The sequence below is a fragment of the Zosterops lateralis genome (genome assembly GCF_965231275.1).
Source record: "Zosterops lateralis genome assembly, chromosome: 4".
Taxonomy (NCBI): Eukaryota; Metazoa; Chordata; class Aves; order Passeriformes; family Zosteropidae; genus Zosterops; species Zosterops lateralis.
The window spans coordinates 59322299-59598786 of NC_139765.1; the positions used below are offsets into that span (position 1 = coordinate 59322299).

At 39.6% G+C, this 276488-nt stretch overlaps 2 protein-coding genes across 2 annotated transcripts; both read right to left on the reverse strand.

Moving 5' to 3' along the window:
* Positions 1-1623: 1623 nt before the first annotated feature.
* Positions 1624-43507, reverse strand: ABCD2 (ATP binding cassette subfamily D member 2; the record flags this gene model as incomplete). The annotated part of the gene is made up of 10 exons (XM_083859837.1): positions 1624-5956; positions 7559-7684; positions 8398-8482; positions 15087-15232; positions 28923-29068; positions 30489-30583; positions 33657-33825; positions 36663-36784; positions 41098-41278; positions 42596-43507. The coding sequence occupies 10 exons, from the start codon at positions 43505-43507 to the stop codon at positions 5746-5748; spliced, it is 2193 nt and encodes a 730-aa protein (XP_083715963.1). The 3' UTR covers positions 1624-5745.
* A 37287-nt stretch (positions 43508-80794) lies between these two features.
* On the reverse strand, positions 80795-228472 carry SLC2A13 (solute carrier family 2 member 13). Its single transcript, XM_083859838.1, has 10 exons — positions 227895-228472; positions 199394-199553; positions 195709-195917; positions 159913-160021; positions 123620-123783; positions 119467-119587; positions 105695-105820; positions 84970-85091; positions 84697-84849; positions 80795-83597 (listed from the first exon to the last, which is right to left on the reverse strand). The coding sequence occupies exons 1-10, from the start codon at positions 228442-228444 to the stop codon at positions 83371-83373; spliced, it is 1941 nt and encodes a 646-aa protein (XP_083715964.1). The 5' UTR covers positions 228445-228472; the 3' UTR covers positions 80795-83370.
* Positions 228473-276488: the final 48016 nt, after the last annotated feature.

The window sequence follows — 276488 nt, forward strand, 5'->3', positions numbered from 1 at the left end:
CATGCCGGAATTGATTAATAAATGAGTGGTTTTGGGTTTTTGTTTATCTTAGAAATGCTGTGTCAGAGACAGCTTGTCTTTATATGTTAGATGAAAAGGAAAGAAAACTAATGTGCTATTGCACAATTACTTTATTTCCAAGACAGGTTTCATTATTCTCTTTTTCTTACATCTGGCTCCTCCCGTGGGCTCTCCTGGACTGTTTTTTCCCAGAGCTTATTCCAGTCTGGTGTCCCAGCCTGGTGTCTCACTGGGAGCCCAGCCCCAGGACCCAGCTGGCTCCTCAGCCCTGCATCAGCCACCATTACAATCTCTTTCTCCCTTATTTAATTACTTGTTCAAAACCAGATTGTTCAGACACATCAGACTTGCATTGAGTCAGTACAGTATTTTTGAAAAGTCACTGTTACCCTCTCAGAGATAGTATCACATTAGGTTAAAGACACTAATTTAAAAATACAAAGCAGGTGCAGCAGAATGAGCTATAATCAGAAATAAACCATATAGAGACAGTGTTAAGATGTTCTTCCAGATATTCCCCACCTAATAGGAAATTTCACCTGTGGGAAGTTTTCAAACACCTTTGCTCTGAATATTTCCTGAGTCCTTTTAGCTCCCATGATGCAAGTCTTGTTCCCTCTCTTCTGGGAAAAGAGGCTCAGGACTTTGGCACTTCACATCACACCCATGACACCAGTTCTCCTGATCACAAAGCAGGAATGCCCTCCAAGGCATGGACACCAAAGCATTTCTTGTAAAAAAAGTGAAACTTAAGTGCAACCTCAGCTTTCAGCTCACCTTCTCCACTACCACGACTCCTGGTTTGATGCATGAGCCCCACCCTGGTCCTACAGCCCACCCAGAGACCCCCAAAAATTAATTTCTAATTGCTCTTGTCCTGGACTTCACTCTCTGCCAGTACTCTCCCACTGAGTGTGTGCAGTGGCTGCAAGGGAGGCACAGGGGACCAGATTCCAGTCATCTGTAAGAATCTAGTTCTCAAGTGACCACCATCTCCACTGGCTCTCCAATTGAATAATCCAGGTCCTGTACCACACAGTACCTCACCTTCCCCTGCCACACAGCTGGAAAGGGGCTGGACACAAGCCAGCTCTGTGTCAAGGCTGCTAAGGAGCCAACCACTGCCCTCACACTCCCAAAGAAAAACCTCTTTCCTCTGCTAGGCCATCATGAGCTCTTGCTTGTTCATTATTTGTGGCCTTGATGCTCTATGCATAACTGTATCTCACAAAAACCCAAACAACCTTTGGGAATGATGCTGCTGAGACACCCCATGTGGTACTGCTGACACAGTCCTCTGGCTCACTGCTTGGTGTAATTCCCTGGCAGAAAGCCCCAGCAAGGGGTGGCAGCTGTTGTCACCTTCCTGTCATCAATCAGGTACACACTGAAGTGGATTGCACGAAAGATAAGAAACCTCACAGCAGCCTTTGATGCCAGCCTGACCTAGGAATGAAATACTTGTTTTAACTTGAAAAAACCACAGCATCCATCCTGAGCTTTCCTGCTCCATCACAGAAACAAGGGTTGGGAAAGGACTCCCAGAGCACAAGCAGGCAGGTCCTGACTGCTTTGTGAATGACTCATAAGGAATAAGTAAACTGAAAGTAAATGCAACATGTTTTATTTGAGGTTGGAATAAATTACAACTGTAAAGCATATTTTATTGCTTTATAAATTGTCTGCTCTTAAAAGGCATTAATATCAAACATAAACAAAAACAAAGACACATTTGATTAACAGTTCAGTTCTCCCAAGCTTCATGAACAGCTCAGTAGGGGGATTTCTTTAAGTGATTGGCTCAGAAATTTGACATTGACATGCATTATCACCATTCATAAGTTTGAGTGGACTGCAGATGTGTTCATTTGCATTAAGATATAATATTCTCTGAAATATCCCATTTAATACCCAGTCCTTCATTCCCTACTCAGATACAAATCTCACTGCTTTTGAAAAATTCCTTTGAAACATACGTGAGGTTTTCTGTCCCTGCAGAAGGAGTACTTCCAAGTCCAAACCAGGAATGAGTCTGACCCCAAAACTAAGTGAAAAACAAACTCCTCCCAGGTTAAAATAGTGAAATCTCGTACACAAAAAACGTGTCCTTTCACTCTGAAGATTCCTGCAAAAACACTTTGCATTAGCTGAACACACTGATGTGGAGAATTCATATTTTTGTTGTACAGATACCACCTGCCTGAGGCAGGTATGAATTTTGCTCATCACCTGTACTCCTCTAGGTGCAAACAGACCCAGGAGATCCAGTTTGCCCTGAGCCTGGGGGGATGAGAGGGTGCTCATGGGGCTGGGTGTGCTCAGCACTGGGCAGTACCCAGCCCTGAATGCACAGACACTGTGACAGGGTCTCAGTAGCTCCAGATAGGTATGACAGGCAGCAAGGAGGCCAAAAAGTCACTTCCTCAGCCTCCTGGGGAGCCACAGCTCCTGAACACCAAAAAGGGAATGAACATTCATAAGCAGCTCTCATTGCACCACAAAAAACCTTCCGCCAAGGTCTCCTGTCCCACTTTGACCCTCTTGCACTGCCAGGGCCATGTGCTCCCCATGCCCTGGCTCCAGAACAGTGTCTCCCTGAGCTACTCCTGAGCAGAGAACATGCACCTCTGCTAGGCTGGGCCCCAAGAAGCAGAAAATGAGGTGGACTATGCCCTGTAAAACTCTCCAGAAACAGAAACGGAGACTCCGGCCTCAACTACCCTTGGAACAACACACAAAGTTTGCAGAAAATACCTCCAGGGCACCATCCCTTCCTGCCACAAAACTAACTTGAAAAATAATGAGCCGCTAGTACAGAAATTCCTTCTAAAACCAGCTCACTATCACTCAGAAAGTTCCTGTTTAGAGAAGTGTTTCTTCTCGTAGCAGCCTCTAAGGTTCTTGCCATGCCTACAGGAGCACAAGTAGCTGAGTGAGATGCTAGTGTATTTTACACTATACAGTTGAATAGGAATGGTTGTCTATTACTGGATCCAAGAAATATATGTCAAACTTCAAAGAAAATACTATTAGATTGATCCGGGTATGATTTCAGTTTTCATCAAAATTTCATCAGTAACATAGATAAATTTCGTATGTTTTATGCATAATCTCATTAAATAAAAAAACAGCAAACAAACTTTCTTCTACTAAACACCGTTTCCTCAGCAGAGATTTGTTTTGTGTCATGAAGGATAGTCAGTTTTGATCTCTGTAAGGCAAACAGCAGATTTCAGGTGCTGCACTTGCCCATAATAGCTCCCAGCAAGTCAAAGGACAGGTGCAGAGCTTTGGTGGGATATCTGGAGCTGTGCCAAACTGGGCCAATTCTTCAGTACTTTTCATTATCCCACTAATTCAGTGAGTGGATAACCCTGGTTTAGTTCCCAGCCACATGTTAAAGTGCTTAATGGAGAGGTGGGGAACAGCAATGCCCCTTCCTCCACCTCAGGTCCAGGCTTGGGAAAGGCTTGTGGAAAGGTGGCTTTGTGGCTTCCTTGTGCTAGCAGGATGCACTGCAGCTGGGACAAGGGTATATGCATGGTGTGCCCTGATTCATCTCATCTTAAAGAAACATCAATCAGGAACCTGCAAGCTTTTACACTCATCAGTCATCTCGGTTATGCTCACTGAGAACAGATTCTTGGCTGACTTCTTTTTTTCCTTAGCAGTTACGAATTTTGCTTTGAAGATGAGAAAGGGGAAAGCTCACCTTCAGGGAGAGGGGCAAGCACAGACATTTGCAAATTAAAATGCATACACATCAGCCACCCCAGCAGTGACCTCCATCTGCACTTTACGACACAACATCTTATTATCTTGAACCCTAATTTTTCAGCCCTTTCTAAGGTTCCTAGGAGCATTCCTTTCTATATCAGTGAGATGTCTCAAGGGGCTTTACAGAAAAGACTAAAGAAAGGAACCAACTCTTGTCACCAGGGTAAGTTACAGGGTTACATTCAAGCCACAGACTCTGAAGGGAGCAGACTTGCTCCATTTTCTGGTTGCAAATGCCATACCAAGCAGCAAGCTGAGCACCCTGACAAGGAATAATGGTTAGTGCACTGGACTGGGATTTGCTGGATGGAGTTAATTCACCTTCCTCTTGTACTTGAAGCAATCAGAAAAGAGTTTATATTAACTTCAGGGTGCTCAAACCTTTCCAGCTCAGCAAATGCCCATAAAATATTTCTCCTCTCCAAACAGCTCTTAGCAGTTTATGCACTGCCTCTCTAAGACTAAGAACAACAAACAGAAATCTTCTAAGGAATCACACTTCTGTGGGGGAAAAAAAAAGAACCAACAAACTTCAGGATTGCTACATTTTGGCTAAGGCTCATTTACCCATCTGCAAAGCCTCCTATCCCTCCTGATCTTCACTCCTGGGCTGCTCATTTGCCATGCACTTGCAGTCACAGAGAACAGGAGCTCTTAAATACATTCACATTTTACTTCTAATTCTCCAGCTTTCACATTCAGCAAGGCACTAAGGCCAGCACTGTCTCAGGCAGTTCTGTTAAAGCACCTTCTGACTGACTGGGGACCTGAACTGAAAAGCTGATGGGACAATCAGTGAGTGCCTCTGAAAGCAAGGCTGTTAACCAGTGCATTTGCTCACAGGGAGGGCAGTGTTCAGGCACTCCACCAAAATATGGCAGGTTTATTCATTAGTGGTTACCAAATGCTCTAACTTTTCACAGACCTTTGTAAGTGCTGAGCATTTCATTTGGCAGAACAGCCATGCCTGAGAATTCAGCATATTGACAGAAACTGCCATTTCCCTCTCCTGCAGTCCTTCCCATCACAAAGTGTCTCATGGAAAAAACAAGTGTCTATATTGTAATTATGCCAATGGAGGAACTAGGTCAGATACGGATGCCAGCTGGATCAGACTCATAGAGCAGCTGAATGATTTAGTCAAATGAAAACTGAGTCACTTGATGCCAGGCCCAGTGCTCCATCCACACCACCAGAGGTTACAGAGTAAGGGATACAAACAATCCCCTGAGGGAACTGTTGTATCATGAAGGGCAAAAAGCCTCTGAAGCTATGTGTAATGGCATAAAGCACAGGTATATTACATGTTTACCTCTGTCCCTGCTTCTCTGTCATGAGGGCGTGGGTTGCTCAGACAGTTGTCTTCTGGTCAGCCTATTATGTTACTCTCTATGGAAATGCAGGTAAAGGCATGTATACTATTCAGTAGTAGAACAGAAGTCTTGTTTTACATGGGCTGAGAGAATGTTTCTTATACTCAGGTGAGATTTTTGCATGCATCTGCATACTCACCCAGATACTGCCCCTGCTGTGCTCCATGCCTGAGTGTCATGCCCGGTTGCTCTGCGTAGCAGGCATGTCATACGCACACAGTGACCTGGTACAACAGCACATTCTGCAGGCCAAGTCTCAGGCAAAAATTCACCTATAAAACCTAAGTTTGTTGGTCGTTTCTTGCAGTGAATTGGGCTTTCACTAGGAATTAACATAAGCTGTAATGACTAATCTTATTCTCTGTGCACTTGCTTATTTTCTTTTCACAGTTCAACCACTTTCCTCCTTAATACTAAAACACTAAAGTCTTACATACCATTCAGAGCATTATTTTCTGCTGGCTGTGTTTTGCTATGCTCTAAGCCTCTGTCACAATGCATGCAAAGGATAATGGCTGAATTTGTAATGCTTTTAACTAAAAAAATACTTTTAAAAACATAAACCATAAATTATTTATTCCTCTTTGTCCATTGTTTTAAGCACTGAGTCTTCTCCCAGGATTTTACACAGTTCATTCAGTCTCTGCTGCATTTTAGGAATTCCCGCAAGCTGGGATTCCAGTCTCTGTTTTTCCTCACTCAGGGATAAACGGATAGCGGTGTCCAGCTGCTCGAAACGCCAGCCTCCTTGTCCATCAAACTGCAGCAAGTGAGTGTGGTACTTCCTGCAGCAGAAATTAAAACATTAGTAATGGCTCAGGGAACAGATGGCTTGTTTTTGCATGCAAATGTGGATGTATGTGTCTCTTTTCAAAGGTGCCTCCCAGGAATTTGAGTTGTCCAGTTCTGGATCACTGGTAAGACTTTTTTTTTCAAAGACTCATTGTCATCCCAGGACACTCTTTAAAAAGGGATTTGAGTATTTCAAAGCCTGTCACCAGGACTGCCCCAGGCCAATAGTGAAATTCAGTGAGTGCCAGCTGGAAGCAGCAGCACTGCTGTGGGCTCCCAGCCGGGGCAGCCAGCGTGGCTGGGCTCTGAGCCCCTCACCTGCAGAGAGGCTGCAGGAGTGGGCAGCAGGGCTGTGGAAGGTCCACTCATCACCTGCTGTCCCTGGCCAAGGTGGTGGTCTCCTCTTACTGCCTTCTTCTTAGAAATATTGTGACTACAGATGCCTTCACTACAACACTATCAGATGCCTCTTCCCCCAGAAGCTAGAACAGCAGCATCAGACAAGCTTCATTTCTCCTTCAGGAATTCTAGTCCCAGTTTATTTTATTTACTTCCCTTTCTGAGAGATGTCTTACCTCCTTAGCAGCAAATACAGTGAGGCAGGCATGATGCACCTGATCCTACTGATAAAACTCAAGTTTGTTCAAATTACACCTCAGTTTGTTCCCCTGTGTCTTACAAGGTTGGCTAAAGGTAACTTTACTCCTAAAACATGGTTCAGTTTGCAAGGGGCCAAAATAAAAAAGGCTGTGTAGGAGTCACAGATCTTTCAGTGAGTATCAGGGTGTGTGCATCGAAAATATTCAAAGGTGTACATGAGGAGTTTGTCAAGACCTGACAAAACATTTTTCAGGAGGTGCCAGAGGATGAGCAGAGAATTCCCTCAGAGCTGCTGGTATGACTGCGTAATTTATCACTATAAATTACAGAGGGTGAAATGCATAATAAAACACTGATTATAAATCCCATCCAGGGAATGTGACAGTTTTAATAAACTCAATTACATGGGACTTAAAATAGATTCATCTCCAGACTAATATTCACCACTTCTTGCATATTATCTTTTGTGATACCAAATGCTTAACCCACCCTTCTATTTTTCCCCCACCAAACTCCCAAAAAATCAAGAAGCTAAATGCTGCACATAGAGAACACAACTGTTAAAAAACCAGACACAGTATTCCTATGGAGGAACAAAGTATAGTTGAATCACTTGCCATGTTTCCCATTTTCTCCCTGCACTAGTAAACTTCCCCAGGACAACACCTCACATGTCACTTTTACAAAGCAACCTGGTGATACCTGTTGTGGCATAGACTAATTAAGACTAATTACTTCTTAGACAGCTGCATATTAATAACTGAAACACGTTAAAAAAATAAAAGGGATGAATAAACAAAAAATGAAATTAAATGGAATGAAAAAAAATCCATGCAAAATTAATTTACATAACTACTGTTGTAGACAACTTATCTTAGAAACTGCAGTTGATACTGACTAAACAAATGCCTGAGTACAAAGAATAAAGGCTTCTCAGAGTACAAGCTTGAGAGAGCTAAAAGCAAGGACTATGATAAAGCCCTGAATATACTTACCAAAGAGAAGGTCTGTGTGTTATGGAAAGCAGGGATATCCCAGCAGCTTTTGCAGCTTGGAATATCTTTCCTTCAACATCAATGCTTACAGCACTCGTACATTCATCCAGCAATGCATATTTCGGCCTTTTAAAAGCAGATAAAAAACATTACTCTTCTAGGTTTCATTCCCATGTGCAAGATTTAATTGAAAGAACAGGAAGTAGAGAGCTATTTCTGCCAAACAGCTGTCTCTTATTTACAGCTGGAAGTTGGCTGGAAACAACATGAAGTTTCCATGCATTATTCATGTGAAAAAGCAACTTCCAGGAAAAATGGGATTTATTTCCTGTCCCCTTTGAGTACACAGTGATCTAACTGTGTATGTCCTAGTCTGACCTAGTATTATTTTGTACTCTCATCAAGTTATGCAGTAGCTGAAGCCAACTCGAAGCTTCCTATCCACTGCAATGTAAGGACTGGGCTGCCTTTGTGTGCTTGCAGTCTCCAAAATCAAAAGGTTAAGGAGCTTGGCTTTCAAACTCCAAGAGCTTCTTGCAACAGTCCATCACACTTCAGCAACACTTGTAGGAGGGAAGATGTTTGTCCCCGAGATGTTAAAGAAAGAAATATCTGAAAAAGATAATGCTATGTTGCCAAAAGCAAAGCTTAAGAAGCATTATCCAAACCAAAGGCAGAGCTTGTATGAATAAAAAACAAGATTTATGCAGGTCCTATGCTAGACAGTGTGGCATTTTGCATGCAGATTATAGTCTACTACTGCTCAAACTGTAACAGGAAATCTGCAAAGCTCTTTCTCATTTTAAAATGCTTCCTAAGGAACGAACCATAACACTTACTTGTGGTAAAACATCCTGGCCATGCCCATCCTTTGTTTTTCTCCTCCTGATAAGACATCTTTCCAATCCATGATGGCATCCCAGCCTTTAAAAAAAGAAATCAAATAAAATGAGTCAGGACAATATACATTTATGAAGGAAATGCAGCTTCACTTGCAAGACCTCTGCAATCCGTAACTAAAATCATAAAGAGCATTTCACCTGAAGAAGAGACAGCTCAGGTTACTGAATCACATCTTCTGAAATACCTCAATGCCAATCCACTGGCAATCAACTGGAAAAATATCCCTTATATCATGACAATTTTGAAAGTTGAATTTAGACTTTTGGTCATATAGATACTCTCAAAAAACTTTACTTACCATCTCCTTGAAAAAACATCTTTGACCTGTATATAACTAGTAATTTTATTCTGTCATACTCACTTCATGGTACAAGTTTCTATTTTTTCTTGAAAGGTATGAGTGAAAATTTAAAAGCAAAGTAAAATAAATAAACTGTAAAAAATAAAGAGCAGTGTCAGACTGCACTCACTACTGTAGGCAAAGAAAACTGTCAGCAAACCCAACAGAAGCACAACAGTAGACACGGGGATGTATCTGGGAGCACAGACAGGCAGCAAAACTGCAATCAGACAGGGGAATATTCTATAAAAATTTCCTACTACTTTGTATTTAAAAATAACCCACAATTGCTCTAACATGAGATATCTTTATTTAATGTTCTGCATGGTCTCTAACTGATTTATTTCTTTTATCACTTTCAGATACATGCAACAGGAGTGTGAGGCATTTTATCTGTGATCTTTCAGCAGAATGGTGTTCTGTGAGTACTTGGGCATGAATAATTCCTCCTATAGAAAAAAATAAAGTAAAAAATTACCTTACTGAAAGTAAGTTTTCAGTCAAACAATCCAGATGGATAGAGTAGCAAAATAGACAAGTTCTCAAAAAGAAGAGTGTGGATGTAGCAAAAAATCTGGTAAGACATTTTTCTCAACAGATCATCTATTCATGAGACAGGCAGCTGAAGCGGGGCTGAGAGGAAGAGAGTATTTTTTCAGATCAGCCTCAGAAATATTGAAACTAAAAAGTTAATAATACAGCCAAACCCCCTTTTCTGCCACTGCCAAACTTAAAAGAAATATTTGCCAGAAAAGACTATAAATAAGATAAAGCAAGGAGAGTGGGCTGTGTTATTTCTGAAACCTGAACAAATGTGAGACAATGGGGCTTGTGAAGGTGCAGGAGGCTTGGTACTGTGCTTCGTACTATATCAGGGCTTGGCAGGACTGAACAAAACATCAGTGAAACATCTGAGGGGCTGTGTGACCAAAACCAGTAATTAATAATGACAGACTAAATTTCAAGATTTTGCTCTACAAAAAAATAGAAAATATAATATAATGTTTTTTAATAAATACTTATAAAGTTAGATTTAAAAACCAAGCATATGCAAGAAAGACATCACCTTTAGTGATCCTATAGCTTTTGCCTATTTTCCTTCCATTCTTGTTTAAGGATGCCAGTGGGTGCCCTTGCAGGAGCACGTACAGTGCTGTCTATCAGCAGGCTCCCAACAAAGATGGAGTTGTGTAGTGATTAACTGAATCCCCATTTGGATATACTCTGGTAAAGGGAACAGATACACACAGGCTGCTATTGCTGAGCAGTCCCAGTGCTGAGACCTCACAGGAAGCTGGAGTGCTGTTCTACCAACATCCTGAGCTTTCAAAAAGCACCATAAAACACCTGGAGTACTCCCTTTTGGCGAAAGGGTCTAGCAAGGGATTCAAAGAGTTTTTCACAAAAGCCATAGAAACAACTATGCTTCTGAAGACATTCAAGATGGTGCTTAAGTTCTGTTATTTTTAAGCTGAGAATACAGACAAGCTTCAGGACCTGTATCTGAGCTAGGGTGTGGGTGGGTGTGCATGTGTGCACATGTGCCTGGGGAAGCAGTGCCTGTGCTCATACAGCTTCTTCCTGATCAGCTGGTTTATAAAGGCTTTTTAAAAGACAAAAAGGGAATGAAGTTCAAAAAGAAGCATTCTCTTGTCAGCAAAACAATTCTACTATTTTTTCTAAAGGTGTAAGATTTAACCTCCATTTACCAGGATACAATGGTCATCTCTGTGGTTACTTCAACTTACATTCTAACTGAATATGACATGAGCATCTTGTCTCTTCCTGCCTAGCACCCTCCTTGAACTCTCCTATTTTCCACTTGAAATGCTTTAAACAACAGATAAGGAAGTGTACAGTTATATATTATCCCTTTAAAAAACTCTTTCTTAATGTCTAAATTTTGTCTGAACACTTAGGCACTCTAACTCACCCTAAACTGACTCCCCCCTGTCTGTGAACAATAGTGCTTCTACTTGTCTCCTGTCTCTTCCTGCTGACATGACACAGGTCAGTGAAGGTACTTAAGTGTTCTAGAAGTATCAGCCAAGTCAGTGGCTTAGGTCACCCCTAACTACATCCACTTCAGAAATGAAAAAATGAAATGGATCGCCCATGAATGCAGTGTAAATCTCTCAGCAGTGTAAGCACAATCCTGGCTTTCAGAGTCCAAATTCCTTGCCCACCTTCTTGTTACGGCTTTTGCAGCCATGAAGACAAAGAGCATGTTTAATGTGCTGGGGCACAGTAACAGCAGCAGAAATACACACAACTGCCAGCAAAAACTAGTGACAGCCTCAGGAAAGCAGCATTTCTTTTTCTTGCACGGCTTCTTTTATAGTTCCTTTAATCTCAATTTTCTGAAGGAAAATGCAAGCTGTATTTGGCAAAACCCACATGGGTTACTCCTGGGATCTGTAACCTTCTGTATCCTTCTTTCTTGTGAATCCTTGCATTTTCATGTCAGACTGAGCATTCAGCTGCCATGAAAAGATAAGTTTAAAAGTCCTTTTTCAGATCTACATTCCAATGCACCTTATCAGACATGGACTGAAGGACAGAAGAAAAGCTAACACAGCAGACTGCAGCCAGAGAGTCCTGGCTGCTGAGTTTTCAGGCGTGGAAGCCACTTTCACAGCCTATGTAAAGAGAGCCCAGTGCTGTGCAGCATGAATATGCAAGGACAACTCGGTGCTGAGCAAAGAACAAAGAGACCATCAATCCCAGCTCAGCATGACACTGCAGGATTTGTGTCTCTGGATTTCAGAGCCACTGGAAAAGCTGGCAGAGCTCTCCAGAGTTCCTGCTGGTACCAATAACAAAAGCAAATCCAGGGCTAAAGCGATCAGATGAAATAATCTCAGAGAGAGGAAATGGGCTTGTCCGTCTGTTTATACGTGGCCTAGCACAAAGACTCCTGGACAACACCCAAAGATATGACAAATGCACAAAATAATGAGGAATAATTATAATCTGGGGTGCTGAGAAACCATAAACAGGTTGAACTTGCTCAGTAATGTCATCAGCCCCAACCGGACAGGCCCAGTCACGCGTGCATGGTGCAGCTCTGCGGCCTCATGGCTCCTCTTGTGGGACAGGCAACAGCCTAGGGCTGCATCTCCAGTGACCCTGGCTGAATAGACACAGATTTTCAGAGCAGCTCAGAAGGAACTACTTTATGTGTATGTACTGCATATCTCCATGCTTTTAGCTGCTATTTCTGGACAAGCTTTTTCACCACACATGCTGAATACAACTTTCCTTTTGTATGACATTATGGTTCTGGTAGAGCCAACAACTTCGCAGATCTTGATGGGGGCACCTTACTCCATCAAGAAATAAAAATGTAAGTAACAAAACAGCATTCATCTAATACCCAGGTGGTGAGAAAAATATTAGTGTGGGTCTCAGTGGAAAGGGAGCTCTGTCCCCAGCAGCAGGAGGGGCTACTGCCAACAGCCACTGCACTGGGTTCTTCAAAGGCTTGTGCTCAGAACACCCAGAACAGTGCTGCTGGGAGAGGGATTGTTGTTTTGGTGGATTTGATGTATTCTGTTGATACCAACTGAAAAATGTATTGTGAGGGTAACATGCCAAATTGGGCTATTTATTTTACTTCTAATTGGGTCAAACCTTAATGCTAGAAAGAGAGGAATTTCTGTCATTGGCAGCAACAGAAACAACATCAGACATAATACTTGGAATGTGGTGATCTTGTACTGTTGCAAAGTGGAAGTAATTCAGCTAAAAACAGTAACATCATGCTAGAACAAATAATTTGAGTCAAAGTTGTGCACCTCTGCTTTTATCAGGCTTTTTTATAACTGCCCACAAGGAGCAGAACACAAAACAGCAAAGCATCAGATTATACACACATGACATTCGTGATCAATTAAAGCACAAGAGGTTTATATGAGATTTTTCATTATTTCAGAAAGAAAAAAAATCCATTTTTAATAAAAAACATTTTTAATTTAAAAGTATGATTTTAAGCAAAAGAATAAAATAAAAATTGGAATTTAAAAATATTAGTCTATGTATAAACAAAAAATTTCAACTGTTCACTTTCAGCAAGTATTTCTCTGTCTTGCTGGTTCAAAAAACCCCAGAACAGGAGTCTTTGTCCCAGACCAGCACAGCTTTAAAAAATATCTAAGCATATGAAATCCATGTAACGTGTCAAATCATATGTCACAGATTTCCTCTCTGCTCCTACTTTGGCACTTGTCTCCTGTAAATGCCCAAGAAGAAAAGGGAACAAGTAAGTATATTATGATCCTAAAAACTTCCTGGTATGTGGTAATCTCTCTCCCTGTTTTCCGGCTTTGGCCACTTCTGTCGCTTTAGATCACAAAGCACCTAAGACACATTTTTCCCCAATATCTGTTTGTGCAAACTTTTGCACAGTGTGCTCTTATCCTGAGCTTCAATACAGCACCAGTGAAAATTAACAGTGTCCTCTAGACTTTGCAATAGATTGTGTGCGTTGTGCATGTGCAGTCAGACAGGCAGAAGAGCAAGAACAGCAATAAATACTTTCTTTGGCACGGAAAGCAGCATGAGACTGATCCAAACCTGGGGTTTCAGTGACTGTAGCCAAGGCATCTTGGACATGGGGCACAGTGACTGCCTTGTCACCAGTTACAGGCTCCAGCTGCAGGGTCAGGAACCACAACCATGTGCACTTAGAGACTGCTGGGGGGTGGCTTTGGCCACCAAGGGTCACGTGTTGTGCAGTCCAACCACAAGTACCAGCACACAGTGAATACACACTCCAGTGACTTCTTGACACTGACAATTTAACTGCTCCTCCTTTTCCAGCTGCCCATTCCAACTTCCTGCTTTTTTTTTCTGCAATCTGAGCACCTCAGGGAAGTAAGTGACTCAGGAATACTAACAGGAATAGTTGTAAGTGTCAGTATAGGAAGGAGAGGCCTTCTCTGCAATTGTTCTGGTCACTGATTAGCTCTGCCTACTTCTTGTTTTATAGGATCAGATTTGAATAATAGCATTAATCAGAATGATGGCAGATTCTTATTTTCTATTGCAACAGTCATTATTACGTTCTTAACAAAGCATGACCGATGGTGGAGTAGTACCTTTAGATATACAATTGCTGTTGTAAATGAGTACTACTTCCCACTTTAAAATGTGCAGAAAAGACTCTAAAGTATGCACACATACTCTAAAAAAAAAGACAGTTTCTGCCTCTTTAACAGAACAACAGGCTGCCATCCAGGAATGGGAATTTAGACATTGTCTTGGGATTCTCAGTGGTTGAAGCACATTAGTCTGTGTTGTCAGAACGATCCAGAGACTCACCAAGCACACACAAGGCAGAGTACCTGATCAAAACCAGCACTGACAGCTGGCAGAGAAAGGAGGGTACATTCAACACAACCATTAAATGGGTCTAAAGACTCTTTTTCTCCTCTCGAAATGTTACCAACTTTGTCCTATGTCTGTTTAAAAGCATAATGATAGGGAGGAAATTGAAACTAGAGGTTAGTGTCTGACAGGAACAAAAGGATAAAAATTCTTGCTGTGCTTGGGGAGAAAAAAGCCATGAAATGCTCCAGTTCCTTAGATACAAAAGAAGCCTTTAGCATCTTGACATTTATAGCGCCAGTGTATATATACATATATATATATATATATATACATACATACATATATACACATATATATATATATATATATATATACACACATATGTGTACACCATCCCCAACTCTGAGAACAAACAATGCTGAGAACACCTGGCAACCTGAACAGCAAGCAGTAGATGGCAACATTCTACCGCCAGCCAGTGTTGCTTGGTTATTTTTAACTTGTTCACTCTGGTTGGGTGGTCTCAGATACTCCTTCTCATAGTACATAGTCCTGCTGATCCCACAAACTGGGGAGGAGAAAGCAGATCTGACTCTCTCTTAATCCACATACTTTCAAAGTTGATGCAGTCAGTGACATTACAATATTTTACAGCAGGTTACAGTTTTTATGAAAATCAAGGAAGGTAAGTGATCCCACAATACCAGGAAAAGACTGGCCATCACAAAATAGTGAGGATGTTCAGCTTGGGTGTGGATTTACTGGGGAGGGGAGCGGCACTCATCTCTTCTCCTTCTGTTAGCATCAGGAGCAACAACCATGTGTCTGTGCAGCTCCCACAACCACAAAAGTCTGAATCCAGTTTTGCCAATTCAGTAGCAAAGGTCAGTCACACTAAGACATACATGCAAGGAATGGATTTTGTCAAGTTTTTAACAAAAATATGCCATTTACCTCCTTCTCTTTGAACTATGTGGTACAGATGAACCATATGCAGAATAGACTCCAGATCTTGGTCTTGGTAGCCCTTCTCATGCATGTCTTCCACTGAATCTGGATAGATGACTTGATCTCGTAGTGTTCCAATGGACATGTAGGGCCTGAGGAACAATACAGGGAAACTGGTAACCTGAGGATGGCTTCAAGAGACCACATCTTGCTGATGGTCTATGAACAGAGTATAAGGCTTTAAACACTATGTTACTAAAACTGGATTTATCCAGTGGGTGCATTGTGGGTGAACATTTTTCTAAACTTAGCTTAGGGACAATGTATTGTTCCCACAACAGTTGATTACATGGTAACAACAAGGGTAGTGTTAGCATGGAAACACAATGACAGATCAGGCAGAATCAATATCCACTTCATAGCCCGTTTTGAATGCTTTCACTTGGAATCAGCAGAGCTATCCTGTATTCAAGGTTTGGTATTTGTAAGAGATTTAGAAATTTATTTAAGCACACACAGGTTAAAATCAAGTTTTAACAAAAAACATTGCAGCTCAAACTGGTAAAGAATTCCATGGTGCAGCAGGAGACACACAAGTCTGACAGGAGAGCACTGAAAACCTTCTTTGCACTGAAAACCTTCTTTCTCTACTATTCTGGAGTGCAGAATTCAGACTGGGCATAACTGAGCTGGCTCTAGAAGCCAGTGTACCACCTCTGAATTGCAAAGTAGTACACATTAAAGGGGCTGGTCACCTTAAACCTCTTAGCACCACTCTCCCTTTGCCAAGTACAAGGCTGTGCTGTATGTGAAGCAGCTTCTTAATCACCATATTTCCAGAGCAGGTTATACCATCTGTCCTATGACAGGTTATAGACTTTGCCAGAGTCCCCAGTCATGGCTGGGGAATGGCTATGGCCAATTGCCACAATGTCATGAGCTGGGCCCAGCCTTTGGTACAGCCCAGGACCCAAAAATCCTCCTAGTCTCAAAACAAAGCAAACTGAAAGAATAGTTTCACAGCTCTCTAAAAGATATCAGGTCATTCAGGTTAAGACACCAAAGACAACGTAAGACACATTCTACTTGACCATTTCCTTTGCTGGTCAAAGGATTTCTTGTGAAGGACAAATATCCATCCTGTCTCACAGACACTGCTGATAGCTCTTGGAAACTGGAAACACCACAGGAACAGTCTGTGGGATTTTGAGTTTGGAAGGGAAAGTCAGAGCCAAAGAACAGTCAGGCTCCAGACTCTGTCCTGCTTTCTGTGCCAAGTGTTCCACAACTCCCTCTGGGTTCATCTGCTAAAACAATACTAGTCTTATTAAAGCTGTAGTGACAGGGGATGATGATAGAGAGGAGCAGTCAAAACTGGGCTAGCAACGAGGAGGCTTCCAGGCAGCTTGTCTTGCCACCAAGAACTGCTTCCAACAACTTCACAGTGTGTTAAAAAGCAGTAATTTTTCTTCCCTCAAATGCTCTGGACCTGCATGGTGGGAAGGTCTCAGCTATGCAGGGGCTTCTGGCAGAGGTGGTAATACCTCAGCAGATTTCTTCTCTTCCCTTGGAGGTGTCTGCAGAAGGGTGGATCTATCCATTTTTTTTCTGAGAGTCCCTAAAATACACCATAGAGTAATGTGAAGGAATTCACAGTGCAATAAATGAAGAATTACAGAACTAAAGCTGCCATATAAACTAAAATTCACATGTAAGATGGCATCAGCTACATTGGTTTTAGTGCTGCAAACATCCACGGTGAACTGTCTGTACCCACCTATGGTTAAATTACTTTCACCACCAACTGGGCGAGGATGGGAAGGGCAGGGGTTCTGAACTCTTTGCTAATATTCGGTCATATTTGTGTTGTGGCAAGCACCCAGATGGAGCAAAACCAGGACCACAAGTCAAATACAAGCATTGCTTGCTCCTCTTTGCTCATTGTTCTGCTCTCTGCTTATTGTGGCAATAGCACTGCTCTGGGCTGCTGCTTGAACACTAGCACCAAGTGCAGTAAACCACTTACATTAATTGTGATATTGCAAAATCTCAACCCTAAACATTAAGTAACTTCATGAAGTAATGGGCTATTACATATCCACAATGCTCTCCATCTAAAATCCCAAAGGGCTTGACTTCTCGCATGTGTAGAAATCACTTCACTTGCTCCAGACTGCTGCCATCTCTGGGACAGAAGAGCAACTCCAGCTGGGCTCAGAAAGGTTTAAATCAGCGGGTAAGACTGTGTAATTTAAGTGAGGCTGCAAGTAAGGGCAAAGAGGACAGAGTTACCTATCATTTAATTTGTCTGGGGTTTAATACCTTACTCTTGTGAAGTATGATCCTGTAATGACTAGGAGCTCTGAGATTTAACCTATGGCAAAACAGGGAAAGCAATGCTCAAAGCCACTGTGCCAGGACACTTGGTGCCATGCTGTTTACTGAGTCACCAGCACTGCTTCCTGGCACAGCTGGATTTTTCTTCTGGCCTCCTAGCTAAAGACACCAGTACTACCAAACATGCCTTGCCCCATGTAGTTTGTAAAAATTACAGAAAATCCCAGCTTGCAGTGGAGTAACAAACCCCATCAATTACTAACTAGCAGAAAATAAGAAGGGCTCACAAGGAAACTACTGTTAAGAGGCAGGAAACAGGTGTCCAAAGAGAGAGTTATTGGAAAGAGCCTAATCGTATACTGCACAGTCAAAGTCCTCAACTGGAAGGAAGGAGACTTTAGTACTAGTCTTTTTTTACCCAGTGCTCTCTAAGATAAAATCCAGTAACTACCCTAACCATTCAGTAGCATTGTAAAAACATTTAAAGGGGATTCTAATCTTAATTAGATGCCTGCTCTCAGGAGAGCTAAATGGGTTTAACATTTAGCTCCCAGTTTGGCACCTAAGCTGCAGTAAGTGGCAGAAGATCAGACATACATTTACATACAGAGATTCCTATAGGTTAACTCTAGGTGGCTCCCTTTACCTACTACATAGATATTTTGGACCATTTTCCAAAAGCTCAAAATCTCTGCCTAACCATCTAGTAGATCCCCCCATATCTGAATTTTCTATCACCTTGCTTGCCAAGATCATAATTTTATGAGCTGCTATACTTTGTCTGGAATCACCTCAGCAAAACTCCAGCTATTGCAATACTCCTGGTTTAGATTAATAGTAAAAATTCCAGTTTTCACCAATAGCAAATCTTGATCAACAGTGATCAAAAAGAAACAACAGCCTCCGCTAATTAAAGTAACTGAATTCTTAACAATTCTTTGATGGCATTAATAAAATAAACTGGAAAAAAAAAGATGGTGCCACCACTACAAATTTGAGAAAATAAAATGTCTTGAATTAATGTGAATTAAGTTCTTCTTAAGTGGTATTGTATTCACTGCTCTCAAACAGAAGGTGCTATCACCAAAGACTTAAAGAATAATAAACAATATTTATCAAAATTTATAAAAACACAACAGGCTGTTTGCTAATCACACTGTGTCTAGTTCAAGGGATTTTAGAGCCAGCTAAGGTTTCAGTAACTGTTCTAAATATATAAATAATTGATCTGTCTTTAAACTGCCCTACACTGAACTTTGCTCTCCACTCATACAGAACTGGCCACAAACATCCTCTAAATATTTCAGATAGATCAGTTACTGAGTGGAAAATCCTACCAGAGCACTAAAGACCATAATGCCAAGGAATATAGTTAACAGGAAATGAAATGCACAGTATGAAAGGCTAAATTCTCAATGCATATAGTTAGAATCTAGTATCAAAGGCTGAAAAAAATCACACTCTGGCTTTTTTTTTTTTTCCAAAAAAGCTGTGCACATTTCTACAAGAAAACAATCTGGGAGCAAAGAATAACCAGAAAGGTAAAAGAAGCCTTTAAAGTGAGTGCTATTCATACTCAGGTATCATCTTGTCTCATGATTTTTCACTATTACCAAGATCATAGATAGACTATTACTAGAACTGGTCAGATGCAAAAAATGTTTAAGGTGAGCAATTCACATAATTATTCAGTTCATCTGTTTCTATCTTGTGATAGGCAGAGAACACACAAAAACACATATATAATTAAAATCAAACCCAAACGATTTCTACTAAATTTTAGCAGCTAATGCATTCTGAAATAATTATACCACCTGCAACGAGTCAATCAAATGAAGAGAAAATGCTCTCCCTCCTTTTCTTAAACTACCTCTGGCAGTACTGATGATAAAAAGATTATCTGTATGGATGATCATGAAGATCAATGAATTGAAGAACAATGAGCTGTTCTGGACAAGGTCCTAGTCTGTCAGTCCCACCAGGCATACTCCAGCCTAAGAGGTGTTTCTGAATTTTATCACAGCAGTGTAACACAAGGAGCAAGGCAGTTTCCCTCTTCTAGAACAATCCCAAATTATTCAGTTTTGTAGATGAGAAGTGACACCTTATTTCACAGTGAAGAGGAAATGTAGGCAGCAGAGCCTCTAGGCTGTTTTTGCTCTAGATTTCTACAGTGCTTAGTTGTCCATGGCGTAACTTTTTCCATGCACTGTGGTATGAATACACAAGTATTCATAGAGCAATAGTGTGTCTGCAGTGAAACACCTGCCAACGAGTGAGAAGGCACACACTGCACTGACTTCCTTCTCTTACCTGTGGTAAAACACTGCATTACAAAGGACAGAACATGACAGACAGAACAGAGACACGCCATGTATATGGATACACAGAACATTATTATAGACATTTTACAAGCATTATTGGTATGTGAGGTGGCTCTTCAAGGGAGCTGTAGTAATAAGCAGAAACTGAGATTGATAAGGCATAATTAATGGAAGATGTTAGGCAAATAACCAAGGCTAGGAAAGTCTTCCCTCATGGGAAAGCCACACTCCCATCTAAGCTAGGTAGGTGCACACATGATGAACTGAAGAAAAACCTGCTCTCAGGAGAGCTAAAACATTCTCCCATGAGACCATGACATAATTGATGGCTAAAGAACAATGAAGTGAAATCTCAGTGTTGTGGGGACTACGCTGCATTGTCAGCAGAAGATACTCATCTCACCTAGAAGTTACTCAAATAAGTCTGAGTTAGTTACCCCTGGCTCTCTTTGTAGTCAGTGGTGTCCTCTAGCAAACTGGTCCTGGGACACAGGCCAAGCAGCTGCAGTGACCCCAGCTGAAGACTTGTGCATTATGGAATTGGTGATCTGTGGAACAGTCACCTTGAGTGGCCATGGGCTATACTTTGCTGCACTGTGTTGGGTTGTGCTGCACATACAGCTTGGCCTTTGGGCCTGTGCTGCACTGCACTTTTCTCCTGGGTGCAGGATAAACTTTGTCAGCTAATCTTCACAGAGGAGCCTGCAAGCAGCTCCCACTTGGCACCAGCAATTACACTGCTGGCTTGTCCTTGGCTTTATCTTGAAGTGAAGCAGTATGTTCTCATGGTAACATCCTTTGGTCTGACAGCAGAAGTAACAAATGGCATTGTTTACTCCTAAGAAAATCCTACCAGAGTGCTCAAGACCATAGTGCCAAGGAACCTTAGCACAGATGGGCCCAAGCATAGCATATGCTGTGCTGTGACTAGAGGTCTGTCTGATGCTGCACAACTGCTGGGCTCCTGGCATCTGATGGGATTCAAGTACCACAGAACTGGTGAAGGGACTGGAGCATCTCTCCTATGAGGAAAGAGACCTGGGGATGTTTAGCCTGGAAAAGTCTCAAGGGGATCTTATCAACTTATATAAATACCTGGAGGGAGGGTGCAAGGAGGACAGGGCTGGGCTCTTCTCACTGGTGTCAAGTGACAGGATCAGAGCTAATGGGCACAAACTGAAACAGGAGATGCCGTATGAGCATCTGGAAACAATTTTTCACTGCAAGGGTGAGTGATCAAGCACTGAAGCAAGTTTCCAGAGAAGCTGGGGAGTCTCCATCCCTGGAGATATTCAAAAGCCATCTGGACATGGTCTTGGGCAAACAGGTTTAGCCTACAGGCAAACAGAGAACTAGAACCTAAGAAATGTGTCAGAGTGAGAAGACCAGGGAGAAGCTGGGAGAAGGCGGAATAACCTTGGAGCTGGGACACAGTTCTGGAGTTTTGGAACACCAGGGCAGGGAAACGGCAAAGCCTAAAGACCATGGGAAGAACTACTATCTTCTCTTCAAAAAGGAGGCATTGGCTATGTCTACTACCTGGATTTTTAAAAGCAGAGGGCACCACAATGGAGTTTCTGATTGAAAAGTATAGTAAGAAGGAGGAGAAAGGCCTTATTCCGAGCAAAGTTGATACCAGTTGTTATCGGAGCTTTCAGCTGTCCTTCCCTTACAAAAGCCAGGATCCTTTTAGTCTCTTCATATCAAGCTTTTTATGTCAGGCAGATTTCCTAGTTTATGATTCCCAGTGCTTCCCGTTGTTATGTAACCAAATTATTTCTCATTACTTGATATGCATAAGGCATTTGAAGCGTGCTTTATGATGCTCCTAGGTAAAATATTATTGAAATAGTAAACAGTTGCCATTCTGTTCATCTATCGAAGATCCTTTGTTGCACAGTTGCAGGGCAGGTGCATTAAGCTGGACGTAACTGCTCAAGCTGGATGGAGTAATGGGAGCTTAGTGCAGAAACTAGGTCATGCAAATGCAACCACCAGATTACTCCCTAACACGCAACTTTGTCTGTACCACTGCTAAGCTACACAGAGTTCTCAGTTAACCTCTAGATGAATTTGTTCCCCTGGCACTGCTGTCAAAACTGAATTTTAAAGGAAAAAGAAGTTGCGGATACCCCGTTTCCCTAAATGTTCAAGGCCAGGCTGGACAGGCCTGGTCTAGTGGAAGGTGCCCTGCCCATGGCAGGGGTTGGAACAGGATGGTCTTAAAGGCCTCTTTGAACCCAAGGCATGCTATAATTCTGTGAGCTGCTTGTGTCAGCAAAATCAACCTAACACAGATTAAACAGATTGTCATTGTTTTGCAGGATAGATCCTATTAACCCAGCCATGTATTCAGTTCTTACAATCTATTAATGGCTTTGTAATTATAAAATGTTTGTCAAACTTAACCTGACTATGTACCTAAAATAAAGTTCAAAGCTTATTTTTCTTAGCTTTTAAATGGAGTTTCATAAACAGTTTGGCACATACATAGATGACTGGAATAGAAGTTGAGTATATATAAACACATCTCAATTCCTCACCCACATCTGGTCCTCTTGGTATCTCCCATAGCCACAGCTTGCTCCAGATATGCCCCAGTCTGAAGGCACTGAAGGACCAAAACCCAGAGAATGCTGAAGTCCTTCACAAATATCAGTTTAACAGTAGCCCTTAAGTGTTGGATTTATGTAAATACATTTAAAACCTAAGGTAAACCCCAATGCAACAAATTGACTATATACTTCAGCCTGGAATTCATGCAACACTTTCCTTAAATATCCAGAAAATACCTGTAAACTGTGCTTTAATCAGCTGAGTCCTGTGTCTGGGCAGTAGAGAATACCCCTGTCATGGCTTGAGGGAGAATAGCAGCTAATCCACAAAACCATTTTCCAACTCTGACTATCACTGTTGTTGACTTTTGTACACAGCATCCTACCAAGAGGTACTGCCATTACTTGTGAGCAGTCAGCACATAGGCCTAATAATAAATATTCAAACTTTACATCTCTGAGTGAGCCTTCAGTGGCAATGGAGAGGTTTCACAGAGATCTTGGCAGGCAAAGCTTCAGCCAACCTACAGGGCAGCAAGGCAAGAACTTTTCTCTTCTAGATGAGGCAAGATGGAACTTCCATCAATCACGAAGGGTAAGTGCCAGCATTTCTATAGGAATGCCAAAGAGATGAAATGGAAGAAGCTGTGCCCTGTCCAAGGGGAGGGCCTGACAGCCCTCTCAGATGCCGAGCCACAGTTTCTAACAAACAGCAGAACTGAGGTAAGCTGTCTGGAACTGATTAATCTCAAAAGAGGAAAAATAAGATATAAGGCAGCAGGCAATCTTTAAAGCATATCTATATCAGAGTAGTATGCAAACTCTAGCACACAGTATGAAGTGTGCTGTGTTATGGTTTTTGTTAAAGCTTGTCTACTAAAGACCTTTTTCTCATCTGTCAGATAAGTGGTGAACTTTGGAAATAAACACATTGAAAAGGAGCATCATGAACTTGATAGCAGCAAGTCCAAAAGACAGATCCAGTGTGCCAGGGAGCAGGTATCTGTACAGCATGACATGAACTGATGGCAAAGTATCGAAGGAACAAGTCGATGTAGTGATGCACTATCAGCAAAATGCTGAAGGGCAATGACAATCTCTGGTGCAGCGTTGGCATGTGCAGAGTACAGCCCAACTTCACCTGACTCAACTAAAAACATCATAGTTAAAAACAGGGCAGTATTAGCTGACAACAAATTAGGATGTGCAAAATACAACACAGGACACACACATCTGAGCCAATCTAAATGAGATGAGGCAACAGAACTCAAATGGGCATATTTACACAGCACTTCAGCCAGGCTACTTCTCCAGCAGACCACACTCTAACTAGAAAGTAGTCTGATACAGAAGAACCACATAGATACATACTCCATTTGCACAAACTTCCATATGTCATATAGGGTATCTGAAAGTGAAACACAGCAATTTTGCAAGATTAAATTGTTTACATGATAGAGAACTATTTCAGTTTTCAGGAGAGTGGGCACTACTAATGACTTTGTGTATAAAACATTTGAGTTACACTGTAATCTTCAAATTTTCACGTGTTTATAATGTAAAAATTACTTTTATTTTATTATTTATATTACTTAAAACTGAAACATTCTTGCTTCATTCATCCACACAATGAATATCCTTGGACTACCTGAGGCAAATCACATGAGAGGTTTGGATTAGTCAATAGAACTAAGGAGAGGAAAAGTATCTCTGTGGTTGATGTAATTTTGTTTTGTATCCAAGGATATTTTTAGAATACAGAAGGGAAAATGCCAGACAGGAAAAGACTAATAAATGAACCCCAAATAAAATAGCAGTAATAGAGCAGATGTATGCCAAACAGCTTAGGAGGGCCAGATAAACATTTAAACTAACTTCTATTCCATAATGTCCTAGCATTATTAAGAAGACAGCAAGATCTAGGTATATAAGTTTTAAATGACAAAGAATGAACAACATTTGATACTAGCTTATCTTTGGTTGCTTCCCTTTTAGCATTTGATAACCCTGGTATTGAAAGAAAGTTTAGAGATCTACTTGAATGAGCAACAGCAAGAGAGAGAGGGTGGGTAAGTCTTTTACTAGAATGGCACACAGAATAAAAAAGAAACTATGCAAGCTACTGGAGAAACACACCTCTCACAAAAATACCCAAATTATAGTAAAAGAAAGCTGGAGAGAAAGAACAGTGACAATGGATGAGGAGAAAAAAGTACAGTATATTACTCCAGGCTCTATGGGAATCAGTCCTAAAGAAAGACAGAGAAAATGCTGATGGGCATTTTAGATATATGCTGTGCTAGGAAGACTTGAGAGTCATGACCAAAGGTTATGGAACTAAGAGAGACTGCATGAGACATTCCTCCACGCAAATAGGACAATATGACACAGCAGCCAGAAAATTATTAACAATTTATATCAATAACCCAGTGGTAATTAGAGCTTTACTGCAACTTACAGCGCAGAGATGTTAAGGAATATTCCCATGCTGTTGTCAAGGTAACCTGCAAGTATGTAGGTGTGCAATTTTGATGGCATTTATATCAAACTAAGGAAATGAGAGCCAACATGTGCAGAATCTGTTTCCTTACAACTGAAAAAGCCAAGACTTTTAGTTGGAGAGCAAGAAAAACTGGAATAAATGCTAGGAGGAACTGCATGCTAGAGCTCTCTAATTCCATGAAGATGGAGTCTCCTCCCAAGTATAAGACCAACAGAGTAGAAACAGCACAGTCTAGAGAAATACTACTACCTACAACCTACTTTCAGACAGGTTGTGAAAGTGAAGTGCTTCAGACACATCTCATGTCATTCTCTATAACTTCCTGAAAGGTGGATGTACTCAGGTGGGGGTTGGTCTCTTTCTCCAGGCAGCAACAGAACGAGTGAACACAGTCTTAAGCTGCACCAAGGGAAATATAGGTTGGATACTGAGAAAAAGTTTTTGCAGAAAGGGTGATAAAGTTTTGGAATGGTCTGCCTGGGGAGGTGGTGGAGTCACCACCCCTGGATGTGTTTAGAAAAAGACTGGATGTGGCACTTGGTGCCATGGTTTAGTTGATGTGTTACACCACAGGTTGGACTTGACGATCTTAAAGGTCTCTTCCAACCCCGTGATATAACACCATTCTCTATGTGGTAAATCTTCAGCATCAGTACTCATGTTACCCACTGCATACTTTTTAAAATTATTTATTATTCAAAATTATGTTTCTGGATTCTGATTTGAACCATGATTTCTTACCAACCAGAGTGCCACAAGTGTTTTTCATTCATGCTACATTCTTGGCCAATCAATTCAAAGAAGAATGCAAAGAGGTGGTTAACACAAATGAATTTTACTTTGCAAAAGAGGGACAGAGGGAAGTAGAAGAAGGGGTAAGAACATCCACTCTGCCAGTTACTGAGTTGTCAATGAGATGTGACAGCTTGTTGAGGTGTGACCAGTTCCTAGCACTGAAACAACAAGCTGCTTCAGGCCCCAAATGATGCTGGACTCCTTAAAAGCTCTTCAAGCCTCCATCTCTTCTGCCCACTCTCCTCTTGGACAGGCCTATCAGGGACAGTGGCAGAGTCCCTGAAATTCCTGAGCTTTTCTCACCCTGCCCCCAAAAGGGCAGTTTGTCCCATCAGCATCCACCAGAATTGTGACTGATTATAGATAAATTCTGCAAGGCCTAGTCCTATATAGTCCTAGTCCTATAAGGGGAGAAAAAAAACCCCTCACAATGATTCACAGCAAAGCATTAAAAAAGCAGTAAAATTATGCTAAGTAATCCAAAAAGACAGGGATTCTTAAGACTGTTTCAAAGCCTACAAACCACTACGTAATGCTAACTACAAAGGGCCTGCAGTGTGGATGAAATTTGGAGTATACAATGACCTAATTAATATTTTAATAAATAGTTTTGTATGTAGCTTTTGAACTTGATAAAGACACATGATTTCCCACACATTTCTGGAATACTACGCCAGAACATTAAAAAACAGAAACGAAAAAAAATAATCTTTTCAGCGAGCTCCTATTTACTGTTGAGTATTCTGTTACTTAGTAGTCACTGTATTCTACCATTCATGTCTGCAGACAATGTTTCCCACACTTCATTCAAAACGGGCTGATGCAGAATTAAACTCAGCTACAAGAATGCAGATACTTTAATGGTAACTGTGTCCACTAATGGAAAGCCATCTGCTATGTCTTAGAGCAGAAATGCAATGTATATACATAAACACAGGGATGTCATCCTAAACTTGCTGCTCTGATGAACATCCACCAATTCAAGAGCTTTCTGCTGTGCCACAGAAACAAAACAAACAAAACAAACAACCCTATCAAACAAAAGAGTGAGGTAGGCTGATACCAGGTTGATCCTACCACCTCCCAGACCCTGTCAGTCTGAAATATTTTCCAGAACATTTTCCAGATTGACAGGAACAATTTTCCCTAAAGTTATGATGAAATACAAACATGATGAAATGAAGGCAGGGTAACCTACTCTTCAGTCTAGAACTCACAGAATTATGCCTAACAAAAATAAACAAACAGAAGGTAATCCTGATGAAAGAGCAATCTGCACAGGGTTAATACGCAAAATTAACCTGAATCAGCAGGACCTTACAAAACAAACCTCTTTAATTTGGGAATTTCAGTACAGTTTACAAACCAATACAAAAATTCTAAATGTATACTGGAGCCAGGGACAGCAAAAAATCCCAAGTGAATGTGTGATTTATTTAGGCCACAAATAAAAGAACTGTTAAAACACTCACAGGTAGATTACAGGAAAAAAAAAAAAAAAAAAAAAAAAAAAAAAAAAAAAAAAGCCTGGACCATGTAAGGCAATCCACACAAAAGCCCTAAAACTCCAGCAGATCTGTTGCAAATCTTGTGTCAAAATGTACAAACTTCAATGTAAAACTGGATGCCCTTCAAATAATTCTTAGTATCTCAGATATTCATCGAAGACTTTATGCCCAAAGAACAAATATATTGGGCAAAAGAGCAATTTGCAATTTGCCCAATGTATTTGGGTGTACAAAACGCACTCTGACACAACTGAATTGTCCTCCAGAGTAGACTTCAGAATCTTCAGCCACACTCAAGCGGTAGCACTTTTGCAGAAGAGCCCTCTCTGTCACTCACGGTTGCCCCATTTACCCAGGCACTGCTTTGTCCCTTGGGAAGAGAAGCACAGAGCTCAGGAAGAGCCACAGAGCTGAGCTAAGGCAGTGTCCCTTGGATGCTGCAAGGACATCCCAGCAGGACCCTTCCTGTTGGGGATCCTACTAGGATGGACTGCATATGCCAATTCCCACACGGCCTTGGTCACAGAGGGCTGCAGAGGTTGGGTGAAATCTGACTAAAACTGTTTGAAATGTTTCCTAGAAGAGGTCTGCTGGACAAACTCTTCCAGCACTGCAAAGTCAGGGGAAGGAGCTAACAAAGAACCATGCTTATGGAAATGAAAACCCAGCAGATGTGATGCAATCCCCCAAACCAGCACCTTGGCAAATCCACCTGAATGCAAGGTCAGTCTGTTTGCTTTCACAGAATAAAGGGAACGTAAGTTAAGGGAAAGGGCTGAAAGCAAGCCAGCCACAGATATTGATATGAGTAGGGCTGGGATCACATAGAGGAAGGAAGTGGCTGAAACTCAAGATTTTCTTCAAGAAAAAATCCAGATCAGCTTTTGTTCTAAACCAGTTTTAAGAATGTTCTGCACAATGGGTATTCTGAAATAATGTTTTGAAAAACATTTAATAAAGCATTTTGCTCCAAACTCCTGAATAAAAGTCTTGACTGAATTAGAAAATGACAATGGCTAGCAATAAATTATACAGATATTTGAAAAAACCATAGAGCAGTGTTCTTTGCTATCTTCACCTGCAGAAAGGAAAAACTACTGATCAGTCCAGCAGATTCCATTCATCTCAATATCTTGTACTTTTTAAACAAGGCTAAAAACTGTTATCATGAATACTTCTTTTGCTCATGGGAAGAAATGTACTACAGGAAGCAAAGATTCAGTGTTTGACTTTGCTTTTGCAAAACAGAGGTCTCTAAGGAGATATTCTAGAACAAATTGCATAAGAGTACGTACTGAGAGTCCAACAGCATGTCAGAGTACAAAGAAAGCACAACAAAGCCAAGCTTCCATTAGTGAAATGAGCACATAGTATTAAAAAGGCAATCTGCAGATGCTGTTGGATTGGATTGTGGCCTTGCAGTGTGAAAGTTAAGTTTTGGTTACTTAGATACTTAAGAACCAAACCACTCTCACTGGTTTGGATCCTTCATTTTAAAAGAAATCAGATTTGAGATATACTAGGTCTATTTCAAATTTCCTTCAGACTCCAGTCCATTCCCATCATCCCAATTTTCCAGGACTTTAGCCATCTGAAGAACACAGTCTCCAACACAAGTGTATGTGAGCCCTTTCCAATGACTAATGATGTTGCATCACCAATGAGAAAAGATCTCTTTTAAAAAACACACTTCACAACACCTGAGGTTGTGCTTACCACCTTTTAACTTCAATGTACACATCACAGATTAGAAATATGAGAAAGAAGGGTCAAAATTCATGTAATCAGATGAGAGGCATCACGTTCAGCAAGACACATACCTTTGTGGTATATAAAACATGTGTTGTGGAGGAGGCTTGTAGAGAACTCCTTCATACACAGGCCATAGACCACTTAAAATTCTGAAGAGTGAACTCTTTCCACAGCCATTGGGTCCAGTGATTAAAAGATTCATCCCCTCCTCGACCTGCAAAGGGGATGAAAATGCAAAGATGCTACTTACTACACAGTGTATGTGCCACAAGAGAGTCTAAGACCCCTAAGAGGGGTTATATAAAATTATCAACCAATTTCATTGATTAGCTGCAAGTATTCATGCAACCATTCCAGAAACAGTGGCATTAGATAAAATATGTGGGCTGAGATAATGAAAATAATTTTTATTATATCTGAGGATCTCTATAAAGTAATGTTTACAGTAGTATATAGTAGTAATATTTATAGTAATATATTCTATTATCATATACACATAATTTAATATGTAATATGATTATATTACAACAATCAATACATCACAGTCATAATCAATTGTTCTAATGCAGATTAGGTCCAATGGTGTTAACAGTGTTTCAAGCAGTATTGTGCCCATCTGTGATATTAACTGCAGGTATGAGAGCCCAATCAAGTGATTTGGAAAATTAATTTCACATTGCCATTTCCCACTTAATTACCTATGTTAATTTGGCTGTGATGCCAAGTGATTTTTTTTCTCATTTGCCTATTACCCTGCATATATATGAGTGTATATTTATGCATAATCACAATGTCATTATCTATGTTTTACAGAAATATATTGACTTCTGTATCTTCTTTGCTTCTGTCTCTTGAGACAAATAAATAAATAGAAATGTCTGCTTGATCATAAGGTTGTAATTTTACAATTCTAAAATTCCTATGCTGATGTTGTTGCAAATTTTGCCATAGCTAGGACCCTTTCCTCCTGGTTCCTAATTCAGAGGAAAAGAAACATCCTGCTTTAGCTAAATTAAAGATCTACTTTTAGAATTGTTAAATTTATTTCTGACAGCTTCAACTCTTTTTAAAAAGAACAATATCTGCACTGGAACATCAGATCAGAATTCATATGGGAGTAATTCAGTAAAGGTCACTCATTAAAATTGTGAGCAGGTACCAAGTGGTGTCTGGAATAGGTTTTTTAAAAAAATACAAGTTTCTACTGAGTACATGCTCCTCAGCTGGACTGGTGAACTGTGCTGTCAACTATTAGTCAGCACTGCTCTTTGTGGTGATCAAGAAGAACTACTGGTTTGATTTTTTTCACTGTTGCTGTGGCCTCAGGCTTTAAAAGGAGCCTTTGTGAGTAAAGCATCCCAATTTGATTGAAATTAACTTAGGACTCCCATATACACCTTTGAAAATCTCAGGTCAGTTTGTCACCTGGCAACAGCAACAGAAATCCTCCCTTTTCTTTCTCTGAGCAGGACAAATGACATATGTCTGCCTCTATTGAGCTACTATGCCTACCTTTCTGGACTTCCCCTTTTATCCATATGCTCCTCCAAGTACTTAACATAAGGTATATGAATTCTGTGCTGTTTATGTTAATGTGATGGCAACAATCAGAAGATTCTTGCATATCATCTTACTTTGAAGTTTAGTCTGGAAACCACCACATCGCCATTCGGAGTAATTATAGGAACATTTTCACAAATAATTCCTTGATCAACATCAATTACCTTCCCTAGAAAGAAAAAAAACCCAAAAATTAGAGTTTGTGACACTCTCCATTAAGCAATCACTTGTGACAGCCTCTGTGCACAACTGAGTATATTTTCAAGTAAGGACTGGTGTTTCAAACAGCTCTTTTTTGTGCTCCAGGTTCCCCTAGTGGAAAATCTGGATAATTAATCCTAGTCCAAAAGACACTGTTAACAGTAGCCAAGAATGTGCAACAAAACCTAAATTTGATCCTAAACACAACACACAGTATGCATCATAAATATGTCATGCACTGTAACAATGTGTTCATTCATATTCTACTTGTATCTTCTGTATTCCGATTTAAAGAGCCGTTTAATACCAAGCAATAAAAAGTTCAGGAACAGCCTTAGCCACAGGCAAACCAGTTAGCCTTCTTTTGAGGATTTAATTAGGAATCACTACCAGCTCTGAAAGTCAGAGCACCTTTCAGTCTCCTCCAGCAACGAGAGCAAAGGAGAAAACATTTAATGGCTTGCTTCCATCTCTTTTTGATGCCAGAGACTGTAAACGTGTCTTGTAAATATTTGCAGAAACTCATATAACATTCCAGTCAGGTAGATACACTTGGCATTTGGATTTCTGGCAAATTAAATATACAATCTCTATTGGACATCTGGATACTCTGCAATACAAGGACTTTGATATTAACTGTCCTGGAAAGAGTAGAAGAATGAAACTAACTTCTCAGTCACCTGTTAATGGTCTTGTCTAACAGAACCCAACCAGCTGGATTCCTAGAAAAATATTAGAAATTACCTTTATAGACAAGATGCAAAGGAAAGATATTTCTCTTTGTATTAGAAACCTGTTTATTTATAACTTAAACTAATCTGAACAAAGAAAAATGTAACTAAGTTAGTTAGTTAGTTATAGAAGGCTCTGGTAGCATTTCCTTCACTAAAGTTTAATCTTACATTTTTCATTTAGAGGCTCTTTGTTCAATTGCTTTAAACATTGACAAACTATAAAAACCTGGCCAGAAATTTTTATGCCATTATCAGCCCAAATGTGCTTTTTTCATAAAATAAATTTTACTTAAAACAGCATGAGATTATGGGGAAATAAGTGTTTTTCTGTTAAAAAGATATTACTTTGACACAGCGGAGACATTGTAGTTAAAATAAAACAATGATAAAATATATTCAGCTAGTAAGAATTAAGTGAATTTAATTCTCATTTCCTAATCCTAACGTCACAGCATTTGACTGCAACTTTAGCATGCTTTTAAAGTATATTTATGTGTAATAAGAAATACAATTTGACAGTATTTGTATAAGACGTACAAAATTCTATTTAATTTTTAAAATTTTGAATTATTAAATACACTATAAGGCAATATTATTATCTATAAAATATTATTATCATTTTCATATTTTCACACTCCTACTGACAACAGTAAATGCAAGGCACAAAACAGACATTGCTTAGTTACAAAGACTTATACTGGATGATTCAAAAGGAAGTAAGTATTATATGTTCAAAGAGCCATTGGGGAAGCTGAATATTAAGATTTTTCTTCTCTAACAATGCAGACACATCCAGGCAGATGTGAACAAGTGTATTTTATCCACACACAATCCATTCTTCAGGGATTTCTGAAGTATTGAGACCGAAAGAAAGGAGGAAAACCAGTATTACAATAGCACTTGTCATAAAAAATGTGGAGCCTGTGGCCTAGATTCATCTGGCCTAAATTCCTCTTAAATCTTTGTGCACAATGCTTGGTCTTGGCTAGCTGCCTCTGAGAGCTACAACTACACAAGAGCAAGTGCTAGTCACCATGGCTTAGGAGGAATTCAGACTGGATGAAAAGCGACTGTAGTGGAATGAAACCCTGAGAAAAGGTTGCAGAGAAAAGAGGAGTGGAGTTTAGATATAAAGGGAACATGAGGAACACACTTGTCTAAACTGTATTTGGTTTTGGTTTTAAACACATTATCTAAAAAGAGCCCCCAAATTCCTTTGTTGCTCCAGGAACTACAAACCTTTTCTAATGTACATGACAAAACGCAACAGTTATAAAATGCTATTTCCTTTAACATCAGCCAAGTATTACCAAGATCTACAAGAATAAGGCATCAGCTATTTCCATACCTATCCACCATGCTGCATCATACTTTGTTATGATGAACCTTGTCAGAGTACCTTTGAGAAATAGGAGCTGAAGGGCAGCACTGTTGAAATTGCTGCAAGAAGTTATTTCACAAAGAGCCCTTTGGGGCCTATAAATTTACTGAGGCTTAACTTTTCAAATGCTAAAGGAAGAGAATGAGGCTTTTCAACACCACAGAGGGCAGCAGCAGAAATGGTATGCTTGGAAAATGAGGAAAAAACCATTGCAAAAGCTGCCTTTGAGTACATCAGAGAGAAGCTGAATGCAAGAGGCAGAGAGTTGGCACATAATGGAGCACAGTAAGAAATGGATGTACACAAAAAATGTTCCAGGGAAGGTGGAGACAGAAAGACAGTGACATCAGAAAGACATAAGATAGGGTTAGGAGGGAAAAAGTAAATATTGATCAGATCGTTTGGGAGGTGAGGAGAAGGGAAGAATTGTCATTTTCAGCTGAAGATTCCCACTATGTTATGAAAAAATATGCATAGGCTGATCTTTAATCATGGAAAACATAGTATTTTTGGGAAAAAGTACTGAACCAATCTGTCTTTTTCCTCCCACCTCAAACAAAATAATGGGATAGTTGAAGATGAAAACGTCTCAGCTTTCTGAAAAAAATGAACGGTCTGAGGAAAACAGGTATGGTCAATGCAAGAATACTAACATAACCATCATATATAATAGTACAGTTAAAATGCCTTTTCATTGAAAGTTTTTAGAGAAAACATTTGAGCCATTTTGTGTATTAGAAAAGCACACCATAAGGACAGAGTTAGAAGGTAGTAGGGGGTTAAAAGGAAAGGCAACAGGGTCTCTGGGGCATTAAGGCTGAGAGGCTGATTAGTTACAGAAGAAAATCCTCTGTTCACCTCCTGTCCCACTGCTCCATGCCTCCCCAGCCACCCCTGGGAAATTCATACAAATAAGAATTAATTACCTTTGATTTCTAAAGGCCCATCAATGTGTAACTCTGCTTTATCTTCAATCCTGCCGTTGTTTACAGACCCTTGAATAACAGTAGTTCTTTTGTAGATGCCTCTCTTCACCTCATCAAAGACTGAAAACATGTTGTAGACACGGGCAGTGTAGCCTGCTAGCTCAGTGACCTGAGAAACAACAAACACCTCATTTCAGTTATACTTTACAAATTCTACAAATTAAATGTTTGGCCAAATATCGACATGAGCAACAATGTTGATCAACACCTATCAATTTTGATTCCTTGAAATTCTGTGCTAATCCATATGCCACCTGTAGCTCCTACCAATCAGCTGAAAGGACAGTTGAGTTAAGCCCACATAACCTATGATAACCCAAATAAATGAAGAGGTTGTAGAGACTGCTCATTTCTGTAGTCTTCAATGAACAGAGAACACTTACTAATATATCTGAAAACAAAGAGGCTGGTACACAAGAAAAAACAAAATCTCTGCATTTTCCAGCAAAAACAGAAGTCCACAGAAGTGAGAAAAAAAAATGGCATCTGTAATTACTTATGTTTACTTGCTTGTATTTCTGAAAACTCTCGCGGGAGAAGTGTGCTTTTCTGTGTAAAAGGGGCAGCACCAGGGCATCCTACCCTAAAATACAGTACAAACCAAAAATGAGTCTTCTATCAGCTACATGCTAAATCTGACACCTTGGAATAGAACTGGGCATTTTTAAGATGGTGAGGTCTCTTAAAAGGCTTTCTCTTTTCTTTTTTTTTTTTTTTGTTTGTTTGTTTGTTTATTTGGCACAATTTTCACCTACTGAAGACAGAAACAACAGATCTCTGGACTTGTAATTTCATTTTCAAGAGCTATTTAAGTGTTTCCAAAGAACTGCCTCCATCTGCTGGTAGTAAAGAATTAAGCCAAGGCCTTTTATTTTCAATGTATGATTAGATGGTTTTAAAAGGTTACATTTTTATACAAAATGCAGAGAGGACAAGAATAGCAACAAAATTAGATCAAGATTATAAAATCCTTGGCTTGCTGTGGTTAAATACTTATATCCCATGACTGAGTTCACCCACTATGGTGTATGTAATTCCAAGATTATATGAAATAATTGGAAATAATTCCATAATTCTTCTGTAAGTTTCACTATTTGTGCCAGACTCAGAAGTGAGCACCAGTTCTGGCCACATGGCCATCATTTCACCAGAGGATGATGGAGAGAATCCTGCATGCGATAAATGAAACTCCTATGCCCCAGGAGAACCATAATATGCAGTAAGCTTCCACACCATGACTGCAGAAACTCACTTTATGCAAACACTAAATACTACCACCTAAACTACTGACTAAGAAAAGTTGAGCCTACCTCATCTACACAGTGAATTACACTGACTTGAAGGAGGCTGCCTTGGTGGAAGAGGTGGGCAAGAACTGGAACTGCGCAACCACTTGACATGGGTTGAAGTACACTGTCCTTTGGAAACTGCCTGAATCACAAAATGGGAATGACAATGTAACTGAAGTACTGCAGTGTCTCTTGAAGAGAAGTGTAAACGTAAAATTAAGATGGAAATTCACAGAACTGCTCCTTGGTCTCATGCTGTTTGGATTAGTATGTCCATGTTATAGACTGAGTGAGTTTGTTCAGTTCGTCCTCTACTGTTTTGTGCCTACTTTTTTGCCAAAAAATAAAACCACAGTTTTTCTAAGTCCTCATTACATTATATACTCATTAGATACTTTAAGTCCTCATTACATTATATGTATATTATATAAATTACTTAATTGCTGAAAACAAAACAGATATTACATGAGTGTATAACAGGTTATCTGGCAATATCTTGAGAGCAGAGATAAGCAGGGGAACAGCTAGAAGAGGTCAAAAATCACAACCCAATAGAAGAACTCCTGAAAACAGCACAGACTCTGGCTTTGTCAAAGTCTGTATCTGAAGGTGCCAAACTACCCCTCCTCTGACAATTTACAAAGCTGTAGCTGTTATGGCTGGATTCCAAACAACAGAATCCACAGTCTTTGATTAGCTGCCTAGCTGATGTGTCCCTCCTCACACTGCACTGGGAAAAGGGGTTCCCACCAAAGGAATGAGCAAACCAATTAAAATATGAAGAACAAACATTCAGAAGGAAATGTTGAGATTAACAGCACTGCCTCACTTTTCTTTGGCTTAACAGCTGGCATTTAAAGAAATCCACAAGAGAGACAACAGATCAAAGCCCAGCTCTACTGGAATTTGGGTAAGGACCTGAAACATCTCTGACCTACTAGATGAACATTCTGTACTTCTACACTATTTGTACTCTGAAGGTGAACTTTTTCCTGCTAAAATGTCTTGGTTTTGAAAAATTACTTACAATTTAACAGGTTCACAAGATACTAAAAACAGCCTTACAGTTAAAGTGGCCCAGAAATAAGTATTCAATTCTCCTTGTTTTTCATACAGAAAAGGGTTTCCCCCTGAGGTGGAGATACCCCATTTCTGGAAACATTCAAGTTCAGGTTGGATGGGACTCTGTGCAATCCAATAATAGTCGAAGATGTTCCTGCTCATGGTGAGGGGGTTGGACTAGAAGATCTTTTAAGACTCTTACAATTAAACTATTATATGCTTTTATGACAATTCCAACAGAAGAGTCCCAGTATACTGAAGACAGACAGCCCAAATTCAGCTCTGTGCTCCAAACAGAAGAGGAATTTGAACCTTTATCAGTGACATTCCAGGAACTTCTATTGCTCTCAGACGACACCTGAACACAAGTATTAAAAATGACATCTACACATTGCACCATACAGGCAACTGTGCACTTTAGACTCTTTGTCAACTTAACCCTAAAGATCAAATCACTGTTTCAAACATCTCCATGGATGCAGTTGCAATAGAATTTGCCTTTAAAAACTGCACTACTTTTTTTATATATTTTATTAAATATAAATATTTTTTCTTTTATTCCTCTTCCGTTTCATGCATGCAGAATATACAGTACCTCTTTGTATGAAGACATAATCCTTTCAATAGCATCTGCTCCAGAGATCAGCAAATTTCGTGATGTAGTAAAAGCTTCTGTTCTTTCACTAACCATTGCCTGTTTCTGGCCATCTTCCAACTCTGAATGTAAAAAAAAAAAGTTTTGTTAAAATATTCTGCTGAAAAATATCTCTATATACTAAATTATTATTGCAATGTGAACTATTACAGAGCAGTTTTTTTTCTTTTTTTAAGAAGAAGTTAACTCTGTAAAGACAACCTTTCAAAAAGAACTTCTGAATGTAACATAGCTTGGTCAAAAAGAATAAGTGGGAGCATATGGAATTCACCTTGTTAGGGAAAACATTCAATTATTTTATCTACATAGATCATTATCCTTTTAATATATCATCATACAACATAAATTTTTCAAAATACGAAAAAAGTGAAACCTAAGCAATGATCTCAAACATATTTTTAACATGATTTTTAAACATTTTTGCAACTACTAATTTTCAGCCCTACTTATTTACTGACTTCATGTAGAAGGAAGCATTCACATTTGTGTCAATCTGGCAACATGATTATATTTCTGTAAGAAAGCAATAAACTCTTTTGGTATCAAAGGCATGGTTACAGTAGGATAACTCTTCTTCACAATGAAGTTTCTCTCTTCATCTGACCTCAGAACAAAGTTGTGAGGCTTTATTTATGACACTGCATTCTATTAACAAGAATACTCTTGCTCCAAAGAAAGGACTTGTCTCATATCAGCAGCATTAGGCAAAGAGAAAACAGCAGCAGAACCTATCAAAGATATGTGGGAAGTATATTTACATATCTACATATACCATCTTGCTACCATGGATCCCACAGATTCAACTTGCAAGGTTTGCTTCCTGAAGGAAACAAGATTTAAAAAGAAGTGGCTGACTATTTTGAGGCTAAATGTTGTTTCAGTGTTTATAACTGCAACTACAAATCACTGGTGGAGTAAACCAGTGGTGTAATAAACCACTCTTAAAGATTTTCCACATAAAAGATTTGCAATGAAAGATCCAAAGGGTCTTCTGCATCATATAGCTTTATATGTATCTCCATATACTGCTTAAATCTTTTGCAGAATGGGATCTGAATATTATTTTTTTCTGAAAGTTTGTAAAGACTTTTTTAAAGTTTCTTTTTTAAACTAAGCTGATGCTAGGAATCATGCTAGGCAGGGTAAAAGGTGAGTCCACTGTGGCAACTCCTGTACTAGCAGTTGTTACTAATATACGTTTCCACAGTGCTCATGATCAAGAAAATCTAGGAGGAATTCCTTGCAGGTAATGCAACCATAAATTTCATGGGCTAAGTCAAGCGATGCTAGAGAAGAGCAAACAGCATTTTCTTACTCTCACTTCCCTGACAGATCAGATTATAGAAATCTGTGTCTGAGAATCTACAGGCAGTACCAAAGCCAGATGTATCTTTCTGTGTTTATTAATTAAATCTAAATGTTATTCTGTTTTTGTTTACACATCCAAAAAGTTCCTACATTCCTACATAAGTAGGTCACTGAAATACACTGGAATAATTATTCAATATATAATTATTTAATGATATAATAATATATTAATTAGTTATATACTAATTCTTTAACTATTGTTTAATTATTATTACAGTGAAATACACTGGAATAATTATTTAATATAATAATTATTACACTGATTTAATTATTTCATTGTATTTCACTGAAATATAGCAAAATAATTAATGAAAAACTTTTTAAAAATGCTACATCGTAACTCTTTATATATATGTGTGTATATATACACAGAATATCTATCTTACCTTTCTTGCTTTTAATTATGATGTTTTTTCAGTTCTACATGAGCACACTGTCAACTAGTTGTATGCAATCTTGCTGAGATACGAGAGACATGCATTTAAAAAAACTACAGAAAAGCTCCTTCAAAGGAGAGATTACAAAATTCTTACTGATGTAGCTCTTACTTTTAAAAGTTATTTCCATTTCAAGATGAATACATTTAGTGAATAGGGAGAATTCAGTTATTCATTAATAAAAGAGGATTTGAAATTTGTTTACCTCTGACAACCAATTTTTGCTGATCTTGTTGGGATTATAGCACATGCAGCCTATGCTATGTAGAACTACCACAATTAAATCATCCAGGAATCAGGTATGGTTTATCTACATTGACTCAGCATTCCTCCTTAATGTAAATGCAGTATTTACTGATGGCTGCTTCCAGCACCCAGGCCAGCTCATCTAGCAAGAGCTTAAGGATCTCTACAAACCACTGTATCAGTCAGTTTAGGGGTATTAAAAACATTCAAATTATATAGAATTCATGAGCATTTCATAGCCCCAAAAGACAAGCTCTTCTATTATATAACCCACCAAAATATTTTTTCTTGAACTTTTTGTCCAAAACGTTTTTCACATGGCTGTCTTCCTGTGTTTCAAAGTGTCACATTTTAACAGACTGTCTCTGCTTCATACAGAAACGAACGTTTCCATTTTCCCCTTCATTTATTTAATTGATAGCCAAACTTATTTTATAAACAAAATAAATGTTCACTGTGTCTAGAGAAATCAAAGTCTTGCTTCAAAAAATAATTACTCTCCACAAACTGAGACATAGCATTTAGAATGTGAATGATTTCATACAAAAAGATTGAGATATGCTATCAAACAGAAATCTTGTCTTTGCCCCCTAAATTTTTCATTGAACTATATAACAATATTTTTAAATTTCAGTCAGAAATATCACTGTCAAAGAAGATTCTTTTTTCTTATTACTGAGGATATTTTTTTTTATTTTTTCTTTCTCCTCCCTGAAGAAGTGTACAAAATCTATGGCTTTCCACCTGTAGTTTCAAGTCTGGCCATGGTACTAGTCTTGTACATATCCCTGACTCTTTTGATTCATCCTAAAGTGATAAATTGACTACCTCTTCCCTCAGATGTGAACAAACTTATGTGTGATCTGCTGAGGCAAAAAGCACTGTTTTCTCAAGCAGGTCAATGGTAATTTCAGATGTGCTTGATTCTTTGAATACCTGCAATACCTCAAACTGATCTTGACAGTGCTGCCAGTATTGTTTGTGAACCAGCACTATGGTACGCCCCAGGACTCAATAATAAACTCCATGTTTTCATAGTTTATGTTGCTGGTAGCAAATATAATTCTGCTTCACAACATGAGCGGCTGCTGCATCTTTGTTTTATCCCACATTTGAAATGTATTTAACAAAGAACAAATATGAGTAATAGGAATGTTATTTGGTTTAGCATGAATATGAGTCCTTTTTTATTCATGCTCTAATACCAAGGAGGTATTTACAACATGTGGTTAAATGCTCCTTTTCTTAACTGTACCCATTCCCATCTCAACAGAAAGGCTCTTATCACTTGTTCTGTTGTGCTGATAACCTTCACTGTGAGGTGAAATGCCTTTGTACAGCCTCTTCAGTTTGGAACCAGACATGCTGATATTTCAGGATGCCAGCCAGGGTGCTGGTGTAGTGCCCTCCTAAGCCACGTGATGGGCAGCAGCCCAGGAGCTGAGCACCCAGCTGTGCACCAGCACAACTTTTCAGCAAGACAGCTAAACCACGTGGGCTCACAGCAAGCTCCAAGCTCGTCCACTTGGACAGTCCTGATTTGGAATACAACTTCCAGGAAAGAAACAGAACTACCGCACAGAAAATAATTCATTCATTCCAAACTCAAAGTACACAATTTAGAACTGATCCTTCTGAAGACTTTGTAGGATTCATGTTATAGGAATCCTAAGAAATATTTGTGCATAAGGAAGCTGTTAAACCAAATTAACGGTTCTCCTTAATACCTTTTTTTTGCTCTTTCTCTCTCTTTTTTTTTTTTTTTTGTTTTAATAACATATACAGTAACAACACTATTTGAGTCTCACTTCACTAAGAAAGTTGTGATAGGGTGTCAAAAATTATACCATCCTAGCCTGGAATCTGAGTTTTACCTTCTCTCATGCCCCTGGCAGTTAGGGAAAATCAGCGGTTTCCAACAGGTCAATAATAAGAGAAAAATTGCCTATAATTACCTGTCATTACACTATGGTTTATGGAAGGAGAAGATAAGCACTCTAGGAAAGTTCATAGTATCACTTTGCAAAAGGAGATACTGTGAAAATCAGCCTGCCATTCCAACAGTGACTAGTGAAAAAGAAGACTGCAATAATTATTACAATCTCGTGCGATACAAGGATCCTCTGACTTTATATTATCACACACTCCAAGTTGGATCATTTGCTCAGCTGACTTGCTATGCTTGCAAGTTATACCTAAGGCACAGATGTTGTAAGAAAGTCTATGAAAAATAAACCAGTGTGAACAGCACTCAAGGGAACTATGGTCTTTTGAGGACATGACTTTAAAGAAACATTTAAAAATGAGGTAAAAAATGGTATTACCGCCATCTGCAAATCCTGTTGCAGTGATGATGGGCACAGCAACCATGATCATACCACAGCTACTCCAGACATACTTCATCAGGAACTGCTCTATCATGATGTACCACAAACGTTTGGACAAAATGAGATTCATTTGATCTGTCAAATCCTTGTAGCTTTTTTGCAGTTGTTTCAATTCTACCTACAGTTAAAATAATAAATTAATTTATACAATGAAACAAAGATGCACATGCAGTACAAGATACGTTCACAAGTGTACATGAAATAATCAAGTAGCCAGAGTTGTCACTTCTGAATCACATACGCTCACTGTGCTGCAGTCTCACAGCAAATGTTCACAGCTTTATGGAAGTGAGTGGATCTGGTTCTTATTTACACCACTGTCCCTCGACAGAACACTGCCAAGTTTTCAACTCTTTTAAGATCTCTAATACATACAAGAACAACATAGCAGTCACAACAGTTGATTCTATCAAAGTAAGTTTGATTTCACATCCCTTTAATAAAGCTGCAGCTGTAGAGTTTCACAGCAACTGAAAATTATATTGGAAAGCATCTGGGGATCAATTATCTTCAGTGACCTGAAGTTGCAGTTGATTCCTGAAATGTTGCTTGTCTTTGCAAGCAGTCTGGGGAAAGAGAGAATTATCCCAGGAGGTTTAACAAGTCAAAGACAGCTGCAAATCAATACAGTATGTATTCAGTTCAAGCCCATATATGTGGGAACTGAGAAAATGTTTCATTTAGCTGCACTTAAAACATTACAGGCAGCTTTTGAGAATGATTGTGTCTACAAAAATAAACCGTTAATGTTATATAATCATTGCTTGAACTGAGAGAGTAATACTTCAGCCTGGTTTCCAGCTTTCACTTTCACCTTGCATGACAAAACTTTTTTTTCCCAATTGTGTTTGAAAGGTACTACAGCCAAAATTCACTTCTAATAAAAACATGAGGAGTCCCTTAATAAGGTGGCTTTAAAACAAGCTACTAGTTTATGTAACTGTGATTGCAGAAGTACTGTACTTATGCTATTTTAAGACTGGTGACTACATCTTTGCTTGGCTATGTGAAAGAGTGTCAGAGGTTGTAGTGTGCTCTGAGCCATCACAGTGTTTCCCCCTAAACTTTCTCGTGTGCCGTGGTTGCTATTTCTGCTGAATTAAATATGATGGTTCATACTCACGGTTGAAAAAAAAAGTCTAGGAAAGTTAGTAAAAACAGACTGGGTGGGGGAAAAACTGTAACGTAGATTAGTTTTCTAGATAAGATTCATCTCCAAAACCAGAACACTGCCGGAGTTCAAGGGAACTGTGATCTGCTCCCCCCGGACACTCCTTGTGCGACGGCATTTCCTAAGAAATGGGAAGTGCCAAGCTGTAAACAAGTTTAGATGTCAGAGGGACCCAAAGTGCTCCAGAAGAGCATAAGGGGAAGCATGGGTCCACTCTGGCACTGCAGGAGCGACCCCAGCGCCTCCAGTTTCTCTCCTCCTTACCTTGTGCCCTCGGTAGAAGGCAATCTCTTCCACGTTGGCGATGATGCGCGAATGTATAAAGCGCAGGTAGCCCTTCTTGTGAGCCTCCTCGGCCACCAGTTTGCCGAACCGGGGCGAGCAGGCCTTGAGCACGCGGGCCGTGGCGTAGACGACGAGCCCGGCCAGGAGCGTGGGGCCCATGGGGTTGGCGCCCCGCGACCGCGCCGTGCGGATCAGCGTGTACGAGGTGAGCACCACATCCAGGATGGGCTTGGTCAGGTTGGAATAGAGATGCGCCACGGACTGCGAGAACATCATGATGTCCTCGGTGAGGGACTGGTCGGGGTTGGCCAGCCGCCCGTCCATGCTGATCACTTTGTAGTAAGTCTGGTTGGCGAAGTAGGTGCGGTAGGCGCGGTCCACCAGGCGCGTGCGGAAGGCCAGGGCCAGCTTGCACTCCAGGTACCGGATGGTGCTGTTCACGAAGGTGGCCGGGATTGCGATCATCAGCCACTTGATTAACTTGAAGACAAAGCTCCTGGGCTTTTTCTCCACAATGCTCTTCACGATTTTTCCATCGAGGGCGGCCACATAGATGGAGAGGAAGGTCCTGGATACCAGAGCAAAGGAGTGGAGGCAGAGCAAGCCCAGCTCGGCACTAACCAGCTTCGGGAAGAACAGTTTGCGGAGTTCCAGCAGCTGCCTGAAGAATTCCGCGTCCACGGCCGGGGAGGCTCTGCCCGGGCCGCCGCTGAGGTGCGAGACCGCCCGGCCCCGCTCGTCTCTGCCGCCCGCCCGCCTCACTCGCCCGCGGATGATGGGGTAGAGGATTCTGAGCCCGTACGCGGCGGCCAGCAGGCACGCAGCCCTTTTCGCGGCGCCCGCCCTGCTCCACTGCACCCTCCGTGCCGCCGCCTGCAGCATGTGGGCCATCCTGCCCCGGGCAGCGCCACCCGCCGCTCTAGCGCCGGTGCCTCATGCCCGCCGGGAAGGCCGGTCCCGCCGGCTCCTCATCGGGGCGCTGGGCCCGCCCCGCGGCCGGCCGCCCTGCCGTGACAGATGCCGAGTGAGCGCTGCCTCCCCGGGGTGACGGTGCCTTCAAAGCGCGGCGCGTTGCACAACCGAGCCCCGCGCGGCGCGCCCGCCCCGCCGACCACCATTGGCTGCGCCGCGCGGGGCGGCACCGGCTCCGCCACCGGCTCCGGCAGCGGCCCGGCCCCGCTCCGCCACAACCGCTATCGCTCGGGGCAAGGCCGCGGCGGTGGCAGCGGCGGCACCGGGTCCCCGGCGCTCGGCTCCGGGCTCACGGCGGGTCCCCCGGCGCTCGGCTCCGGCCGCACCGTTGATCCCCCGGCGCTCGGCGGGTCCGCGGAGCTCGGCCCTGCGGCGCGCCCCCGGCTGCGGCCGGCCCTTTCCTTCCGCCTGCCCTCGGAGCAGGCTCCGCCCCCGGCCCCGGCCCCGGCCCCGCCAGCGGCGCGGGGGGAGCGGGCGGGGGGCGGCGGGGCCGGGGAGAGCTCGGGGCTCCCGGCGGGATGGGCAGCGGGTCACCCCCGGCGCTCCCCGAGCCTCCCCGGGGCGGGAGGGCTGTATAACCCCGGCGGGGGCTCCCCGGTGCGGGAGGGGCGCGGCACAGCCGGGCCGGTGGCCTCGGGCGGCCCCGGGTCGGAAATCGGCCGGGCGGCCGCGGGAGGGAGCCGGGCCCTCGGCGTCTCCGGGCAGCGCCTGCACACTGCGCGTAATTTATTTCCTGTCCTCCCGCTGAAAGGAAGCCGGTATTGTGCGTTGGCCGGGTTATTAGCCCAGAATAACCCCGACCGAGTCGCACGGCCCCGGCGGTAAAACCCGGCTGGTTTCACACAAAGGAATCTACAGTGGAGGCAGTTGTCTTGCTGCTTTATTTCTTTTATTTTCTTAATTACTTATTTTTACTGTTTCACTTGTTTGGAAAAGGAACTGAAATTGCAGAGGGAGGATCAGAGTACTTACAGAGTACTTAACCCTAACTCTGGTCCTTTTACACTTTGAAAATATAGTATTGTGGTAAGTGCACAAGATAGTATCTGACAAAGCGTTCGTTTAGAATGTGCGTATAAAAGTACGTTTTTAAAATGTGATACTAGGCTTTTATGGCAGTGGTAAAGAGCCTGGTTTTTCTTTAAAAATGGAGAGTGAGGCCACCTGCCTCACAGTAACTCAGCAATACTGTGTTAAATAAGTCACATTACTGTTACAAAACAACTCCCCATTGAACATAGTGCAGTGATGGTGATTAGATAGCAGGACAAGCTTCAGGATGAAGGAATGGTATAATTGATTTGAGAGCAAGTGAAGTTTGCTTTTAAAAATCAGACACCATTTACCAAACCATTCAGGTGCCTTCTAAGAGCTCCAGTAAGCCAAGACCAGCAGGACAAGAAAGGAGCAAGGAAGATCTTTTTCTCATTTCTGTGTAGGGGGCTGCAAAAATTCAGCCCACAGTGGTCTGGACAGTTGGGTAGAGAGGATATGGGGTAATTTTAAGTGTATTATGTTTTTGCCAGTAAGCACAAGCCAAATATCTGGACAGAGGCCCTTCTAGGTATTTTCTTTCCTAAATGCACAACTCAAGATAAAGCTAAGGAAGTGTCAAAATCTGACCTAGTGCAGTGCAGAAGACATTCAGTTAGTAGGTAAGCCTGATTTCACTGCAGATTATTTTGTCAGTAAAATAGGTTTTTCAGTGCACAAAGATACAAGATATACTGGCTAAGAAATTGCTTTGCTTACAGCTTGTTATTTTTTTAATCCTGCTCTCCACTGGATACTTCCCTTACTGCCTTGTGTGTAGCACAGCATACTCTTAGATTTTGCCAAACCACAGCTATTTGCAGTATTCCATTACTCTAGCATTTTCTTACCAAGGGGAAAGTTCACAGATCTCTTTCAGTTCTGCATATCTGCTGACCTTTCACTTCACAGGATCCTGGATGACTGAAACTTCTGGCGATTTGGTGGTTAGTGCAGACATACACCCCACAGTCAGATCTAGTGGGAACATTGAAGTGAAGCAAATCTAACCACATAGTGTTTCACTCAATAAAAGGAATGTATTTCCTTCTTTTGTAAGCATGAAGAAAAGACTGAACTGTTGTTTAAATACCCTCTTTCTTCTGTTCTTGCTGTCTCAGAATTTTGCTCTGCCACAGTCCTCCTCAGTAATCCATGTACAAACTCCTCTTTGTGGAGCACGGCCTTAGGTGTTAGATTTTTCTTTTTTTTTTTTTTTTTTTTTACTGCTGAAGGCAGGCAACTTTACTACATTTACTCATAATAACACTTCTCAATATTACTGGAAAAAGAACTGCCAAAACTGCAGTAATATCAGTGCAGTGTTCAGTGCTCTGTTGTCTCCATGTTTTCTACTGAATTTATAATAAACTTTTGGATATATATGTAATCAAGTAAGTTTGAATAACTGAAGCTGTGGAATTGGAGGGATGTTGGTACTAAGTCCAAACTGTTTGTGAGTTTTTCCTTTCTTAAGGAGATACTTGATTTTTAGTGTCAAGTGATTGGGTCTTAGTATTTTTTTTTTTCATCACATGCATTAAAATAACTTGTGTACATTTTTTTAAATATAGGAACCAATAACTGAGGAGGAAGAATATATGGCAGCAATGAGTATCAGGGTGGCTAAAGTCCATGAATGTTTGTGTATGTAGGAACTAGAGTGTAATCATGACAACTGATGCTTCTTTTTTGTCTTCTGTTTTGTGCCCACTGTCTCCCATACCAGCACTTCATCTTTGCACAACTTTGTGGTTGTGATGAAGGTAGTGGAATTGGAACATACAGGCTATTACACAAGAGATATCAGTCAGGCTTACTCAATGACCATTTTTTCTGCCGTTTAATTTAGTGTTTGAAAAAATAATGTGCAAATTTTTAAGTAAAAGACCATTTATCTTATGTCTTATATGATCCTAACAGAGGGTGCTCCAATAGCTGTAACATCAGTCTGCAGTAAACTGAAATTTCCTTGCTGCTTAGGGAGTTATCCACTATGCCATAAGGACATAAAAAATAGAATTACTGAAAAATAGTCATAAATTCCGTGTTTTGAATCATTGCTATTTAGAACCTTTAAGATTTAGATGCATGTAGATCACGCATACAGTACATAGCGGTTTCCATATCGATGAGTGTGTGAAACACATAACATGAATCCACACAGAGCTTGTTTACAATTACTAATACTGAACTGTAAATGATGTCCAAAATATGATGTACTCTAATGTGGTAAGCTAGGAACATCTGGTTTTTCCTTTAATTTTGAGCTGTATGTTTGCACAGCAGTGTGGGAATTGCAGAATTTCATTTGAGTCAGATTCAACAGAGTGTGAACATAGAAGCCATTAGTCAAGTAAATACCTTTCTCTGAAGTAATTCCAAACTTTCTATTTACTTTAATGTCATCACTTACATAAGTACAGAAATACACCCACAGAATTAGTTTGCAACATGAAGGCACACCAATGGCAAATTTGTGTATTTATCAGAAAAGGGTGATAAGATACCCTGACCTTTGGTTTTGAATTTGTGTCAGCAGAAATTATCTGTTTATTTAGTCTGGTTTAGAGAAGCTACTGGCTATGATCATATACCTCAGTAGAATATTCAGACACTATAATTCCTTTAGGATCTGGAGATTTAAGACAAGCAGGAGCTTTAGCTTTAATGGAACAGATGTGGAAGCTTGTTAAAGTGTCAATGTGGTGAGACTGGCCTGATCCTATCAAGCAGTTGATTCTAACTCTTTTGGTTCTAATGAGACTGTAGGGGTGCTCAGAGTAGACAGAGCTATGTTATCACAAGAGAAGAGAGAGGGAACAGTCCTATTCTGTTCCTTGGTTCCTGAGTGTAAGTATCACAGAGATGGTGTAAATGGGGTGCATTCCTGTACCAGAAGTCCTTTTTCCCTTATTCTGTCTTTAGGGAGATACACACTTGCTGCTGCAAATTCGAAGCCTGCATGACTTGTAGGTTCTAATGATTTATCCACAAGAGATTTGAGTAATCTCTCTGACAGGACAGTCAATAGCAGACTGATCAGTAACAGTTCTGACTTCTGAGAACAGTGATATTCTAGAGAGAACACAGCTCCAGAAAGAAATATAAACAAGTTGTTTCCCCTTTACAAAGTGAGAGGGAGAGGGAAATAGGCAAGAGTAGAGGTCAACGTCATGGTAAACTGTTGAGTGATGTTCTCAGACAAGGAATTTCACTTTTAATATTTAGGCTTTAATACCTAAACCTTTAATATCTAGATTTCTCTTTCTTGTTAAACTTACTCCATACAGATAATTCAGCTGAACTAGGATGTGTCTCTTTTATGCCTTCAGAAGTCTCAAATACATTATATATGTTTTTCAGGTTTTGCTTTAAATCTGTAAAGGTCTCTATTTTCAGATCATCTGAAGAAAATTCTAATGCTATTATTAAACTTATTAAACCTTTTCTCAAGTGCTTCGTAAACTCTTTAAACAAGCTACATGCCAAGTGCAAGAGTACAGGTGTAACTGGTAAAATCGTGTAGTTGGTTTCAGTTAACAATGGTGATACTGGCACTGCCCACAGCAGTGTTCTACTCTGTAAAAGTGAAGGCAGGAATAAATCCAGAAAAACCATCTCTTTACTCTTGCACCCCAAACACAGGATCTGCTGACATCCTTTTGTCATGCCTCAAGAATTTGAGGGCTTGCAGCTGGTGAGTATGACAACAAAAAGATCATCTACTGCAATTTGCTTATTAACTCTTACTTGGGAGACTTCTAATATTGAAAATAAGCAAACAGGCCAGTGCTTCACCAAGCACAGTATTCTGTCTCTAACAATACCCCTAAGCAGATACCCAAGAGAGAAAAAAATTGCAATTTAATGTGATGCTGCAGGTTCATACTTTCCCAACCTCTAAAATTTTAAGCTGTGAGAATTTTGTGAGACTGGGAGGTTTTTCTATTAAACATTCCTTACAATTACTTGTCAGTCTCTCTTTAAATCCTGTAAACTCTTACCTAAATAGGAACGTCTGATAAGCCATTCCTCAGATTTACCATTTCATATGTGAAGAAACACTCCTTTCTGCTTAATTTGACCCTGTCTCCCACAAGCTCCACTTCATGTCCACCTCTGCCTGTTCTGCAAGAGGCATTCAACAACAGAGCTCACTCTTGCTCACTCCCTTCCCCTCACCCCGCAACTTTCCCATCGCCCTCAGGAGTTTGTCAGCCTCTATTTCATATTAGTCCCCAGTGCCTGAGTGCATGAAAACAAGAGACATAAATAGTCTCTTTGCTCCCTTTTGCATTTTTTTCAATGGCAGGACTTTCCTTATTATTTTACAACTTATTTTTTTAAAAAAAACCTTCAGTAACAGGTGTTGTCAACAGCCTTAATTAAATCCATCGAGACAGCAGCGATCATTCTTTCTTACACATGTTCTACAGCAGCTTCCATCTATAGAAGCTCCACTGGCTTTTTACATGTTGGCCTATATTGTAATTCCTGCTATTTTTTTTGTGCAGAAGTGAGCTTTCTGGATTGCCACAAAATTCTTATTTTTAAAATTATGTCACATTTTCTACCCTCTGGTCTCCAAGATGACTCCAAATTCAAGTGGTCCTTTCCACGGTGCTGCATTATAGAACTCTTCATTGAATACCATTTAGTCCTGGTGATTTGCTAGTCTTTATTCTGCCTTGATAAGATCATTTTCACCTCACCTGCTGTTATTTTCATTTTGACAGATTCTCACTGAGTTCCCCAGGAGGGGTTCCTACATAAAGTTCTGCATGGTTTCCTCATCAATGAACACTGACGCAAAAAGCCTGACTTTTCCATAACATCCGTGTCTCTTCTGGGTGCTCATGTTGTTCCTTGGCCACCAGTTGTCCCTTTAGACTTTCTAGCAAGCTTTTGCTCCTAGTTGATGTAAAGAAAAATTATTTAGTAGTTTGGTTACTTTGCCTAGTTGTTTCCCATTTTTTTCTGGCCTGTTTGATTGTATTTATATTTTTGTCTGAGTTCATGTTCCCCTCTGTTATCTTCTTTATGCTATGGTTCAGACTGTCTCTTCATTTCAAGTCTGGTATCTTTCAGTTTTTTCCTAACCCCTTGTAAGGATTTAATTCTCTTATCTCCCTCTCCTGTTTTGCTTTTGACACTGTTCCCTAGCTGGAGTTTGGCACATCTACAGAGGATTCTTTGGTCTTTATTAATCTTTATAGAAATACTGTTTTTATAAAGTGAGGCATTCTGCACGAGACTCTGTAACAGATCTTGTGCACTGTTCTCCATCAAGCCAAGGGTGGCACTTTGTCTGGAGAGTTCATTCTGTGAAAAATTACTCCATCTAAATAATACCACCGAAGAATGGCATGTGCTTCATACAGCAATGTGTCAGCCTACTGCTGTCAGTGGTACTGTCCTGGCTGGTGGCTTGCCGGTGGATCCAATCCCATGTTCTCCCCAGCAGGGCACTGAATTTCAACCCAGATAGATTAGGTGCTTCTCTCTGAGCTGGCCAGTTTGTTGTGTTTGGAAACTATTTAGCCTCTCTATAATCTTCTATCTCTCCATCTTTTAAAGGATAAAATAGGGGAAGGACTTTTCATCAGATTAATTGAAAGAAAGATCTGTCTTTCAAGAGGAACTACTTTTAAAAGAGGAACTTTGTTTTTAAATCAAGCTTTGCCTGCTGATTTGAACTTCCTCAGACTCTGTTGTGATTGTGCAAAATCACAGCCACCTTTTAAAAAGTACTCTTCATGGAAAAACCATCAACCAGGTTACTATAAAACACCACTAGGTCAGTTTTGCTTTATTTCTCCATAAGCTGATTTCTCAAGGAAGGGAATGGCATAGAGTATTCACTGGAAGAAGGCCATGCAACTCTGTAAACAAAGTTTAAACACTGCATTTGCCAAAGAAAAGCTTCCACTTGGAACAGAGTCAGGCTTTTTTTAGTCATGCATTCCTAGCATTCGATAATTAGGTCAACATTTAGAGATCTAAATAAGCATATCCTGGTATTTAAAAGTGCTAGAAATTCTCACCTTGGATAGAGATGGGAAAGCATTTTAGTTTCTCTGCATCTTTTATGCAGTTTTCTACAGATGGATCTAGTTACCTAATGCTAGATATCAAGATCAAACAAAAAAATCAAAGTTAATTTTAAATTAACTTTTTAAGAATCAGTAATGTTGTAAAATATTTAAACCTAACTGTGAGATTCACCAGTTTGGGTTTGTTTTGGTTTTTTTTAATTAACATTCATCTCTTTGGTAATGCCTTCCTTAATAATGAACACTAGAGTAGGACACTTGCTGGAAAGGGGAAGATGCATTAAGAAAAATGAGAACTATTTGCAGTTAGTTCTAAGAAATTGCTTGGAAATGCAGCTTCTCTCTGTTTCTCTCTTGCTGTCTCTTGTGGGTATGATTTTACATAAACAGTGTCTGTTCACTCAAGGGAACATGTATAGAGAAGGAACCATCTTCAAACCTTGAGGGTACAATAATGCCGCAGACAGAGTTGGCACACACTTTGAATTCAGTTTCATTGCCTGAATTAGCTGCTTCCTCTCTGGGTGTGTTGAGACATAAACTAGGGGCCCAACTTAAGTGCTCGAATCACCCATCAGAAGACCTCCCTCTTTATTTGATTGTACAGGAGTTCTGCAGGGACCCATTCAAAGCTGGGTGCCAAAAGTTGCACAGTCAACATTTCAACACAAATGTCCCTGGAGAAATGCTTTCTTAGGCTGCTTTGGGCTGCTTTGATATGTCTCTTCTATCTAGAGCTGATCTGATAATGAAGAAGCATGTCAGAGAGAAAATTCAGGTGCTGAAAGCTGTTCTGAGGAAGATCCTGTGTAATACTTTCTTAAGAAACTTCAGTCTCTGACAAATAGAGGAAGCCTCTTTGTTCTATACTTACTTCACCTCCAAGAGAATCAGCTAAGCTCCATGAAATTCATTCTCTTGACCTTTTAAAAATTAATAATTATGTCCTACAGCTCTTTGAATTATACCATCATTCAGAAAGTCAAAACAATTATTTCAAACTTTTAAAATGTTGACAATCAAGGCAAAATATGCAAATACTGGAAATATAATCATATTCACCTTAGGTCTTATTTAATTTTTTACTTTGCCCTCCTCAAAAAAGAACTGTTTTTTTTTTTTATGACTGTTTGAAAGGTCATTAGCTTTATTTGTAAGAAATAATTTGAGGACAAGAAGATTTATTATGTTGAAAAATAATTAATTGAATCTTTCATGTAACTTTTCCTGGATTCTAAAAATAGCTGCTAACTACCAGATAAATAAGTTAAACATAAAGAAAATCCCACTTTTTTCCTTTAAATCTAGACAATACTGTGAAAAAGTAGGAGTAAGGGTGATACGGAAAATATCATATATTAAAAAAAAGGGATTGGATTATGTTATACATGAAACTACATCTTAGACATAGTATTAATGAGTTCAACATTTACACTAGATGGAATTGAAAATAAAAATTAATATTTGAAGTGATGAAATTAAATTTTCAGTCTGTCATCTGTCATATTAGCTGTAGAGACAAATAGACTTCAAATATAGATATAATTTATCACAAAGTTATTAATCGTGTTCTTACAAGAAACAATTATGTGTAGTTATCAGATTCTATAAACATCCTAGCCAAATTAGGAGCATTAGAAATAAAAACATCTTGGCTAATTTTTCATTTTAGACTCTTAATATCTACTCTGAACATTCTTCACATTGTTGTACTAATGCTAATCAAACTTTAGTACTTTGAAAAATGTTAGGCTAAAGATAACTCAGGAAACACCACAGGAAAAGATTTATATAGAATTTTGATGATTGTTTTGTAAATGGGAGCCTTTAATTGCTGAGACAATGGCAGTGAATTATAGGGAAGGGAGCGAGTGGAGCTGTGCTGCTGCCAAGGTTCCCTGAGTGGCTCTGCATCCCTCCTCGAGGGTTAGTCACCTTTACACACAACAGCTCATCAGGAGGGACCGAGGGCAACAACATCTACCAGTAGAAAATACTCATCACTTCCCCTGTTGCCCCTAAAATATGTGGGGAAGAGCGGGATGGAGAGGAAAGTGCTCTCTTGTCCTAAAAATCACAGTGGTTGTAGCAGAAATAAGCTGGACCTGAAAGACAAATCAGTTCACTTGAGACAAGAAGACACTCATGACTCCCTTGGGAAAAGGTGATGGCTTTGGCAGCAGCCTGCATGGAAACACCAGGGGTAGAAAAAGGGCAGCAGCAACCAGAGCATTGCCTCTTCCCCATCAGCTGTCTCACTTGGCTTTCTGCATCCTTCCCTTTGTCTGTCCACCCCTGGACCACCCTTTCCCCCTTCTCTGCCCGCCTGGGGTAGGGACAGCAGCCGCCCCGGTGCTCCCAGGGAGGGGAGGCCCTGCAGAAGGGCCCTGTGGCCGTGCTGGGAGGCTGCAAACCCTCCCTGGGGTGGCCATTGCCTCTGCCCACACTGCCAGCAGCGCACGGGGCAGTGTGCTCCCTCCCTCCCTCCCTCCTGCCGCCTCAGCAGCAGAACATGAACTGGGTCGGTGGCAGTCGGTGAGTGAAACTCTTCAAAGCCAACAGAAACAGCTCCATGCTGTGTCAGTGTCCCTCACGGGTCGGGCACCACCATGGTGTGTTTAACAACCCCGACGCCCCCTCACAAACCAGGCACTGCCATGTTGTGTGTGGCAGCCATGGCGGCCCCTCACAAACCGAGCACAGCCATGGGGTGTGTTTCAGGCCTTGTTTCCCCTCACAAACTGGGCATAGCGATGTTTCAGGCCTCATTTCCCCTCACAAACTGGGCACAGCCATGGGGTGTGTTTCAGGCCCCATTTCCCCTCACAAACTGGGCACAGCCATGTGTTCAGGCCCTGTTTCCCCTCACAAACTGGGCACAGCCGTGGTGTTTGTGACCAAACGATTGTCTCTCCTGGGACCAGCAGTGCCCAGTGTGTGTGTTTCAGGCCCGGTGTCCCCTCACAGACCAGCAGCCATGGCGTGTGACAGCCCTGGAGTCCCCTCGTGGGCCGGACAGTGTGAGAAGGTGCAGAAGGTCCCAGCCCAGGCAGGGGGTCACATTTGGGCTCAGTGTCTCTCCACAGACAGGAGCTGGCTGAGGCCTTTCTCATGCCCTCACAAAAAGCAGTGGTTACTATTTGAGGAAAAGGATGTACAAGTACTGAGATCCACTGAAATAATAAAACATCACAAACTGAGTTGTAATGATAAATAAAAAACAGATGATGTTGTCTTTCTTTGGGCACTGTGCCTTCTGCCATTCTACTAAAAATCTAAACCCCACAGATTTTATCAGCCATTGGGAAGCAGCATTGCTGAACACAGCTTTATAATCAAACTAAAAGAACACCCTACCCATCTGGAAGTCTTTCCAGCAAATTGGGTTTTCTGAATGTTGCCTCTGTGAAGCAGGAGGAAGGGAGAGTTTCAGTTGAAAAAAACTCCAAAACAGCAACCCAAACTTTGTCCTAAATGCCCTTCTGCCATACCCTCTGTAAGAAAACCCAGTGTGTAGGAGTATTGCACACATACAGCAGATACAAACCAACCTGCTGCTTGCTGCTCCTGGTTCCTGGGTGAATCTGGGGTTACATTTTAGGTGTCAGAAAATCTACACATCACTGGGCTCCTCCCCACTGCAAGGGTGAATGTTATACCCATATGTTTGGAAAGTTTCCTCTAACTTTAAGCAAAAGGTAATTCCAAGGGAATACTCCATATTTCTAACCCTCACAAAAAGTCTTAATCTTAACCTAAGGACTGCAGCCATGCTCACTCTGCTCATAAAACAGTGTCCCCAACTTCCAATTTTATGCCCCAAGTCCTATAGGCATTTCACATAAGACTGGGTTTGACAGGTGAAGTACTTAGAGGTATAACTGTCTCCTATATTGCACAAACAACAGCCACTTGTAGTGTCAATCTACTTTGCTTTTCTGTTTTACAAAATGTCCCCAGTATTCTGGAAAGTCCCAAAAGATAAAAGCTCATATAGTGCTCCTTTGGTTTGTTTGCTAATATAGTTTTGTAGCTATGTTGCAACATGACAAAGAAAACTAGAAAAAAATAATATATTGACAAAGATTTCTTAAGTTTTAAGAAGTTACAGATTGATTAAATGTGTATTACAAGTCAAATGACTAAAAGCTTTTTCTGTTTTCTTTTTTCATGTTAAATGTGTTTGGTAGACTAATATCAAATGTGATGCTATCCTTACTGGAGTAAACTGGGATCAGTCAAAATTTCTTCAACAGAGATATGTTGACTTTACTACCTGAAGGTTTGACTAACATAACATAACATAACGTAACGTAACGTAACGTAACGTAACGTAACATCACATGTATTTGTGTCCTAAAACCTCCGAACTATTGATGAGAAGTTCAAGCCATGACTCAAGATTATGCTGTTGCAATTACAATAATTATTTGCATTTTTCAGGAGCAGAATCATATTAAAGCAAGAAAGGAGAAAACAAAAGGTAAATAGTTTCAGCCATATTGGATTTTATATTGTTGTATAAAACCTTTAGTATGTTCACTTAAAACTTTCAAAGCATTTGGAGTGACACTCAGAACAGTAGCTAAACAGTTACAATGCATTTTCCTGACTTTTAGGGGAAAAGTCGTGTTCTAGATTTACTAAATTGAATTACTACAAGAAGAGGAGGGAGACAGATAAGGTGTGAATGTATGAATTGTGCCCAATTTTGGTTTTCCTGGCTTACTTCTGTTACCGTGTTGTGTTGGTGTGTGGGGACACAAGGGACTGCTTGGAGCCTCAGGTGATAACTGCGTGGTCAGCCGGCCTCACACACACACACACAGCCATTCCTCTGGGCCGTGTGACAGGAGGGTGGGCTCGTTAAAGTCCTTTAAAAGGAGGACAGCTTATTTGTGGTTTGAATCTGAAAGCAAAATAAGGGAATCAAACCTATCTGTGGCATAGCAGACATTTCAAAAGAAAGACAACAGCAAGAGAAAATGGCTATAACCACAACAAGTGGAGTCAGTCTCCACCTCAGCAGCAGGAAAGAAGAGGCAGTATAGGAAAGCTCCCCACTGAAGCTGATACCCCCAAAACCCAGAGCAGGTGCACAGGCATATAGAGGTAGAGGAGTAGCACTGTATAGAGGCAATTACTCAAATTAAAACATTTACATATGGGAATGTGGGACCAATCAGCAGCTTGTCCTCATCACCTACTCAGTTTCCTGGAGGTCTGTGAGCCCTTTGTTTTCTCAGGAATTACTGATCTAAGCCACATAATTTATATTACAACCGTGTAATTTGCTTCAGTGGAGAGGGAAAACTGGAAAAGACAGGATTGTTTTTAGTAATGTAGTACTAAATTACTAAACACACTGGTAATTTTCTAATTGCTATTATACAATTATTAGTAATTTAGTAATTTAGAGGTGATGGGGAAAAAATATCTGGGACACTGAAGGGAAGTGGTTACAATTTGGGTGTGTGAACCCTAAAGTAACATGAATTTTGAAGTGTTGATTTGTACACAGGATGATTTTACCTTAGTGAAGATATTCATCTTAACTGAAGAACAGATATTTTCCATAGATAATGTCATCCTGGAAAGCTAAAGATAATAATAAATTATACTAAAAAATTAGTTACCAACGAACATGTCAGGTATATTAGTTACATGTCACCTGCAATCATGAGAGGAATTACATTTCAGAAGAAAAGCCAATGCTATTTTTGGTTTTGGCATAGCCTTCAGTTTTCCATAGCCTTCATTCGTTTAGAAAAAAAAAATCTGTTTGTGCAATATGTTATTGTCCTGATACATTCAGAGTGTCAGTCATATCTCTCTTTATTTGTTGTAACAAAAATTCTCTCTGAATTCCCCATCCTAGAGACTTTCCTTTTTTTGTTGTTGTTTTCGTTTTGTTTTGTTGTTTTGTTTTTTGTCAAAAGACTATTTTCTTTGTCAAGAAAGACAAATTTGGGGAACAATAAACTCTTTGTGTCATTATAGATGGCATATCTGGTGGTGTATATAATCTTGCTGATTTATTTGCTTATCTTATATGCTTCCTGAAAAGCCCCTTTAAATTTTTCTAGGACCTTGTCTGTTCCACATTTGGTATCTTTTATTTTAAGAAATATTTTTAGTGGTTGTACACAAGGTTTAGCATTTAAGAACTAAATTTTTGGCATCAAGATAACAATGATTTATTTTGAATATGACCCAATTATATTTGCATTCTTTTTCAAGGCAATAAAAATAAATTAAGAGCAAACAGGGCATGAGAATTCAGAGATACTTAACCATGTGCTTTTATATCAGGAATAGTTTGCTAAATCTTGCTTACTAATTTCAAAAGATTTACCTATACTGGTAATGTGTTGTTGAAGCTTCTGTCAAAAATTTATTCTCTCCTTTAAAAAAATAAGGAATTCTTTGAAAGAAAGAAACTTAAGTCAAAAATGAAGCTCCTGGAAGTATCATCTCCTAAAAGATCAGCAGTCAGTTTGGATCTTGTTAATCTATATGTGGTGAACCAGATATCAACTAAAAAAGACAACACTGGTGAGTTTGGGGTGTTCTGACTTCTCAGAATTAGTTATTCTTAACTGTTAATGCTGTTATTTTAGTTGTTGTTCTTCTGTTTTACAACTTAACTCTCCAGTAAGTGTTGTTTTATTTTAAAAATAAAAAAATGTACATAAATACTAAAACTATGGCTGGATAAAAAGTGAGGGCATAAGAGGAATCAAATAACCTTGGCTCCTGCCTACTCCACCTTTAAAGGCTTGTGCAGTGTCCCAGCTCCAGGCCAGGCCAGGGCTGATGTTTGAGGTAGCCAGGACAGGCCTGGCCAGGACCCTGAGGGGACTCTACACCTCCTCACGTCGTGCACAGGGGGCCACAGGGGAGGGAGTCCCATCACGAGGGGCAGCAGCACTGGGAGTGAGTGCCCAGGAAACGTTTTGCTCCCTGTGGTGAGCCCCTGCCTGGGAATCATCACTCTGTTATTAGTATAATTTCTTATTTCATTGCTGTTTTCAGTAAATTGTTCTTATCTCAACCCACGATCTTTACTTTTTGTGCCTCCAGTTCTCCTTTCCATCCTTCTCCAGAGAGACAGGAAGAGGGAGAATGAAAGGGAGAGGGAGATGGAAAGGAAGGAGAAGGGAGAGGGAGCAAGCAGCACATGGTTTGAAGTGTTTCAGTGGGAACACTCAATCGGAGAATACCATTTCTAAACCACTACACACACTTATTACCTTCCCCATTCTATTCATTAATTTTACCCCACATCCATTTATTTTCCTCTTTGCTGTTGAATGGGTTTATTTCCCATCCACTTCCTTTTTTATAACTTTGGGAGCATTTGAAATAGTCTTGTAAGTTCTACCCAGATTATCTTTCGTTATCCATTATTAAACTTCTATTAAACATCACTAAAACTTGAGTCCTAGCTCTTTAAATGTAAATGTGGTACTTAAGGATATGGTTTAATGGTGGACTTGGCAATGCTGGTTTAATAGTTGAATTCAATGATCTTAAAGGTCTTCTTCAACCTAAATGATTCTATGATTCATGTCATCTGTGACATATTCATAAACCAGATTATGAAACACTTTTGGTCCTATTCTCAGAAGAGTAGAAGGTGACAGAGGAAGAGAGAAGAGAGGAAGGCAACAAAGCCTATACACACCAGTGGCTGGCTAAATAATTTTATACTATTGTGCCATTTAGAATAGAGTTTTTTATTGTTAGTAGCAAAGAAAGAAACAAATATGACCTTAAATGGATTAGGAAATCTAAAACAACAGCTTTTGTACTCTAATGAAAATTCAGGAACCTCAAAGCTTTCTCCAAGCCCAGAACTGACATAACATTCTGACATTCATTGCAGAGAACATGAGGAAGCCAGTCCACGTTGATATCACTGAAGATGAAAAAACCCCTATCAGGAGACATAACTTAGAGCTTCCTTCATCACCCCTAAGTACACAACATAAGTCAAACTTAGAAGATCTCCAGAGCAGGTACTTGTCTAAAATAGGCAATAGTTACACAATAGTGAGATTCTGGGAGAGGCATTTCATGATAGTCTTAACTTTTGGGGTATTAAGAAAACATAAACATACCATTGCAAACAGGGAAGTTTCACAACCACTCCAGTAATTCCAGTGACACTCTTACTGTGAGAGAGTAATTAATAAATTCTGATTTAAAAACTGCACATGAAGCTGAAAGATCTTTTAAAAAACATTATGTGTATGTATTCATGTCAGGTACATACACTAAGTTTTTCTCAAGGAGCAGGTTATTCAAACAGCATTACCCACTTACACTATTTTCCCATCCAGCTTTGGACATCCTAAAGTGACTGACTCAGACAGAGTTCTCATAGCTGCCTAAGAATCAGGCTGTTTTAAGATGTGAGGAAAAATATTCCTAAGTTATTTTGAAATTAATACTCAGAATATTTTAATCTTTTGGATCTTGTATTTCATAGGCTGTTTTTATTCATTTTACAAGGTTACAAAAGCAAGTTTTGAACACGAGAAGACAGCTTCTCTCAGAAAAAGGAAAATACCAGCATAATGTATGTTTATTATTCTTGTAAGACTAAAGATATGCAGTAATAACTGTATTTTTAAGTGATTTTTCAAAGAGTAGCCAAATCTCATGAATACTGAAATACATGAAGTCTTCTTTCTCTTTAAGACTATATTGATAAATTATGTCCCTGCTACTGCATACATGTTTATTGAAAAAAAGCTAAAAATGTATTTATATCCATCTCTCCTCAGGATAGCATTTGTGCGCATTTTTTTGATTAAGTACGTACTTATATGTTTCCCTGGAACAAGCCCTTATTGCCTTAAGTTTTTCATAAAAATCATATCAGAATGTAAAAATTTTTCTCTTCTTTTGCTTTCTATACAGAGATGTAAAAGATATGGAATGGTTTGATTACTTTGAACTTTATGCTTAAATCAAAACAGTTGTAGATAAATAAAATATTTCTGTTGTGTTTTGTCTAGCTGTCACATGTAACAGCATTAGGCTATGTTGATTCTAGTATGGCAAATGAAGACAACATGGCAAGAGTTTTTAGTGCTTGTCCATTGTCCTCCTCTGGTTTCCAGTTCTCTAACCATACACAGCTTTCAGAAGAAAATTTAATCACAAACCCAATGAACAACAATTGGGAACAAACCTATGAAAAGAAGCTGCAAAACCAGGTTTGGTTAATATTTTACTTCCATGGAATTATTTTAAACTAACTTTCATTTGTTTGATGTGTAAAACAAATGTAATGGTGATGGTAATTATGATTGATCAACATTTTTTGTAGGCTGGTGGCAATGAATATTCTGTATATACATATATATTTATTTTATTCTTCTGAAATAAGCTCAACTTGAGCTTTTGTTCACTGAGCACTCAGTATTGCTGATATCTGCAGAGAGAGAATTAGTCACATACTGGTGGCTTTCTTTCTGGCTTGTAAATTTAGTTAAAGAAAACTGAAATATAGTTTAGAAATACAGCTTTCTTAAACATACAGTTAGTGTAACTGGGTGTTGCATGATCCCAGATAATCCCATTACTTAATTTTTTATCTTTTAATGTCTCAGCGAGTAATACAATTCTTACAGTATTCTTAGTGCTCTGCCGTTGAACTCTTTACTTTTAAGAAACAATTGAAAGTTATTTGTTCTGATGCATGTTACTATTTTTTAAAAAATTTGTGATTCTTAAAAGAATCATCCTTAGAAAGGTGATACCAAATATAAAATGCTTTATTTTTAACAAATAAATTATTCATTGGAAATAATAAAAAATATTCCACGTGTTTCACCAATGGTATTCTGAAGTTTTGAGGTAAGTGAGGAAGAAGCTCCAGGAGTTTCAGAAGGGGAGATGATGGGTTGTTCAGGGAATGAGTAGGGCAAAACCCACAGGAAGCTGACCTGAAGAACAAAGAAGACCAAGAAATATGTTTTCAAAACACAAGGACACCTCTACGTGGAAGAGAATTATTAGATTCTGGAGGCCAGTTTGGTTGAATCAGGGAACTCCTGACTGAGGTCAAATGCAGAGAGGAAGTGTGCAAGGAGGGATGGGCAACCCAGGAAGAAGACAGGAGCATCCACTCCTTTTGGAGGGATGGCATTAGGATGCTGAGAGGATGATTAGAGCTGAAAATCACAATGGGTTGGAAGAACAGCAAGGAGGATTTCTGTAGGTGTGTCATCAAAGGAAGGAAACTTCTGATGCTGTCCTTTGCTAAATAGAGTTGAGACCTAGTGACAAAGGACATGGAAAAGCCTGAGGTACTAAAAAAATACTTTGCTTCAGGTTTTTTCAGACAAGATCTGCTCTCAGGCTCTTAAAATGCAGTCAGGATTTGTGGGGAGTTGTATGAAACAGTAGGAAAAGAACAAGGTAGAGAATCTACTGTAACCTGGACATAGAGAAATACTTGAGACTGGACAGTCCAACCAAGTATATTCCAAGGGTGTTGGATAACACCACAGATATTTATCAACCTTGTAAGGCTGTGGTGATCAGAGAAGCTTCCCAGTGAGATGAAATACACAAATGTTATGTCCATCTGCAAAAATGTAAGTGTGATCTGGGGAAGCATCATCTCATCTCTGCCCCTGGAAGGATTAAGGAGTTAAGCTCCCAGAAGCAATTCCAAGGTACATGAGGAACAAGAAAGTGTCTGCAAACAGCCATCAGATTTCAAGGTCATACACTGCTTGGTGGACCTAATTGATTTCTGTGATGGAATTAGTAGCTCTGGGAATGAGAGAGAACAGCAGGCGTTATCTACCTTGACTTTAGGAAGGCTTTTGATGAAGTTTCCCATGGGATTCTAGTAGCCAAAAAGGGCAGCTATTAACTGGAAAAATGGACAATAGGATGAGAAAAAACTGTCTGTTACTGCCATGCTCAAAGTAGCTATCTGTTGGCTAAAGTTTGTTTGGCAACACGGAGGTTTGGGCTGTAAGGAGGTTTGGGTTCTGCTGTAAAGATATAAAGAAATAAAAATAGTGGGAAAATATCTATATTGTTTGGAAACCCAAGCTGAAAGTTTTAAAGACTATAACAATTATGTATATTCTCAGTTTGACAGCTTCTACTGTTTTCTCAGCCAGGAAACAGCTTCGATCAAGACATTTGGAATACAAAACCTCCAAGCCAGTTTATTTTCAGAAAGCCTGATACAGTGCCTCAGGAACTGATCAAGCCATTTGATAGGTAGGCAGTGATTTTACATTAATGAGGGAAATAACAGTTAAGTTTAATTAAGAAAAATACTAAAATAATAGGAACCTTATTGCTACTTGGTTTTTTTCACTGACTGTTTTTCAATAGAAATTTAAATTAAATGGAAATACTAAAGATACAAAGTTATTTAAATTTACTAAAAGGCAGCAAAATCTCAATTTTGGGTAGGCAGTTTGAACCATGGTCTATTTTTTACAGTATCACAGACGTGATAGTGTTGCTGAATTCACCTTGAATGATAGCACAGATTTACTAAGAGGCCACGAGGAGGGGAAGCTTCCCCAGAGGGAAGCTGCCCCAGGTGTTATTAGTTTTGGGCACTGTTGCAAGTGCTTTTCTGATGATCTTATAATAGCAATTGAGCATCTGCACCTACATTATTTATACTAGGGATAAAGCATTTTCCTTCCTTCTCTTTCCTACTATATGGATGTGATCCTACTAGAGCTTTCTTTTTTCCCTATAATTGATTCAATAATACTTCTATGAGAATATGCACTTTGTTTTTAAAAGAATGGATGGAAATCAAGAATATATTTATTTTTGTATGCACTGATAGATTAAAACCAAAAACCAAAAACCAAAACAAAACAAAACAAAACAAAAAAAAAAAAAAAAAAAAACAAAAAAAAAAAACAAAAAAAAAAACCACCAGCCTTAAATCAGTGATGGTTTAGGGCCAGACTCATTTGTACTGAACATTTTATTTCATTTTCTTTCCAGAGACTCTCCCTTGGACCTACAGGTCTTATGTAGCTAATCTTATTTTACTCCTTCTGTTCCATAAGTCTGCCATTTGGTTGAAATTTCCTGTCCATCTCTAGCTTAGGCTGGATAGAGACATAAAAAGACCATACAGTATTTTGCTGCTCCTGAAGTGCCTGCAGCCTGTTTGCTTGGGGAGTCAAGTGACCAAACTCATTGGCCAAATAATAACTAAACACATCAGCCACCTATACTTCCCCTCTTCTTGTACCTTCTTCTGGCTTTCTCCAGCAAAACCTAAAATGAACATAGCATTCACCTTGCTGTATATTTGAGTGAATTCCAAATTAATATATTTACACTGAGCCCTATATAACCTTATCTCAACTTCATCTCTCATTTCTCCAGTAGCAATCAGGCCTGCACTCATCTGCTTATGACACATCTTCTCATCTTCTACCCATTCACGGGTCACTAACAACACCTCCTTTCCAATTGATCTTTAAATCCATTTCTTTGTATTGTCCTTGTTTTGTTTTCATCCATTGTAGCCATAAATTCTTATACCTCAAGAGATCACAATTCTTCTGTGAAGGGAGTTTCTTTCACTGTATGTGAAAAGTAGAGTGTAAATGTATATAATTGTTTAATGTAACATACTGATGATGCAATCAATGTGCATAATTCTGAGATCTGTGGCACCTCAAGGTTATTAAATATGAATTAAAAGTTTTCCTGTCATATTTTATAATTTACTCTTAAATTTTACTTTACATTACAAAATATTCAGCTGGAGTTGAGAAAGACTCTCTGGATTGCCTCACAAAATGGTTTTATCTTCTTCATGTAGATCTATCCAAGTATCTTCAGGAATAAACTCTAGTGTGTTAAGCCTTCTAAAACTGTCCTGGTGAGGTTTCTGTAACTAGAGGAAACTAGTTCCTCATTTAAGTTCCATAGAATCTTTATTCAGTTCCAAGTATTTGCCAATCAAAACATCACAGGCATTTTCTCCACTAAGAGTTTTCTCTTACTACATTTCAGTTTTCAATTCTACTGATAGCCTTGCTCAGAATCCTTTAAAGAAAGGGCTTTTTTTGAATGGCCTTTTTTGTCAGATCTCTGTCCTTCAGAAGAGTCTCAACTTTTTGCTCAGAGTTTCTGAAAGGTCAGTCAGCAGATCTAGCCAGGAAACAAAACAGTGAAAATGTTAGATTAAGAGTCAAGTAAGTGAAAGCATGAAAGCTTTCATGTCCATGATGCTCACATGATGAAATCTTCAAAACCACTACTCCCAGAAGTGGGACAGGGAAGCAGGGGCGTAACAAAATGTCTGACTGGCCTCCTGCACTGGAACAGAAAAATTCTGTGCTGAGTCAGGATTACTGATCTCAAGTACAAATGAAAGTCACTTGTTATGGGCTTTCAGTATGGAATAGAAATATAGTCTTAAGCAAACTACTTTCATGAGTGGAAGAAACTATCTTCCTCTTTATTTTCCCCCCTTTTTCTCTTTCTCCCCGAAGTGGCTGCCTTTGGTCAGCTGGTGGAGCAGCAGTGACATACTGTGGCTGATTTTATAAATCACAGTTCCCTGTCCAGGAGGATGTGCTCCATGGCTTTGTATATTTAGAGACATCAAGAAATAGAACTTCTTTTAAATCAATCTTACTATAAAGTAGATATAGAACATAATAAAATACACACTTTTTTTTAGTTGAAATACTGTATATTTAGGACAAAATCAAATGTAATGAGCAGTGAAGTTTTTGGGATTTTTATCATCACATTATCATTGTGTTGCGTTGACAGTCAGTATTTTGTTTATTTGTGTACACAGCAAAATGTGGTTTGTTTTGTTGTTTTTGTTTTTCCTTTTCTACCCATTACACCTCATTTCCTACCCCCAGGCCTGACCACATGAAGTCTGCAAGGAAAACTCCAGTGATAATAGTCAGTAATGAATCAGAAAACTGTGAAGGAATAAAAGAACCAACAATTGATGATAAAGAAACTGCAGAACTGAAAAATCCCCAAGATGGAAGTGGTTGTTCCTTTCTGGCACTATTTGAAGATGAGTGTCAACCAATCCATAATAGTCCTTCCACAAAGCATTTTAATCCTTTTTCTAACCAAAGCAATACTGACATTTTTTTCACTGTTTCTGACATTAGAAATCAAATTACCAACAGCAGTTGTTCTTATGACACTAATAGGGTTTGTCCTGCAATCAATGCAAACGAAAATTCTGTAGACAGAGACCTTGAAGGCATTTTCACAGCTCCAGAGCAGGTTTTCCTTAAAAGTAACAATGTATCAAATACAAGCTACAAGGAAACCGGTGGACTTCATAAAATCCACCTGCAGAACTGCCGTGAGGGACAGCACTACTTCATATCTTGTGAAAAGAGAGAAAAAAGAGCAAACCTTGAAAAAATTGGTGCGTGTCATATTTTAAGAACATATATTCTGAGTTTTATTCTCCTTTTAAAGACATATGTTCTTATAACCAGAGATGTATCTGCCCTGACTGAAAATGTCATGAATCTTCAGAATGCAGTCACATAATTTTAAATCCAACTATTTAAATTATTTTAAAAACTTGACAGAAACTTTTATATTTAAATTGCATTTATTCCATTGCATTTAAAAATCAAGCTTTACCTTTTTTAAAATTTTAGAGGCATTTGCTTATCACCATAATCAGCAGAATAGCTTAAAGAAGAATGTGCAGAATTATTCAAGGAAAAAAAGGTGAGTGTCATGGAAATTACCAATCTATTAACCAGCCATAACTGCAGAGGCCTTGCTGAATTGGAGAAATCCTGCTAAGAGCATAGGAAGACAAAATTCTCAACAGTATTACTGAAGACTCAAGTTTTCTCAGTGAAAATAGTACCATACAACGTGAATGAATTTATGCACAGGTCAGCCCATCATGCCTCTGTGTATCTCCCCATAAGAAGTACACAGAAATTCTGCTCCATGGGGCCATTTAGAGTTTCTGAAGTTAAGCTGTTGATTTGTCTTGTCCTCCGACATACTCTGTCTCATTCCACTGGCTACAGAGCAAGTGTCTTCCCCTGGCTATGCGAGTGCTCTGTGTTTTACTAAAGACTTGTTTTCCAAAGACTGATACATAGAACCTCCCATTTTACAACACAGCACTATCTTCTGTCATTGCTTCAATTCTGTTTTGCATTTCAACAGAAATGAAGTTTATGAAAAACATTCTTGGTGTTATATCTCAGGCTCAGAGATAAGTCCAGTGATCTCAGTAGTGGGAAGCATTTAATGGTTACTGAAGACAAAATAAAAATTTAAAAGTCACCAATAAGGACTTTAATTCAGAAAGGCAATAAAAATACTGGGGGAAAATCACTTACCAGAGAACTTTGTGTTTGCATTCCTCAGTGATGAAAAGTCTGTGAGAGAAACAGCCTGGAATCAGAACCATCTCTTTGTATTTAAAGAGGTAACCTATAAAAAGATGTAATTTTTGTCAAACTCAGTGTTTGCATGATTCATTTGATTAATGAGGTGGAGAAGGATTGTCAGAAACTGAATATGGCTTCACTGAATTAACTACCGTGGAAGCTTCTTTTCCATCATGGTTTATATAAAGAATTCAGAAAGAACTGCTGCTAGTGACATGGTTCAGATAAACAACCCTTTCAGGCCCACAGTTCACATGGCTTCATTCACACTTCTGCTGATGCCTGAAAGACATTGTGTAGGTTACCCATCAACACCTAGGATCAGGTTCTGCAGGCAATGCCCAGACATTATATGCAGGATACTTCAGTATTATAAAGGAGCTTTGTGCCAGTATATGTGTAAAAAGCATTTCAGATGTCTTGCCTGTAGAAGCCACATATGGTACTACTCAGGGATAAAAATACCTCTTAAAATAATTTGTGGTACAGTGCAGTGACTCCTTTATGTAATACAGAAACTGAATGTTCCTCTCTTAACCTGAGATGCTGATCCAGCTGAACCCTCACTATTAATACCTTATTGCTTTTGACAGTTCACAACAGCACAAGAGAAAGGATATAAGTTTGGACTGAGTTCATATCTTCATAAGATGGAGATGGGTTAGTACTATTTATACATCATCACTTAATTTTTTTTTCTCTACATGTGAAACTGAAACAGTTACTTTTAAACCTAGAGAGAACGATCTTTTTAGGATGTTAACTTTGATGAGGGCTTGTATTTCTGATTCACACAGCACTGTAAAAAGACAACCAGGTAACTAAGAATTAGCTGTGTTTGCTTGTCCTTGAAGAGATATTCTCTTCCAGTAGACTATGTGCTGTCACATCACGTGCGGTCAGAGGGAGGAGAGTAAGCTGGGCAATCCTACATCCTTCCTACATCCTTCCTACTCCCTCAGTAGCTGTAGGGTCAGCTGTGCTGGCTGCATTTCAGAGCAGAAGATCTGTCAGGGGCCTCCAAGAGAGAAATATGTAACTTGCATGGCAGCCAGTGTGCACATGGAGTCTGCTGCGTTCTCTTGCAGGCACTCCTGTGCACTCCAGAGTCCCTCCTCCTTTTGGGTAGCACAGTTCTGCTGCTGATTAACAGCACAGCTGAGCCTTTGGGGGTCCCATTCACCCATCTCTGTTAAGATGTGTTGACCTGAGAAGAGAAGAATTGGCTATTGCTAAGAACTAGATTGACTAAGATTTTGTTCTTTAAACAGTATCTTAAAACTGCACCAGAAGTAGTAATGTTTAATTCTACATGCTGTACTTGAGAGTTGGATCTTTGGGGAGTGTTTGGTGAGTAACTTTTCTTTCTTTTTCATCCAATTTTTCAAGATGTGGAGTCACCACTCAGCATCCAGTCTCACAGTTACTCTCCAAGGCAGACTGAGCACTATTCAAGCTCTAGTCCTGACACAGTGAGTAAATCCTTGTGGGCTGGCAGGGCTTTATTTGAATTATACCTCTATGCCTGAGAGCACCTAAGGGTGGATGTAGCTGGAATCTCATTTTGTTCTGTACAAGATAACTTCATGTGTGTTGAGGAAAAGGAAGAGCTGTAAATTTTCCTAAGTAGTTTGACAGACATGTGGTCTGTTCTCTTGATAATGACTGGCCGTGTGGAATTACAGCAGCCGAGGCAACCCGATCCAGTCTCAGTTCCACATATCACCTTGATTATGAAGTGTGGGAAGATGGTAAGCAACATTCTCTGCTCTTCCTGTACCCATAGCTGCCTTACATTACATGCCTGTAAAGCAGAATGATTTGACACACTGTGCTTTCAGTCATTCTTGAATACAAAAATGCCATGGTGTAAGAGTATAAATTGCATGTGAGAGTGAAGGTCTGCCTTGGCCACCTTCTCTTCACCAAGGGCCACAAGTGCATCCTTGGGGAAGGAATGAAAAAACCTGCAAACAACCAAAAGCAGACAGTTCTGGCCTTTCTGTTTATTTCACTTAGTTATTAGCAAGTCATTACTTTAGTCCTTAGTTATTAAACTATTTGAACGGTTACAATTGCAAAATTCTGTTCAAACAGTCTGAAGAAGAAGACACAGCCAAAAAGAAGGAATACCTGAATGAACAGTCCTTGAAGGCCTATGATGCCAACCTATTCTCAGCCTCAGCAAGCAGAGAGGCCCCCAGGGGCTCTCACACTAGGTGTGTGTATATGCAGCCCAGCAGTATTTTGGCTAGAGAAGAAGCGCACAATCTTCAGGAGAAAGACTCTATTTTTTGTGCCACAGAGCAGGAAAATAAAATTCACCCAGCCCTGTCTCAGGGCCCGTCACGCCGCACCCTTAAGAGGGAAAGCGTCACTCGCAGCACCAGGTGCGATGTTTGGTCGCAGACCGAGGGCTGTGTGACAGAAGTAGAGAAGGTGGATGTGGGCACCCAGTGTGGCGCCTTGAGGATGTGCAGCTGTGGGGGATCCGTCCCCGCTGCCCGCAGCCCAGGCGGGGTCCCTCCTCCCCGCGCTGCCGGTACCGCAGGAGAGCACAAATGGCCCGGGCAGGAAGTGCCGCAGCCCGCGGGCACCGGCAGCGCGGCCGGGACAGACGCCTTCTCTCCCGAGGACGAGTACCTGAGTTTGGCTGGCAGCAGGACCCTAGAGGTGCTGAACTACATCGATAAAATAAAGGAGAGAGCTAAGCAGTGATCAACTGTGGCATGTAACGAACAACAGTTTTGTCCTGTTCTCAGTGTATTTCATTCATTTGGCATATTCTGATTTTTCTAGCGTGGTTAGGCAAAAGATATTTTTACTGTTTGTTTGCTTTAACTATCAATAATTATGGATTTCTGTCTACCTAGTACTATCTCAGAGTATGGGGTTTTATAGATATCCAGCTATTAACAAAGGATTTTACAATAGCCTAGTAAATAAAAACATTAGGAATTATATTGGTTTCCTCACAATCCATACGATTCTGTAGTTTGAAATTGATTATGTTTCTTTTAAGAAAGATGTTGTTCTACTTCCAAACATATTTAGTGTGGTTCTGATTCAGAGCCATTGTCTGATTCTCGCCCATTTTAACAGAAAAACTTGCCTTTGTCATGTGTTCATACTAAACACAAAAATGGGAAACAACAGAAAAAGTACATCTGCACATATAGAATAGAATGTAATTTACAAAGAGCTATTTTTTAAAATGCTCAATTTTCCCTCCACAGCATTCATTCATTTTCTAGCTGTTAATCTAAAAAAAATCTTTCATGTGTTTCTGTATTCTGTCTGCAAATGGAAAATCTGAACTACTTGCCTCTTCATTTCAGTATTTGTGTGAAGTTACAAGTCACAACAAATAAAAGTTTCTGATAATATTGTTTCTAGGTTATATTCTTGCCTTCTAAAAAGTTCTTGGTTAAGGTGTCAGGGAAATTCACTGTTGCTGACATCTACTTACAGATCCATACACCTTCACTTCTGTATAGATATATCTCTATGTTAACTATGTGTGTGTATGTGCATGCATGTATATATAAATGCCTGTCCTGGCATTAGCCAGCTAGCCAGCTCCAACAGGCTTCCTCTTCTTCACAAAGTGGGCTTGGGCAAAAGCTATGCTGGAGACTTCCTTAAACAGAACAAGAGATTTGCCTCTATAAAACTAATATGTTGTGCTTTCCCCTTGGAGTCTGCTGTTAAAAGATTCACTGCCCTTATTCCCACCAGGTCAGGGTTTTTTCAACATTTTGTAGAAGGGGTGAGTGTCACCCAGTCTGGATGAGACTTGTCACCATTCTTTGTCTCTGTTCTCATCATCAAACTAGTGGCAGTTTTTGCTGCTGGATTTTATTTTTGAAGCTAAAAGCCATTTTAAAAAGAAGGTCTACATTGCTCAACAGTTTTGCAGGTTTGTGGCTATGCTATTTTTAAAAATAGCAGCTCAGAAATTTCAGTGGACTTTTCTGCACCTAGAAGAAAATAGCATTGTCTTTTATATGTATAAATTGCATACATAGGAAGTGGTTTGCACAGCCAGACTTCTGAACCATGCAACTATCACGTAGCCAATTCACTGCCCACTTCCTAAGGCTTGACATAAGCAGATTTTCTTTTTTAGGATGCCTGAATTTATTGTCAAAGCAAACTCCCTAGTATATTTTTTTTTTTGGCTGCAATATTAATCTTCTTCACGGGAGATATAATTTATTTGAATAACAGCTATGATTTTCTGAAAGCTCAGCTGTTACCAGTGGTTTCTAAAGCATAGTTTTTCACTCGGTATGACAAAGATTCAGATTGTGCCACACCAGCAGTGGCCCATGCAGCCTTGAATGTTGCTTTCCCAACAGTCCCTCACACCTGGTACATACCTGCTAGTCCTTCCAGTGGTGTTTGTCCAGCTTCCCAGCCTTCCCACAGTGTCCCCAAGGCACTTGGCCTGCCAGCCTGCAATACACTGTGGCAGAGGCCAGAGAGTGGCACATTATAGCTAAAAGCTCCAGGACTGTATGATTTAGACTGGAGGGGTTTTATTACCCAGAAGATGTAAAATCGCCTCATCCCAAAGAGTTCTTTGGTGTCTGGGTTAGAGAGGTGCTGCTGACCCAAATAGAGATGAGCTGCCATTAACTTGCAGTGGAAGTTCTGCTCCTGATTTCTCTAATGGTGGTATTGTTGCTGGGGCTTTAAAACCGTGGTTAGTTTTACACTGAAGCAAGTATCCACTTTCAGGCAGATACTCCAGATGTGCAGAGCTGGCCTCTGAGACATATTCCCAGTCTGTGCCTATGAACCTATGGGACAAAGAACGCAGGTGGGAAAAGAGGGACAGTTGCACCATATGGATGTATGTTTGTAGGGTTTCAAATGCTCTTTATTAAGTTATTGCTCATATTTATCATCATTTAAAGCCTCTCAGTGGGTATTGCTTATTTTTACTTCAGCCACTGATACAGAAGCTCCCACAATCTGTCCAGTTCCAGCCAGGTTTCAGCCTGGACTGCACTGAAATCCCACTGCTCAGTGGCAGAAGCTCACCCTCTGACTAGCTGTACTTAAGAGCTGCATACCTGTCTCTAATGCAATAATTCACCACTTGAGGATATCAATCACTGTAGATAATCATGTTTCAAAGCCTTTGGATTAGAGTATATAATTTCAAATTACATTCCCATTTTTACCTGTAATTGCAAAGCAATCAGAAGAAAGTAAACTATCTTTGTAGTGGTTTGTGTCCTGGCAATGATGACAAATAAGGCTGCTCTTTTTAGCCACTAGAGAAATATTTAAAAGTATTTACATTACTATTTTGCATTAAAAGAGACTTGTGCTTTCTCCATAGCTCAGCACCCGTCTGCCCTTCTGCTCAGGTGCTTTCTTTCCCCTGATTTTTTGTGGCTTCAGGGAAGAGCTGAATTTAGTTTAATAGGGAGTAATAACCTCAAACTGTGCTTTCTTCAGTGATAATTCAGCAGCTGATGCCATTAATCCATCAATATTTGTAGCCTACAGTAATAAAGGTCATCTTACTAAATGCATTCAGGCACCACCAGCTTTCTCTGAGGGAACACCTGAGGCAGAGGCACCCTTTTTCATCCATGTCATTCTTCCTGGCAGCATGCTGAGCCTCCAAAGAGGCCATGGAAATACACGTTTTTCTTTGGTAAGCATAAATTATAAGTAGAGTTTTGTTGGGGAAAAGGACAGAAGGATACCTGTAATTAACCAAAAAACAGGAGCATTTGTTTATTGATGGCAGTCAAATGCTTCTAAACACAGATTGAAAGACTCTCACTGAAAATACTATGGTAAGCTTCAATCAGAATCAGTTTTAATATGCAGCTTGTAACTTTATTTTCCTTTAAAATCAGTTCTAATTACAGTAACCTGCAAGGTAAGGTTTTCTGGGAAAGCACCAAAAGAAGTTCTGTCATTAATAGGCAGTTTGTTGCTGAATGTTCTGCCAAGAGCCTTCACAAACTTTGTGGAAATTCTTATTTCATTTTCATGAAGGATTATCATTATAGGAAATGAGAGGCTTAAGTCTTCATACAAGTAATTATTTCTCTGGTAGAAACTGGGAATTGGCTTTTTAAGGGTTTTAGCAGATAGCAGATTGAGGGAGGAGGAGGTTTCCTGGAAAAAATATTTAACGTTCTGTAACCAGTGCCTAGTCTGTCCTGATGAAAATCAATGACCTTTCTGCAACACTTCTTCAGCCTCCTCTCCCTGACAGCCCCTGATGGGTTAGAGGTGACAATCCCAGTCACTCAAATCAGAGCTTGCTTCTCCAGGGCTGGGGCACTCAGGGCTGGTGATGTGGAACTCCAGCCAGGTTCCTGACTCTGAGCTGAATACTGAACGTTTGCCCCTCTCCAACCATAGTGCAGTGACTCCACCCCCTGATGGTGCCACAGCCCTCAGGATGAGGAGCCAACAGACCAGCTCATGGTGAGCTCTCGCACAGCACACGGCTGCAGAGGGTGCTGACACACCAGCTCGGAGTGAGGTGATGGGGAATCCTGGGGCCAAACACAGAGGGGTGGAGAGTGAGTGAGTCAAGATAAGGCAGGAGGCTGTTGAATTATTTAATACAGCTGAGAGAAAACATGTCAAAATCAACTATTTGTACCTGTTTGCAAAGAAAGTGCTGTGATTTTCTGCCATTGTGTCACACTCAGCACATGGGTGCTGGCCTGGCCCAAGGACCCAGAACTGTGGCTGATCATAGGACAAACCAATGCATCTTATTGCAGAAGATTTATTTCATTTCCTGGGCTGGAGTAATTATTGGGAAGCAGGAGGTCTGTAAGGAGCTTTGCTCTCCAGAGAAGCTGCGCTCCATGCAAACAAATGAGTTTTTGGAGAACCCCAAACCAGCTGAAGCTGGCAGGGATGTCCAAGCTTTCCCACTCATAGCAGGGCCAGCTGGAGCAGGGTACTTTGGGCCACGGCCATCTGCTATCACCAGACACGCAGCCTGGGGCTGGGGGGAACAAGCCCTGCCAGGTAGGGGACTCCAGAGAAGCTGTGCCTGCTCCACAGCAGCTGCTGCAGATGGAGGCTGCCACTGCTCAGCTGTTTTCTCCCTGTGCTCAGAGCAAGGCAGGGGCTTGGGGCTGGAGGAAGGGGAGCTGTAGGTATATGGGGAGGGAGGCTGGGTGCTGCTGCTGCCCTGCCCTGCTCTGCCCACTCTTCCAAGCAAAACTCCTGCCCTTCTTGCCTCTCCTCACCCATATTTCTGTGCAGTAATGAAGAGCAGCCATGTTTCACTTCAACACAGCTCATCCCTGAGTGCACAGCCACAGAGCCTCCTCCAGCAGCCCTGCAGCCCTGAGCTGCCCTAACTACAGGCACTCACCACACGCCCACCAGGGACTGTGGGAGTCCCAATGCCCCCAAGTGTATCCCTGTGAATTCCACCAGCCACAAGGAAACTTGACATACAGAGAGAATACAAAAACTACCTCATCTGGTACCAGGCTGGGGGTGGAAGTTAGCCTTCACTCAGCTTACAAAAACTTTGCTTCCTCTTGACTTTTTTCCCATCATTTTTAGCAGCCCATAAGAGGACAGCAGTGGGGACACCAGCCCCAGCTTAGTGCCAAAGCTGTATGGGGCATCTGCTTCTCCCTCAGCCGACTCGCAGGTTTGGGTACCTCAAACACCAGGGAGAGCACAGGAGAAGCCACACAGCATGAGACTGACTGACTGCAGTCACATCTTGTGACAATCCAGTAACAGAGTACACTGACCAGACATCCTGGGCAATGAAGGAGCTCACTGGGAGCAGTCAGTTTTGATCCCATCTCGTGAATATATTAAAACAAGTACCAATTTCACGGCAATGTTTATTCCAAGGCACCACTTCCCAGTAGAGACCTGGCCACTGTTGCAGACCACAACTGCCACTTTAGGGATGGAGAAGTCATCTGGCACTTGCAGGACAGCTCTTTATGTGACTGCCAACAGCCTCCCCTATGCAACTACAGCTATGCTGAGGGACCCTGAGCAAAGGCTTCAGGTGGAAAATCTGTATGAGGGATTTGGTGACAGCTGGATGGGGACATGGGGGTCTCACCAGCCTCAGCTGTGGAAATGGTTTGGAGAAGGAAAAGCTGAGGGGCTGGGAAGGCTGAAAATGCCACATTTATAAGGAGAAGGGCAGGATGTGCCAGCAGAGCAGGGCTTGGCTCACCCTGTTCCTGTGCCTTGTCACCATGCACGAACTGGTGGATGCAGCTGGGAACAGAGAGCTGGCCATGGAAATCAGGACTAATTCTCTCTCTATATGTGGTTTTGATAGATTAGCCAATTAACAAAGTGCACTGCAGCACTCAAGAATTGAAAAAAAAAATTAAAAATTGAAGACTAAACCTATGAATCTGAGTCCTGGATAAAATCTCCTAATTTTGAGAGATTTAGATCTTGAATCAGCTGCATCCTCAGCCCAGTGCTGCCTTCTGACTTTGCCCCCCTCTACCCAGGACAGCTGAACACTGTCCCCTGACATCGTGCAGTGGTGTGGCAGAGACACTATGCCCCCACACTCACACTTCACTAACCATCCTCCATACGTTATGCCCTAATTCCTTCCTCCAGCCTCTGCTCAGGATTTGCTTTGTGTTTTTTCTGCTCATGTTGCCGAGGCAACCTGATCCAGTCTCAGTTCCACATATCACCTTGATTATGAAGTTTAGCTAATCCAGACCCCTCTGTCCTCAAACTGCTCATGTACCTCAAACTCCCTCCCTGATAGGCCCCCAAACTCTCTGTTCCTTCAGGCACGAAACTCCCCCACCTCTCCAGCCCCCTTTCTCCACCTTTAATGATATGTAAGTAGCTCTCCTTCCAACGGGGATGGACACGATTCACCGCTTTTTTGAAAGTGGAGGGCCTTTGTTTTCCCTTTTCACACCTGAGTCCCCTCAAGGGATGTGCTCCCTTGGCATCAGTGCACTGCAGCTTCTACGCTCCTTACACGGTGCATAACTCCTGCATCTCGGTAAGGACCTGTGTATTCTAATCTGAAGAATGATCCACAGAACAGGGCTGGTTTGGAAGTCTTTCATTTCCCTGCCCCTTTCTGCCTGCAATAAAAGGCAGCACACCCCCTGTGGTGCCAATGTTAATGTGTTACAAGACTGTGGGTAGGTCATTTTGGATGTGTGCTCCTCTTTCTTCCTTCATACAATATATCTTACTGCTCCAAGTATGACCCCCTGCTTTTCTGTTTGGCATTAATGATTCTATCTGAGCTTTCATGGGATATCACAGCACCCAAAATCAGAGTGTGCAACCTAAGGCAAAGGTTTCACACATCAGAAAAACAGATGGATCCCTGTATCCTCCTGAAACACAGATCCCAGCATCTATAAAAGTATCCAACCAAATTAAACTCAAACAGCCCTCCAGATTTTTCTGTCAAAATCAAGATGCAGAAAATATTCCTGGTAGTTCTGCAGTTAACTCTCAAAAGGCGAAAGCTTTCCAAACCTCAGGTCTCTGCGGAGCTTCTCAGTCACACACATATGCAGGTACTGGGAAGGTAACACATATTAAACAAGAGAGTGAAAACCTGCCCTGGAGACCAGCTAACAAAGAGCCCCAGGACAAGACTGTGGAACTGCTGATGGCAAGTGTGTGTGACTGGTTCCCACAGAGTTTAGCTGGACGCTTGATGGGCCAAGTGTGTTAGACTGTCCATCAGAAGAGTTGTGATGCCATTCATTTTGGGTCAAGTAGAAGTGAAACTGCAGCAGCTGAAGCACCCGAATATGTTTGTGCAGGGAGTTCTGTGGGGGTGAGGGGTGACTGGAGGGACACCACCTCAGGGGACAATTGGCAGCAGGTCTCTTCAACCAGCCCAGAGCAACTCAGCAGATGACCACTGAGATTAGAGAAAAAGGACTTTTTATTTAGGCTTACCTTTAAGTTTCCCACTTACTTCCCACAAACTGTAGGAGCCTTGAAAGAAGCACTTTGTGCCTTGAACAAAGCAAAGGCCACACAGACAGCACTGATTTTAGTTCAGATGAAGCATCACCCAGCCCTGATCCTGAAAACTCTCAAAAAGATTTGCAGCAACTACTGCAAATGTAACTCTGTTAAATTCTACAGAAGGGAGAATGCATTTGGCAAAAATCAATCCATCAGTAGTTGCCTTGTAATAGTAGCTGGAGCAGAGAGAAATGGCAGAAGGCAAAAAAAATTGAGTGTTTAACAGCAGAGCCACCAGATTTTCATTATTCCATAAAGCTGCCAAGTAGTTTTGGTGACAAGCAATATGAACTGCAGTCACTCATCACCTTTATAAGCACTATCAGCCAGAAACCTAGAAACAGAAGCTGTCAGTGCACAATGATAAGCTGCCTCGCTCTCCTCTTGGAGATACAGGATTGCCAAGCAGTCTCCCACTGCCAGCTTCTCCCCATTGGCTGTGATTTCTCTGCATCCTGGACCAAAAGGCTACAGGCTCTGGATCTCACCAGGATTCAGCTGTGGTACCTGTGGTGAGTGGATGTAACAGAACCATTTTCCATTTGATCTCGTGGGCGTGATTCCTCTGTCACACTGGGGAGAGCAGCCAGGGCAGCCCCAGCACAGCCCAGTCACGGTCATGCTGCCTTTTTTAGCCATCAAACTGATTCCAGCAATTTTCTTAATAAAACAGACAGAATTAGGACTGTTCCTCATTGGAAAGCAGCAACTCCTGCTCTTTTCCCAGTCTATAATCAAGTCTGACTGTGTAAATTGCTGTAAGGAAACCAGTCTTTTTGGGCAGAGGACATTGCAAACCCATGGTGGGACACAGGAACTCTGTTGTCAGCTCTGCATAGCTGCAATCAGCTCTTCAAACAAATCCTCCAGAAAGGAAGGGACACTTACCTGGTGTCACAGAACCATGCTCTCATTTGAAAAACATCATATTAAGATCATATTCAAAGCTATTCTTACCCTTCCCTTATTTCAGGCAAGCCCACACCCTATCTGAGCTCATTTTGCTGAGCAAAGCAAAGCTGTCACTCAAAAAGGCGACCCGAATACTCAAAGAAAGGAAACCTTGAGAAAAATTCTGTAATTAAGTATCTCACCTTTTATTTTGTTCATTTACACTTCTGGCACTGACAATTCTTTGAAGATATTTATTTTTATGTAAAGACCAAACTTCATTAAAGCAATCATAAATCAATTAAATAATTTTACATCACTTAAGTTTCAGAAAATGTACAACACTTTCATACATTATAGGCTTGACCGGTTGGAAATGGAAATGGCACATATTTGATACGGTTAAGAAATGACTTGGACAATCCAGCAAATTGTTTTGCCAAAACCTGTTTTGTACTGAATACCATAACCCATGCCCAGGGAATACAGTGTGCCTGATGGCACCACGTGCACATTATTCAGCATGGAATTACTGCTATCAACTTGGTCCCCAACAATGTCTCAAATATTCTACATGGCATTTGTCACACAAAGGTCCAGTTAACCATTTTGTAGAGGAGTGAGACTCACAATGGAAAGCAGAGACATGACTCGTGCCACTTCCCAGTGACGTCCCGGACCAGCAGGACACTGAGCACATGGAGAATATCAAGCACATGAATAATCCTCTCAGTTTCAGGGGGACTGTTGGAACACCAATCAAACAGCTGGCAGGCGTGCACTAGGCAGGGCCTGCAGTGTAACATCCCAGCACCATGAAACCATCTCGTTTCACATCTGCTGAGGATCCAAGAAGTTTCTCCTGCAGAAGTCACGATGATGGTCATACATTCAGTTCTCTCCAAAGTCTGTGTAATGTTTAAGGCAGCAAGAGAAATTTGCCTTTATTTTAACACTTCAAAAACAGATGGTTCCTTTAGAAATAGGTGGACAATATTCATAATTCATCAGTATGCTCCTTATTTGTATAAATATGATGAAAGGCCAAAGCAAATTCTGACAGATTTTTTTCTCAACAAAATCTGAGTGTAACTGAACTGGAGCTGAAGCTTTAAAATTACATGTGCAAGATCATTCATATGTAACATACTGTCTAGGGACAATGTGAAAAAGCAGGGATTTAGATGAAGTCTGTACTCTTGAGGCCTGACTCTTATCAAACTTCCCCTGGCATGAGTGAGCTCTACTGAAGCCAACGAGTGAGCACCTCTGATGAGAGGTGTGAGTAAGATTAAAAACATGCCACTGGTTCACACTAACAGGTCATTGTGGCTAAAGTATATTCTCATATACAGAACTCTGCAACACTATTAACAACCATTTACAAAACACTACAGTGATGGTTATTGGCACATAAAAAACTCCTTCTCTATATGAAAACATACACAAAATAGATAAGAACTGCCTTTTTTTTTTTTTCAGACTTTTAAAATCTATATATAGTTGCCTTTGAGGAATTTTAACCCCCAGTATCACAAATAACAATATTTCTTTAACAATGTTCACCTAGAATTTTACTGTGCTGACATTTGTAACACTGCCACAATCTAGACCACTTGTGGATTATGCTTAACTGTACTGTACACAAGGTGATGAAGATTGATAGAAAACCACTAAGATTTTTGCACAAAAGTATGACTTGTTAAAATCCAGAGAACAATTGAGTCACTTTATAGGCAGCAGCTACATGTAAGCTGTAAATGTTACCCGCAATAAAAACACATTTTGCCATAAAGCACATATTGTGGCATTATCTGCTTCTGGCCTGGTACACAATGCTTGATTTTCTTCCAATGCAGAGTAAAGGGTTTTGTTAGCTTGATTCTCTCAGAAAAAAAGTGCACGCATATAAAGTGCTTTGCAGAACTGTCTCTTCTGCCTTGATTTCTACCCCAAGATCATTCTCTGCTGTAAAGATTCTGCCTCTTTTGCAGTAGTGATGTTCAGCCAACAAAGCCCCTTATGCAAATAAAATTTCAAGACAACCATGTTTGAAGAGTATCAACCAGAAGAAGAAAGCTGGGTAAAAAGTGGAGAAGTACAGGGTCTGTCTTTTCCTTGCCCACTGAAAGCCTGTGGGACTACACCCAATATTCCCATAACCTAAGGCAAGACCCCTGTTCAGGGCCTGTACCAGCCCCTGAAGGTCAAAACTTCTCTGCAGTGCTCAGCCCAAGTAACTACAAATGGCAAAAGAGATTTCACTGAGGAAAAAGGTACTACTGGCTTTTCCAACTCCACTCCACGTCCTTACCTCCACACAGGCATGGGAGAGCAACACTAGAGTGCTTCTTCCCCTGACAGCCTCTCCATTCCTATCCACAGGACCAAGCACAGTCCCTGACCCCCACCATGCTGACTCCACAAGGGAGACAAGTCAGAGACTGCTCCTGCTGGCTACAACACCCATCTCTACGGAAACTTGACTTTGTGATGCTTTTGATGCATTGTTTCCTTCTTCTCCCCTCCCAACCCTAACTCCTACACGAGTGAAATGCAGCATTATCAACCCATGCAAAAATAAGTTAGTGTTGGAATGTTGGTCCTTTGTGATTTATCCTTTCTTGCCCCACAATTTCTGCCAGCATTGTCACTGCACCTCCCAAGGAAACATCTCCAAGAGTGACCAATCCAAGGTGTCTACACAGCAATGCAGCTCCAGCCCCCAAAATGACTCCTGGGCCTTGCTTTGGTTCTATCCATTTTCAAAACAGGTTTGGTTGTCTTGTTAAAAGATTATTTTGATTAGCAAAGTACCAAGGGGAAGAAAAAAGTGCTAAATTATCTCAAATTACTCAGCATGGTGAACAAACTATGATATGCAAATTAACATGAATTAAATTTAAAAAATATTAAAAATGCATCATGACTTGTTTCTTTTATAGTTGGTGTTACCTCACAACATGTAGAGTTGGTAGATAATTTAGAATTAAAATATCTCAAATTGTTGCGTGTAATCAATATGTCCAACTCTACCAGCAGTATTACTCTAGCACTCCTGATGCACAGAATACCTGAATTAAATGTGTAGTCTTTGTGAAGAAACAATTTCATATCTTCTGCAAAAAGCTTTCATTAAAAGAATATTGTGCTTAGACATATTTTATGCTACTTCTTAAATTAAAATCTTCTAATAAGAAATTATTCAGTTACACTGTATTTTTACTCTTTTATCTGGAATGTTTTTAAGTCTATCTTTAACAAAAATCTCTTCAAACTTAAAATACTCATAAAAATATTTGCAAAATAGAAACATATTTATAATTTTCTTCTTAAACTCTAAATATTCACAGATTCTAAAAGTAAAACCCTAACAGCATAGGATTAATTTGAAGTATCTGATCTCATTTTTCATACACATGATGCTTGGTACTAATGTTCAGTAAGGTATAGAATGGTGTCTTGGTGTGAAGAAACCCTAAAAGGAAGACTTAAATCCCGCTCTCCGTGGGCACAGAACAGGGAGGGACAATAAAGAAGCCAATGTACTTTGTACCCTCATGGCCAGTAGCAGTGAGGAATAAAATCCACGTTTCAATCCCTGTGTCTTGTGAGAAAGGACAGGGGATACAAACCTTCAGAAAACCGTTTTCAGTGAGACTGAACGTGTGTGAGAAAATGAACCCAGTGCTGCACGCGACTCAGTGCCCCTTTGGGAAGGTCTATGAGACAAGGCTGGCAGAGAGAGATGTTCTTCTGCTGCTAAAAAGCCCCAGCACTGCCTGCAAAACAGAAGAGGCTGCTGACCCCGTGACAGTGACCTCTCCAGCAACTCCAGTTAATCCCAACACCTGCAGCGTTCCCTCTCCCTGTGGACACAAGTGTGAGGTCAGCGCTGACACGGGGCCGGCGCTGGGACACCTGGTCCTGCTTCCAGCAAAACCAAGCAAGGGAATGTTCACAGGTGTGAGGGTGAGTGTGGGCTTGTGCTTTTGGGGCCATCGGAACCCTAAGTTCCCATCCCCAGAAGGCAGTAAATACCCACTTAAACCTATCAACTGCATAAGCACAGGTTGGCTGTTACACACTTACTCACACACTGCTCTAGGTAACAAAACTGCTTCCAATACAGGTCTTCAAACACAATTTTTTGGTTTCAGAAAAAAGTTAATTTCTCCTTGAAACGATTTTGTTCTTCTCTGTGCCAAGTATCTCTTTTTCTCATTTTAGGTACTGCACCTTCAGTGAAGGCTTCAAAGAGGTGGCAGCCAAATGGAGACATCCTGCAGTGAGGGCATTTGTAGAGAGGTCTGAGGACCTCAGCATTTTCAACAGATAGATCTGGAGATCTCAGCATTTTCTACAGCTGGTGCTTTCAAGCATAAAAAAATTGTGCGCTTAAAAGGGAGGCAAGATGGAAGGCATGAGAATCCCCCTCTCACGCACAGGAGACGTTCAAGGGTGAGCTGCTCTTTGCAAAGATTCATTTGAAATTCCCTCTGTCTGCTACGTTTTTCCCTTTAAACCCCAGTCAAGTCACAGAGGGATTCCTTAAAATGTTTTCTTTCCAAAAATAGTATTTCTCTGATTAACAAAAAAAAAAAAAAAAAAAAAAAAAAAAAAAAAAAAAAAAACCCCACAAAAACCACCCAATCCCTGAAGTTCAATAAATGGAGAGCAAGAACTCCCCCCATAGAAGATTAGATAACATAATGTCAGACATCTTTACAACAACAAAACCCCATGTTATCCAATAAAAATAATTTAGTAACAAATGTCCAGGCTTGGTTTTGATAGCAATCCAACAATAAAAATATTTTTCAACCCAAGAAAAACCCATGAACCAAATCTATAAAAGCTAATGAACCTAATGACTTCTTTAATCTTTACACAATGAAAAATAAATGCATTTTTTACCAAATAAATGGGCGTCAGCCCACAGGCAGAGGAATTTTTCCACATTCTTTCATGAAGCAAATGTTTCAAAGACAAGAATTTGAATTGTTGATGATTTCAAACTCATATCTTTGAAGACTTAAAGCAGTGAGGACAGGACAAAGAAAAAAACCCACCATAATATTTTTATGTAGCTGCATAAGATTCAATTTGCCAAGGCAAGCAATCATGGCAGGTGAATAAAATACCATTCATATTTTCATTACCATGCTAAAGGCAGCCAAGTTAGTTTTGTGCCCGACATTTTCTTGATAAGTTTGCAATGCTTTGGTAAGGCAATTAATAGGAGACACAGGCTTCTGCCCATGGCAAATATTTCTCTTTAGCTCCAGCAAGACACCAATTGACTATGGAAATTTGAAGAAATATGTGCTGGGAGTCATTTACTCTGCACATATGGAGATAAACTGAAGGCAATAATTTTTCACAAGCTAAAGGCGCAGGAGGGATGACCACTGTGCATTTAGCAGCCCAAACCCTCTCCTCTCCTTCTCTTTCTTTTAGCTAATGGTATTTTTGTGTTCAAAACTAGGTGCAAACCAATATGTTCAAATGCTGAAAAGGAAAACAAATATAATTTTTTTAAAACTGAAGCCTCTATGTTGTACCTAGCAATATATATCAGTACATTTGTACGTGCGACCACGTACTGAGCTCTGTTTTCCTGCTGTCAGTAATTAATTTTGCCAGTTTCTCTCACAAACACAAACTCCCAACTGCAGCATGTACTCAGGAGCAGCAGTGGATGGATAACGTGATGTAGCACAGACACACACCACCCTAGTGAACCCCCATCCAGGTGAGTATGGCTCTCTACTTGCTATCTCAAATAAATAATGAAAATTCTCTTTGGGTAAATTTCAGAAATGTCCCTCTGATAGATAGAGCAGGTGTTTGTATTTTCCAGATCAGCTAAACCTTTTAAATGGTTACTGTTACAGCAGCTTATGCATTCATCCTTTGTTATACTGCACAGCAGAGCTTCTTCCTTGGCTCCTATGGGATGGGGATCCGACAGTTGTCAGCTGCTTTCTCATCAACCACTTGATTATTTTAGCTTTTGTCAGTATTGGAGATAAGGACAGCCCCTGACCATCTAGGATAGCCTTCTGTGTTCATCTGGTACAGTGCACCCTACTAAACATCTGGGGATGGAGCAGTGTCACACACACTTGGTAAAGCCACATAATTGTGGAATTCAACATCTTTTGGAAGCCATTGCTTTTAGTTATCAAGAAAATGCTAGCATATTGAATTTCCTCCCAAATGGAGCATTTCTGAACATGAAGGCATTTTTAAACACACAGTAGAAAGGAGAACCAGACCAGAAGCAGGGCAGTGAGGTCATCAGAGAGCTGCTTTTCCCCCAGAAGGCTTTTAAATGATTAAATACACCAGCAGCTGAAAATTATTCCACATCAGAAGCATCATTGTCAGAAAGATGGTAATTACTTCCCTTCACCCGAATATACTCAATATACCTCCCTTCATCAGAATCTGACATACCACATGTACATAGCCTGTTTTCAAACAAAGATTCAATTTCCTCCAGTTTTTTCCCTTTAGTCTCAGGAAGGCAGCCATAGATGAAAACCAGTCCCAAGGCAGCAAACCCTGCATAGAGGAAGAAGGCTCCTGCAAAGTAAAACCATTGTCACAGTCAGTTACAGAGGTTCCCATCCCTCCTCTGTGCCAGAGCACAGGGGGTGACAGAAGCAGCAGGCTGTGGCTTCAAAAGAGACTGTAAAAGCAAAGGCTGGAGTGGCAGGGTTACAACAATGAGCTGTGGGTGTAAGAGAAGGACTCTTTATTGCTCCATTCCTCAGCAAAGTAAATTGACAAAGGCAATTCTAAGTCACATGAAAGAAAATACACATCCTTTCTGGGCAAGTCGCTCTGCTCTTAAAATAAACAGCAATTAGACAATCACATGCCGAAATGAAAAAAACCAAAGGAAAGAGCTTTCATGGTTTGTCTTGACAGTGAAGGACACATTAGGAGAAGTCCTCAAAATGAAAATTTCTTGCAAAAGAAATAAGTCAGGATTAAAATAATGTTTGTGACTTTTGCATGTAATTATTATTTAAAAGTGTTTGTGGTGACAATTAATATTGAGGAAGAGCTTGTTCCTGCCCACAATCCACCATACCTAGAGGGGCAAAGGACCAACAAACATTTACCTAGTGTTGCTACACTGATGGCTCAAAGGAATAACAAGCAGAGCTGAAAGGCTCTGCACTAGTAAGGATGTGAAGGTCACATCAATTCCCTGGCAGATAAATGTGATTTAAATGACTTGTACTGGAGTGGCTGAGCAGTATTCTGACAAACATTCCACAGGCTCCCACAGACAGCACCTTATCAACAGCTGTATTTCTGCAAGTACCATCTGATACTGGCCTTGGATGTCACCATAAAGTGGAAAAGTGCAGATGCTGTCACCTTAAGTGGGAGTCAGCATTATTTTGTTAAATCAAAAGTGGGGTTTTTTCCAGCCTCTCTGTTTTAATCGGGTTCTTTTAGGTTTGTCTAGATTCTCAGTTAAGGACAAAAGTAAATGTTTCTTATGAAATCCAGACCAAATTCTATGATCCAAGCAGGTTGCATCAGATTTCTACTCATTGAGAACACTGCTTTGACACTTCATAGCAAAGCCAGTGGAGGGACCCAGAATCCAGAGCAAATCTCTGTGCCAATGGCAGCACTGCACATGTGGACACACACTGTTACTTACCATAGTATGTCAGATATTCAGCCGTATGCAGAAATGTCAGTGACACGAGCACATTGAAAACCCAGTTGACTCCAGAAGAACAAGCGTTTCCCGTACTTCTAGCCCAAAGTGGATAAATTTCAGAATTGACAGTCCAGGGCATAGGACCCATCCCTAAGAATTAGGAATAAAAGGATCAATCTGACTTTAATGGCTGGACTCAAAAATATATTTAAAACGTAGCTTCACTATTTGACATTTTAAACTTATATGTGAAAAAAAGTATTTTCTTACCAGGTGCAAAGAAAACCAAATACAAAATAAGGCCCAGAAGTGCTGTCCAAGAGTACGGAGTGGGGCAGAAATTGTAAGCCCAAAATAAATCTTCCTTTTTGAATATGGTTTCGTTTGAACACCTGAAAATCAACAAAACTCCTTTTTATTAAAGATTTTTCAAGGCAATAGTTGACATTGCAATATAAACATCGCAAGTAATGTCTTAGTAAAAGCTGGCTAATGTACATGTAAGATAAAAAAGCTTAATCCCTTGTAAATTTATCAAGATCTTTGAGCAAAATTCTGCACTCAGAAATGTGTTTTTTTTTTCTCAAGCCTGGTCTTAGGAAGAGTAATCAGCAGAACATTCCTGAATTTAAACACTTGCCTTATATTTACAGATCTCCTTCAAACAACCAGTTGTTACTACAAAGATGGTGATACCAAAGCCATCAAGATCAATTCACAGGAATATCACACAGCACAAAACCAGCTGCAGCAGCAGGACTTTGAGCTAAAGATGCTGCACACAAGGATATAAGGTCAGACAGAAGTTAGTCCTTATGTCACTGCTGAACCAACTATATGCAGCACACTTCAAGTGTAATCAGCAATGTCTATGGAGTGTGGCAAGTCAAGTGAACTTATAAAGAAAACAGATGTGTATTTCCCTTCCTACACAGCGAAATAGCTTAGGAGAAGGTAGCACTCGTAATTAGCTACTGAATTAAGAAATTGTGTCTCTATTGCAAGGACCATGTGGGAATTCCATATTTCAAGGGATAGGTATAAGATCAGGTATTTCCCTCTGACTGCCAACAATATAACATTTTTAAAGGCATACTGGCAACTTTATTTTTTGTTATAAATTTTTTAAATTTAACATTTGTTTAAAGGAACAAGTCATAAATGTAACTAGTGAAACTCTTCAGCTGCCACATCAATTGCTAGAGATGAAAAACCCTGTACTTTCAGGAGAGAAGACTTAAGCAGACACTACTCTTTCATATGCAAACAACGTTATCTACTTGCAAAGAAGAAATCACAGAGAGCTAAACATCTGCCTGAGTTATGATTTCCAGATCAGTTCAGCACTTATGTGAAGGATATCTCCCTCTTGACAGTAGGGAAACCAGAATGAAGACGCCTGCATTGGGCAGTAGGTGGACAACAAGTTGTGGATGGTGGAGTAACAGCCACCCTGCAATGCTTCAGAGTTGAACAGCAATGTGCTGTGCACTGATGACCAACCCACCAGCACCCCTAGGGCAGAAATCTTCCCTATGTCATCACTGATGAAAGGACAACATATAAAGCAGGATATCATGATGAAGTCCCAGATCCAATTTCAGGACAGCTGGAAATCCAAAGCTTCAAAATATTTATAAGAGAGATGTTAACCCTAAAAATACTGGAAAAAGGCATGTCTGAACCTTTAGACAAAAGGGTCTTTTGGTAAGACCCATTAGGGTAAAACCCCAATGCTTCCTTAATGGCAGTAACCTGTAAGATTTGCAGTTCCACTTTGCACTCGAGCAGCACCTGACCAAATGGAGAAATGTTTACCCCCTAATCTGGGGTTGGCACTGCAGCCTGTGCCAGTGTGCACCTTTCCACCCTTCCACTCTGCCTTGCTGATTTCCCCTGGAAAGGCCATCTCATTCAAGGCATCAATTCTTCTTCACTCTTGAGGGGGCAAACACATAGAAAACAGATCAGCTGAACATCCCTCTCAAACACGTCCTTTGTGCCTGGATATAGACTGGCCCACTGCAAGAACACAGGAGCGCTCGGTTTCACACTGCTTTAACATCATCACTTTTGCTTCTTTTGCTGTTATGCAAATTTCTTTTGCAGGTGTTTGTAATGAATACAAGCTGATGAGCACTTTTAAGCATCTTGATGCTGAGATGAGTTTCTCCATTCTGCCCAGCCAGATTGGCAGCTCTGCAGAGAGGGCCTCACGCTTTCTCTCAAACAAAACTGTAAACAAAGACATATCTGGTTTATTATCCTGCATCCATCTCCATGAGCACAAACCAACATGCTGATTCATGCAGACACAATTGCAGGCAGGTCAGCATGTTTCCTTCCCCTGCCATCTTTCCCCAGTTGTGTCCTACTTTTGACAGAGTGGAACACAAATGATACAAGGGAGAACCAGACATCTCCAAAGCCTCCTGTGACTGAGGCCATTCATCTATTCTCCGCTGTCTGCCCCTAATAGAGAGGAAATTTTGTTGCAAAAAAGCAGATTCAGTGCAATGAAACGGGAAAAAAAGCACTTGAGACTAGATTAAATAGAAACCTGGCAGTAATAAACTGTGCTTTGTTTATCCTTCAGTTGTAAACCATCATGGTACACATAGTAAAAGCGAAGACATCTGCATTTGCTGGCATCTTGCAGTGCTGGGAATGTTAAAAAAAACACTCTGTCAAGGCTGGAGATTTGTTCAAGCTCTATTACTGTGCTATATCTACTTCTCTACCACTGTTTCTATAAGATCTATTATTTTGCTGAAGAACATATTTATAATTAGCATATAGTTTATTGCCAGACAAAATTCTGAATTTTGTCCTGCACGAAGGGAGCATATATGATGGAAATAGAGGAGCAGCTACCCATTGTTTCATAAGCTGAAAAACAGAAGAAAACCAAAGAATCATAGAATGGTGTGATCTGAAAGGGACCTTAAAGATCATCAAGTTCCAACCTCTACCTTCCATGGGCAGGGACACCTTTCACTAGACCAGGTTACTCAGAGCACTATCTAAACTGTCCCTGAACACTTCCAGGGATGGGGCATCCACAGCTTCCCTGGGCAGCCTGTTCCACAGCCTGTTAACATCCTTGTTGATGATCTGGATGTGGGAATTGAATGCAGTCTCAGTAAATTTGCAGACAACAGCAAGTTGGCTGGGAGTGTTGATCTGCTTGAATGTAGGAAAGCTGTACAGAAAGACCTGGACAGACTTGATCAATGGGCTGAGGACAAAACTGCAGGAGGTTCAATAGGGCCAAATGCTGGGTCCTGCACCTGCTCTCAGCAACCCCGTGCAGTGCTACAGGCTGGGGCAGGAGTGGCTCAAGAGCTGTTTGGCAGAAAGGAACTTGGGTGTGCTGGTCAACAGCTGGCTCAATATGATCCAGCACGTGCCCAGGTGACCAAGAAGGCCAATGGCATCTTCGCCTGCATCAAGAGTATTGTGGCCAGCAGGAGGACGGCAGTGATCATCCCACTGTACTCAGTGCTGTACTGCACCTCGAATCCTGTGTCCAGTTCTGGGATCAGCAATTCAAAGAGGACATGGACATTCCGGAGCATGTCCAGCCAAGGGCAACAAGGCTGATGAATGGTTTAGGAAATAGACCTTATGAGAAATGGCTGAGGGAGCTGGGTTTGTTTAGTCTCAGGGAGAGTCAGGGGGTGTCTCATCGCTGTCTGCAACTACCCAAAAAGAGAATATAGTCAGATGAGGGCTGGTCTCTTCTACAGTGACTGAAGTAAGAGGACCAGAGGAAATGGCCTTAAGCTGAGACCGGGGACATTCAGATTAGGTATTAGAAGAAGTTTTTTGCCCTGTTAGGGTGGTCAGACATTGGAATAGGTTGCCCAGAGAGCGTTGGGAGTCAGCATCCCTGGAGGGGTTTAAGAGGCTGGTGCTGGGTGATGTGCTTTAGTGGTTACAGTGGTAGTGCTAGACTGATGTCAGACTTAAAGGGCTCTTCCAACCTTGATGATTCTATGGTTCTATGAGGTTTACATGGGCCCAGCTCTCGAGCCTGTCCAGGCCCCTCTAGATGGCATTCCTTCCCTTCAGCATGTTGACAGCACCATGTTAATTCACAGTTTCACTAATCCTGCATTTCTTTGTTCTAACACAAGTAAAACTACTTAAGGACTGCTCTTATGCCAGCCCTTTGTGCCTGGGTTATCAGGATCATGATAATCTACAATTTGCCAGTTTAAGTCTCAAGTGTAACACAAATATATTTGATTTACTAAAAATCTCCTTCAAGGAGATTTTTAAAGTCTCCTGTGTAGAGTGCTGACTTTTATATCATGGCAATCCACTGAAAAATATAAATTTATGCCAAATTTATTGACTCATATTTTTATCTGAAGTCTGTCATGGAAATGACAGAGGACAAAAAAACCCCATAATTTAGAGTAGCTGCTATTTGGATGGAGAAAGGCTTTTGTGGATGATGCTTGGAAGCAACTAAGATTATTTATCCACAAACAATTGCTCATCCTGTAGAAGAATCTGAATCTTAACATTTGGATTAATTCTCATAAGTTCAAGCCCCTCTTCTTCTGCTAAAGTTATTTAGTTGTCTGAACAAACCCCCAACTACCTGAGAGGGCAGAATTTAGCAAGGTACCAGATGAACCGTATAATAACTTACTGGTAGTCAGGCATGTAACTAAGGAGAATTCTGGAAACCGCCTCTACCCTGTCCACCAAGTGGCCTCTCAAATCCATGTACATTCAAAATTACATTAGCACAACCTGTAGAAACCTGTTAAACCAGGAGACATAATTTCACTATAAAACAGCATATTCTGTTTTAAAGAAAAATCCTTGCTTCTTTTTTGTACACGCAATAAGATGCTGTCTAAAGCATCAAGTGAACTGCAACTCCACCTGTGGGCAACAGATTAGTTTAAACCTGACTAATGTCTGAATCAATAATTTCTAAGCTTTCTCACAGTTCCCTAGCTACTGTCATCCACGCCTCAGAAGCTCCACACCTCTCAGGAGAAGTTTACATTTATCACTTTGACTTTATAGTTTACACAGAGAAATAATTCTTCCATTAAACCAGATGTTACCTAAAAATATGCAGATGAAGCTTCTTACACCAGATGACAGCAACTGAAAAACAAAAAAATACTCAAAAAAACCCCAAACCAAAACAAACAAAAAAAACCCTCTCAAAACCCCAGATAACCAGAAAAGAACAAACAGATGCAGATGCAGCGTTGAAAAACTACTGCCATGAGACTTCATGGGATTCAGCTACACCATTGCTTAACCTTCATTGCATAAAATACAAATAGAGTTTTGAGACACTTATTGAAGCCTTTTGCTATAACTGGCAAAGAGTTTAAAAAATACTAGCAAATGTTTCAAAAACGTGGAAAAACAGTTTAGTTCACAGCAAAGAAAGCAAACTGCACCTCAGCAGATGACAGGTGCATCTGCATGTGATGGAAAAAGTCTTTATCGCACTGACCGCCCCCTCTCACAGGATCTATCCATTATAACTACAGACCTGATGATCTTATGAGCCTTTCCAGTTTAAATGATTCCATGATTCTCAGTCATGTCAGAACACATACCTGCAAGAGACTTAACATACTGTTCTGATTTATCTCTGTCCTGGCTACCTGATCACAGATGAACATAATTTTTAAATATTATTTATTTACCTAAGAATCTTTATGTTTGAATTCAAACACTTTCACAAGCTGAGAAACTTCAGCTTGGCAACTGCATCTGAATTTGCCCAACAAATAGATTGCTGGAGCTGTTATTCAGTCTGAATAGACTGAGCAACAGCCTGAAAAGGAGCAATTTTTCCCCATGACAAATAGTTACCCAAAATTAATCACATCAAAGGGGTTCTTAACTGTTTGCTGATCTGGACATTTCAGTACTTCTGTAACCACATATTAGTGGATCCTAGTCCTAATTCTGATTCTGACTGGACATACTTTGTTCACCCCAGTACATCTTAGAGTTAACTAGTAATAATTAAATTTTATTATTTCATAATCATAAATAATTCAAATATTATATTAATAGCACAGGAACTTGTGAGAGGTCATACAACTACGGAACATAATCAACTGTTCACTTAACAAACACCTAGTAGTCGTAAGTACAGAATTTTAATGCACAGAATTCAAATTAAAAGCTGATCAAAATGCAAAAACTTAATTAGTTTTGAGCATAAGCATCCTAGCTGAATGTCACTGTCCTTCATGCATTTCTGCCTGTATCTTGGGTTTTATGACCAAAAAAAATTGTATTCTATTCCATCTGTTGAAACCTGTTTATCTGTTTTATCTCCAGGAGAGAGGGGGTGACTGCCTTTCTGATAACAAGCCAGCTGTTGAGACTGGGTGGGGCATTGTTTCTTATCTCTGCTCAGTCTTCCACTGCCCCCATGGGAATATCTTCTGTTAATGGGGCCATTAAAGCTCACCAATGGCATGACACATTTCATCATCCTATTGTGAAATGCTCTGCTCAAGAGCACAAGGGCAACCATTTCTACAGAGATAAAAAGGAGCCACAAGTGCCATCAGGCACTCTGGTGTTCCCACAGGACTCCCAAAGGAAGACTGGACCCATCTCTGCACCCCTGGCTCCACAGGACCATCATCTCTGCTTCCAACAGGACACATCTGTCACTCCAGGAGGGCTGACTTTGGACTGTTTCCAACACCCTGTCCAACAGGGCATCAGGTTGTATTTCTGACTCTGTCAGAATTTTCTGGGATTCCTTGTTTGTTTGGTTGGTTATTCTTTTGTACTACAACATTTGTATTTTTAATATCCCTAGGAAAAAACTGCTATACCTATTCCCAAAATCTTCGCCTGACAGCCTTTTAATTGCAAATTTATAATAATTTGGAAAAGGGCTTACATTCCAAGAGAGACTCCAATCTTCCTTGGCAGACACCTGTCTATCCAAACCAAGACAGGCTGTGATTGTTTCAACTACTTCAAGCACTAGGTAATGGGTCATAGTTTCAACATACTGTATTTTGTGTTTCTTTTCAACATTGGATACTTTCAGGTACAAAATTAGCTGTTCAAGTGAGAGAAAACAAAAGAAGGAATGTGGCTTCTTTCTTTCATTTTTTGGTGAAATGCTTCAAAACTGCTTTATTTTTCAACAGAGACATGAAGCAGACAACAAAAAAAAAGGAACAGAAAGATCATATATTTTTTTGTCTTGATTTTGCAAAAAAAAAAAATCTTTTTGCACTCTTTTCTGGAAAAGGATTTAAAAATATTTTAATATATTTTTTTTAAATTAGCATCTAATAAAATATTTTAAATAAAATCCTCAAATATCTAAATATATTAATGCACAAATTGAGTGCACAGAAGTGCCATCTACATCCACTTATATCCAAGTTTAAGAGTACACTCAACAAACAGCTGGCAGAAAACAACTTGGTTAACACCAGCTAATGTGCTGGCAGGTTGAAATTGTAGCTGCAAAAATAAGGTATTTGCCAGTTAGAAAGGCATGAAAAAAGTGCGTGTATGATGTATAGCCAGAAGACTGCTTCAAGGTTTATAACTGACAAGTTCAGTGATACCAAGAGCAGTGAGTGATAATTACAAGATGGAGAATAAAATAACTGTGTATACAACAAGTAAACAAGAGTGCAATTCTTTGTGGTAATTATTTCCAGAGAGGTTCTGTGTAAAGCTGAGTAAAAACTTTGAAGATACCTTTTTACTTTTTTTTGTAAATACAGTGATTTTTAAAAGAATATTATTCTGAGGAATTTTTATCATATTAAAGTATGGCTCAGTAGCATGATATGCTGATATTTAGTGGCAGAAAGTATTTCTCACAAACATCAGAGAAAGTTTCACTGGAATTTGACATCATACAAGGTTAAAGTTACAGCAAGGCAATGCTAAAGGTGAAGCAAAGCCCACAGCTGTGAAGAGTTTTCATGAGAAAACAGAAGAATATATTTTTGCAACTTGTAACATAATTCTGTATGTTTACAAGCTAAAAAAGTCTATAACAAAGCAACAATAAAAGAGTGAACCATTTCATGTAAGGCTCAGAAGGCAACAGCAGGCAATGTAAGATTTCTGCCCTTTTCCCTTCCCCCTCAAGGACACACTTCAATAGTTTACAGGAAACTTACATGTATGTACTTTAAAGATTGAGCCCTTCAGTAACTTTTCCTGCTTTTTCATATGTAAAATACACTGATTCAAAAAATTAAAAATAAACACAGAGTGTTTCACAACCACTAAACTGTCTGACAGTTCTTACTGAAATATTCTTAGCATGAATATAAATCTTAGGTTTGTCCCTTCAGCATATCCTGTTGCTAACATTTGTGGCCCTACAAGCAATTGTGCCCAGTGGTCCACTGAGATTTCACCTCTCACCACAAAACTTTTATTTGTTCATGTCCTTGAACAACTTTACTAACCCTAAATCCTTTATTCTCTTTCAAGGCGAGTTCTACTATTTCTTGTAGCTTCCAAACTAATGATGTGCATGAGAACCCAAACAACTTCATAAATGCTTTATAAAAGGTGGGCTCCAGCAGAGTGTCCTCAGTAAGTCATGAAGCCTCCTAGATTCCAGTGCTGTTTTTAAAAAGTCTCTCAGCCAATCCTCAAAATAAGAAAGATCTAGTAAGTGATAAAGAAACAGTACAGTTCAGCCCTAATTCTCATACTGAAAGACTTCAGTTAAATGATGCAGTTCTCACTATTTCTTTCAGGTATTATCAACTCTTGAAGAACTTCCCAGAGGTGCAGATCAGCAAAGAATGTTTAGAAATTTGAGTAAATATGATGGAAGTGATACTACCCAACATTTTGAAGCCTTTGCCATGATCAATATGTATTTTAGCATGACAGCAATATAAAAAAATATAAGAAACCCACTGCATTCTAGCGGATGGAGTGGAAAAAAACATTTACAACACTTTTATACTCATGTATACATGTACAGGTCTCAATGGAGATGTGATGTGTGTGACGGGGCTGTGGTTCAGTGATGTGACTTGAACACAGAGTGGCCAGTGGGACACGAGAATTCCTGTTCCCACCACCTTGGTGGCTGCCACATAAGCTCCATTTAATTGTGTTCACTGCAATCGAACACAAACTGAAAAGAAACATCTCATGCCACAGTAAGGGCACAGCCACATGGCAAACCCTTGCAAGAAATGACATCCGGGAAAATTTAACTGCTTGTGAAGTAGATGCCATTTCACAAATTTAAAATATAAGCACAAAGCTGTCTCTGCATGACAACCAGCAAAAAGGTATCACAGAGACATTCTGGAAACAGAATGAGCTATTATTTCCTTCCTGGCAGCCATCATGGTTGAGAAAGGCTTGTTGACTCCCTGTGACCCCAGAATGTTTTTTAAAGATTGTTTAGTGGCTTTTCTGTGGTTATACAGAAATAGTTCACTTTCGGAACAATCAGTTTCAGCAGTGAGCACACACATCCAGTCTGGTTTCATCCAGTCATTGCCAGCTTCCCCTGCTTCTCTGAAAGGAGGAAGTGTTCATTAATAATTTGGCCATTTCTTCTGAAAGACAAACCTTTGGGGAATTTCAGAGATCAGCACTAAGTGGCAAGTGTCTGTCAGTCACCTTGGGGGCTGCCAGAGCTAACTTGTGCTGCCCGAGGCTTTCTAGCAAAAACCAGACCGATTTAGTCATTCCTGCCTACAGGCAGGCAGGCTTCATTCTGGTTGGAACTCTTTCAGGACAAAAATGCTTATAAATGTAAGAGATTCAAGTATTTTTTGTTAAAGACAGACTGGCATTGAACGTAGATAGACTAGCTCAGTAAGAATTGTAAGTGCACTCGCTGCACCTCAGTGCTCCTGGTCTTTTCCTGAACTGCAGCTGTTCTGCTGCTCCTGGTGTTTTTGGTGGAAGTTCTGGGTCATCCCTGCTCTGACATGTTTGAGAGCTTATGGATGGAGCACCAGACTGCAATCAAACTACTGACAGAACTGGAGCAATAGGATAGGAGAACTACTTGCTTTTCTTTCCAGATTTAAAAGCATTTAGTCTCTCTGATTGCAGCATTGACACTCAATAATAAAATTACTCAAATAACTGGTCTGAAAATTATGACGTCAAATGCAGCACTTTGGAATTTCATGCAGGTTTACCATAAAATAAATATCCACCTGATGTTTAATCTCATTTGTTTTTTCACCTGAATTTCATTTTCTTAATAATTATAATTTCCAAAGTTCTTTTGGTTTTAACAGAAATGTCAAACAGTTGCCTAATCACTGCAGAAATATCAGTTCTTCCAGGAGCTGCTTCTTTTGTATGCTGTATAAAGACAGATGACTCCAATGAATGCTGGTGGGAAGGGCTGAGTATAGAGCTCAATAATAATATCAATATTTTAATATTAACTGAAGAAATATTAACATAACAGCATGCAACAACTGCTGGCATGGCATAAGAAAGTCTATTCTCTAAAATACAGGCAAAGACCAACTCCAAAGGAACAAAAAGGAACCTTTTCCACTCCATTAGTCAAGGAACTACAAGACAGCTCAAGGTGACAATTTTAGATATCAGAAGTTGATTTAAACAAATTCCATCCAGACTTCCTACTTTTACTTAAACTTACAAGTAACCTTTATTGATGCTTGTGCTGTCCACCATGTGCCAGTGGTAGTGTCAGAGCAATGTCATCATGACAAAAGCATCCCTTAAGTTACAATTGTCAAAAGCATTTTCAAGACTGTGGTAATTAAGGACCAAAGAAATCAAGGTGGTTTTTGTAATTTAATATCAAGGTAACTCAGCACAAATATTCACTGGAAGTTCACCCTCCCAATGATTGTTCTATATTACAATCCTTTTTTTATTTTTTTTTTCCTGAATGCTTCCAAACACTTTAGAAAACAACAGACAGAAAAAAATGTATTGCTTTTAACTACCCCAAAGTTTTAGACCTACAGAGGTACAGTAAAAACTGTACTTTCATGTTGAAACCTGGTATGTGAAGTTAGCAAGGAATGGCAAGATTTTGTAGTTCAATTGAGAAAAAAAAAAGCAAATCCCACCCAAAACCCAAACTCAAACCACAGATGAGATGTGGTGACACAATTCCAACATAACCTGGGTCTGCTCTGTGGCTGCAGGCACACTGCTGAGGCTTTACAGATAGTTTATTGCTTATTCCAGACAGCAGACTCTGTGCCTTCCCAGCCAAACCAGGACTGTTCAGACACGATTTTCCATAGCGCTGTTCACACCTTAAAACCTCAGTTAACCACATATTTCAGTGGGAACTGAAGAGAGAATAAAGTATCAATCCTTTTGAAATTTTTAGTGAAACAAAAGGAAAGCGGGGGGGAACTTTCTAAATTTGCTCTTCTTGTTGAATCTGAAACAAAAAAACCACATAAGGACAAGGAGTTTAAAATAGAGATCAATATTACATGCATTAGCATGTAATAGCACTTCCCTGCTCTATTTAATTTCTAGTTACTGACATACATATAAAGTTTATATTTCAATAGTTCTAACAATAACATTTTGACCACCATAACCTTCCATCTAAGTACTGAACTGTGACATCCATTTTCTGTAAAAGCAATTTAGACACAAATACTACATTTTAACTACTGCCAGAAACTGTTTGCCATCACAACTGAAATCTAACCAGACAATACTTGAGATCTTGCATTCGTTGTTTCAAATAGATGATGGAACAATATTTTTTTAAACAGAGCTTTTCCCTGATTCCAGTAGGTGGCAACAGCTCTGCCCTAAAAAGCTCAGAGAAACCTGTTTCAGAAGGAGAATGAGGCACTGCATCCCCACCCACCCCTGCTGAACCAGGGAGGCTCTGAATTAAATCACCCAACAGAGTTCTCCAAAGAAGATTCCTCTGCTGTCAGCCCTAAAATTCACTGCAAATCATTAATGTTGTAACTGAAAATAGAGCCCTAAGGCTCTAAGAACACTTAAAACAAGATAATTATTTCATGCCTGATTTGTGAAAGCGAGCACTTAACATAGAGTGTTGCTCTGCTTTGATTTGTGCAGGCAGGTGGAATACCCATGCCTAATCTAACGAATTTTATAAACTATATAAATAGCAAGGGGTTACAGTATCTCTATTTTATGAAATTTATGAACTTTGAGTACCAAAGCTGTTGATTGTTATGCGCAACTCAGTAGTCTGGGATGTGACAGTCGAAGAACTCAGCAGGAATCAAAATAATCATCTATCTTTCATGGCCTCTGACATCTAAAAAGAGTTTAGATGTCTAACTAAAACACATCAATAGGTGTTTTTCAACAATAGTTATTTTTCCAAGAAAATATGCTAGACAGGAACACACCCCATCTGAATCACAGGTCTGAAGAACTCAATAATCATGCAGAACCTCAAACTCGTCCCTTTTATGTGACAGCTGTGGAAAGCTACAGGACAAAAGGAAGTCTGTGCATCCTGCAAAGAGAAGAAATGCCCAAAGTGCTGCTGTTGGGAAGTACGACCTGTCACCCCACAGACTGCCCCCTTCCTAGCCTGCACTGAGCCATGAGCTGAGTTAAAGTAAGGTCACAACTTTAAATCAAAGGAATCAATAATTCCAGTTCATTTTGTGCCAGTGAGGGATTGATGTTACTGCTTCCATTCTCACGGAAATGAACCACACAGGTAAACAGCATATCCAGTTATTTCTGTGACTTAAATTTATCAAACATATTGAGTTATTCAACAGTCCTACAGCATAAATGTATTGATTTATTTTCCCTCAAAAGTAAAAAAACTCTAAAAATTTCATTCTTTTAAGAAGGGAAGATATGAAAATTTTACTGTATCCAATGTTGTGATTATTGAATTATTATGGAATAAAGGTATATAAAATGTGGATTAGGGATGCTGTTATAGGTACAAGCTGCTGTATGGAGGTCTGGGTTTGGCGCTGTTGAATGGTGTTTATCAGTAAAATGGGTCTTTCAAAATATTTTCCACCCTCTGAACAGAGAAAAATTAATTTTAGTAAATCCATTTCACAGTAAAAGCCTAAAGGAATCTGCTGAGACAGTCTTCACAAATTATACTTATTTAAATTCAAACTTCAGAGTCAATAACCAAATAAATGTGAAAAAAACAACTACTGGAAATTCTCCACTCAGAAAAAAAATTCACAGGCTCCCAAATATGAGTCAGTTCCCCTCCCTCGGCTGCAAGGCAGAAGGGGAAATCCCCATGTCTCTCCAGCAGCAGCTCCCTGCATGCTCACACTGCTCTGCCCCTCTCAGTTCCCCTGGAGGAGCAGAGCAGGGCTGTGCTCTGCCCCTGCTGCAACACGGCCCCAGCAGTGAGGCACCGACATCTCCAATCTGTCCCTAAGAAGATGAGCAGCTGGAGAAACTAATTAGCAGCAGGCTCCTATGGGCAATAAAAGACCCTCTAACGTACATTTTATAAGGGAGAGAGAAAAGCTGCAGGAATTATCCTCATATTCTAAGCACACTGATGAAAGACTGACAATTCTCTCATGCACGCTGGCATTTTTTTTCTCCTTTGCTTTCCTATCTCCTTTCTCAGCTAGGAGCAAACATGCTTTTTAAATAGGGAACAAGAGTATTTTCCTTTCAGCTCTCCTTCAGCTGACCAAAGAATGACTGAAAAAACTGAAAGCTTGCTTCTTCAGCAGATGTTTATTTAAATTTTGAACACCATACCATCTTCTTCTTTGGACCACTTTCAAAATGAAGAGCACTGACTCAAACATTTTTCCATTTAAGTAACACAATTTTTCCAGACATCAGCATTTGATAGATAATGTTTTAGCTCAAAGGCCGCTTTTGTTTTTATATTCCAATTACCTTAACGCTACAAGCATCTGAAGTAGTTGTACCAAGTAACCCAAATTGCAGCTGGCATTCCCTACCAGAATGCCTTTTAACTAGTAACCTGGAGAAGGATCCAGAAGCATGTTTAGCAGCAAAGTGCAACAAAAAGGAATGGGTAGAGAACAAATGTACAGACAATGTTTCAAACTAACCAGTCCTGCCTTAAAATCCTATTTTGTGCGGGCTGTCTCCAACAAATAAATTCTGTCTTCAGCACAAAGACTAAACATCTCCCAGTCAGAACACACTCACCTCATAACAAGGCTTTTTAAACATCCAGAATTTGCCACTGGTTGAGTAGAAAAATTGTGTTATGGCTATTAATAGTAATTCCTAAGTAATTATCTGAAAGGAATGTAAATAGTTTCAGTTTAGATTATCATGTTGCTCTGCTCAGTATTTTAGACCTAAAATGCAGCTATAATAAACAAAGTACCTTATTTGTACAGGCATTAAATCAAAATATAATTATGTTATAACAATAACTTAAAAAAGTCTTCCCTCTTTAGCAAGTTAAACAGTAAAAAAAAAAAAAAAAAGACAAGACTATCTTCTATTAAAGTTATAATAAAATTCCACCCTCAATTAATTACACCCTTACAATATTTCAGTACATATATAGATTTCACCATCTTTATATATGCTTAAAAGGAGCTTATTATGGTTCTCAGCTCCACCATGAAATAATTTCCTTTAAAAATAATTTTAAAATGTCGTGTCTTAAAGACTTGAGCAGGAAGAGTGGCTGAAAGGATGTGAACATTAAAATTCCACTTATTTTACTACCTATTCCTGCACCACCAATAATACAGGCTCATCAAGGATTAAGGACACAGTATTCTACATTACTTTATCATTCCACTCTTCCTCTTTTCTCTTGCCAGTTAGCAGAAATGGCTTTCAGATATGCCTACGAGATTTTTTAAGTTCCTCTTCTACATCCCTCTTACAAATCACACTGGCATATGCAACCTTTGGACTGTGATTACGTGTCTGATAATCTCCTCCCAGGAAAGACCTCGTGCCTCAGAGTTTTGGCTGACAAAGACTGTAACCAGTTTCAGATCTTCTTCTAATTTCTGTTTTCACACATCTCACTAATACATACTGGATATTATTGTGCTGAAGTACATACTCCTAATCAAACAGGACAAATAAGATTGCTCCCTGCTACCCAGCTGCTCCAGGTTTTCATACTTACTAGCACTGGGGAAGATAATCAGAATATAATTCTGCACATATCTTGATTTTCTTTTCTAAACAATATTGAGGAAGAGAGGGGGTGTTTTATGTTCTAGTTCCTCGTGAAGTTATGCATATTTAACCAACATTTACCATATTGTCCATCAAGAGATTTCTCTAAGACTACTGGTCATAATCACAACTCTTCTGAGTGCTGCAAGCATACATGCAGATGTGAATATTCTCTTGATCCTGCGACTTTCCTGAATCATTTACTCCCTCTACTATTGTTTTTTACATGGTAAATATGAGAACCATAATCCTACGTATAATCTTCATCTATTGATCTGACAACTTGGTAAAGAGAAATACTGGTTTCTCTTCTAATTATTGCTGAGTTAAGCAGGAACTTTCAATTTCTAAAAGGTTTTCAATGCAAACCTTACAGAAAGGTTTTAAATAATCATTTCAGCAATAAGTTCTGATACCTGTCTTTCTGCATGACAAAATGACAGCATGTCCATGACCCATGGACAGCAGAGTGCCTAATTCCTGAAAGATTGCTCTGGGGCTAATCTTTCCATGGTAACGGCAAAGGTCCACAATGCTGTTTCCCATGACGTACTGAAAACAGATTCTAAGTCTTCAAATGTGTAAATACACACATACATTCTTTTTGCATTAGTAAAGCAGTCACAGGAACTTTTACAAATGTATCTGTCATGATGCAAAACAAGTGTAATGAACTTACACGTCTGTCCTTATCTACAGGGGGGAAGAGTCACACGGTATTTTTAGAAAAATCTAATGTTCTTACAAAGAAAAAATATTCTAATAATTTTAAGAGTCTCATCTGCTATGCATTAGACAACAGGCAGCGCTGCATGAATGTAAAGCTCCCCAGAATACTCTCGAGGATGTGACAGACACTGGCATGTCCCCTGTTGGACATAAACCAATCTGTTGTCTGAGAATCAAGTTAATGAACTCCCATGAATTTATTTTTTCTAAGCAGTGGAATCTAGTTAGCATCCAGGCTTGAATGCCAAGATCATTAGGCACCCTCCTGAAGCCGGGAAAGAGGGTTTGACTGCCTGCCTGACCCACCTCCTCTCACTGCACAGGCAACTTAAACCCACTTTCCCCCCAAACAGATTTCTAAGACACATTTGAACCCCTCAGCAAACTAGCAGATATGAGCAACACGCACACAGTGAAACACAACAGCATTACTGAGCATCTGTAAACATGCCATTAATTTTACATGGAAGGAAGATGCTCAGGAGATCACTGGCTAGAGGAAAACAGAGCTTCCCAAAGACAGAGCTCTTCTGCACTCTTGCCTTTACACTGAGTGCCCTTAGAGAGGGGAGTGCTTCTTTAGACTGAGAAAAGCAGTATTCTCCATGAAACATTAAACTCCCCTGGCAGGGAGATGTTCCTCTAACAAAGTTAATAAAAATGGTTGAAAAAAGCAAATCACTCAGCTCCTCTCTCTTTATAGATTTCTGTTCCTGATCGTTCTCCTTCGGGGACTGTGGAGACTTGCCAGCTAATTTTGTGGACAGGATGGCTTCTAGGCTTGTCTCTGATCTGATGATGATGTTATTATTTCTTCATAATTGTTTACTGTATAAAATCAACATCATTCTCTCCAGAGGAAGATTGCTCAGAGTTGCTCATGAGAGCATTTTAGCTCAGTTGTGGGCCTGCTGTCGTCTTGACAACATACTCATGTCAAGGTTAATGTCACATCAAGGCACTGTAAGTACCTCCTTCCCTTGCAGTTATTCTTTCAACTCTAAGGGTAGTAATGCAATTTAAAGTTTCTTTATTCTTGGCTGACCTTTAGGAGTATTGTAATTACACAGAGAAATTTAAAGAGAGAAATTTGTCTGAGTACTGTGGGAGTAATTGTAATTTTAGGGGAAAACCCTAAGTTTTGGTTTGTGTTCAGAAAGCACAGCACTGAAAGCAATCACATCTACATTTTGTCCTGGCTGAGAGGGACTCTGCCCATGACCTCTGTTGTGACACCTGAGTTTCATATTGGAACCTTCCCATTGTATCCCCATCTGTACATGTGAGATAATGCTTTTTATTAAGTTCATGGGGATTTCATAATTCAATGTTCATGAAGAACAGAACTGCAAGGCTTTCTGTACTACTGCTTAAGTGCAAAACTTCCCTAGATCTTGGAAAACAGAGTCCCAATGCAGAACCATGAGACTACACTGAAAGAAAAGATACAGCTCTTCTTCTTTTATTACGAAGTAAATAATTTAAGAACATTCTTGCTCACTGTCTTGGAGCCATCCTTTATGTATCCCTGGGCAGAGCTGGAGGCAGCAAGATCTGCATGTCAAGAGTTATTTTGTAAACTGGTTCAGAAATACCAAGGGCAGCAAAGCACCTGCCTGTGCTGGTACCCTGGGCAAGACACTCCTCTCTGTGTTGTTCTAATACCAGTCGTGCTTATGTAACTGATTAAATAATGAAAAATACATCTCTACTGCTTGTGGTACATGCCTGATCCCACAGGCACACCTGCTGCACATTGCCCATGCTGCTTAAGCGCTGACTTGGATTTGGTCAGATTTATTCTTGCACAGTCTCTCTCCCCCCAGGGCCACTGCCAGCCACTGAATTCCCAACATTCAACAGAACCCAAACGCTATATTCTTCTTGAAAAATATGTGGATGCTTTAATTGTCTCCCTGGGTTTCTATGACAACCACAGCAACATAAACAGCCTTGCTGGCAGCCACAGGAGACTGAAATCTCTGCTCTATTCCCTCCCCTTCCTAGAAGTTCTCAATGTAGAACATACCGTAACCAAACAAATGCAATTAACAATGGAGGTGGTATCTAGTACACCTGGCTGGCACTGGGGAAATGTCTTGGAAATAAAATATATTACAGTATTTTATGGTAACAGTCAAAGCCCGCTACATCAGCGTTATCAAAGTACCTTGGGACCAACAGTGAAAAACAGTACAAAACTATAAATACATAAACAGAAGTTTTCTATGTCAGTCTGCATGGCTGCAGAAAGCTTAAAAAAATATATGACAAGGCCTTCTCTGTAAGTGCTTCTGAGCACCTCTCACCTTGGTGGTAGGTTACACATCAGGAATGGATAAGCCCCTGAGTAAATGTCAGGACAGCTGTGGTTCAGATGGCTGCAGCTCCCAAATTTCCAGAAGGAAAATCATAAACAAGATGTGATCACAGCAGCAGTAAAATGCTCTGCATGGCACTATCAGCCTGAGTCCAGCAGCAGCTGTTTCTCTAATTCCTGCATCAGCATCATCAGAGCTGCTGCTTCTGCTAATGCTCAGACATCTGAGGTCCAACAAGTCCCAAACAAATAGCTCAGACCTTTCTTCTCTCCTGAGCAAAATTAATGACAAAATAGATTTTCCATGAGCCAAGCATAACCCTGGAGGTTTTAAGCAATTTAAATTCATTCATCTAATACCGGATGGCATGAAGCCACCAGGACACACAAGAGTTACAGAAGAGGCTGCTGATAATTATGGCTATCAGCTGTCCATAGTTCACAAAATCATCTTTCAAATTATTATACTACATTCTGATCACCATAATGCTGTGTATTTTTCAAGTAATTGCCCCTGTACATCTAGTTTGTGACAAAGTAACTGCGAAAGAACGGGCAATTTCCTTCACCAGTGCTGTTAGCTTTTCTCAGGCACTTGTTCTCCCAGTGCTGCCAGGGAGATACAGATGCCTCTGGCTGCTCTGAGACACAACTGGAGATGTAAGTACACTGTTTTCCCTGCAGCAATCTTCCCTTTGCAGGGAAATCCTATGGCTTTGTGGGAGTGATTTTGCTGTAAAGCAGACTCAGGATTTGCTCCCCCAACGGAGCTGGGGGGATGGTATGTGAATGTGAGCCCTTGGAAACAAAAATCTATAGGGATTGCCCTGGGCCAGCAAGCAGAAATACAGGTATCTGTGAGGAGGAGGAGCAGAAGGAAAAGGCAAAATGCTTCTCTCTTCCACGGGGCTTGGAAGGCACAGAAGGCACCACCTGACATTTCAAAGCTTGAAGGATCAGCTTTTTGAAAACTGCCTGATTACACAGACCAGGTGGAGGCAAGAGAGAAATTAATGAAATAAACACTAGAAATGGTAATGAATATTTAGAAAAAGAAATGTGGATATTCTACTGGCATTCCATCTTAAGGCAGGACTTTCATAACGGTGATTACCAATATAACATATGTAAAATTGTTTCATTTCGTCATGAAGGTTTTTAAGCAGGGTCCCCATGCTGTGGAATTTTTGTACATGGAAAGACTGCATTTTGTAACATGAAAAGGAAATATTTCTTCTTCTCTATCTAATTTACTCCAATAGGTTGTACAGCAAAGAGTCTGTGTGAGACTGAATCACAAATATGAAAAAAATTGCTTATGCCCACATTTACTACGCTAAGCAATAGCACTAGCTAATGAAATAATGTTTAATTTCATCTATCAACAATTCATAACAAGTTTTTGTTTGCATGTATGCTTTTCTGCATTCTAGTGTGATTCTGCTAATTACAGACAAGTTACTTAAAACTACAGTATCTAGGAAATGAATGTTGACTTGGAATATAAAGGGGCATCTGTTACCTTACAAATAGGAGCCCACATGCTGCAGATCACATTGAGGTATCAGGCAATATGCAAGGTATGTTCCCTAATGTGACACTGAAGCTAGTCACAGAACAAGCAGGTCAAATGATATTTTGTAGTTTTCACAGTTATTTATTAACTGTAATAGCTCCAAAATGATCACAGTGCTTTTAAATTAGGATTACAAAAAATATAAGCTTCTCTTTTTTGCACCTGGAAATAATTACTAAGCCTAATGGTACTGAAATCAAAATGAGGGCAATTTTAGACTAATTTTAAATTAATGATTCTACAATTAGGAGATATTTTCATACTTTTCATCCTCTGTCCAATATGACTCAGTGCCATTAAGACAGTCGGGTTTAAATTCTGAGAATTATGTATGAAAGTTAAAAAAAAAAAAAAAAAGAGGCCCAAACCACCACACAAACCTTTGCCTATTCCCTAAGTATGTTCATGGTGTGTGGGTGGCTGAGATAATTATGTCGAGGTGGCTTTATCAGAAATAATTACATAATTCCCTTGTGGCTCTGAACTATTCTAAACCTTAACCCAAGCCTTAATCATTACTGAAGTATTCATAAAGCCTCTACCAGACAATGCTCCAACTCACAAAGCCATTCCTTAGAAATAGTCAGTACTTCAGAAAACTTGAAAGTTGCTGCGACTTCACAGGAAACTTTTGTGCTGCTTAAGAAAGAGGTGTGATATATTTTGCAGTTGCACCTATGAATGCACATGTTTTTACACTCAAGTGCAACATAGGGCATGACATCCCTTTCAGGCACAGAACCACAGAAATCTGTGGCCAAACCCCATGCTTTTGACAATTTGAACTTTTCAGATTTTGCTAATTTTAGTTTATTCAGCTGAGCTAATTGTTTCTTTGGTAGGCCAACATTAAAAGTGTAGTTTAATGAATGCATTTTAAAAGAAAATTAATTCAGAGGGCTTTAAGTATATAACTGGGGAATATGCCACTTCAAATGAATGAAAAACATTAAGGAAAGGTAATTTTCCTCATTTCTAGTGTACTTTTGCCATGCTTCCTAAGTGACAGACTACACCAAAAGGGCTGCACACATCAGGGTCAAAGCTTTAATTTATTGTTAGGAAGTAATCACCTATTTTTTACAATGTCAAGTTATTTTCTTCTTCCCAAACATATTAAGAATTTAACACTATTTATAAAAGCCAAATTGTTCTCGATAGTATAAAATACACTCTCTGTAGAGCATAAGGCTAAAAAATCTTGACAAGTGACATACCTGCCCCAGGCTGCTTTCATTGTAGAGTCTTTATCAACAGGAATGCATGAAGACTCAACCACACTTGATTTATTCAATTTGTAGCAGAGACCACAGTCTGGATCTAACATACATCCATTGCAATAACTGAAAGAGAAAAAATAAATACTTAAGCAACACTTCATTCATTTGTGGATGTCAAAATCAACAGCATCTTCTAGTAAGTCTTGAAATGCACATAGTTAAGTTGTCAGTGTTGGAGACAAGACAAATAGATTCTCCAAAAAGTATCACAAATTGCTTTCACCCTCTTCTGTAACACAATTTGGTAGTCCATCTGCATCTATCCTGTGATACCCATCAAGTTGTAGAAGAATTCATTCATAGAATAAATTTTAATTGAAAAAAGGCAGATTGGAGTTGAAGAAAAAGAATCATCATAGAATGGTTTGAGATGGAAGAGACCTTAAAGATCATCTAGTCCCAACACCCACTGCCATGGGCTGGGACACCTTCCAGTAGATCAGATTGCTCAGAGCCTGATCTAACCTGGCCTTGAACAGTTTCAGAGATGGGTCATCCAAAAGTTCTCTAGGCAGCTGCTTCACTGCCTTATCACCTTCGCTATTAAAGGGTTCCTTCCTAAGATCTAATATAAACATTTATCTCAGTTTGAAGTCATTCCCTCATGTCCTATCATACATCATTCCTAATAAGCTAGAATTAGGAACATATAGATGTGAGTCAGCCAGAGATCATAATACCACATGAGCAAACTCAGCACCTGAATTTCCACTACATTTGATAGAAGGAGCCATTATGTCCATGGAGGCAATTCACATACAGGGCTCCAGTGCCCAAAAATATCCCATCTGCCTATTACCTGTCACTGCAGAGTGAGCAGTGCTCTTGCAGATTATTCCCATGCATCACACTTGCCAGCTCTGTCTCTGATTTCCTTGGGAGTCTCAATAAGCATGAGATGCTAACATTCAGGCAAAGTTTCCTCAATGCCATTCTGCTAGTTGTTCAAGTGACTAGACAGCAAAACTTTTCTCTAGATACCACTGGCTGCACTGACCACATCCCCACTGACTCTTACTGGCAGCCTAGACACCAAGGGCCCCACAGATATTTCACTGAGGAGTCAGTCTAAAATCTGTCTGTAAAAATCTGAGTGATGGGGATGCAGGTATGTGAGCTACAATGGCATTCCAAAACTCCCCACGAAGTGCAAGCTACCTGAAAGCTGCTGGCACAAAGCCTTGCAAACACCCACTCATTGCTCCTGTGATTAAACTACACAGGTATTTATCTTTCCTGGAAGCCATTTCAGATTTAGACACACATTTTCACCTGTAAAACCTCTGATATATCTAAGGGATAACTTTAGGTGGTAAAAATAGAAAAATTAGGAACTGTAAAACATAAGAGTAAGTCTGGAATTTGAAAATAAAATTCAACTTTGAAATTCAACAGCTGGAAACATATAAATAAGGTGACGAAAGTAGCTTTAACATACACTCCTGTAACAACAAAATCAAGGAGATCATATTTTCTGAGTATCTGTATCACAACAAGGACTTCATAAATTAAGGAATATACTGCTTAAATTGCTTTATCATTATGAGTAAAAGTAACTGTAAAACAAAGTCTCAAGAAACTAAAACAGTAAAGCAGATTATATGGATATAAAAAGTCTGAAAGTTTATGCTTAAAATCCAGTTATTCAAACACTTTTTATTCTAATGTTTCTAAAAGAATTATAAGGTCAACTCACATAGCAGATGGCAAAAAAGGGCTTGCACTGCATTAAGAAAATGTATTCATTTGGATTTTCCTGCTTCTCCCAAGTTTCAGAAAAGTGTTGTCTTTGCTATTGTGTTTTTTCTAAATTATTAATTTACTGCAGATTTTCTATGTTGTCTACATTTAGAATATAAATCTATTTTAAACACACATTCCTCTGCTTAAGTGATTGGTCAAATTCCAGTCTAAACAGTGTGGGGTTTTTTAATTAGGAAAGCTGCATTAAATCTGCTCTCAATTGAGATATAAATCGCAGAAAATATTTTTACATTGAAGATTAATCAAAACTTTCAGATAAAATTCAATCATTTTATCTAACTGCAGTAAACATTTCTTAAATATAAACGAGAAAGAGATAAATGAGAAAACTGAAATTCTGCAATTAGCAATTTTCAAAGGAAAGCACAATAGCACTATTACAGTAGTGAGACTGTTGCATTTTGTTACATTGCTATTATTACATCAATGGGCAGTAACCAAAAGAGTTTACAGGAACAGAAGACTGCAAGTGAATGAAACATTTTTTAGAAATCACAAACGTATTTAAGTATGTAATAATAATATATATATACACACACAACATTTTCTTATATTGAAAGAATTTCATGATTTCAAACAGGATTGTGACATATGATTTTCAAACTATAGAACATTTTCCACTGAAATGATGTTATCAAAGTGTCTGTAAGCAACATGAATTTCTAAAAAGACACAGTGATTAGTGTCATCTTTATGGTGTTGCCAGCAGAGGACAGGACAGGGACTGAACTGATGCCTTGGGAAGGCTGACCTGGAACAGAGACTAGACAGTGCTAAGAGAACTAAGTAGGTATTTATTAAAAGGCCTTAAACGAAACACCTTGGGCAGTACAAGAGCCTGGCCAGGGCTACACCCAAGGTGGACCCAAAATGGTCACAAAATGGACCACCAATCACAAGGTCTTACACTTTTATAAGTTTGGGTCCATTTGCATATTGGGGTTTAATTGTCCAATTACAGCTTCAGATAATGAAGTCCCATCCTTCTTGTTTTCTCTCTTCAGTCCACTGTTGTTTATGCTTTTGGGCCTGAAAACCTGTAACAACTGTCCTTGGTCTTCAGCAGGAAAAGGATTTGTTTTCTCTACCTACTCTGTGAAGAGAGCTTACTAGCACTTAATATGAGACTCAGAACTACACAACTAGGCAGCACAGAATCTGAAAAACATGACAGCTAAAACTTAAGGCATCAGGACAGCTCCTGATTTCTCTCAATTTCCTCACAAGAATCAATGCAGAGATGAACAGCAGAGCTGAATTTGCAGTGTCTGTTCCATCCTGCTGGGTAACTCCATGTAACCTCACGTAGTGCTGGGTATCAGTAACCAGTCGAGTGGGAAGCACAAGATATCTTATTTATTCCTCCCTCCCATCCAGAAAAAAAATTGAGATATTTGCAGTGTCTGTCTGCATGGCTGTTAGTTCAGCTGATCCTCTGGCTTTCTTGGATATTGTAGAATAATTTAGGTTGGGAAGGACCTTAAACACCATCAAATCCAACTGGTCTTGCTGTTGGCATTCAACATAATAAAAGCCGCTGGATTTCACGTCTTGCCAAATGTCAGAGGTTATACAGAGTTACTCATAACAAATTAAATAACTTAAAATTATTATTTTCCATGTCTTTCCTGAAGTTTGTCTTTCAAATTGAACAGTTAAATAAAAGCTCTTTATAAATCCTTTAGGTTTGGGCTAGGATTTCCTGTCATTACCTATATAGTGAGTTCATACAATCAGACTCTGACTTCAGATTTTAGAGACAAGACTAATTTATGCCAGAGGAAACACAGAAATCCAACACACAAGACCTAAAGCCATCTCAAATCTAACTCCCAGCAGACTAAGAATAGGCAGTTACTATTCAGAACATTTAGCATTCTTCTATGCCCTGTTTTATCACTGATATAAAATTTTATGTTGCCTTTGATGAGGTACATGGTCATTGCTTTTTCCAAGATGAAGACCAGTGTTTTCTCCTCCAAAACCCAGCAGATACATATTACAATTGTTTCATAACACAATGAAGAATTCTCTATCAGCTACTAAGTCTAATGATAACAGAAGATGCAGCATGAAATAAGCGAGGAAGATTTTTTTTCAAAGAAACAGTTAAAAAAACCCAATCAAAAACAGCATGTGAATGAGGCTGCTTACTCTAGAAAAAAAATATAGTAGGTTCAGTTTTACGCTCTTCTTCCCTCTAGCCCCATTATTATTTGCTAAACTATTTAAACAATGTGAAATTGAGCACATATTCTGACATATGTGTTCATAGTGATATAAATAGTACAGGATATAGAATACACTAGGAAAAGAAATGCGCAATTTAATACTTACTGACATGAAACTATCTCCTACAGAGCTTATTCCTGTCCTCAGAAGTACCTTGTCTGTCCTATCAATATATATATTGAAATATATGTCAGAAGATGGATCTTTAAAAACTGTTACTTTTTCAAATCCACACCAGAGATCAGTTATGGCCTTGAAAGCTCCATACAAGAATACTCTCAGATGTCTTGGTAGGAAAGGAAATTTGCATCCAATTATAAACAGGAGATATGCTTCCTCTAGTTATCATGAGACATTTATATTTGTGCTAAGTTTATGAGCTAGTGTCTTGACAATAAGTTCATCTGTGAAAAGCCAGTTCAAAATTCCCAGGAAGGATGGTTGTCTGTAAGACTAACAATTCAAGATTGAAATACCTGAGAGAGATTATTTGATTTTGATGAAACCAGGCAGCATTACAGCAGAAAGGTTTTATGATGAGCGTGTTTCACTCCCTGCCTGCCAGCTGGGCTCCTAGGCAACCCAACGAGAAGGCAAGTGTCTAGACTTCAGATGCTTCAGCCTATGAGGCAGAATAACAACCAGGACTCTCAGGCTCCAGAAGTCCAAAAATGCCCAGTGGCATCAGTGACATGAACTCAAAAGAACAAAGCAGCCCGGCTTCTCAGTTTATGGGGAACTGCCATGCAATGGGATTTCTGGGTTCCTACTTAAACAACCCATCATGTTTACTGAGGAGCTGACAGACTGTTAGCAGAGTAGATATCCCCAACTCTGTGATTCCTCACTGATTCTGCCAACACATCCAACACATGCCCCCTTCATCCAACCACACAGGAGTAACTGATACCTAGAAAGACTGACAGCACTAATTTGAGGTTCTTTCATAGCAATTTCTTCCCAGCCTGAGCAGCAGCAACTTTCAGAATGCTCTGCTCTGGATCAGCCTGCCTGATTAACTGTTCCTGAGGTTAGAGGTTGATCACAAAGGTGACAATGCCATCCTGTCTCACAGAGATCTTACACTACATGGATGAATTACTAATTGACTAGCTGTGTACATTTTTCTTGATACCAAAATTACTGTTTTCTTTCTTTCTAACAATGCAGTTTACTAGGCTCTAATGCAGTCTCTAAAAATATTGAATAAAATCTCTGACCTGCCAAAGCAACTCTCCAGGTGCTGATGAAAGGTTCATAACTGCTTTTCCCCCCGCTTAGATTACTCCATAGTTACGTTCGTTTCATCATTACATTTTGCAGTTTAAATTTGCAAAATGACCTTGTAAGTAATGACTCTCCTACAATTCTCAGCAGTCTTGTAACTTCAGCTGCAAGTTTTACCTTGCCACTTTTTGTTGTGATTTAGCACTAAAAGATCTTTGCCCAGTGCCTTTGCTCTGCAAATACCATTTCTCTTTTTCTCACATTATTTTGACTTTTTCAAGCCAAACCTCAATTCAAAACTTTCCATCAATTTTCATTTTTGCCACGTCTTAAAGAACTTTCAACTTTGCTTCCCATATTCTGTTATCCAATTACAAAATGTATCAGTATGTTCCTATTGTCCAGCTACAGAAAAGCAAACTGAACCTGATAATGTATTCTGGACTGCGTAGCTGTACAGAATGTAGCACCTGTTTCCATAATACTCTACTGCATGAGTAGCAGAACAGCCACTTGGAGTATCAAAACATCCCCAAATACAGATTTTTCTGTGGACAGACTCTTTCCACTTCTTTCAGATTCATCATTCACACTGAGTACATGCTGCAGAATCAGCCTGAGTATGTGAAGATGGCTTTTTATGGGAAAATCTGATAGATCTGCCACATGCAAGTTGTATCTGATGATCCTTATGGGTCTCCTCCAACCTGAGATAGATGCAAGATGTTTTGCTCATGTCCTGTCTTGTCCACAGAGCAAATTCCACTATTGTGAGCTTTTTTAACCTACTGCTCCTGCTCTTAAACCAGCACAATGATGCAAATATTCATATTCCTGAAGTTGGTTTTCCTTGCAGAACTGCAGGAACAATAAAAACTGTCTCAGGCAGGAAAGACTCAATGTAGGGACAGGAGGGTCTTGTAGTACCTACTGTGGATTAGCACATTCCACTCAGAGAATATAAGCTGCAAATCATTGCAGGCTGGAAGGAATGTCACTTTGACTGTGCTGCTTTCTCCTATTTCCAGCTTGCTGTTTGCCACACTTGGAAGCATGATCCTAAGCCAAGTGGATCTTTTATCCTACCCTCACATTACTCTTTGCTCTCAAGGTTGGCTATGTACACAGTCTCTGCCTGACTTAGCATGCAGTGTAGTTCCTTTCCATCTCCTTACAGAACAACAACAAACTGGGATCAAGCTTTCCTTGCTTCCATTCTTGTACTCTATCTACAAGACAATGTGTCTTCCTCCAGCCTCGACCAAGAGAAAATGGCCAAGTCAGCTGAGCTGAGTATCACTGGTCAGGCCAGGCCTGACTCATCAAGGGACATGGGCAACTGATGACTCCAAACAGCCAAGCTGTTGAGCTCAACAACAACAAAAAAATCAAGCCAAGGACTTTCAGATAAATACTGCAGTAGACTTATTAGCTCTGTTGACATGTTAGGGTATTGATACTTTCAGCCAGATATATAACTAAGAATCTTAGGGGGTTTTGACAAATGGTTTACTTCATTTTTATACACAAACCCATCTCAGTTAGGTACCAGGACCATGTTTAAAACTGCCTGATGCTTGTGCCTGAGGGCTGGTGCTGTTTGCAAAGGCTTCACTGCACCTCAGGCATGAAATCAAGCCTTTCTTTATACTTCTGATGGTTCCTGTGTTGCTTCCAGAAGTGAAGCACTATATTCAGGTTACAAATAACTGGACAAGAATATAGGGGACGCTTTAAGCAGTTAAAATGTGTGCTAACTGCAGATACTACTTCCAGCTGTTGTATCTGGGACACAGGAAATACAATAATTAACAAAGAATGAGAAAAATCCACTTGGACTTCAAGAGCACTTTCCTGCTATTATTATAAGAGACCAAGTAACAGAAGTTAATTTGCTGAGTTCTACCAACACTCTGTTAGGTAACACATGTATCTATTTAGTGGTGTCCTGTAGTAATGCACCCCACACCCCCAGAAGGTGTTTCTGATTAGGGAAAGAGTTTCAGTTTACCTTTAGACACTTTAGGAAGTTAAACTAGAAAGTCCTGTGTTTTTCTCATTGTAATTGGCTCAGCACCAGCAGAGGAGCATGGGTTGGGCTCTGAGAGTGTTGTTAATTTCACTGGGCCAAAAGCCAAACTGTACCTCCTAAAATATTCAATATTTAGGAAGGAGCCCAAAGGAAGTAAGAGGCTTTCTGGAGTGTTTTTAGCAAGGTATCAGAGGTTTCTTGGACACCTGTGTGTGGCTTTTCTTTAGTTTTCTGTAACATTTGCTATTTTGATACTTTACTTTATTAAACCTTTTGCTTTACAAAACATCTCTGAAGAGCAGTCTCACTAAGATTATTTTAAGCCAATCTGCAAGGGCTGGACTATCAGAGATTGATATGTTAACAGGTGGTTTATAAGACTCTGGCCACGTGTTAACCTGTATCAGTGTCCATAAGGAAAAGCTATTATTTATAATCACAGTACTTGGATGCTAATTGCAGTACTGTAATTTACCACACAGATACTCCAAGAGATCTAAATCACAGGTATGTTCAACCCTTTCTCATCTTCAAATCAGGCTCCTGCTCCATCTGTTCCACTGAGATGATTCTTTGGTGTCCTCTCTAGAGTTCCAGACCAGCTCTGAATCATTACCTTTCCTGATATGCCAGCCACACATATATATATATATATGTGTGTGTGTGTGTGTGTATATGTATTAGCTTTCTTTAAACATTCCATAAATATTCTTCACAAAGGCTCCCATTCCTCAACTATGCACCATAATTTATACAAACTCACATAAATTGTTTTCAGCCTCTTGGTGTTTGCTACTTCTGCTTTAGATGTGGTGAGAATGTGAAGGTTCAACTATTCTTCTCACCTATCACAGTCCTATGAGGATGTCTCTACAAACCTTGCCTAGTCCTGAGATCATCAGGGCTACCTCAGTACTGCTACAAGCACCTTGGCAGCAGACTGTGCTAAAATGCTGACATCACAGGAGAAGTGTCCTGATCTACTTGCCTAGAGGTATCAATTGTTTCTCATCTTTGATCATTTTTTTTTTCCTGAATTTATAGAGCCTCCAACTACAGAGCTTCTTGATTTATTCCTGGAACTGAGCAACACAGACAATAAAGACCAGAAACAATTGACTTATACATGCTTTTATTCTGGATATAATGGCTGTCTCTATAGCATAATTTGTTTTCAAAACTACTTTTCCAAAGAGACCCTACATGTAGATACTATATTCTCAGCTTCCAGGCAGATCAGATAGAAATCCTGTTCAAACTTGATTAAAATCATTCTTGTGTGACTAAAACCTGCAGACCATGTAAAGTATAACATCATCACTTTGGAAGATTTTAAAAACATCATTCCCTAAACATTGTTTTGGGTTTTGTTAAACAGCAAAGTCTTAGAAGTACTAGCAGAGATGTGAAGTGTTAATAGGTCACTAAATGAATAACCTCATTTCCTCACTAATGCAGAGTTTGAGTCAAAATATGCGGAAAACTTAGCAACAGTTACAGGAATTCCATTGCACTCAGACATAATAGTTCAGTTAAGTTACTTTTCAGATCTTTGTGTTTAAATTAATGAGAGGAGTTTTTTCTGATTCACTTAAAAATGCTTACTACATGGACTGACATATTCCTTCCTATCCTTTATAATTTCAAATTAAATTACAAGTTTTGATTGATAGGACCAACATGCCAGCACAGGGAAAATCATTACCAAGCAATACGTCACTATATTATTTACTTAATAAATTTCAAGACTATGTTGAGGTCATTTCACAATTCTGCTACATAAACTATTAGAATTTTGACTATACTTCATAAGAGCTGGCAAAAGCATCCCCAGACATGTTTATCTCTTTATATATTCATAATTTTCTGACCTCAATGGCCAAAACACATTATTATATCTATTATTGAAGTTCTCAGTTATCAGAAAGACCAGTAGCTCAGGCACTTTGACATTAGACAGAGAAAATGAGAATCACATTTTAACAAGTACGGGTTCCATGATACAGTGACATTATAAAAAACAGCAATGCCTAGTTTGCTGATAAATCAGATTGTCAATGAGTTCTTAATAAAATAAAGAACAATACCTAATACACCTACTTGTATTTAATACACCTCATTGTATTTAATAGCCTTAGCATCCTGAGGCTATTAAATACAATAAAAACAGCTTCAGTTACTAGGTTAGCTAAGCTTTTCAGGACTGATGACAATTACATGCTTCTGCTACATTCATAAAGAAAATATATATTTCTGTCCATTAGCTAACTTACTAAATGGCTACATGGGAGTAGTAAATATTGTTGCCTTCATCTTGGTGGTGTGTATTTGTACAATGAGCTAAGGACTATGAACCACATGAGGGTGACTAATTCAAAAATGAACAACAGAGTCCTTGTGTGCCCAGCACAGCTGGCACCGCCTGTACTATTTTAATCTGAAGACAATCTGTTCAGGAAGGATTCCGAGAAACTCTGTGTGCACAGGTATCATTTCCCTAAGATATGAGAGTTGACCTAAGCTTAACACAATATTTACCATTTTCATATTGTAACTGACAGGAAAAATACAGGCAGAACAGGTTTGCATTATGTCTTCTAGAGCAGACCAAGTTTCAAGAAGTGCAGAGATAGACACGAATGGAGACAAAATGAGCAAGAATACAGGGCAGCAGGACCACAGTTATTTTACAGAAATGGCTCAATGTCCCAAATAGTCACTTCATTGATTCTTTAAAGATTGGGAAAAGGTGGGAGAGTAGCTAATACACATGCCCCAACCTAAACCTCCTTCCAGAATCAGGCAAGTTCCCAGTAAAAATGGGAACATTTATAGTATTGGTAGTTGGAATAATAACAGGAATGGATAGTTCATCTTTTCACTTCTGAAGTCACAAATTTTGGAATGTGTCGTTTTGTATTCTTAAATTTACCTTTGATATTTCTGTGGCCTTGATGATAAGTACGATCACAGCTGCTGAGGAGATTAAGATCAAATAAAACAGGTGGTCACACTGCAAATATCTACACAACCTTATACAGCTGAGTGTGAAAATGAAATTTGATTAATGGATGATAAGAGAGGAGCATTTACCCTGCTTCTCCTCAGTGAGATACACACCCACTTTCAGCTGTAAGGAGGCAAAAAAAAAAGTGTTTGGAGTGCCCTGCTGAATTTGTGGTATTTCCATGATTCAATTTATTTTTTTTCACAGATTACTGAATTATTTTTTGGCTGCTCAAATATAATACTGTACATCTCTACACCAAATAAAAATCATTTATTTGATGTATTTTATGCACATAAAATCAATATCTTAGTGGTTTGTTTTCTGCAAACATGTACAGGTACCTTGTAACTCCATTTGCATGGCACAGCTCTTTGAGAACACAGTACTCAAGCCCTATATGCTTTTTTGAATTAGGACAATGACTGTGCTCTTTATTTGCTAGTCTTTCTATCTTCATGGTTATTCTAGCAGCAGGAATTAGTCTGTGCAGAGGAATATGGATCTGAAGGAACAACAAGTAAATAGATGTCTGTAGTAGTTCTAAGGGTTCTTTAATGGACACCCACACTTACTCTAACCCAATGGATTTACCAACATAAAAAGCATTTTTTTTACTCTGCAGAGTATCAGTGAAACTTCCGTCAGCAAAATAAATTCTACTGACATTTTCACAGCTTATAAATACATTTTGACACAGACAAACACAAATTATATTTAGGAAACACCCCCACACTCTGAAATGCCCAAACTGCAAACAGGTTTAGACTTTAGGTTTACCTTACCTCAGAGAAGCACTGTATCCCCATAAGAGGAAGAGAACTATAAGCTGCATTTGTGCAGGCACATATTTAAAAGCAGTTAGAGGGAGACAGCGTTATGTGTTCATCTTCTGAAGTCCTGCTGCCTTTTGCCTTTCCCAAACTTTCTGAGACCTCTTGAAGACTTGCAAGATACATAATGCTAAGCAATCTGAGACACCAGCAGTTTTACTAGAACAAGCTAAAATATGAGTTAAAGAGCAAGGGACCACTGCCATTAATTTACTTCCTTTTAGTTTGATTGATATTCTGTTTGTAACTGTTTCCACAGTAACACTTGCTGCCCTACACAGTGAGTATCTGTACAGTAAAATCATTATTCTTAGAGTAGCAAAGAAAATATGCAAGACTGATGTTATACATACTGATATTATACAGAGTAGACTTTTACTTCCAAATCCTCAGGTTTGGGAATCTTTTTGATTCAACTTTTTAACTGCCATTGGGGAATACCTCCAAGGTCAAAAAGGAGAGAGGTGAGTCACAATGTAAAGCTCAGCCTTCATCTTTTCTCTGGTTTGCAGTCCCCATCCTCCTCTTCCTTCCAAGACCACTATGCTGAAGTTCTTCTAACCCAAATGGAATACCTAAACCACCATCTACTTCCTTGTGACAAAACCAATATTTTATGTTTCATTCAGCTCACTGACAATGTGCATAGAAAGTAGGCACACAGTCATGTTTCCAAGTCAAATATAATATATGCTTGTATGTCAGAAATAATTAATAATAATATTCATGATGCTGAAGGAATTCTTCCTTTGGCTCCATCTGGATCACAGTTTTGTGATGTTTTGAGGCATGAAAATTTATACAGTTTTAGGTTTACAAGTGTGAAATTTATTATTAGGCACATCAATCCCTACTTTTTTGTACAAATCTTTTAAGTGCTGGGTACTGTAGCCTAATTCTGTGCTTTGTGGGCAAATGCATCCATTTATTATTTTCAGCTCTCCTGGCTTTTGCGTATATCTCTGCTAAAGTATAGCATAAGATTAAAATAGAAGCACCTAAAGCTTTCTCATACGCTGCTCATTATTTCCCCTCCATTCACTTCCATCTTTAAACAAAGAGAGTTTCTTCTATTTCAAAATACTCTCAAATGAAAACATTTAAATTCTATTATTGCTCTATTTCCAGAATCTTTGAATTTTTTATCTTACCTGCTTTTGCACACTTCACATCAGAAACAGAAATCACAACAGATTACAAGTATTCCAGTGGTTCATGAAACAACATGAAACACCTTTATGAGAACTAACTGCTATAATTTTTCATGCTTTTGCCCAGAAGTGCACACCATGAAAGCCATGAAAATTTCCTTCCTGAGTGGCTGTGGTTAACTCAAACATGAAAATTCTGTTGAATATTTTTCATTGGTTTTTAAGTTGGACCAGTCATATTTCTTGTACATTAATTTTATATGGTTTCAGGTTACATTAGCCATCTAGCTTTATTAAATAAAAAATTATGAATTCTGTAAAGGGTGCATCTCCTCTGTCCAGATAACCTTTCCAAACAGTTAACTGAAGTACTAGGCAAATCTTTCTCACATTTTTCTTTCAATGTAATCTGATCCCAAAAGCAGAGCATCTTCTCCCTTTACCTTTAACCAGATTACTTGCCATTTTGTAGACAGGCCCATCTCAAAAATTGCAAATTATAACTGATGCTGCAGTAGAACACAAGAAAACACATACATTTTCAATACAGGAATCATTATATCTGACAGTATCCTGTGTTGTGGCTATTTGGAACTATTTGCACTTAATGAAGACCTTCCATCCCCTCCCCAGTTTTCTATAAATCTTCATATCTTCAGATTCTTTCACCTAAGACATTGCCCTGGCATAAGAAAAGTCATGAACTGTACTTCTAGCCAATATTGCTACAAAACTAAAAGTGTACATCTAATTTCTTGATATTTATTTCTACTACAAAAAGATAGATTTTGAACATCATTAAGAATTTCTTCAACTATTGAACTAGACTTCCCTAGTTCTCTGAATATGGAATTTTCTAGTTTGTCAGATTAAATGAGCATAAGAGCACTCACAGGTGAATAAACCCCACCAAATATAGAAAACTACACATTCTTAAACCCCCAGAAGTAATGCTATTTGAAACTATGTCTGCATATGGAAAATAGGTCAAAACCTGCACATTTATTATAATTGTTTATTGGTATGCAATTATCTGAACATTACTTCTTCCCACTCAGGAAAACAACAGGCAAGGAACACATCTTCTTGAACAGTTTACAGCTGCTATACATGAAAAGTAGATGAATAACAGCAAGCATTTTTATAAATTCCTTATAAAATATTCCTGATTTTGTGTACCCTGTAACTTGTAGCAGGTGTGATATATTAGAAGAGGTGTATGTGGAATTTGCCACTTAACCACCTTATTTAGTCCAAGAAATTCCAAATGAATACCCAGAAAATTTAATCAAAAACTCTAATTTTCTCTACAGAGGGAAGTTAGGATTTTAAATTTAGCTGTCCAGTTTAGTTCCTTGTACTAGGCTTTGTGAATAATTGTCTATTACTCACACTAAGTTGTAAAACTCAATTAATTGGAAACAATCTTCAAGAAAATTAGATGAACGACCATGAAATCTCACCTGTATTTTGTGCAGGTAGAGTTTTGATGTGAAGGATCTGGTGGATTAAGGGTAATTCTTGGCGAGACTTGAGCTGATAGCAAAAATCCCGAAGCTAGGATAATGAGAGCTACAGCAGTACCTAAAAATACAGATAAAGAACAATGTGACACTTTTCTCCAGAGCACATGAAATAGTTCTCTATTGAAGTGAGCCCTGAAAGCAAGGCACCCCATTACTATGCATAAAGCATTCCCTAAGGAGTTGTGATGAGAACCTAAGAAAAATACCCTTTGCTACATCAAAATTAGGTTAGATATTAAAGTCAAGGGCACCAGCTTTCATGTCCAGACACTAAATTAGTAGGTTGAGACTCTTAATCTGTGGAATTGATGACCACTTGAATGAACAGGTATTATTATTTTTGGTGTTCAAAATAATGTTGTAAAGGTAAAATGTATTAGTGGCTTTGAAATCACCATACTTCTCTCCACTCCCACACCCAGACTTGCAGGCTTTTCTGTAAAACAGAAAGCAGCATCAGCTTTTTCATTGACTCTACTTCCCTTTCTGAAACTATAGAAATTCGACTATTCATAAGAACATCATCAAAAAGTGCAACATATCATGTTTCAAAGAGCACATGTAACATTTGCTGAGAAAAGTCCCCTTCCATCTTTTTGCTTCTGTTTCCCCCAATAAATTCTTTGTGTACAAGCTGGACAAAATGATGAAAGGAAGATGACAAAAAGGGTTCATACTTTGTGCAACAGGCCATTACTGGAACATAACTCATAGTTTTCCCACCTTGTTTGCCCCACACACAATATACTGTATTATTTTAATGAAAATTGATAAATGTCACTAATCATGATACTACTGCAACTGCCTCAAACTCAGACTTATGAAACTTTACCTCTTACTTGATGACGCATTGAGATCTCTGTTGTATAAGTTTTCCAGCTGGCAAACACCACATATGTGAAAACCTTCCTCAGAGATAAAAATAATATCTAAAGTACCAAAATTTTTGTAATGTTATCCATGAATATTCCTGTGCAGCAGCCACCACCATTAGGCAGGAATGGCTGGACCATATATTGACCTGAACTGAGGCAACTAAGACCTTAAACTTAGTCACAAACTATATGTGCAGAAAGCACCTTCCCACCATAAGATATTCCATATGTGTCTCTCTTCTGGCTATGGCTGGTAGGTACACTAATAATCCCAGTTTCCAGGGCAGGCAGGATATTGCACTAGATGTCCTGTACTTTCAAAATGCCATAAACCAGACAGCAAATGTATTTAGACAGGGTCTATAACCTTACTTATATTCATTCTAAATACACTCTTTTAGGTTAACCAAATACACTAACACTGGCTTCCTGTATGTCTGTAAATATCTTGTTTCTTTAGAAAAGAATATGTAAACTTGGCAAATTAAGTTTACTATGTTTTCATTCTGTGGATATTTTGCTATGATGAACAAAATCAAACAATCACAGTACATCATTAGCACAAGTGGGAAAAACAAAGAGGAAATATCCTGAAGATATTTTAGATCCCCTCTGTACAAAAAGAGATACAAATTGTACAATGCCAAAGTACCTTTCAAGCTGACAATTTCTGAAGGGAAAGAAGAAAATACAAATAAAATGAGTAATACTTGTCATAATTCCTGCATGTTTTCCAACTAACACCTTTGAAGAAAGAAATTAACTGAAGAAAAAGAGCAGAAGAAAGATAAAGAAATGATACAGAGAAGATAAAGATATAAAATGGACAGGAAACTAAGACAAATCATTAATTGTAGTAAAGAGAACTAAAATAGTGGGATTTTTTTCAGAAATTTACTACAATTTCTCACAATGCTATCTGGAGAGTTCAAGTTTTCAAAAGTTTCTAGTATTTTGAGAATGATAAAGATATAATTAATGAAATCTAAAGCATCTCTGCCAAATGTTTTCAGAAAGCAGGAAAAGTTGCAAAAGATAACAAAACTAAATTACAGTATGCAGGCTTTTAATCAAAATATTCATGTTAATCTCTACTGATTATTCTTGTAGGCTTTTTATCTAATAAACACCTAATCAATTAGCTTTTATTAAAAAAACAAAGCCCCACATTCTTGCAGCAGCAGGCAAAAGCAGTGGTTTTGTCTTCATTTTATGCATGGGAAGACTGGGGCATACCTAGCTTCCCCAAAGACCAGAGAAGCTGCCAGTAATAACTCAGTGTAAATTGTAATGTCCTTAGAAATGTAAACCAAAGTAGAGCAGTAACATATGTTTACCCATGAGAAAACTCAACATGGAAAACAAATCCATCAGTAGATTTAGTAATTTTCATTCTATTACACAGCCCTCTTGCTAAGGAAAACACATCATATACACCACTACCTAAATCAAATGTTGCATGAAAAAGTTCTAACTAGTACAGAGGGATGATGTATGATTTCATGACTATCATTATTTGTATTATCCTTAAGGAGGGACTGTAGGATAAAACCACAACAAGTATTAGAGTTTGGCTCATGTGATGCTGTAGACAGACAGCCAGCAACCAGACACAAAAAAAAAAAAAAAGACCATTTTTACTAAACAATTACTGTGTATCCAGATATCATTAACAAATAACCCTTTAATGTATTATGCTCCATTGTTAATTCTGTGTCTTATTGCTATATCCTCCTCTGATCCATGACTAACATGCTTTGTAAGAAACATTTATATCTACATTTCAGATGTACAACCTTAGAATAGGTTAAGCAGAGCCAAAAAGCAAAGAGGTCTGATAATATGAAAAGTCCATGTTGGTTATCACAGCTATACAGCTGGGTCCAGATAAGCAATAAACTCTTCGAGGGGGCTCACCAAATATATGAGATTATTGGGGCCAAATAACAAACAAACAAACAAACAAATCCTCTGTTTCTACAGGCATTAAAAGAGAGGTAGAACCCAAGAATCAGAAGCGTCAGTGCAGGGCCAGGAGAAATCCACATCACAGAAAAACAAGACAAGACTGTCTGGAGGCACAGAGGGACATATAGGGGAGATGTATGATAACTAATGTGCAATAGACTAAAAGTAGCAATTTGAGATTTTTTTCATATATTTAAAATGTAAGAAACATGCTCTGAGTAACTGTACCAAACAACTTGTGTCACTGTGCTGTTGCTGCTCTGCCTATATAAACACATTCAAATACTCGAGTGTAGATTAACTCAGCTGAGAGCTGGGAATTGCACATCCAGTGACACAGCAGCTGGTGTCCCTCTCTGCTGTGTTGCACTAACTGGAAATTTGGATTCTTGACAGCAACAGCAGAACAAAATATGAAGACATTAAACCTTCACAGCTAAACATTTGTGAACACTATTTCAAGAGGAGCAGGAACAGTTTCTCTTTACAAAACCCTGTTCTTGGAAACATCTGAACTCTCCAGACATTCAGCCAGAGGCAAGTTTTGTTCACAGATCACTTCAGCAAAAACGAGCACATAAGGCAGGAACAAGCAGGGAATTACCATCCTAATAACAGGACGCATTGAACATAGGAAGGCTGCTTCTCTGCCTTTCCCTACTTTCAAGAAAAGACTATGTGATGAGTTATGGTGTTCAAGTATTTGGACAAAATGTACAAAACCAGAATTCTATCTTTGCATATCTCATACAGGAGGTGAATTAAAATCACATTAATATATGTAAGGTATTTACTGTACTGTATCTGAGGTAATTATGCAGAGAACTGCATTACTTTTTACAGCATACTGCAATGACTATGCAATATGCTTTCTCTGGTACACCTTCATCAGATGGTTCTGAATTCTAACTAATAAGCCCAAAATTACATGTGAGATTTAAAAACTAACAACCTGTGAAGTTTCAGGCATTTGATTCCTTAAACTGGATAAAAAGGCTAAATGAAAACATTGTCAAACATGGTTCAAGGAGAAAGTCACCTGAAAAAAAACCCAGGCTGTCACTTAAATTAGCCTCTAGCTGTGGTATTTTACCAATAGTCTTGAAAACCTGTATGATTTCAGAAAGAAGATGGCATCAACATTGTAATTTTAAAGAGGATTGCTTTGAAAAAAATTGCACTTGATATTTTATTTTCCTTTCATTAATAATTATGAGGAAAATATAATACACTAATTAAACACTCACCTGTTAAGCTACCAAGTGTAAGTTTCCGGCGACCCATTCTTTCAACAAGCCAGACTCCCACAAGAGTAAAAATAAAGTTTATAAATGCTGTCAGTGCAGCCAGCCAGATTGCAAGCCTGTCATCTTCCACTCCTGACATCTGCAAAATGGTAGCACTGTAGTACCTGTGAAGGGAGGAGGAAACAAATAAGAACACCATTTATTTCAATTTGGCTCTTATTAGAGTTTCTGATTTAAATTGAAAAAGATCATAACAAATATGTGGTGTGACCTCCCGCATAATTCAGTTGAAGACTGACACACAATCACCCTGGGAAATCAGGCATAACCAAGGCATAACTTGCACCTGACTAAAGTTTTGACTGGAAGACATCAAGACGCCAACTGCCATTCTCTTGGCTGTTTATATTTTTGACAGTCAATTATATTCTGCTAGGAATAGGGTTTGCATTTTTAATTTAAATTAATCTGCCTTTCATATCCATCCACTGCTTTATGCTCTTTTTTGGATTTTAGCAGTCTATATATCGTCTAGGGAAAGACAGCTCAAAATCAAATAGATTTTCAGTCCTCTTAAAGGTCATACAGAACTAATCTATGGCATCCAACATGTTGCAAGTGACACTTGCATCCTCTTGGTTTTAGTTTTGCAGTCTTATTTCAGTGCTACTGAAGTGCACAAAACCCTCTTATGGCATTACTTTTGTCTTAACCAGAAAATGATTGCTTTGAAATGCCTTAGCACCACAGGGATGTGAATCTGCACCCAACCAGGAGCATTTGACAGAATGTTCTACTTCTTTCTAAACTGAATCAATTGTTCCACACAAACAATAACTCATAAAAAATTGAACTGAGGAGAATGAAAAGGGAGGAGAAAGGAAGCCTTCCACCATTTTTCACAGCAATCAAATGAACACAGGCTTTGTGCCCATGTCCTCAGGGAGAGCTAAATAAATGCCCAAGGAAACATGAGTACTTTTGTTGATGCTGTAGAAGCACTTTTTGCTTCTATTAATTTATGCTGACTGAAATACTGAATATTCAAGCCCTCAAACACCTTGCAGTCAATAGGCTATCACATAGGAACAATCAGCAAGAATGTCAAAGCTTGTTTTTTTTTTGTCCTTGGTCAACATGTGGCTTGCTTTAAAGTCCCCTTGTCTTAATGCCCAGATGTGGTAGCCTCAGGAATGTTACTGGCTCCCATTCCTCTATTCCAAGCACATTCCACTTTTTACTTCAAATCAATAACCCATGATGGGCAATATGCTGAGATGCCCTTTAGGACACTACCACCCATAACTGACCATGACTATGTTGGATGTTACACCCTCACCCACAAGGCATTTAGATCCTCTCAACCCCCTTCCTCAGCTCCTGTTCCCCAGTGCAGCCATTTGAGGTAATGCAGCAGGACAGGGCCTCCAGAGTGAACCTGCTGGGACTGAGGACCCAGTACCTACACATGGTTTTGAGCCAGGCTCTGTCTCTGCCCACCCCTTATTGACTGCAGTGACTCATCCAGGCTCAGCTCCTGGCAAAGAGCTGCACACTCTGAGATCTCAGCAAGGCTGTGATTTGAAGGGAGGGAAGAATCATGAAGGACAGACATCAAAATGCCAACATTAACACATCCTTGCTTCTTAAAGCACTCTAAATTAAATTGCTAACTGCCTGTCAAAACTTACATAGTACTGCACTGTTTCAGCCACCAAAACAATCCAGTCTCTGACTTCCCAATACACGTTTCTTTTTCTGCATAAGTGTAGGAAAATTACAAATGTCAATTGTTGGCCTGCTGACACCTACTATGAAACTCCTATTTACTTCCACCAGACAGGGTTTCAGGAAGCCACATTTAACTCCACACGTCTAAATCATCTTAAAATCCAATTCTACTGGAAGTCAGAAATTGCCAGTTGTCAGCAGCAATGTTTAATATACTGTCTGTACAGTCAAAAAAAGCCAAGAATAAGGAATCACAAAAGTGTGTAGATTCTACTGCCTAATCCATACACTTTTTGCCCCCATCATTCCTTCTGGTTGTTTATTGTGTTCACAGGTTATATATTTTCAAATAGTAGCTTACTGTTTTTCCATAAATAAACATCATATTTCATTTCTGTGGAAAACAAACCGGGAAACTTTAGAATCTGCAAATCCAAATGCCAAGCTACCAAAGCCTGGATGTTGAGCAGTGATGTTCATAGTTATTACAGCATAGCAACCTAATTTCAAAAATTTAAAAGGGCACTTACACAGATTCTGATAACTACTAAATATATTTGCTAATGTTCCCCTGTTTTAGTATGCCCATTTTTCATACTAGTCTGTGCAACCTTGCCTCTATATTAATGTAACAAAACATCAGTCTTTTCAAATTCTTCCTGACAAGGGAAAAAACCTACGAGGTAGGAAAAGGTTAAATTATGATATTATACAAACACAGCTAATACTGCAAGTCCTCCAGGGAATACAGCTTCAGAGACAAAGTTGTGCAATCCTAGCTTACTTTCTAAAATGTAAAGAAAATTTAAAACACATGTGTATCCTTGGAATTTTTAAGTAAATACCGTATCTTAGAAAGCAAACAAATACATGCAATTACAAAGTCACACAAAGTAACTGAGTTGGGTATATACAGAAAGATTTTTAATATTGTTGATTTCTGCAGATGCAAAAGTTATCAAGAAATTCAATGTTATGAATTGTTTTATCTAAAGTTGCTGTACATTGAAGAAAAGCAAACCTGGAAACACTTCCACATTCAAGGCTCCTCAGACTTATCCTTTGACTTATACACTGAAAATACACTGAAAATACTGAAAAAAGTTTTGAAGGAAACGAAGTGCCTGAAAACACTTTCCCCCTTGTTTTTTCTTTAAATGAGTCAGCGTTTTTTAAAGGTACAGTGTTAAATGTTTAAAGAAAAGGATAACTTCCTTCCTTCAAGCAGGTCTTACAGACAGCTCTTGATACATCAGGGTTCCCACCTTAGCATCCTCAGCAGCAGCAAAGTCGCCCACCATGGAAGGCTTTGTAGCTCCCAAGGAAAACAGATGTTTGTCAATAAGGTGCCATCACTGCTCTGAGTGTCCCCACCTTCCACAAGATGCTGCTCCAGCCCACCTGTCATACTGAGTCCACTCCAGCAAAGTCTCTCCGTAAGGATTTCAGCCTTCTCAGACAGAATTTATAATTCTTGTAGAAGTAATGAATAAACCTAACACACTCTTTATAGAAACCTGATGAGTCCTTCAAGGAAAAGGCTGCCATAACATCTCTACGTCTGTAATGGATTTTTCAAAATCAGTACCTGGGAGGCAACCTGGGGAGCTGCCACTATACACTTAAATTAAATTAAACCTTCAAATTCCCTATTTGGCAGTAACTGTGTATTGTGCTATAAATGCTTTCAGCACTGACTGAAATGACATAGTGAATGCCACTTATTACAATCAATATATTATGGTAATAAAAACACTCAGAATTTAGTGCTGCTTGACAGATAATTATATACATCCAATAGGTTCTCTGATTCAGCATGTGCTATCCATGTACAAGGTACATGAAAAGGATTTAAAAATTACCATATAATTATGGTAATTAAGAAAACACAGGATTTTTTTCTAGTGTCCAAACAGACTAAACTCTATATCTATTAAGTGAAGTACGTGTACCAGTGCTAGACAGAGATTAAAAATACCTTTAGAGGATTAGGATCACCAAGATACACAAAGAAATTCACTTCCTTAAGTTACCGCAGTACTGTCACACACCTAATTTGGTCATGTGAAAATACTGTTGCAGTATCTGCTGTGAGATTGAAAAAAAAAAAAAATCCTTCTTTTGTTCTTTTTAAACTTACTTGCTCTGCACCAGATACCCATTTGCCAACAGTCTGTGTGCTTTCATATTCAGTTATTTCACCTACTTATGTGGGTCATTCAGAGGTCTCACCTGAAACTATAGGGGACAGAAATTGTTTTGTTCTTCATAACAGAAAAATGGTAACATACAAAGAAGAGTTGGATCTATTTATGAAAAAAAAAAAAAATAGGCAAGAAAATAATACCAAACTATGTATCAGTCTGCAAAAAGTGTTCTGTGATTTTTTCAGACAGAACTCTGTAGTTAAAATCCCTTGAACAGGTAGGTTGAATTTATTGAAGAAGTAAAGTGAAAAGTAATAGGCAGAGCTGAAAATTAAATTAAATCACTGGAAGGAACCAATTCTTTATCATCCTCCTTGTCTTCCCAAAACATAGATCAGTTTCCAGCACAGCAAAAATAGGCTGGAGACCATAACACCTGTATGTTCTGCACTGCAACAAAAAGCAAAGTAATGTCAACTTTTTCACCTCGTCTTTAGTGCCTTTACTCAATATATGAGTGCCTAACTCTTCATTAGAACCTTTATGAAAGAAAATCACCACTGCCATCCCTATTTTATAAATGCTGAACCACTGGGGCTTTTGGGAAAGAGGAGGAAGAAGAATGACTATTCGCAGTTATCCACCAGTACTACCTCCAGCAGAATAATGACACTCCAGAGCCTCAATGCAGATAAGTGCTGTCTGCAAATTAGTGACATAAAAGCAGGGAAAGAAAATCCCCCAGGTGTTTCACAAAATATACCTTGTTCAATTATTCATTTATTCTGACAATTTCAGTTAAATTTAAATTAGGTTTAATAATCCAGGGTATTCTAATGCCTGCTGTAAGTTCTCTGTAAAAATTAAATCAGTCCTCATTAAAATCAATAGACCTGCAGAATGTACAGAGTACTAAAAAAAAAATTAAAAAATTAAAAATCAAGCTAGCCCCTGTTTAAAGCCAGGGCCAGCAGCAAACAATGAGACTGTAGACAGAGTAATCTCACAAGAGCCAGGAACAACATGCTTAGAGTATTGGGATCATGAAAGGTAGCTTTAGGTTAGACATTAGGATCATCAAATTCCTTCCTGTGAGGGTGGTATGTGGCACTGGAACAATTGCCCAGAGAAGCTGTGGAAAGCCCATCCCTGAAAGTGTTCAAGGCCAAACTGGGTGGGGCTTTGAGCAACCCCGTCTAGTGGAAGGTGTCACTGCCCATGGCAGAGAGTAGGAACTGGATGATCTTTATGGTCCCTTCCAACCCTAACCATTCTATGCTTTTCAATTTTAATTAGAAGACATTGCATTAAAAATGTTGTTCTTGCACAGGTTAACAGACCAGAGAATGGGCTGCACTTCTGGAATGCCATGAGGACGCAAAACAGACAAAACTGATTAAACCACAAGAAAAGCTACTGAGATGACAAAAACTGTCTTTCTGAAAAGAAAAGAAATGAAAAAAAAAACATAACCAGTATCAGATTCTATTGCTGGGGACACAGGTTTGGACAAAGGGCAGGAGAGTTGAGAAAGCCAACAGTTAAAGACTCAGTGAGAAAAAACTCTTCTGCAATGTGAGGCTGGGAAAGGCCCTGGCACACGGGGCAGGGTGGAAGTGCCCAAACAGAGCAAAGCAGCCACAGCAGCCTCTGGCACTGCTCCAGTGCTAGGGAGGAGCATTAAAGCCCCTGTGATGACCCCAACACATACACTCAATGTGTGTAATACACTGTATGTGTAGAAGGTGGAAGCCTTCTTTAACAATGATGCATTAAATACACACTTTCTTCTCATTCTTAATTAGCCCATTACAGCACCAGAAACACACGCACACACACACACAAAAAAAACACCCTTAAAAACCTATTGGCACCAATCCCACATTCATTCAGGGAAAACTCCACGATGAGCAATGAGGAATAGCAGCATGCATATGTGCACATGAGTACACTGTAGCTTCAGTCACTACTGGGCACAATGCCCTTACTAGTAACAATTTTAAGCATATGTCCTGTGGGGGGGAAAAAAAAAGTTTCTGGGAAAAAAATGGCACAAAAGTCTTCCCTGGACTTAAATGCACAGATGTACCCATATTACAAAAAGTCATTTCAGGACTGTTTACAAAGCAAACCCAAAAGGGTAATTCTGGAGTGACTCCATCTGAGCTTGTATGTGTGGTGGCAGATGAGATCTTTTTCAGGCATACAGGTTTTGGCATAAAATATCCTAATTTGACAACCTCAACTGACCTCAATGTAAATCTGCATTCAGGAACTCATATTTTTAGATTTTTCTGGAACCAGATTCTAAGAAATGGCAGGAGTTCAGTGTCTTTCAAATCCTTGCCACCCACTTGTGGTGCTTTAATTGAAATTTCAAGATCCAATCTCAGGTTTTAATATTCATATAATCAAATATTACCCTTGTGATATATTTCAGATATACACTGCACACAGTCTAGATCTCAACAGACTTGTATGTTCTCCTTGCTTAGAAAACAAATGTAATTGCACAGTAAACGTAAACATATGCAGCACGAATATTAATTCAGCAGTGTCTGCTTGTATTACACTTTTTTTTGTTGTTGTTGTCCTTTGTCCCATCCATTCTAGCAGAGAAAGGAAACATCATGGCAAAAAAAATTCTTATGCTGGAATCATCAATGTAGAGAGACTTTTTTCATTTCATGTTCAGGATGGGTTAAACCATAGGACTTATGTTAACACAGCATATAAATGACAATCAAAAACCCAAAGGATTTAATTTCGGATGTCTGAATGATTAATCTACCTGAATGCACACTTGGATGATGCTTTTGAAATTTCCTCTTCATTTTCAACAGTAGAAGTTGTTGAATAGCCTCATTCTTTCCTGCTCACTTGCTAAAAATGAATCTGCAAGCATCCCAACTATGCATTTCTGTTTTTCTGACAATAAACAAAGCATCAGTCTCAATTGTTGATGCTCTAACCTGAGAATTCCATTAGACCTCCTCCTACCCATGCTGCTTCACTCTGTGCCCTGACTGTGCTTTGTAGAGATGCTCTGCTTACAGCAGAGGTGAAAACTGGAATATAATTCCCAGTCCAAAAAGTTTAATAGAAAAATATATCAGCTGTAAAGCCCCAGAACAAGCTTTTAGTGCCAAATCTAGAGAACCACTTGCAGAAGCTGAGCTTCTTTCAGCAATTTCACCTGAGGAAACTGAATTTACTCATTCCTCCAAGGATTTAGATTTTAGCTTGCGCTTTCTTATTTGTTATGTGAGTGCAAAAACGTTTTGCCAGTGCTGTGACGTTGGTGACTTCTGCACCAGTTGCCGTCTATAAATGGTGAAAACAATTATCATTAAAGCAGCTACAAAGCAAACCTCTAGCAGAGGGCTACAATACATTTCTCATGTACTGTGAGAAATAGATGTTTCAACATAGCCTGCACAATGGAAGCAAAGTGATGTGCTGTGAATGTGCTACCTGTTGAAAGGGACAAACACACTGCTCTTCTCTTCAATACAAAATGTAGTGATTAAGCACCACATCAAAATTGTTACAGATATACAAAGCACTGAGAAGACTAATGTAATACAGAGCTAAAGACTAATGTAATAGAGTTAGATTCTCTACAGTGCAGAATGGTAACCTTTTAATCTATGAACCATATGCTGGACAACAGATTTGTTTGATAATCCCTGGAGTGTATTACACTCTGCATACTTCTATTCAGCAGGGAAATTCCATTCTAAATTTATACAGACCTTCCTACAGTATTCTTTAAAACTTATATGACTTAACCACATAGGAGAAAACTTGCTGCCAACACTTACTGCTATGTCTTATGTATAGTATTTACAAATACAAATTATTTTGCATTTAAAATTCAGTGAAGCTGCTAGAAAATACATATAAAACAAAATTTAAGATAAAGTTGAATGAAAATTTCAGCACAAAGTCAATAAACAGCTGAAAAGATTCTATGCTAGATATTTTTAAGAGTTCCTTTTGAAAATGTATTTTACCTTCTCTCTGAAATAAATCACTGTTAATTGGAAACATCTAATAAAGAATGAATACAGAACAGTCTTTGTGTTTAAGAGCTTTGAGCAAATACTTTCCACATCCACAATATCTTCCTTTGTTACCTCCAGGTAAAGATCACTTTCATGTTTATAATTTCCTTGTTGCAACTAATTAAGCTGCCAAGTTTTAAATCCCTGGCAGCTTATCCAATTCAGACCAATTAATCTATGTGCAAGGACAGCTTGACTACTTGACTACAGTAAATTTATGTTTTCTGTCCTTCAGAACTCATGATGGGAGCTCAATGCCAAAAATCTAAATATTAATCTCAGTTCTATGAATTTGTGACCTTGGAGATCTGATTTAATTTCTTCATATTTGTTTCTTCTCCGTAAAGTTTTAAATACTTTTCCAATTTTGTATGAGAAGATTCATATGTGGACAATACTTGAAAAAAAACCAGAAAATAAAAAGGAAACATAGTAGGTGTTGATCAATTCTCCTTATGCTCACCGCAAGTACACTGTGCAGGTCTGTGTTACAGTTCTGAAACACGTTGGACAGGGGGAAACGTCCAAAAGGGGAGATGAAGAGTCAGGTTATTATTCATGGCAATGAAAATGAAGTCTAGACCTTTCTATTAAAGTATTAAGAAGCTAAAATGGTCTTTTGCTACCTTTCAGACTCTGATTAAGAAAGTGCCCATCCTCCTCTCCATATGAGGAGCCTGTTCTGGAAATAATGACTGGACGGACGGGCTCTGCTTTGAACATAACATGCAACAATTCTCAACACAACTTCAGCATTTAGGTGCTCAAGTGACAAGTACTTGAAAAATGCTTCAAAAGGCAACAGTAATAGCATCAGCACTAAGCCCTGCACTTGGCAAACACTAATCACAAGAGCAAAGTGAAGAAAAATGAAGGTATTCTTTCTTAATTAAAGAAACTGAGACAAAGAATAAGGAAGAATAATTACATTTCTTTTGTTGTATATTAATGCTACAACAGAGTGAAAAATTAATCTAATCATAACCACATTACACAATCTGTTTTGTACCCATTGATGTATATATTTCCTTACTGGAAATCAATTTAATGTACCAACAGTAATACCCAGGGTGCTACAGTTCTCAGCCAGGTACAGAACAAAGGGCCTCACTGGGAGTTAAGCAGAATATGCTGCTGAAATAAAGATTTATTACACACACCTTAGTATAATGAGAAGGCCCTGGGATTTCCCATGTTAATACGACTTCAATATATCAATGTATATATTCAATATATATACTACCAACAAAACCAAGATTTAACAGTGCTGAAAATAAAAAATTTAATATGCAGGTAGTCTGCTGCATATTATGTAGGAAGTTTCTTTCTTTGAGCTCTAACATAATTTTAAAACATTAAAGATCTGATTTCTGATAGTATCAAAGTCGGTGAGAGTATGAACAGGACCACAGTGAAAAAGAATAAAGTTTATTAGTCTTTCCAGTAGCTTTTTCTCACAACTTTCTCTAACAACATTTTTGCTTATACCTTTACTCATCTTATAGTTTTTGAGAAATGCTACCAATTCTTGAACTAAAGCTGAACTAAAAAAATCAAAACTTTCCAGATAAAAGAATTTTTCACCATTTTCTTGTTCTATCAAAACCACTTACTTGTTCAAAGAATAAATATCTCGTTGTTCTACACCTTGATTTTGCTTTATAAAATCAATGCACCATATCCTATTTATCCCATTTTACTTTATCTAATCATTCTTCACACTTTAATTAATTTTTCTCTTTTTGCTTGCATTCCTGTATTTAATAATTTCTAACTGTAGTCTCTTGAACCAAGAGCTGCTCTACATTTCTACATCACTTAGTGCAGCACTATCCTGCTTCTTAAATAAGTCTTTAAAATGCAATAATTACACAAATACATTTTATTAGCCTTGAGGACAGCTACCACAAAATTGTTCATTTAATGAAACAGCTTTATGTTTTCCAGTATTCATATGCCAATAATAATGATTGCTGTCAATGGATATAATGGTCTCCCATTTTGAAACTTCCTGTGATTCAGCTATTCCTGGACTGGGGAAGGAAAAAAAGTACACTTTCAAGACTTCTCTAACACACTAGCTATTGTATTTTTTTTCTATTTTTGTAACAATAGCAAGTATATAAAATACAACATAATGTATACAGAAAGCTAGAGATGTCAAACATTCAAATACATGGAATCAAAAGAGAGGAAAAAAGTCCTATTGCCACACTGATTGTGCCATTACCTTATCTGTGAGATGAATTGTGTTTTACATAGTAATTGGTTTTATACACATTTTTCAACACTCAACCACTCTCAGCAGGTAATAACAAATGGCAACCTATGCAAAGTTTGTTTAGAATAATCTTATGGGTTTTATGTTAATAACGCAGTAAGTAGCAAACAGCAGAATGTTGCCTGAGTAAAAGGTAATTCAGCCCTAGTGCATTCAAAAGAGTAATTACTGTACCTGGTTTTGAGTATAATCTAAAGAAAAACCCAACAAAAATGTATTACCAAAAATGCATAGAATAACTTTGACTTTTCCTTCTGGAGTTTGTTTCTTTCTTTGATGATGATGGTGATGATATGTTCAGTGCTTGTAGACTGCAGTGTTCGTTAACTCTTTTCAGTCTATAGTCACAGTTCATCCAGTAGGTTCTACTGAAATGCTTATCTGGTAAATACTTTCACTTCTGATTAGAGAGGTTACTTGGAAATCAGAATGAAATTTTTATCGAGATAAAAGCATAGAACTGTATAGAAAGTCAAGTGAGAATATAGATGTGTTGGTTAAGGTCTCTAGAGGAAGCCAGTCTTCTTGACAGCTTTAACTCAAATCCCACAGCTGGGATTTTGCTCCAAAATGTCACATTGAACAAGAATTTACTGTACAGTTCAGAATTTCCATGTCAGGTATCTAGAGAACTTAGGGGCATACAAGAATTGTAACTGAAATATTTTAATGAAGTAGCAATTACAGGGCAACAGGCATCAGCTTTCAGTCAATTCCTCCCAGAGGTCCTTTAGAAATAGCAACCTTAGCTAAAAACAGCATCTTGACCTGACAGCTCAGTGACAGAAGACAACTGCCATCATGGCATGCAAGACAGATGACACACTGTTTCACAACGCACTCTGCATCAGGAAGTTGAGCACTGTGACTGTGTATCCTCACTGCACTGGCTTTGCTGGTCTCCTAAGGAGGACTCCAGAAATAACATTGGAATAAAAGTCCTTTTCTTCTCAAAGTGGCCGAGATAAATTAATCCCAGAAGGGCAGGAACAGTGAAGCCAAGAGAAGAAAACCCATCAAATAAATGAAATTTCTGTGAGTTTCACTGGCACAAGATCTTTTTGCCTGAGGAAATTTCAATTAGCAGTCCTGAGCAAGATTTCATCTACAAGAGGAGAAGCAAAAGGCAAATGGAAAATCTACAAAAAAATGAAGCAGCAGCAGTTCACTGAGCAGACATACTTGACTTACGAGGCAAGGGAAGAATAAAAAAATCTCCTCAAGCAAAGCTGTCCATGAATAGGCTTTTCCCCTTTTTGAGCAGAAAGTCTTGACTAAATGTAATTCACCTAAATATTGGGAGAATGCTTCCACATCTTGCGCTATTTCTTCTGGCCCTATTAACTTCTTCAGATATGGCCTAAAATGTTTGGAACAAATTACTTTTGAAACTATCCGTTTTATATACATATAAAGGCATACATTTATTATTTTATTTCTTTAAGAACTAACAGACCTATTTTATGGACTAGGACCTAGTAATTTAGCTTTTCATCTATTTTTTTAAGGTTGGACAGAGTTACATTTGTCAGCAGGTGCTGTGAATGTCAAGTAGGATGACACTGCCTTTGTTCTGCTCATTCCCACTCCGAGTAAAGCATCTCTGCACATAGGAAATCTGGGCCTTTTTATCACTGAATTCCCAGCCATTAAATCTGAATGCTGTTGTTTTGCCATAACCCACCTTTTGTGATTTGGAAGGGTTCACAAGACTTTAAAATGTACCATCAGATGGATGGCATTGGATTAGTCACACACAAGGTCAGCCAAACAATGACTGGCTCACAATAAAAAAGCAAGAGTTTAAAAATGTAGGATACAAAATAATCCCACAAAAATTCAAGGGTGTATTACTCTCTGATATAAAGAAACATTTAAAAAAATACAATTTTATTTGTTAAGTATTTCCTAGGCCAAGGTAAAAGGAGTTAACAAACACACCAGCACACTAAAATCCCACTATTCATCCAACTTCTTGCTTGTGTTTCTGTCTGGTTTTCCCTTCTGACTGCTGCCTTTGTCTTCACTCTTCATGGCTTTTTATTTGGGATTAATTCCTTCCCAGGATCTACTTACTGCATCAAGAGCAATATCCAGAATCAACCCAAGTAAGCTGTATCTAAGAGGGAAACACTTTCTCAAACTGAAGCTTGTCAAGAGAAGAACAACATGTGCATATGCAGTAGCAAGACTCTCCACACATGTAGATTCACTGTTCCTCTTAACTTGTTTCTAATAACATCATATACCTGCAACAATATATTTTCTTTCCATATTTTAATGTGCTGAGAAGTTAACACAGTCCTTGAAACAAAATTTCTGCAGAAGTAATTTCTTAAAGTTAAGTTGCTATTTTATTTTCTAGTTCTAAAACACACATACTAAATGTGCATTCTTTTCCTTAAGATTTTACCTTTTCCTCTCAGTCTGACCTCAAGCCTCAGCCTTGGACTCTCCACACCTCTCTAGAGAATGCAAAACTCCGTGACCACTGGGGCTTCAGCAGGCCCATGGCTCCTGACCAGGGAACAGCCTGGCACTCTTTGCAGAAGATAAATATTTCACTGTAAAATACAGCATGCTGCAATATAAAATACAAATATTCTGGGGTTAGAAAGTAAAGTTCTAATAAGTATTGTACCCTCAAACACCAACACTGACATTGCAAATGACAGACTTCACTTGCACTGGAAAAAAAAAAAAGGGTGTCATCTAGTAATTTTTCAGAAAGAATTTAAAATCTCAGCTTAATTTATTAAAAATACTGTCATATACCATCAGCAAAGCTCCTTTCTCTCACTGCAATAAATACAAAGATTTAAATACAAAGGCTCCTTAAAATGGAAAGACCATCTTTGTTAGAGAAGTGAGACTCTTGTGGCCAGTGTAGAAGCTGTTGTCTGTGACATTTAGCAGCACAAGACTACGACCTTCCTTCTGGAAGGACAGCCTGGATAAGGACAGAGCAAGTTTTTCATTGGTAGGCATTACAGAATAATGACGAGGGGAGAAATCGGATCATTATATTCTACAGTGGGATAAAAACAATTACTTAGAAGAGAACTGTCTGCAAAATTACACTGTTGGAAGCAAAACATCACATAACTTCATTCCTAAAGGTTGACTGTGTTACTGAAATATCTGTCTCTGGCACCAGGAAGGACTCAGTGTGCTAAGTGCTGTTCAGAAACAGAACAATTAAATCACCTCTCCAAAAAAGCTTGCAATAAAAACACAAGGCAAAACAACCAAATGGATGCTGCCAGATGGGGAGAGATGAGATAATGAGGAAGAATCACTAATCCCTGACTTGAGACCATGTCAGCCCACTGATACCATGAACCTCTACTGCTCACAAAAATTTTGCTTTGAGAAGGGTGCCTCTTTCTTATGAACCACGTTCAGGAAGAAAACTTGCATTGCAAGGAAAGAGGAAATTAAAAGTTGAGAGCTTACAGTAGATAACACAGGTGAGAGGCCTGGATTGGGGAAAATACCAATTGGTATTGGGAAGATTGCTACTACAGAGAAAGGAAACATCCGTTTCCCTGAGTGGCCAATTACACAACTGCACAGCATATCTACCTGTCAGCTCTGTCCTTTACAGAGAACAAGCACAGTACAAAAAACCCTAAAGCTGTTAAGCTCTTTACACCTAGCCCAGTGGCTACAGTAAGCTGTGCTATCCACAGGGACACCTCTGGCTGGCAGAAACCCGAATGTTGAATAAGCCCAAACTCAACATATTGATCTTAATCAAAATACACTGGAGCAGCCTAGTGCAGGGTGCTGAAAGCTTGGATCATCATGGCATCTTCATGTTGGAAAGAAGAAGCACCATCTCTCACCTTCTCACAATTTTTATTAGGAATAATGAGAGAAGCCAAAAGGATATGTGCTCTGTCCTTGAATGTTGGAGATTTGGGCACCCCTTGAAGGTTAAGGCTGCTCCTGCTTTAGATGATGCTGCTGCTGCCTTATCAGACACAGTAACATTTTCTTCAGACACAAACCTTATGCCAGCTGCCTTTTCATTCAAGTCCTTATCTCAGACTGGCACTCAGAAATCTGAGTGACGTAACAGTCTGCATTTGATGGAAATAACTGTTGAGCTGGGAGTTGTCAGCATTTATTACAGGCATAAAGAATGCCACATAACAGGAGACTAGAGAAAAACAGAACTTACATGGTTTTGGAGAAGAAGCAAAAGTGTATGATACAAAGGTAGTTTCTGAAGAAGGAATACTGACAGAATGTTAACTTTTGCTAGTCATGCTCTCACATGGGGAGGCATGGGAAAAAAAACAAGACAACATATCTGAAAAATACATTGAAAAAAAAATCTTAAATAATACTTATCTGGCAGACCTGTCTATGTGAATTGCAAAAACTCAAAAATTTCACATTTAAAATGTATCAAGTAATAGTATGCACACAGCAAATAACTGTGCCTTGTAACCTCTCTTCATTGTTCTTCACAGACACCTGCAAATCCAGCATGGAAGAAATCTTCCTCAACAGCTGCATCACAAGAACGTAAAATGAATTACTGCATAATTCAAAAAAAAAAAAAAAAATAGCTGACTTTATTGGGCAAGTAGTCTTTATGGCAACTATTATTTGACACATTGCCCTTTGGTAGCTGATACCTTGCCAGAGGACTAGAAACCAGAAGAAACCTTCCTTAACACTGCTGGAGAAATCTAATCCCACAGGTGAGGTGGCATCTCCTGAAACAATGGTCACGCTCTCCTAACCAAGTCAGACTTCAAGCATAATGGACAGAAAACATGGGTTTAGAAAGTGCAGGATAGATGGATGGATAGATAAACGTTTGCTCTATGTCTTCTCACCACCAGGTCACACACTGTTCAACCTTCTCCAAAAGCTAGCAAATCTATGCCCTTGATATCGGTCATCACTGTGATCACCCTGATTTCTTCAATGAAGACAGTGCCATACTACCATCAATGGGTTCCATTTGACTCAGATATGCAGTGGTCTCTAAGTGTATAATCCTCATGATGTCCAGCCTGAACCTGTTCAGAGCCTTCCCACCCTCCAGCAGGTAATATCCCCACCCAACTTGATGTTGTCTCTGAATTAACTGAGGGTATATTCAATCCCGTCATCCATAACAGTTATCAGTTATTAGATTGATAATATGTATAAACAATAATTACTTATGCGCACAATATAATTAAATATTTTATCCTGAGAAGAATTACAAAGCATCTTTTCTTAAAAACCTGGAAAAACGGTATAGGTATGTAAGCAGAGCTGGATAATCTGTTCTGAGGGAAAACCACGGGGCCACAATGCAGCAGCAGATTCAGTGCTGTGTTGTTGTGCTTTACTGAGGAAAGCAACTAAATTTTAGCATTACATTTTGCTCCCATTATCCCACTCTCACTCCTCTCTCCTCATAATACCTCTAATTTCACATAGGTAAAGATCTTCCTTACAGAGGTTTCTGCCTGTCCATTTCCTTCTACAAATACAGATTTTGCTGGGTTTAGATACCTCTGTGCAGCTCAAGCAAGATTATACCAGACAGCAGTGCACTTCTTCTGACTTAAGTGCCAACATGAGAAAGCTGCTTATTTAAAATCTTGCACAAAACCAAACATTCAGAAAATAGCTGATCCTTTGAATTTTTGAGAAAGCTGACAGACATGACAAAAGAGCCAAGCCATGTCATATTGCTGTACTTAATCATTAATTAGTCTAATGAACACTGAAACCCCACCCGATAGGATGAAGTTGTGACTCAATGCAGCAGATGTGATTCTGGTCTGAAACCTCTGGGGAGTATCTGTGACAGTGACTGCAGCAGTCAGTCTGAAGAGCAGTGCCACAGAGGATGAAATTTCTGCCATGGAGGAAAAGATTAGTCCTTGAATGGCAGTTAATTTGTTCCAGACAGAGAATTTTGCTGTTAGGAAAGGAAAATGTCTTTTATGAAACCAGAATAAATCCCCAAATGGGTTCTCTACAGAGAACATCTATTTTAGAGAGGTGTCATAAACACTGGTTGCTTGTAAGTTTTTCATAACTTTATTTAGACAAAACAAGAAGCAATAACCCAACGCACAAAACCTAAGACACATTTACAAAAATAAATTTTATAGAAGATGTATGACAATTATACTTCATTGCTCCTGTACATGCTGGTTTACAGTGCAGCAAACATGGAATCACTTTAAGATTATGTTGTTAGCAAAATCCAAAAGCTGATTTATTGAAAAGATCAGCTTTGATACTGGAAGAGAAGATAAAAGACCATGGAGCTGCCCAGGCCAATGACAGTCATGCAGCTCCAGCACTCTGCATGACCCTGCACATACCACTCGGAACACTCAGAGACTCAGGGACATCAACAGCTGTACAGGAGCTGAATTACAATTTATTTTTCCAAGGTATTTTTCCATATGGGTCTCTTGTCTGAGCTAGAAAAACTAAAAAGTAGGAAATCATATCTCTGTGTGAATACTATTGTAATATACACACTACAGGAAGCTAAAATGTGTCACTTAAGGGCATTAAATTGCAAGTCTGAATTAGAAAATGTGCTTAAAGTTCCTTGCAAGCATATAATGCAGAGTTTTAAGGTCACTGTAAGAAGGACTGGTGGCAAGATAACATGTTTTTTGCAGGAATCTCCTGGTTTCATTTGTCCCTCAGCTGAGTAAGTTTCAGGAATAACATTCCCTCAGAAAAAAAATATTCTTTTATAGAAAATAGAACAAGCACAGCTTTTACAGCAATCTGCAAAAGAAAAAAAAAAGTTATATAATATCATCTTTTTCTTTACACAACCATTTGCTTCAGCATATCCTAACAAGACATAGCAGAAATGAGGGCTCAAGTGTTGTCACAGATGACCAAGAGCTACTTGTTTAGTTTTCAAAAGACAAAAACCTAGACAGGGCTCTTAGATTCTGCTGAGAGGATGGGCAATTGAGCCAACCTTCTAACCATGGAATTAATTTCTTTTTCCAACAGTGGCTTTACATTTTAAAGCACTGTCCACCTCAGCTGATGTGTTTTTCTTCTTCTTTCTGTACTTCCTTTTTCTAATTTCCTTTCCCAGCATTGCCTAGTCTTCCTCCAACACCAGTTGTCTGCAGTAGCATATTACACTATTAAGAGAATTAGGATTTCCAAAACCGGACAGAAGTCAACAATCTCAAAGTGCTTATCCATTTTATTGCCTGGTTAATGTGCATTTCTGCATCAAAGAGTTTGCAGAGATGGTGGCGATGTCATCCCTGAATTTCTTGCCTTCAAGTGTTTGAGTCTTTGCAGCAGCTTTCTCACGCTGCTTCATGTAAACAATATTTTATTCTCAGAATTTATCTGTATGTTTTGCATTCTTGTTCTCTGAGAGAGAACTTGACTGATGGTCATATTGACCAATGGAGTCAGGAGGTTGTAACCTCCTTGGGCCAATCTTGGCCCTCTGTACAAAATGTATATAAGCCTTTGGAGTCAGATAATAAAGAGCTTTCCATATTTCACCAGGCTGCTGCCTGCTGTCCTCTGTCAAGGTCCACTCCCACGTCACAACGTGTTGCCCCTCTAAAGCCGTGGGGTAACATCTGGTGACCCCGAACGTGTGGGAACAGGGGTCTCCCATCACAAGTGGTGACCCCTCCGTGTCTGGACTGCAGCCGAGTCACATCTGGTGACCCTGGACGTGTGGGAAGAGGGTCTCCAGTGCATCTGGTGACCCCTCCGTGTCTGGACTGCAGCTGGGTCGCATCTGCTGACCCTTTGTGTCTGAATGGCACATCTGGACACTGTCCGTGCCTGAACGGACTCCTGACGTGGGAGAACAGGTCACACCGGTGACCTCCGACTGCGAGAGAGACTGCACGTCGGTGGACCTGTCTGCCCAGTGAGAGACTGAGCTGCTCTGCCTGAGGAATCGTGGTAAGAGATAATGATCTCTAAACCATCCTCAGATGAGGAAACCCTCATGGTGGACCTTTGCCTTGAGGTCCTGCGGAGACAAGAAGTCTCCTTTCCTGGAGATGCTCTCCAGAATTTGTTCTATTATGCTAGAACTCATGGGTTTTTTTGCAGCCTTGAAGAAGTTTTTTCTACAGCAGAGTGGAAGTCTTTGGGCGACTATCTGCTCCAGGTTTTCTTTGCAGATCGCAGTGTGAAACTTTTGAAACTCATAGCCACCTGGAGCAAGCTGGAGAAAGTGCTGCCTAAAGTACAGCCTTCCAGCTTTGAGGACAGATCCAGCCCCATCAGGCTGGTTTCCAGGGAAGACGGTGGAATCATTCCTCCTGTCCCGGCTCCGCGGAGACGGGCGGGACAGCCGACTCCCCTTCCTCGTAGCAGCTTGGCGGGAAGCCTGCCTGCTCTCAGCACAGCTGCTGAGGCGGGCACGGGGTCTTCTGCTGAGCAGACCCCTCCCCAACCCACGCCTCGTCGGCGATGGAGTGTGGAAAAACTCGGGGCTTCTGAGAGCCCCTCGGGATCAGCCCCCCCTCCCAGCCCCGTGCCACCGCGGAAAAAGCGGCGACAGAGGCGAAAAATCGCCTCCCCCACTTCCCTCCCCCCCCATGTTTTCCCGGCCTTGGAAGCGCCGGGAGCACTCTTGGATCGGGGGGGCGGGGTGTTTTTTGTGGACTGTCCGCACTGTGGGGCATCGGTGGAATGTTCCATGCGGCAGGGCAGCGCGGGACCGCGCCGTCCCAGGGCGCCGGGCAGGGCGGCCGTTCCCCCCCGCGGCGGGGACTTGCAGGGCACACACAGGTCCGTGCAGTTTGGCGACAAGCCAAGTGCCCCGCCGGAGCGGGGGTGGGGCCCTGCCCAGCCTGTGAGGGGCGGGGCGGCCCCAAAAAGCGGTGGGGCCGGCCCGGGGCAGGCAATGCGGGACGGGGCGGTCCCAAGGAGTGAAGGGACCAGCCCAGGGCCCCCCCGCACAGCCCCGGGGCGGGAGAAAACCCCCCCGCAGCGGCCGGTGCCGCCGTTCAGAAGCGGCGGGGCCGGCCCGGGGCGGGGAATGCAGCCTGCCCAGCCCCCGCAGAGGCCGGCGCCGCCCCTGAGAAAGGGCGGGCCAGCCCCGCGCCGCGCGGCAGCGAAGCCGTCTGGCATCGGAGCCACAGCCGCGGCTCCGCTTGTGAATGCAGGGCGGGACACGCCTCCTGCAGCGCTGCGATCTCCTCCCGTGCCAGCCCCGCGCCGCGCGGGGCGGGCAGCGGGGGCAGGTCCCAAAGCGGCGCGGAGGGACACGCCCCTCCCTGCCGATCGGGGCACTCCCCCCGCGCCCGTGGGGGCAGCGCTTGGCAGGCGGGACACGCCCCTCCCAGTGCTGCGATCTCCCCCCGCGCCGAGCAGGAGCAGCGCGGCGGAGGCAGCTGCAGCCGATCTGTCAATTTTAAAGGGACAGCGCAATCACAAGCGGGTGTTTCCCCGCTACAAGGGGTCCCGGGGTGTGGGATCTCCCCCAGTCTCGGGTGATGTCCCAACCGAGGCTGATGCTGTGGGCACTTGCTGTGGGTCAGCACAGCGCCCCCTGCAGGGCAGGGATGGATTCCCCAGCTCTGCAGGTGCGGTGAGACAAGCTCTCACCCCTGTCCCTGTGAAGCACACAGGACAGGAATCAGAGGCCCATGATGCCTCATCTAATGCTAGGGCCAGCAAGAAACAAAGAAAGAGAGTGCAAAAAAGAGAAATCACTCCCTTGTTTCTTTGTGGAAGGCGTGGATGGCCAAATCATATGGCAGATGTTTGCAAGGCAAGCCATGTGAAAGGCCAGCCTCTGTCAAAAGGGCAGTGGGGTGCAAAGAGGAAGCGTGCTCGGACAGAAGAGTCTTCCCAGTCCCCACAGCCGATGGAGGTTTGTGGGGAAAGTCCAATCCCATACCCACCTCTCCCTGTCAGTGTCCCTGAAGGGACCAAAATTGTTTAATTTGCGTTTGAGTTTTCTGTTCACAGGACAAAGAGTCGGTGGTGAGAAGGCAGTTGCTCTGAAGTTACTGAGCTGCCTGGATTTCACTGGACTGTTGCTCTGATCAAAGATTGTCCTGGAACAATTTGGAACGGACACTGCAATTTTTTCCTTTGCTGGCAGCTGGAATGGACTGTCTTTCAAGATCCATTCATCGCCCTTCGTGACTTGTTTGGGAGCTGATGGACCAGGATCATCTGGAAATTTCAACCAGTCCTGGGATGTTCCTGTGTTCTGCATCGAAACAGAACTCTGGGGACTGGAGGTTTTTATAACACCTCCAAAAAGCCAATCCTCAAATGTGAATATGAATGATTGTTTTCTGTGATTCATTTGTATCCTGCAGGTATCACTGGCTGATGAATGTCCAATTCCTTGCACGTTCTGGAATGGGTCATTTTTGCCCCATCTGCCAAAAGGCGGCAAAATATTGTTTGAAAAAATAAACAAACAATCAATTTTTTTTTTGTTTGTTTGAGCTAATTATTGCTCGATTTTAGCCGCAAAAATGGCAATCAATCATTTTTGTATGAGCTCATTGCTCGATTGATAATGCAGGCAACAATGCTTGTGAATTTGATGGGTGCAGATTTTTGTAAAATTCATACTCTCAGTATTTTGGGAGGAATTTGAATGGAGCTTTGCAAGCAGTGTTTTTCTGCCAAATGCTCTGGAGCCATGAGCTGTTGCGAGTGGCAAGAATCCTTTGGATCTCTTTTTTGCGGCCCAAAAATATTCAGAAATTTAGTGCAAGGGCCCACTGTCTTTACAGATGATTTGGGAGGACGAGGTAGGCCAGTGTTCCTTGGAAGGATGATTTTGAGGGCAAGTTTTGGAAGCCCCTGAGGATGGGCAGCCCATTTGATATTGGGGCTGCTGCCATGGCATTTCCACAGTTTTCCCAGAAACTTTTCATTTAGTCACGGATTCAACTTCTGTGGTCATGGCACACAGATGGGTTGTTCAATTTAAAGGGAGTCAGCAATGTTGTTTGTTCCATTTGCTGAAGAACCTTTTGTTGTGCCACAGAGGCCTGGTTCTTCAAAAACAAAAACGGGGAACGCAGGGTGAAACCCCACAAATTCAATTGGCAAAGGCTTTGCATGCCATGGAGCACCTTACAGGTGCCACAGAATTTCACTAACCCTGCAATGTGAAAAACAAGAAACCGTGACCGAATGAAGGTCAACAGAGGAGGAACCACTGGTCCTCCCATGGGAACAGAAATTGAACTGTAGTTCATTTTCTTTTTTCCTTTTTTCTTTTTTTAAAGGTAAAAAGGGTGAGATGTCATCCCTGAATTTCTTGCCTTCAAGTGTTTGAGTCTTTGCAGCAGCTTTCTCACGCTGCTTCATGTAAACAATATTTTATTCTCAGAATTTATCTGTATGTTTTGCATTCTTGTTCTCTGAGAGAGAACTTGACTGATGGTCATATTGACCAATGGAGTCAGGAGGTTGTAACCTCCTTGGGCCAATCTTGGCCCTCTGTACAAAATGTATATAAGCCTTTGGAGTCAGATAATAAAGAGCTTTCCATATTTCACCAGGCTGCTGCCTGCTGTCCTCTGTCAAGGTCCACTCCCACGTCACAACGTGTTGCCCCTCTAAAGCCGTGGGGTAACAGTGGCATCTCTTACACCAGTGCAAGGAAAAATCACTGGAACTGCTCACGCATAACTGAAGACATGGTAGGGCAGCAGAATCCTCTTCAGAGATGCTTAAAGAGGAGGTGACCAGACCAGAGTCGGCAGGGCAGAAGGAATTTGGCAATATGGGCATGTGTTTAAATTATTTTCTAGCTGTTTTAAGTTAACAAATATGATAAACCAATAAATAGTGAGATACAAATATCTGTGGAGACCCGACCAGTATCTTGCAGAGCCCGTGTTCCAGTGCAGTCAATGGTGACATCCATACATATATGGGGGGGGGGGGGGGGGTTGGTTTGGGTTTTGGTTTTTTTTCTTTTACTACGATACATCCCGATTCTGCCTCTGTTCAGAATTACAGCAGTGCTTGAGTTAGTTTACCACAATGTGACAAGAATCATAAAAAACTACGGTTTGCAGTAAGATAAAAGCATTTAAAGTAGGACTATGCCCTGAAAAATACAGTAAGCTAAGCCTCACTAATTTTACTTACTCAAAACCCTAATAAAACATGTAAGATAAACAGGACTGCTGTAATATATTTGATAATATTCAAACTATGAATGTGTTAACACACATAATTTCTCTACTATTGTATGAAATAGAAAAGAAAGAAAGATTACTTGGAATGAGTACATTTTTCCCTTGAGAGCTGTTCCATTTCACTAATAAGTCATTCTCCATTCCTACACAAACCAGAAAAAAATATGAGCTGTATCCTGTCTTTTATTTCCACTGTAAATTAGTGGCATTGCAGGCATATGTTACAATTTGAAACAAAATTTAAACTTGGTTCTCAAATATTAAGATGGTTGAAAAATCTAAAATTCCTGGAATATCCCATCACTAACAAGCATAATTTACACTTCTCATTCTGATAAGCTTCCATTTCTTCCCTCATTCCTGTGCAAATGGGACAGAGCTGCTGGCTCGGTGCAGTGCTAAGATTTCTTTCAGTTTGTATCTCATCTGTACCAAATTCATCTGTCATCTGTATTAAATTGTGGTTACACAGTTTCAGTTCTCACATCTCATTAAGGGCCCAAATGTAGGACAGAGGAGGTTTGAAAAGGTAACATTCAAAACTTTGTTTAAAAATAGCTGAATTGGTCCAAGTTTTAGTGAGATCTTACCTGATTCCTTACATGCCAACATGCTCCTTACAGCACCAAAAAGTCCTTCAGTACTTTTTTCAGTACTTTCACCTGCTTCCCTCTCTCACCAACATGAGGGGCAGTAAGTATTCCTTTAGTAACAGAAGGTTTTAGCTTTTTGTCAACTCCTCTTTTCAAGAACCAATTTCAATATTTTCATTTAAATCTATTAAAGACCTAAAATTGAAAACATTGAAGTTCAACTGCCTTTTTTTATCTTCTTCTTCCCCAGTCTATAAACATACAATAGAAATTATCTAACTGAGGAAGTAAGAAGAGATAGTAGAGTAAGAAAGCCCAAATTGTCTTAACTGTTTGTTTTTGTTGTACTTTTGTTTCTTCCCTTGGCTTATAACAGGGCTCTCCCTGTTTCTTCTAAAAAAAAGCCTCTTCCTTTCATAACTGACTAAAAGATTCAAGTTTATATGAGAAAGGGGCCTCCAGCAAGCATAAGTTTTAATTAGCAGTCCAGTATATCCCTGTTCCAATTTTCCCTAGTGAAACATGAAATTTTGCTGATAATAATCTGGTCTCACAGTCTTTTTCTGTTTTCAAGATGTCTGTAAAACATGCTTTGGGCGAGTGCAGTATACAAGTGACTACCAAAAAAAAAAAAAAAAATCACAAAAGGATTTTATTCCAGCATGAAAATGTTTCAAAACCATTCTCTGAATTATTCTCCCACAGACATGTTAGAACTCCGGAGAAAAAATCCCCAAACATTTTAAGCAGTCATAGGTGAGATGCCTCTCACCTGCAGAGGCTCAGACTCCTTGCACCCCTCCAGCACAGACACCACCTGATTTCTAGAAACTCTCCAGGAAAGAACCAGTCCCTCTAAAAGATGAGAACCCAAGTGTTGTCTAGTTCCCCTTTCCCTCCCTCGGCTTTCCTCCTCACTGGCCTTACAGACATTATTGTTTCTCACCACACTGAGGAATTAAGGGTCTCATCAGCGATTTCTTATTTCCTTTTGATTTGGTGACTGTGCTCCATATCACACCTTCTGTATGGCCCATTTTCACCACAGCCAACTCCTTGTTTTGCAGACTGCTTCCAATAACAAGGTCTGGATTAGCTTTTAGATGCCACCATGTTTTATTTACGGTTCATTTCTGGACTATTTTCATTTATAGCAAATCTTTGCAATGCACATAACCTTTCAACCCTTTTTTTTGTGTGTGTCTCCAGTCTGTGGCACAAGGCATATTGACTAGCCTGTGGCAGCTTAACTCTTATTGACAGACTCCAAAGAATCCAATTTACAGAACCAGCTCCTGTGCCCTTAAAGTAAAGGTGAATAAACAGATCTAAAGGGCATCATATCTCTTACTCTGTGTTTGAATGGCATCAGTAATATATTTCACTGAGGTTGTTCATGTTGCTGTATCAGGCAGCACCTAACCAGGTGGCCTTTTACACTTTAATTTTGTCTTTTCAAGACTGATTACATTGTGAGGTTTGAATTGTTTCTCATTTCTATATTTCCTGACTTTCACCTAAGAAGACACTTCCTTATTGCCAAGAATGCAGTCTGAATATCTGAATAAGATGTGCCCTCTAGGTTTTGCCAAGCAAGCAAACCTACAACACAAACCAACTCCTCTCCTCCCCTTACTATTCTATTGTGCTTTATAGGAAAAAAAATGGTCATTGATTGGTATCTGATTTCCTGATAGATGTCAAAATAAATGCTAGAGACAACAAAAATGTACAGTTCAACAGAATGATGCATATTTAACATTAACAGCTGCATTAAAAAGGAATTTTTACAAGACGATTAGAAATGTTTAGCAGGAGAGAAACTGTTGAGACCAAACTGTGCTCCAGGAGCTGTTTAGGCAAATAATACATTAAAACAAACAAAGCAGTAGTGCTATTTAGGGCACTTCCTCCAGCAATCATTCATGAATGATTTAAAAACAGCATCAGTGCTCTGACTTTATTTCATTACTTGCCTTTACATATGAACAAACTGAAGGAGATGCATTTATCTGACTTAACAGCTACACTGTGTACGTACTACATGTAAGGCAAAGACATTTTCACAAGTTCACCTGCATGGCCCAGCAGTGAAATTAACACTAGATTGGTGACCTGAAAGTTATTACTAAGGCAACAGATAGAAATCAGTGCTGTGACTTCACAACAGGCAAAAGGGAGAGTAGAAATCAAAAGAAGAAAAATGTGGGAATTTTCTATTAAATAAACAAATCCTTCAATAACATCAAAAGAAATGTTAGAAAACATGGGTTCAAATGTATTTCTTCTTTAAATAAATACTTGGTTTTTAAGTTACCTCCAAAGCGACAGTCTCTCTTTAAATACGCTTTCACAACCTGAAGTACTACAGGAACAGATATTATCACTTACTAAGAAAACTACAGTAAGATAAGATAAAGCAAAACAAAACAAAGAGTACAATCAGCAGGACTGTGAGTTGATTTTCAATGTTTTAATACCAGTGTCCAACCTTCTGACCAGTTTTCCACAGAAGATTTCATTCATGAAAAACTGGGGGTAAAATTGTGCACTTGTGCAAATAGTCCCTGCTGATCAGGCAACATTAAAAATAAAACATGTGCCAAATGAGAAGATAGCAGGATTTCTTTTAAAGTAATTTGGTATGTTAACTTCTATGCAGTTCTTTGAATATGTGTTTTTAGAACATGTTATAGAAATATTTATTGCCAAATGAAGATATTACAAGCTTTTTTATTAGTAACAGTCAATACAGAATTTACAAGGAATTTTCTTCTGTGAAAGCATTACACTGAAAAATGCCAGTTTATTAAAGGCATTTAACTTAAAGTTTTGTTGAAGATTTAATTTTTTTTAAAATTGAAGTTTCAGTTAATACTCAGATCCTTTTTATTACACCTGCAACATTTTAAAAATAATTAACCAATTAGTAGATGATTAAGTACTGATTAACTGGATTAGTACCAGTTTAGCACTGATTACCAATTAGTACTGATTAACCATCAGTAGATGGATCCAGACTGTGGCAAATCATTGGAGCTGTCGCACCATGAGATTTACTTTTATTCATACTATTCCATTCTTCAGTATATAGTCTTCTAACCAGTAACCCAGGACAGAACTCAAAAACGAAAGTAAATAAGAAAAATATTTCATGTGGTCATTCTTCATCCAACTCATTGGTTTAAAGGTCCAGATTTTGGGGGAAAAAACCAAACAAAATACAAAACTCCCCTAACTAAGCAGATGTTCAGCAACAGACAAATAAGGAAAAACACTAATACTTACAGATTTATGAAATGAAAAAAAAAAATAAATCCAGTGCTTCAAAACAGAATGAGAGCCTGTAGTTAAGAGCCCTTTCCAACACCTCACATCAGCACCCTGAACCTGCCTCTTGTGCAATTTCAGAAGGTTTTTCATTGTTTATTTTTTAACCTGATGAAAATTTTAATGCAAATAAATCCACCACAATGTCATTTAATCATTTTGGCAGTCTAGAATTTTTAAGTTTGCCTAGGTTTTAGATGGGGGCTGTGTTTGGTTTTCTACTTTTTTAACAAAAAATGGATAGATTATGAGAATTATCCAAAGATGTGGGATATAAAAGTTTAATTTAAATGAAATTAGCTTTTACTTATAAACTTACATTAATCTGCTATTGTATGTCTACTAAGCTCAACACCAAACCCCCCATGTATGTTATTTCTAATACTTTATTGTTGCAACAGTTAAAGCAGTTAGAAACTATGATTGTTTCCTACTTCCCTCAAGACACTCAATATAGTACTTCTAGGCACTGAACTATGTCCCAATAATGATTCTAGATTTTATTTTATTTCATCCCATTAGTCCCATTATATAGCATCTTGGAATACCTCCTTGCTCTTCCAATACTCAAGTCTTCGAAACTTTTATATCTGAATTACCTATCCTTTGCTATCCAACAGTTAGAAGAAGGAAGTACCTGTAAAAACCATCTTCCAAAAACTCTGGTTAGTTTGATCAACACGGCAAGTAGCTTAAACAGCTATTTTATAGCTTTAATCTAGTTAACTACTCCATCATGATTCATTGCTTTGTTTCGCATCTTTCTTAAGTGGCATAAAACTGTGATTTTCCTTTTCTATTTCAAAAGGGATAAGAAGACAAAATGCACAGAAAAATGGCATTAAGAGTGAGAAGCTTCAGTCTTAGAGGAAATCTTGAAGACTGACATATGGCATTGGCCAAATAACCCAAATTTCAAGTTCTAACTTTTTTTGTTTTATGGCAAATTACAAATCTATACTTTTAAACTGACTCAGATAAATTAACTTTTAAACTACCAAGGCAGCACAACAAGAGAAAACAGCTTTAGTTTCTTTTTTATTTTTTGTGGAAATTTGGCATTGTGTGGGTTTATTGCTAGCACCCTGACACGCAGGTGACTTGTTTTTAATACACATACAGTTTCTTACTTATATCCTACCTACCCTCTCACAATTATTTCAACTGATAAAGTACAGCCTTTGGAGCAAAATCATTAAACCCCTAAGCTTTTCAGGCTTTTGTGGGCCATCCAATAAGCACAGACAAGAATATTTTTAAAAAGCAATTTTTAAACAAAAAATTCGAAAACACAAGAGTTTTCTTTAAAACACAGTAAATAATACATAAACTTTAGCAATATAACTCCCTTAAAAATGTTCAAGTTTACTGAACTGTCTTCTGGGGCCTCCATCAATCTAGATCACTCAGCCTTGCAGTTTGTGGTAACTACAAAACCAAGATGAAGTCTGAGGCAAAACTACTGCTCCTAATTCTTGCACAGGTGTAGAGCCATGGGGATGTCCAGCAGTATGACCCAGCTGTTTTCTCTTCCCATCCCTCTCTGTGACTCTGAACACCAAGTCACTACTGCCTGCATTGCATCCTGCCTGTAGAACAAAGAGCTATGGCTTTTTTTCTCAGCCCTGCTGCAGTGTTCTTAACCAGCTACCTTGTGTTGGCTTGTTTGGTTTTAATTGTTGGATAAAGCTATTGGCATCCTGTCATCAACAGATTGATGTTTCAGCCACTTCCCAGCAGATTTATTAAGGCACACACCCCTTAGTAGATGGTATTCCCTTCCCACATCATAATTTACTCATGACTGAGAAGAGGGAAGAACATCAGAGCAAGGTCCAGAGAAACTGTGTTTGGGCTCCTCCCCAGCCTGCACTGATGGGGAGCTGAGGGCAAACAAAGAGGGAATGGAAAGGATGGGCTCTTTCAAGTCACAGTTGCTGTAAATGCTGCCCAGGGTTCTTGCTGAGAGCATGTGATGAAAGGGAATTTCACATTTCTTGTTACCCACACAGCATCTCAACTGCTGACAAGAACTGCTTCTGCCCAGTCTAAGGCTCTGTACTTCAAGCCACTTTCACCTCCAGATCTGAGTTTGTCCTTGGCCACAGGTCCAAAGTGGCTGCTTCTCTCTAGAGGTTGTGTGATAATTTTTCAAACTCAATAGACAGATCTTCACAAACTACAAACAGATCTACCATTTTACTGGGGGGAAAAACAATTAAAATTTAGTAATAATGATAATCATCATCACCATCATCACAAATGTTACAGGGCTTGGAAAAAATACTGTGTAAGCCCATTTGTACACAATAAACTTGTGTCCAGCATGTACAACTCGGTGACCACCAGATGTTTGAAGTTTGTTTTTTTAAAATATGTTTTATTTTCAGTGCACTTCTTACTTTAAAAGAAATCAGCTCAGCTGTGATAACAGGACGCTGCCTATGGAAAACTGAACATGCAAAACTTTCAAAAAGCCTGAGTCAGAGTTTCATTTTCCTTTCCAAGTACTATGAAACTGATAAAGGCAGTTTCCATAAACTCTCATTTAGAATGTTTTACAGTGCAAAGTATGAAATTATTTTGCTTATTAACTACGATTTGTTCCTCTCAGAAGCTGTTATAAGTTAATCACATTATTTCTGTATAGCACATACAACAGAGACAGCTGGTGTAATGGGAGACTCACCTCACCTAGAGTGTCTGACTAGACTAGGCTTCTGTTTAGTTGCTCTTCCAAAAGTATTTGCAGTCTATATACAAAGCATCTATATGCCACTGAAGAATTTTATATGATGAGTTTGCACACTGTACTATCTAAAGAATCTTGCAATATGAAGGAAAGTTAAAATGGTAAAATGAATGGTCACTTCTCCAAAAAAATGTTATTGGAAGAATTTATGAAAATCAAGTAAAAAAATCTCTAATGGATTATTATCTGAAAACCAAGTGGATGTGCAATATAGAGTTTATTTTTGTTTTATTAAACAAGCCTAAAGCCTAAGAGGAAAATGCAAAGTTTAAAAGAAAGATATAAACTGGACAGTTTACATGCAACAAAATATTGAAAGATGAAAAACCTAACCAGGCAGCAGCCTTAATGTCAAGGAGTCATCAGAGAAAATTAGACTTGTCAACTACCAAATCTTCTCAATTATCCTGACAATACTACAAGGTTTGCATCTGGAAAGAACATTAATGCAATAGTCCCTCTATTTGTCGGACTCAAAGCCCAGCTGGATCTGGGAGTACCGAAGAAAAACTGAGGCAACAAGTTACTGGCCATCCAAAAACAAATACCACATGGCAGTCTGATTGGGAGTTACTGTGCCCAATTTGAATTTCAGCCAAGAGTACAATAAAAGGCACCCTCCTTCAGTAACTGCTGTGCAACTTGGATGACATTTACCATCGTGTCAGCTTGGGGTTTTGTTTTGTTTGTTGGGCTTTCTTTTTTAAAATGCAGTATGTTATTCTCTGGATTTTGTTTTAAAATGCATAGCCAGAGAACACAAATGAAAGCTATACAACATTAAAAGTCAATGCCTGAATACAAATCACAAGAAAAATGTGAATCATCATTACTTTTTGCCAGTAGAAATTCTGTTTACAGATCTCAGCAACTATTTTCCAATATTCAAAACAGCAACCAGTGCTCTAGGAAAACCTTATTTCAGCAACCAGCTTATTCATTATAAATCTGTCATACACTGTAAATACATTCAGTCATTATTTATATATCTCTAAATGGCTGCCGATGCTGAAAGAGTGGAGAAAGCTGCTACTACTTGTGTGGTAATTCACAAAAAAGGTATTTATTCAATGATCTTAAAAAAAAAAGAAAAGCTTATCTGCAGTCAGATATGTCAGATATTGTCCAGTGTTCCCTATTCAGTGTTTCATTTCAAAGAATTTAAAAAACTGGAATTTAAAGACAAGTTTTGGAGTCTTGACTTTCATCACTCCTCTGGAGATTCAGCTGCACACTCTTGTTAAGCAGAAGTACCAACCTGGTTCTGAGGCTACAGCGAGGTACTCGGAGGTTTCAGCTCTGAAACTGCTGCACAACAGACCTGGTGATTAAACCTGCCAGGAAATGTGCTTTCCCTTAAATTCCTCTCTGGTCTCTATTAATCTCCAGAAGTATCCCTGACTTCTTTCCTGCTTTCTTTCATTCCCTCATTCACATTCAGTACAATATTTTTTTCACTTTTCATATTAATTGTTCTAATAGTCTTATCTTCAAACCCTAAATTTCCACTTGTTACATAACCTCTTCTTGTCTGCTTTTGTATTTGTCTTCTTTTATCCAGTTTCTTTTTCCTCTCTCATTATTCTGAGCTTTTTTCCTTTTCCATATAGTATTTTATTCCCCTCCCTATTTCTTTCCAGCTGAAGAAAATGCTTCCTTTTATCATCCTTTTCTCTGGCTCTTTTGTTTGCTTGTATAAATTAAAAAAGCGACACTGTTAGAACTCAAAAGCATATGAGGACCAAATCCAAACACCGATACATTTCATATGTAGATTCACTTAACTTTTAGGAGATGCAAAGATATCTCAGAAATAAAAAAAAAAAAAAAAAAAAAAAAAAAAAAAAAAAAAAAAATTTATAAAAGAGGAATAACAGATCATATACACCTGCAAATAGCTTAGCAAAAATGCTGAAGGCCATATGCTCTCCCTGTTGACACATTATACCACTTTCCTGTGATAGAAGAGCAGAAAGCTTTTCTAAAACAATGTGAAGAGATAATGGCAAATAACAAAATTAGAACCACATCAAACTTAGTGTTTCAACTGCACAAAAAAGTATTTCGTCTGATTTTCATCAAGTCCACTTAAAGTACTGTGAGAGGAAGAATAATCAAGATGATACAGCTGTCTTTTCAATCTTATCTCAGATTCATAGTCTTCAGGGCAGAGGCAGTCTTTGGGAACAGACACAAAACCTTTCAAAGAGCTGCAGAATCTCCAATGCAGGTGATACCACCTGCAAGCAATTCTGACAAGACAATACTGAACTCCCTCCAATTATGACTAAATCACTGCCTAGTATTCAAGGTAACTTGGTATTTTTTCCAAAACCTTTCTTCCCCATGGTTTGGAGGGGTTTTTTACTGCCATGAGGCTGCACATTACCAGAAATGTTTTCAGAAGTCCTACTTCTTCAGGAACATGAGCACAGAGATAAAACATGCATTGATGGTTTTCACTACACAACGTGAAACTTTCAAATCCTTCAAGTCCCCTCTTCCTCCCACCCCTCAAAATGGAACTTCTTCCTTTATTTAACTTTTTTAAAAATAAGAAACTGGTAGGAAAAATTAATTTCAAATTTTACCTCAAAATGGTCCTCTTCCCCCAAGTTTTACCTATGGACAACTTTGGGCTTGAAAATATCTTAACATCACTGATTTAACCAAATTCTGGGATATATTACTACTAAAATGCTCATTTGTGGTAACTACTCCCCTGCAATATAACTTCCTTCACAAAGCCTTTCTCAGTCTCCTGCCAACCAGACTGAGCTCCAGGCTTGAAACAGTGAGCTTCTGTTTTCGAGATGAGAAAACACTAGCATGATAAGAAACTGAGAAGTTAAACCATTTCAGACCTGCTCACACCAGTGTGAGAGATGCTTGTCTAAAATTGTATGACTTTAACAGGTCAGTTAAGCTGGAAAAAGCCATGACAAAAGGGAAACGTTTGTTCTGCGTCAGCCACTCCATCAGACAGCACTGATACCCTTCTTCTTAGGGGAAAAAAAAGGAATCAAAGCAATAGGTCACTGAGCTTTATTCTTTTGCTGACTAAATTTATCATGCTAGAGTTTGTTCCTGTGACAGTCACAATCTCCTTAGCCTATTTTTACATTTTGCTTCTCTTTTAGATCCACCTCCTCAATGCAGAGGTTGCTCCACATACTGTTCTCACCAATTCAGTAACATCCTGTTCATGATGAGTTTCTGGTTCCTCAGGGCTGGATGTTATACACATACATGTGTACAACAAATGTGATTCAAACACGATATGAAACTATTTCTGTGCAAAAAACAGATCAGTTTATTGCACAATGAAAAGGGCTGAGCCTAACCTTCAACAATTCTCACAGAAATTCTTCTGCTTTTCCTCTCCCCATCCTAAAGAGAACCCCCACTACACATGGACTTCATTGCTCTCACTGGCTTCACTACTGATATCCAGTTTTTAACCAGAAAATTTATACCAGATTAATGAAATATTAAGCATGGAAACTCTAGATTTTTATTGTTATCTCCATGTGTTTCTTGTAGGTCCTTTTTGTTTTTTAGCATCTCTTCTTCTATGGGGTACACTCAGTGACTATTTTTAGACCTCCGCAAAATTCTTCTAACACCCATAATTTTTGATTCAAGTTTTTCTTTCCTAAACTTGATGAGTTACTCAGTAAAGCATATACAAATTGGGGAAGTATTAAATCATTCTACAATCCTGTTATTTTTTATATTTTCCTGTCCCTTTGTAATTTGATTATGGGGGGTTAAATGAGCTTTTCAGATGCAGACAAATTCACTGATGGCCTCACTTTTCTTCTAGTAAAATACAAGATTAAACAAATCATTTTACAGCAGAAAGAGAAGAAAATTTCAAGCCAGAAGATTAGAACCAGTCAGGGCTCACCATGGATGCTGCCATGTTAAGCTAACTGGTCAGAGGGCAACCAGAGGCTAAATCTCTGCCATGGAAAGCCAGGCAACTGCAAGTTGGGGTCATCAGCCTTGTCATCTATGGCCTAAAAAGGGCCATGAAACAAGGATTTACAGTAGCAGCAAAAGTACAGTGAATATCAGTGAATAACACTGTCAAAATACTTTTCATGTCTGTTTTTGAGAAATCAGGAAGGTTTCTTCCTTGAAGGGAAGTCCACACAACACTAGACCCCATGCAACCATAACCAATGCCTGCTCTCATACTGCAAGAGAACAGCAATCCCAGAATGACACAACTAAACATTATGAAGAGAAAACTAGTGCTTAGAGAGTTAATACAATCTGACAGATCCTTAAGGTACCACCTAATTATAGCATTAAAAGGCAGTCTCCAATTTCTGTGTAAGAAAACCATCAACAGACCAGCTGTTTACTTGTGTTTGAAAAATGTACTTTCACAGGAGAATGTTTGTCTTGCATGCCTGATAACTAAAACTTTAGTTATACTGGAATATTAAAAGAGACTGGATATTGCAAATGGTTGACAATCCAGTCCTTTAACAACAGTGCCTTCATGTGTTTATTATAGGCATTTTATTATTTTAGAGCTAGGATTCAACCACATTTTATAGTTGTAATTCTCTCCTCCTACACATCCACAAGCAAATTAGGTCAATTCCAAACTATTTGTAAAACCTCCTACATAGAAAGGAGTTTGAGATTTTAAAACATAGTAAGTTTAAAATAAACAAAGTCAACCTACCAGTGGCATAACCGAACTGTCAATTTTTTGTTCCAGCCCAATAAGGCATCCCAAAGTAGCGAGAACCAAATTGCGAGAATGACTGTCCTTGGCCAGAGATTGCATGCACACCACATTTCATAACATTTTAATAATGTTTATTATGTAAGTTTCCCTAATTAACTTCTAAATGTATTTCTACATTTGGCATCTGTAACATCCTGTGGCAATGAGTTCCAATATATAATTATGTGTTGCATGAAAAAATGCTTATTTTAAACCTACTGCTGGGTAAGAGCTAGGAGTCATCAAAAATGTGTTAGAAGAAATGATGAATAACCATGCTCTCCCCATCCTCTCCATAACATTAGCAGCTTTATATACCTCTTATATTTCTTCTGACCTCATTTTTTTTCCAAGCTGCAGAGCTCTGATCATCCTGTTCAAACACAGGTATCTCTTTCCCCACACATAACCTGGTTTGCTCTTATTAAAAGAAAGGACATCTGCAACTGTTTGTACTATTCCAGATTGACCATGGATGTCATCATGAGGTTTGTATAGAACAATAATGCAATTGCAAGCCCTCTTTTTTGAGTAGTAACAATTTAGACTGCCATGCATGTTATTTACCCAGTTCCCTCCTGCAGGCATTATTGAATAACACTGAATAGTTAATGCACTTGCCATTCCAGTTATTTGTTATCTTGCATTATCTGCCCACAACTGTTCATGTCCACAGATTTGGGGGACCTTTTTATTGTGAATGCTGCATGAATACAAGCTGTTATTTTGTTGTTTAGCCCCTTTCACAGATTTATTAAAGCAGCAAAGATCTTCATATAGATCACTGTAGGAGTCTATTCTTGGTTTGTGGTAAGTGATCTTCTATTCTCACCCTTTTTTTTCCTATCTTAAATAGTTATTTACCTGACAGGACTTCTTACTTACTTTTGTGAAAATATGATTTCTCCAAGGAATTTTGGCTGCAGCTGGCATAGTTGCTTAGGAGGGTTAATTCATGTGGGATTTACAGTTCCAACACAACCATGGACTCACATCCAAGCAAGCTATAATCTGCCTACAGCAAGCATGTTGGCTCTTCTTTATTGTTTTATATTGTACATGTACCTGTTCATTTTTTATACTTATAAACACACATCTTATTTAATACTATGAAGTTTTAATTAATTTCTATAAAGACAGAAGTAAAACTTTCTGGGCCGTAGCTTCATGTAAATTATGCTACATTCCAAATTCAGTGATTATGGATGCAAATTACTCCAGACCTGTTGAGTGTACCCTGATTAATTTGTTATTTTTTCATCAGCTTGCTCTAAAAGTTTTCCCCTAATACTTGAGTGTCAAGCAGGCCACCTGAGACACCTTAAGTAGGCTCTAGTGCAAAAAGCTTCTTTTTAACATCCATAATTAACACAAACGCAAAAAGTGTCTTTGTGAGATTTGGTGCTGAACACTTATCTTCTCCTAGTGTACTCCCAATGTCTTGATCCTTACTGGGCCTGGAGACTGTTGGGTTTCTTGATTCTGATGTCTGAAACATTTATCAAAGCTCTTTCTATGCCTGTCTTCTGGCTTTCACACATAAGTTACTGGCTTTACGTCCAAGTTTTTCTTTCCCCACATTGGCTTACAATTCCTGCTTTATGAAGTTTTTCTTTACCTATTACGGATTTCCCTCCTTTGCAGTTTAATAATACTGAGTCTGGGGCATTTTTTCTTCCAGTATGACAGATGGCAGTGTTTACTCTAATATTTAATATGGTAGCTCTTGATACCACTAAAAGCCTTATCCTTTTAACAATTTCCTAAGATGCATGCTCCCTTAGGCATAGTTTTCTCAGTAAAACGTTATGGCAACATATTTTATACTTGCTCTTAAAACAATATGTCAACCATATTCATTATGATTAGTCCTGTAGGGCAGCCCAACAATAATTTCATCTTAAACAAGGTCTTGCACATTGCACATTTGTCAAGAGCTACTCCTGTTATGAGCTGACAGCTTGTCAGAAAACCCAATACATCATCCTTCACTTCCACATCTACTGAGTCTCCATACACATAACAAAACCATGAAAAACCAGGAAATGTTTCTTCCCTCAGCATCCTTCAGCACTTCACAGTAATGTTCCACCTCATTAATATGGTTAGTCTAATCCTCACCTTATTGTGATCTATTACCACACAAATTCAAATCATAAATGTGCTTTCTTGTCCAGACATACAAAGCCTTGACCAGAAACTCTAACACAATAATGCATCTCTCAGATGAAAGAAGAATACAGTTTGTATTCTCATGTCTATAAAAATGTTTGTCCCTACACCAAAATCCTCAAATCGTCTTGTACCAATTTACTGTGATGCCAAATACGTCAACATCTGGATTTCAAACCAGCATTCCTGCTCTCACACTCCATTTTTCACCTTTCAGATTTTGTCCAGAAGACCATTTATAATTGCTAATGGTCTAATTGATTTTTTTTTCTAATACTTTATAGAAAGAAGCAATTGGGAAATACATACATGACGGTGTTAATCCCTGACAGTTGTTGAAACATCTGCAGACCACAACCCACAATTAAGGCTCTTCGAGTTGGAGGGTATGTTAGCATTCTGCAGATCACAGGTCCAGCTTAAAAAAAAAACAAGACAACAACAAAAGAATACATAATAGTTCTTAAGTGATCACTATCAAGACAAGTTGCCAGGCATAGCTGAATTTGCACCTTAGTTTCAAGCAAACTCGTATTATTTCAATTATTTTTTAACAATTTGGTCATTTCAGTTCTGCTTTTCTGCACTGTACTATGAAGAGGATTGTCAGGAAGCCTAAGCAAAAAAATGAAACCAGTTTTGTACAGTGTCTACTAGTGGTGTGAAATTTACAGCTCTCCTTATATCACACTAACAGATTACACATCAGCTGCAACTGAACATACTCAAAAGTTACCACAAAATATCCCTGTTGTTTCCTTTCTAAAAACTTCCATTGTTGTTGAGAGGTTATTTCAGAAATGCCATTACTCACTGCTCAGGTCTGGATAGTTCTCCTTAGTCCCTAAGAGACCCAATTTCCACAAATCAATTGCAAGTGTGGGTACTTTGAAGGTACTGGATAGATCTATTCTGCATAGCTCAAAGGCCAGGAGAGGGAGCAGAAATTACATTTATTCTGTATCTTTGATAGCAATGGCATGAGGCTGAATTTAAGATTCCCCCAGTGAAGACAAAAAAAACCCCACAAAACTTTCTGGCTCACAGAAAGCTCTAAGGCTTTAAAAGTATCCTATTAAAAAATAATAATAGTACAGAAAGCTAAAGAGTAATAGGCAAAAATTTAAAATCCCTGACTACAGTATTTACTTGAACTTCTCTCTGCCCAGAGTAATGCTTTTAGTGCTTTTTCACTAGTACAGTCTGGTGAAAAATTCTGTTTCATACATCTTGTCACATCTACCATATTCACTCAGAACATCTAACCACAATATGAATAAGTCAAAAATATTTGCCATCCAAGAAAAATTAGGAAAAAGTGGTGAGGAGGAGCTACATTTTTATATTTTCAGTGTTTCCTGAACATACAGAAAATATTAGAAGTATTGATTCAGTAAAAAACCCTATACAAGTCCATTAGTGAAGAACAATTTACATGCAGAATTTCAGCTTCAGAGAGCTGGCAAGCTCTGAAGACTTTCAAGAGTTGGACTCAAGAAGAGGGTTTAGATAACATTTTCTTCACTGAAAGATAATCAGACTGCCTAAGAAAAACTTACTTTCATTTTAAATTATGGTATTTCTAATTCATATCTCAATTGCACCATAATTTAACTTGGCTTCTTTAAGAGCAGAATACAGCCTGACAAGTTTTCTAGCTGGTTTCCAAGTAACACTAACATTTGGACAGTACAGTCCCACATGTCCTGCCATTTAGCCACATCATTACCTCAAAAAGCCTCCAAGTAAAATCAAGGGACAGATACAGTCAATCCATAGATCTTGTATGATATTCTCAAGAAAGACACATGACATCACTGGGCTGACAAGGGTTCCATACTCAAAGTAGCATTTCCTCACAGGAAAAGCAACAAAGTCAGCACTTGCTGCTTCCAGAGCTCAATTTTCACAAAGAAAAAAGATTTGCTAATACATCTACCCACAAAGTTTAACTCACAAACAACAGCCCAAAGGTTCTCATACCCCACGTCACACCTGAGCATGGAGTTTTTTGACTTAAAAATCTTATCTGGCAACTGATTCTGCAGCATCTGTTGTAAATCCAGGCTGCTGAATGCCTGTGAGAGATCTTTCATTCATCATAAACTTTGTATAAGGTTCTTAAGTGAGTTCAAAATCTATCTTTACTTTCAAGGGACATTTTAGACAACTTACATCTTCAAATCACCATAAATGATCCTGCTCATTGAATAAACTGGAACTCTATATCAGGGACTGTTAGGAAAGGAGGCAGAAATGTCCTAAGGAACAGATGTGAGGTTTTTAATAATTCCTGAACCACTCAGCTATTTGATAGAAGTTTATAAAACTTTATTCACAATACAGCATTGTACAAAACAATCGGGAAGAAGGAGCTAAAATGAGTAGTGAGAAATTAAAGCAGCTGTTCTCAGACAATGGCTTGCAACTCAGAGGGAGTAGTGAATTCTCAACAGAGCTCCATCACACAAATCAGTTTGTGCATCTCAAGTGCAGCACTGCAGAAATGTTAAGACCATGTAGTGAAGTTTAGACCTTTAAGTCGTAACTTTACACTTTAGACCTTTGGAACATCCAGTCAAGCTAAATTCAGTAAGTACTTGAAATTTTTCAGACTTCTGATTAGTTGTATCAGAAAAAGGATGCTAAAAATTATCATACTCAAGTCAGTGTTTAAAAAGTTTCACTCCAAATATGTGCCATGGCAACCACCACATATCAATAGGCATACACAAAATGAAAGGATTTTCTTTCATAAAATTCACAGCCTTCAGGTTTACAAACCAATAAATGGAATGAAGGAAATAAAGAAACTGCTAATCTCTGTATTAAAGGAGCTTTATCAACTCAACTAAAAAGCCCAAAGGACTTTGACTGTGAGGTAACTGGTTTTGAAACAGCAAATGAGTGTGAAACTTTTTATTAAAACTATCCAGCTCTGAAACTAGCTATACTATATTTGCATATTCTTATCAGCAATCCTTTCATCCATATTGTTGACTTCAATTGTTACCATGTTCTTAAAAAGAAACTCTAGGCATAATATAGATTTTAAGAAGAGAAAATGAGTTTAAACTAAAAATGAAAACCTAAACAAGTTTTCAGAATTTAATACCTTTTTTTTTCTGAAAATAAGTCTTCTGAAAATTTAAATGGTACTTCAGTAGTTTCTGATAACCCTTAAATACACTGTTAGTTATGACAACAGATTAAAATAGCACTAAAGAATAAAATAGCACTAAACAATAAAATCATGACACCTTTAAAAATAGAATAACTTAACTGTCCATAGAACTAGAGGGAAACAGATGATTTAAACATACATCACAGAAAAAAAATATTTGGCTATTTTTACAATGGACAAAATAGCTATTTGTCTCCAAAAAGTAAATTTTTTTGTTAGTAATACTTCTGCCTTAATTGTTGTTGTTTACTTTTCATCTAAAAGATTTAGACATATTCCTGCATCAGAATCACTTCATTTGAACTTGAGAAAAGACGAAGATGCTTGTTTTCCTTCTTCTAATCTATGAATAAAAATGAAGTCAGAACGATGAGACCTCCTAATGCCTTGATGAATTTAATGAGAATAGATTTGGTTGGACTTTTTGTGTTGTTGTTTCTGATAATTACTTTAACTGAAGTAAACTTCTTTAACACATCGTATTTACAAGGGCTCAAAACTTGCTACAGTAAAGGGCAGCTGGAGCTTCCTCTATGCAAAATAACAACACAAGATAAAGAGCAATGGAAAAACAAGGATACTGCTGAAGGTGACATTACTTGAATAGTGAAACATGAAGTGGATTGCTGGGATCCAAGTAGATATTTCATAGCATAATCTAAACTGTCTACCAAAATAGACATTCATCCTTATAAGCAAAAAGCAAAAATAGAATTTGGAACTTTAGCTTCACGTCCAAAAAAAAACTTATTAGCTTACACTGAGCTAAACAGGGAAGGAGAAGCTGTTCTTGTCAAAACATTACTTCTGAAGTTAGTGATGCTCTCCAAATACTGTATTTTATGACTGGTTATCTGAAACTTTTAATGGCAGCTTCCTATATTTTAGCAGTCATCCTTGTTACTAGGCATAACCCACAAGTTAGGCTTGGAAATTATGAATCACCTGGTAAGGCATTTTGATTTTCATCTGTATGAGCAAAATGGATTGTATGGCAATCATAGGAGCTTGGGTATGATCCACAGCCAACTAAAAGACGAGATCAAAGGCAACACAACAAAAAACCTAGTTCTAAAAGGAGCTTATATAATAAAAGCTAAAAAGTAGAAAAATGGATATTAATGAAGTCTTAATATCTCCTTCTGAAAATGAACCACGTTCACTTCCAGGAAAAAAGAAATTATATTACAGACATAAAGGCAACCTAAAAATCCCACAGCAAAGGCAGGCAGACATCTGGTGCCTGGAAACCTTGTGATTCTCCATCCCTCAAATTATTAGTAGAATAACTGGACAGATTTCACAGTCAGGAATCTACAGTTAGAGACTGGGCCCTGCCAAAGTCATTTGCAGGTTCAAACATTCTTCTGCCAGCTAATCTAGGTAACAGCTTGTAGCAACAGCTTAAAACCTTATAGGGCTCCTGCCAGCATTTTGTACTCTTTGCATTTCCAAAAAGGCAGGTTTAGCCAAGCAGCAACACAGTCACTCATCAGTTTAGCATGAATTAAGCTAAAGATTCAGATTAGTTTTCTGGGTATTTCTTGTTCAAATGCCCTCTCTCTTCCACTCAGATAAATCTTCAGGGAACTGGTCTACAGCAGGGACCAAAAAAAGAAAGTTTGGGCTGGTGATCTCAATAACAGAGAACATGGGAATCATTTCTGGTTTTCCCTTCCTTACAAAATGACAGCTTCCAATCCAGCCTTCTCTGCATCATCTGCAGAACCTTCCTGCAGAATCATCCTTCACCTCTGACTCCTACTCTAAAGCACATACAGCTAGTTTTTATTTTCTGTGTATGAATAATATACTAAAACAAACACCCTTTTCCTCCCCTTGCCTATTACATGATTATTTCCTGTAAGTATCAACTTCATTAATTTTTCCTTTCTGTAAAATTTAGCAAATCAAAAGAAAACTTCATTAGCTTTAAGATCTAAACTGAATTAATTATTCTGTGAAGATACAAAACAATTTTACTTAACTACCGTGCTCTTCCCCACTATCTTATAATGTTTCCAGTAACATTGGAAGAACCATTCCCAGCACTAGAAGAAATTTCCTATCTCATATAGTTTGATAACCCTTTGAGAAAGCTTGAGATTGTTTCCTTTTTTTTTTTTTACAGCACAGTTCCCCATCAGCCAAGAAGGAAAAAAAAGACTGTCAGCTTGCCTAACAGCTGAGTATTAGCATTTTTCAGCTTTCCACAGCAAAACTATCCAATGGTATGCATACAGACTGGAAGAAATATTCATTGGGATCAGCCCTGCCAAGAAGGACTTTGGGATTCTCCTGGATGAAAAGCTGGACATGACCTGGCAATATGAGCACACAGCCCAGAAAGCCAAAGGTGTCCTGGGCTGCACCTGGAGCAGTGTGGGCACCAGGGTGAGGGAGGGGAGTCTGCCCTTCTACTCTACTCTCATGAGACCCCACCTGCAGTGCTGTGTCCAGCTCTGGGATCCTCAGCACAAGACAAAAACTGAAGCACAGCAGGTCCAAAGGAGCAGGAGGGCACAAAGATGACCAGAGAGCCAGAGCACCTCTCCTACAAACACAGGCTAAGAGAGATGGAGTTGTTCAGCCTAGAGAAGATACAGCTCTGGGGAGATGTCATTGCAACCTTTTAGTACCTAAAAGCTTATAAAAAAGAGGGAAAGGGATTTTTTTGCATGAGCAGATAGTGATAGGACTGAGAGAAATAGTTTCAAACTAAAAGGGGAGAGATTAGGAAGAAATATTTTACTGTGAGGGTGGGAAGACACTGGAATGGGGTCGCCCAGAGAAGCTGAGGATGCCCCATTCCTGGAAATGTGCAAGGCCAGGTTGGATGGGGCTTTGAGCAACCTGGTCTTATGGAAGATTCCCTGCCCATGCCAGAGGGGTTGGGACAAAATGATCTTTAAAGTCCTTCCAACTTAAACCATCTGTGATTCTATTCTAACCAGACTGCCTGGTCAAAAAGCAAATAGAAGCTAATTAGATATAACCACCTAGATTCTAGAGAATTATATCACACAAGGAGGTTTTCCATGTCTAGATGAACTGGAAGGGGGTTTTTTGTTTCCTCAGGAAACCTGGATTTTAAATAAATGGTCTCTCTCTCTTTAATCCACACATTGTGAAAAGAAACCCTAATATAGATTTTATTTTTTGACAGCAAGTTGACTTGGTCTTTGAGAGTTCTGAAAATAAAAACGTTTCCTTTTATCTATAAAAGGAAAAAATCTTTTCTTTGATACCACATTCTTTCATATAAAGCTTTGGTGATGGAAAATCTATATGACTGACTACTTGCACAAAGGCAGCAGCAATTAATAACAGCTCTGAATAGAACAAGAAGCAGTGGCAAGTAGGGAAGCAAAAAAAAAAAAAGGACTGCATTTTAGCTCTGTATGACTTGTTCTCTATAGAAAACAGAATCTGCTGTAATGAAGTCCTTTGAAACTAGAGAAACCACAACAAAACAGACAACAAAGAGTGGCCACTTACATGATGCCAGAGAGAGATGAGAGAAGTGGCCACAATGACCAACAAGGATCTGCACTGGGGAAAAGGGACCCCACTGTGATACTGTCAGACCTGTGGAGTGGGGGAATGAGTGAGGGGGAGATTTTCCTGTTTCACTGATGAGAAAACTGGGCTGGGAACAGAGAAAAGCAAGGATCACATTCTGATTCCTTTCTAGCTGTGGAAAGTACCTTAGAAATAAGGCAACAGATACTAAAGCAGACTTGTGCATACCTGCAGCCTGCAAATCAGCATTTTTTTTCAGGGTCTGCTCCAGAACTCCTGCCTTTCATAGGAAACAGTTATGTGACCCTCACTTAAAGCTGAGAAAGCAGAGGAGGAAAGATAAGATGGTGTAGGAGCATTACGCAGGCACCAACCAAAATAAACCAAGTGTTGAAGAGATTCCCACCCCACTCTCTCATCAAGTAGTGAAGTGCAGGGCAGAGCATTTAGCAATCTGGAATTAGAAAGCTTTTTATTTCATTTTAAGTTGAGGAAAGAGACTTAACAAGAAAACTGCAGTTAGGGCAGTTGCAGGAGTGCTATTTTTTAGGGGTGTGTGTTGCTGTTGCTCTTCTTTTTCAATTAAAAGAACACTAAAAAAGCTGATTGCTCACGAGTTTCCTCCTAGTCAGTAGTCTACTTTCAAGCTGATCTTCCCAGCTGTTACTCTATTAACACCTATATAGATACTGTATTTTATTTTTTGGACAACACACTTCAAGCCTTACATTTTTTGCAATTTGTTTCTGCCAAAAAATCTTGGTTTAGTGATATTATTTTGCCCCCTCTATTCCTTGTTTCTAAATGAAATATCTTTATTTCTGCCTGAAGCCAGTAGTTTAACAGAAAAAACATATTTCTACTTCTTGCCCTTCAAAATAAGGAGACACTGGAACCCATTCCCAAGAGGAATGGAGGAAGAAGGAAAGTTTAATAGAACTGAAAAAGGAGCCTGGAGGTCAATGAAACTCTCCATGGGAATTTATGAATATAATCAGTTGTCCACTCTTATTTTTTGCTTTATTAATAGCATATTTAGCTTAGACTATCTCCTTAAAAATGTTTAAAAAACCCAATTTATATAGGGGCCTAAAAAATTCCTCTCACTTTTTAAAAATCAGATGCGGTTAGCATAAGAGCTTCATTTAAAATAAAAGGAAAAAAGTTAAAATAGTGATGAGATCCACATTTAAACAGATTATTAAAGCCTACTTTGAAACCAACATAATTTTAACATAGAGCTAAATTCCAAAACCTAGAGAGAAGAAAAATCACAAAGTCACTGTAGGTTAAAGTTAAGGTGCTTTAGCTTTGGCTTCCTAAGAACAGGACAGCACCATCAATGGATACATAGTTGACAGACAGCACAGCAAAACAATACATAGCTGAAAATAGTGTGTCTTAAGAAACTCCTTCAACTTTCTTATTTCAAGGAAACCATTTGAACTTGAGCACAAAGTTGAGTTTCACTGAAGACAGAGTGACAGATACATACTTAAATATTTCTAGCTAATTTATACTAGCTACTTTCTATACCAGGTAATTTATTACATTTTAGTAATAACCATCTTCTATCAGAAACACAAGGGCTCTAAGGCATTACCACTCAACCATTACCACTCAACAACATCACGTTTTTCATCACAGAGGGCCAACCACACCTTGGGAGAAGGGGCAGGAGCACTGTCAGCAGGTCAAGGAAACATTTCTTCCTCTCTACCCTGAGCTACAAGCCCCACAGCAGGAGCTGTATCACTGTGCTGCCTGAGCCTGGAGCAGAACCACCAAGGTGGATGGGCTGGAGCACATGACATAAAAACAGATGCTGAATTAGTTGAGATTGTTCCACTTTGAAAGAGAAGGTAAAGGGAAAAGGTTCTGCTGTTTAAGGATATCTAGCAGAGGGGCAAGGAGAAAACAGACTCAGGTTCCTCAGAGGTGTCCAAGGGTAAGACAAAAGGCAACAGATAAGTTGGTAACAGGTAAAGGATGCAGAAAACTTGGACCAGATGTGAAGTCTGTTTATTTTGTAACATGGAAACAAAAAAACACAGGAGGAGAGATGCAGACAGGTCACAGTCAAAAACTTCACTGATAAAGTTCCTGCACAACCTGCTCTAATTTATTCTGTTTTGATTAGGGATTGAATTAGAGAACCTTTAGAGGTCATCCACAAGATTCTCACATGAAACGTAAAGCATTTCTAAGATCTATGATGGTACGAGTTATTACAACCAGCACTAATGAAAAAGTAAGTTCGGCACTTTTCATGGTTATCTTAAACAAAAGTGACTGAAAAGCATCCTTACATACAAATCCTCAGTAAAACTCAGTCATCTCCATACTGCCAACAGCTGATGTTTTGCAATTTCAGTACTAGGCTTCATTAATCAAGAACCTGCCAATCACACCAGATGACAGCTTTTACCCTCAATTTATAACCTCTGCAGAAGAGACAGATCAATAATGAGAAGAGCAAGTGTAGAATACTGACAACTTCCATAACTGGTATGAAATATGACTAAGAAATAAAGGAGAGCTTATTTCATCTTTTCAATATATAAAAGGGGCTTATGAGATAGATGGGGAGAGACACGGTACCAGGGTCTGCAGTGAAAGGACAAGAGGTGATGGTTTTAAACTAAAAGAGGGTAAATTGTATTGGATATAAGAAATAAATTGTTTACTATTAGGGTGGTGAGGCAGTAGAACACATTGCCCAGAAAAGCTGTGGATAACCCATCCCTGGAAGTGTTCAAGGACAGGTTGGATGTGGGGCTGAACAACCTGGTCTAGTGGAAAGTGTCCTTGCCTATGGTAGGAGTTTGGAACTCAACCATCTCTAAAGGTCCCTTCCAACCCAAACCACTCTATGATTGCGAAGTGCTGTACCGAGGGAGTTCTGGTCCCCTTTGCTTTCTCACCTTCATCTCAAAACAAGGAATATGGTAGAAATAGAGAAAGATCATTAATAAATATTCATAATGGACAGTTCAAAGTCTCTCACATATTATGGAATAAATCTGCAAGCAATCTTCATGTAAGGCAAATAGTCTTACATGAAGCAGAAAGATTTTTTTGCCATTTTCAGCATAATGAAGACAAAATGACATTGCATAAATGCCATCTTTATTAGCAGCTTCCTTACACATTTAAAATATTTTAAAAGGCAATTCTTTTAAAAACTGATGGAAGTCCAGCAGAGTGTAAGATAATAATCCATTTCCCCAGTTAAATATGCACTACCAGGCAGACACATGCAGGGCAAAGGTCTTTTCATGGCTTCTCTGCAGCCTCACAGATTTAGGAGATAGAAAGGAAGATCAGAAAGGCTGTATTATATTACTTAGAGACCTGGAATCCATTTTTCAAGAAGATACAGGAATTCTGAGATTATTTCCTCATAATTTCAGTGAAGTAAATTTTTATGCTGCTTTTAAACCCTTTCCAAGTTAACCATTATCTAAAAGAAATAACACTACCTGAAGTCAAACATGATGCAGACAAATGTCAAACAACGCTCTTCAACATCTGAGTTGAAGTATGTGGTCAGCAACCAATGGTTACCAAAGAGCATTTCAGTGTCCCAAGAAGCATGTGCTTTTTCTAAATTTGAAGGAAAGAATACCACTAGCATAGCTGAAATTTCAGATAACCTTTTTGGTTTCAGAGCAATTTGTAGCTCTCCCACCCATGATCAGACATAAAGATTACCTGTGGTGCAGAGAAGGGACAGAATTTTACTGAGATATGCATATCCTTTACAACGCACAGGAGCTACTTTTCCAGGATGTTTAACTACTTTCCAGAGGCAAAACAACTTGCTACAAAAAACAGATGTTTGAAGGATAAGCACTAAAATAAACAGGAAAAAAATCAACTCCTAGGTCCCGTTTAACTAAAAAAAAGGGAAGGGGCAATTACTTCACTTAGATTTTGTCAGGCTGCAGAGATGTAAGATGAATGTCAGGTGAAAATAAGATGAACATAAAGGCAAAACTGCTTCATATCACCAGTGAGTTACAACAGTCTGGTTGGCATTGGATTGAGTCAGGAAACAATGAAAGTTAATTTTCAGTGTCAGATATAAGAAGCATCTGCATCTTTCTTTGGATACGGAAAATATTTTCATGTTTCTCAGCACACGCACCATGACCTAACTGTGCCCTCTGCCAGCTGCCACCAACATTTTGAGTAGGCTGAAAGGAAAAATTCTTGTAACTTGTAAACAAAAACATAGGGAAAGCAAATCTGGGAAAAAAAGCTGTGGAATTCAGGTCACCTGTGTTTTAGAGTGGATTTCCAAGCACCTCCACTCACTGACCTTGTATTTGCTGACTTTCTCTGAGCTGTCACTTGCTCACTGAGAGAAATCACACTGCTGATTATGCAGGTTCTGCAGCTAATCTGAGAAGCTAAATACTTCCTTTCTCCACCTGTATACATCTTTATGCACTTTGTACCTACACAGCCAGGTTGAAGACACCAGCAGACAAGCACTGAAGAAGGAAAGAGCAAAATTAGCCTGCAGTCATAAATTAGTTTCTGCAAGTGTTTTGCCAGAGAAAATTACCAGCCAACAAATGCATGCAGTAACCACTTTTGAAGTATCTTAACAGTTATCTATGGTGGATATTTAAAATCAAATATAGTGAAACTTGTAGAGTTACTAAGACAAAATTTGATTTCTGCATCTGACACACAAAACTACAAGCAAGTTACAAGAAAAATTTTGCCACTGCATGATAACTTAGAGATGAATTCCACACAAAGGAAAGTAATTCCCTTAAGGGACAGAAAATACTGAGAAATCCTCCCATCCTTGGAGAAGGGCTAAGTTGGACTGGGGTAAGAGGAAGCTACACATAACCCCTGCATTCAATTATCTTTCAGCTAACAACACGCCTGTACACTAAAAACATAATGCATTTTAACACAGAAGATCACTAGTTTGTAAAGAGCATTAATTCCTCTGGGCATTACACAGTTTAGGAATCAGTATGACCATGTGCATCCCAGCAAGTAAGGCAGTGCAGTAGCAGGGATCACCAGGTCAAAGTTGTCTGAAGCTGAGGTCCAGAGACGTCCATGGCATGTCATATTTAGGTTTTATGTCTAATTAGATTTAGGCCAATCCCCTAAGCAGAACATTGCCACGAATGGACTGTTAGAAGCTGCCCTGAGACTATCATTGATTCAAACCTTCATATCTCCAAAAGAGCACACTGAATGAATCCCTGGGGCAGACTTGTGGTTTAATGTCCCCTGGAGGAAATTCTCCGTGGGAACTGATACCACTTTCTGATCTGGTCAAAGAGTATGTGGGGATGACAATGGGAGATGCAAAGAGACTCACTGCAGAGCTATGCTGCTGCTCAGAGCCAAAATGCTAATGCAGAAGCAGTCAACGCATCTTCTAGTGATAGCAGCTGGAATTATTCTGTTCAAACCACACTAGGAAAAAAGCAATTAAAAGCTGCTCATATGAACTATTACATTTTAATTAAAATTAATTTAGAAGAAATATAGGACAAAATTAATTCAGCATTTTGTAACATTAGCACAATGTATTCAATCGTGAAGCAGTTCCCTGGAGATCTGACTTTTGGGGTTTTTTTCCTGTCTTTTTTTAGTTTCCTCCTCATTACTAGTTTTGCATGTTCAGGGTAAAATCTGAAACCCATGTCATATCCTTCATCATTACTGTTGAGAGGTTTTGACAAGAAACAGAAGAATACTTTTTCTCTGCAGAATATTTTTTTTTTTGCAAAAGAATTGTAAGGTGCTATTCTCCTTATCAGGGCTGTACATCTTTTTAAACAAGCCTAGTAAATAGTGATAGAAAACATGGGCGTTGGGGGAGCAATGGCAGAAAAATAAAGACAGGTTCTGAGATCTGGTTTTGTTCTATGCCATCTTCTTTCATCCTTGATTTTCAGATACAACCAACATCCAACTAGGAAAAAAAAAAAATCATCATTTTAGTATAGGTTCCTCAGAAGAGATTGAATAAATTAGCTTTTACTTTTTAAAATCGGTTTAAAGAAGTGTTTACCATGTTGCTACTAAAAGCTTTTGGAAACCAAAAGTATGCTTTCAATTGAAAGAAAAAATCTTTTCCAACAGAAACATATTTAGGTACATTATTGCTATAAAGCCAACAGCAATGTGAACACTGAAGAGATTATCATATCAATGTTACTGCAATGTGTCTTGCTAGTCCCAGCTCCAGGGAAGACCACTATTTTAGTTCATTTTAAATGTAATAATTTCAGATACAAACCTTCACATCAAATACAGATTATTCTAGTTTCTCCTTCCCAGTGACAACACCAGATTTTTTTTTCTGTCAGACCTGCATACACCTTCTGACTATTTAAATGCAAGTCTCGAGGTAGGCATCCCACCCTCACTGTCCCCTGCAGCATCCCAGCTTCATTCCAGCTCACCTCCCCCTTCCCAGCTGCTCCCTGCAGACCACTGGCCATTTCACAGCAGCTCATGAGGCCTCAGTTCCTGTGTCTCATGCTTCCCTCACCAGTCAGTGCTTAGAAACATCACAGGAAAGGGGATTCTATTGGCTTTAGATAATGATGACTTCGATTAACAACTGACTGAAGACGACACTTTTAAGTTTTTCTATATTGCAAACCATCCTTTGCATTATTAAGAAAATCCCACAAAGCTTCTAAAGAAGCTGAGCAAGAGCCAGCACTGAATGGAACAAAACAAAGCAGGAACTTGTGCTTTGAAGTGATACTTCCAAAGAAAAATATTTTCTGCTGTCACATGAGATGGTTTACAAGAAAGTATTTACTTCTGCCACAAAAATACAACTGATTCTCCTACATTGACTCAAAATATATCAGGCCATTTACAGCTGCTGCTTTTAGGTGCATTGCAGACCTTTGAAGATGACATGCTGGCTCTTTCACTTCTAGACCAGACGTGGCAGCATCCAGCAGCAGCCTGGGTCACTCTGTGTATTGGGGCAGCAGCTGGCAGACAAGGTGATGCAGGTGACAGTGAAACCTGTGTGACTGAATGGAGCATTTTGCAGAAACACAACACACTACATTCGACATGTTTAAAATAACATGTGAAAAGGGAAGTGGTCCAATATCACTTATGATTAAAATAAAGCACACAAGTTTCCCATGAAAAGTAGTGAGGCTAGGCTGTAAGTCAAAACCCACAACAGACACTGGAAACATGTGGGATCCAGCAACACTTCTATTGGCAACAAACACCTTAAATTCATAAAAACAACAAATACTCTTTAAAAAAAACCAGATCCCCTACAAAAAGATCTGGAGAGGCAGCAGTTTGTGGGAGAGGAATGATGCAGAGACATAATCCCACACACACACCAACAAAAGATATCAACACATGTTGCCCTTACTGGAAAAGGACACAGAAGAGTAGATTTGGCTCTGGCACCAGGAAGCTTTGCAACTGAGTCAGGCAACTGCTCTTTCCTCTGTGCTTTCTACAGATGGCCTGCAGTGATAGTGCCATCCTGTACCACTGCCAAGCCAAGTGTTTACTTCAAAACCACCCAACAATCCTCTGCTACATGCCTCGTCCATGTGAGCTCAAATCTTCCACCAGTATCCACCACATATAGCACAGTATTTTATGGATGAAGTGCAAGCCTCCAAAGATGTGATACATGATGCTATTTATTGTAAGAAGAGAGCCTGACTATTTTTTAATACTGATTCTTCACTCTGTAAACTAACCTGTGAGCACAGCTAGAAGAAACTTAAGTAATGTCATCCCCCTGTGCTACAGCAAAATTCAAATTCAGATTTTAATTTAACATGTGACCTTCCTCAGTGAAGGACAGCAATTTGATTCTGTGATTGAAAGAGCAGTGTTTCCCTTCAGCATTCATGTCTGGTAGATGGTATTGCAAATGACATTGATTTAAAATGGGAGGCCTTTCTATTCTCAGTAGACAAAGACAATCATCACAAATGTCACCTACGTGACACGCTTCTTCCCAGGCCTCAGGTAGAGAGCAGCTCTCAAAAGCAGCTGATATGACATAACAATAGCAAAAACATATAGTTCTGTCTAGAAAAGAGACATCAACACTTGAGTAACCATTTCAGACTGCCAATGTGCCCTTGCATTTGTACAAGGTGACACTGAACCATCCTGACTCTTCAGCCAAGGAAGCTCTCCTAACACATACTGCTGTGCAGCAATCCCAACTCAGGATTTGTTAACCAATTTCAACATCTAAACCCAATCTCTTAACACTACACTCTACTTATATTAAACTCCTCCAAAAGTCCAGGTATTTGCTTTATAATCTCAAAGTTCATCAATGACACTAACTCCCTAACCGTGACATAAACCTACAAGACCAACTGCAAAGATTATATAGATTACAAATTTTCTACAAATGCACTGTACAACTTTAAACAAGAGAAGTCTTTGCACTAAAACCGAAATAAGTTATTCCAGTCTCAAGTACTGTGATACAGATCTAACATCTGCATCTCCAACATCTTCCCTTATTTTACAAGGATGGAAAGAAATATTCAAGAAGGTAATAAACACATTAATCTGTCACTGAAACAGTGAGTTTTGACTGTTCACGTTTGGTATATGCTGGAAGGCAAGTCTCAAAGACACGCAGATACTAAAGAGCTGAAAACCAAAACAAATTACATCATGATAAGAACTTTTCAGTTAATAAAAGGAGCATAAATAAAGGAGGGTTTTTTTTTTGTTGTTTGCTCTTGCTTTCTCAAAGAGCACCACTGTGATACCAGTGGTTTGGTGTGGCGCTTCAGGAGAACTTTCCACTAGAGGATTTGTTGCAGAGGCCCAGGAGGGCCTGCCACTAATGTCAGAGAAATGCTTTTAGTTTAGGGCGAAAAAGACCACCTTTCCATGGGTCCTTGCAGCAGTATGTTAGTACCTTTTAAGTTCTGTTACTCTATTGGTTCACTAAGTTGATGTAAGCTTATGTCACCCTGGTTCCACCCGTTTTCCCTATATTTATGTTCCCCAGAATGTTTTCCCTTCCTTTGGTCCTCATTGGTTTCTGTATTCCTGCCTATCCATCCCAGTATTCCTTATTGCTTGTTACCCTTTACCCTGCCTATGTACCACCCCTATGCCCTCAGATCTTTGGATCTGATGCTCTACTCCACTCCCACTTCCCCTGTACTTAAACCTACACCCTCCATTGTTCTTGGTCTTCTGTCCCTGGTCCCCTTCAGTGTAAATTCAATAAACCCCACGAGAACCCCATACACAAGACCCTTCCCACTGACTTCTACCCATTGTGTGACTGTGTGGACAGTGCTTGCTTGTGTGTCTGCCCAAGCAAATTCATGTAAGGAGATACTTTTGAGGAAGGCTGTGGCATTTATCATCCGTGCATGCCACCACAACAGTTTGGCATCAAAGAATAAAGTAAACTGAACAAATGCAAGACTTCAGAATGAACTCCACAAATAATTCAGTTACTTCTTGAAACGCACTTCATATTCTATATACAAAAGATGAAAAAAATCCATACACTGTATTTTAAAAGCATTTTCCTTGCATTCAGTGCACATATTAAATTTTAAGAACTGAAGAAAGATAAATTTTAGCTGTAAATGTATACAAATATGTATACATATTTAATTACATTTCGGTCATCCCTCCTAGGTATACCAAAGAAGAGCATCTGATGGTCTTGCTTGCCCCAGAAGTAACAAATCTTTCTGGACACGGATAGCCCAAAAAAGGTTTGAACAGAAAGATTCATTAAATAACTTAGCCTTGTGAGGGGAAAAGAAGAACAGTGTTATTAAAACTACACTTTTAACATGTGAGAAAGCACTTCCCTTCTCCCTGCTCTTTTTCAGAGTCTGGTTGTTGGTACTTAGTGATTACTGAAACTCTCAGAGTAACTGGGGAAACTTCAGCTGTGGTGTCTACAAGCCCAAGTTTTTCCTTCCATTGTGGCAACACTGTCATAGCACGTGCAAAGTGCCCAGACTGATCCTTTGGGAAGTACCTTAACCCAGGGTAGGATATTGTTGAGACGCACCAGCACATCACTCCTCCACTCCACTAAATGGAAACTGTTTCACCAAAAATGTTACCTGATGGAACAATGCTATTACAGAAAGCATCAAACAACCAGCCCAGCAGAGGCAAATCACTACCTCCTGCTAACAATGAGGGCAAAGTTTAGGACTTTGTTCTCAATGACTATGCACAAAACTCTGTACCCTTCTGGATTTGACATCTCTGCTAAACAAGCTATAAAAAAAAGAAAATTCATTTAAGGTAGGCTGACATGACAGATACAGACCAAAAGTATGCGTGGGCAAGATTTGGAGTTCTGATTTCCCTAAGGTACAGCCAAACTTGCAAGCCTACAGTTGTGAGTAGCAAGTCTCAGTTCAATCTTTCCTAATCATGCCTTGCAGATACCAATTCATTAGTCATTGTTACTGAAGCAGTAGAAGAAATAAGCAATACTCATCCTGACAAAGTATCACAAAAATTAAAGAAATCAAAAGCCAATGCAAATCTCAAGAAGTAATAAAAACAGGTTAAAGAAATGAAGAAAATAGGAATCAACTAAAAGTGACAGGGCAGATCATCATTCAGGAGGTCCGTACTTCAAACATGCATCAGGGATTAATTTGTGACTCCCGTTTTGACTAGAAAGCCTTTTATACAAACTACATTTCACCTTGGAACCAGTCAAAATGTAACACAAGTGATTTTCTGCATCTGTCTTTGGGGATGCATTGGCCTAGTTAGCTATCTAATGCAATTTCTTGCCATCGCTTCTTAAGTATTTTTCTTTGTGTTGTTTAGTATTAATTTTTAAAGAGACTGTAAGAGTGTTACTGTGTCTTTGCATGGCAGCTCAGCTGACACACAGCACAGGAACAGACTCCCCTGATGGTGCTGGGTTTCTAAAACACTCAGAAACAGAATTACAGCAACCTAAGCTTGGGAAAGAATACACAGCAAAGCACCAGCTTCAAATGCAACAGTAAAGCCAGCTGAGGCAGATGTCTGAGACAGCCCCTGTCCCACACCATCTGGTTGTTTCAGACTTGTGTGAGACCCACAGACCACAGAGAAATCCCCCCCACAGCATCGAGGATCCGGCCACAACATGGAGACAATTCGTTGTAGTTTCACCTGCACAGAGATTACCCAAACTAGCCTCCCAACAAGGCTGTACAAGAGAATGTCACCCTGAATGAAGTGGGACTCTGTTCAAGAGCCATGGAATAACAGCCTGAACACTGCTTAGTTTAGCAGCACCCACTTGAGTACATTTGACAGAAGTGTAAGTATGAAGCCAGCTTTGTCAACATCCACACTTGGAGCTTCTGAAGAGCCTCCACCCACAGCTGGCACACACCACTGCCCTCCTCTCCAAGTGTACACAGTACACTCATGTAGTTCAGAGTTTGAGGATGGTCTATTATTGCCAGGGGTATTTGTGGGAATCCCATCACAAGCTTCAGGCAACCCTTAGAAACTTCCTTTGGTGTCAGTCCCTTGTGTGTTCATTCACTGCAAAGTGGGATTAGTTGAACTTTACTGAATGAAGGAATTTGAAAATACAGTCATTCAGAAATCAAAAGCTGCGTAATTTTTATATAGAGCCATTTCCTAATCATATTGCAAAAGAACAAATAATTTTTCTGAAACAGACTGAAGAACTTTGTTAACAGGAGACAAATCCTACCAAAAAAAAAAAAATCTGTTCAAAAAACTCAAATTAGTTGCTGTAAGTTTTTGGGAAACTTAGTTATTATCCTAAAAAAACCCAACCAGACTAAATGCACAAAAAACACCTGAAAAGATGAAAAAAACTCAGATTAAAACAAAACAAAAAAACCTTACAGAATTAAACACTTGAGTTCCATACTGGAGTTAATCTACAGCTAGCATTTAAATACTCGTAAAGTACTAAAATTTTACATGTGATCAGGGAGTTTCATGGATAATAAATCCAAAATCACCAGAAACTACAAGATATATATATATATATATATCTGTGATGTTACTTTGGTAAAATACCATACATGGTCAAGTTCTACTCTTTCCTAGACACTTGCTGTTGACTCCTGCTGAATCAAGACACAGCTAATGGGACTACAGAAACAAACACGAGCAGAATTATAGACAATTTAATGCTTTCATTTCCATTAAAATGTGAACACTTCACTTCTGCATGTCCTTCTAATATTGCTGCTGAATGCTCTTTTGATGCTACCATCACATGCATTTTGTTAATTAAAAAAAAACAAATGTGCAACTATCTGCCTGCAGTCACTTGAGCCCCTTCATCACCCGTAGTAAAGAAGACAAGAACAGTCCCCTAGAGCAGCACATTTATTGCCACTAGAAGATGCCATGTAACAGTAATAGCAAATGGTGTAGGCACATTCCATAGATAACAGCTACAGTATGTGAACTATATTGTGTCTCAGAAATGTGCTGAAGTCAGAGGACTTGATACCTTGAGTCTATTCTCAATTCTACCAGAAATTAAGTCACACTGCCTCAACTATTTATCCTGTAAAATAGCAAGCCAATCTTGATCTCTCATGAATGAATCTGAGTAAGAATCACTACCTATAGGCTATCCAGTACCCAGGGGAAGAGTTTTAAGAGGAACTGAAGCCTTTATTTCCAGCCCATCTTATACACCTCCTGTCCAAAACACTCTAAATGGAAGAAAATAGGAGAAAGTGGTTTGCTTGAGATATTAAGTTTGGTTCCATGCTGTGCTTCCCAACAGTTCACCATCACAGTGCAATTTTTAGAGTTCAACAAGAAATGATTTTTTTAAGAAGGGAAAAAAGGGCAAAATCTTCTTGTTTTAAGGCTCACCAGTAGCTCACAATTACAGGCTACTTTACTGAAAACAAAAACTTTGCTGATGTATTATCACAGTGGTGGTGCAGTTACTGTAGTAATAGATGTTCTTACACATTGTTACTAAGAAATATAACGTAAGAAAATATACAGAGCCCTTACAGGCTACGCCAAACACTACACAGAATAATGAATCACTGAAAAAAACCCACACAGAAACAAAAGTCTGTACTTCATGTAATTAAATCTTTTAAGTAATCCACTAGAAATTTTTTTCTTCCAATTGAACAAATACATTTAAAACCTTCCTGAATGAATTTAAATGTCAAATCCAAGTTTATTCTAGAGGTGAAGTTTAGCTATAATGCATTAGCACAATTCAGGTCCTAAAGGCACATTCTGTTTTAAAAGGAGTTTATATGTCATTCAAGGCTTATATTCTCAATGGAACTCAAGTTGCAGATAACACTTTTCCCTTTGCGGCTACTTCAACTATTATAAGCTGCTACAAAAAACCCCAAAAAACCCCCCCAAAAACCAAATAAAACCCCCAAACTTGGAAAGAACTACTGTGCTTATCACCACGGCAACAAAATATTACACTTTTTCATTTGATATCATACAGGATTTACACAAAATTGATGAATTGCTATCTATTGTTATGTGTTACAATTAGAACTCACAGATTTTATCTAATATAACACTAATATCTCAATATCATTACTACAAAATATAACCAAAAATTGATTCTAAGACTGATTTCAACATAAAACAATATTCAAATTTGCAAAAACATTTAAAACTTAGAGAGAAAGTCTTATCACTAAATAAAATGAATACATTTAGGAAGAATCAAAGGAGCAAAAGAAGACTTTGAAATTATCCAAGTCATGATAAAAGAAATCTGCTTTGAAACTGCTGAGCTAAAATGGAACACTTCTCTTCAGGTTCCTTAGGTTCCAAAATACATGTAGGGAAAAGGTATATACAGGTTTTGCAGGTTAATTTTTCTGTACTGAAGTTAGGGAAGAAAAGAACATAAGTTGATCACCAGGGCAGAAGAGTGCAAGCTTATTAAATCTACATTTTAAAAAAAATCCTCTCAGTTGAATTTGAAAACCAGTTTCAGCTGATAAGAAAAAAAAATAAAAATAAAGCATATTAGAAGACCTTAATTTAAAATATTTTTGTGATGCCATGTCTCTTAATATATCCTATAAATTGCCGTCTAGTAAAATGCATCTACATCCAGGGAAGACCCATGAAGGTTTTTCAGAATTCATGTCTTGAATGTATCTGCCTGCATCTGAACAGAGAATATCTTGGCCTCCATCAGCCACATTTGGGAGGAGTTGTCAAAGACAGAGCTATACAGACCAGATGATATTTTTTGTTTTGAGCCAGGCTCTCACAGCACAACAGACCTGGCTGCAGACAGTAGGGAATGTTTCCTGGATCAGAACAGAACACTAAACTGCGTGATAACATCTCAAATTTGTAAAATACAGACAATTTGCCTTGAAATAACTAAATAACAAAAGAATAAATTCTATCTCCTCTGTAATGCTGCTGTGTTACACTACAGTTGCATTCAAATACAGGAAAAATGAAGCTATATTTAAAAACGTGTCTGTTTATTTCCAGTATTTACATCTAATACTGCATGTCAACATATTATCATGATGCAGCCTTGGAGTACATACATTATTTCTAGGCTTACAAAATCATTCATCAACCATAATTTGGTGCCTTTATTCACAGATTTATATAATATAAATCTGGTTGTTTTTTCATGATAAAGCATTCAACACCAACAGCTTCTTTGGCTCCCAGCAGCTCAGATATCCACAGCCCTTTCCTTAGGTCTTGATTGTTCCTCCTGGATAGGAACTGGAGCACAAATCCATCATCCCAGTACCACAGGCAGCAATCAGGTGGAACAAACCCTATGTCTTTTCAAATTTCATCTATTGTATTTGAATAGTTAACACTAATTATTTGAATTATCAAGGACAGCCATGTGAGCACCCACTGTGATGAGGGAAATCAGTGTGTACCTCGTAGATGATACCAGAATCTCTGCAAATTTAGGTTGTAATTTTCACACAAAATATTCTCAGGCTCTAACTTTAAGAAAGTCTTGACTGCTGTTGCAAAAGAAGACATTATGAAATCTGACATTAAATCAACTGAAAGATCCAGTTTCAACATTGGACTAGTACCACATGTTCCCATCCTGCCAAATGAATTCGAGTTCCTGCAAAGTTCTGTCAGGGTATGGCACAGAAAATCAAAATGTATGAGTGACCAAAAAGATACTTGTTTTTTTATGTATGCACACTACGCTTTAATAAGGAGAAATTTTGGCTGCAAAATATAATCTTTAATATATTAATTAGGCTGCCCATACTCCCTTCTTAAAAAGACAAAATTCCACAGATATTGAATCTTGAGTCTTCTGTAGCCTAGCCTATGGATTTGGTGAAGATTTGGAGCACACAAAAAGCAAACAGCTTGAATGATATGTGTAGGACAGATAGGGCAGGATGATTAATTTGAGGTGACTCACTTATGAATAGGTGATATTTGGGTATTCTATAATGGATTAATAATAATCTGCTTCAATGAATGTGAAGCTCTGAACAATCTAATCTAGAACAAAATGGTGTCTCCATGGTTTTCCTGAACTCTAATTAGAGTAGGATAAACACTTCTCATTATGTTCTACCCTATTTCTTTGCAACCTGCTATCCCCTACCCACCCCACCAATCTCGTGTTCTTTGGTAAATACTACTTTAATTTACCTTCTGATAAAAGACTCTCACGCCTCTTGTCTCTTGAGTACTACTAAAAATAATCACCACTTCACAAGCATTAAAATCTTCAAATCTCAACAAATTATGAAAGATGCAAAGATAAAAAGTATCATCATTTAAATCTATTTATTAAAGCCTACTTGATAAAAGATTTGCATATATGCAGATTTCATATATATCCTTGCTACTACACACCATAGGAAAAAGGAAAAATTAAAGGAGAGAAAAATATATACATCAGAAAGAGCTTACAATTCAAAAATTTTAAAAATTAAGTATGGGGCAATATAGATGTCATTTTCTTTAATAAAACTCTTAGATTTTTTTTGCTATGAAATGTATTATTCTGCAAGTGCCACCTTTATTTTAGGCCAGCAACAGTCAGAACCACCTACATTTTAAATTTGCTTTATTGCCATAGAAACGTATATTTGCTTTAACTAAAAAGGAAGTATTCTGGCTCAATCATCTACTGTCTATATCATACACTACAGAAGACATAATTTATTCATTTACACATCCATACTTGCATACTTTTAACATAAGCTACATACACCTCAGCTACTATGAAAAATCACATGGTTTGTGTTAGATAAGATAGTTATAGAATACTTATATTAAAATTAATTACTTCAATCTACTCTATATAAACTCAAAAGGACAGAATTACTTTACAATTATTTATGTTTTTAAATCAATCCAATTTCAAGTATACTTCTGCTGACTTTTACTTCAGTAGCAATGTAATGTTCAGAGCAATCATGCATCACTTTATTAAATAATTGTAATTAAACCTTTCCATGTTCAATAAGAGATGGGAAACAGGTCAAAGCACAAAGAAGAAAACATTTTGTTCTCTTTAAATCCACTGACACCAAGGAGAATGCACACCAAAAAATGAGAGACATTCAGTGCTAATAAAAACCTAAATATATTAATGCAGTTTTAGTACCAAAAGAAGGATCTAAACTATTTCTGTAAATTACTGAAGTTCTGTTCTACAAGACAAAGAAGTTCCTGAAGTCCCCACAGCCCCCAGCTCACACAAGTTTGGGCACACAGAGCCCCATTACCAGCACTGGGATCCCACCAGCCCTTGCCCACCTCTGCAAAGCCACCAAGAGAACAAGGCTAATAATGTGTGTTACAGCAAAGATGTTTGTTTTGTAACCCACTACAATAAAATGTGAAATGGGAAAAGCAGCCATTTCACCAGGAAAGGCAGAGTAAACATGCAGCATGTTCAACTGAACATATTTAAGCCATTACATGCAATACAGTAACTTGAGCTCACAGCAATTCTTAGCAATTCTACAATCTCCTTGCAACAAAAGTAGGGGTAAATAACAGCATGTAAGGTTTACCAACGCTGAATTTTGGCCTGAAGTCCACTTTCTAAGGGAGGAATTGAATACTCACTAGGAGTGGCTGGGAAAACAATTTTCTAGTTCCCCCAATGTTAAGTTACAGAACAATTCTAAATATAACTCACAATACTGGAGAAAGAAAAATCATTCATAAATCATCAGGGCTGCTTACTTTGACTAGATAACAACATTTTCTACATGACTTTTGGTAAATATTTGAATATCCATAGATATTAAATTATACTGGCTTAGAAAACATTTCTTCTTAAAAAGAAGTAGACAACATACAAATGTTCAAAACCACCATTTATCCATAAATGCAATATTTACCTCTGACTATTCTAACTATTCAAAGGAAAAAAAAAACAAAACATACACAAACTGACCATTACAGGAACAATGGAGTGATCCTCTCCTCATTGTAAAAAGACATTTAACAGAATAGTGGTTTCCTGAAGGGGAAAAAAGAAGTGCTAAAAAACGACCAGTGGTTTTTGGTGAAGGAATTGTTGATGGTAGTGGTGGGATTTTTGTTGTGGAGAAGTTGGTTTGGTTTTTCTCCAGGAAAAGGAAAACCTGAAAACAAAGATGGAGAGGGACTAGTCATACCGAATTTTTTTTTTTTAAATTTTCTGTAATTGCTTTCTCAATTGTTAACTGAGCTAATCAGAGGTAGGTTTGTGCAGGTATTTCTAGAACATGATTGAAATACTGTTAAATATTTGTGAAAGCCATGATTTCCAAAGAATCCACAGAAAAAATGGCAAGAAGAAAGACTAAATTAATTAGAAAAATTACTCATTGTGAATTTTTCATGTAGCATTAGTTATCTTGTGCACACACACAGGCTTGAACCATATAAACCCTCTCAAATCTAGATGGACATTTTCCAGGAGACTTGAAACATTTTAGAACAGAAATTGGGTAAAAAATTCCTAGAAAATACTGCACTTATAGAAACACCCCCCAAAAGAGTAAGCCCCCAGACACAAGATGACAATCAGATGACAAAAGGAAGAGGTTGTGCTCACCCTTCCTGCTGTGGAGTGAAATAACACAAAGTGAAAGCTCTGTCCTAGGAATTCGGCTTCATAGCAAGGCTAACATACTGCAGTTGCTGAGCACCACAATGGCTTAGGGAATACTACTAAAAAAACCCCAAACAAAAAACACATGACCAAAAAGGAAAGCAGAATTCTAACTTTTTCTTCTCCAAAAAATTATGATTAAAGCACAATTCTAAACCAGTTCACCATTTGTAAAAACTACAGTCAAAGAGAATTAATGTAAAAAAATGTTTCTCATCTCCCAGATGAAGGCACTAGGCCTAAATACATTTTCTAGTCAAATATCCAACATGGAAATACTATATGATTTTTCTTTTTTTTTTTTCCAATAGAAGGATCCCAACAATTTATTTTCTCAACATAGAGAAAGATCAAAAATATTTGTGAAAAGGAGCATAGGTAGTTTGGAAATCCCAGCAGTAACATACACAGCAACAAACATTAAAGCTTTTGTTTGTTTTTTTTTGTTTTTTTTTTTCCAAATCCATCTTCAGTCAGACAAAACAATCCATATATGGCAGCATACCAATTATGGTAGATGTCACTTTGGTTGACAAGATTTACTGAAATATTCAGTGTTATAAATAACTATGTAGTTGTTGGTTTTTGCCATTATGTATTAGCTTTTGCAAATTACTATTAGTTACAACAATTCTGATGTAGTACAGTTTTTAATCACTTTTAACTGTTTTTGATACAGTATAATTGATCAGCTTTTGTGGCATTGCCCTGGCCAGGTGTAGCTTTTATATATATATATATATATATATATATATTAGTATGATAAAGATATATTATTGTTATATATATATAGGCTTTCACAAAGTATTAAAATAGAGATTATGTGCTATGTGTTGTAATGTTAACTTTTGCAGAATGCTTTTATCTTTGTAACTAACTGAAAATATTGAGAGTAACTCTGATAAGTTTGTCGAAATAGCTAAAACTACCCGTATGATTGGATAACATTGAAGGAACCACACAGCTAACATGGAAAGAAAGGATGTGAAGAGGAGTCCTATCACTGAGCCTTCGACTATCAGTAACTCCCCGTTTGTCATTGTGAGGAAACTACATACACGACTCCCAAAAATCAAATCTATATTATTGCATGACAGGTCAGGGGTTGAACCAACCTAAAGAATTTCTGGAACATGTAAAAGAACTCTAGGGAATTTTTACATATGTATAATCTTTATGAATATACATTTGACCAATGCAATGAAAAAGTATATACTAAGAGTTGTTATAATAAACTGGGGTTTATTATAAGTCGTAGCATCTAGCTACAACTATGCACCCAGCACTGTAAAAGATCCTTTTAAAAATTTAAAAAGTGGGTCTTGTTTCTCACAAGTGCATGAATACTTTAGATTAGCTATCAGGCAGTGTGCAAGGACAGCTGTTTATTTTGAACCAAATTCATCAGGTTCACTAGAAAAACAAAGTGTCTGGATAACAGGAGAGAGAAAAAAAACCAAACACCCAATGCTGAAAAGAAAAGAAAAGAAAAGAAAAGAAAAGAAAAGAAAAGAAAAGAAAAGAAAAGAAAAGAAAAGAAAAGAAAAGAAAAGAAAAGAAAAGAAAAGAAAAGAAAAGAAAAGAAAAGAAAAGAAAAGAAAAGAAAAGAAAAGAAAAGAAAAGAAAAGAAAAGAAAAGAAAAGAAAAGAAAAGAAAAGAAAAGAAAAGAAAAGAAAAGAAAAGAAAAGAAAAGAAAAGAAAAGAAAAGAAAAGAAAAGGGAAAAGATGAAAATGGACAAAAATCAGGCAGACAATATCTGAAGGTGAAGGTCTCCAGAAAGAACAAAGCTTTATTATATTGGAGGAGCAGAACCTGGCCGTATGTAAGTGCAAACACTGTTTATTACCCTTTTTCTTCTCCAATGGTTTCTTCCTAATTAACAAAATACTTCAATTTAAGCAGTCTGTATAAACACTGTGTTCACCTGACTACTGAATCAAAGAAGAACTCCTGCTGTTGCAGAATCATTAACATCTGCTAGGTGGACCAAGCCCTGCCCTTGTGCAAAGCTTGCCACACAAAAGGCTGCAGAGGAAGAGTCAGCCCTGCACTTATGTGGGTCATATAATACTGCAAAACAACATTATTAAAAAAAAATAATAATCTTAATGATTATACTGAAAAGGCTAAAGTGGGACCAACAGATAAAGACTGCCCAGCAACCTGTCTGCAGCATTTACATATAAATATTGTTATTAAAATCCTTAAATCTATTTTAGAGTTTCTTCATAAAGTCTGAGAGCAAAGAAGAAGAAAGATTATCTGCAAATTTTGCCACAGAACCTCCTCTAAGAGCTAGCTCAAAGAACCACAGTACTAAGTTTAGCAAAGTGTTAAAAATATTCCTCAGCAGCCTACAAAAAATTTCCTTCTATACCCACTAACATTTTCACAGAACACTGTACATTTTGTCTGAATCCCTGTTGCATGTAAACAGGAGGCTCAAGCAGGAGCATCCGACTTAGAATTGTGTATTCAGCGCAGATGCTGGATTCAGCAGAGAAATGATGAAGAACCAGGCCTTTTTTCTCCCTCCTTTTCTAATTAACTGAGCTCCTGAATACCATTAGCAGCTCTAGAGGCACTATAATTTCATTACTCCTTAAGAAAGATATACATAAATAGAAAAAGTAGGTCTACAATTTCAGATGAGAAACAAGTACATAAGTGTAACTATGCCAGAAAAAAACAAGTCCAAAACACAAATGTGCTGTGAAGGCAGTGTGTGGTGTGTGCCCACCTCTCTTACAAGAGTACGCAGGGAATTCAAACCCATTGTTTCCCATTTCTAACACAACCAAGCTGCCACACTGCTGGCACCCCAGTTCACACCCAAACTGCCCTCCAGCACACTGACAGACTCTTTTAAATTTTTTTCTGTTTCTTTTTACTGTTACTCAAGTTATGCACATCCACTTTTCCTTTTGTTGACCAAGAATACTCCCCCCAAGCCCAAGTTCAATTTTGCAGAAATATTTTGTCCAGCTTTCCCAAAATCTCATTACACACCACACTATTTTTGGGGTTTTTCCCTGACTGAGAAGGCACTATGTAAATGTAACAAACATTGCTTCAAGTTTATGCTATTATATAGAAGACTTGATAACAGGCCAAGTTATACAACTAAGCACTACTTCTAGAAAATCCAATAAATGTGTCTAGCTTACCACTTTCCAGCACTGAACTGAGCTCTGAGAAGACATGGAAATTTGGGCCGGAAGGCATTAGCTTCTAGAACTGGTCTAGGTCAAGTCAGTTGAAATAACTTGTTTAAGTCCAAAAACAAGTAAGTTTTGTATTAAAAGAAATAGATACTTTTCTATACATTTAAATTTCTGTAGCTATCCCTAACAGACAATAAACGTGAAACAGAGATAATTATAATACTTGAGCACCAGACAAGAATTTCTAATTTTGGCTGCTCATATTAGGAAAGAAAACTAAACTATCCCATTTTAAATTGTCAAAGGGGGAGTAAGCATAGGAATTTGTTTGTTTTTGTAGCACATATTACAAATTCCTGTTCCCTTGGACATGCTATCCTTATTCACAGCATCTTCTTTAGACATCTAAATCTTTTGACTTAGAAGAACCACCATGTCTAATAAAAGGATGTTAATTAGTAGTCTTATTCTTCCAACATTTTTTCACTCTGAAACCTATTTTTTCACTGAACAGATACCTGTTCATAAACAAAGCATGGGGAGCAGATGAATGGTCAGTGATGCATTCCAATACTGTTTCCAGACATCCAGTCCCACAATCAAGCTTAGAAGAGCAGCAGTTCTGAACTATACAAACATCAGCAAATTCAGGTTCAATCTGTGAATAATGTCATTTGGCTTAAAACAAATTCATTATGCTCAAATCTATTGTTGAACTGATAAGAGATAAAGTTTTTTTAATTTTATTTCCCAGACTTGTAGCTTGAATTTTTTGTAGGCTTCTGAGGCTGTGACCTAATAAAACGCTTATTAACACTGCTAATAAAAAGCTAACTGTACTTCCAGAAATTTTATAGTGGATCTAAAGTGGGGCAAAGAAACAAAACTAAACCCCAAAGTGTTTCACTGCCTTTCAGTGCTTCCCTAAACCTAGAGGAAGTTTTACCAAGTTTTAATTTTCCTGCCCTTTAGGACTACCATACATGAAATCTCTCTGGAATTCAGGTAAAGCAGAGCTTGTTTCAAAACACACAACTGATCTGTGATTCTCAGACCGGCCATTAACCATCATTTCCAGATAAACACTCACTTTATGCCAGTACATCAAATACCAAGGTGAAAGATTAAGGGATTGGTTTTAGTTGTAAGCCACTGAAGCAAGGCTAACTTGAAACACCCTGCCAGGTAAACATGCCAACAGCAGGATTCTTCAAGTATAATCAGAGCTCTAAGATACCAGAAACAACCTATTATTTTTAAATATAGCAGTCACATTTTTGTACAAGGCAAAAAACAACAATGTTTTTTATAAATTACATGTCTCAAATTCATATTTGCAAGAATAACTTAGCTGTTTGAAAGATTTTAAGGATGAAAGGGAAGCAAAAATCATATATCTCTTTATTGTTTCATACAGTAATTCATGCTTTCGATATTCCTTGCCAAGCTGTGTAGAAGCTTGTTACCTGAATGCAAGCTAAATATAGTTAGTATACTTTCTCAAGACCAAATGTCTCCATGTTCTATTTGCCTGCATTGTACGAATTTTAATTATCCAGGAGTGCTTTTTTTAATGGGTTCACCTCCAAACAAATTCCAGTGGAGACATATACAGAAAGAATTTTTGTTCTTAAGGGAAAAAAGTAATATTTCTATATACAAAATGGTTAACGTACAAGAATGAAACCAAGACATTTCGTCCAGGTACCTCTTGTATCAGCCAAGTGTCCCACAAAACCTAAAGCCAAAACCCACTTGGAACTGGCCCTGGCATTTGGTTTGCCAGAAGCAAGAATTTCAGGCTCACATGACTACCACCCATACTGTATGTGGGGACTTTTCAACAAATCCTTAACCCAAACCCTTTGTTTCCTCTTGCCCCAAAGTCTTTCATCTAATTTCATGGTTACAGGTAACAAAAGCCACTGATTATCATAAAAGAAGAATTAACTTCAAATAAAGATGTTAGTGCCTAGAAGTGGAATTATTCAGAGATCTGCACAGTCCTACCAGAGCATCACAGTATTACCAGATTTCATTAAATAAGATTTCAGCTGATGTCCAATAATAAGCATGACTATCTCTTTTTCAACATCAAGCATGCCGGGCAATGGCCTTGGGATAAAAAAGACTCCAGAAGCAAGAGGAGAATTATGAATAAGAATGAGAACACTGCAAGGTTCTAAGTATTTCCCTAGAAAGATCAAATGGTTTCAGCCAAATATCAAATGGTTCCAGCCAAAGCCACAGCCAGGAATACTAACGAGTTAAAACATTACTTAAGAAAAGATGCAAGAAATAGAAATATTGGAATCAGAAAAGACTGAGGGTCCAGATCTCCTGCCTAATAATGTCATATTTTACCTCTCAGTTAAATTGATAAAATTACAAGCTGAAACCTAACAGCAATAAAGTGGTTTTACCTTTCTGTCATAACACATTTATCTCCAAAAGGGAAATACAAAATGTTAGAAAGGGGACTGACTCACTGCTGAAATAGGGAATACAGCAAAAAAGGTTGAGTCAAGCCTACAAGACTGAAAGAGTGGCACCTTTCTTGGTGTCACAAAAAAAGCTCTATTACAAAAGTGCATCAAAATAATGAAAACACAGGAAAATGTCTAATCTAGAAGCAGTGCCCCTTACATAACATTCTGGTACAGACACAGAATGGAAGGCTAAACAATATTACAATGTAATGATCATCATAAATGTCTCACTGAATTTCACAGAAGCAGCATGGTTCCATTTACCTCTGAGCCCCAGCAGTTTTACGTGGCAAAATCAGTAAGCGTAACATGTGCACAGAAGACACCTTCATGATCAGAAGCTGATACACATACAGGGATAACAACAGATAACAAAAGGCAAAGGTCCACATGCAGAGCAGATAAGGTCAAGAATCTCAACTGTAATTCACAGGTTAGAGAAATGTGGGATAAATAAGACTGGGGGAGATTACACAGCTCTCCTAATTACAATTCACAGTTACACATCCTTCGTCTACACAAAAATAAATGTCTAGTCTTAATGCAAATGACATTCATTCTATCAAGATGCTAAGTTAGTACCTCACTTCTGATTTTGTGTGAAATACCATCCATGCAACCTGGCACATTACAGCTGAGTACAGCTACATGCAGGGGATGTGAGGAAAAGCCATGCAGTTTGCAGACACTTTTCACCCAGAAAGACAGTACAAACTGATACTTTTCTCCAATTTGCATTGAACGTTTTAGTACTGTCCTGCATATGGAAAATTAACAGTCTATTTAAAATGTCTCAACTGGATGCTATAAGGATTTCTTTCCAGTCAGAAGTGACTACTATACTGGTAGACAGTAAAACTTTTACAAAAGGTCTGCTAGACAGCTTTATTTTTATGCACAAACCACCACATTAAGTTCACTCCCAAGTGCTTGCTCTAGAGCTAACATTAAAAAACCCACACTTCCATTTGCTTAGGAGCACAAGCTACTTCATCTACACCCACAGCCTGACAAATCTGGTGGCCTTCTACAATGGGGTTGCAGCAGTAGTGGATATGGTAAGGGCAGCAAATATCATCCACTCAGACTTGTGTAAAGCATTTGACATTGTCCTGCATGATACCCTTATCTAAACCTGGAGAGACTTGGATTTGATGGATGGACCACTCAGTGGATAAAATATTGGCTGGATGGTCACACTGAAAGACTTGTGATCAACAGCTCAATGTCCAAGTGGAGAAGTGATGAATGACAATCCTCAGGAGTGAGTATGCTAACAGCTTTGACAGCGACAGGGACAGTGGGATCAAGTAAACCCTCAGGAAGTTTGCCAACAACACTAAGCTGTGTGGTGCAGCTGACATGCTGGAGGAAGGGGATATCATCCAGAGGGATCCTGACAGGCTTGACAGATGGGTGTGTGAGAACCTCATGAAGTTCAACAAGGCCAAGTGCAAGGTGCTGCAGCAGGGTCACAGCAATCTCAAGCACAAAGACAAGGTGGAGAATGGATTGAAAGCAGCCCTGGGGAGAAGGACTTGAGGGTGCTGGTGGACAAAAAGCTGGACATGAACCAACAGTGTGTGCCAGCAGCCCAGATAGCCAACCACATCTTGGGCTGCATCGAAGAGGTGTGACCAGCAGGTCAAAGGAGGTGATTCTTCCCCTCTACTCTGCTCTCATGAGACCCGCCCCCCCCAGAGTACTGCAGCCAGCTCCCAACACAAGACAGATGTGGATCTGGAATGAATCCACAGAATAAGTTTACCACACCATTGGTTCACCTCTCCTACAAACACATACTAAGAGAACTGGGGCCGTGCAGCCTGGAGAAGAGAAAGCTCTGGAGAGCGCTTAGAGCAGCCTTCCAGGTAGAGGAGCTTACAAGAAGGCTAGAGAGGGATTTTTTAAAAGGCCATGTAGGTACAGGATGGGGGGAATGGCCCTAAGATGAAGGAGTGTACATTTAGATCAGATATGAAGAGGAAAATCCTTTCTGTGAGGGTGTTCAGGCACTGGATCAGGCTGCCCAGAGAGGTTTTGGATTTCCCATCCCTGAAGGTGTTCAAGACCAAGCTGGATGAGGCTCTGAGTAGGCTTCCTGCCCTTGGCAGGGGGATTAGAATTAGATAATCTTTAAGGTCCTTTTCAGCCCTAACCATTCCATGATTCTTTGATTCTGTAATTAAGCCCCAGTGTTTACCTTCATTGCTATGACTTGATTGCCTATTTTTAACTAAGGTGCACTACAGAACCTCTGCCTTAACAGTACTAAAAACTACGATTCAGCAGCAGTTTGAGTCCAACTTGTTTTGCTAGGAAGAGTTGTGCCATAATGCTCTCCCAGCAATGTCTCTGATCTTTCTCTCAACTGCAAACCCCTTCTGATCATCCTCTCCCTTTTCTCTCCATGAGACATCAGAACCTAAGCCAAGCACAGGGGAATCCGTGAGATCCACAGCATATTTGAGGGAGAAGGCCACTCTGCATCTATAAACTATTCTTTCCTTAACTCTTGGGGAACACTCTTTTTTCTAAAATTTTCCTCATTCCAATTCTCTTATCAACAGCCTGTTTTTGCACTACAATATCTGAGAGCTGAGGTCAACAGATGATGATTAGATGATGACCAAGATTTGACTTGTCTTGCAATATTACTGCAGAATGCAATGCCCTTCCCTCCACTTCTCAAAATGCAAGGTTACAGCACCAGAAGTCACACTGCAAGTACACAACAGCAAAAGCAGTATCCATGACTGCCAGAAAAAAAATTTCATTTGCATAACCAGTCAGGAGGAAAGTATTTGTCAAAAAGATACATTAATTTCCTGATGCCAATCTCAAAATGCTAAAATATAAGCTGCTTAGCAGTATCAGCAGCACTGATTTGACTGAATATATTGGAAAGGACACAGAAATGTGACTCATTCATTGAACAGGTATCCCATAACTCTATAGAAGACTTCTGAAGAAGTTTGTTGCTGAAGGCATTGTGAAGACAGAAGCTGCCTGATGACCATCTGAAAAATGCAATTAAGTTCTCTAGTTTTATGATACATATTTAAACCAAACTTTAAAGTAGCTTACACAATACAGATGAAATTTCCCTATGATTCATTCCACTGTGATGAGAACAGTTGATGAAACAGTTACAAAAGGCATTACAGTTCTTAAGTGTGGGATTAGAGAACGTGTTATGGCTACATTGTGTTACTCCCTTGCAGAGGAGTCAAACACAGCCTTAGTTTCACTTAGAAAGTGATGCCCTAAGGAACTGCAAAGACGTTTGTGTACCAGTCAATGAAAAAGAACATCTGTCCTTCACCAAGAAAGAAAAAGACAGGAAAGGAAAAGGCATTTTTACCTAAAAGTAAGCCAGATAATTTTCAATCTGCAAAGTCATCTTTCCTTGAATGGCATGTACACGGACTGTCAGTTCAGGTCTATTGAAGTTTTTTGTGGAACTGGAATGAGGTTCAAAATGTCTGATAGGAATTACAGTCATCTGTCATTGCTATTAACTAGCATTTTAAAACACTGTCTGCCACAAATACGAGAAATTAATTAAAAAGTTTTACACTAATATAGATTTAAAAAATCCAAACAAAAAACACCCCCCACAACTAATACACCATAGCAAAATAAAAGTCTTTGCAGATGCACACGTTTAATTGTCGATACTTGAAAACCTGCCAGTGAAACCACGAACAGAAAGTTGCTTTTGCACTACACAAGCAAAATTCAATACTGGGGATCCAGACAATTCCTCAAGAAATGAAAGCAATTACAATTTAACACCAGCTGTAAGTCACAGAAAGCTAACAAAAGCAATGTATGTCTTAATGCTGACATACAACTACCTCTTTATAACAATGAAGATTTTGAGTTAAATGAGATGAACTACAATTATAATCAAAATCAAAAGTGACCACAGCTGTCCAATACCAATCTGCTAAGCATTTATAACAAATGGGAAAGTGTGTACTTTTAACTACTCTCATTTTTATATTGCCCTTGGGTAACAACTCTGAAGCTGTAGATTACCTGAGGGCAAAACACTGATTGCCTGTAAGCAAGCTTTCTCCTAGGAAGGTGATTGATTTAACTAAACTCCAGGAACATATTAAGTTTTCAGGGAAATGTGTGGAGGAAACCAAGAGACCTGCATATTCCTGACAACAATCTTGTTGATTGTTGACACAATTAGTGTCCAGTCCAAGTTACAAATATATAAAGGACTGATTTAACAATGGAGTCAGTCCTACTGCACCCACAACACCACACTTGATTCACAATTGTCAAAATGCATCCTGACAAAAGATTTAAGAATGACAAGCAAGGTCATATACCCTATAGCCCAGTGATGGAAAACAAGGGACTGAGTAGAGCAAATGCATGTTCCTCTCATTTCTATAAAGTGTTAAACTTTAGAATTAGACATTAAGTGGTTTTCCACAGAAATGAATAGCCCAATCCCTAATTAGAATGAGGACCCTAAGCAGAGGACTCTTAAGCCTAAGCTGCTCTATGAATACCCACTTCATCTTTTTAACAAATTAGCTTTAATGAACTTCATTTCCCAGCCCCAAAGAACTGTGAAAAAAAAGGTATCCAAAGCCTCAAAAACATAATGTGAGGAAAAAACCCCAGCCCTGCCTCACACTAGTGATGAATATTTTGAAAATCCTTCAACTACACATAAAATAACTTTTTCCAGATGCATAATTATTTATTTTAAGCTTCAAGATCAAACTCAATAAGGCAGTGAAAATAGGTATTATTAGATGCTGAATCTCAATTTACACAGATGTAAAGGTACATCCATTTTTCTTTCTACCAGCTCTGAGAAGTTATAGTATTTTCCTATCAAGGACAATTCTTACTTAAGAGCCTTACTTGACATTCCCAGGTCAATACTTCCGGCAGAAATCAAAGAAAAAAATATGCAGAGTACAGAAAGTCAATCAATCGGTAATCTTGTTTTATAAGTACACACATGAACACAAAGTTTTGAGCATATACAGCATAAAGATTCAAAACAGTGAAAAAAGGATTTTATTTAGGTGCCTTATTCTCTCGAGGACAGATCAAAAGGACTTTCAGAAGTTGCTTTGACAGAAAAAAAAATCTCTGTATCACAGCCCTCATTTTGTACATCTTTCCAAAGGCTTCCTGTCTAGAATGCAGTTTGCTGGGAAGGGCCTCAGGATAATTGAGGCATGTAAAATGCCTTCTGACCTCTCTCATGTCTGTTTTGCCTTTTCCACTGAAAAAAGAAACCAAACTTTATTTTATGTATTTCATCTCTTGGAGATGTGCATTCTTAAACTGATCAATTTTCTGAAATCAAGTCTCACATAAGCACAGGTGGTATAAACTTAGAATCCTACACAGCTTTACTCTTCCCTCACTTAAGAAATCAAAACCTAATTTGAAAGTGCAGGACTGTAGAAATATCTTCATTTTTGAAGCTACCAGTACATTAAATACTTCAAAGAGCGAAACAGACAAGATAAAGCATCAAGTTCCCACGGGCTACTTCAACATTTCTTCTGATTTTTATCTCCTCATTGATAGACAGAGTGGCCAACAAGCACTCAGCATACCTGCTCCAACTTCTTTTTCCTCTTCTTCAATGTTGTTTCTGATACTGTCGTACTCTTCATCAATTGCCTGGTTGCCACGCATTTGAGACAGAATTCTCCGTGCTCTCTGGGTCTGCCCTTTCTGAATGAGCCAGCGGGGACTTTCGGGGAGAAACAGGAATCCAAGAAACTGTATAACTGCTGGTACAGCCGACAGGCCCAGCATGTACCTGGAAATATGTAAGAAAATAGATAAATATCTACTATTTGCCTATAAAAACACACTATATTTTTATGTAACTATGATTCAGTTACAGCTGCTCAAACTGTATTTACAGATGAAATCTCCCACTCCTCGTGTTCTGTCTCACTGTAAGTTAAGGGGGCAAGAATCACACTCTGCAGGTATTTTAGAAAACATGACCCTTTCCTTCATTTCCAGGAAATCTCAGGGACATGTTGACTGCTCTGCCACCACTGACTATAGTGCCACTGGTCTTGAGGACACTAAGTTAGACTAAATAAAAACCCTGAAATAGTCCACTAGTTTGGAATATCAGTGACAATAATGAACAGAAAGAGAAAGCAAATGCATGGAGCAAACCAGGTACTGTTGGCAACAGAAATGAGATTTCACATTTCTTCAATAAAATAATAAAAGGATAAAAAGAATTGCAGAAGAACGTATAATTTTGTTCTGCTTTTTAAATCTGACCTTTTCCCATTTACACTTCACACAGATACTTTTCACTTTCATTAAAGACTTTTAACAGTGCTGGTGTCACCTGTACATTATTGCAGTTATCACAGGTTTCACATCAGTGGATATAATCATTAAAACACCCCCAGAAACCAGTCTCTCTGAATACTGAGGTAGCCTCTACTCATAAACAAATTCACACCTTGACATCAGTCAGGAGATTAAGAAGATTTGCTAATCTCCTCATATCCCAGGATGCATGCTTTCACAGGTGTTTCTGCAGCTTCTCACCTGGATCTTTTTATAAAGCATGCATGAGATTGCTAATTAAGTAGGAAGGAGAGAAAAACCATTATTGAAAACCTTATGTTAGGGCAATGTATGAACCAAATGTACTTGTCAAGTCCAAATGCATTTTAAGTAAAAATGGAAAAATACTTTTTTAGAGGCATTTGTGGATTTAACAAAGAAAAACATGGGCGGTACAACAGGCAGAAAACTGGAGAATGGTAAAAAGAATACCCAAAAGGCAATGCAAAGAGGATAACCATGCCAGGACAATGTGAATGTAGACCAGTCTTCCCATGCCCAGCTGAGCTCCCAAGTTCTTCTTACAACCAGCCAAAATTTCCAAAGGTCATACAAGCAAAACTTGCTGTAGAAAGACCTCAGTGAGCAGTTGGGGTTTTTTTTGTGTGTGTGGTTTTTTTTGTTTTGTTTTGTTTTTTTTGTTTTTGTTTTTTTTTGTTTTTGTGGGTTTTTTTGTTGTTGTTTTTTTGTTTTGTTTTTGTTTGTTTGTTTGTTTTTGTTGTTTTTTGGTTTTTGTTTTTTGTTTTTGGTAACACTTTAAAAATTCTACAGCTCACCATTAGTTAAAAAAGAAAAGCATTAGTTAAAGAAAGAAAAAAAATTCAAACCACAAAGCCTGTGGAAGGCTTATTAGCTGAGCAGTCTTCAGTCAACGTATCTAACAGTGTCACTAATTCACTAATGTTCTCATTCCTCATTCACTAGCACTCTTTCATTAATGGCCTCATTTATTCCTAAGCTTTTCCTTCTCCACAAGCATTTTGGTAGCTGTATACAAAACACATAGACCATTGAAGCTCATCAAATTGTAGATTCTTTATTGGAGTGATATTTAGAAAGCCTTTTCTATTTCAAATGAAGAGTAAAGCAAACTCACAGATATTAAAAACAACTGCTGTATCCTGTCAAAGTGCATGCAAAAGTATGTTTTAATGCATCTCAGTAAGCAGATTTAGTCCTTCTGACTCCTATTACTTAAATTTCTGCTCCTCCAAAGCCCTTCAGTCACTTAAATGCAACAGAGCCTCCAGATCTAAGCAGTTGGGTGCCTGCAATCATCTTAGGAGGCAAAATCAATCAAGGCTAGTGAAAGCCTGATTTATACCAGTTGGACTCTATTGGATTGTTTATCACAAGCAAGACAAGAAAGAAATGTACAGATAGTGCTTCCTCACTAAAGTCAGTTTCCAGTCTGCAAAATTCTGGTCAAAGTTGAGTAAAAGGAGCAGGCCAGAAAGAAAATATTTAGTTGAGAAAGAACTTCCATCACAAGTTCTAGAGCTGGTGTCATTTTCAGAGCAAGCCTTTTTGATATAATCAATTTAGAGTAAAAGCAGGCAATTTTAGACATTTCATGCAGTGAGCCAGCTTTCAGAAATCCAATATAGTTCTTTCCTATACAGATTACAAGACTCTGCGTTTGAAGCCAGATGTCTAGCAGACCTGAAAAAATCCAGCATGAAATTTAATAAGTCTGCTGTAACATTTCTCCTTCTCTGTCATACTGCTGCAATGCTATTAAGATGGCGTTAGCAGGGTTTATAAAGCTAACCTGACATAAGGGTCATGTTAAATATTTGTTTTCTTTGGTTTATTTTAATTTAATATCCAGCATTTCCAAGAACAAGCAGAGACAAGAAAAATTAAAGTTCGTTATTGTTTGTTTCAGCACTCCAGTGCTTAGCCATTCAATCAGTAAGAGATATAATAATTGCTGTAATGTTCCTTTTTATATGTTATGACTCAGGAGTAAACATTTGTGATTTCTCTCCACACGTTTGCTGGCCACTCCTTTCAGGTGACAGACCATCTATACTCTTCCCTGCTCAGCCTCAGGTTGCAATAAACTAGCTGAGGACAGTACACCATCCTCAACAGCTCCAGCATTGCAGCTGAAATACTTGGACACCTCATCACTGAGGTGGTAGCCTGTTTCTTCAAAGAAAGTTTGATTTCACTCAATCCAGCAGAGTAGTACTTGACACATACATAAAACAGCATTACTGCAAAAGTCACCCAGCATGGGCTAGCAGGCTGCAGAAACAATTGCTCTTCGCTACTCAGCACACCGCGTCGCACTTCAAAGAGCAAGACTACAACTATAGGAGAAAGCTGCAAACCAGGAATAACAATGGATCACTAAAATGGGTCACACAAGTGAAACATGTGATATAGAAGAGGTTAAGAGAACCAGGTTTGTGCTGCCCAGAAAATAGATTTTTATTCTTTTATAACATAAGCTTTTAACTATAAATTTATGCTACAACATCCTTCAATTCTGATAATTACCACTGCCCAGATTTAGACTACTCAAAGTTCACCTCCATCTTGCACATACAGCATATTACTTACTGGATATTTGCATTTTGAAAAATCAGCAAATCAGTAATTATGCTAAATCCAAAAGGCAAACTACCTTCATAAACATCATGACAATCACTCACACTTGTGATGCATATTTATTACTCTTCCACTTTAAAGTTTAGTAAAGTCAAAAAACCTGCACATACTGTGAAAATTAAGCTTAAGCAAAAGCCGTATGGATCTATTTCAGCAAGCTTTATTTACTGAAGTTCCATTTTAGTATACAGATTTACCACTTTCTATGTAAATTGTGTTTTACCAACAAGAATTGCAATAGCTGTCAACCAAATCAGGACTACAGCAGCTTGCTTTTAGCAAGGAAGGCTCACAAACCTCCATCCATCCTTGGCGAGGTAGCTGAAGATTCCATCGACAACACTTGCGAAAAACTGCCCTCCAGTGATGAAGAGAGTGTTAATGGTGACTAATCTGCCTCGTAAGTGTGGTGGAGCCACTTCTGCGATGTACACTGGCACAGTCATAGACGCTACACCTACAAGAACAAATTCAGTTACAGTTATAAAATTGAAAGAAATACTACATCGCTTTTTCATCATAAAATACTATTTTGGGGTTGGCTGAGACAGAGTTCATTTTCTTCATAGTAGCTAGTATAGGGGTATGCTTTGTATTTGTACTGGAAACAGTGTTAACTATTGAGGGATGTTTTCTTTATTCCATACACAGAGTCAAGGCCTGTTCTGCCTCTCACCCCACCCCACCAGTGAGGCTGGGGGCACAGGCACACAAGTAATGGAGAGGGGACACAGCCACGACAGCTGACCCCAACTGATCCAAGGGATATTCCAGACTACATGGCATCATGCTCAACACATAGAGCTAGGGGAAAAGGAGGAAAGGGGGGACATTCAGAATTGTGGAGTCTATCTTCCCCAACAGCTGTAACACATGATGAAGCCCTGCTCTCCTCCAAATGGCTCAACACCTGCTTGCCCGTGGGAAGTGGTGAATGAATTCCTTGTTTTGCTTTGCTCATGTGTGTGGCTTTTGCTATACCTATCAAACTATCTTTATTCCAACCCACAAGTTTTCTCACTTTTACCTTTCCAATTCTCTCCCTCCCCCTACCAGCAGGGAGTGAACAAGCAGCTACACAAAGCTGAGTTGCTAACTAAGGCTGGACATGACAAGTGGTGACCCGAACTGAGCTGGCTTTGGTGCCCAGTAACTTTCCAGAAAACACCAACTCTCCTGCCCTGAGTGACCACCCTAACAGATGGAGCCCAAAGTCATGGACTAAAGGAACTTGGTGGACATTTATAGACACTTTACAAACATTTCACAGGGGTGGTTTATAGACTGTGAGAATGATATCTGTGTTTATATCAAAAAATATGAAGGGGGTTCATGGGTAATAAGAATGCACTGCATCTAGATGGAATAAGGGGTGGAGAATGTGCTGGTTTCAGCTGCAGTAGAGTTACTATCCTTCATAGTAGCCAGTACAGGCTATATTTTAGATTTAAGCTTAGGACTTTGTGTTTACAAAATTAACTCTATTCAAGGCAAAATATGCACACACTTAAATAGAACAAGCTGGACAAATTTAATTTCTAACTTTCAAAGGATGAAAGCAATGAAAATACAACTAACAAACTCTAGAAGCATACCCAAAGCAAATGGTTGCTAGCAGCTGTATTGGAATGTCAAGGTTTGATGTAATGATACAAAGAATTACTTTCTTCAATTCACATTGCATGTACACTGAAATTAAATAAAATGATAGATATAACTATAGTCTTGAAAGAAAGAGTTGCTGTGGTCCAAGTAAGCACACATAAGTCAAACTGACTAACTGGAGACAGCAGGTGGTCACAAAATTCTGTTTAAAGAGAATTTAAGCATGGTTTCCACAGCCAAAAACAAAAACAAGGCCAAGCATTATTATCATTATCATCATCATTATTATTATTGTGTAATTTCATTACTGTTATAGAACAAATTGTTTCTTAACTTGGTTTAAATGTGCTACTTCAAGTATAGGTTGGCTGGGCCCAGAGCAACCTGATCTAGCAAATGGCCAACCTGCCCACGCAGGGGGATTGGAACTAGATGATCTTTACGGTTCCTTCCAATCCAAGGAATTAATGATTCAACACAAAAAACCCTATCACCATAAGGAAACAAGGACTAATGCTAAACCATAGCTGCTTTTTATTCTGTCTTAACACTGGTAGTATTTCCTACTAACTATGTGACAAGTCATCTGTGCAAAAGACACAACTGTCTAAAAGGAACAAAAAAAACCTGTAAAAACAGAGTTCAACAGTGTATGAAGAACACATCTGGGTGCAGCACACGCTTTGGTGGTCCAAATCCCTATTTTCCTTATAAGAACCAAAACTGACAAGAAACAGTTATTTTTTCTGTAGTTAAAAATGGAAGTACATTGGCAGCAGCCACCCAAAAACATTTTGACCAAAGCCACCTGAGATATAACTTGAGCACAGCCAAGCACCATCAGACACAACATTATCTTCCAGCCTGGGGCAGCTTCACCACCTCCATACAGACAGCCCCACACCAGCAGTGGGCCAGTGCCACAGCCCCAGCAGGAAACGGGGTCACAAAAAAGCATGCACAAGCTCCTGAAGCACAGCTGTGGCCCCTGGCTTGTGTCACAGTAGAAGGACTTCATCATGGGATGGCAGAGGCTTCAGCTAGGGCCCCACTGCCTGCCTGACTCACCAAACAAAGAGCACAAAATCATCTTTAGCAACAAGGTTAGCCTGACAGGACTGCTGGGAGCCTCCAAAAGCTCGAGTGAAGAATACAGATTGTTTAATAATAAAATGCCATGAGAAGATGCTTTGTTGCAATAGGTAAACACTCACAGCAGCCTCTCAGCATGATAACCCAGTTTCCAGCAGAGCCTCCCAGGACATGCCAATGCCTCCTTCTCTTATCGACTGAGCAACTGGCACAGAATAAAAGACCCAAATAAAAATGTCAGGGGGAAAAAAAGGAGCATTAAAAATTTATTCAACCAATTTTCAAAGCCAACCAGAATGCACCATGGAAAGAAGCATTCAAATAGTCCTTTGCGTATTTGACAGAGAAGTGAATTTTCAAACCCAGCCCACCATTAGGGGTGTTTCTCTCCCATATTTCATGTCAGTATTTGAAATAATGACTATTAAAGTGATGGAGACTGCACACATATATCAGAAAATCTCTTTTGGGAAAGCACAGGAGTGTGTCCACTCGCTGCAAACAAAAGCCACCGAGGACCCATATGAGACAGCGGCTGCCACTGGAGCAGAGGAGCAGGTCCCCACAGCTGTGGCAGCCCTGGCCTAATGAGGCTGGGCCTTCCTGCTCCCCCAGCCACCCCTCTGCCCTGGGCATGTCACTTCCAATGCCCGTGCATGTTCCCCCACTGCACTGTGGCCGTGTTCCCATAGGCTCCTTAGGACTGTATGTTAAGATGTATCTTTGACATACATAATCATGTAGTGAAGCTAATTTGAGAAGAAGGCAACATGTGAGGTTTTTATGAGAAAGCAGTTAGAAAATGTGCCCAACCAAAACCAATACATGTGTTTTTAAAAAGCTACCTTTTACCCCCTTTAAATTCTTAATGAAGACTGATTCTACACAGGACCTGCAGAGGAATCTTGTTCAAAGCATGCCAGCCAAAAATGCTTCTCAGGCATCCAAAAAGCAGAACCACACCACTGTCCAGACCAGAAGCTCTCTGGTTCAGATGTTTAGAGCACACCATCAGCCCTGAGACATGTCCAGAACCAGTGGTAGCTGCAGTAACGACACTTGCCTCTTATAGGTGAAACTAAAACCCGTTGCATAACATAGGGGTGGTATGAAAGTTAATATGTGTTTGTAAAAAGTCTTAAACAAAGGGCGTCATGACAACAGATTGTTTCTGCTGCATTCTTCTCACAAGTTGATGACTACAGGAATAAACAGAGAAAAGGAAGCTTGCACACCCCAACAACCCTATCATAAGCTAGCCAGTGATACCAGCTATTCAGCTGGCATTAATACAGTAGTTGAAATTATTCAGTATCAATAAATAGCACAAGATTTCTCAGGGAAAGCTCAGGATTTAGAGTATTAGTCCAAAATCAAACAGAATTGCTTAGATCGCCAGAAACATTTGAAGATCATCTAGTCTAACCACTGTTGAAGCAGGGGCAGCTGGCAGAGGCTCCCCAGAACCATGCTCAGTTAGGCCCTGACCATCTCAACATGAGGATCTCCAAACAAAATGACTCTATAATTCTGCAACTTCCACGCCAGCTTTCTTGCCCTGAGAAACGTGTTCACAATGTTGCTGTCTAAAATAGCCTTTCTGGACTTCCATTCAGACCTTACTTCCTCTACTGTGTGTCCCAAAACCTACAGATTTCAAAATATTCAAGCAAAAATCTCAATTCAGAAGACACATTTGTTACATATTTCCAACTATCATTTCAACATCAAAACATATGTTTTGCTACTCTGAGTCTGAAAGAGTGCAGCAGGAGGTTTCAGGGAACAGGAGGAGGCAATTAGGAAAGCTTTCCTAGTTTATCTGACTGTCATGCAGCAAGCCTTAATACACAAAAGCAAAGCTCTTCTTGAAAAAACACCAAGAGTGAAAAAATTGCTATTCTGAAACCAATCAAAATAAGAGAAAAAAAATCATATGACTTTAAAGAAATAATATTTTAGATTCTCAAGTGTTATTTACATTACTCATTTGCTTTTAGTTGCTTTAGAATGCATTGATGTTCTCCAGCCTTGCCTCCTCTGATTTCCATATAAGACACACTAAAAGAGGAGAGTAAGTTCTCCTGAAAAGGCATAGTCGGAAGCAAGGCATTAACCATTAGTCAAGTATAAAAAACTCTAAAATACATAACCAGTATTTGCTATGTAATTATTTTAACAGCCAGATATTAAAGAAATTTTAAAACAAAGAACAGCTTTCCTAGCAAAACAAATATAGCTGCAATGGAATCTTTCCTTAATCCATCATAAGAGATGCTTTCATTTACACGACATTTTCTAATATGCTCTCACTGTTAAATTGCTCACACCAAATAAAAGATTCTTGCTGCAGGCAAGTATATTACTACCTAACTAATAGAGCTGATAAGTGACAAGACATGAGAAAAAGAAAATGAAAACAATTAACTGGAAATCTGTCAGAGAAGGCCGAAGCTCCACAGCTATGAAATATGAGAAAAGAGAGAAGGGAAGTCCAGTCTTTATCCACTTGAGTAACCGAGGCATGAACTTTCTGTCCTCATTAAAGGATAAAGCTTAGAAAAAACATAACAGAAGGTTCATTAAATTTTGACCAGAAGACACATCTAATTATTATACAGGAAGCATGACATGACACAATGGGCTGAAATCATCATATTAAATGTTTTTTTCACAACTAAAATCACTTAGGAAACTAATTACTAGGGCTCCTACTATAATCTGCAGACTTTCCAGTAGAAAGCAGAGACAAGTCTGTGCACAGCTCAATTTTAAGACAATCAATAGACCAAAGGTGTGAAAAGACATCTTTAAATCACTTTATCATCCAGAAAAATATTTCCAGTATGAACATGTAAGCATCATGAAGAATTCATTGAAAAGTTCAAAAATTAAGTCAACAAAGTTATTGACAATAGAAATAAAAAGCTCAATGAAGGAGAGCTCTTACAATAATTAGAATTTTAAGTATATTTTAAGAAATTAGATTACAGTAGAAAACACAAGGACTAAAAAGGGAATCCAGGTTATTGTTTGAAAAATGCATTTGAGCATTAATGCTAAGGAGATGGAATAATTCTAAAGACTTATTTTTGCAAGATCAGATAGATACAAATGTTCCCTGTCTAGATCAGGACTTCCACCATAGCTCCTGTTTCCTGCCAATAGGAGAGAAGGTGCATCATCAAAACAACAGATGAGCAACAAAAGCTGGAGACAGGATATTGAATGAGATGCACTTTCACTCCTAGCACAATAAAAGAGCTGTAAGGTAGAAGGAATGTGTCAGTCTTTTCACCGACATCAGCCAATAACCAGCGTCAGAAGCAGCAAAAACACAGGGAAGGGATCCTGACAAACTTTTGTTGTTACTGCAACTCAATTAGTCTTTCATGCTTAGTAATAAAGAGGACTGATGGTTAACTAGAAGTGCTAAGGAGGCACATCCAGGATCTGATGTCTTTTTGTATCATGGTTCTGTCCCTCCTGTCCAGCTTGTGCTGACCTTTGGCAGGAAAACCAAGCAAAACAGGGAATACAACCAGCTAGAAAGATATCCACCTGCCTCCTAAGGGAGTTGTACCACTTCTCTCCTTGAAACAGTGACATCAGAAGACTGTACTGGACCCCGGGCAGGACTAGTTATGACAATGGAATAACCTGAATCACCATGGGACGTCCAGACTGTCCAGGTGGAAACTAAAATTAAAATGTGAAATAATCATTAAAAAGCACAAAGAAATCTCTGATCCTGTTTCACAGTACAGCAACTCAGCAATTAATCTCTACTAAAAACAAAGAACATACATAGCTTATTACAAAAATTAGTGTTGTTAGGAGCTCCAAACAAACAGGCAGAAACCAAAAAGTTTCCTTTCAGAACATCCTTCACTAACATATAAAGCTACAATGAGGTACTTAACCAAGGTAAAATATTTCACATATCTTGCAAGAGTAAATCTTAAAATTTAATGTTAAACTGTTAAATAAAATGTTAAACTTTAATGCTACCAACTTTAAAATTCACTTAATTAAGAAGCATCCTGTAATGATTTGTGTTCATGGTAAGGATTCCAAACAGCAAGTGATTCCACAGACACTTTATGGAGGCAACCTGATGAAGAAGCAAGCAAAGAGAATCAGGAATTAAATATTAGCAGAGGTTATGCTACAAGAAAATTTGAATACAAAGTCAAGGTGAGCTTTTTGTGAAGGTGTGAGGGGAGTATAAGTAAACAGCAAATTCCTAAAGTCACAACAGGAAACTTGCCAACCTACAGCTGAGCTAATGTTTTCTCACAGCAACTTTGAAGGAAATCTGGTAAACTTCCTACATCTTGGATATTAGATGTGCAATCTAAATTTAATAGTTTGGAAATATGATTGACCTCAGAAGTATGTCACATTATATAGACAAAGAGACTTCCATCAAGTATTTTCTTTCAGTTCCATTCCCACAAAATTATACTTTAAGGTTTTTGCTTTGCTCTGACAAAACCAGCTTTCTTGCCAACTGATAATTTTAGAACACTGCTCACATCTGAGTAGCAAAACTCAGGAGAACAGGGGCAACATGCTGCTTAACTTCCTGAAAGAACTGAAAAGTTCTTCAATAAATGTATACTCTTTACCATCAAAGAAGAATCGATTTAAATAGTTTGTGAAGAAATCAATCACTGACAAAAGGGATGCATTTTTACTGCAAAGGATACTTATTTTTAAAGACCATTAGCTTTCACAAATACACATAGAGGAGCTGTCAACAGCCACCTCCTATTCTACAGACAGCTCCACAACACATTACAATTATATTCCTCAACCTAATCAGAAATTAAGTCTTTTTATAGTCTAATAGAGTCCTTCTGTGCTGTTACAGTTAACACTTCAGCTTTCAGTAATGACAGTCAACCTAAGGGGATAACAGAGTGCCTTATTAAACATGTTAATGGGAAATACTTGAGAAAGCAGTGCATTTGAATGCTGTTCTAGTACACTAACCACTTCCCTAGCAGATAAAGCTAAAATATTCATTGCACAGCTTGTATTTGAGTGTGAATATCAGTGAAAGCTCAAGTCCTTTCTAATATCTAGGCTTCCCACCCACTGCACATATCTAGTAAAGGCACTATCAGCAGTTGATAGCTGGTTAGTGAAAGTTATTTCAAGGATGATTGGCAGCACACTTCCCCATTTAGTATCTCCCCTACGTCAGATTAGTAGAAGTCAATTTCTTAGCTGTGGCACAACTGTGCTTGGCTACAGAAATGCACAAGGGCAGTGGGACAAACCAGCAGCACTAAAATCACACTAGAATGTAGATTTTAGGTGCATCTCTTCTAGAATGGGGTCCAACACCAGCAGCCTTCATTTAAATCTGATATTTTAACACTAATTTACCTAATGGTAGAGAGCTGGTTCATCATAATTAAACTGTACTGTTGAACATCTAATAGACTAAGTAATTCCAGAGTTTTATGTCCCTAACTAGCCACCAGCCCAAACCCATGTGACCAACATTGTAATTACAACCAAAACCCTATGCTGTGAAGGAGCCAAAGACCACAGCAATCTGAAGAAATGCAAATGAAGCTGCTCACTAGTTGAGATTGTCTCAGATATATTGAACTATCGTATCTTAATGAGCCTAGATAAAAAAATTCTTTCTGGTGACCACAAGAAGGCTTTTTCACTGTTGCATGTTATCAGCATGGATCAAAACCACAAAATCCTTCACTAAAAAAACCCTCAAATTGCATCCAGTAGAAACAACCACAACTGTCATACAGTAAATGCAATGCCCCAAGAAGACAGCATTAGCCTTCCACAAGAGTAATTTCAAGTTCCGAGCTCTCCCTTGTTCAGAAGATAAAGAAGTAAATCCAGTTCATAACAAAATCAACATGCCAACACAGAACACAATTCTTCCACAATTAAAGTGTTAAGGCCTTTGTCTGGCATCTCCAGAACAGTATCTCAGAAGAACAGCCTAGGGTAATCACAAATAGTAAAGAGACATGAATATTCAACAAAGCATAACCAAGAAGGGACTATTTATCACAGTACCAATTTTCCTGCACTGAAATTCTTTAAGAAATGTTTTTAATCTGGAAACTGGGGGTTATGAAATGGAAAAAAGTGAGCCATGACACTTGAGGGAAGACAGATAAGAACCACCTACAGGCTACATACAGTATGAAAGTTTATTAAAATAAAGCTTAGGTTACTTTGTTTATTAAAAGAAAACAGTTTAGGAATTACAAAAAGAATGTAGTAATCTTTAATAGAAAATAGGCAGCAATGTAAAAAAACCTGAGGATATTCTATGATTCTAAGTGTTAAAACCACTTCACCTGTGGGGCCCTATTCAACTCAACATTAGCACTATCTGTCAAACAACTCACTTTGGGACGAAACAATTCTTAAACAAGTAACTTTTTCTATTCAAAATAATTTTGAGTTTATTCAAAATAATTGTTATGAGAAAATTTATCTTGAGTGACAAAATCAGAAAGAGAGCACAGGATTTAATTAACAAGAGGCAAAATACTCAAGTAACCATCCAGAAAATCTAAAGCAAAGGTCTTTGCAACTGTCCAAGCTTATGACCACACCTAACACTACAGATGTCAGTTTACACTTCCCAGCAACCCGGAATTAGTTACCCATGTTCAGTCATTCTTTATGGCCAGCATCTGTTCCTATTAATCCAGGCTGTGAAACTCCCAGCCAGACCCCACCCAGCTGCCTGAGTTTCTGAGTATCCCACTGAGAATGCAATAATGGGAGTCTATGCCTGGACCTCATATCTGTAAGATCTCATTTCAGAAAGATATAAGAAATCATTAAGAAATGCATTTTTGCATCATTATAGCAATACTATAATGATATATAGAATAACAGTCAACCCTAGAAGTGAGTAAAAAGCTGCCAAAAGCAACTAGGAAAAAAGTTCTAATTTGTTCTGTTTCTGAATTATTTTGATCAAGAACTATTTGCAAAAATCTGTAACTGCATTGTAAGATGCAGACCTTTCACTGTGAAAGAGTAAAGCAGCCTAGATGTTTATACCACTTGACACGTTTATTTTTACCACATTGCAAAAACTTCTCCCTTCAGGAAATAACAGTATTTTTTTTATTTTCACTTGAAAATTATGAATACAACATAGTAGGTTTTTTTATGACAGCTTGTATAAACATGTAAGTCAAGCACTACTTGATCTGCTTCAGGAGTGGTTTCAGTTTAAATAAATACTAATTGAGATAAGCAGCGCTTTTCTGTAGACATTCTTTAGCAGCAGCAGACTGCACTCTACGTGCTGCCCTCACCTAGGAAGAACTAGCCATTGAAGGTGGTCAGGTCCTGAGGCACAGAAAAGGAGCTGCTTCCCCATCCAGTGGCTACTCCCCCTCCAGCAAGGCAGGGGATCTGGATGAGTATCCACATCTCAGCTACTCCACTGGACATCTGAGGCTTTTGATCGGATGTCTGGGATTGAATTGTGCTGAGGCACAGGTCACAAGCACTGAGAAGCTGAGGGTGCCAATCTTTCTGCTGACTTAGCCACACAAACTGCAATTTCCAGCAGGGAAGTATGGTTTTATAATGACCCAGAAAGATTTGTCAGGGCTCATATGCACAGCCATTCTTATATGCCAGAAAGCCAGCATTATAAACACCATCTTTACGTGGTTGAATAAGAACAACCCCACATCAAAATCCCCAGAACAATGGTTGAATGCTTCAAGGATTAGCACATTTTCTGTGTAGAGGTATTTTATTTACAGAGGACAAGGGTAATGGTTTGAAAGCTACACAGAAAATGAATGTTCCTTTTTAACTTTACACTTTTGCTTATATACCATTTTTCTCTAATTCTACTACAGTGATGCTTTACCCAACTTAAAAGAATTTTAAGGGAAATGGTATCCATACAAACATGAACAAGCTTTAGAAGCTGAAGTACAACTCAGCCACAAGTATGCCTTCAGGTTATACCTGAAAGCTATAGTCATGCTCTTCAACTAAGACCCAAATTCTTTTTAACAGTGCCTTCTTCTACAAGTGCAGCTATCAAAACAGTGAAACTGCTTTATTTCTCTGCAAACTGCTTAAGGTTTCACTGGGTTAAAAGTCTAGCAACTGCCTCCAAACATGAAGCTTCAGATGAAGATAAGCAGAAGAACACATTTTCTGACCTACCACTTGCAATTAATTAAAAGTAAAATAAAAATTAGAAAGACAAATCTCACTGCAAAGTTAAGTGTTTTAGAGAAACAAGTTAACATTTAGAGAAAAAGTAACATTAAATTATATCATTCCCTATTTAGGAAGGCTATTCAAAAATACTGTCTGTCTAATGTATTCCCAGTAATTTTGTGCTTGCCATGGGTAAATACATTGCAAACATCAACACACAGAACTATATTTTTTATAGGAATTGCTACATTTATCCACTTGTGCAAAAAACAGCATGACTGGTAGGAAGACAGGTACCAGTTATATGGTTTTATAACTATTACTCTAAAAAATAAACAAAAGCCTTGTAAGCCTTTTACAGCCTAAGGCTTGATTTTAAAAACTAAGTTTCAATTATGCCTTTATAATGCAAGTAGCACTTATGACAGTAATGTAAGTATAACTACAGTTATAATGAAAATACAGGAATCACAGCAATTGCTCAGTTTCTTTCTACACTAGCAGATTTGTATACAACCAAGCTTGTGTCTGCAAACACAAGTGATCCACACAGAGATAATAAAACATCTTTTTCACCATATGGCAAAATATTTTCAGTATTGGAGGGTGGGGGGTGGTAGAAATCAGTACAGTACTTGTTCCTCAAGGAACGTTCATGCACATTTTGCATGCCTTTCCCAGTGCACATGGGTTAAGTCATCCAGTGCTGCACACTTCTTTGCTTTAAGAGAAGCAGCTCAGTTTAAATATCCAGTTGTCATGTGTCCTTCTTCTCATGATCTGGAGTCTCTCTGCTACCAATTCAATAACAGCTGCTCAATCCCAGTGCAGTACAACTGTAATAGAAGAACATTCTATGGAGGAATCCCAAGTAAAGTTCTCTCAAGAAAAGTGGCAATCTCAGAGAGAGCTTTAACTATTAGGACAAGGATCTTGCACTAGAGCCCCCTTAGCAGAGGGATAAGCCAATTCTGAATTTCTTAATCTCACACAGGTTTACACCTATAAATGACTTGTGACTGCTCTCCTAGACTATTACAACTGCAGCACTCACGGTGTAATATTCAAGCTGTCAAGGGATAAAAGGTTACTTTAAACACTTTTGATGTGTATTTACTTCCACCGGTGGCTTATGCTGAGAAAAAAAAAAGAAAAAAAACAAGAAAAAAAAAAAAAGCTGCAAGTGAAAAATGAGGTTGCTGCACTTGAGGGGGGGAATGCAAGACAGTAGTGTCAAGTGCTAAAAGGAAAAAAGGAACAGATCAACTACGAAGGTGAGGAAGTCTCAGCCAACCAGGAGTGAATGAATGCTGCTGATGGAAAGAAATTACTGCTAAATTTTGTCAGGGAAATGGGCTGCCAAAGAGCTTTCTGGAAAATGTTGCTCTCATGACTTTCAATTTTTAACAACTTGCAGTTCTCTAGATGCATTGCAATGGACAGTCATTTTCCAAACAACAGATGTAATTCTGGTAACAGTTGCTTTACTTCAACATTTAGTTTGTGCTTTGTTAGATCCCCACTCAGAGCACCCAGCACAACTCCTGAGGTCTCCCCAGAGAGCAGCTCTCTCCTGCCCTGTTTTCAGTCTCCAAGCACAGTAGCAGGGGAGGATTCAGGCAGAGCTCCAGGTGAGCCTACACAGAAAGCTGGGCAAAGACTACATTGTTCTTGGTAAATCACATTGAGTGATACAAGGCTTTGATAACTCTAGATAACCTAAAGATTAAGAGGAAATAAAGATGGATATCTGAAGTGCCATTCTGCAACTCAGGGCACTGCACTGATTCTCCTACCTGTCAGTCAGCTGTGTTGCCCCTATACAGTGACAGAACAGTGAAAATGAGAAATTATAGGAAAAATTAGGAGTTCCAATTTTAAAAAGTGTATCTGACAGTCCCATGCCAATTAACACTGATATAGCAAGTATCTCTAAGATAAAATCTGCTTTTGCTGTGACTTGTACTACACAAGTTGCAATAAATCAGTGTAAGCTGTCAGATAACAAGCTGGGCAATGAAATACTCCACTGCTTCAGTTTGCTGTCTGCCAGCCCCTAAGTGACCCAGCTTTTTTATACTTGAGGAACAGCTACTACAGAGTAGTAAATTTTAACTCCTTCATACCTGTTACCACTTAGAAGTGGAAGCTTTAAAACTGAAAAGTTCATAGTTAAAAATGAAGTCACATTCTCCTTCAAAGTGACAAGGCAGTCTCATTTAAGGTTCAAGCTTTAAGTGAAAAGATTTGTGCACAAGCTACCACTGAGAAAAATAACTAAATCCAGGATGTCTCTGAAAACAAACTTTGCAAACCCTGTGATTACAGCATTACTCCACTTTCACAGAGAAAAAATTGTAAAGAAATTTCCATACTTGAGGAAAACTGAAAAGTTTTTTAGACCAGAGCAGGGAAGGATGTCTGAATCCTCACAGGACTCCTATCAAAGAAACTCTATCAAGTAATTGCTAACTCCCATCTTGACTTTCCCTATATCACATTTCACCTGATCTTTTAATTAAGTTTTCATAAAGCAAGATTTAATTGAAACATCAATTATGGTAAAGCCTAGCTGCATATAATTGAATTTTCACTCAAAAGTAAAAATTGTTATTTACATTTTAAAACCTTTTTGGCCTACTTCCTCTTTCTTATTTCCCAAAACAAAAGGTAGGGACTGTTGACAATACTGCAGGAGAGCAACACCAGAAAGCAGAATTCATTATCCACTGGGGAAGAATCATTAAACTGAGCGCTAATGAAGTAACTGTGAGTAGGAACAGAATCAGTTGTGATAGCTTCTAATAAAGCACTAGGAACCTACAGTGAGGCACAAAACAGCTCATAAGTGACTAGATCTCTGGATTAGTCACTCCTACCTGCCCAGTTAGTATTATTTATACTTGCATATATACAGTAAGAAAATAATAAAACCTCAGTATTTTCCCCATAAAATTTTACTACCATTGCAAAGCACACATGTTGATGACAGGCTTTGTAAACAAGATTGGGAAGAAGACACTACTCTAGCAGAATGCTACTTTTCTGTCACCAAAGATAACCTCCTTAATAACAGGATCCTCCTCCCTAATATTAGTAACCTACTGCAATAATATAACAGCTAGAAAAGCTCCTCATGGATTATGCTTCTAATGCTGTGTGTGCTTTCAGCACTTTAAATGTCTACTCCTCATCATCTTGAGATCTACCTTTCAAATACTGTCAAGTTCACATTCACCTACTCATTCTGAGTTTACACTGTTGTCCTTTCTTAGTTTAAAGGACTTTTTAATTGCTAATATGTACAGATCCCCTGAGCAGTGTTTCAATATACCATATTAGAAAACTCAATCTTAGGAATGATTTACCAAAAGCATTTAGTGACAGCCCTTTAACGATGCTTGTGCCCCTTGCTCGTAAGGCAGAGAACAGGCTTGTGGGAGAAACTGAAGAATAAGCATGGTCACTGATACAGCATGTCAGAGTACATTCTCAAGCTAAGGCTACATTACTCCACTAAGATACATTTCAGAATGCTTTTTAGAGGTGGCCTGATTTTTGGCAATCTTTCTCTTCTCAATGACAAGTATGCACCAATTTCTATGTATGCATCTATGCAAATGCACAGTTTGCATTTCCAGTTAAGTAGAATTACATACAGTTACAAAATCAAGTCATAATTAAATAATAAAATCTAAAAATTATTAAATAGCAATTAATTAATTTGTTACAAATAATTTACCTGCATTTCAGTAGACTGAATGAGAAGGCTGTAATGAGACTGGACTTCTCTGAGAAGTACCACCAACAATACTGCCTGTCTACAGGTCAAACACACACCAAGGAGGGACAGAGAAGAGATCTGACTATACAGGAAGTTACCTGAGAAATTGAAAATCACACTATAATGTCCATTTACAGAAATTGCAGTGTTGAACAGGTAATGACTGATAGAAAAAATATTACTTATTTAAATAAATCCAAGAATACTTTTGAAAATGCAAACATCAGTTCCACCTTACAGAAAGAAAAATGAAGGCATAAGGCACCATAGTCACCTGATGATCCAAACGCCAATAAGTGACAAATCCAAGAATTACAGATTGATCTTATGTTTACTCAGCAAAAGACTACATCATAAACTTGAGGACTCATTGTGCAAGTCACATCTTTCAACAGCACAACAGACACTTTCTTATTCGTAGGTTCACAGAATGGTTTGGGCTGCAGAAGACTTTAAAGATTATCTAGTTCCAACTGCCCTGCCATAGGGTGGGCAGGGACACCTTCCACTGGACCAAGTTACTCAAAGTTACTCAAGATGGATCCACAATTTCTCTGGGCACTCTGTTCCAATGCCTCAGCACCCTCACTGCAGCATTTCGAGTGAGTGACCAAGTAAAACAACCACATGCATACATTTGACTAATTTTAACATATGACTGTAATTCAGGTTTGTGCATTACACAAAAACTTCATGTTAAAGCAAAATGACTTTGAGACTTTATGTCTGTAGCTCTCTGTACCAGCATGAAATATTTTTTATTTTTTCTTGCAATAGTGTCCAGGCTACAATTGCTTCTACAGCAAACAAACAGAATGGGCTCCAGGTTGTAGAATGGGCAACCCCATCTGCAACATGCACTGGCAAAGTTTACTGTGACTTAGAAAACCAATGGCTACAAGCTCTGTAACAAGACAAATTTCCAGAGCACAGAATACACAGAGCAAGGGTGAAAGTGAAATGCAGCAGACCAGACACTTCTTGGCATATTATTGCTTCAGGGATGCACGTATTTTAGTGACTGATAATGCTGACAAATAGGAATACAAACCAAAGAACACTCAGAACTGTGAAAAGGAGACAGAGTAAAGCAAACACTTCTCAACCTATTATTGCTTTAGGGATACACGTATTTCAGTGGTGATAATGCAGGACAAATAGAAACCGAAAGAAAGAGACGTACATTGCTTCTAAATGATTCAGCTACATTGGGAACATATTTGTGTGAGACTGAGAAGCACACAGGTATTTTTATGTTTGACTACAGCTAGCTGAATCATTTGCTTCAAGCAAGAAACAGAGCATTGCTGCAAGCAATACCGTAGAAGATAAATAGCACTTACAAATAAATACTATGTATATTATCTTCAAATATCAATTTAGAAGTCTTGCAAACTTCCCTAGAAAATCTGCCTAAAGCTATACTTTTCAGTTGTAGCTCAGTATGACATCCATATCTATCTTACAGACCTAATTTTATATGAACCTACAATTACTTGATGAACAGATTAGTATCTCCTGTAAAGCACTGTAATAATTTGTAGTTTATCCAGTTCATGAGGTAAAGAAATCAATTTTGCAGGGAATGTGCCAAGTCAGGCCTCTTGAAGTTCTTCCTCTTGCTCAGTGCCACAGCACAGATGAAAACCAGTTAACCTGTGCAGGTGTTAAAACAAACAAATCCATATTACCTAAGTGAAGAAACACACTCCTATTACATAAAAATTTAACAAAAAAGAAAGGACTAAGACAAGAAGTATATATCCATACTTGATTAAAAAAAACTTAAATAAGGAGAAAGAATGGCCCCATAACCCAAAACCATTCTTCACATCTCCTGTCCTCCAGAACACCGCTACAGAATCTGTTTCAAACACACTAATCCTGAATTCACTTGGTTTACAGTATCCTCTTGCATAACCATCTTCAATCTCCTTTTTCCTCACCACAAAAATACAACCAACTCCTAATTAAAATATTCAGCAATATAATTTTATTTAATGACTCAATTCTTTCTGCGCATACACACACGTGGAACTCTCCAGATGTCTTCATTCCTTCCTACTTCCCAATGTGGCTGTCTAGAAGGCCAGGATCAAACTGTTCTTCACCAGCATGGGCCAGGAAAGACAAGTATGGCATATGAATTGCTGAGATTCAAGTACTGCTACTTTAGCACTCGCATTTCCATTTCCTCCCTCTATGCACCAGTGCAAGGACTGATTTCCCTACATCCCAGTCCAAATGAAATTCCCTGGAGAAACCTGGGGGTCAGAAGCCACTGCAGACAGCAAAACTGAAAAACTGACTAGTTTGACTGCAGCAAAGTCATTCATAGGAAGTCCCCATCACACTTAACACACAAGCACGGTTCCATTCCGTGTATTCCACAGAGGCTCCAGGAAGAAAAGCAGAATGAATACCAAAGCTTGAGATAGGCTATGAGGCAGCCCAGGCTCGCCCTCATCCAACCAGTACAGTGCCATAGAGACTGATGCATCAACAACCCATCTAAAACAGTCACAAACACAATTCCATACTCAGGGATTAAAGATACAAGGGAGCATATAACCATGAGCAGAGGCTCTATTATGTCAGCCAGAAACATGTTAAAATTCTAGACAAGGAACATGAGAAAATGTGCACAGAGTCCCTTAGAAGTTTAAACACTACAGGGTGAATTGCTGAGAATTAGCTTATGAATAGATTAAACACAACTGTTCTAAACAGGTGCCTCAGATCTTGCTAAAGATCCAACTGGTATTACAGAAGAGACAGGACTGCTGGTCTTGAGTCAAGAGAAGCCTTCTCTGCACTACTGTGTAACAAGCTCAGAGTAGGGTTTCCTCTGGTGCAAGGAAACACTCCACATCTAAGAGGATAATGATTAATAGCCCAGATAGTTCATGGGTGTCAGGCAAAGCAATTAACTTTGGATCACGGAGAGGCCTGCAGACTGATACAACAGACAGCTTTTGAATGAAAGGAAGGAGTAGGTGGGGACAGAGCAGGCAGAATCAAAGCCAAAACACAAACAGTATCTCTTCTTATTCTTATTATAAAATCGCCATCAGAGACACAAGGTAAAACAACAAAGCATGACCTAAAAAATACACCATGAAACTGCAGCTTTTTCAGAAGCAGACAGGCTGTTAAACATGATAATATTTTGTGTACCCCAGCTAGAAAACCTGCAGACTGGGGTCAAGAGCAAAATGAAGCCCTAAACCTGCAGGATGGCAAGATGCACAGAGGAAATTACACAAACCACACAGGTGCAAAAAAATATTGTGCCCTATACAATGTTAGATTTTATGATAAATAGTATCTTCTCATCCAAATCGTCAAAGAACTTAGTAAAGTACATTCCCACTCATTAGAAGGGAAGTTAACATCATTTGTGTAATGCTCTACTCAATGTGTGCCCACGTTTCTGCTACATGCACCAATGATTTTATCCAAGAACACACCAGTCAATCATTACAAGAGGAAGGATCTGTGCTTTATTTCTTCTCCTACCCAAGAACAACACACAACACAACACCTGACAAGTACTAGATCAAAATATTCTCAGTGATTGAATTTATGGGCTAAAACATCACAAATGCCTATGTGCAACATTTAGCCTTCTCCACCTCTATTTTCCGGATCCTAAAACTGCCCAGGTGGCTTTGGATTTCATTTGTACCAAGCTGTTCCAATGTGAATTGGACTGGTGAGGTCAGCAGCACCTATGATTAATGCAGGAGCAGGGAGTCTCTCAGGCAAAAGACTTAGCTGAACTCCATAGCGAATAAAACCACACTTACCTTTTCCCCTCAGGCAGATTCCCAATTCCTGTGCTGACATAGTTACTACTGACCTCAACAGTCCAATAATCAAGGACCTGTGAACAAACAAAAAAGGTCACTTGTATGCAAACATCTACTGAAGTACATGCTTAAAGTACACACAGTTTTGGACTCAGCCATAACTCCCTCCATGCTCTGGTTCATCCATTACCACACTGCCTTTCTCCTACTACTACTATCACCTGTTGAACAAGTGGATTCCAAAGGAGTACTAACTCCAACTCGAGTCCTCTGACTCTGGGAGTCTGGTATACCATCCTCCACCAGCTATACAAGAATTTAGGCTCCCAGCTCTCCCTGTTCCCACCTGAAGTCCAGTTAGATGTTCAAACAGGTAGTAAAAATATTCCCCCTCCCCAACACCCCATGTGGGCTCTGTGCTTCTGTTATTTTTCTAGATTGCTGAAGTTGCTGCAGCCTTCTTGTCATGGCTTTCATCATAATTTATTTAGTTATCTATCACTTTTCCTATAAAAATCTCATAAGTACTTCATTAAGTACTTTTTTAGCATCAATAAAGAGGTTTTTCTTCCAAATTTCTTTAGGCACCTTTAAGATAGTAGCTTTTTTTTTCCCTTGATAATACCTGATAATTTTTATAATTGGAATGTTGACAATTTTTACAGCTGGAATGTGAACCCTATGCTAAAACAGCATGATAAAAAATTGCAACATGCTCAGAAGTTAGTTGTCTTCAGTATCAGGATCACCTAACTCTTCCTTAAAGAAATTATTGAATCATGACTGCCCATTCATTTCTGTGAGCTAGTGACTGAGTAAATCAACCACTCAATTTTTTCCAGGTTAAGTATTGCAAGTTCTTCCAAGACTAGAGCTGTAAAACCTAATGGGTCATACTGTTTGAATTTTCATAATATTAGTTAAAAACCCCACAGAATCACAGATAACTACCAAGTATTGTAGTACCATTACAGGCTTTGAACAAGAATCAGTGGTAATTTAAGGAAGAAATCAGAGGGATGCAAACAGGAGATGCCCATTTCTACCACCTGGTCTGGTCTTGTTTTGGAGGCTAAACTGCACCACAGGGCATGAGAATAGGATGGCACCAGTGCTCCTCCTCTGGGCAGAGCAGTTCTGCTCTGGTACTGCATAGGGAAAAGGAGGAGCACTTCTAGATCTGCTCATCTCTTGCCCTTGGAAATGGGAGAGATGCAAAAGCAAGATCTGACGAACTGTAGAAGACAGCTCAGAGAAGACAGCTCAGAGAAGGGCATGAATCAAAGCAATTGCTACAGTTTTCAAATACTACTAATATTTACGTTTTCTATTAGAATAAATCCAATTGATGGTTTATGAGCAATGGCACCGGGCTGACAGCAACTTATCAGTCCTAACAACAAGTGATTTAATGACACTTAGGTCACCTTCCTGTTTTTATGACTCTCAACTGTAAGGAAAGAAGACAGTCAGACAAGAACAAACAACCCAATCCAAAACTTTGACACCCACCCATTTATTAGGAGTGTGGCCAGTTCAAGATGGATTAAAAGTTCAAATTATTGGTGCCTTCAAGTAGGCCTAAGTTCAAAGTTCTTATCTGGTGAAACAACAGCAGAAGTGCTAAAACTATGAAAGTGTTACTAAGAAAGGGAGATTGGTCAAGTTTTTGTAGGGTTCTAGCACAGAACAAGTATTTAGGAGAAGGAACAGGAAAGAATTTCTTATGAGTAAACAGAAATTAAAAAACTTCTTCCACTGGCTCATGCCAGTAATCAATTCAGTAGATGTTTCTCAGAGCAGCACTCAGCAGAACACGTTCCCTATTTACAAGGCCATACATCGCACAGCATGGGCAATATAACCTGTGTAAGCCCAGGCAGGTTCTTCTGCTCTTTCCAACTTAGAATCCCTGTATTTCCAGATAAAGGCAGCAAAGTAGAAGAGCTGTGGCTAAAGACAAACACATACCTAATACTTCCAACTGCTGGAAAATAATCTTTTTCCAAAGTGAATATATGCAGAGACACATTAAAACCACAATTACTGGTATTACTCCCCTTGCAAGGGAAGCAACAGTGGAGAAAACCATGTACACGAGGCTCCTAAACAAATGAAAAGGGAAACAAAAGGGCTGTTACTTCTTGTTTCTGCAGGTTAGCCTGCAGAAACTCCCACTTCTGGGAAAATGCTTGAAAAGTCTTGTCTTAGGACTCCCACTTACGGTACAAGTTTCTAGAATGATTTAATTTTGTCTAGGCTGTGACAATATGGGTGATGTAAAGATGACTCTACTTTTAGCTACACATTTATGTTTATATAGCAGGTTTTTCCACCATTTCTGGCATCTCCTGGTTTTGTGTCTACCATCTGGAGATTGACAACCACTCCACTCCTGCCTCAGAGACAACTGAGCATGCAGCTGTATGTGCTTGGCTGGTTGTTCATTAGATTAGAGAGCTCCTCAAAGCTACCACTTGAGATGAGACTTGTGGAACTCAGACCTTCCCAAGTACACAGTGTTAAAAAGAGACCAGAAAGTTCTAGAATTGAGGCCTGAAGCCTTCAGGAAGAAGAAAGGGAATCCTTCCTTCTCCCTGAAGATTGTTCAGCATTGCAGTGTCTGACAGCCCATGTGCTAAAAGCATCAGGTATTACTGCGGTTCTCCACATTGCCTGGAAAATGTTTTTGCCTGGGACTTGTCACTCAGGAGTAGAAGCAGAATATGCTTGCTGCTGTAGAACACTCACAAAGGATGAGCCCCAAGGTTGGTGCCAGCTGATCCTGGAAAACATTAGCTCTAATGAGAACCAAGAGGCCTTTCAGATTAGCCCCAGAAGATAAACCTAAACCTCCTCCAGAGAGCTGCTCCCTTGCTGAATTACACTGGAAAAATCAAAGAGGGCAATGGAAAAAAAGTTCAGGCAGAGAAGCTGGGTTGACCACTCCTGAATACACACAACTAAAAAACTCATCTCCAGAGGAGGGGGGAGGAAAAAAAACCCCTGAGTGACAACTAAACTACAAGCCCAAGGTAAAGGCAAAAAGTTGCTAAAAACACACACTTTTTTTTTTCTGTTAATTCACACAACTGCTTCAGTGTCTGAGCTCACTAGCACACAGCCACATGAAATTATGGCAGAACTCCAAAGAAAGTCAACCCAGGTGCAATCCCTAGGGCACATATGGGGACTTCAAACAAGAATCTGCAGTTTGAAAGGCAGGCACACAAAAAGAAGCCTATCCCCAACTGCAGAAGAGGCAGACACCCCCCCTGTTCAGCTGAATAAGAGACCAAACCTAGGGGGAAGTGGGAGAATACATTAGCAAACTCCACGGCTGAAAGCATGCTGTGGCCCATCCACTGGCAGCCAGATGGGGGCAGGGGGGCCCTCTGGGGTCACAGTGTGGCATTTCATCCATGCCTGGAAAGGGCTTGTGAAGGAAGGAGGGACAGACTGTCTCAGCTAAGAAACTGCGTTCAGTGACTGGGTAAATAAATATATACCAAAATAAGAAAACACCAATGAAAAAATCACCTTCAGAATATGTATTTGCTTTGCATAAATCCTTTAAGAAACCAGTCTAAATATGACAACAAATCAGAGGAAGATGAGAAATGGAAAGAACAGGAACGTGTGCTTTTAAACCTTCATTTCCAAAACTATCATGTGCAAAACAAATCTGAGAAGAGTTTGCACCCAAGTTGCATCAAAGGACTTACAGAGAGTTACGCTGAAGTAACCAGATGGCTCCAGACTCACCCAGAGCCATGTTACACAAGATCTATACAACAGAATTAACAACTGCTTCTCTTGTACTTGTTCACAGGTATAATCATTGCAAAAAAAAAAAAAAGTCCAAAGGCGGAACTCTGCTCTCCTGATTTTCATCAGTCACTGGTTTCAGGCTTCCAGCAGCTCCGTGCAGACCCAGGCTCTCCACAAGCTTCACACCAGAAACACTGATTGCACAGGTCATATGTGAAAGCCCATAAAACAATTTTGCAAACAAAGCTATCCGTCATGCCCAATACGCCTCTGGTGGTGCCAGCATGCTCCACAGCCACAGTTGTTCACTTTGAGTCCAACCACCTTAAGTAGAAACCATCAATTTTCAGAACTTCTGTAGGACTTGCAACTCAAAAGCTTACCATATTTGAATGCAATAATCCCTAAGATTCAATACTACTTTTAAAAGAAATTAATGTATTTTAAAATAGGATATATTCTATAAAACCCCACTTAAGAGCATACATCTGCTATAATTAATCTTGAAGTCTACTGATAATGAGAGAAGGAAAAATATAACTTAAAAGACCTCTTCTTTTCAGCATCTCCTTTCAGTGATTCACTTTTTCCATTGCTTCTCAGGATACAATTGGCAAAGCACAGACCGGTATGCTCAGATCAAAAGTGCAAATTCTGACAGTGCACACCACGAAAGAGCCGTCAGCACTTTGAATCTGCTGCTTGGACTGTCCTCAGGTATCCTGCCTTGTGCCTCTGCTGACAGGACTGGTGCAAACTTCAGCCAAAAAAAAAAGTAACTCAGACCCAAGAGTTCCAGCTGAATGATTTGCTGGCTCTAACATCACAGTAAGTGGATGCCACTGGTCTCCTGGTCCTGCATCAAACAACGCATTTTGATAATAATAAGCCCATCTATGGTGCCCATGTAAGTTTTTCAAGGTAACGAAACTCTTGTGCTTAATGCTGCAAGCTTCCTTCAAGTTGCCTTTTTATCAGGAGTAAGAAGACCATAATTTCAATTTTATGTCACCTATGAAATGGATGTTTTTTATTTTTTTCCAAAATAAACAAAGATACTTGTAATCCAACAGGGATTATGTTTTAATAGAAGTTTGACCAAGTATAGGGAAAATTGTTTTAGAAAAATTCCAATGTTTTAAAGACAGAAAACAAATGTCAAGGTTTATGAACTATGGGAATTAATTTCTTTTTTAAGTTAAATAAAAACAATGGCAAAAAGGCCAAAACACCTCCCTTATGACTTTAAAGAGTGTCCAGAAGAGTCAAAAATCCAAAAATTCTCCTAGATTTAATTCTGTGTACTTAATAGTTTATCCTGAAATGGTCACTAAATACAAGGTAGCAACATTCATGTGCAAATTGATGATTTTTGTATTATACCATCAGACAAAATAATAAGGGAGTTAGTACTTGTTGACATGACAATGAACTGAGCATAGCACTGTGTATCCTATCCAAGGCATACAGAATTAGAGGACTTCAAAAGATACAGTTTTTCATCTTAAATTAATCCTGGTACCCGGAAAGATTTCAGCTCCAGTCAGAAGTTAATGCATCCTTCCAGATGCTTTTGCACAAGAATAGATTAAGCTCTTAAGATATAGAGATTCAATCCTGAGCACACACAGTAATGTCAGTAGCCTTAGACCCTGGAAGCTTGGGTGACCATCTCTGGGCAGTGGCAGCACAAGAGTCAATTGCGACAACCCAGGAATTTGTCTCTCCATCCCCCTCCATCCCTACTGCCAGCCTGTACTAACAAACCACTGTCTCTAGAGGTAAAAATAGCCTAAGAACCTCTGGACTGAAAATTACAAGCATCTGTCAGAAGCAGCACAGCATATTTGGGGGTTGAGGGTGACTCCAAAATGTACCAAGGTGTAAACTCCTTTAAAAAAAGCTGGTGGACACTCAGTTATAAAAACAGACTGAAGCTTCAGAGCTTCCCATATTGGCTTGCCAAGGGAGGATGAGATTAATCTGGTTTTCCAAGATAAAAATACACTGAAAATTGCCTGAAAAAGCTCAGTCATATTTAAAAAAAAAAAAAAAAAATTAAATAAATAAATAAATAAATGAAACACAGCACACATATCCTCATCTTTCACAGGCAACATGCCATACCAGTTATTTTCTAATATTTCACAGCATATCTAGTAGTCCAGATTATATGGCAGACCTTTACTTAATCACTTCAAAATATCATACAAAGTTTGAACTACATTAGTTTTTTCATTTGGTATCAAACCTTACTGTCAATAGAAGCCAACCCCACCAGGGGAGCCACAACCATATGCCAGAGCTTTTCACTCCTGCCTAATTCTGTGTACAATCTTGTTTCCTCTGCTCAGAAAATGACCTACATATGTAGTCAAAAGATGCTACCAGGAGCACTACATATGTCAGATTCAAATACAGCCTTAAAAAAAAATACTACAGACATTTTGAGCACCAAGCAAGCACTGAGCAGTAGGCTTACACTGTGAAGATCTCATGTATGAAAAACAGGAGTCAAGGAGAAGATAAGGCACCTAACCAGGCAAACTTGCACTGCAGACTCAGTAACATGCACATACTGTAATCCTGACTACAGCAACTCTGATTTCATGAGAGCTTGGGTAATGTGTACATTAAGTTATGCCTAAGCCACACATTCAGCAAGAAAACAAAACCCTGAAAAGCTGATCATTAATTGAGCACCATTTATTATGCATGCCAAACAAGACAGGAGTATCTAATTATCCAGCTAACAGCTGTACATCAAGACAGAGATCAGCTACGGAGGAGCAAGCTCAATGCTGTCACTTCCTGAACTCTGCTCAAACTGCTTTCCTTCCACAGGTGGTATGGAAGTATTCTTGAAAAAGTAACCCGAGCAGCTCATTACCTGAAGCACCATGACAACACCCACCTACACCAGCTGTAAGCTTAAAACCTTCAGCATCCCCAGATGACAGAAGGATAAACTACTCCCATTGCAGGCAGGTGAGCTGTTGGCAAACCATGGCCAATGGGTTCGGGCAAATCAGTGGACTGATTACAGCCTAAGAAATAAGTGTTTTTGCAAACATGGCTGATTATTATTATCCTTTCCAGTCTCTACTGTGTTTAGTCCCAGTGATTACTCTTCTCACTTTTTGCCTTCCTTCTCAAGACAGCAAATTTTCAATAGAAATAACTCTCATCTCCAGTCATGCCTGGTTCTTGCTTTTAATGTTTCAGTTCTGGTCTGACCTCAGGTTTTGGGACAGACCAAACATGAGCCAAGTGAAGGACCCAGCTTTCCTGTCAAGCACACAAACTACCGTAGTCAACACAACAGGAGGAAGCCCTCACCATTATCAGATGTCAAAGGTCCAAATATGCTTTGTACCAATGACTTTTTTTACCTATAAGTTCATACTAAGTGTTACCAAGCACATGCAATCCAATTTCCTAAATGTTTGGATTTTGCCCTCATTTGCCGTAATGAACATCTATCCAAGCGCTGCATTCCTGACATTGGGCTCAGACAAATTCCTGGAGTCCAGGACACCAGAACTGCTTGGAAATGAACAGGTGGGAGGAAATACTGGCCATAACATTGTTCTTAAGCCATTTAGCCTGGAACTGCCACAAACTATGTATCTAGAAAATTCAGTCATGGGCTTAGAAAATATCTAAGGATATTCTAAGCCCATGCTGAATATGATTTTCCTTTTTATGCATTCTCAGTATTTCATATTAATACTATGGGGAAGAGGGACAGAAAGGGAACATAATTGTTTCCACCATAAAAACCTATTCAACATTTACAATAAAGGAGGATTTAGGCTTGTCCTTGAGAGAAAGTCTTTATTTCCAGAAACATCTTATTCTGTAATGGCTGTAGAAAAAAAAAAAAAGGGGGAGTTTTTCCATTTCAAAACGGCTCTAAGGAAAATGGTAAAAAAGGGACAAGACAGACAAATGAGAGATGTTCCTCATTTCAGCATATCTCCTGTGGGTTTTGTCCTTGAAAGTCTAACTGTATTCCTTTATAAATCACAGTCACAAGAAAAACAGCCATTTTTTCTACACCAACAAAATTAACACTGATCCATCCTGCACCAGCAAGGGCAGAAGGAACATCACCACATCTGCTTTTACAGCACCACATAACACCAGTAATTCACTTAGTAAATGCAAAAAACCCCACATGTATCTGGAGTAGATCTCTTGATGGGCAATCTGCAAAGAGCTACAAGAAAGAAACCTAAGAAATGTACAAAATTATGCACAGTTAATAAGTTTTTACTGGTTTTCAGGTAAAACATTTGTGAAACTAAACTACTGCACCCTTGTATTTTAGCAGTTTGTACTATCATTGAAGTGTCACATTACTGAACAGACTTCTTACACCAACACCAGGAACTTCTGGCTGACTTTGGGCAGTAAAATGATAGCCAGAAGTCCCCAGAGGCAAAAGAGAAGAAAAAACTTCTACCAATTTCTAATGCCTCCATGAAATTATCCAGGCTCCCTCTGGTGGGGGATTTAATGTAGAGACTGTTCCAGTTTGCTATATGAGAACAGCTTTGAACCACAACGGCTTTTTTCTTTTGTAAAACAAACCATGTTAGGATTGGACTCTGCAATTCCTGGAGTTTCTTCTCATGCTTCAGTCACAGCAATCGGAGGTAAAGCTTTCTTTCTGGCCCTAAGCTACATCACCTAAAGAAGAGCAGTCTGTGATTTAAATAAAAATAATACATTTTTAAAACATAAATTAGTGTCTTTGTGCTCCAAAATCCTCAGAACATTCCTCATTTCTTACTTCAGCTCTCCAGAGTCCCAGCAGAACCACTGCCTCTGCCCCTGATGTGGACAGAGGCCAAAACAAGATCGGTCTCTCCAGGGCACACAAGAGATCTAGGGCTATTAGTTTTCATTTCTGTGGTTTGTATATTGATTATATCATGTCCCAAGTCTCATATCTCCCCCAACAATTCGAATATCATTTATTTGCACCACTGTAAGACAATTCCAACATGCCTATGTATCCCTCTACAAAATACACACACACAGGAGTCAAGCAAACCCTCCATCCATTTCATTTCTCTACACCCCCTGAAGTTGTCATTGTAACCAGTTATGGTAAAGGAACGTGACAAGCTTTGCAAACACAAAAACAACACATTTGGCATTTTTAGTATCTACCACTAAATATATGTACTACATATTGCCATCAAAATTCCTGTCACCCAAGCGATCTCACAGTCAAATTCAGTTTTGCCTCCCGAACTTCATGACCAATATTATCAACATTCTGATTAAACAAAAATCATGCAGAGAGGTAGCAACAAAAAAAAAAAAAAAAAAAAAAAAAATTAAAGAAAAATTAAAAAAAAAAAAAAAAAAAAAAAACTTGGGGTAGAAAAACTGCAATCTGAAGATGTTACTGTATGGGAAAACCAGCATGAGCCCTTTCATGGATGGAGTCAAGTTTATTTCTGACAGCCCTTATTATGACTCACTAACTTTTCTTCCTTAATAAGGCCATGATTTGCATCAGAGAAAGTGCGTCTATAACAAGCCCGAGGACTCAGAAAATTATCCAGTGGTTAAGAAATATAACTTTGCTACACAGAGGAAAACAATTCTAGTTCTCAATGCGTCCTTGTGCTTTCAGATAGAAAGGGATGCATGATTATAACTACTACAGTCTAAGGATTCTGATTAACCTCATACAGCCCATCTTAGATATAAGTATAATTTAATTACTGACAGATAGGATGGCAGTAAATTTTTATTTAAACCCAAATTTGTGGGATATTTAGGATATAGTCGGCACAGAGACCCGTTTCGTAGGTCAGAGGAAACAGTCCTTATTACTGCAAGTTCTTTGGGACAACTATAAAGTTTTACAAGAACCCACTGCTTGCAACTCAGAGCAATTCACGTTCAGGATGTCATTAATGAAAACCAAAGCCTCCCAAAGCAAGCGTTAACTTACTCAGAGCAGGGAGATTACTACCTTCCTTTGCCCCAGAGGCATTCCTTCAGTGTCCAAGTAAAGCTATGCGGGGAACCAGCAGAGACGTATTTACAGTCCAGGGAGACAGGCGCGATCTCCTCGCCCTCGACTTCCCAGACCCCCTCAAATGCAAAACCTGCGGCGTGCGCTTGACACTGACAGACCACCCTCCAGATGAACCTGGCAGAAAGGATGCGCGACCATTCTCCTCGCAGAAAACCCAGACAACTCTCCCAGCCGCGGGGCAAGCACACCCCGTCCCTTCACACCCCGCCTGCGATGGCCACGGGGCGAGCACACCCCGTCCCTTCACACCCCGCCTGCGATGGCCACGGGACCCGCCCGGACCCCGCTCAGCGGAGCGTTCCCCAGCCTCGGGCACCCGGGGCCGCCTCGCCTTCTGCCTCACCGCAAGCGCTGTGCGGGCTGCGGGGACGGGCGAGCCCCGGCTCGGTTAAACCCGCCCGGGGAGCGCTGCCCCCGCCGGGCACGACCCGTGTCCCCCCGGGGGAGGGATCCCGGCAGAGCGGCACTCACCGATGCCCAGCCCCACCACCACGCGTCCCGCCAGCAGCGTCTCCTTGTCGCGGGCGGCGGCCAGCACGCCGGAGCCCGCCGTGAAGAGGCCGCTGGCCAGCAGGATGCAGGGCCGGCGGCCGCACAGCCCGTTCAGGACGCCCCCGGCCAGGGCGGACAGGGCGGCGGCGCCCACCGTGCTGGAGACGAGCAGCTCCTGCCACAGCGCGTCCAGGTTCAGCTCCCTCTTGAGGAGGAGCAGCGCCCCCGACACCACGCCGGTGTCGTAGCCGAAGAGGAAGCCCCCCAGGGCGGAGAAGACGGACACCACGTAGACGAAGCCGGGGGTCTCGTCCTGCTGGAACTGGCGCCGCGCCGCCCGCTCCAGCTCTCCGCCCGACGCCGCGCTGTTGAGGCTGGAGCAAGACTCGGCGGCGATGAGGCTCCGCTCGCCCGCCGCGCCCGAGCCCGAGCCGGCGGACCCGTCCGCCTGCCGCCGCCTCTTCTCGCCCATCAGGTTGCTCAGGCTCCGCAGCGTGTACTCCACATTATCGCTGGCCTTGCGGGACATGGGACGGCCGCGGCGGCTCCCGCCCGGACCGGGGGAGGGCAGGGGGCTGAGGGGAGCGGCTGCCGGATACTCGGACCGGGGCGGCGGGGCTGCCGCTGCTGCCGACGCTCCCCGTCCTCGGCGCGCCCGCCCCTCTCGGGCCGCGCTCAGCTGGGTCGCATCATCCCCCCGCCGCCGGGCGGACTTGAGGGGAAGTTGCCGCCGCTCCCAGAGCCCGGGCGGAGCCGGAGGCGGAGGCGGGCGGGGACAGCGGCGAGCGCGGCCCGGCGGGCGCAGGGGGCGGGCCCGGCCCCCCTCGCCGTGCGCGGCACGGGGCAGGCGCGGCCCAGGGCGCATGCGCACGGAGCGGCCCCGCGAGGGCCGTGGGGCTGGGGGTGTGGGCCGGGGCCAGAGGGAAGGCGGGATGGAGGCCAGGAAGGAAGCCCTGGGTGGATGGGCGCCACGCAAACCCGGGGGCTGGTCCCCGGGCCCGCGGAGCTTATCCTGCTGGCAGCCCCCACGTGCCTGAGGTGGAAGGGGCTGCCCGCCCTCCCCCGCGCGGTGTCCGCACTGCCCGGGGAGGGGAGCGGTGTCCGGGGCCAGGCCTGTGTCAGGATCGCAGTTGACTTAGTAACTGGATCGTTTTAACGGAGACAGCGCTCAGCGGCCGCGTTTGTCGTTTTCTGAAGCCCTGGGTGACACTGGTGTGCCGCTGAGCGCGGGGGTAGCCGGTTTGCACCGCTGGGATCTCCCGGCTCTCTTCGTTCAAGCCCGTTCGCGGGGACCATTTCAGACGGATCGTCCCGACTCCCCTGCTCTCCCTCTTTTCAGAGTGTTGAACAGGAAGAGCCCTGGGGCTGCCCAGCTCCAAACAGCCCTTTGGCACGGCTGCCTTTGCCGTGTTTGGGTGTCTCTGCGGGGCCCTCGGGCCGCACCGGGAGCTGAAACGGGCGCGGCGCTGCCCCCTCAGAGCGCGGCGGGGCCCTGAACAGCCGGCCCGGGGACATCTCGCTCCTGGAGACACTGAAATCCCACCCGGACTTGTTCCCGTGTAACCTGCTCTAGGTAACCCTGTCTTAGCAGGGGCGGTGAATGATCTCCAGAGGTCCCTTCCAAACCAAGCAATTCTGTTACAAAAAGGGAGGAATTTCCAGCAGTTGTTCAGAAAGGGATGGGTTTCTTACCACGTAGGAGCAGAGTTTGGAGCTTGTTCTCGTGTTTGTGCTTGAAGTAGAGCATCGCGTTTTGCTAGTTCCACTTTAAACAGTCTTTCTGGGGATTTGTACCGGGATGCAGAGCCTGGTGGATCCTGTATCCAGCTCCATGAGGACCCAGGCAAGCTTTGCTGCCGGTGCGTATGGAAGGGCCTTCCACATGCAATGCAGACCTTGGGGGAAAAGAATATATCTTAATATCACAATAGTATAATTTCTACTTCTTGTTTATATATAGATAGGCATATATATGGATAAAACAAAATTTTTCTTCTGACTTAATTATCTTCTGTAGAGATTCTCATAATGACGCCAGCCAATAGCTAGAGAATTTTTTTAATTAACTGGATCAGTTATCAGCCCACACCTTGTGAGCAGTACTAGTCATAGCCATGTGAATTTAAAAATTAAAGAGGGAGCAAAGTCCAACATGGCACACAGCCCCTTTGGTGGTTTGCCTCTGCCTCAAAGCAAGCTGTGACATATTAATACTGGTGCAGATAATGCCAATTAAATAAAATTGTGAGCTGCAGTTACTAAAATGAGCTATAATAACAGTATAATAAGGACTATATAGTTAATCCAGTTAAAGACAGATGTGGCAGTGGATTTCTAAATACAATAGGTCAGCTTGCATGTTTGAGCATGGGAGAAGAGCTGAACTAGATATTAATTAAATGCATGTTAACATTCAGTTATTTTTAGTCAAGATTTGGGTAACATGGTATGATTGGCACAGGGCATTCCTTATTTTGGTAAAGACCAATGGGGGCCAACCCAGTACTAGAGCAAGAAACAGATCCAGATTCTAGCATCAGGAATGAAGTTATCACAGAATATGCTCAGTTGGAAGGGACCCACCAAGATCATGAAGCCCAACTCCCAGTTCTGCACAGCTCCATTCGCAAGAGTCACCCCATGTGCCCAAGAGCACTGTCCAAACACTTCTAGAACTCTCAGGCTGGTGCTGTGACCACTGCCCTGGGAGCCTGTTCCAGCCTCTTCATGAGGAAGTTGTAACTGCAGTGAGGTCTCCCCTCATCTCCAGGTTGAACAAACCAAGTGACCTCAGCCTCTCCTCGTGCAGGTCCTTCTCAAGGTCCTTCACCATCTTCATTGCCCTGCTTTGGACACTCTGTAATAGTTTAATGTCTTTTTTATATTGTAATGCCCGAAACTGCCCCCAGCACTGGAGGTGAGGCTGTCCCAGTGCAGAGCAGAGGGGACAATCCCCTCCCTTGCCCAGCTGATGATGCTGCCCCTGATGCCCCCAGGACATGGGGCTGCCAGGGCACTGCTGACTCACGTTCAACTTACCATTGACCAGGACCCCCAGGTCCCTTTCCATGGCTCTGCTTTCCAGCCTCTCATTCCCCAGTCTGTCTGTACATCCGGGGTTGCTCCATCCAAGGTGCAGAATTTGGTGCTTTCCCTGGCTGAATTGCTGAATGCTGGACATTTTGTCCAGAAGTCTTATGAAAGACAGCACCAAAAGGTTCACTGAAATCCAAACAGATTACATCTACTTCCTTTGATCAAATAGATGGGTTACCAGGAACTGTCCCCTCTGCTCCAGCAGCCCTCCATGAGTAGATTGGCTTACATTTCTACACGAGCAGGAGAGAAGCTGTAATCTTCCAGAAGTCTCCAAACTTGCCTGACACGCACAACACTTGCTATTTTTTTTTATGTAAGCCCAAATAAGAATGTGGGACACAGTGCATGAAACAGAAAGCATTCACACCAAATCCCTAGCCAGCTAGAAGGAATGCTTTTACAGAATATTGTCACAACAGCTGGCTGTCACAAAAAAAAAAAAAAAACTGTCCTTTTAACAGCCACCTCAGATGCTGGAGGCATTGTGTATGTTGCAGTTAATAGAGACTCAAGAGAGCTAACAAAAAGCTTTTATTTTTTCCATTGATGGCCCAACACAAGCACAAACAGACATAATTTCTCATCAGATCATGCTGTCAAACTTCTCTCTTAAAAGGATTCCCTGAAGAAACACAATGAAAAGTTCAGCTGTGAGATGCACTACACTGAAGCTTGACTTCATGAGAAAGAGGGAGGGTTTGTTTGGTTTGTATATTTTCATTATTGTGATAATTCCTCCATAATATGCACTCCATGATAAAAGCTGACTTATAAATGATTTCACATTAATTCAAAATGCAGTGGGTATTATTAGTAATCTAAGACAGGATGTCAGATTCAAATAAAGATTTGAGTGGATTTTAGGTATGATGCTATGCTTTCAAGATATTGAATATTTAATTGAAACACTGTTTAGATTCACAGCACTGATTCTCTCCTTTAAGGTGTGTTTGCACAATTGTTTGCTGAGATGTTGTGAACTAGATCAAAGAACTGATCCAGCTTTCAAAAACTCAGATTTTTGTGTTGTGGTTTGAAAGCAAAACGAATGAGAGGCTCCAAGACAGAGATATAATTTAATAAGAAGAAAGGTAAAAAGATAAAAATAAAATAAAATAAATGCAATAACACAAAGGATCACTGACAGAGTCAGAATACAACCTGAGCAGGATGGTGGAAGCAGTCCAGGTGAGGTGCTCTTCCTGAAGCAGTGATCCTGTAGAAAGGTCTGGTAGCTCTGCTCCTCTGGGAATTCAGTGGGTAAGTGCCCATTGCACTGTTCCACATACCAGCTTATATCCAGGTGAGAATGCTTGGCTCCTCCCCCTGGGCAGAGCATCTCACAATAGGATGAGGAGTGTGGAGTGGGTCCTTGATGGCCCATTAAACAGAGATAACCCCTGGAGGGAGTTACCTGTGAGTCACGGGCCAGGCGTTGATGGGCCATTAGCAGAAGACACCCCAAAGGCAGGGGCTTGGGAAAACACTGCCCCACCTGGTTTCAACAGTTCATGAAGATGATGATAGAATAAATACTTTGTGTACATCCTACACTGCAACCCAGGACATTGTGTTTCACAGCAGAAATAATCACAAGATTTTACTGCTTTTATGTTGTTGATGCATGGCATGCATCAGAAAATGTCTTCCAGAAAATTGCTGAGGATTTGTACATGTGCCCAGAACTCTGCCAGACCAGAACAGGGGAGTAAGCTCCCGTCTTTGCAGACACTCAGAAGTGGGTGGATGAGTGTTGAAATCTCTTGGGGACTTCAGATCAGACAAGATTCACAGAGAGATGCTGTAAGTGTGTTGTGTGGTAGTCTGATGGTCAGTAGCCTCACCCAGCAAGTGAGAGGCCAGATTTGGGGATTTTCTTCAGTCCAGGACTCAGGACCCAGGAAATCTCTTTCTCACCTCTCAAGAAGATTATAGGTTCAATAGGGAAAAGATGGATTCTTAAAGGAAATTGTTTTGATGTGCAGACAAGAATGTAAGAGCCATAGGGCTAGACAGACAGTGAGGCAGAAAAGGATTTGGTTGTGGCAAAAGAAGGTCAGCTTTATCAATGATGGTTATATTATTTACATAAAACTAGTTGCATTGAAAAAAAAGGAGTGATACAAGGAGCAAATCCTCAAACCAAGAATTCTTCCCATCTCAGTTGGTGCTGTGGGGGTGGGCATGAGGTCTTTAGCCTCATGTGGGTTTCAGCAATACAGTGTCCCAACTCCTTTTGTTTTTAGTCATAAACTAATTTCTTGTTTGTTACTGTTGTGACACCTGAAACTGATACAGCTTTGAAAGTCTATTATTTTGCAACAATGTTTTGGCAAACACAGTTGCTATATGAGTTGAGATACACTACTGTGCTAGACTGAGGGAAATCACCTAGCTGAATATGCAAGAAAAGATCAGCAAATACACTTTATAACAAGACCTTATATAATGTCTGAAACCTTGGAAAACAATGATAGTAATGACAGAACCTTTTCTTGCAATTTAAGTTTGCTTGTCGTCTCAAGGTTCAGAAAACCTTTTTCTGTACACAGAATTTTATATTATCAGTGTGTTTTCATAAAAAACAACAATTTGCAAAAAATATTTCTTCCTGCTGAGAAGACACAAACCCTGACCCATGATCACACCAGTTTATTGAGTTTGCAGATATGTATGGGTAGACTGTAAGGAATTCTCTAAAAGAGAAAACAGGATCTCAAAATAGGAGTTTAGAAACTATTTGAAATAAGCAATGTATTAATTTTTTCCAAAGTTCATCCTTCTACAATGTTGTTTGGTCTCCTTGGAAAGAAGACACTTTCAGATACATTCTGTAGTTTTCTGGTCCCGATATAACATTCCTTCTCCAGCCATTTTCTCTATCTTGAGAGTTATTCATTTATCTGAATGTGCCTCTGACCTCTCAATACAATTTTAGTTGTTTATAATCCTTCCAGTGTTTGATTTGGGTTCTCATTTATATGTACAGATCCTGATTAATCCTTCTCCAATATGTCAGCAAAAGTCATCTCTCATGTACGCAACCTCTCCTTGCTGAATGTCAGAATGTCCTGGTCTGCAATGAGACTTCAGCCTGTTATTTACCTCCTACTGCAGTTATTTCAAGCTGTAAACTGGGACATCACTATTGACCTCCTCTGTAAAATCCTTTCAAATTTAAAAGCATAATCAGAATTTATTAATAAGGAATGTACTGGCACCATGCATTTAATCCTGCTGGTTAAGTGTGAAGAGATAAATTGCTTAAAAAGTAGGAAGAGTTACAGCCTTAGCACTGGAGAAGGGTGTGGATGATGGTGATGGCAGAAAGAAGCTGAAAAACTGTGACATGAACCATTCCTTGCCTGACAGACTGGCAGCAGTACAGCTAAGGTTGCTAAGACATCGCAGGCTGTTTCAATCCCAGGTAACTTTACCAAAAATAACCATCTGAGCTCACATTTTGCATAATTTCACTCTCTTTCTTTCTATAAATATAAATTCCATCAAACCAACTTCAGTTCTATTGAAAATGCAATTGTAAGGAACACATTTTTCAAAGTTAAATTTTTATCTCTATCTTTAAAATCCATAACTTTTTTAATGCTTTAGAGCAGGGACTCAGTTTTTGGCAGGAGAACAGTTCCTTTCTGGCTTTCCTTTGACTGTCAAAAGGAAGATCAAATGAGGTTTGACTGAAGCAGAGTCTGGTAGAGTGAGCAGCAGCACATATGAAAATGTGCTGCTAAATCCAGTGTGCCCCAATGGCTGCATCTGCAGCCATGAAATGGAGGGTTGTGCACTGACCTCTGTGCAGATCTCCGGGGGTGAGAGTCAGGCTACACATTTAAATGAATTGCTCTAAAATTCAGGGCCCATCACATGCTAAAAGCCAGTGGCACTGCAAAATGGGGAGCAGGGATGGAGGGGGATGCAGACTTTTATTATTGCACAATTCAGAATTTTTTTATTTGTGTACTTGCAAAGATGCTTTGCCAGGTTACAATCCTTATGAAGTCATTATTACCTTGTAAAAGTTATAATTACTTAGTTACAACACCTGGCAGCATGAAAATCAAGGACTTGGCACACTACCCCTGAGATTCCAGGGATGCTCTTCATATGCTGTATCTTCAAACAGATGTACTCCAACACAGAGCTGTTTGTCTGCCAAACAGAAAACTCCTCAAGTGCTGCAGGCGAGCCCAGAGTAACAGCAGACCATCTCTCAGTCAGTTTAGATTTCTGGAATCAGAGTAATGCTCTATTCCAGCACGCACCTAGCATCCGGTGTACGTGGGAGACATATAAAGGAAGAGGAGAACTACATGCAGACCCAATTATTTTGGTGCAAATCTCCTTCATTCTATTGTTTATTCACTAAACAAATTCTATTTATGAGTCCATTTCCATAAAAGGTGGAATACACTTCTAAACCAAATCCCTCTACAGATTATATGAGACCAGAACATCAGTTGTCTATCATTTAATGAAAAATAAATCAGAAAAGCTTTCAGGCTTATTTATGACTAAACACTGTTCTTCATCCCTGGAAAAGTACCATCCGACCATGCATGAATTCACTACTTTATAAACTCTCACCTCATCAATGCAAAATGTTTCCATCAAATTAAAGTTCCAAGAAGTGGAAGCCATATCCTGTAAACTGTAGGTTAAAAGCTGGCTTTGCTGTCAGCCCTGACACTGCATTGCCTCAGAGCAGAACACTGTACAGAAGTGCTTTTTCTGAGTTTGTGATAAAACTGGAGTCAGACCACAGAGAACCTACTTACTGACCCATTAAGTTGGTTGACCCTTTGGATCTGACAGATTATTAATCCATCAAAATTTGTTTAGTGGGATTTTTTCTGAGAGGACTGTACCATGAGGGATAGGCAACTTTGAGAAGGAAATTGTACCATGTGAATTCCCTGTACAAAGGCAAAATACACTCAGAGAGTGCCTAAAGTTGACTGACACCTGCCAGGCATCATACTGGCATGTGGAAGTTGAAAACCAGCACTTTCCATTGCTGGGAAAGAGGATGGAGCTGCAGCACACTGTCATTTGTATTTCCTTCCTTGCTTATTTCTTTTCCATCTGTACTTCAAAAGTCCTATTTCCACCAATGTAAATGGATGGGGATTTTTTAATCTATTTTGTTCTGCTGTAAGTATTAAAACCTGCTGCATTTTAGAATAGATTCTCTGTGAAATGTTTTCTGGAACCTCCTCTAGAAATTTCAACAGTTCCCTGACAAGCATCATAGCAGCCAAGGTGATAATATTAAATATAACATTAAAGACTCTAGAAAATTGCATTAATATTTTTGGCCTGTTTAAAGCATTTGATATGTGGATGTGCTAATCCCCTGGGAAGGTTAAGGCTGCCAGTAGGAGGTGTTGAACAGTCACTAATACCCATCACAAAGCAATGCCACTGACTTTTAATAAGCGTCTGTAAGTTCAGCGAGGACTCTGCCTTCAGACTTTCAGACTTTCCTTTTCAATATGATACTAACACATGGCCCTAGATATACATAGGAGGCACTTCTGATGGTGCTCTGAGTGAAAGAATGGGAGTTAAATATACAGGACCTCTTTCTAGCAGCTTTCCAAAGGTACCAGGCTGTTTTCATTAATGATGCAAAACTCCTGCACCTGCTTCTCTCCACAGCTACAAATTATATGCCTAAACAAGGCAGATTTGAACCCATCCTATTTTTGCTTGCGTCAAAAGGCAGGCACTCAGGGGTCTCCCTCAGGTACCCTCAGTGATGCACCGTGTCTGGCAATCAGGAGGAGCAGCTGCACTGCCAGGCACAGTTGCAGAGGCTGCCATCAGGGACACACAGACTGTGGTGTGCTGCACAGGGCTGGAATGTGGCCAGGGATGGATACACAGTATTTAGGAAGGACAGGTGGAGAAGAGTTGGGGGTCTCATGCTTTAGATAACGGAGATCCTTGACAAATGCAGTGCCCCAGTATCAAACTGGAGACTGACCTGCTGAGAGTTTCTCGGTCAAGATCACAGCAAGGAGCAACCTGGGGGATGTTGTGGTAGATGAGTACTACAGACTGCAGACTATGAGGAGGCAAGGGCTGAAGCCTTCAACTTGGAGCCCTTGTCCTCACTGGGGATTTCACCCACCTAGTTGTCTGCTGGAAGGGCAGCAGGGCACTGGGCAGGCAATCCAGAATGTTCTTAGAGTGTGATTGTAACATTTTCCTAACACAAGAGCAGGGCAGTCATCCCTGACTTGTTCATGCTGGCTTGGCTTCCTGCTGAGGAGCAGGGAAGAAATGGGGATGAGAGGGGTCACAGAGCACTGCTTGGGCTGTGGGTGGTTTGTCACAGGCCAGAGCAGTCATAAAGTGACAGATGTAGCAGAGCCAGGAAAGAAGCAGAGCCACAAGACCCTGGGTGAGCAGATTGACTTATTCAGGAAATAGCCTGTGGGAAGCAGCTGTGAAGGGGAAAATTCTAATTGGTTTTTAAAGAGAACTTACTGAGAGCTCATGCAGGAACTATATATACACCATTGTGCAGGAGCACAGGAAGCTTCAGCTGACAGCCCGAGGGCTAGGCAAGGACTATCCAGGTGAACTACAATACAGACAGGGAATATGCAGGAAGCAGAAATGAAAAGCATGGCTTAGGCACTGAGGAGTAAAATTAGGGAAGCTAAAGCCCAGCTGGAACTGAAATTAATGAGAGTAGTAAGGTAAAAAGATAGTGTGGGTATAACATGGGTCCACAGGTGGATGGGAGAGACAACACAATGAAGATTGAAGTAATCAGCAGCTTTTTTGCATTAGTTGGCACATGTGAATCGTGCTGTCTGGCCTTTGCATGTATCAGCACGGGGAGAACAGAAGGGCAGTGGGGAAGCAGCAGTTAGGGAGCACTGAGACATATCAAGGGCATCCAAATCCATGGAGAGTTGTGGAGGTGTTTCGATGGACGTTTGGTCATTTATTTCAAGTTTCTTGTTATATTCATGTATTTTTACTATTGTTCAAAATGGCTTCCCCTCTCCTCACAGTTTCCCGCCTGTCCCGGTTGCCATGGTTTTTCCTACCCCATAATAGTTGTTTACCCCATTTCAGTTAACCGTCAATCATCCCTGTTATGTAACTTCCCCACCCACCTAATTGTGTATTCCTCCTCCCAGCCACCAGCTATTGGCCCAAGTTGGAACCACCCCATGGTTCGATGTTTTGTGATTTGTAGTTGCAGAGAGACCACCCCTTTGTTCAACCCACCCCTTGAAAATAAAAAGCCGGTGCAGCCAAGGATTGGGGTCTCTCTGGGACGCCACCTTGGTGGATCCGCATCCCCTTGGTTCAGCCGCCCCGAGAGTCCCGTCCTTCTTTCCTCATCGCGCCTACAGGGTTAGGTGTCAGTTGCTCCTCTGGCACAAAGATCCCCAGGTTGTGGGAGGCGGCAGGGCTAGCCGGAAAGCCGAGGAATCCCGCAGAGAGTCAGGTGGTGGTCGCTCAAAAGCATTGATATGGCTGGCCAGCAATAGAGTTGCTGTCATCTACAGAAAATCACAGCAAGCAGGAGAGGACCCTGTTGACTGCAAGATGGTTAATGTTACATTTATTTTTAAAGGCAAGACAAGATACAGGGAACTGTATGTCAGCCTGAGTGATTCCTGGACGTTTACCTGAGGCAGCGCAGGGGTTGCTGGATAAGAAGACAGCTTTGCCCTCCATACAAAAGGAGGTTTGTTCATTACCAAGAGCACATTTGGCACAAGTAGTGCTGGGACTGCACTGGAGGACTCTGCAAGACAGAAAGCCACAATTGGTACAGCCATGTTCATACTGCCTGGTGGGAATGGTCCCAGGAGCAACCTATCCCCAGTCACTCCTAGGATTTGTCTCAGATCCTGTTGGTTTCTCCAAAACAGAGACTGAAGTGATCTACAGTTTTGCACTTACACCTTTTACGGATCAGCACTGGACTTCTCTCACTAGTGCTACTTTGTTTAACAGAGCTGAAGAGCCTCTCTGCTGACCATGTAGGCACCTGTAGCTCTGCCTCAACACTTCTGCTTACATGCTTAAAGAAGATGGTGTGAATACTCACCTTAATGTAGACAGCTGGGCATGCTGCCTGTACCAAAGCATTTACTAGAGAAAACAATGTCTCTGAGAGGCACAGTCCAACATGTAATACAGACATAAGCATGAGGTCTTGCTTTACAGAAAGCAACATATGGTATTGCCAATAGAGACTAAAGCAATGTGCACTTCATATATAACGTGTTAATATGAAATATATGAGATAAGAAAGGATGGTGTAGCATTTGGTCTCCTCTAAGATATTAACAACGCAGTTTAGGATGTGGGAGCTTCTAGCTCAGACAGTAACACGTGTAGGTGAAATTAAGTGATCAGCTAACACAGAAATGGCAGATACCTACTGTTAATCAACAGTAGAAGTATCCTCAATATGTCCTAGGGGAGCACAGCCAAACGGCCCATGGGGAGGCATGTTTGGGGAGGTAACAGAATACATTAGGAGTTGTGCAATGATGCTGGTATTCTTCCCAAGACCATGAGAATTTGAACACATTAAGAAAGTGTGAAAGGTTTGGCTTCACTGAAATGTGTGTGCTCACTCTCAGCACTGAAGACTATTAAACTTACATTTTTGTTGCAAATCTGCATCTGTATGCTAATCTTTGTGATAATTTGATTTCAGAGGGAAATACCTAATAAGTGGGAAATTAAGTGGTCTATATTTTTCTAATGGTAAACAGGTGGACCTTCTCTAAATGAACAGGAACTATTCAAGGAACACAGTTTGGTGAATATATTTACCACTTCTATCAAAGATACAGTTCTTTGAATAATGGGGTGGTTATTCCTTAGGACCAACGGCAAGTGAGAAAGAATCATCATTGTATTGTGATCTATCTTATACTCATCTCTCCAAAACTGGCAATTAGAGAATTAGAGAAGTTTGCATTGATAGCACTATTGTAGATAACATAATGTAAGAGTGACAGCAGGAAAAAAAAAAAAGAAACAGAAGAGGTTAAAAATGGCAGATGAGGAAAAAAATGTTGAACTACAGTAGGAAGAAGTCAGAATAAAATAAAAATAAAAATTAAAATAAAATAAATTAAAAAAAAACCCACCACAACAACAACAAAATAGGCCTGTGGGCATCTGGAAACTTTAAAGCAGTGAAGATAGAAAAAAAAAGAGGAGAAAAAAGACATGGTGAGTAAACAGGTAGAAATTGAAGTTTTAGACCCTGATTCCAGCTGAGTTGGGTTAGGTCAAGAGAATCAAGCACAACAAGCAGCTTTTGAGGCAAAAAAATCTGAACATCAATGGAATTTCAAGAAAAAGGAGTAAATGAGCAATTGTTTGCGGCATAATCCCTCCCTCTACTCCCTCTTGTTGTTGGGATTGACATTGCTTTTAAAGCCCAACACCATGTGTTTGTAATATCATGAAGCTGTGTATCGAAGAGCTTCCAGCCTGGTATTGGTTAATAAAATATCTTCTGCTGAAGCACAGGACAGACTTTTTCAAGGTTTCTTTGTAGAGAGCATCCAGATGGGTATTTTTTAGATCTACCTCCAAGTGCCAACCCCACATCCAGGCCTACAGGGGGTTTTCCAGTAGGATCTCTCCCATGCCTTTATGTGAGTTGGGCCCTTTGCATGTCACAATACAGCTGGTTTTTGCTCTCCAGTGTTGTGCCCCTGGCCCCATCTTTCTATGAGGGACAAGGGTACAGAAACTTCTATTTGGAACCTTCTTTCTCTAAATATCACCAGCCTTCACCAACTCAGCTAACAGCTCTCCTCAGGAACAGCATTTATTAGTGCCCTCCCAGCTTAAGAGTTCAACCCATGCCTGAAGGCTGAAATTACTGGAGAGCACAGGCTGGCTCAGTACCTACATGCCTTCTTTTTGGAGCCAATGCAGAGCACATGGGAGCAGATCAACTGTTCCAGTGGCCATTTGTAGTTAAAGACTTACCTGCTCTTGCACCACCCCTTAATGTGGGTGCAAGCTTCAGACCCCATTGGAAAGGGGCAGCCCACCTGGCCTGTGCACCTGTTGCAAATCCCTCCATCCTGGACCTCCTACCTGCCCTTTCCAGCCCTCTCTTGCTGCTGGAAGAGGGTAGGGGACCAAACCAGGCTTGGGTTTCTGCAACCATTATCATTGGACACAGAAATGAAGCCAGGATGGGTTTGTTTCTCATGAAGACAGCTGTGAGCTGGGCTCTGACTTCTGTACAGGGATCAACCTCCTCATGGGAAATGGCTTTCCTCAGCTGCAGCTTCCTTCCAGCCAGATGAACTTTGGTCCTTGCAGACCAGGCTGTGTGCTGCTGTCCACACAGAAATGACTTCTCTGACAATGCCATTCCTCCTGTTCCTCCAAGCAGCACATTTTGCACAAACCGGTGTGCTGACAAATTCTGTTTGAACAGGAGATATTACTTCAGCATCACAATGATCTTTCAATTTTCTTTAATAAGCTTGCTGTGTGTATTACACTGTGTTTTGGGGCCAGCAGAGCCTCAAGGCACTGTTAGGTTTTTGAGCAAATAGCAATATTAAAAAACAGATCCTGGTCTGAAAGTTTATCATTTAAACAAAAACAGAGATGGGGAAAATGGAGTTTGCAGTTATGCTACCTCAACTGTCCTCCTTGTTCCCCACCAGGGAAATAGATGGGAAAGTAGCTAGGCTGTGAGATGGATTACATTTTACAGGCATGCTGATTCCTCAAATTCATTCATGAAAAATGATCAGGAAGAGAGACACAGCATTGAAGCATTGCAAATTACACTGGAACTTTCTGTTGTACTAATGCATCAGTGCCTGTTATTTCTGAAATTTCTGCATCAGTTATTTGGTTAGTTACATGGATGGACAAAAAAGTCATGTTTAGTCATCAAATTCTCATAAGTGATTTGGGTAACAGGGTTGATCAACAAACTTGAAAGAAAGTATCTGACACCTAGGATAAGAGAGGAGATGAGAGGATCCCCATGGGTGTGGGAAATCTTCAAGGAAAAGAATTACTAATGAAAGAAAATAAACTTTTTAGAGTAGACCACTGATTTGTTGTATGGGGAAGGACTTCAAACGAGCAATGTTCTTTCTTTACAGGTATTACATTGTCTGTGGCCATCAAAGCTGCTACTGTCAGCCTCTTCCTGACAATGATCCTTGGAACACAACTCATTAGACTCAGAGGAAAGATGTTCAAGGACTGGTACCCTGGGAGGGGACCTGAGTCTATCCTCTATTATATTGGGTGGACAGCTGGAGCTCTTCTGAGGGATGATTCTTGGTGCTGAGATGTCTGTGTGGGTACACTGTTCTCTAGGAATCTCTGTTCCCCCTCCCTTTCTCATGCAACATTAAGAACCAATACTCTCTTATAGCTTCATTTTCTAATTGGTCACCTTGGTGTGTTGGACCATTGATTTAAGGTGTCTTCACAGATGAAAGGGATGAACTCTCCATTCTAGAGAGACTTTGACCCACCCCTTGAGAAAAAAAAATGAATTTATGAAAAACATCAAAGCAGACCAGTTGCCCAGGAGCAATACAAATGCCTGCTTGAAGCCACGCTTTCTGGACTAGGGCATACTCACACCAGGTTCATCTTCTAAGCAGCTGAGAATCTCTCACCAGTCTCTGTTAAAATCTTTTTTCTCAATCATTTTTCCCTCCTGAAGAATTGTCTCTTTTTAAAACTCTTACAACAGACAGCTGATTGACCTAAGTGTCAGGGAAGGTTTAGATTGGATATCAGGAGAATGTCCTTCACCCAGAGGCACAGGAACAGGCTCCCCAGGAAAGTGGTTACAGCACCAAGGCTGGCAGAGTTCAAGAAATGTTTGGAGAACACTCTCAGGCACATGGTGTAACTTTTGGGATGTCCTCTGCAGGGCTGGGAGTTGGACTCAATGATCCCTGAGGGTCTGGTCTTCTCCATCCTAATGTTTTTGGGATTGGGGATGTGCTTACTGACATGGTCAAATCAACATATTTTTCTATAATTTTCTCTTTGGAAAAATATACTGACATTTTCAGGAAAAATCCAGACTGAGACAAATGACAAACTGAAGTCTAACAGTTATAGCCATGTTTTATTTCCAAAGGGCAGCACTGAACAGCTTTAACTGTGTCTGGCATCTGAAGAAGTGAGAGTAAATCAGCAGCACCTGCTGCAGCTTCAAGCACATATATCTGAACTAGAGCAGGGCACACTGCCACCTGAGCACAGAGCCCTACTCAGGCTATTTTGTCCTTCAGACAGAGGCTTTGGCAATGTAGTGCTGAACACCACATTAATGAAGGCAGGTTGAATAGGCAGCCCAGGTACCACTAAATCTCTAGCTATTTAGCAGTATATCTGCACTGGTTCATATCTTGTGTCCTTCCATTTATGGCACTTCATGTAAGCCACTCAACACACCCCGACTTTAGATAAGCAACATGAGATATCTTAAGCTTTGCCTGAAAATAGTAACAGTTGGTCCTCAAATTTCCCTGTGCCAGGAGAGTAATTTATTAATTCATTTTTATTCAGCCATGAGGAATGTTGTGGCCCCAAACTGTCTATATTTGATGAACCAGAGTAAAACAACTGCGCAGGGGATTACATCTGTTGTACGCAGTGGTGTTACAACAGTGAACTGCCACACCAGATGTGTTCTGCAACAGGAATTCATCTTGAGGACTGAGCCTTTAAAAAATTCAACCAAGAAATCACAATTGCTTCAAGAGATTCTACTTATATGTATGAATATTTAAAGATTCAAATTTGCTCATACCTGCTATCCTGCAGGAGAAAAAAGCTTTTCAACAAGGCTTGTTAAATGTTCAGTAATACACTTGGATACAATAATGGGCTAAAGAAGATACTGCATTAAAGGAAAATATTAAGTTATTTCATCAGATAGGCAGTCACCAAAGAAAACTAGAAATTAAGGCATTACACTTATGCTGTGAGAAAAGTTCAAGAGATGCTTGGGAAAGGGGAGACTAGACTGAAGGGAGAGAGCAAGGCAAGCACAGTCAGGAACATGAGAGCCAAGTGCTGTCCCCCAGTACTTGAGCAAGATGAATAAAGCAGCTTGAATGACAGTAACCACAGTCAGCCACAGCACAGTCAGTCCAGAGTGTCAATTCACCTGTTTAAGTAGGACAATCAAGTCAGAAAACCAGGGTCAGGATCAGTTCCAGTGAGCCAGTAACCAAGACAGACAAGAGTCGCTGGCAGCTAGACAAGTTCATAATAATGATGCTGATCCAAGGTCATGCCAAGAAGTCAAGTGCAGAGTGACAGGGGACATGGACGTGACTGTGACACAGCTCAGGCATAAACAAGAGCAGGGGTCTGAGCTGAAATGCAGCTCCAGACTGCAGGAGCTGCTGCTCACAGCTTTCTCACGCCACTCACCTAAAAACAACCTGAACCAAGGTGACACAGAGGCACCGAACTTGAGCACAGGCAGACAACCCACCATTGTGGGTTAGGCTCAAGGCCTGACTACAAAAAGAATAAGATTTAAAAAAACCCTAAGTGGTGTGTTTAATGCCCCACTTGTCACATATTCTCAAATATAACTGAAAAAACACTACTCAAACATCCTTCAGATGGGACTCAAAGCACCATGGCTGAGAGAGAAGGAAGAGACAAGTGGAAAGAATTTTTTGTAATTCAAGTGCACATTTCTTTAGTTGTAGCATGTGGTAGGACCCGTTTGGTTTTCCCTAACAGAAGTCATCTCATTAAGGTATGAAATAGATTTTCTAGGGTGACCTGAATGCATTCTTGCTATTGGGGTCTGGTGTCTGAACCTACCTGTTGCACTAAAATCTTTTTCTGAAGTTCATGTGACAAGTGGTAATAAATTTACCACTAGTTTTGATAAAAAGAAGACTATGTCTCAATGAAAGTCAATCTCTTTTGGGACTGTCTTTACCTGAACAAAATTATATAGGCCAAGTATAAATTTAACTATCATCCAGGCTCCTAGGCTAGTAAAACAAACACAAATTGTGCCAGCAGTTTTATTAGCTAACTTCTAAAAACTGTTTTATAAGTGGTTTTGAATATGTAAACTCCTATAGAGTCTGTGTGCTACCATTCATTACTTTCAAGGCTTGAAAACCAGTAACACCAATTTGAAGAAAAGTGGTTAGGAGGTTTTGATTGTAAAAGGTAACATTCTTTCTGATTAATAATGTTGACACTTAACTATTACTAATCCTTAACAGCATTTTATTTCTTGATTCAATGTAAGAATATGGCTTTACAGCTGCTATTTTGATATCAACATCTGCCATATGGAGATTCTGACTTTAAAAAGAAAACTAACCTAGTGTATGCCAGATACCAGGATGAATGAAAAAGCAATAAAAGCTGATTTGAAATTGCAATATATGAAGAAAAGGAGTCAGGTGATGTAATTAGCTAAAAAAAGCCATGAAATTCTGGAATTTTATTTATACTTAATGAATTTGTAATGCTAAGCCCCATAACTTTCAAGTCAAGTTCAACTTGTGGAAGCCATGAGCAGGTGTGATGAGTTAACTGAGCATTTTCAGACACAGACAATTGCCAGAGGGAGAAATTCTGCTCTTTTAGACTTCCTTGCACTGAGCAGTCAAAGGAATTTTAAAATGGATAGAATACAATATTTTTTTAGAAAGCTGTCTAATCTCATTTAAGTCCCAAGACAGTGCATGTATGTCAGAAAATTTACCTCACATGTGGAAATCCTCATCTAGATTACAGCTTCCAGCTGGAAACTTCACCTGCAAGTTATTGTGCTTTTTTCTAAAACACTGAGAAGTTTGTCATTTCTCATTCCCACATGTAAGCACTTATACACCATTATCAATCACCTTCAAAGCTGAATAAATCACTTTTCTTACATTTTATATTGAAAGATTTATCTTAAATTTCTTATTGTTTCTGGTTTTAATTGTTTCTGGCAATGACACAATTTTCAGTCCATACACATGGATGTATTTCTTATGTGTAAATATTTTTCCTCTACTTACATTTCTCTCTGAAGATGACACTGGAAATGTGTTGGGAGGCAGCACAGCCAAGAAATTGTGAATAGGTGTTTATCTTTAGCAGCATTTAAAGATAATATTTAGCTGTGAAGTAGTGAAACATGAGGATCATGACCCCTAAATAGATATTTTTGAGCATCTATCCAGTAGTTTGAATGTCCTATTGAAAAAGCAGAGTATGCTCATGACACTAAATATCTCACTGTCATACCCAGTAAAAGGCACCTGACACCTTTCTACTGTGCTTCACTTCACCATTTAAGAGAGTTGTTTTGAATAAAAAGCTAAAAAAGAAACAACTGAGTGCAGGGAATTTTTGTCTCAGGTTTGGTTCTTCTCCTCCTTCATTCAGGTGGTGGCTCAAGTGAGTCTTTTGTCCTCTGAAAGCTTTGAGCCAGACATGAGAATGAAATGGAGTCTTCAAGGTGGTTTTTTTTTTCAAGGTTTCTCATGTTGTTTATTAATTCTTACCGTACAATTTTCTCTGTGCCTGGCCAAGATATTCACAGCAGCTCGGACACAGGGCGACTGCCCCTGTGATGGGAGGTTACTACCTTCTTATACAGAAAATTACATCTCTATTATTTATAATTCCATGCCAATGCCTATTACCTATACTAAAAGGGTCATCTCTACTCTGACCCAATCTCCTTAAACTACTTTGTGCCCCTGTCACTGCAGAAGATGGATGTCAAGGGAGAACAAGAAGAACCCAGGGTACCACCCTAAATCCTCCATCTTGTTCCCCATTCTAAGAACCCCAAAACTACAAAATTTTCCACCCAGTGATAAACTACACAACTGTCTGTCACACCTTTGTGACTTGTAATTCCTCTCTGTGTTGGAAGTTTTCCTCATGAACTGAAATCAAAGCTTGTGTCTTCCTGGGCTCCATGCCAGGGTCTGCAACCCCCTCTGGACAGACCCCAGACCCCCCTTTCTCAGGTTCCAGGCCTCTCTGCTGAGGTCTATGACCTTCCAGGGCAACAAAGGAATGCCCTGGACTCTGACATTTTTATTGCCAGGAATCAGCACTAAGACTTGAACCTCTACTTTCATGACTGACAGCTTCAAAAACAGTTGTGCTGGGTGGTTGTTAACACAGGGACTCGGTATGGAGCCCTGGCTACTCCCAGAGGCTGGAGTGAGACTAAAGATAGTGCCCAAGGGCAGTCAGACAACAGCCTTAGAGCCTACTTCTAAGTTTGGCTTGGCTTTGAGAGTACGAAGGAGGTGTTACACCCATAATGTATACCCTTTTCCTTAAAGAAGACCTCTACCACACTGAATCATTTTCCTTCACCTCATTCAGCACAGCTGTTGTGGCTGGCAGTCTCAGAACCAGAGATGTGAGCTCTCATGTGAAATGCACCATTCCTATGCAGTTGCTAAAATTATGATAAGGACTAAAAGAAAGAGAATGAAAATAGCAATTAACAGCTTACATTTCCCCAAATGCTGGTCAGAATTCTGTGCAATGCCAAAGAGACACTCCGGGAGCACAACACATTTACCCTGCTGGACATCAAAACCCTTTTACAAACTGAAGAATTATGAAAGTTTCTGAAAGAAAAGGCAGCCACAGCCCTTAGAACTTAAATCTATTGCTGGTACTCATCTTCCCATCTTCACTCCTCTTCCTCCTTAATAAATGCTTTAAAGCATTCAATATTTGAATATACAAAGCATTACATTTACACTGAAGTCAGTAGGATTATCTTCTTTACAGCCAGAACTGCAGCAAAGGCTCCCTGGAAGCAAGCTTTCAGACACCAGAGAAAATTACCCACAGGATACAAACAAAAGACCTTTATGGTATATAAACCCTTCTCCTAACCTCCTAAGGGAGACTTTGCAGTGTGTTCATAAGGCAGAGATCTGGATCTTGTAGACAAGCTGAGGGATCTATTTCAAATCATAGGACTTCTGTAAGACAACCTGCTGTTTCAATCTTTTTTATAGCAGGTAATTTCTTACTCACTGCTTTGAAGAATGGTTTATCAAACAACTCAGACAAGGTGATTTCACAGAGTAACACTCAGTGTCTTATTTGCATTCTCTTCAGCTATTCAGAGTATGGAGTTCACTTTGCTGAACTTACAGTTTACACGCTTTGTAACCTTGCTCAGCTTCCTTCAGGCAGGTATTAGTGACAATTAGTCCTTGTCAGCCTCAGGCATAAACCCAACACCTGCCATGCATCTAGATGCTTCCTTGTGCCTTCACAGGCATTTCTACCTCTTGCATAGCTCTGACAGATACAAATACTGTTCACATCACATAGCTAAAAAATATCTCAAGAAATAAAATAGACACTTAAGTAACATGTTTGCAGTTTGTGAATAGTAAACTACACAAAGAGAAAAAACAAATGTAAAAGAAAATCCATTTTTCTTCTCCCATTTCCAAGTTAATATTTTTCATCAAGGGAGAAATGCATTGATAGGAAAAGTTCATGAATATTTCTTGCTCTTTAGTATACCTGCCAAGATATGGATGGTTTATCTCACCCCAAAATCATACATTGCCTTTTAAGTGCCTCATCTTCTGAACATTGGGGGCACAGAGAAATAGAAGCAAGAAGGTGCAAGTGCCTTATGTCCCAGCCTCCTGGAAACCCGGGAAGATGCAGGTGAGAGAAGGGGATGGCCTTAAGGTCTTATAGAAGCCAGTAGCTCATCTCCTACCAGCAAATGTCTTGTGGAGGCCTTGCTGGTGACCCATGGAGTACATCAGCCAGGTATCTTCATCCCAGGGTTTCATGGCCTGGGTGTCCTACTGGATTCTCCTATATGCTTCTCCTTTGCAGTACACCTTCCAAGACTCAATGTTTTTGCCATTCCTGTATTAATAGGACAATTTCTGTAGAAGAGACCCTATGAAAGCAAAGGCCGGTGTGATGTGGGGTTGGAAATGTCTGTGCAAAGAAGTGCATATTCTAGCTTTGCAGTAATATGGCTCTAGGGATAAGATGCTTTTCAGAATAAAATATCCATAATTATTTGTGGATAAATGTTAATGAAAATCTTGCAGCAGGGACTGAGTAACTTTAGGTTTCAGTTTCTGATCATGTAAACTATTTCAGCCTTACTGATTGCTTCTCAAAATCTGGAAGTTTCAAAAGCAATTGATATTAAAGTGAATTTCTAATTTAGAAGACAGCCTATGATGCAAAGGAATTAAACATTTCATGGAAGAAAAATATGGAAATCAAAAGAAATGGTGGGATTTGATGTACAGTCAAATACACATTGCCATAAATAGGAAATTCCCTCCCTACCTAATAGTGTAAACAACCACCAGGCAAGAGTCACCACAAGCAGGATTCTGGAGAGTCTTTCCTTGTACCCCTGTGACTGTGCCAACATAATCCATGGGGAATCATTATGGTCATCAACCCTATCTTGGAAAGACAGGTATCTGCTAAGGAAGGCAGGAGTCTCCCTTGAAGATGTAAACCCCCTCCCTCTGAATTATTATAATTTTGAAACTAAGGGGCTCTCAGGCAAAGATATGGGAATTGGAATAATAGTTCTTTATTAGGAGAATTAAAATAAAAATGCAGTAGTACAAAAAAACCCAACCAAACGAAAAGTAAACACTGACAGAGTCAGAATACAACCTGACGCCCTGTTGGTCAGGGGGTTGGTAGCAGTCCAATTAAATTGCGGCTGCAGTCCTCCTGGAGTGACAGATGTGGTTCTGTTGAAGCAATGATTCTGTAGAAGGCTATAGTTTTCTTCTGAAGGTTTAGTGGTGGTAAGGTGGGTCTAGTCTTCCTCTGGGAATCCAGTGGAAAAAGGCTGCCTGTGGTGTTCTGACGCTCAAATTTTGTCGAGGTAGGAATGCTGGGACTCCTCCCCCAGTGTGGAGCATCTCGTAATGGGATGATGTGATTTTATTAGTCATGCAGTGAGACTCAATGGCCCGTTAATAGCAGATATCCACCTGGAGGGGAGGATGGGTCATGGAAAAGATAAAAACACTGCCCCACCTGGTTTTAACAGATAGTAATAGAATACATCTGGTTACATCTTGCATTGCAGCTTAAGACAAACCTCCTCTTGGGAAATGGTGGTTAGCCTCTGTTTGGCAGGAGTAAATCCTATTTGCAACTTTCCAAAAGGAGCATTAACTCATATGCTGGAGTCAGGGAATTCCAGGGGTCTTTGCCTATTTCACTTCTGGGGAGTGCCATAAAGACATGGCCACTAGATCAGGAAGATGCCAAAGGAAAATGTCTGGGACAGGGCTTTGTACATTGCAGCACTGAACAGTTGATGATGCAGTTTGTCTTCTGAACCCAGAAGGGCAGAAGAGCAAGACAGAGGGCATTGTTCTGCCTCTGTGCAAAACCTTGCTGAGCTCTCATCTCAAACAATTTGCTGCTCCACTCTCCACACATCAGGAAGGAAATAGCAGAGAGAGGGAAGAAGCACAGAAGGGCAATTTGAATGATGACAGGGAGAGATCAGCTGCTTTGCAAGGAGAATTAAAAATGCTGAGAGGGCATACAAGTAAACCTTACAAAATCACAAAGCAGAAGAAAAGGTACATGCACAAGTTTTTCAGCAAATCTTTCCAAGTATCAGAATTATAGATCACTCACTGAAAACAGAAGGGGATCAATTTAAAACATATAAACTGCCTTTTTTTTTTTTTTTTTTTTCTCCCATGGGTTGTAGTGAACTTGTGGAATCTGTTGCCATAGAAAGCTGTAGAGGCAAAAGTTTCAAGTGTATTGTACTGATGTTGGAGGAACAGACCAGGACTTTCCCCTCCAGCATCCCTCTCACAATGAACATGGATAGTAAAGGGGTACAAGTGGAACGGATAGAAGAAAGCAGCTAGATTTGTGTTTTCTTCCTAAACAGCATTTTCAATTTTCACCATCAGAGATTGGTCTGACACCACAGGGCATTTCTTGAACTCTGGGAAACCCAATTAAATTTGCAACAGGCTTCAACTGATTCCTACACAGCACCCCAAACCAGCACTTCTTCTGCAAAACATTACATTTTGGGTTTTTTTAGTAGCTGAAAAAATACTGTATTAGGGCAGAAAGCAAGTCTTCAAATAGTTGTTTGTGGCTTTCTTAAACTCAACAGTTTTTGGAGTTATTACACCAAGAAAGTTCATCTCTAAAACAAGAAAAACAGACTCGGATGACATTCAGGATTGCCTACTCTGCTCAAGACAAACCAATGGTGAAAAGTATGTTAATCCCTTTGTGAAATACATAGTAGCAACATCACCCCAAGTATACTATCTGGCTTTGCCCCTCTCCCCATCTCAGTTTGGTGCATCAGTTTCTCTTTCACCTTTTGTTTAAGAAAGTAGCTGATGTGATTTTCCAACCAAGTCTACTCCTTCAGAGCTGTAAATAAAGACTTACACACAATGTGAACATTGTGTTCCCAGTCCTATGCCAAGCAATTGTTCTTCTGTGAGTTCTTTCATCATCGGGTAGGGCTTAGTTTGGTTTTATTTTTTGTTATTTTAAAATTCTTTCTCTTACAGTGCTTTTTAGTAGTTGTTTCTCCTTTTCCAGCCTTGGTAGACACAGGTCCCAGACTTGTCAATCCAAAATAACTAGACTGTCTGTACCACTACAGAAACTCCTTCACTTTTTCCTTTCCAGCTGATCCTGCCATGATGCTTTTTCATAGCCCTCTTCCAGCTACATGTCTCCCTGGATAAGCCACAGGCTGTGGCCAGAAGCATCTATTAATATTCCAGGTCTGATGCTCATTTGCCTCAGCAGTGATTAGCTTAGCCTAAGGCAACTATATTTTCAACTTTATAAGGACAGCTCACACTCTGATGCCTCTCTTTTGTGCCCAGAGAGCTGCCTGGCTTTTTGATTGAATGTAGAGTCAGTGAAATATGTTTATAAACAATGTAGCACATATATTACAATGTATTTTCTATTGAACTGAATTTATATTTTACTCACTTCCTGTAATGTTTATCTAACACTGCCTTTTATAAATACTATAGAATACACATTAAATAAAAGGTAATAGAAAGAGAGACAAAAGAAAAGTAATCTCTCAAATAAAATTTAAAGACACAATGCAGATTCTTAATTCAATTTTATTATTTATTTCAAACTGCCCAGGAGGTCCACCTAACTTACCTATATTATTAGTCATCACTGAAAAAGTTATTTTCTATTGATACTATGGTGTGCCCATCTGCAAACCCAGCTTTGGAGTGAACATTAATAATTATTATGAAAACAAGTGATCTTAGTCATTCTCAGAGCTACTTGGAACTATGAAGATTAAATATGGTATTTACTACAGAAGTATTTCTTTCTTTCCTTTAAGCTGAGTGTCAGAAGGAAAGTTTAATTCTACACTTGACTTGTCTCATTAGAACATTATTAAAATTTCATAGTACATGAACCAAGAGATGGACCCAAGTCCTGATAGAGCAATGCTTGCTGTTACAAGCAGTCTTGTTCTCAATATTTGAAGCCCCATGTGCTTTCCATACTATGAAGCCTACCCAGTAAGTGATACAACTTTGCAAGGTTTTCTTGGTAATAACATTCTCTTAATCCAATCATTTTATATTTACACAGTGCAATACTATTTGTCAGATATTAGGAATTGGCTATGAGAAAGCCTTTATTTTACGCTTTATTTTAATCACACAACATTTAAAAATAACAGATATGAACAAGTAACTTAAAGCAGGAGAAATTACCATGCAGGAGAGCAAACTCTTTTAAAAAAGCTAGTTGCCTGGTGAGAGGGTGATCAGCATTTTAGAAGTTAAGTTAAAATGAAAAACTTAAGAAACCCAAAAATCAGAACCTCTCATTACCTATTTTAATGCACAGTCATAGCCTGAGCTAGTTTAAGTGCTCAGGAATTATGCTTCCATCTCATTCTAGATCAATAAATGGGGGAAAAAATTCTAATCAAGACTGCAAGATGATTCAAAGTCAGGTTTCTGGTATACCAGTTGATGTGGGTAACATTTAGCCTAAGATAGCCCTTAGATTTTCACTTGCTATTGTTTAATGGCTTTATTCTGCCACTGACAGATATTTTAGATTACTTTAATTTTAAGCCTTTGAAGTATGCTATTAAGAAATAAGTCTGACAGCAGCAGTAGCAAAGAAAAGATATGACAAAGTTTTGCTACATGTTAATGGAAATAGGTCTAAGGTCACACCTTATCTTTGTGCTCTTGTCCTTCTTAATGCAATGGTTTAGGAACACTGAAAGGAGCAAAATAAAAGGAAAGAAAAGAATAGGGAATATAAAATGCACATAATGGCAGGATAATTCATCTGGGTTTTTTTTTCTCACCTTCATAACTACTCCAGCCATTTTTCTGCCAGCTCTCTCTCTATTACAGAACAGATGCAATTCAGCAAGAGAAAAAGGGCTGAATGCTGCCTGTTAGGATGGAAGACTTCAAGAGCCATGCTTGCATGGCTGTAAATCACAGGGCTTTGATAGGAACTGTACAAGTCCTATGAAAACCTATACTAGAAACCATCTGCATAGGAAAGGGAACAAGAGGAAGAAAGGAAGGAAAAAATAGAACCTAAATTTCAGTGGCCTCAGTCACATTTTTGTTTTAATATTTTCTCTTGTATGTCCAGTCCAACATACTTTGTAATACAAGAACAGAATTCTACAAATGTGTAGTTTTCTGTCTACAATAAGTAGGTGAAAATATGAACATTGAATATCCAATTGGATTGTTCAAGGTAACCTGTACATCAACAAAAGTAATTTTGTGTGATAAATCTGAGAAATAACAACAGCTGCACTCCATGTTCTAGCAATACAATTCATTTAGCAGATTTACAATCCATTGATAACACCTGAACCTAACAGCAACAGCTAGAAATCAATGTGACTATTAATGATTTGAATTTGACCTGGCAAGGACATTATTTACATAGCATGCAGGAGACTATTAATTAAATCATGAAATCAAAATACTGACAGAAATGCTGTATTTCAGAATGTATTGTGCTAATGCACAGTAAACATCTTGTTCTGTGTCTAACAAGTCCTGTGCAAGAGTACATGCTTCAATATCTGGGGTCTTTTATCAAATGCAACTAATGCTCCATTAGTTTTTGTGCTTTGAATACCCCTGAACTAGACCTTAAATTGGGCAAAACACCTCAAATGAACAAGTGTAGCTTACCTTTTAGAACTTAATCCACCATCCTCTGCATGAAAAACATAACATGTTCACAAGTACCAGAGTCTTTCATGCTAAAAGGTTGATCCTTCACTTTATTTCCATTCACTTAGCTGAAAGTCACACATGAGAACAGATTCACCAGAAACATTTCAAGTGGCAATAGGAGCCAGAGAGAGTCCTGAACAAATGCAAACAGGGGTCACTGTAGTGAAGCAGATACCCAAATTTAGGAATTTTGTCATTCTATCTACTAGGAAGTTGTTGCTTTTATCATGTTAGCAGTTAACCACAATTCAAACAGAAAGACTAAAAAGATAATTAGAGTGGTGACAGCTTCAGATTCAACAGATACCGGAATTAAATGTCTGCTTGAGATTTATGGTTCTACTTTCAGCTGCAATTGTTGATGCAGATAAGACTGTTGCAAGACAAATAGCATCTTTAAAAAATTATGCCCAAGCAGGTTCAGAAATATCTAGGTTCATTCACCCAAACTAAAAATATCCTCTATGCAAATAGTGCAATTAATAATGATGATGCTTTCATCAGCTCATTGCTAAGGCAGTATACTTCTGTGCTCTATACCACATTACAATCTGCCTTTTAATCCAACATTAAGAAGAATCTTTCTTTAAGTTTCCTTCACTGTCCTGGCGAAGTCATATTAACAAACAAAACCACTTGCCTTTTAGACAGTTGACTCTTCTATGCATGATAAATATGTTGTTTCATTACAGATTATTTTGGCAAGTGAAAGAATTCTCCTTTGACACACCTGGCCCTAAATACTAACATCAGACAGAAAGGTCTCAAGAGTCAAAGGCTCTTAATGTGCCATCCCTGAAAAGTAGATGCTTCCTCTTCTAGCTGAGTTTCCAGCATTGGGTAATTCTGGTCAATTTTGGGCTCCTTTCAAAGACAAGGAGGGACTCAGTGCCTCACAAAAGTAGAAAAAGAGGTATCATTCAAAGGCTAAGGATTAAATTCCCATTCTTTATCTCCCTACTTAAGTAATGTTTTATCATAGCAACCTAGCAGTGCTGCCTTCTAGGTAGGCACAATGCTTCCTAAGCAGCAAGGAAGATCACAGGCTCTGAAAACGGGTTGCCTGCTTTAGTGCCACGAGCACAATTCTTGCAATGCACAAACTGTCCATTGCAATGTCCAAACTGTCTCTGTGAGACCAGTTTAATACTGAGCTGAAATATGATGAAAGTCAATCTTCATCCCGTGCATACTTGCAGCACCACGTGCCACATTGCTTCAAAACTGGTACCCCTCTCATTAGTGTGATCTGCTATTTTCCTAATTAGTCCACTGGCTTGTCAAGAGCCCTGGATTCTCTGTTATCTCAAGTATAAAATAATTGTGTGCTTTTTAAAACTGCTCTCTCAAGCGTACAGGAAAGTAGAAAAGCATGGTTCAAGATGATTAATTCACAGTGAAAACATTTGAGCAGTGCATTTAATTACTTAGACATTCTCAATTTATATGACAAGGAGATAAAACCATAGTCAACACTTCCAGGAAGCAAAAGAAATTTCCCAGGTTTTATCTCCTTTTCAGTGGATTTCAATGGCCAAAATATCCCAGTTTCCCAAAGCTGGATAGTTCTGTCACACTGTCTGCCAAAGTTCCCAATGCAATGCCAGTTTGTTTGATCAAGTTCAAGAATAGTCCAGCTGACGCATATCAATACTTTCACCAGCTTTAAGCCCACAATTTTGCATCAGTCTAAAAGTAATTGCTGCTGTCTTTTGGCATCAGTGTGATTTTAACATGAGCAAACTCAGTAACTACCTGTCCCCTAGTTTGACACAGAGCGTGTGGAACTTCTCAAACTAAATTTGCCATTATGTTTTAACTGTGTAATAGAATTTTTTAGCATACTTCATAAAATTAAAGAATGGCTTGGATTGGAAATTACCTTAAAGATCATCTAGTTCCAACCCATCTGCTGTGGACAGGGACACTTTTCCATTAGACCAGGTTGCTCAGAGCTCCATTGAGCCTGGCCTTGAATAGTTCCAGGGATGAAATATCCACAACTTCTCTGGGCAACATGCTTCAGTGCCTCACCACCCTCACAGTAAAAATTTCTTCCTAATATCTAATCTAAACCTACTCTCAGTTTGAACCATTCCCTCTTGTCCTGTCACTACATGCCCTTGTAAAAAGTCCCTCTTCTTCTTTCTTGTAGGCTCCTTTCAGGTGCTGGAAGGCAATTAGGTCATCCCTAAACCTTTTCTTCTTTTTTCCAGCTGAACAAACCCTTATATTTATATATATTATGATAAATATTAATGCTATTCTATTACTAAAGTACTACTTAGCATTTATATGTCTTTGCTATAGTAAAATTTTGCTTTACAAAGTAACTCAGAGTTCAGGAAGAATAGTATAAAATAGGCTAGAAGAATTCTCTTTCAGTTTGATTTACTGGCATATAAAGCTTAGACTCTAACCACAATTAGCTAGCTAATATCCTTTAGAGTATACATTTGTTTCAAAAATATAAGATAAACAGAAAAGGACTACACATATGATGGGTAATTTCAAACAGTCTCATCACGAAAATGCAGAGATTTATCCAGTTCTCCTAGTTGTCTTTTCTGACTCTAATAAACCACTGTTTTCCCCAGTGGCGGTATCACAAACAAGTACTCTAAAATCTGTTTATATAAGACAGAGAGATAAAAAGGAAACGGGAATAGTTCTTAAGGGACAGCTTTCCAATAATTTTCCATTTAAAATCCTAGCCTTGACGGAGTTCAGAACTTAGATAATGAGACTTACTATGGCAAGCTGTTAATTACTTTTTATTTCTGGGAAAATTGCAAGATATTTTGAGTGTAATTGGTACAGCTCCTCTACAATATTACTCCAAAGGCACTAGGAGGAGCTCTAATTGTTCCCCAAAAGACACTAATTTCTACCTAATAGCTATTAAAGTAGGCCCAGTTTATTGGGTTTTTTAATACAGATTTTGCATAGCAAGTTCAAAATACATCCATAGCATAGATATGCAACTTTATTACCAGAGCTAAAAAAGACCTCATTCAGAACAAATGTTTTTTGTTACTGTGGTCTTTCTCTGTACATATTTATCTCTGTCTGTTAACATGGTTCATCCTGTACACAAACATTATGTGTTCCCTTCAGGAATTGAATGGTGATGGCTGCAGATGACTTGGCCTACCAGGCTAGTAACACTGCCTGAGTGGATATATAATAATGTACATATATTATATACAAGCTTTTTCTGGTTTGGGAGAACACATTGATGACCAGAGGTAAAAGGTATCTCTCTGTAGAAACCTGGTTTTAAATAGACATTTAAATAATTCCTTTAGCTCATTAGACACACGTATTTAAGCTGGATATGGTTAGGTACCAAGAACTGCATTACAGGTACCTTAGGTTACATCTACATGACCACAAACATCTCCGCAGGCAGCAATTTCCTCTTTGCAGCCCAAAGAGCACCATCCAGACCACATCAGGTGTTATGTCCACTCTGCACTGCTCAGTGCAGTGCTCAGTATCTATTCTATGTTCTTAGATGTCTTCTCACCGGCACACTTCTCCAATACAGCACATGCACTGTGTGCACCATTTTCCTGCTCAGGGCACAGAAACAGACACCTTAAGGAAGGCTCCTACCTTTGTGCAGCACTGTCTACAATGACATCTGCTCTCACTGATCCTACTTCTACATCTGCTGCATTTGCTCCTTGTACTTCTTCAGAGGATCTCTGATGTCTTCTCTTTCCAGTTTGAGGGCCTGGCTTTTTCCTGCAGAGGGAATCACAAGAATTGCCCCACACATCATAGGTTTCACTCCAGGTCAAGGGCCTGAGCTGCCCATTCAGATATATGGTACTGCTGTGGTAGGCCAGCCCACCTGAGCTATCACCATTCTGTTTCTGATAGGAATGACTGCTGTATACACACAGGATGAACAACAGCGGGACCACAATTTTCTGGATACCAAGGAGCCTAACATTTGCTATTTAACACTAAAACCCCATTTTTCCAGTACACTATACTGCCCTCCAGGGCTATGCCATCACTAACAAAAGAGAGAAAAACCCATGCATGTCCTCAATGAACAAGTTTGGTGGGGCAGGCTGAGCAATTTGAATGATGGAGCCTTTATTACCCTTAAAGACCATTGAGAAAGATGAATACAGCAGCTGCACTTGAGACACCAAGGTCAGAAAGGTAAAGCCAAGATCCTTTTCTCAGGCACAGACATATCAGCCGACCACCCAAGGTTCAAATACCACACTAAGGCTTGGCAGACACTGTGTCTCCTTCTAATATAAACACACAAGCACTCACTGATGCACTCCCACTAGCCTTGACCACCTCAATACTTTGACCAGTGTGTGCATTTGTCAGCTGACTACACAATGGGCTGGCTACACCTTAAGGGGCTGGATGAATACCAATAGGCCCAATCCCAGGAGTGTCTGCTTCCCCAAATATGCAAAAGTTCTGCAGCAATCCCTGGGATAGTTTCCTAAAGGAAATTGCTATGATTTCAAATTGAAAGGTCAGTGCTGTGAAGAGAAGAGCCATTTGCACATAATTCTAATGCTGAAAGAAGCTGTCACAAGGAGAAAAAAACAGTTTCAGATACCTAGCTCCAGATATAATTTGTACCTTGAAGATTAAAAACTCTGCAGCTGGCATTAGTAACAGTCTGGCAGCCATGAAAGCTGCAGAGAATCCTGGCAGTCCTGAGGAGATGATATTTCTGCCTACATTCAGAGACAGAAGATATTGCTATACAGATCTATGCTTAAGAAAACTGAATTTAAAAAGATGGCCTTGGCAGGCTGAGAGATCAGTGATGCCAGCATCTGCCCCAGCAGTTTAAACAGGTCATCTTAGACAACAGCTCTAATTCTGAAAAAGAATCTCCTCTCCAGCTGTTGTAGCATCCATTATTGGAATTCACAGCACAGATCAAATCACCTCTACCTCGAAAGATGGGGTCTAAGCACAAATCCAGTCACCTCTGCCTCAAAAGTTTGGCTCTAAGACATTCCATCCTGCATTGAAGAGAAGCTTACAGGTGCAATGAAATGCCAGCATCAGTGCCCACCATGGTGCTATTATTCTCAGTGTATCCATTCAAAAGTTCAAGACATAAACATTTTCTTTCTTGGGTCCAGTTGATGATCACTAAACACTAATCACATAAAAATGCACTTTCTCTGCATTCTACCTTCATTTTGGTATCAGTAACTCACCTCTGCATCTACCTTCAGTATTTGGAAGGAATCTTCTCATGCATGAGTGACTTAGATATTTTGTCCAATTCTATGTTTTCTCTGTGTTTTTTTCTAATCTGCTTCTACTTTGGCTAAATAAGGCTCCAGAGAGACCGTGGCTTCTTCTTCCACTAGCTTGAGCATCTTTGTCAAGCTCAACATTCCCCCCAAAAAGCTGCTAACATGCCGCCTTCTCATGCATCAAGGCAGCATTCTCCTCCTCCTTTATTACAAGTCCTTAAAGTAGTTAATCTGGTGAATATCTACAAATTCAAGCTTGAGTATATCCAGTAGGCACTCTCCCAAGCTATACTCCTCCAATAATCCTGAAAATATATGCACAGGAGAAGTTAGAGAAGTTAGTTTTTTAAGGCAAGTAAGCCTTTACTTACATATCTTGGAGTCAGTGGATATACTCTAATTCTTGCAGCCTACTGCTTTCACACTTTTAGATCTGTTTTTGCAGCATCTGGAAGAACATGGCCATTACCAGAAGTTAGGAGTTAGCACAGTCAGTGGGTGATGCAAATTTTTATTTTGTCAGCTGAACTGTCATCTGTGGTAGCACAAGGTAAAGCTGAGAAAGCAGAGAAGCTGTACTTCTCTTTAAAAATACTGCAGATGTATTGGATGCTTGTGACACTGAGCAAGAGCTGGAAGAAGTGAATTAGAGTAACTTTGTGGTGTCAGAGCTGTCACACAAAACTGAATTTCAAGTAGGGGAATTTAGGAATGGGAAAGATAAAGCGAGCTTTTTGTGAGCAGGTCAAACTGAATAACACTCAGAATATCAACAGTATGAAACTGTATAAAATGACAGCCTTTGCCTCCATCTGTCCAAACAGACTACTCTGTTGAGTTTGGTTTTGGCAGGGAATAAAGATTAAAGAGCTTAGACAGGACTCTAGTATGAAAACCTTTTCTCTTAAGTCCAGAGCTGCACTTGAAGTCTGTTGATGAGCAGAAGAGGGTAGCTGTTCCCTCCAGAGTGTCATTGTGCTGTCTTTTGAAGCCAAAACTTGCTGCAGCTGGCAGTTACACAATTCATGCATACAAATCAAGCTAAAAAGGCCAATTGAAAGAGTTTTCTATATTGACTAGCCATATGTTCAGTGATATCCAGGTACTCTACCTGCTGAACTGCTGATGGTTTTGATGCTATCTATTAACTTCAGTGGTGATTTTAGCATAAGCATCACACTTGCAAACTCCAGCTTGAACTCATTTGTTATGTGTCAGTAATTTTCAACCTCTAACAATAATCTTCCACTTCTTAGACTTGCTTCAGTGTTGCTTGTTTCCTGCTTCAACTTACAAGACAGAGCTGCTGGTAGACTTCCCTTTTAGATATTGGATGGCCCAAATATCATGGAGTTCTTTCTGGGGTTGGATGATGAACCTGAGGGAACTGGCTGATGCCATTGTAATGCTACTCTATAATCCTTGACTCCTCATAAAAATTGGGAGGAGTGCCTGAAGACAAGAGAAAAACAAATGTCATCTTATCTTTAAGAAGGAGGACCCAGGAGACTACAGGCCAGTCAGACTCAGCTTGATTCCTTGGAAAATGATGAAGTAGCTAATCCTGGAAACCATTTCTAAACACATGAAAGACAAGAATCATATGGAAGAGTCAGCATGGATTCACCAAATGCAGGTCATGCTTGACAAACTTGACAACCTTCTATCAGGAAATGACTATTCTGGTAGAAAAGGGTGGAGCAGTGTATATTTAGTAAGGCTTTAGTAAGGCTTTCTAACACTGTCCGCCAGAAGATTCTCACAGGGAAGCTGCTGAAGTATAGGCTGGATTAGCAGACAGGGAAGTGGACAAAAACTGGCCAGGCCCAGAGGGTGATCAGTAGCATGAAGTCAAGCTGGAAGCCAGTAACTGGCAATGTACCCCAGGGCTCAATACTTGGTTTAATCCTGTTTACTGCCTTCATTAGGTGGGGTGCAGAGTGTACGCTCGGGCAGTTTGCAAATGACACGAAACTGAGAGCAGGAGCCAGAGAGCCATGCTGCCATCCCAAGGGAGCTTAACAGGCTGGAGAAAGAGGCCAACAGAAAGCCCAGGAAGTTGAATAAGAGGTGCAAAGTCCTGCAGCTGGAGAAGAACAACCCCATGTACCAGGGCATCAGAGGACACCCAACTGAGAAAGCAGCTTTCAGAAAATGACCTGAAAGGAGTGTGAAAAGGGGATGGAGTCAAACTCTTTTGAGATGTGCCCATTGACGGGACGAGAGGCAAGGGTCACAAATTGAAACACAGGTGACATTGTTTGAACCTCAGGAATCACTTTTGCACTATGAAGGTGACTGAACACTGGTATAAGTTGCCTGGTGAGGTGCTGGAATTTCCCTCCTTGAATGCAGGGTCACTGTGCTGGGCAACCAGCTCTAAGTGGCCCTGCTTGAATAGGGTGGATGGATCAAAAGACTTCCAGAGGTTCCTCCCAATCTCAACCATTTTGTGAAATTTATTGCTTTTCCCTCAACTTCACTGAGTCATTGGGACTTTTTCTCATTGTGATGATACCTTTCATTTCTTCAGCTGCACTGACATTTCAGGACAAATTTCTCCCCAGCATTTGCATACTAGAGCCCTGGGTGTTAGATTACAGAACCACACAAATGACTAAGAACAGACCTGCCAGGTGGTACGGTTTGATCTGAGCAGTGCAAGCTTCAGCACTTGCTTCCAGGAATCATCATCTCAGGGACTTCCTGAGTACTTAATAGTAATTGAGATTTTTTTTAATGAATGAATCCAATTGTTTTTGGAACATATGTAAATCTTTAGCTTCCACAATGTCCTGTGATGACCAGTTCCACAGCTGAATAGCATGTTATGATGAATTATATTTTGCACCCTACCCTGGGCTAGGTGGCTTTGACACCCACTAACTCCTGTACAGAATGAGAGTGGAAGAAATTCCCTATGCAGTTTATGCCAGTCACAGCTTTACACATGCAAAACCCAGTTCTCTCTATGAGACCAAAAAGCCTGGATGGGGACTCAGCAAACTGTCCACCATACAGAAATCATTCAATTCCTTGGTCACAAAATCAGCCACATATTAGATAGAATGTTTCCAGTTTCAATATATTCTTCTTGAGATAACAGGACAAATGATAAAGTGTTCAATATGTCAGTACACCATAGATTTATACAGCAGTATATCCATTCAGTGATGAACAGTTCAAGACAGAAAAAACATGAGTGGAGGATGTTGCTGAGAGAGGATGATGTTAATTGCATCTAAGCTTTGTAATGGAGCATGATGGCTTTAGAGCTGTGAATAAGCCTGGGAAATGCAGCATTTCTACACAAGGCAGTGAAAAGGACTCTTAGGACAGAAACAGCAGCTGCAAAGAGAGGAACAAGTAGCATACACAGAATTTAACTATTCATGAGATAAGTCATAGCCACAGTGTCGATGTTCAAGACCATAGAAACAAAAGCAAGAGCTGAAATATGCAATGACTTTTCAACTGTGTGTATAATAAAATAAAAACATACAAAGACCAAGTGATTTTTTTGTCCTCTGTGTAGAAGAAAAATTATTACAGTCCTTTTTCATCAGCAAATATATCAAACAAGAGACCGATTACTTACTTTCATAAACAAGAAGGCAGAAAGGCTTTAGATTTTTGTGAAGACATTCATACAACCTCCCTGACTCTACCACAGCACACAGGCATGTCCCATTCACAAAAATGCTGGGTACTTTGGTCTGTAGCAGTATTAGGTTTGCTTAAAATTTGGCAACCACTAACATTTTGCTTATTATGACTCCAGAAGAACATCTCTTCTCACAAAATTTACACATTTCTTTTATTTTCAGACTGCTACCTTCATCAGTTTCATACTTCCACTGTTTGCCAGAGCAACTGAAGCCTGTAAAGTATCATGTGAGCATGGAATGGCAGCAGTCACTAGATTTTCATGGTAAATATCTCCGAAACAAGCTCATATTATTCAAAGATGTATTAATCAGCAGGAAATGCAGACCTGTCAGCAAATATATGGTGCTTGGAAGCTCTTGCAAATAAACAATGATTTTAATTTGCTAAAGATAGTTCAACATATTTATGTAGCAATCTCACAAAGCAATACTCTGATTATTTTCAGAAACTCCTGCAAGCAATGTGCACAGTGAGCATTTTTGCCCTAATAAACACTTTCAGGTCTAATACAAGAAGTAGAATAGAAAATTACGATCTCAAAATAGAACCATGCTTAAAATAAAACTTCAGGTTTACCTCTGATATTTAGAGAGAAAGTGAAAAAAACAATGCAAGATTGAACAATAAAAACAAGGTTAATACAGAAATTATTGCAGCAAGAGTAGTGAGGCTGATGAATGAGGATGAATTGCACCAATATTTTGTTAACCTCTCTGCACTAAGAGGATAATATGGATATGCTAACATGGCATATTTAAGTCTCATCTGTGAATTTTTCAATCAGAAAAAATAAAGAAGGAACAGTAATATTTTTGGCATCAAAACTAGACTTAATGTGTTTGTTTTTTAAAATTCCTAAAGAAAAGCAATCTGATATAAACAATGCTAATGTCAAACCACTGCTAATGACAAACAATGCTAATGTAATACCTACATCAGAGGCATTCCATTAAACACTTCTTGCAGCCCTATCTTGAAAAACCTCATACTTGAATATTGACTGTAATGCTTTTTTATTATTATTTGTGATAATAACTATATTTAGTATTTATATGATTGTTACAGAGGTTTGTTAGTCTGTAGCCCACCAGTCGTACATACAACTGGTGCTCTGCTAATTAAGTTTCATTTGCAGCAAAGAGATCTTTTGTATATTGATTTAATCCTAGAAAATTAGAGCATATTTGTTTTCTGGGATTTCTGATTTCATAAAGGGCAAACAGTGCCTGACTAACCTAGTGGCTTTCTACAATGGAATGACTGGATCAATGGATAAGGGAAAAGCAATTTATGTATCTACTTTGACTTCTGAAAGGCCTTTGACAGAGGAAAATGATCAATATTTACATGTGCCACGATCCAGATTTGGATATTTCTGTAGTCTGTGTTCCACTACAAATATTTTGTCCTATAAACTTGATTTTCAAAAAAATCCATTTGCAGTGGAACAATGAAAAAGATAGCTAATTATAGTTTCTTAAATTAAACTAGCTCTGTAACAGATATTTTGGAGGAATTGACTGTGATACAAAGTGCTTCACAGTCTCTCTTTATGACTCTGTCCCAAGTCAAAATCTGATTAATTGTACAGTAAAAACCTTGAACAATCTCTAGACAGGCAGAAAATAGGATATGCCAAAAATGGTTGAATCCAAAATCTTCCAGTGCACATACTTCAAAATAGCTCAAAGCACAATTTTTTACCTATAAAAAGACTAAATCAAAGCACAATTGATCAAATAATAATAAGATATCTACAGCCATTTGTAACCAATGTGATCAAAGGCAGAAAAGTAAAGCTATTGTAGCAGTACAAGGAATTTTAACATTATTTCAGTGCAGTAAGCAATATAGTCACATGAAGAAATATATTTGTAATAAGAGTGAAATAATTTCAGCTCATGAGTATTAAAAAATTAACTCCCAGCCTCAAAGACTTAATGATTGCAAATCCATTGACATAGTACATTCTATCCACTGTTTTGTGGGAAAAGATTAGCAAAATACAACTGAAAGGAGCTGCACGAAACAAGGATTTAATTTAATACATGACAAAAAATGAGCAAAAAGTTTTCCAACTAAAAATTAATAACTTAAAGACAATGCAATATATTTGGGAACCTCTGACAGACTGAAAAGCAATGCCAATCAGCAAGACTGGACCAGGATATTGTTGCCTGGCTGCTGACCCTGCAATTTGGGTGACTGGCATAAAAGTGCACAGAATTAAGAAGCAATACTAAATCTTTGAGTATAACGTAAGTGGAGATTAAGACTTACTGAAATTTGTCAGCCACTAATACACATGAAGTCAGCATAAAAGAGGAATTTTTTCTGTTCAGTGATTTTAATAAGTATTTTAATAGCTTATAAAACTTGAACTGTTTTTGCTTCACTGATACTTTAAAAATAGTTCTAACAATAATAATTCATACTAATCATCTAGGTTCAAAATTCTGCTCATGTCCATTTTGTCCCAGTTTTTCATGAAGCAAGACTGTTTTGCACATGGACTGGACATGAGCCCTACTCTGCATGAATCCTGAGAGATGAGAAATGAAATAATTAATGAAAGACCAAGAATTTTTAATCAACAACTAAGGGATGAGATTATCCAGCTGGAGTTTGGGACTGACCGCTTTTAATAGAATTGATATATTTGATATTTGGGGTTTCCAAATGAGCCATAACTGAGAAAAGAGAACTTTTGCAGCGAGAGAAAAGGCTTATGGGGAGGTGGCTGCTGTCAATGAGACTCTCTCTAGCACCAGATAAATTTTGTTGGGGCTAAATTATCCTGTGCAGAAAAAATGAGTTGTTATCTGATAGTATTTATTAAGTACATAATATTTATGTACTTATGCAAAGTACAACTACTGGCCAATATATTGACAACCCAGGCATTCACTCCTCTCACCATACTCTAAACTCATGCATCTACATATGGCCTAATTTTAGCTTTGCAATAGACATGTCAGGACAGTATTAATCAAAAGTTTGAGGCCATATATCAACAGTCAGTTCCATTTCACAGATTACAAAAAAGGTATAAAAGAAAATGAAAGTCTTATTGCAGAGTATATTTGCAGGAACCAAATCTCAGTTTTTACCATAGAGGGAGGAGGATGCCAGACCTTCTGCAACTCTTAAACACCAAGATCAAATACACACCTAGAAACTCTTTAGGGAAATCACAATGCTTTGAATAGTAACAGAACTCTGTGGGTCTTTAGTATTAGTCTATTGTACAGCAGACAAAATCAGCTCAAATAATACAGTTAAACAGTACTTGTGACTGAGAAATTACCTGCTGGTTTGTGTTATGTGGTACTATTCACTGACTATCCAAGAGAAAGCAATGCTGCATTTGTCTATACCAACACATACCTGCTAAAACCAGTGCTGTTTAAAGACACTGACTACATCAAAACTGTGGCTGATTCTTCAAGCAAGTCCAAAGAAATTTGCCAAGCAGTCTACAGATGGATTTCATGACCTAGTTTTGTGCATTAGGGAAAGAAAGAAAGAAAAAAAGGAAAATAGAGCAAATGCAGACTTGCTCTTTTGGAGGATAAGGGGAGCAGAAAGGAATAGGTCTGCCATCCTCCTAGTCTTTAGGGGAAGAAAAGAAAAAGAAATGCAAGGTACTTTGTCACTCACAACCTCATTCACCTTAAATAAGACACATGAGATTCTCACACCGACAGCTGCAAACTTTCTGAACCAGCAGCAGCTGAGTGTCACTTTACATCCAATTGCAAGAACCCCCAACTGATTAAACCATTCTCCCAAAGGTAACAGGAAAAAATCCTTACAAGCTGTGTTCATGTTACAAAATAATTCTAAGAAGCAAGCCTGGGAGTAGCCAGACATCCCATCTACATATTAAATATCCCAGAAATTAAAGTGGCTTAGTCTAGAATGAAACCCCAGAGTGACTGGGGTAAGATAATAGCAGGGATTGCTTTTCAGAGGTTGCATGGACAAGATCTTGCTAATATCACATCACCGTGTCTGTGCCAATAGATTTGTGGCTTCCCAAGCTCTGACACATCTCAACATCATACTCTAAGGCATCCTGTATTCATCCTTTCCTTCTTGAGTCGCCAGCTTAGCAAACTGCAAAGGGCCTTACCCATTACTTTGCAGCAGAGCCTCTCTCTGCAACCAGAGCAGGAGAACATTAGAGCCCAGTGCTGCATCACTGGGCTAAACCAGCATCACACAGAAGAAAACAAATAGTGAGCTACTAACACACCAGGAAGGATGGTCAGATGCCTTTCCCTGCTGTTTAACTAGCAGATGCAGTGGCATTTGATTGTGCATGGCCGCTGGTCTAAGGCCTTCTGCTACTACATCATATGGGCCAGGACTTGAGCAGTAGCTTGGGAACAGTCATTCCTCAGTGTCTTGGTTTAGGGTAAATTTGGGAGAAAACTCTGGAATAGGGTCTTTTTGGGAAGCAGACCCAAATGGCCCCTCTCTCAACTGGTTTGGGAAAGAACTTTCTTGGAGAAAAGTGGAAAAAACTATTTAACAAACAGAGTGCCCACAAGCATAAAGAATAAATAATATGAAGCAATAAAACCTTTTTTTGCTTTGAAATGAGATGATAAATTCAGAAAGTTTTTGCTGTGGGTAGCTCAGCCTGCTCAGCCTCTTATAAGTCTCTCAGGAAGTCTAGTCCCCAGTGGGCTGCAGGTGCAAGCTCTAGGTGCTCTTCTGGGTTTTTTCAGTCTGGGGTAGGTTTAAACAGTCTTAGGGAAAAGGGGGAAAAAAACAGTCTAGGAAGCTTTTTTTTTTTTGTCTCAGCTAGCTAAAAGTAACTAAAAGTAAGGAGATCTCTGTCCCGCTGCTGTTTGTGCCTTAGATGAACATTGTCTGGAGAAGGAATATGTGGGAGTTAGGCAGTTTTTCTCAAAACAAACTCTTCTCCGTGTCTTTCCTCCCTTTGCTCTCAGAACTAGTTTTAAAGGTACAGAACTCAATATACAGCACATACAGAACAGATGATTGGGGATACACACATCATAAAGTCACCCTAGGACACAAAGACATCACTGCTTAGGTGGACAGGACAATGACCAACACATGTGAAGGCCTCATTTTCCTTTCTATTTAAGAACTCGTCTGGGACAAAACTTATTTAAATTGATATTTTTCCATAGTGAGCATCTGGCTAATTTTCTTCTCCTTTAACAACACAACTGAAAAAGGACCACTTATTTATTCAAAATAAATGTTTTGCTCCTGTGATCCTGCAGAGCCTATTGTACAGTTCCCATTCTAGCAGGTCCTGTTGGAAGCTGGTGGACAGGCCCACTGCTGCTGTAGTAACCAGTCCCTGATATGACTTAGAGGGCTGTTCAGTGGCTGAAGTGAATGCCAAATCAATTCTGAGAGAGGCTTAATTACACTGAGTAAAATAATAAGGACTTTGTACTCAGTACTCTTGTTAACAGACTGCAAGGGAAAGAAATGAAATTGTGCCCTTTCATTTCCAGAGCTGGAACATCACCCACGGATGTGGTAGGAAGCCTGCCAGAAAGCCAGCCACAGCCAGTATTACCAACAGACCAAGATAAATGCACATTACAGCAAACAGCTGTGCTACTGGGTGTTGCACCCTTGGTGCCAAAGGCTCAGTTGTCTTTCTCATGAGCACTTTGATATATATACCTTCTTTGGAAAGAGGCAAAAGCATGAAGGACTTGGCACACTTGCAATAAACATTAACTGAGATATTTGACTGACTTTATTGTGGCTCATGGTTTTTATCTTACTGCTAAGATAAGAACAGGCAGAGTAAACAGACTTTGTAGTCTATCACCACAAGTATGGGAACTACATAATTGTGCTATGTTTACATGCTCAGTGTCAGTGACAGCACACTGAGTATTACAATATACTGTTCACACAGCAATGCATTTACTGAAGTGATTGAAGTAGTTTTCTAGCAACTGCAATGTAATTTCAATACTGCAATCATTTACACACAGTAGATGGAATTGTACCATTAGGAAGTTTATACACCTTAATGCTTTTCAAATAATTTTAATAGTGCTATATCACAGCATTTGACAGTGTCATGATAATTTTTTTGTATCAGCATTATGGAATGTCCAAGACAATCACTATTAGGAGTACCAACAGAGAGGGCAAGCACCTGGCCATGCAGGAAGAGGGAGGGGACTGATGCTGCAGCCAAATGTGGCAGTAGGGCTTGACCTTCTTGCCACATGGATGTCTGGCACAAGTCCTGGCAGTGGGGCAGGTGCCACTTGTGCCTGCAGCAGTCTGGTGAAGGACCACAGGAAATGAACATGCCAAAGTCAAGAAATGTCTTAGGGAAAAGAGTCCTCTGAGGGACAAGAATAAGTGTAGAGAACAAAGACAGGAGAATCTGCTGGAAGTTGGACTGAGAATATGCAAAGTCTTTCATTGAAGAAAAGAGAGATGCTAACATATCCTTGGAAAATTATGAACTGGGGTTAAACGAGAGGACTATTCCCTTCCAGTCCTGTTATTTGCTTCACCCTTGATTTGCTACCGGTGATAGAAATTAAGAATTATGTGAAATTAGAATAATGATATTGCTTAATCTAAGCACCATGCTGGTACACAAAACCTTGCAAAAATAATTACTGTGTTTGATACAGTAGGTAATTTGTCAAAAGATTAATGCAGTAAAACTTATTGGTACTAAAGTTCCAATCATGAAGAGAGAAAATATTGATTAGAAGCCTCTTGCAGTGACAAAAAACAAGTTTAAAGCACTTAAATTCTCAGTTCCTCAGGAAAATTAATGAAGTTAACACTAGTCCTGCTACTTTAACTGAGGAAATAATGAGGACAGGCCTTACCACTGTCATTGCTGACAAAGGCTAAACCAATTTTAATATTTTAAGAAAAGTACTTAGCTAATTAAGACCATTACCAACTAGTATTCCTTTATGTTACTTTGAAAATGTTAGTAGATTGGAATTTTTTTCTCGTTTGAAAAAGGCAATATATAGATAAGCAATAATTAATTCAGAAAGATGTCTGCTTGGTAAAGGGAATAGGGAGTTTTATGCTGTTTCAGTGGTAAGCTAGGACCTGCTATGGGATAGCTCAGCTATCATGTATCAGTTACTTGATATAGCACCAGAATGCTTGGACAGACATAGGAACACTGATTGTCTGATTGTCTAATTGTCAATCATTTTAGCTACTTGCAAATCCAATGAGTGCTGCTTAGAACAATTTTTACATTCAAACTAATGAAATAGGCTGTTGTAAAAATCATAGAATTAAATAATATCTTGAGTTGGAAAGGGATCTTAAAGACCATCTAATTCCAACCTCTCTGCTGTGGGTAGGGACACTTTCCACTAGATCAGGTTGTGCAGAGCCCCATCAAACCTGGCCTTGAGCACTTCTAGGGATGGGGCAGCCACAGCTTCTCTGGGTAACCTGTTTCTGTGCCTCACCACACTCACAGTAAAAAATTTCCTCCTAATATCTAATTTAAATATATGCTCTCTTCCAGTTTTAAGCCATTCCCCCTTGCCCTGTCACCAAATACTCTTAAAAAAAATCTCTCTCCAACTTTTTTGTAGGCTCCCCTCAGGTACTGGAAGGCTGCAACTAGGTCACTCTGAAGTCTTTTCTTCATTCTTATAATTACTTTGATTTATAACCAGTGCAAAAACATGTACTGGACAACAATGCATTCTCTGGAAGAACTAAAAACATCTAGTAAATCTAAAAAGGTTTGTAGGAATTAGAAAATTTATATTTTATTACTGGCAAACCCAGTTTTCTATAAATTGCCAAAGTAAATACTTAAGCATATGAATAACTGTCCATGTAAGAGCCAAGAACCTTCTTTCTTACTAAAACCAGTGTGTTCAATCCACTAATAACTGAACAGACAGAGAGGGGGAAAATTATATTGCTGGATTATGATTTACCTTAGTGCCACATTGTTGAATTCTTCTTCAGAGATTTACACTCATTTGCATTACCATCTTTATTTGTACACTTTATAAAAGCTGTTGACAGATAGACATTATGGTACAATGAAAGAGACTCATAAAAATTAAATTAGAAAAGATATGCAAAACCCTAGACACAGGCAAAATGCATCATACATGGCCCTGTAAACCCACTGGTGCTGTATAGTAATAGTTACAGTTATTAAAGTAATCCCAAGATGAGCAGTGCTACCCAGATTAGACACAGTGCTGGCCTCTATCTGGTGAGAAAATTCACTTCTTTAGGCATTGTACTATCTATGCTATAAGGAAGTAGCATGAGTAGAGGCAGTACCTTCTAGTAGAGCTAACATTATGAAGTTCACCATATTGCATGAACCAATGGCCTCATTATATCCTATTATATCCAAGGTCCATATATTTCAGCCACTCTGAGAGTGATGATTGTTTCATACTCTTTTTTTTTTCAAGTAGCCAGTGCTGTTTTATCCTCAGCTGTGAGAGCCTCCTTTTTACATCACTTTGCTAGTTGTCATGGCCAAGTGCTACATACTCTGGATCAGGTGGCTCCTAACCCTCCTCCTCATAGCTCTCTTTAACATAACCTTGAAGCCAGTGATCCAGAAATTCAGGCTTTCTATTACATCTCCTTAGAGACCAGCCACAAGTTCATGTCATAATTTTTCAGTTGAGGGGTTTTTTTTCCCCTTAAAGGCCTGATCATCTTCAGGAAAGTAAACACCAGCTCCTCAAGGAACCCATTAATACAATCCCCTGGAAAACCTCCTTCAGGGACAAGGAAGAGAACAGAGCTGGCAAATTTTTAAGGACATCTTCATGGAGCACACAAATGAGTGATTCTCAGGCACAAGAAATTCAGCAAGGAAGGCGGGAGATGGGAATCACTGACTCTGGACCTGCTGGTCAAGCTAAAGGGCAAGAAGTATGTGTGCAGGCAAAGGAAGCTAGAGCAGGTAACCTAGAAAGAGTATAGGGATGCAGTCCAATTGTACAGGGATGGGGGCAGAAGGCCAAGGCGAAGTTGCAGCTAGACTTGGCAAGGGATGCAAAGAATAACTGGAAGGGATTCTACAGGGTGTAGGGGACTTTTTACAAGAGCATGTAGTGACAGAACAAGGGGAAATGGCTTCAAACTGAAAGAGGATAGGTTTGTATTAGACATTAGGAAGAAATTCTTTACTGTGAGGGTGGTGAGGCACTGGAGCAGGTTGCCCAGAGAAGATGTGGCTGCCCCATCCCTGGAAGTGTGCAAGTTGGATGGGGCCCTGAGCAACCTGGTCTTGTAGAAGGTGTCCCTGCCCATGGCTGGGGACATCAGATCTTGATGGTGTTTCAGGTTCCTTCCAACCCAAACAGTTCCATGATTCTATGAAACGAAAGCTTTGTCCCTTTAACAGAAGCTGTTTAATCAGCTGGATACTGGCAGAAAACATCCTGAACATCTCCTTCAGTTTCTAATTTAGAATCACGAAGTGCATCATCAGCTATTCAGCAGGAAACAGCAGGAAAGCTTACTTGGGCTTTGAAGTACTCATCTGCTCTGTTAACATATAGACCATATGGAGTATATAGCAATGCATTGTACCCCAAAGGGTGATGAGAGCAGAAAAGCAGGCAGAGGAAAGACTATTTTCAGGAAAGATAAAAGGCAGGAACTCCAGGGACAGCCCTTCTTTTGAGGAACCCAGGTCTTCTCTGGCCTTCTATAAGAAAACCACGGTTTCAAGCCACCCCTGTTTAACTTAAAATACTCACAGAACCAAAAGATCCATAGACCATTTACTACCGTAGTAGAATTATTCCCACCACTAGGTGTCAGCCTAATTTAACATATGCACAAATTTCTGTAAACAAAATTTCACTTTTGTTATACTTTAATTTTTTAACTACATAATGGAAATATTCATATGTATTTATATAATGCATATGTACACTTTAAGGTACATATGCATTATATAAGTACATATGAATATTTAAGCTGACTTTAAGGAACATAATTAATCACAACTTTAAAAAGCATGTTAAATACCTAAAATCTTTTGAAACTCAAGTAAAGCACCTGCTTTCAGAAAGGTACATTTCATAGAATCATTTAGTGTGGAAAAGTCCTTTAAAACCATCGAGTTCAATCATTAACCCAGCCCTGCCAAGTCCACCATTAACCATGCCCCTAAGGGCCACATTAACATGCCTTTTAAATATCCCCGGGGATGGTGAATTAACCACTTCCCTGGACTGCCCATTCCATGGCCTGACAACTCTTTCAGGGAAGAAATTTTTCTCAATTTCCCATTTAAACCTCTCCTTACACAACTTGAGGACATTTGCTCTTGTTCTATCACTTGATTCTGGGGAGAAGACACTGACCCCCATCTAGCTACAGCCTACTTTCAGTTGTAGAGACCAATAAGGTCTCCCCTGAGCCTCCTTTTCTCCAGGCTAAACACCTCCAGCTCCCTCAGCTGCTCCTCATAAGACTTGTGCTCCAGACCCTCCACCAGCTTCATTGTCCTTCTCTGGACATGCTCCAGCACCTCAGTGTCTTTCTTGCAGTGAGAGGCCCAAAACTGAACACAGGGTTTGAGGTGTGACCTCACCAGTGCTGAGTACAAGGCAATCACTGTCCTGGTCCTTCTGGTCCCAATATTTCTGATCCAGGCCATTGGCCTTCTTGGCCACTTGGGCACACACTGGCCCATGTTCAGCTGCTCTTGACCAGCACCCCCATGTCCTTTTCCACTGGGTAGATTTCCAGCCACAGTGCCCCAAGATTTCAGCATTCCATTATTGAGGGATTGTTGAGACCAAGGTGCAGGACTCAGCACTTGACCTTGTGGAACCTCACACAATTGTTTTTTGGCCCATCAGTCCTGTCCAGCCTGTCCAGTGTCCTCTGCAGAGCCTTCCTACCCTGCAGCAGATCAACACTTCCACTTCGGTCCGAACTTGTTGTAAACTGACAGGAAGCACTTGATCCCCTCATCCAGATCATTGATAAATGTATTTAAAAAGGGCTGATCCAAATACTGATGCCTGGGGATCATCACTTGTGACCAGCCATCACCTGGATGTATCACCATTCACCACCACTCTCTGGGCCCAGCCATCAGCCAGTTTCCTACCCAGCAAAGAGAGTGCCTGTCTGAGCCCATCCATTTGGAAGCTGTGAAGATGATGCACTCTCACATACAGAGAGCAGTGAACAAGTATGGGCCTATGGACAGTACTTAATCTTTTAAAAATTTAAATCCCCAATAGCTAAAATGAAAGCTGATAAGGTCGAGGTAGAATACCTGCTCTGCCACTGTTTTCTGAAGCAATGAATTCATTAACACCACAGAGCCCCTGCTGGTTGTGACATAAAAGCAGATGGACCATTTATCAGCATTTTGTCCAGGGGCGAATCAAATAACTGTCATATCACTTCTGAACAGGCTCTGTCTGAGCACTTTCTGTCATTCAAATTAACACCACCCTCTCTCCAGCTGCAGGGTTAAAACACATAGAATGGGGATGTAAAACTGGAAAGAATATTTATTCAGAGTATTATGCCTTCAGTGATAAATATGCATGGGCTCTTCAAAGCAGATTTCGAAACCAAAGAAAAGGTGGTTATAAAGTCTCATGTAATTAAATTTTCATTCTCCTCTCTAGGGGAAGTATGATGAGACAAAATTGAATGTTGAAAAATGGACCTGACGGATATTGCTCTCTGTCAGAAATAGCTTGCAAAGGAGAGTCCCCAGGCAATACCTAACACAGCTTCTGCATGCTCACCACGCAAATAAAATAATGGTAGAGCAGGAAGAGAGGAAAAAAAACAAACAAAAGACAAACAAAACAAACCCTCAGAAAACAAAACCAAACAAACAAACAAAAAATGTTCAGAACCTCCCCCACAAAACCCCAAATTCATTCCCACATACATTCCCCCCCCCACAAAACCAAACAGAAAGAAAATCCAAGGAGAGTTCCACCCCCAAAAAGCCCAACTGAACTAGCAATGATCCAGGGAAAAGAACTGTTCCAGAAAAACATCTTCCTTCCCAGCAATGCAGAAACAACAGCCTACAGTCTTTCCTTGCACACAGCCTCCCTCTCCTGTCAAAAAGATGAAGTTTCACCTCTGAAATAGACTTGTATCACACTGCAACATACACTCCTTTCACAGCTGACCCAGAATCTCCCTCTGCATCCCAATGTCTAGTAGACAAGTGGGTGTTAGTCATTGGTTGGACTCAATCTCAAAAGTCTTCTCCAACTCAGTTAATTCTGTGACTCTGTACAGTCTTTTCAAACTATGTGCACAAAACAACGTAACACACTTCAGCTGATAGAGAACAGAAGACATGGAATGAACACACTGAGACCGAACAGAAAAAAGAACAAATTGTTTAAATTAGCTAAAGATCTGAGGCCCTTTGTTGTGGTCTTCGTGGTAAGCCATCCACTTACCACCACTCATTGAAAGAGCATTAGAAAGAGGTCAGAAACACATTAAACCTCCAGAGCAGAAAAATGTTTAAGAGGTGCTCCAGAGGTGAGGTCCTTTGCCCTTTTCTCATGCTCTGGTAAGAATGACATTCAGACAACTACACTTTACTATCAGAGCTCAATTTTCCTGCCAGACATCAACACAAGACAGCTCAGTCACAACCTCTAATCACTTCTACAGTTCATACAATGGTTTGGGTTGGAAAGAGACCTTGAAGACCATCTTGTTCCAACTTTCCTTCTGTGGGCCAGGATACTCTCCACTAGACCAGGTTGCTCAGAGTCCCATCCAACCTGGCCTTGAGAACCACCAGGGATGGGACATCCATATCTTCCCCAGGCAGCCTGTTAGAGTGCCTCACCACCCCCACAGGACAGAATTTTTTCCTAGTATTCAATCTAAACTTTAGTTTAAAAAACTAAATTTTCCTAGAAAAATCCAGGGAAACTACAATATAGATGCTTACCAAGACTACCTCATTCTTTCCATTCTCCTCTCATCCAGCTAATTAATACGGTTCAGAAGACTTTTGTCAAACTCTACCAGACTCGCAGAGACTTATCAGAAGCTGCCATCCTCTCCTACCAGCACTCCAGGGAGCTGCTACCTGCAGAGAACTTTGGGAAACATGTTGCAAGATTAGCGTTTGAGACACCTGACCACTAGAAGCTAGTTCCTGTATTTATTGAGGAGCCTCAGAAACAGTAGCATGTTTTTTTATTCTTTGCCAGCATAAG

Excerpts from the sequence above, each read along its gene's own strand:
- SLC2A13 (XM_083859838.1), bottom strand. The coding sequence starts at position 228,444 with ATGTCCCGCAAGGCCAGCGATAATGTGGAGTACACGCTGCGGAGCCTG. Across the intron at positions 160,022-195,708 it reads GGAAAAAGAAGTTGGAGCAG|CTGGACCTGTGATCTGCAGA; the intron begins GTATGCTGAGTG and ends TTTTTTTTTAAG. Across the intron at positions 83,598-84,696 it reads TGAATATCTGACATACTATG|GAGCCTTCTTCCTCTATGCA; the intron begins GTAAGTAACAGT and ends TTTACTTTGCAG.